This window comes from Papio anubis, chromosome 12 (genome assembly GCF_008728515.1).
Source record: "Papio anubis isolate 15944 chromosome 12, Panubis1.0, whole genome shotgun sequence".
Taxonomy (NCBI): domain Eukaryota; kingdom Metazoa; phylum Chordata; class Mammalia; order Primates; family Cercopithecidae; genus Papio; species Papio anubis.
Genome location: NC_044987.1, coordinates 15932701 through 16217164, shown reverse-complemented (window position 1 = coordinate 16217164; position 284464 = coordinate 15932701). Strand labels below are relative to the sequence as shown.

General features: G+C 43.4%; 9 protein-coding genes, 1 non-coding gene and 3 pseudogenes across 47 annotated transcripts in view; 10 read left to right on the top strand and 3 right to left on the bottom strand.

The window, feature by feature from the left end:
* Positions 1-3553, bottom strand: part of CD3D (CD3d molecule) — a 3627-nt gene extending 74 nt beyond the window's left edge. Inside the window, exons 1-5 of one of the 3 annotated variants that reach the window (XM_003910777.2) lie at positions 3367-3553; positions 1183-1401; positions 581-712; positions 269-312; positions 1-79 (exon numbers count right to left, since the gene is read on the bottom strand). The exon at positions 1-79 is cut by the window's left edge and continues 74 nt beyond it. In XM_003910777.2, coding sequence (XP_003910826.1) covers positions 14-79; positions 269-312; positions 581-712; positions 1183-1401; positions 3367-3421 — 516 coding nt within the window. In that variant the 5' untranslated portion in view covers positions 3422-3553 and the 3' untranslated portion in view covers positions 1-13. Of the gene's footprint in view, positions 80-268; positions 313-580; positions 713-1182; positions 1402-3351 lie in introns of all 3 variants that reach the window. The other 2 variants (XM_009187389.4, XM_009187390.2) reach the window with 2 other exon arrangements.
* A 1852-nt stretch (positions 3554-5405) lies between these two features.
* Positions 5406-15153, top strand: CD3G (CD3g molecule). 3 transcript variants are annotated; one of them, XM_009187391.4, is made up of 7 exons: positions 5408-5584; positions 10149-10172; positions 10864-11088; positions 11658-11789; positions 13092-13135; positions 13880-13963; positions 14937-15153. In XM_009187391.4, the coding sequence occupies exons 1-6, from the start codon at positions 5446-5448 to the stop codon at positions 13943-13945; spliced, it is 630 nt and encodes a 209-aa protein (XP_009185655.2). In that variant the 5' UTR covers positions 5408-5445; the 3' UTR covers positions 13946-13963; positions 14937-15153. The 3 variants fall into 3 exon arrangements, with proteins under 3 accessions (XP_009185656.2, XP_009185655.2, XP_003910827.3); XM_003910778.5 differs by having other exon boundaries at positions 5413-5584; positions 14918-15153; XM_009187392.4 differs by lacking the exon at positions 10149-10172 and having other exon boundaries at positions 5406-5584; positions 14918-15153.
* A 5439-nt stretch (positions 15154-20592) lies between these two features.
* UBE4A (ubiquitination factor E4A) lies at positions 20593-61377 on the top strand. Of its 8 annotated transcripts, XM_031652916.1 has the most exons (23): positions 20617-20718; positions 22931-23122; positions 25765-25895; positions 26296-26321; positions 26981-27142; positions 30913-31086; positions 31708-31820; positions 33786-33938; positions 34784-34964; positions 35363-35565; positions 35753-35944; positions 37199-37532; positions 38922-39042; positions 41832-42136; positions 43768-43900; positions 44963-45150; positions 46373-46473; positions 46570-46683; positions 48303-48477; positions 52205-52385; positions 52994-53141; positions 55104-55261; positions 58460-61374. In XM_031652916.1, exons 5-23 carry the CDS (start codon positions 27022-27024, stop codon positions 58584-58586), a joined length of 3222 nt encoding a protein of 1073 aa, XP_031508776.1. In that variant the 5' UTR covers positions 20617-20718; positions 22931-23122; positions 25765-25895; positions 26296-26321; positions 26981-27021; the 3' UTR covers positions 58587-61374. The 8 variants fall into 8 exon arrangements, with proteins under 8 accessions (XP_031508775.1, XP_031508779.1, XP_021782290.1 ...); XM_031652915.1 differs by lacking the exon at positions 22931-23122 and having other exon boundaries at positions 20593-20718; XM_031652918.1 differs by lacking the exon at positions 25765-25895.
* Positions 61378-63565: 2188 nt separating this feature from the next.
* Positions 63566-71631, top strand: ATP5MG (ATP synthase membrane subunit g). Its single transcript, XM_003910781.4, has 3 exons — positions 63566-63888; positions 69347-69507; positions 71428-71631. The coding sequence occupies exons 1-3, from the start codon at positions 63837-63839 to the stop codon at positions 71524-71526; spliced, it is 312 nt and encodes a 103-aa protein (XP_003910830.1). The 5' UTR covers positions 63566-63836; the 3' UTR covers positions 71527-71631.
* A 31308-nt stretch (positions 71632-102939) lies between these two features.
* Positions 102940-196800, top strand: KMT2A (lysine methyltransferase 2A). 12 transcript variants are annotated; one of them, XM_031652913.1, is made up of 38 exons: positions 102940-103398; positions 105491-105589; positions 138016-138085; positions 140708-141031; positions 143222-143358; positions 145868-146045; positions 147223-147457; positions 149689-149753; positions 151239-151616; positions 151935-152008; positions 153399-153530; positions 154078-154191; positions 157525-157671; positions 158664-158759; positions 159001-159121; positions 160065-160187; positions 160913-161097; positions 161925-162098; positions 163140-163250; positions 163546-163619; positions 164545-164738; positions 165104-165210; positions 166727-166864; positions 167132-167290; positions 168072-168189; positions 168598-168676; positions 170381-170541; positions 171062-171247; positions 171803-176051; positions 176912-177013; positions 178644-178708; positions 179466-179636; positions 182495-182569; positions 189588-189762; positions 189927-190034; positions 190764-190847; positions 191250-191379; positions 191850-196800. In XM_031652913.1, the coding sequence occupies exons 1-38, from the start codon at positions 102967-102969 to the stop codon at positions 192123-192125; spliced, it is 9846 nt and encodes a 3281-aa protein (XP_031508773.1). In that variant the 5' UTR covers positions 102940-102966; the 3' UTR covers positions 192126-196800. The 12 variants fall into 12 exon arrangements, with proteins under 12 accessions (XP_031508773.1, XP_031508774.1, XP_021782293.2 ...); XM_031652914.1 differs by lacking the exon at positions 140708-141031; XM_031652908.1 differs by having other exon boundaries at positions 102942-103398; positions 140708-143358.
* A 413-nt stretch (positions 196801-197213) lies between these two features.
* On the top strand, positions 197214-201145 carry TTC36 (tetratricopeptide repeat domain 36). Its single transcript, XM_009187400.3, has 3 exons — positions 197214-197578; positions 198552-198740; positions 200805-201145. Exons 1-3 carry the CDS (start codon positions 197311-197313, stop codon positions 201065-201067), a joined length of 720 nt encoding a protein of 239 aa, XP_009185664.1. The 5' UTR covers positions 197214-197310; the 3' UTR covers positions 201068-201145.
* A 76-nt stretch (positions 201146-201221) lies between these two features.
* TMEM25 (transmembrane protein 25) lies at positions 201222-218502 on the top strand. Of its 13 annotated transcripts, none has more exons than XM_009187397.3 (9): positions 201222-201403; positions 201938-202031; positions 202305-202616; positions 203074-203364; positions 203577-203708; positions 204017-204047; positions 204189-204289; positions 204428-204517; positions 204670-205995. In XM_009187397.3, exons 2-9 carry the CDS (start codon positions 201962-201964, stop codon positions 204741-204743), a joined length of 1101 nt encoding a protein of 366 aa, XP_009185661.2. In that variant the 5' UTR covers positions 201222-201403; positions 201938-201961; the 3' UTR covers positions 204744-205995. The 13 variants fall into 13 exon arrangements, 11 of the variants coding, with proteins under 11 accessions (XP_009185661.2, XP_009185663.2, XP_009185662.2 ...); XM_009187398.4 differs by having other exon boundaries at positions 201234-201403; positions 201935-202031; positions 204431-204517; XM_003910786.5 differs by having other exon boundaries at positions 201234-201403; positions 201935-202031.
* On the bottom strand, positions 208448-209470 carry LOC101022171 (annotated as a pseudogene).
* A 3243-nt stretch (positions 218503-221745) lies between the features above and the next one.
* Positions 221746-244703, bottom strand: IFT46 (intraflagellar transport 46). 3 transcript variants are annotated; one of them, XM_009187406.3, is made up of 13 exons: positions 244684-244703; positions 243305-243401; positions 237861-237940; positions 234927-235079; positions 234091-234230; positions 232133-232207; positions 231876-231969; positions 231031-231159; positions 228789-228910; positions 228363-228429; positions 222812-222872; positions 222427-222512; positions 221746-222029 (listed from the first exon to the last, which is right to left on the bottom strand). In XM_009187406.3, exons 3-13 carry the CDS (start codon positions 237903-237905, stop codon positions 221934-221936), a joined length of 1068 nt encoding a protein of 355 aa, XP_009185670.1. In that variant the 5' UTR covers positions 237906-237940; positions 243305-243401; positions 244684-244703; the 3' UTR covers positions 221746-221933. The 3 variants fall into 3 exon arrangements, with proteins under 3 accessions (XP_009185670.1, XP_003910839.1, XP_009185672.1); XM_003910790.2 differs by lacking the exon at positions 244684-244703 and adding an exon at positions 244108-244389; XM_009187408.1 differs by lacking the exons at positions 234927-235079; positions 244684-244703 and adding an exon at positions 244108-244365.
* On the top strand, positions 238666-239667 carry LOC103877949 (annotated as a pseudogene).
* Positions 244704-249619: 4916 nt separating the features above from the next.
* On the top strand, positions 249620-284095 carry ARCN1 (archain 1). 2 transcript variants are annotated; one of them, XM_003910788.3, is made up of 10 exons: positions 249620-249807; positions 261767-262030; positions 264818-264997; positions 265447-265652; positions 266118-266282; positions 271949-272114; positions 274298-274445; positions 275179-275287; positions 279578-279782; positions 281789-284095. In XM_003910788.3, the coding sequence occupies exons 1-10, from the start codon at positions 249805-249807 to the stop codon at positions 281876-281878; spliced, it is 1536 nt and encodes a 511-aa protein (XP_003910837.1). In that variant the 5' UTR covers positions 249620-249804; the 3' UTR covers positions 281879-284095. The 2 variants fall into 2 exon arrangements, with proteins under 2 accessions (XP_003910837.1, XP_009185673.1); XM_009187409.4 differs by lacking the exon at positions 249620-249807 and adding an exon at positions 249890-251040.
* Positions 257734-258923, top strand: LOC110741291 (annotated as a pseudogene).
* Positions 275581-275683, top strand: LOC116269844. The gene has a single exon (XR_004177663.1). It is a non-coding gene; the product is annotated as a U6 spliceosomal RNA (small nuclear RNA).
* Positions 284096-284464: the final 369 nt, after the last annotated feature.

Here is a 284464-nt window from a genome sequence, read left to right as displayed (position 1 = left end):
ACCAGCCTCAGGTTCACTTGTTCCGAGCCCAGTTTCCTCCAAGGCGGCTGTACTGAGCATCATCTCGATCTCGAAGGGGCTAAGAGAGGAGAAGAGCAAACGGTCAGGAGGCAGGGTTAGAACTCTTTGAGGAAGGGCCCCAGCAGGCCCCGACGATGAGAGTTCCTGTCTGACCTCTCCAGTCACACCCAGCAATGAACTCCCCAGTAGGACCCTTCCCACGTGCAAACAGCATTCAGTGTCAGCCCTCCTTCCCCTCAAGGCTCACCTGATAGACCTGGTCATTCCTCAATAGAGCTTGTGTGTCCGCAGCTAGAAGAACCAGAGAGAGACATCAACGGCCTAGCAGATGGGACAGTGAGATCCACCCTCCCACACCCTCAGAAGTCTGCATGAGTGATATGAACACACAAGTTCTCTCAACAGTCAAAGTTCTAGGAGTCTTTAGGAGATTGCAAGAGTAACTCCCAGCTGAGACTAAACCTACCACCTGCCCCATTCCTTAGCTGGTGCATAAGCTTACTGGTACAGACACACACACACACACACACACACACACACGCTCAGCTCTTCCACTAACCCCCAGAGAGCCTTCCAGTCTCATGTCCAGCAAAGCAGAAGACTCCCAAAGCAAGGAGCAGAGTGGCAATGACATCAGTGACAATGATGCCAGCCAGGGTGGCTGGATCCAGCTCCACACAGTTCTGGCACACTGTGGGGGAAGGGAGGAGAGAGGAGAGGTTGAGAGCCTTTAAGATCAGGGAACCATCTCTGCCTCCTAGGGCAACCCTTAGATCTCTCATGCCAAAACCCAATCTTCAATAAGACTCTGGGAGAAAGGCCTAGTGATGGCCTTGCCACATCTTCCTCCACCCTGCATCCCAAGGAATCCCTGAGAAGAGCCAAGAAGCAATCTCAGCTTTGTGGGGGACCTTGAACAAGGTGGTGGGCCAAACCTCTCACCCAACCGAGGCTGCACTAACATGACCCTTACTGCTCTGTCTTTCTGAGTTAAGCTCTCTCTTCCACTTTGAAGGTCCCCAAATCTGGCTCGTACCATTACAAGAGTGGCCTCACTTTGTTTACAGAACAGATGGGCTCACCACAACCCTCTCTAGCCAGAAAGTTCTCACATCCAGAAGCCCCATCCATTCCAACCCAAAAGATTCAGGAAGCACATACTTCGATAATGAACTTGCACAGTAGATTCTTTGTCCTTGTATATATCTGTCCCATTACACCTATATATTCCTCGTGGGTCCAGGATGCGTTTTCCCAGGTCCAGTCTTGTATTATTTGTGAGCAGTGTTCCCACCGTTCCCTCTACCCATGTGACGCTGGTATTGCATTTCACAAACACTCTGTCCTCAAGTTCCTCTACAGGTATCTTGAAGGGGCTCACTAAAGGGGAAAAAATATCACAATTGGAGACAGTTCTTTGGTCTGCACCAAGCCCTTTGTTCTGCGGAAGCTCATACTTAACAGAGACCATTTTCCTGGTCCAGGACGGTTTATGGTTTCTATCAAGAGAGACAGAAGTCACAAGAAAAAGCCTTCAGAAAGTTTCCCACCAACTGCATGGGTCAAGGGGGACATGAGAATGTCACTCAAGCAGAGGACAAGTCTTGGGGCCTTGGTGCAAAAGAGGACCCCTCAGAGCAGGATTGATCCAAGCGCTTTCCTGGAAATGAATCCAGACCGCTGATGAGGAGTAGGGGGAGCATGGACCACTGAAGCACCCGGAAGATATGGAAAGACAGAAGAACATTCCTTGGTTGGAAATGTCTGCATTTTTTCTTCAAGAAAACATCTAATACTACTTTCCAGCCATCTACAACACTCCCACTTCAGCTTCTTGTTCTCATCGTTCCTCACTGCCCCTGCTCCATTAACAACCAAGAAAGTGGGGCTCTCAATACTGAAGCCTTTCCCAGGGTCAGGGATGGCTGTGGATGGAGACCAGCTGGTTTACCAGTTCCTGAATTACCAGCTCAGTGGTCCAGAAGGGGACCAGGGCAAATCCCAGGTACAGTTTTCCACCCTTGGTTAGAAGGAGGAGAACAGGAAAAAAAAATTCTTGAATCCATCCCTAGAGCTCCTCACAAGTCAAGTCTTGTGGGAGACTTTTAGGGCTGGAGGTGGGTGCAGCAACATTCCAGATGCAGTGAGTTCCTTTGAAAGTCTGAGCACATCTCCACAGGCCACAGAGGCACTACAGTCTATGCCTCCAAACACAGGGAAAAGTGGAGTCTACATTCATTCTTCCTGGGATTCACACTCAGTCACAAATTTGGATACAAGAGCATCTTCTAGAAAACCCTGAAATAGCTGCTGCTCACACTTCTGAAGCAGGTTGGAAGTGTATACATGTATACTCAGGGAGACACAAGCACATCAAATGTTTCACATCCTACAGTCACGTCCTCTTCAGGGATCTGTCTCCAGTGGAAATCCTGAGTGTCCTAGTGCAGTCGACTATCAGGTGACCATTGGACCCAGTTTGCTTAGCATTGAAGGGGTTTCTGGGACATGGGACTTTCCATTTTAAAGCTGAAATTGGCAAACTGAGATGAGTTAAAATCCTCCCATGTAACAACCCCTCAAATCTTCCCTCCCTCCTGCTCAACCTAAAGTTAACTTCTCTTTTAAAGCAGTCCCATGAGTGCTAGGACATGCCTCCAGGGGTGACATAATCATGGCCAAACAAACAAGAGTCCTGATTCCAGAGGCCATCAGCCCTAAAAGGAGTAGTGCAGGAAGTTGTGCTCCCATGGCCAGTCCCAGATTCAGGTACATGCATACTGAGCTATTTCCTACAGATCTCTGGCCTAAGGCCTTCTGAGACACATTCTAGGCCCACATGCACCCGTGGCTGGAGTCAGTCAAAGCCAAGAGCCTGTTTCCCAGACTCTATGCTACATCCTGGCCCTGCCCTCCTGACACCCTGGGGTGCCTGGTGAATTGAAGCTAGCACCGAGAAGCACTTTTTTTTTTTTTTTTTTGAGATAAGGTCTCGTGGGGTTGCCCAAGTTGGAGGGCAGTGGCATGATCACATCTCACTGAAGCCTTGAAATCCCAGACTCAATTGACACTCCTGCCTCAGCCTCTCAAGTAGCTGGGACTACAGCTGTGCACCACCATGCCTGGCTCATTCTTTTGTTTTTTGTAAAGATAGAGTCTCATCGTGTTGCTCAGACTGGTCTCAAACTACTGGCCTCAAGGGATCCTCCCACTTCAGCCTCCCAAAGCTCTGGGATTACTGGTGTGAGCCACCGTGCCTGGCAAGAAACACTTTCAAGTGGGCCTCGCTCCCAACAGTAATGTCCCTCTCAGGTCCCTTCCCCCACCCACCTGGAGTAGCTTTACCTTGGGAGAGAAAGGTAGCCAGTACCAGTCCAGACAGAAACGTGCTATGTTCCATCTCCCAGCGGAACTCATCCAGTAGATAAAGCCAGGTCACCGAACTATCAGCCTGGGTGAGAGCTGCCCTCCCCCAGCTGACTCACAGGTACCGGAAAGAGGAGAGTGGGGGAGGAACTAGAAGATGTCTGCTTCTCTGCTTTCTGCCGTTGATGATGGGAAATTGTCAGGGTGGGGGTGGGCTAGCAGTAGGGTAGGAAGGAAGCAGGTGTAAATTGCTCTATCTCTGAGCAGGGAGCTGGTAGAGAACATGGAAAAGGTGGCATGAACTTTAGCGTCCCTATTGACAATGCAACTACATTTACGCACCACCTAAAAACCGCCACATCTCGAAGCCCCTTGAGAGAAGCCATCGGCCCCATAGCGCAAGCCATAGCAGCTATATTTCTCATGAAGGTTGATCTTTCTCAGGACCCTTCACCAGGCAGCCAGGGACCAGCTCTAGCAGCTTCTTGTCACTGGGAGGCTGGGCTTTAGGGACCCCAGCCAGAGATTTGAATCCTGGGTCCAATACTGCCTACCTGTGGGGCCTGGGCCAGCCATGAAATTTTTCAGAGTCTTATTCCATTAGCACCATTATCAGGATTCAAACAAGATGTTTGCACGGTGCCTCACACATCGTATGTGCTCAATAAGGGGTAGTTATTAATAATAATATAGTTGACTCACAGGCAATATTGAGCCCCCCGGGGAGACAAATGGACCTTTTTCCCCTGTGGCCTACAAGGATCTGAAACTCTTCACACTGCTGCAGTTAGACTGTCACTTACCTGGGAACAGAGTCATGCCTGTCTTTCTCACTGCTGTATCTTGTGCCTGGCACATAATGGGAGCTCTGCACATTTTTGTTGGCTCACTGACTGACTAGCTGAGGGAAACAGGGGCCTGAGATCCTAGACATTCAGTCCGGGCTCTGGCCCCTGAAAATGTGCTGGCCTGTCCTCAGAATTATTCCACCTATTCCCTTCCAGGCGCCTATTTCATGATCTCAAAAGAACGGTGAAGCCAGGTGCCGTGTCTCACGCCTATAATCCCAACACTTTGGGAGGCTGAGGCAGGCGGATCACAAGGTCAGGAGTTTGAGACCAGCCTGACCAACATGGTGAAACCCCGTCTCTACTAAAAATACAACAATTTGGTGGCCTGTAATCCCAGCTACTCAGGAGGCTGAGGCAGCAGAATCGCTTGAACCCAGGAGGCGGAGGTTGCAGTGAGCTGAGACAGTGCCACTGCACTCCAGCCTGGGCAACAAAGTGAGACTCTGTCTTAAAAAAAGAAAAAAAAAAAAAGTGAAAAAAATTCCCGAATGAGGGCCGGGCGCGGTGGCTCACGCCTGTAATCCCAGCACTTTGGGAGGCCGAGGCGGGCGGATCACAAGGTCAGGAGATCGAGACCACGGTGAAACCTCGTCTCTACTAAAAATACAAAAAATTAGCCGGGCGCGGTTGTGGGCGCCTGTAGTCCCAGCTACTCGGGAGGCTGAGGCAGGAGAATGGCGGGAACCCGGGAGGCGGAGCTTGCAGTGAGCTGAGATCCGGCCACTGCACTCCAGCCTGGGCGACAGAGCGAGACTCCGTCTCAAAAAAAAAAAAAAATAAAAATAAAAATAAAAAAAAATTCCCGAATGAAGGCCTGGACTGAAGTGGCTTTCCATTCGGAGGTCTGGCCCCAAGCAGCTGAGAGTTCCTCCAAATTCATTACCTATAGCAATAACAACTAACAACGAGTAACAACTGGCTACAATCCTAACAACTAATGACAGGGACATTTATCCCCCTCATGAAGAAATGGTCCCAGTACCATCTCCCACCCAGCATCCGTTGCAGTTCCCTGTGCAAGATGAGTCTCTGAGTGGGAATCCAGCACTCTCTCCCTCTCCTTCCCCACCACCTCCACCCTCCTTAACGGAAAAATAAAAGGCGTCTGCATCTGCAGCCCTGCTGAGGCCCCTGCTACCCACACTTGCAGCAGAGGGTGGAGGCTCTGGGTTCTTGCCTTCTCTCAAGGGCTCCAGCCCGAACGGGGATGGGCGGAGCCACTCTAGCTGCTGCACAGGCTGGCTGGCTGCTAAGGGCTGCTCTGTGCTTTTGCCAGAGGACAGAGACTGACATGGAACAGGGGAAGGGCCTGACTGGCTTCATCCTGGCTATCATTCTTCTTCAAGGTAAGGGCCTACTAGGGGTCTGGCAGCCTGGGGAAGGGCTCAAGGGAAGAGCCCATCACTAGTGAGACAGGAATATTGGGATCCCTAACCTTGAGCCTACCTCTGCTGTCACCTTAGAGTTCAAAGAAGGGCAAAATGGAGCCTCTTAACTGTTCTCTGCTAGAGAGAAACAGTGTCCCATGGAGGAGAAGGAATCCTTGTCTCTGAAAAATGCAAACAGAGTACTTCACTGGCTAAAGAGAGGACCCTGTTACCGCCATCTTAGATTTGAACGCAGCCCAAAAGGCCAGGAAACTAAAAGGAAAAAGTATATGTTCCCTACTTCAGAGCTGGGGGTTAGCAGTCGACCTATGAAACGTTCATTCACTCAGTTGGGCAGTTAGCCAACTGGTCAACAAAGATGGGTGAGATCCTAATATGTGATATGCCATGAGGAAATAAAAATGAATAAAACACTCATGCTCTACAGAACTCACAGTCTCATTGGAGAGATTAGTTTTCATGGTGCCAGACTGAGTGTATGGTACAGCATAGGTGCCTGCGTGAATACTCCATTGGAAATATCCAACAGGAAGTGAATGAACTGGGTTGATGCCAGGAGTCTGGACATACTGGGAAAGTTAAAACCATGGAATTTGCTGAAGTCACATAAGTACTATATGAGGAAGAGGGGGCTAAAGATGGAACAGTGCAGGCACCAATTTTAAGGGGCAGTTAGAGAAAAAAAAAATTCCAGGAAAGAGATAAAAGGAGAATCAAAGAGCTGAAATAATCAAATGTATGCACTACCTTGGAAACCAAGGGAGTAGAGAGCTTCTAGAAGGAGAGAATTACCAAGAGTATAAAATGTTAAAGAGAGCCTACTAATATAAGAACGTATTTAAAAGTTTAAGTCTGTGGGATATGGCAGAATATGCATCATGGGTGATTTAGCACAGTTTCAGTGGGATATTGAGAGTGGAAGCCAAGTGAAAATTGGTAGAAGGTGAAGGTCAGGTGATGAGGTCAGCAAGTGTAGACTATTCTTTAAAGAAATTTGGATGAGGAGGGAGAAAAGACTGGGTGGTAGGTCGAGGAGGAAGTAGAGTCTAAGAATAAATGTTTCTGAGGGTGAGAGAAACTTGAGCACATTTCTAAGCTAAAGGAGAAGATGATGAGTAGAGCAGGGTCCTGGAGTTGATGGTGGAAGGACAGAGTCAAGAGTGGGGTCAAGAGCACAGAGGGGAAGGCAACGTTACCCTTTAAGACCGGGAGAAAGGAAGTGCAAACGGCGCGGGCCACAGATAGGTTTATAAAGGGAAAGGAAGCTAAAGGAGAAAGGACAATAACAGCTTCCATGTTCTAAAAAAATCCAGGTGGGAGGCAATGCCACCTGCAGAAACTGAGCTGGGTGATGGCCGGTTGGGAGACTTGAAGAGGACAGTGAGAGTTTAGAATAGAATTATTTCTGAGAGAAATGGGAGGAAAAGTCAGCTAAAGACAACACAGGTTGAGGAGCAACTCTCAAGCCTAGGTGAGGTGGCTGCATATCGTGGAAAGAGCATTGAGTTGAGCAGTAGAAAACCTGAGCTCTGGATCCAGCTCGGGCACATAATGAGCTATGTGTACTTGAACAACTCCTCCACTGTCTGGGAGTTCTCATGTCAGCCAATCCAGAAATGTGGCAGGGATGGGCGTGGTGGCTTACGCCTGTAATCCCAGCACTTTGGGAGGTCGAGGCGGGTGGATCACCTGAGGTCAGGAGTTCGAGACCATCCTGGTCAACATGGTAAAACCCCATCTCTACTAAAAATATTTTTAAAATTAGCTGGGCGTGGTGGTGGGCGCCTGTAATCCCAGCTACTCAGGAGGCTGAGGCAGGAGAATTGCTTGAACCCAGGAGATGGAGGTTGCAGTGATCCAACACGGTGCCCACTGCACTCCAGCTTCTGCGACAGAGTGAGACTCCGTCTCAAAAAAAAAAAAAAAACAAACAAACAAAAAAAAAAAAAGAAATGTGGCTACATGACGTCTTAAGTCCTAAAAGGAAACCTCACTCAGATATGCAACATTAAAAGATGTCAATGGGCCAGGCACAGTGGCTCAAGGCTACAATCCCAACACTTTGGGAGGCCAGGGAGGGAGGATCATTTGAGCCCAGGAGTTTAAGACCAACCTGGGCAAAATAGGGATACCCTGTGTCTACAAAAAAAAAATTAGCCAGGCATGGTGGCATGCACTTATGCCAGCTACTTGGGAAGCTGAAGTGGGAGGATTGCTTGAGCCCAGGAGGTCAAGGCTGCAGTGAGTCATGATCGCACCACTGCACTTCAGCCTGAGTGACAGAGAAAGGAAAAAAAAAAAAAAGATGTCTCGGAAAAAAATTTTAAAAACTATGTCAACGATCAGTGCAATCTCCTTTCCTGAATCCAATTTAGAATGAGGGGTCTCTGTTTTCTCTCAGTCTTCTGACCAGGTGGTCAGGAGAATAACTAGTTAGAAACTTATTTATCTGTTTGTCTTGCTTTTTCTCCCATTTGCTCATTTATTCATTTGTACATTCATTCAACAAATAAAGTTCCTACCATGTTCCAGACACTGCAATGGATACTGTTCAAAGATAATCCAGCTCTGCATGAGGTTCTAAGACGGTTCACTTCTTTTATTTCCATTATACTTTGACTCATGACCACCTCTCCCTATCACACACACTCCACCTCTAGCCACACTACCTCTCTTGTCCTTTTTCAAAGCTGTATCTTATTCAGCTATTCTTTCTACTCAGAATGCCTTTCTCTGTCTGGTACATTCCTGCTTACTCTTCAGGGCCCAGACAAATGTCATTTCCTCTATTAAGCTTTCCCTGACCCTCACCCTTGGTCAAAATTAATAGCTTCTACCCTTTTTTCATATGCAGTCATATAAGCACTAAAAGATAATGTATATGTTCTATTAAATTAATTGCATATATGTTTTAATTTTTTCACTTCGTCATAAACTTTGGAAGCAGCAGTTGATTCTTCCTATCAGCACTCTGTTCTTTCATAATATCTAATTATTTTAGGTCATAATAGTGCTCGTTAAATGCTTGGATTAAATCTAATTGAATTGAATCCAAGTGCCAGATCTCCGTAGTATGTCTACCACGCAACTCTACTACCCTAAGGTTTGTTTGTTTGTTTGTTTTTGTTTTTTTGAGACAGAGTCTTGCTTTGACACCTAGGCTGGAGTGCAGTGGCGCAATCTCGGCTCACTGCAACCTCCACCTCCCAGGCTCAACTGTTCCTTCCACTTTAGCCTCCTGAGTAGCTGGGACTACAGGTGCATACCACCATGCCCGGCTAATGTTTTTGTATTTTTTTGTAGAGACAGGGTTTCACCATGTTGCCCAGGCTGGTCTCTAACTCCTAGGCTCAAGCAATCTGCCCACCTCAGTGTCCCAAAGTGCTGGGATTACAGGCGTGAGCCGCTGCTCCCAGTCAACTCTGAGTTTTGAGACAGATTTGAAGACTAATTGAATAGCTAATTTCCCTGGGACATCCAGGGTTTCTACAAGAAAAGGATCACCAAGGCTGAAGATTTTATAAGGAACTCAGCCTAAAGGCTTTGGATAGTGCACACCCACTCCTTGCCAGGGCATTAGCTGCTCAAAGAGCAGAGTGTTCTCGACTGGATAGGCAATATCCTTACTTACATATACTACAATACAATTCTGATGCTAACCCCCCAAATTAGTGTCAGACCCTACAGGTTAAGAGCATGGTTCCCAACCAGATTGCCCTCACTTTAAATGCCAGCTACAAGTTCAGGGGACCCCAGACCACTCACACTTCTGACAAACTGCCTACAATCTTAAGGATTCCCATGACCCTTCTCATTGATAATTTGCTAGATTAATAACTCACAGAACTTAAGAAAGTGCTGTGCTTCCTATTTCAGTTTTATTAAAAAATAAAATCAGAACCAGCTAAATGAAAAGGGCAAGGTCCAGGAGGGTCCCGAACACAGAGCCTCATGCTTTCTCCCCATGGAATTAGAACACATCACCCCCAGCACTCTCCCACACTCTGCCAGCACATTGATGGGTTCACCAACCAGGAAGCTCCACTAAGTTTTTATTGAGGTATCTTTACATAGGCATGATTGATTGAATCATTGACCACTTGACTGATCTCAATCTCTAGGTTCCCTTCCTGGGGCTGATACCACTAGTTTCCAAGCTGCAATCCTCTTACCATATGGCTGGTCTTGACCAGCACCATCCTGAGTCATTGCCATGGCATAAACTCAGGTATGGTCTAAGGGTCCACCACAGATCACAAAGCCACTCCTGTCACTCATGAAATTCCAAGGGTTAGAAACACCCTCCCAGGATACCAGGACAAAGATGAGACAAATTATTTATTATCACCTTGAATTCAGCTGGGTGATCTAGTCTACAATCCAGATAACTAAGTATGGATACTATCATTTTCATGGATTTGGATCTTTCTTCATGTTGGCCTTAAATAACCATGGAAATACTTCAGGGCATCTGAAAAACTCCATGCCCAGCTAATACTCTATCTCTCTTCTGTCTTTACAGGTAGTTTGGCCCAATCATTTGAAGGTAGGAGAAATGGCTTCTTTCTATACTCAGACTCAGAATATTGATGGAAATTTGGCTTCCTACAAGAGTAGTCCTACATGAGCGAACAGTTTAGAATGAATGAAAAGATGAGGGTAGATAGGTGATGTCACTATTGTCAGCCAAATCAGTGACCTGACATAACCTGCTCTGGGCAGCTTGCCTGTAGCTAAGCATTTAACTGGTCTCTTACAGGAGAAACAGGACCCTAGTAGCTAGACACATCTCAAACTGTGACCCATGAACCATCAGGTTTTGGCGTCACCTAGGATCCTGACCTCAGTCTCTGTCAATCCTTCTCTTTATTTCATCTATTCTACCCAAAGTGATCTCATCATCTGGTACGCTGTTAGCAGTTTCTTACCTGTATAGTACCTTCCAAATAACATGCCCCCAAATCCCAAAGTTTTACCCCTGCTAATTACAGCAATGTCTCTTTTATTCTTCATCCCCTGACGCAGATATTGGCGTCACCTGAGAGCATGTTAGTAATGCAGAATCTCCCCTCCCCAGAACTACTAAATAGCACCTGAAATTTTAACAAGATCCCCCATGTGATTCATGTGCACATCAAAGTTTGTGAAATGCTACTCTAATGATCTCCTGGTATGCAGAAGCAGGGAGAATTTCAGAGGCAAGATCCTTAATGGAACCATGGCTTTTCTCATTTCAGAAAACCGCAAGCTTAACGTGTATAACCAAGAAGATGGTTCAGTACTTCTGACTTGTCATGTGAAAAACACAAATATCACATGGTTTAAAGAAGGGAAGATGATAGACATCCTAACTGCACATAAAAATAAATGGAATCTGGGAAGTAATACCAAGGACCCTCGAGGGGTGTATCAGTGTAAAGGATCAAAGGACAAGTCAAAAACACTCCAAGTGTATTACAGAAGTATGTAATCCCCTTTGGTCTGTTTGTCATGAAATTAATCAGTATTTGCTGCTCTGGTGAGCTTTTTGTCTGGAGTGAAAGTGGAAATAGATCCTCAACAGTGAGATTATCGCCGGTTCTCTTAATTTCAGCTTGCCTCTTTTGAAATACTATAAGATACTTCCCTCGCCCTCTTTGAAAAAGCACAGCCAGTCCTGTAAAACTTTTTTACTTTTGGATGGGCTCCATGCATTCGAGTAATTCAGCACCTTCTATAAACTGAGTTGAATGAAGGGGTTGGGGAGACAGGGGCGATCATGAGGTGAGCAGCAGTGAGGACTAGAGCACAGTGGAGCATGAAGAGCATCTAGTCTTTGTTCCACATACTCCATGGGCTTCCCCAGGAATCCTGGGGGACTGAGGAACATCAAGATGCATTGAGTTTTGGCGCAAGGACCTTCCCTTGCCCTGCCACCCACAAAGGAACAGCCTGCTGCCCTCCACAGAGGCATTATTGCTGATAGGCAGGAGAAAAAGATCCAGGAAAAACAACTTTCACACCCTGAAGGTTTGTCTCCTTTTCCCCACAGTGTGTCAGAACTGCATTGAACTAAATGCAGCCACCATATTGGGCTTTGTCTTAGCTGAAATCATCAGCATTTTCTTCCTTGCTGTTGGGGTCTACTTCATTGCTGGACAGGATGGAGTTCGCCAGTCAAGAGGTAAAAGAATGCTCTTGGCCGGGCGCGGTGGCTCAAGCCTGTAATCCCAGCACTTTGGGAGGCCGAGAAGGGCGGATCACGAGGTCAGGAGATCGAGACCATCCTGGCTAACATGGTGAAACCCCGTCTCTACTAAAAAAATACAAAAAACTAGCCGGGCGAGGTGGCGGGCGCCTGTAGTCCCAGCTACTCGGGAGGCTGAGGCAGGAGAATGGCATAAACCAGGGAGGCGGAGCTTCCAGTGAGCTGAGATCTGGCCACTGCACTCCAACCTGGGCGACAGAGCAAGACTCCGTCTCAAAAAAAAAAAAAAAAAAAAAGAACGCTCTCAGATGAGAGATGGGACCACCTGAGACCCTCAGCTTTCCTCCTACCATTACGTACCCAATAGAAGAGACTGAGTTGGTGCCTCTTGCTAATGTGCATAGTTGGGTGAGGCTGTATTTCTTTGAGACAGGAGAAAAGGATACTTGGTGTTATCACAGCATGTTCACCTGTCTCAAGATACGACTCCCTCTGATTTATCCTCTGTGTTAAAAAAAAAAAAAAAAAAAAAAAACCGGCTGGGCACAGTGGCTCATGCCTGTAATCCCAACACTTTGGGAGGCCGAGGTGGGCAGATCATGAGGTTAGGAGATGGAGACCATCCTGGCTAACATGGTGAAACCCCATCTCTACTAAAAATACAAAAAATTAGCTGGGCATGGTGGTGGGTGCCTGTAGTCCCAGCTACTCCAGAGGCTGAGGCAGGATAATGGCGTGAACCCGGGAGGCGGAGCTTGCAGTGAGCCGAGATCGTGCCACTGCACTCCAGCCTGGGTGACAGAGCAAGACTCCGTCTCAAAAAAAAAACCAAAAAAAAACCAAAAAAAAAACTATTTTAAGTAAATCCTTACGTACAGAAAAGTGAATCACAAGCATACAGCTCAAAAAAAAAAAAAAAAATTCACAGAGCAAACACACCCATGCAGTCAGCACATAATTTAAGAAAGACAATATTACCAATGCCATGGAAGCCCTCTTGTGGTCACTTCCAGCCACTACCCATCCTCAAAAGTGAGCATTGTCCTGACTTCTAACAACAAGGATTAACTTTGCTTGTTTTTGTTCTTTATGTAAGTGGACTCATATACTAAGTATTATTGTGAGTAGCTTCTTTCACTCAACAACATGATTATGTGCTTTATCCATACTCTTGTGTGTATATAAAACTCTTACTGTTATTCAGTATTCTATTTTGTGAATATAACCCAATTTATTATGCATTCTACCTTGTGTGGATTCTGTTTCTTTTTTGTGCAGCTTCAGACAAGCAGACTCTGTTGCCCAATGACCAGCTCTACCAGGTAAGGGGATGAAGAATAAAAGAGATATTGCTGTAATTAGAGGGGGTCAATCTTTGGGATTGAGGGGCATGTTATTTGGAAGATCCTATACAGGTAAGAAACTGCTAACAGCATACCAGATGATGAGATCACTTTGGGTAGAATAGATGAACTAAAGAGAAGGATTGACAGAGACTGAGGTCAGGATCTAGTGAGCACCAGTTGAAGAACACACTGAGAGGGACACACAAAGAAACTCTTGACAGGCCGGGCACTCACTATAGACAGGCCATGGCTCACGCCTGTAATCCCAGTACTTTGGGAAGCCAAAACAGGTGAATCACCTGAGGTCAGGAATTCGACACAAGCCTGACCAACCTGACGAAACTCTGTCTCTACTAAAAACAAAAAAAAAAATTAACTGGGCGTGGTGGTGCACAATTGTAGTCCCAGCTACTCAGGAGGCTGAGGCAGGAGGACCACTTGAACCCAGGAGGTTGAGGTTGCAGTGAGCTGTGGTTGCACCACTGCACTCCAGCATGGGCAACAGAGCAAGACTCCATCTCAAAAAAAACAGAAAAAGAAAAAGAAAAGAAAAGAAAAAAGAAAAAAGAGCCTCCATCTCCTTTTCCTCTTTCCATCCTCAGGACCATGAAGTACTACCCACTCCAAACTCTCACATATAAAAAGCATTCAATAAACATGCATCAAATTAATTAATAGAGGATGGAAAAAATGACCTTATGACTGTGCTGTCCTTTCCAGCCCCTCAAGGATCGAGAAGATGACCAGTACAGTCACCTTCAAGGAAACCAGTTGAGGAGGAATTGAACTCAGGACTCAGAGTAGGTGGGTTCTTCAATGCCAGTTCTAATAAAGGACCCTTGCATCAACTGCCCTCCCAATTGCTTCTAAGTCTAGCTCCCTTCCCTAAGTGGCTATAAGGATCAGACTCTGGGGATCAGGGATTGGGAGGTGGTTTGGGGTACTCTTTTCTAAAAATTCTGGGGCCATACTGATTGTCTTGGCCTAGGAAAATATGAATTTTAAGTATCTGTAAATCCTGTCAGAGCAGGGCCTCAAGCCATAGAGATGCTGAATATTAATCTTAACCTACATTAAAATTTCTCATTATCTATACCATTAACATTTTGGGCTAATAATTATTTGTGATGAGGGGCTAACCTGTGCATTGTAGGAGTTATGGAAGCATCCCTGGCCTGTCTCCACCAGATGCTGGTAGATTGTCCAGTGTGACAATCAAAAATGTGTCCAGACGTTACCAAATGTGTCCAAACATCACCTTCAGGGCAAAATCACCCCTGGTTAAGAACCACTAACCTGGCCGGGCGCGGTGGCTCAAGCCTGTAATCCCAGCACTTTGGGAGGCCGAGACGGGCGGATCACGAGGTCAGGAGATCGAGACCATCCTGGCTAACACGGTGAAACCCCGTCTCTACTAAAAAATACAAAAAACTAGCCGGGCGAAGTGGCGGGCGCCTGTGGTCCCAGCTACTCGGGAGGCTGAGGCAGGAGAATGGCGTGAACCCGGGAGGCGGAGCTTGCAGTGAGCTGAGATCCGGCCACCGCACTCCAGCCTGGGCGACAGAGCCAGACTCAGTCTCAAAAAAAAAAAAAAAAAAAAAAAAGAACCACTAACCTATATTAACCTTCCAATCAACAAGTCAATCTGTCAGAAGTTACAATTCAATTAATCTATCTGAGGTTTCTATCAGGAAGACAGGGTTGAAAGCATTATTTGGTTTTTTTGAACCAATTGCAATTTTTCTTTTTTTAATCCAGGTGTTCTCCTTCTATTCAGTTCCCAGAATCAAAGCAATGCATTTTGGAAAGCTCCTAGCAGAGAGACTTTCAGCCCTAAATCTAGACTCAAGGTTCCCAGAGGTGACAAATGGAGAAGAAAGGCCATCAGAGCACATTTGGGGTTTTCTCAAATAAAATAAAAATAAAAACAAGTATGGTGTTTCAGAAGCGCCACCTATTGGAGAAAATTGTAAAAGAAAAATGAAAAGATCAAATAACCCCCACGATTTGATATAATTTTTTGTGTTGTGATTTTTATTTCATTTTTGTATAGACCATAATTCACATGGCTCAAATATTCAGTGAAAGATCTCCCTCCACCACCATCCCCTGCGACCTAGTTGCCCTCTTCAGAGACATACTGTTTCTCTTTTTTTTTTTTTTTTTTTTTTTTTGAGACAGTCTTGCTCTGTTGCCCAGACTGAAGTGCAGTGGCACCATCTGGGCTCACTGCAACCTCTGCCTCCTGGGTTCAAGCGATTCTCCCGCCTCAGCCTCCCGGGCAGCTGGGATTACAGGCGCCACCACCACACCCGGCTAATTTTTGAATTTTTAGTGGAGCCAGGGTTTCGCTCTATTGGCCAGGCTGGTCTGGAATTCCTGACCTCAAGTGATCCGCCCGCCTCGGCCTCCCTAAGTGCTGGGATTACAGGTGTGAGCCACCACGCCCAATCTTAAAACTAGCTCCTTATATATCTCTCTGGAGGTATTCTAGGCATATATGAGCACATTCTCAAATACCTACTGTCCTCCCTTCCCCTATCTTTTAGACAAATGATATCAAATTATACATCTTGTGAGATTATTGCATACCATTATATGAAGAACTGCTTTTTAATACAGCCATATTGTACAAATAGACTATGATTTATTTAACCCATTATCTATCAATGGATATTTAAGTTGGTTCCAATCTTTTGCTCTTACAACAATTCTGCAATGACTAACCTTGTGAAATATCATTTTTAAAAATAATTGCATTGAAGCATAATTTACATGCCATTAAATCCACCCGTCTTAAGTGATTTCACCTGTTCTCATAAAGTTTTAGTAAATTTAAGTAATTGTACAACCATTACCATAATCCGGCTTTAGGACATTTTCTTTTCTTTTTTTTTTTTTTTTTTTTTTTTTGAGATGGTGTCTTGCTCTGTGGCCCAGGCTGGAGTGCAGTGGTGCAATCTCAGCTCACTGCAACCTCCACCTCCCAGGTTCAAGCAATTCTCTTGCCTCAGCCTCCCCAGTAGCTGAGACTACAGGCACGCACCACCATGCCCGGCTCATTTTTTTGTGTATTTAGTAGAGACAGGGTTTCACCATGTTGGCCAGGCTGGTCTCGAATTCCTGACCTCAAATGATCTGCCTCCCTCGGCCTCCCAAAGTGCTGGGATTACAGGCGTGAGCCACCGGGCCAGGCCCGTAACTGTATTTTAATACAGCTAGTCTATGGGTTTAATATGGTATTTTATTATGGTCTTAATTTGCATTTCCCTAGAGACTAACCATGCTGAGTATTCTTTCATGTGTTTATTAACCATTCATATATTTTTAGTGAAATGTCTATTCAAATCTTTTGCCCATTTTTAAGTTGGCTTGTCTTCTTTTTTTGCATATATTTTTGATATAAGTCCTTTATCAGATATATGATATGGAAATATTTTCTACCAATCTATCGTTTGTTTTTCTTAATGGTGTCTTTTGAAGAGCAAAAGGTTTGAATTTTGAAGTACATTTTATCGATTTTTTTCTTCTATATATTGTGCTTTTGGTATCATGTCTAATAAATCTTTACCAAACCCACAGTTACAAATATTTTCTCCTGTCTTCTTTTTATACTTTTTACAGTTTTACAGTTTTAGCTCTAACAATAAATGTCATTTTGAACACACATAAGTCTATTTGTAACCAACACAAATAAATTGAATTTTTGGACACTTGTATTTGCATTTTTAATTTTATTATCTATTGCCAAATTTCACTTTATAGCAGTTGTAAACACAACACACATACACACAAGTATATATATATGACACAAGTGTGTGTGTGTATATATATACACACACAGGTATGACAGGGTCTTGCTCTGTTGCTCAGGCTGGAGTGCAGTGGCATGACATTGGCTCACTGCAGCCTCGACTGCCCAGGCTCAAGCAATTCTCCTACTTCAGCCTCCTGAGTAGCTGAGATTTCAGGCGTGTGCCACTATATCCAGCTAATTGTTTAATTTTTTTTTTAATATAGAGACAGGGTCTCACTATGTTGCTCAAGCCAGTCTCAAACTCTTGGGGTCAAGTGATCCTCCCACCTCATCCTCCCAAAGTGCTGGGATTACAGGTGTGAGCTACTGTACCCAGCCAGGTTGTACCAATATATACTACCAATAACAATAAACAAAAGTGCCTGTTATTCCACACATGTTCCAACAGTGTATTATTAACCTTTTGAATCATGCCAACCTGAATGGCCTCTCACTATAATTTTAGTTTACATTTTTCTTATTAAAAATTGGAGGCTGGGTGTGGTGGCTCACACCTGTAATCCCAGCACTTTGGGAGGCCAAGGCGGGCGGATCACCTGAGGCCAGTAGTTCGAGACCAGCCTAGCCAACATGGCGAAACCCTGTCTCTACTAAAAATACAAAAAATAAGCTGGGTGTGGTGGTGGGTACCTGTAATCCCAGCTACTCAGGAGGCTGAGGCAGGAGAATTGTTTGAACCTGGGAGGTGGAGGCTGCAGTGAGCCAAGATTGCACCATTTGCACTCTAGCTTGGGCAACAAGAGTGAAACCCCATCTCAAAAAAAAAACTGGAGTAAACCATTTGTTTTTCCTTCTCATGATATGTAAGTTCACATCTTTGGTCTTTTTCTTACTGACTTACACTAACCCGTTACATATTTGGGAAACTAGGTCTTTTGTGATATTAGTTGCAAGTCTTTTTCCAACTTTATGTGTTTTTTAACTTTGCTTATGGTTAGTTTTTCATGCACACTTTATAAATATTTGCATGTAGTAGAATTCACTGGTCTCTTATGACCTCTAGGTTATGTTTCATATTTAGAAAGTCTTCCTCCATTTTAAAATTATCCTTTTTTAAAAGTTCCCCCATGAATTCCTCTAGTATTTTTATGGTTTTATTTTATGCATTTACATCTTTGACCCATCTTGAATTGATGTTAGCGTCAGATCTAATGTAGTAACCAACTTTAAATACAGATAGTTACCCAGTTATTCCAAAACTATTATTGAATGATTCATCTTGTGACCATTAATTTTAAATGCTGTTACAACCCAACTTACCAGATCATAAGCTCCAAGAAGGAAAAGACTTATATTTTTTCACTACGGTATCTTTAGGAACTGTAACAGTGGTAGGCACATTAAGATTGCCCAGGGCTTTTTGTGTGTGTGTGTGTGGTAAAACATATATAACCTAAAATTTACCATTTTAATCTTTTTCTTTTTCTTTTTTCTTTTTTTTTTTTTTTTTTTTTGAGACAGAGTCTCACTCTGTCATCCAGGCACTCTAGTGCAGTGGCACAATCTCGGCTCACTGCAACCTCTGCCTCCCGAGTTCAAGTGATTCTCCTGCCTCAGCCTCCCAAGTAGCTGAGATTACAGGCGCACATCAACACACTCAGCTAATTTTTGTATTTTTAGTAGAGACAGGGTTTCACTATGTTGGCCAGGCTGGTCTCGAACTCCTGACTTCAAGTGATCTGCCCACCTCGGCTTCCTACAGTGCTGGAATTACAGGCATGAGCCACTGCACCCAACCCCATTTTAACTATTTTTAAATGTACCATTCAATGGTATTAAATATATCCACAATGTGTAGCCATCATCACTACCCATTTCAGAACTTTTTCATCATCCTAAACAGAAACTTGGTGCCCATTAGAAAATAACTCACATTCCCCTCTCACTCCAATCCCTGGTGACCTCTATTATACTTTCTCTCTCAAGGAACGTGCCTATTCTGGGTACCACATATAAATTGAATCAAACAGTATTTAGTCCTTTCTGTCTGGCCCATTTCACTTAGCATAACGTTTTCAAGGTTCATCAGTGTTTCAGCATGTATCAGAACTTCATTCTTTTTCAAGGCTGAATAAGTCATCTGTAGCTATATACCATATTTTGTTTATGCATTCGTCTGTTGATGGACATTCTGGGTTGTTTCCACCTTTTGGTTATTATGAATAATGCTACTGTAAACATAGGTATACAAGTATCTAAGTTCCTGCTTTCAGTTATTTTGAACATCTATGTCAAAGCGGAATTGCTTGATCACATGGTTATACTATGTTTAACTTTTTGAGGAATCATCAAACTGTTTTTCCAAAAAGTCTGGACTATTTAACGTTGCCATGAGCAATGCATAGGGTTTCCATTTCTCCACATCTGCCAACAATTACTTTCCTTTTTTTATATATAATAGCCATCCTAGTAGGTATTACGTTTTATTCTCATTTCCCTAAAGACGAGCGATGTTGAGCACTCTTTCATATGCTTATCCACAATTTGTACAGTTGGCCTTCCATATATGTGGACTCCATCTATGGATTCAACCAACCATGAATTGGAAATATTCCAAAACAAATTTCATCTGTACTGAACATGTACAGACTTTTTGCCATTATTCCCTAAACAATACAACACTATTTAGATTTACATTGTATTAGGTATTATAAGTGATCTAGAGATGACTTAGTCATCTCTAGGATGACACAGGAGGATGTGCATAGTTTATATGCAAATACTGCATCATTTTGTATAAGGAACTTGAGTATCCATGGATTTTGGTACCCAGGGGGTCCTGAAACAAATCCCCCACAGATACCAAGTGGATAGTTATTCTCTTGGAATGTATCTTCTTTGAAGAAATGTCTATTCAAGTCCTTTGCCCTTTTTTGAACTGAACTGTTTGGGGTTTTTTTGTTCTTGTAGTTCTTTATATATTTTAGATATTAATCCTTTATCAGATATATGAGTTGCAACTATTTTCTCTCATTCTGTGAATTTTCACTTGCATGGTGCTTTTAACTCTTGAAAATTATTTCCTTTATTATTTATGTGTATCCTGATCTCTTGCCCTCGTGATCCGCCCGTCTCGGCCTCCCAAAGTGCTGGGATTACAGGCGTGAGCCACTGTGCCCGGCCATTTATGTGTATCTCAAAAACAACCTTGTAGGATGTATACCGTCTCCACTTCACAGAGAAGAAAACTGAAATCCAATCAAAGATAGCACACTCCAAAGACTGCTCCGAAGACAGCACAATAACAAACTTTTAGTTGTTATTGCTATTAGTGTCATCCCTTTGAATAATAGAGAGTAACAGAAGCTGCTTCAAAAAGGTATAGGACTGGTGGGAAAATAAGAGAGCAGACCCCCAACAGAGGTTGCGAGCAGAGCCAGGGATCACAGTTTTATCTGCCCTCGGTACGCTGATTTCCAAAACCCAGCCTCATATTCCACACTCCAAAGTGCACTGCCAGGTGGACCCACTCCCGCCCCCACAATCCGACACCAGGCCACTTCCTGCCACTTCCGCCCCGCCTCCAGTCCGCAGCTATACAGCTAGCGCATGCGCTGTAGGCGGATTTGCGCGCCAGTCCCCCGGGTGAGCCTGCACACGGTGCTTCCGGCGCGGAATGAACTTCCACAAACCCCGGCGCTTGTTGATGACGTAACTTCCGGTTGATGTGCTGAGTCGGAAGTGGGAACCTTTCGGCGGCTGAGATTCTGTCGTGTCGTCGCTGCTGGCCCTTCAGGCTCTGGTAAGACAGGCAATAGCTTCAGGGGACGGGGTCATTGACTTTGCATTGTGATATTTTCTGCTAGTCCAATGCCACTTAATGCCTGTTCACTCTTATCTTCTCCAAATTCCTTCTCCTGTGCTTTCCTAACCAGGCACCTTCTCTTTCTTGAACTTCGACCCTGTCTGATTTGGAACCCCTTACAGTGCCCCAGCTTCTGATGTCTCTCTGTACATTTCTGTCCCCATCTTTACCAAGCCCCTCCTGGACAGGCCGGAGCGCTATCATTGCATTATCTTTGACTTACTTTCTCTAGAACGTGCCCCAGGCGGGTGGATCTCCCTCCTTCCTGCGAATCCCTTATGGAACATGGAAGGATCAAATATGAAGAATAGATAACAAATAGGCAGATGCCAAGAAGATAAGATTAATCGCGAGTCGTAAGCAAACCAGTTGAATGTATACGTCAGGGTGTTGACATTTCTTAAGGCAGGTGATGAGTTCACCTCAGAAAACTCTTGGGTCACTCTGCTTCATGTTTCCTTGGGTTTGGAAGACACTTCTAAAATTGAGTGACCATGGCTCATGACCTTATATTTGATGAGCCTTCCCTTTAGGTTCAGTTGTATGCCCTGAGAGCAAGCATGTGTTTAGTCTCGCTGTCATTTACTGTTTTGGCGTCACGTGGAAGCCCACCTGCGATAAAATGGGATCCAAGAAGGACTGCTGTCTGCTTTTTGACTTGACATCCTTCTAGGTTGCAGATAGATGTGTTGATGGAATTTTGTTGCCACATTCGTCTGGCCTGATAGTGTTAGGTGAAACATGCAACAACGAAAATTGTTTTTTAATTTATATTTTAAATTGATATTTTAATTTCTATTTTAAAATGATATATGTATTATTTACCAGGGCACAGACCTTATGGGAGGATACGATTTGATAGAGCTTGATTTTGACAATCCCAGTTTTACAAAGTGTTCCAGATATTTCTGTTTAAAAACAATACCGGCCGGGCGCGGTGGCTCATGCCTGTAATCCCAGCACTTTGGGAGGCCAAGGCGGGCGGATCACGAGGTCAGGAGATCGAGACCATCCTGGCTAACACGGTGAAACCCCGTGTCTACTAAAAATACAAAACATTAGCCGGGCGTGGTGGCGGGCGCCTGTAGTCCCAGCTACTCGGGAGGCTGAGGCAGGAGAATGGCGTGAACCCGGGAGGCGGAGCTTGCAGTGAGCCGAGATTGTGCCACTGCACTCCAGCCTGGGCGACAGAGCAAGACTCCATCTCAAAAAAAAAAAAAAACCAAGTCTGATGTTAACACAGTTGTGTGTTCATGAGAGCTGACAATGGTCTTAAAGGATTAGTGGTACTATTCATAAACAAAGCTTGAATCAGGAGGAGGTGACAGAATTTTGTAGGACAGCTATTATAGATATAGATCTTTGCAGCAGGTATATCAGAGTGAAACTTGTTTTCAAGGAGGACATATTTTAAAAGAATCAAATCCAAAAGCTTCTAAGGATTGGTAGTTGTACCATCCCAAAGTGTCTGACAACAGGATAGTGTTGTATCTCTGTATGGTGTTGAAAATAGGAAAAAATATGCATACATATATATGTGTGTATATATGCACACACACACGTGTATATATATACACATACATATACACATATATATGTGTGTGTGTGTGTATATATATATATATATTTTTTTTTTGTGGGGGGGACAGAGTCTGACTGTGTCGCCCAGGCTCTGCTCTGGAGTGCAGTGGCATGATCTCAGCTCATGGCAACCTCCATCTCCCAGTTTAAAGTGATTCTCCTGCCTCAGCCTCCCAAGTAACTGGGATTACAGCCTGGCTAAGGCGTGGTGGTGTGCGCCTGTAATCACTTTTAGTAGGGTTTCACCACATTGGCCAGGCTGGTCTCAAACTTCTGACTTCAAGTAATCTGTCCACCTTGGCCTCCCAAAGTGCTGGAATTACAGGCATGACATATTGCACCCGGCCCTGAAAATAGGAGATTATAAATCCCGAGTGACATTATTGAATATTAAACAAAATATTTAGGTTTCATTTTATCAGACCTTTAGAGTGGGTGATTATCTAGGTACTCTTATTTACTTTGGTAAGTGCATTGAACAAATCTAAAGTTTGTACACAGATTTGACGTACCTGTGAAAAAGATGAGCTTAGTGAAAGGTAGGTGAGAACCTTTTTGTTTTTCACAGATAGTACAGATGACAACAGAGACTTATTTCCATCCACCATTCTACACATGCCAAGATACCAAAGAACCAGCGTCTAGCCTGGTAGCTTGACCTTCCACTGCAACCTAAGACAAGTAGTAAAGCCCTTACCTTGAAGTAGGATCATGGTCACGGTGATGCTGTTGATTACAAGGAGTTCAGAAAGAACTACGTGTAAGATTGAAGCCATTCAATAACTACTTATTTAGGATTGTGTGATTGTGATGTATAATGCTAGACACAGAAGAGAGAATAATCAGATATGAACATGTAATCAGAAGAGCTTACAGCCTAGCAATGCAGAAGATCTGCTTAGAAATACAATGCAGAAAGTTTAAACTCCTAGTAAAAGTAGAGGTAAAATGTAGAAAGCTAGCTTCTTTATACAGTGCAACAGTATAGTATGGAGAAAGAAGGAAGTAATGCAATTTATGGTGATAAATTCTTCTTGTTTATCTTGGTAGTCTTTTTTTTTTTTTTTTTTTTTTGAGACAGTTTCCCTCTGTTGCCTAGGCTGGAGTGCAGTGGCATGATCTTGGCTCACTGCGACCTCTGCCTCCCAGGTTCAAGCCATTCTCCTGCCTCAGCCTCCTGAGTAGCTGGGATTACAGGTGCACGCCACCACACCTGGCTACATTTTTTTGTGTTTTTAGTAGAGATGGGGTTTCACCATGTTGGTCAGGCTGGTCTCGAACTCCTAACCTCATGATCTGCCCGCCTTGGCCTCCCAAAGTGCTGGGATTATAGGCATGAGCCACTGTGCCCGGCCTTCTTGATAGTCTTAAGAGCTTCTCTGTCATATGTGCTGTATTCCTGGCTTTCAGCTTTCTTTCTGCTTATGTGTTGCAGGTGATGCATGTCCTTTGTAATAATCTGGCCACTTTTCAGTTGTGTTTTAAAAAACATCAAACTGGTTTAGGCACTTAGGTAAATTTTATTGGTTTTTATAACTGAAAAGTCCAGACTTCTCTTTCCATCTCTCAATTCTATTTTCTAGTGTATGTTGCCTTAGTTTTAGGCTAGGCCTTTTCTAAATGGTGTAAAGATGGCAACTCTAACTTACCAGCCTAGCAACTCAAGCAGGAAAAAACTCACTTTTCTGTAGGTTCAACTGAAGTCATGAAGCTGGTATTCATTGACTCTGTTAGGCCTCCATAGTGTCTTTTGCCCACTCCTGGATCAATTGCTTTGGCCGGAAAATGCTGTATTCTTTTTAGCCCAGCCAGACTTGTATGTTCATTCCTGGGGCTAGTGGGTGAAGTCAACCCCTTCTGAACTGGTCAACCTCTTCTGGATTGAGTGGAGTGGATACCCAAAGGAAAAAATGAATGTGATGTTTTAGAGAGAAAAATAACAAAAGCTCAGTATACTTTTTAAAAATACCTCTGGAATTTGAGGTATTTTAGGATGGAAGTAGAAGGGTGGTCAGCTAACAATAAGACAATTCTTGGTGGTTTTACATTTACTAGAGGAAATAATTAAACCTATGCAGTAATTACATGGGGAAAAGCCCCCTCATTAATTTCAATACTAAATATGGTATCTTTCCCTTTTTACATTATTAAGCTTGACTAAAATATACATAGCAGGCTGGGCACGGTGGCTCACGCCTGTAATCCCAGCACTTTGGGAGGCCGAGATGGGTGGATCACGAGGTCAGGAGATCAAGACCATCCTGGCTAACATGGTGAAACCCTGTCTCTACTAAAAAATACAAAAAATTAGCCAGGCGAGGTGGCGGGCGCCTGTAGTCCCAGCTGCTCGGGAGGCTGAGGCAGGAGAATGGCGTAAACCCGGGAGGCGGAGCTTGCAGCGAGCTGAGGTCCGGCCACTGCACTCCAGCCTGGGCGACAGAGCGAGACTCCGTCTCAAATAAATAAATAAAATATACATAGCAAAAAATAAACTACAGAAGGCTAAGTGCAGTGACTCATGCCTATAATCCCAGCACTTTGGGAGGCCAAGGTGGGAGGATCACTTGAGGTCAGGAGTTCAAGACCAGCCTGGCCAACATGATGATACCCCATCTCTACTAAAAATCCAAATAACAGTTAAATTCCTTGAAGTAAAGCTTTGAGCTGCACTGAGAGGAGACTAGACTGCCTAAGTCATTACAGCTAATTAGCCGTTAGCTCTTGTGTGGAAAAAATGGCAGAGGAGCATGAAGCAGGTGCTGAAGATGCCTCAGAATTGTCAAGAAATGTTATAAATCATCTCTTTTTCTGGTAAATAAGGGTAACTTTTTCGACCACATTAGTTTTGGGGGTTTTTTTTGGTTTTTTGTTTTTTTTTTTGAGACGAAGCCTCGCTCTGTCACCCAGGTTGAAGTGCAGTGGTGTGATCTCGGCTCTCTGCAACCTCTGCCTCCTGAGTTCAAGCAATTCTCCTGCCTCAGCCTCCCACCTCCCAAGTAGCTGGGATTACAGGCACCTGCCAGCCACCACACCCGGCTAATTTTCGTGTTTTAGTAGAGATGGGGTTTCACCATGTTGGCCAGGCTGGTCTTGAACTCCTGACCTCAGGTGATCCACCTGCCTCAGCCTCCCAAGGTACTGGGATTGCAGGCATGAGCCACTGCACCTGGCCCACATTAACTTTTGTTAATATGATCCTGTGAGGAGTCTTGCCTCAATAAACTAAAGGTAGATCAAATGTTCTTTTTTTCTTCCTTTATACCCCTACCCCCGCTATTTCTAAGGTCTCTGTCCTTGTAGCAGTTCAAGATCCTTGTGAGCAGAACATTCATACCCTTTGTCTCTTCCCACCCTTTTCAGAGTTGTATTTAATATTTCTATGTCATGGCTTTAAAATTTCAGAAAGGGGAGAAAGCCTTTCAGGGAGCGCTGCTTATTCTTTTGTGCCACTGAGTTCCCTTGGTCTCGAATGAGGAAATGTAATCAGAAGAGTGTGAATGCAGGCTCAGTCAGCTCTACTAAACACCTTTGAGGTATATATATTTCATATTACACAGTAGACCTGACCGTTGAAATTTGTGTTTCTTCAGTATTATTTTAAGAAATCAGGTAAACAGTGAAGGTTAGATATAGCATGAAGCAAAGACCATTTAATTTTTAATGGAAGAAATATCAGTATTTTTAAGCCTAGAAATAAATAGATTGCTTAATCTATGTTAAAAACCCACAACATACAGCTAAACTGCTTCCAGACCTGATTGCCAGAGTCCAAATCTAAGACATGGCTTTTACTTAATTTATATGTAGCTGAGGAATTTTCAGCCCCAGCCCCAAGTCGTAGAAGTGCCTTGTCCTCACCCCAGTGAATGAGAACTAGACTGCCAGCTTAATAATTCTTGGGAAACCCATAATTCTTATCTTATTATTTTTCAGTGCCACATTGTTATTACAATTAATAGGTGAGTTCTCTCTTTGACTTCAATAATTCTTTCCACTTAACCTATTTTCTTAAAGGTATAGCAAATGAAAGCATATCAACAGATAAATGCGGCCGGGCGCGGTGGCTCAAGCCTGTAATCCCAGCACTTTGGGAGGCCGAGATGGGCGGATCACGAGGTCAGGAGATCGAGACCATCCTGGCTAACACGGTGAAACCCCGTCTCTACTAAAAAATACAAAAAAAACTAGCCGGGCGAGGTGGCGGGCGCCTGTAGTCCCAGCTACTCGGGAGGCTGAGGCAGGAGAATGGCGTAAACCCGGGAGGCGGAGCTTGCAGTGAGCTGAGATCCGGCCACTGCACTCCAGCCTGGGCGACAGAGCGAGACTCCGTCTCAAAAAAAAAAAAAAAAAAAAAAAAAACAGATAAATGCATTCCAGCTGAACATGTTTTAGACTTTTTAGTTTTAGCTATCCCCAAATCAAGCCAACGAGTCCAGCTGGTAGGTTTGTAACCATTTTGCCAAAAACATCTTGAGTTTGGGGACAGGAATTGGAAAATCTTAACCCAAAGTCTTTTTAAATGTGTTGTATTTGAGAAATGGGAAAAGAAACAACCACGGGTATATTACAGCTATTGTGTTATCTGCCCTCTTGTGTCTCATACCTGTCCTTTGAACAGCCCCTCCCCCTAGGTCTGGATGGAGGATACCTTAAAGTGAAATGACAGACCAGGAGAATAACAACAACATCTCAAGTAACCCCTTTGCTGCTCTTTTTGGCTCCCTGGCTGATGCCAAACAGTTTGCGGCAATCCAAAAAGAGCAGCTGAAGCAACAATCTGGTAAGTAGAGGAGCCAATAGCAGGAGATAAGATGACCTAGAATGGGGTCTTCCCAAATTACGTTTCTTTGAGTCCTTAATTGCAATTGGAATTTAAGTTTGGGACAAAAGTTGGTTTTTGTTTGTTTGTTTAGAGCAGAAATTGGGGTTTTTTGTTTGTTCATTTTTGTTGTTGGTTTTGTTTTGAGTCCCTCCCCTCCCCTGTCCTCTCCACTGTGCAAAAAGAGACCAGATAACAGGTGGTTCCATAGTAACAGATGCCAGTTGTGATCCCAAAGCTGTCAGGCTGTTTTCTTTAAAAGAAAAAAAAAATCACCGAGTAAAAGCTATTTAAATAAATGTTTTTAACATAGGACACTGAGGTGGTAAGTGTAGGTGTAGAAAGCAAGTCATGTGCAGCTATAGAAAGTAGATGTAAAAGGAAGAACTATAAAAGCTTTTTTGACCTGTAGGCAAATGAGACTTGTTCTTAAGCTCAGCACTTCAAAGGCCCTCCCAAGCAAAGTGCTTCTTCTATTCCAGTGAGTGGCATCGTTTGTAGCTTAGTCCTGCTAGGACAGACTTTTAAAAAATCTGATCCTTAGCCTTACTGTGAAAAAAATCAGAATAACATCTCACTAATCAGAAAAAATGGTTTTCTTTCTGGGACCAAATTTAAAATCAAGTCCAGCTTCCTCCTATAAGGAGCATATACACTAGAAGAATTAGGATTTTTCTCAAATATGTTAGTCTTCTGGAGATATTCACAATCTTTCAAACCAGAAATTGCTCCCCTTCTCTCTCTGAAAAGAATAATAGTGTTTTTCTTTTGAGAGAAGGAGAAGTGTTTGCATTTTCCCTTTGTTTATTTTTTTAAAAAAACATTCAGGTGCATAGCTGACTTTTGGCCTTTCAGAAAGGGCTGAAGAAAAAAGAGGTAAAAGCAAGACAGATGAGTGATTGATGCAAGGGAAAAACAAAGTCAATGTTGATTTTTTTTTAACATGATATTTTCAGTCTCTGAAATCTCTCCCAGAATTCTATGATACAGGCCCAGAATGGGAAACTGGTTTAGAAGATTGTAGGGGAGAAAGCAGAGTGAAAAATAGGAAAAATAAGGAATGAGAAAGTATGATTTATGAGTATGTGGCTGAGGGAAATTTTGCCAAACAGATTCTTAGCTTCTGTCACCATTGGAGGTCAGAGAAGAACTCAACAGTATAGCAGCTGAGCAACAGAACGCTTGTCCTTCTGGCTATAAACAGACATAAATCTGGCTAGAGTTGGAAGCATTGCAGGCACATGCCCTTCTGTTACTATTTTGGCACCTCTTCATCTTAGTTTGTTTACACTGAGTTTATCATGCCACCAGAGCCAACCTGTTTCCACTAGCAATTAGTACTTTGCCAAAACCTTTGGCTTCCTATATTGAGCTTATACTCACCACACTGAAACAACTCTTACTTAGAGAGTTTTACCTGGACTTTCAGAGTAACCATTCTGTCAATAGAGAAAAGTAGATACAGACTCATATGTGGCATATAGTGAATCACATTACTTTTATGTAGTCATTCAACATGAATGATGGGGCCGGGCACAGTGGCTCGCGCCTGTAATCCCAGCTCTTTGTGAGGCCTAGGTGGGCAGATCACTGGAGGTCAGGAGTTCGAGACCAGCCTGGCCAACATGACAAAACCCCATCTCTACTAAAGATAAAAATTAGCCGGGCGTGATGGCAGGCGCCTATAATCCCAGCGTTTTGGGAGGCCGAGGTGGGCGGATCGCCTGAGGTCAGGAGTTTGAGATCAGGCTGGCCAACATGGTAAAACCCCATCTCTGCTAAAATTACTAAAATTAGCCAGGTGTGGTGGTGGGCGCCTGTAGACCCAACTACTTGGCTGAGGCAGGAGAATCGCTTGAACCTGGGAGGCGGAGGTTGCAGTGAGCCAAGATCACACCACTGCACTCCAGCCTGGGCGACAGAGTGAGACTCCATCTCAAAAAAAAAAAAAAAAAAAATCAAAGGATGGGAGCAGATTTTGAGGACAGAAATTTTTTTAAAAAAATAAAAATAAAAATAGAAGGAATTTCATCAATAAGAAAAGAGGAACAAGAAAGAAAAAAAAGGTACAAAAGATGTGACAGACAACTTATAACCAAATGATTAAAAAATTTATTATCGGCCGGGCGCGGTGGCTCAAGCCTGTAATCTCAGCACTTTGGGAGGCCGAGACGGGCGGATCACGAGGTCAGGAGATCGAGACCATCCTGGCTGACACGGTGAAACCCCGTCTCTACTTTAAAAATACAAAAAACTAGCCGGGCGAGGTGGCGGGCGCCTGTAGTCCCAGCTACTCAGGAGGCTGAGGCAGGAGAATGGCCGGAACCCGGGAGGCGGAGCTTGCAGTGAGCTGAGATCCGGCCACTGCACTCCAGCCTGGGCGGCAGAGCGAGACTCTGTCTCAATAAATAAATAAATAAATAAATAAATAAATAAATAATTTATTATCATCAATCATTAGAGAAATGCCAATTAAAACAACCATTAAATAGTTTTTTTACCTATAAAATGTGTGACGATTCAAACAGGCACTCTCTTATATACTGTTGGGTTTGCATGCAAATCAGAACAGTTTGAGGGTAACTTGGTAGTAAATGTTAACTTTTTTTTTTTTTGAGATGAAGTCTCGCTCTGTCACCCAGGCTGGAGGGCAGTGGCACAATCTCGGCTCACTGCAACCTCTGCCTCCCGGGTTTAAGTGATTCTGCTGCCTCAGCCTCCCAAGTAGCTGGGACTACAGGTGTGTGCCACCATACCTGGCTAATTTTTTGTATTTTTTAGTAGAGATAGGGTTTCACCATGTTAGCCAGGATGGTCTCAATCTCCTGACCTCGTGATCCGCCCACCTTGGCCTCCCAAAGTGCTGGGATTATAGGCGTGAGCCACCGTGCCTGGCAGTAAATGTTAACTTTTTAAATGTTCGAGCTCTTTGATCTAGCAGTTCTGCTACTGTGAATTTATCCTGTAGAAATACTCATACAAGTAAACAAAAAGAGTTAAGTTGTATTCAGTGCAGTATTTAAAATCATGAAATATTAGAAACAACCCTATTGTTCATCAGTTGGAAAGTAGCTACTTAAATCACAGGGCATGCAAGAGATGTGATACAATACAGCCATTAAAAAGAATGAGGTAGGCCTCTAAATGACCTAACAAGGAAAGGCGTTGGTGCTGATTAAGAGGCAAGCTGAAAACAGCTATGTATAGTGTCCCATTTTTTAAAAAAATTTAAAAGATAGTAATGAATATTAGCACCAGAATAGAAAAAAATTCTTGAACAGTGTTAAGTATCTTTAGGGAATTGGTTCAGGAGACTTTCTCTACTATATTTTTCTGTACAGTTAAGAACTATTAAAACAAATGTGATCTCTTAAAATCAGGGAGAAAAGCCATACATTTAAAATAATTAAAGGCATTTTGATCTATTAGGTAATTCTTTGTTCACTAGGATTCTGTAAAGAAGATAACATATTGCTATTTCTGGCAGTGTGGAGTATAATTATGGATAGAAATAAAACTTTTGCTTTGTAAAATGTGGTAGGATTTATAGCCAGGAATTTCAAAACCCTATACTTAACTTCCCTGACTTGAGATGTTCACTAATTAGATGATTAGCTTGTTTTACATCCAAAATTGTCATCCTCTTGGTTACATTTATTATTTTTGGTAGTATGCTTGATTCTCTCTTAAAGAAAGGGGTGTAACATTTAACAGTATACATTTTCTGGCAGATGAACTCCCAGCTAGCCCAGATGACTCGGATAATAGCGTGTCAGAGAGCCTGGATGAATTCGATTACTCTGTGGCTGAGATTAGCCGCTCCTTCCGATCACAGCAAGAAATATGTGAGCAACTCAACATCAATCACATGATCCAAAGGATCTTCCTTATTACTCTGGACAACAGTGAGTTACAAACTTGTAGCCAATATCTTCATGATTCTACCCTTCCTATTTGAACTTGGGCTAGGGGCTTGCTCTTAGAAGCCGATTACAGCTAATGGTTAGATACAAACCTACTCACTGCACTCCCTGAAACTCAGGTTTTATATTTCAATGAAGCTTTTGGTATGATCTAAAAACAGTATTTAGACACAGATCTGTTGTTCCCGTTTCAATACTGACTGCACTATATAGCTACTTGCCTTTACTACCTTAAAAGGGACATGGAATGGTAGCCAAACTGATTTCCTTCTCAGAGGTAACCTAAATTTTCAGATGGGAGCCCTCAGAGGCATCAGAGAGTGTTTGCCCTCTGTGCCCTGTCTGTGGTTAAACCCCAAGGTTGGTACTAATGTCTGGGATTTACTCTTTAAATGTCATGATGCTAGGTTTATAACAAATCCCTTTCTCTGTGACTAGAAGGGAAAAAAAACGATTTGAATCTTTAGATGTTGCTTTGTGTATCAGGATCATTCTGGTATTCCTGAGTCAGATTTGCAGTTCAAGAGTGATGCTGTCAAGATCAGTTGTCTGTATAAGACAAAAGCATAATCCTTAACCTATCATATTAAAACCATTTCCCAGGTGATCCCAGCTTGAAGAGCGGGAATGGCATCCCCAGCCGTTGTGTGTATTTGGAAGAAATGGCAGTAGAGCTAGAAGATCAAGACTGGCTCGATATGAGCAACGTTGAGCAGGTAATATTCTTATGTTCCTAATGTGTACCCTTAGCAAAAATTAGCTATGCACCTGAACTCTGCTCACTGTTCTCCAACTTATGCTTGTGTCCATATGTCCATCCCTCTCTCTTTTTTTTTTTTTTTTTTTTTTTTTTTTTGCCAGTAGAAGGCCAATTAACCTGGATGTGCATCTCTAACATTGTGGTGTTCCTCTTTTGGAATCTTTTTATCTACCATGGCCACGTGTCCAAATCTACCCATCCTCTAAGAACCAGTTAAAATGCCTTCTTAATTACAAAGCCTTGGACAGGCACATTGACTCACGCCTGTAATCCCAGTACTTTTGGAGGCCGAGGCAGGTGGATCACGAGGTTGGGAGATCGAGACCATCCTGGCTAACACAGTGAAACCCCATCTCTACTAAAAATACAAAAAATTAGCTGGGCATGGTGGTGGGTGCTTGTAGTCCCAGCTACTTGGGAGGCTGAGGCAGGAGAATGGTTTAGACCCAGGAGGTGGGGGTTGCAATGAGCCGAGATCACATCACTGCACTCCAGCCTGGACAACCGAGCAAGACTATCTCAAAAAAAAAAAAAAAAAAAATTACAAAACCTTGCCAAATAAAAGTGTTACTTCCTTCTCTGGGTACCTAGAATAATCAGCCTCTGAATCTCTTATGGGAATTGTCACTTCCTATCTCATGTTGCAGCTTTCTTATGTACCTGTCTTATCTCCCCTATTAAACTTAAGTTCTTAAGGACAAGGCTCATCACTTTTTCTTCTTTATATCCTTTCTATCTTAGTCTGTTTTGTGTTGCTATAAAAGAATACCTGTGACTGGGCACAGTGGCTCACACCTGTAATCCCATCACTTTGGGAGGATCTCTTCAGGCCAAGAGTTACCAGCCCTGGCAACACAACAAGACCATGTTTCTACAAAAAATACAAAGAATTAACTGGCTGTGATGGCATGTACCTGAAGTCCCAGCTACTCAGGAGGCTGAGGTGGGAGGATTGCTTGAGCCTGAGAGGCAGAGGCTGCAGTGAGCCTCTGCACTCCAGCCTAAGCGACAGAGTAAGAAAGACCCGTCTACAGAAAGAAAAAAAAAAGAACACCCAAACAGTAATTTATAAAGAAAGGTTTCTTTAGCTCACAGTTCTGCAGGCTGAGAAGTTTCAGGGCATGTCCCTGGCCGCTGGTGAGGGCTTTTGTGCTGCCTCACAGCGTGGTAGAGGAAGTTAGCAAAGGACACATACGATGAGGACACATGCAAAGAGGAGAAAACCTGAGAGGTGTCCTGGCTTAATAAGAACCCACTCTGGAGGGAATTTATCCATTCCTATGAGAATTAATCCAGTCTTGTGAGAGCAAGAACTCATTCACCACCTTGAGAATAGCACCAAGCAGTTCATGAGGGATCCGCTTCCATACCCAGACACCTCCCGCTAGCCCCACCTCCAACAGTGCCACATGGAAATCAAATTTCAACATGAATTTTGTTGGAGACAAACTTGTAAACCACAGCACTTTAAAAAAACAGTGCATTGTACCTTGCAGGTGCCTGAGTAACATTAAAAGAATAAAAGTTTGGTAGGAAAGACAGTTGACACCTTGCAGTTTAACTTCACATTTAGAGTATCTTTATATAAGTCTGAATGAGACCAACAATCACACAGAATAGTAGATTTCACATTTAAGTTTAATCACTGATCTCAGCACCATTCGACAAATAGTCTTTTAATGCCAACTCTATGCTGGGGCTATACTAGACACTTGAGGCTTAGTTTAGGATAACTTTATATATACCATAATTTTCTAATATTTTCTTAAGTGAAAAGATACAGGGCCCTTTTTTTCTCCTTCACTCTACATTCAAATCTGTGATTCTTGCTAATAACCTGTATCAGAATTACCTTTTACATCTTAACGTTCTAAGATTAATTTTGCAATAGTTTAGTATTTTTGTTTGTTTTTCTTTATAGGCCCTCTTCGCTCGCTTATTACTTCAAGATCCAGGCAACCACTTAATTAACATGACTTCTTCTACAACGCTAAATCTCTCTGCTGATCGAGATGCAGGGGAGAGGCACATTTTTTGTTACCTTTACTCCTGCTTCCAGAGAGCCAAGGAAGAGGTAAAGGAATAATCCCCATTGAATACTATATTGTCCTCTTGGATATGACTTTAGCATGTAGGCCAGAGTTGGATCAGTCTTTATATCAATTTATGTATGTCATAGTATGTCTAGAACTGAATATCAGGGACAGTAAAGCTTTTATATCAATTTATATATGTCATAGTATGTTTAGAACACTGGATATCAGATGCACTAAAGCTTTAGTCTCTGCTTTCTGTATGTTGGGGTCCACCCTTCTCCCCAATTAACTAGTGCCTCCTATTCTCTCTAAAACCTCTTTAGAAATCACATCCTTAAAAAAGTCTCATGAGGCTGGGCACAGTGGCTCACTCCTGTAATCCCAGCACTTTGGGAGGCCAAGGCAGGTGGATCACATGAGGCCAGGAGTTCAAGATCAGCCTGGCCAATGTGGCAAAACCTTTTCTCTACTAAAAATACAAAAAGTAGCCAGGCGTGGTGGCACACGTTTATAATCGCAGCTATTCAGGAGGCTGAGGCAGGAGAATCACATGAACCTGGGAGGTGGAGGAGGCAGTGAGCTGAGATCACACCACTGCACTCCAGCCTGGGTGACAGAGCGAGACTCCGTCTCAAAAAACAGAAAAGGACTCATGAATTCATTTCCACTGAGATGTAAATATTAGAGTAGGCTAAGCCTGACATTTCCAGGATTGGAATTTTAAATAGGCAGATAGATGATTCCTTAAGCCAAGGATTGAATCTCTAATTAATTTTCAAGCATCCACAGGAGACCAGTCTATCTCTTCTATTCTATTCACTGTGTCTACTTTCATTCCAGATTAGAGTTAGACTATTCGCTCTTTTCTTCATGCTGTTTGCAGATTACCAAAGTTCCAGAGAACCTGCTACCCTTTGCAGTGCAGTGCAGAAACCTCACTGTGTCTAATACCCGAACAGTTCTTCTCACCCCCGAGATCTATGTTGACCAAAACATCCATGAGCAACTGGTAGATTTGATGTTAGAAGCCATCCAGGGAGCCCGTGAGTACATGAGCAAAATCTGTAAGCTTCTACATTTTGATTTTCAGATTTAAAATTTCACTAATTGCATTAGAAAGTCTCAGAGCCATTATGGTTCTGGTACAGATTAAGGAAGAGGGCTCACATACTGATCTTTGAGGTTGAGTACCAGTAGAATAAAGCCGGGCATGGTAGCACACCCTTGTAGTCCCATCTACTCTGGAGGCTGAGGCAGAAGGATTCCTTGAGCCCAGGAGTTTGAGGCTGTAGTGTGTTATAATCACACCTGTGAATAGCCACTACACTCCAGGCTGGGCAAAAAAGCAAGACCCCCATCTCTTAAAAAAAAAAAAAAAGAATTATTGAAAGTAAAGAACTATAGTGTAAAGGCGTATAAAAATTCTTGTGCCCTCCTTTCTCTCTCATTTGTCTTCTGTTAGATTTTGAAGATGTAACTGAGTTTCTGGAAGAGGTCATTGAAGCCTTGATATTGGATGAGGAAGTTCGAACATTTCCAGAAGTCATGATTCCAGTGTTTGATGTTTTATTGGGCCGAATAAAAGATCTCGAGCTCTGTCAGATCCTTTTGTATGCATATCTGGATATTCTTCTCTATTTCACTAGGCAAAAAGATATGGCAAAGGTAGGTCTGAAAGATGATATATATTCAGTTGAGCTAGATGTGTAATACACTATGCTTCCCTATCCTGAAGACACTGTAATATTACCTATAAAATAAGAAAAAGATAGCTTGGTTGTTGTATCAACTTAACTGTTTTGAGGCCCTCTCACCATGCAGACGAATAAGCAGGACTTGTCTTGTCTTACAGGTTTTTGTAGAATACATTCAGCCCAAGGACCCTACCAATGGGCAAATGTACCAGAAGACCTTGCTGGGAGTAATTCTGAATATCTCCTGCTTATTAAAGACTCCGGGTGTTGTAGAAAATCATGGCTACTTTTTGAATCCATCTCGTTCCAGCCCCCAGGAGATCAAAGTACAGGAGGCCAACATCCATCAGGTGGAACTGTTTACCAGGGCATCCCAGCCCCCGACCTTAAAATACTTTTCTCAGAAAGCAGATACAGATAAGGCCGCTCAAGCCTCTCTGGGAAAGCAAATTGATCTAGTTGGCTTTTACATCACATAAATAAATTAAAGCTGGGCGTGGTAGCTCAAGCCTGTAATCCCAGCACTTTGGAGGCCAAGGTGGGAGGATCACTTGAGCCCAGGAGTTCAATTTGAAACCAGCCTGGGCAACACAGTGAGACCCCCATCTCTACAAAAAAATACAAAACTTAGCTGGGCATGGTGGCAAGCATCTGTCGTCCCAGCTACTCGGGAGGCTGAGGTGGGAGGATCACTTGAGCCTGGGAGGTCAAGACTTCAGGAAGCCATGATTGCATCATCGCGCTCCAGCCTGGATGACAGAATGAGACTCTGTCTCAAAAAAAAAAAAAAAAAAATGCCCTCCTTTTAGCATATGCTAAGAGCAGAGGATAAACCTTTGTGTGGGTTAAGAATGAGCTGCTGCTACTCCTTACCCTTTGCTGTAGCACTGCTACAGCTACTTCCCTGCAACCCTCATTTTTCTCACTGAGCTATACCTTTAGCTCTGAAAACCTTTTGACTGAACTCTAGCTTATAAACCCAGTTTTTCTTCCTTTTCCTGTCTAACCTATGCCCTCTCTATTTGGGCTTCTTCACATAAATTATAGTAGAGGTCTGGCCAACATGAGGCATTTAAATGATTGAATTGGGGATTTAAGTTTCTTATTTATTAGTTTATTAAGTCTCCTATTCATTAATCATTACAACTCTCTAAGGCAGGGCATGGCAAACTAGCAGTGGCCAAATCTGGCCTGCCGCCTGTTTTTATAAATAAAGTTTTATTGAACATAGTCATGCCCATTAGTATATGTATTGTTTGTGGTTTGAATTCATGCTACAGTGATAGAGTTGAATAATTGCCTCAGACACTGTACGGTAAGTAATGCCAGAAATCTTTATCATCTAGCCCTTTGCAGAAAAAATTTACAGACCTATGCTCTAATACTATGTAATGCCATCTACGGTTCGGCAGCTGATCAGAAAATCTCTTATAAGTGCCCAGAAATATATTTTAAAATCAAATTAGGGGATAAGGCGCAGAGAGTGAGGGGAAAGATTAGGATTAGCATATTTTTAGAAACTGCCAATTGCTAAGGTTTGGGAATAAAAAATACTAGGATTGTGAAACTGGAACGTTCTGTGGTTGTGTTTTCTGGTTGAACAGTTCATGGCTCAGTTCCACGAAAAGATCTACCAGATGCTGAAGAACTTACTCCAGCTCTCTCCAGAAACCAAACACTGTATCTTGTCCTGGCTTGGAAACTGTTTGCATGCAAATGCAGGCCGCACCAAGATTTGGGCCAATCAGATGCCAGAAATCTTTTTCCAAATGTATGCCTCGGATGCCTTCTTTCTGAATCTGGGTGCTGCTCTCCTGAAGCTATGCCAGCCATTTTGCAAACCCAGATCCTCTCGGCTCCTCACCTTTAATCCCACATACTGTGCCCTCAAGGAGTTGAACGATGAAGAACGAAAAATTAAAAATGTACACATGAGAGGTAGGGGAGAACCAGGCTTCTCAAAACCGTGTGTGTGTGTGTGTGTGTGTGTGTGTGTATATAATGTGTAAAGCATTCACTCCCTTATCCTTTCTCACGGAGTTCCTTTCTCAAAAAAAGATGAGGCAGAAACAAGAGCTATTTAGATTTTTTTTTTTTTGAGATAGAGTCTCACTCTGTCACTCAGGCTATAGTGCAGTGGCGCTATCTCGGCTCACTGCAATCTCTGTCTCCCGTGTTCAAGCAATTCTCCTGCCTCAGCCTTCTGAGTAGCTGGGACTACAGGTGCGTGCCACCACGCCCAGCTAATGTTTTGTGTTTTTATTAGAGATGGGGTTTCACCATGTTGGCCAGGATAGTCTTGATCTCTTGACCTCATGATCCACCCGCCTCAGCCTCTCAAAGTGCTGGGATTACAGGCGTGAGCCACTGTGCCCGGCCAGAATTTTTTAACGACAGATTTTTGAGAAGAGAAAAAAAACACCTGGTAGCTTTTAAATGTTGTACTTTAGTGAGACCTTCTCTCTGGATTTGGCAGCCTTGCATGTTCATTCATTCATACATCATAAAAACGAATAAAGCAGAGTCCTCATCCTTTTTGAACTCAGGCTCCAGAAGGCAGATATATTAACGATAATTATAATATGGTATAGGGCTAAGCTGTGTGAGCACAGAGGAGGGAGTAAACAATTCTGCAGAAGTTGGAGGTCTTCGTAGCTGAGTCTTGAGAGACAAGTTAGGTTTTACCAGGCAAAGAAGCAAGAGGATCCCTTTATACAGAGAGAAAAGCGAGTGTAAAGGTATAAAACTATGGAAAGTCTTGACTAAGAAATGGTGAGAGGCTCAATGTGGCTAGGGCAAGGGGTAGATGGGGTTCAGTTGGGGAGGAAATGGGTCAAGGGAGGAAGATAGTTGGGGCTGGATTGGAGAAAACAGTACAGAGAAATGAAAAGAAAATAAATGACTCATAATCCTACCACTCTAAGTGAAATCACTCTTAATTTTGGTATATTTCATTCCAGTTTTATAATTCTAATTGTAAACATGATAACTGCTCAAAAGCAAATAATCAAATTCAGAAAAACACAAAATAAATACAAATGATCTATTGCCTATCACTTGAAACAATCTATAGTATTATTCCTTTTAATTTTTGGTGATTTCATGGTCAAGTGAAAAAGCTTTAACTGTATTTCTGTAGACGGTGAGAAGCCAAAAGATATATTTAGACAAAGAACTAATATGACAAGAAATGTTTTTAAGAAGATACCACTGCTAACAGTATGGAAATTGAATGAGTGTAAGAGGAGACTGGAGACCAAGATGGATGTCTGTGACAAGACATTTACCCTTGTTTTGTCTTTTTTTTGTTTTTTTAACCTCTTTGAGGTTTGGACAAAGAAACCTGTTTGATCCCAGCTGTGCAGGAGCCAAAGTTTCCACAGAACTACAACCTTGTAACAGAGAACCTTGCCCTGACAGAGTATACCTTGTACTTGGGATTTCACAGGTAACTCCTCTGATGTCATTAGGAAAAAACAGTTGAGTTGTGTTGATAACCAGAAGGTAGAAATTGAGTCTTTGGCCAGGCACAGAAGCTCACATCTTTAATCTCAGCATTTTGGGAGGCCAAGGCAGAAGGATTGCTTGAGGCCAGAAGTTTAAGACCACTAACCTGGGCAAGAAAGACCCCCATCTCTACCAAAAAAAAAAAAAAAAAATCGCCAGGCATGGTGGCATATGCTTGTAGTCCTAGCTGCTCCAGAGGCTGAGGCAGGAGGATTGCTCTAGCCAAGGAGTTGGAGGCCACAGTGAGCTATGATTGTGCAACTGTACTCCATCCTGGGTGACAGAGTGATAACCTGTCTCTTAAAAAAAAAAAAGAGAGAGGGAGGGAGAGTCTTAGAGATATAATCTGAGCTTATTCTAAAGGCTTACATTAAAATCTAATAGAAAAGGGGCATTGTATGAATTTATTTGTGTTTCATGAATCAGCTTTGTCCAGATTTCTTAAATTTGTTTTTAACTTTTATTGTTGTTGAGATGGATTTTCGCTCTTGTCACCTTGGTTGGAGTACAGTGGCGCATTCTCTGCTCACTGCAACCTCCACCTCCTGGGTTCAAGCAATTCTTCTGCCTCATCCTCCCAAGTAGCTGGGATTACAGGCATGCACCACCATGCCCAGCTGATTTTGTATTTTTTTAGTAGAGATGGGGTTTCGCCGTGTTGGCCGGGCTGGTCTCGAACTCCTGACCTCAGGTGATCCACCCACCTTGGCCTCCCAAAGTGCTGGGATTACAGGCATAAGCCACTGTGCCTGACCTGTTTTTAACTTTTGACCTGTTAAACTTTAAAAATTAAATTGCTGTCTTTCTGTTATGATCTGGGAAAGTGGAATTGTTTTCATTTTATATTGCACTTTCTGCTCTTAAATTTTCATTACTGGCCAGGTGTGGTGGCTCATGCCTGTAATCCTTAGCACTTGGGGAGGCCAAGGCAGGCCGATCACTTGAGCCCAGGAGTTTGAGAGCAGCCTGGGCAACATGGCAAAACCCCGTCTCTACAAAATATACAAGAATTAGCTGGGCATGGTGGCATGTGCCTGTAGTGTCAGCTAATCATGAGGCTGAGGTGGGAGGATCTCTTGAGCCCGGAATGTTGAGACTGCAGTGAGCTGAGATTGCACCACTGTGCTCCAGCCTGGGCAACATAGTGAAACCCTGTCTCAAAAAAAAAAAAAAATCCATTACTACTCCTGGTGATAAAAGATGAAGTTTGGCCAGGCGCAGTGGCTCACACCTGTAATCCCAACACTTTGGGAGGCTGAGGCGGGCAGATCACAAGGTCAGGAGATTAAGACCATCCTGGCTAACACAGTGAAACCCCATCTCTACTAAAAATACAAAAAATTAGCCTGGCTTGGTGGCACGTGCCTGTAGTCCCAGCTACTCAGGAGGGTTGGGGTTAGGGTTAGGGTTGAAGAAGGAGAATTGCTTGAACCTGGGAGGCGGAAGTTGCAGTGAGCCGAGATCGTGGCACTGCACTCCAGCCTGGACAACAGAATGGAAATCTATCTCAAAAAAAAATACTTAATTAATTTTTTTTAAAAAAAGACCAAGTTCTAACTCTACAGAGAGACAAAAATGGCAAAAATTATGGAAATGTTTATAAGGGAGTCTGATGAGATCAATAGGACCACAAAAGACATTAGATAAAGAAGATTCTAGAAATGTGAAGATTTTAGAACTAGAATGTATGACTTCCAAAAACAGTTCTGGTTCTGGCTGTTCATTATTCTGTAATTTGTTTTCCGCTGATTTAGCTGATTATGACAGGTATAAGTAGAGGGAGAAAACAGCAACGCAGTCATAGAAAGGGACACTAGGAATAGCAATTTTTAATACCTTCTCAAGATACCTGAATTGATGCAGAGCATTTTTCAAAACTACCCAGTCAACACATTGCTGGAGGAATGAAATTATATCTTTAGAGAGAAATCTCCATCATAGACAGATAAAAGTTCAGCATGTGCTTAACCTGCTCAACTGCCTAGGTTCAAACAAAAAATGAATATCATCTAGTTTCCCAATATTAACTAGCCAAGACATTATCTACAGAGCCAAAGGAAATGATTTTGGACCATTATCCGTAACTTTGAATTATGTGTCTTCCTTTCAGTAGAGAATATTAGGCTGACCTTTTCTGAAGAATAATTTAATTTAATATTGAACAACAGAGTGCTGGAAGCTGCTCTTAGATTGCATCTCAGGTGGCTACTAGTTTATATGTGGTCATTATTAATCTAGAGTCCCTTTTCACCAGCTTAGTTTTCTACTAACCGAAGATAGACTATCCATATAACCCCATCAAAGTATGATCATTGCATCAAAGTATGATCATTGCCCTCATGTGATGTAAAACTATCCTGCTGGGCTTCTTGTACTTTGCCTAATAATTATTTATTTTATGTAGTAACAGCCCATTCTACACCCTACTCAACCAAGCTGCCTTTCTTTGGATAGTGCATTTCAGCTGAAGGCTGCTAACTATTTGCAATTAGCTTCGATTATGTTGAATACTTGGCAACATTTTCCCATTGCTGTGCACCCTGCCTGTGTCCTGTCAAAAACTTTTGTGAGTGCCCTCTGTGTCATTGCAACTGCAACTCCCTACTATCCTTAAAGAGAAGACTAGATAAATAATTGAGGTGGTTTTTTTTGGTTTTTTGTTTGGTTTTTGTGTGTGTGTGTGACTTTCTGTTTTCCCTGACCCAATCTCTTCTGCTTTCTTGGGGGCAGGTTGCATGATCAGATGGTAAAAATCAACCAAAATCTGCATCGGCTGCAGGTTGCCTGGCGGGATGCTCAGCAGAGTTCTAGCCCTGCTGCTGACAATCTTCGTGAGCAGTTTGAACGATTGATGACCATCTATCTTTCTACCAAGACTGCCATGACAGAGCCACAAATGCTACAAAACTGCCTAAACTTGCAGGTGTCCATGGCTGTTCTACTGGTTCAGCTGGCCATAGGCAATGAGGGCTCACAACCAATAGAGCTAACCTTTCCTTTGCCAGATGGCTACAGCTCTTTGGCTTATGTGCCAGGTAAGCAGGCTTTCCCTTGGGAATGTCCTATTTATAGCCTTCTGAGTTTAACTGGATCAGTTTGGAAGTTTAATCCTCAAAATACCCTTTCTTCATTATCATTCAGTTGCTTTCGGAGAAACAACTCAAACTTAGATAATATCTACTGGTCAAAGTATTGGGTGACTAACAATTTGTTCCTCAACCTTGTGTCCCCACTGCTGTGCATATCAGAAAATCATCTTCAAAGGATTAAGTGTAATCAGAGTTTTCAGAGCTATTAGTTTCTATCATTAATATTTGTTCAACTTGCACATTCATCTAACCTTTCCTGTCCTTTTTGTAGAAAAAAAATTAGCTCCTACTGGTTAACTCAGAAGGGAAAGAGAGAGAGAGCTTGTGTGTGTGTGTGTGTGTGTGTGTGTGTGTGTGTGTGTGTGTGTGTGAGACTCATTGAGGGGTGGGCAGGTGTTGCCAATCTAATCAGGTTATGTGTTCTTAACCATTGTATTGGTCATATCATGCTGTGTAACAGATTACCCCAAAACATAGCTGCTTAAAACTACAGACCAGGTATGATGGTGCATGCCTGTAATCCCAGCACTTTGGGAGGCCGAAGCAGGATGATTACTTGAGCCCAGGAGTTCAGGATTGGCCTGGGCAACATAGGGAGACCCTATCTCTACAAAAACTAAAAAATTAGCCAGGCATGGTGGTGCACACTTGTAGTTCCAGCTACTCAGGGGGCTGAAGTGAGAGAATGGCTTGAGCCCAGGAAGTTGAGGCCACAGTGAGCCATAATTGCACTACTGCACTCCAGCCTGGGTGACAGAGCAGGACCCTGTCTCAAAAAAAAATAATAATAAACAAAATAGCAACAACAACACTGCAAACAGCTTACTCAGCTGCGTGATTCTGACTCAGAGTTCCTCAGGAAGTTATGTAGCCAAGCTGTCAGGGCCTTAGGAATCTGAGGACTCTGCTAGGGCTGGAGGATCCACTTACAAGCCCAGTCATGTGGTTGTTGACAGGCCTCAGTTGCTTGTGCTATTGACCAGCAGCCTCTTTTCTAGGCCATGTATGTGTCTTCTAAATACTACTCATGATATGGCAGCTGCCTTCCCCCGGAGCAAGTGACCAAAATGGAGACTGTAAGCTTTTATACCCTAATCTTGGAAATGACATAGCATCACATCTGCTGTATGCCTCAGAGTTTATCTTCTACTCTGAAAGAGTGAAGATGGGAGGGGACTGCATAAGGTCATGAACCAAAAAGCAGTGATCATTGGAGGACCATCCTGGAGTCTGGCTACCGCCATCACCTAACATGTTAATCTTTATTAGGGCGTCCTCACACATCTGAAGGGTTTAAACCACAGTTAACCTTGAGACTAAAAATGTATATATTAGTATACTGGTGTGTTAACATTTTGTGTCATTACTGTTCATATATTTACTTGAATAAAAATTTAAATTGACTTACATTTAAAGGAGATTTTACATTTATTGACTTATCACCATCTCTAGTACCAACAAAACATTTAGTTTTTTTTTTTAACCTTCATTAAGTAGGGTGAAAGGAATTTAAGTGTTGTTTATTAGTACAAATATACAGATGTTTGGCTAATTCCAGTGAATACTTTCTTTTTCAGAATTTTTTGCAGATAACCTGGGTGATTTTCTCATTTTTCTCCGCCGCTTTGCCGATGACATTTTGGAGACATCAGCAGATTCCCTGGAGCATGTTCTTCACTTTATCACCATTTTCACTGGAAGCATAGAAAGGTGAAGTGCTGTAAGCTTGGTTCTGTCACTGTTTAGGCTGTAAAACATTCAGAAGACTTCTAAACCAAGAAATAAACAAGCCTGAATCATAAGGGGTTGCCTTCAGAAGTTATGGTAACATTAATGAATCACCTGACCATCCATATGGGTAGCCAGAAGCCCCACTGTTGAGAGGTATAATAAACAATGAACTTTGCCCACAGAGAATTTAATCCTGCATATAAGGTATCTTATGGGAATTCCACTGCTAGTCCATGGTTAAAGTAGTTAACATAATGCCAGAAACTTACCAGTGGCAGCCAGGTGCTAATGCTCTTCTAATAATTATATGATGATAAAGCTTGTTCTTGCTATTCTGAGTTGGATGAGCAGTAAACTTAAGTCAATATTATTTCTCATTTCAAGTTTTCTCACTCATAGCTTCTAGACCTCTTTTCCAAAGGAAGATACTGTGACTTGTAGAATTGCTTCCCTGATTTTTTTGATGCATAGGCTAAAGGAAATGGAAACTCTGTGTACAAAAGTGAAGATTTGCTGCACAATGAAGAGAATGACCCACAATTCCCTGAGCCGTATCAGTGATAAGTAGAGAGAAGCCAATTCTTCACTGAGCTGAGCATACCTAATGAGAAGTCATAAGTCAACAAGTATTATGCATACACTGTATGCGTCATGGGTAATGTAGCATAATTATATTCTAGTCTTTACCCTCAGAAAGCTTGAAAAGGCAAATTTATTCCACATGAAACTGTCAGAGAATAGTAAGCAGTAAATAATGCATTATTACAGAGAAGTAAACAATGGCTAAGCATTCAAAAACTTAAGTGCTCACCCTCATAGTTGGTAAGCTGTCAACTCAAGAGCTAAATGATGTACCCTGCATCACCACCTCCCACCCTCCACCCACACCAAGAAACTGACAAACTTAAAACTGCAGAAGTGGATCTTTTTTTTTCCTATAATGATGGTTTAGGGTGGATTTTTATTCTTATGTGGAGAGAACAGTGTCATAAATTTGGAGTTAAGCTTATCTGCTCATCTTGCTTTTTTCCCATTTTGCAGAATGAAGAATCCCCACCTGAGGGCCAAACTAGCAGAGGTGTTGGAAGCAGTGATGCCCCACCTGGATCAGACCCCAAATCCTTTGGTATCCAGTGTGTTCCACCGGAAACGTGTGTTCTGCAACTTTCAGTATGCACCCCAACTTGCAGAGGCTCTAATCAAGGTTTTTGTGGACATCGAATTTACAGGTAAAGCAGTCATGAAGCTGAGCCCAGAACTGAGAAGCTGATACCAGTGGAGTTTCATAGTTTGATCTGTATTTGGATATCAAAGAAATGTCAAGCCATTACTATTGAATACCTACTATGTGCCAGGCTTGATGATAAGTGTTTTTTTTTAAACATTATCCCATTGTCACCATCTGAAAAGTTTCACTCTATTATCCCTGTTTTATTTATTTATTTATTTTTAATTATCCCTGTTTTACAAATGAAGACATGACTGCCCAAAAGATCAAATTATTTGTCCATGTCATGACATTCACTACCAAGTGGTAGAATCAGGTCTGTGTCACCTGAAGAAATCTACATATTCCAACACCCTTATTATGATGCTTCATCAAATCAGACTCAAATTAGACTTTTTGATTAAAACCTGGGTCTTTATTTTTCTCTGCCTTAAAATTACAGAATAGTGCATAAAGAGGCAGTGTACTGGTTGAGAGATTCTTTTATCTTAACCAGACTATCTAACTCTCCAATAGTCTAATGGTTCGATTAAGAATACCAGCAGGCAGCCAGGCAGAGTGGTTCATACTTGTAATCCCAGCATTTTGGGAGGCCGAAGTAGGCAGATCACTTGAACTCATGAGTTTGAGACCAGCCTGGCCAACATGGTGAAACCCCATCTCTACAAAAAATACAAAAATTACCCGGGCGTGGTGGTGGGTACCTGTAATCCCAGCTACTCAGGAGGCAAAGGCACGAGAATCGCTTGAATTCGGGAGGTGGAGGTGGCAGTGAGCTGAGATTGCACCACTGCACCCCAGCCTGGATGACAGAGCAAGAAATCCCTCTCAAAAAAAAAAAAAACACCAGTGGGCAACATTCCCTCTCTATGTAACCCTGAGCCCCTGTGTTTGTTTAAACAGTACCCTGTCTCAAAGCCTGAGAAGTACTCATGTTTGGATATGGAAGCATTTGTTTCCCTTGACTTTTATTTTATAGCTTGGTACTTGTCTCTTGCAGAGTAAGGTATCCTTTATCTCTGTCTCCCCTTTACTTCGTCAGTAAGGAAATGAGCAAACACTTGGCCATAACTTTAGACCTCTAGAAACTCCAGGGCAGATTTTGTTAGTAGTCTTAACACACTCAAAAGCAAATGGCTACAAAGCAAATGACTACACATAGGCATAAGCTCTTCCCCTTATGACACCACCTTTGCTGATATTTTGCTCTTGCCTTACTCCAGGAGACCCCCATCAATTTGAACAGAAGTTTAATTACCGTCGTCCCATGTATCCTATCCTAAGATACATGTGGGGGACAGATACCTATCGGGAGAGCATTAAGGTGAGAGAGTTTCTGATGAAACCTGTTGCTTTATATAAGCCCCAATGAGTTGTAATTCAATACTAAAATGGTTTTCTTGTGGGCTGGGACTTACAGGATTTGGCTGACTATGCCTCTAAGAATTTAGAAGCCATGAATCCCCCACTTTTCCTCCGCTTTCTTAACCTGCTAATGAATGATGCCATCTTCCTTTTGGATGAAGCCATACAGGTGAGAAAAAAAGATTTAACTGCCCCATACCATCAAATCATCATCAGTACATACATTTTACCTTTTAATCATATAGAGCAGTCCTTATGCCCCTAGTACCAGACTGGAACACCAAAAATGTGTGGTTAGTAGTGTACCACCAAGCTTGCCATTACAGAGCTTTCTAGTTCATTCCATTAGAGACCAAGATCAAGGGTCATTGAAGCGTCATGAGATGGACATTTTGGCAGAGTTGAAAATACCATATGGTGAAGCCAAACTACGTTGTATTGGCAGGAGTAATTCATCAGGCTGGCACTACAGAAAGAAAGAAATCAAAGGAGCTAACTTTTGGTCATTGAAACCCTTTTAATCCCAACATGTCAGTAAAATATCTTACTAAGACAATGACTTTTAACCCACTTTCCTAAAAGATTCTGATTTTTGCACCACTACTTGAAAGAAAATCTCTGATTTGGGTTATTTTTTCATATAAAGGCTCCAAGTTGTCAGTATTTCTCATATTTCCACTGCCTCCTAAATTTTTAGCTATATTGTGAAACAAACGTTTCACAAAGTATAAAATGCAGCTGGGTGCCTCTCAGCTCCTTCAGTGTATTATTTCCTTAACCTTCCCTGGTGGATCTGCTTACTTCTCCCATAAAAACTTTGCTATCTGTAGAGCAAAACTTCCCTTACCTGTGATGGGTAGAGGATGGACAGGGCACTGACCTAAAGGGAGATGAAGCAGGTAAATCCTGAGGGTAGCCTTTAGACAATCATGAGCTCCTCGTTGTGATCAGCAGTCCCCTGAGTAGCTTGTGTTTAATTTGTGAGAAAGGTTTGATCTGATTTCTTTATAATCCTACACTTTAGGGTTTAAGATAGGTTTTCTTCAAAAGTGAGAATAGGTCCTGTTACAAACAGACCCTTTTAAGCAAGAGGTGTGTGACACAAAGTATGAAGCAGATGGTATTTTCATGAGATTAAGTTTAACAAGTTGTTTGCTACAACAGGAAGGATGACATGAAATAGAGAGTTTTAAATAATTATGTTCTTCCACACATCTTGCATATTTGATAGAGCTTTGATTTTTTTTGTAAGGAATTTGGCAGGGGGGGATTTGTTTTCATCTTTCAGGAAGGAGTCATCGTTTTTTCACTATAGTGTGGGGTTTTTTTGTTTCTTGGCCTGGGTTTCATATATTAAACTCTTCATCCTTCTTTCCATTTAATAATGATATACTATTTCTAGGGGAATTACCTGTGAATGTACCCAAGCTGAAACAAATCTGTATGAAGCCACAATTTCTTTTTTTCCTGAAAGTTCTTGTAAATGACGAGTTGATGGGTGCAGCACACCAACAAGGCACAAGTATACATATGTAACAAACCTGCACGTTATGCACATGTACCCTACAACTTACAGTATAATAATAATAAATAAATTAAAAAAAAAAAAAAAAGAAAGAAAGTTCTTTTGAGCTTCAGCCCTATGCTGAGAAATAAAGGCTCATGTCTCTTACATAATCCCTTGTTTTCCCAGCTTAGTTGACTGGATTTTTAATAGGACCTCCTAAATGTCACGTCCCTTCAACTGCACCTTTCTTCTCTGATACATCCCATCTCTGGTTTCTGCAGTATTTGAGCAAGATAAAGATTCAGCAAATTGAGAAGGACCGAGGTGAATGGGATAGTCTGACTCCAGAAGCCCGCCGAGAAAAGGAGGCCGGCCTACAGATGTTTGGACAGCTGGCACGTTTCCATAACATCATGTCCAATGAAACAATTGGTACCCTTGCCTTTCTCACATCAGGTAAGGATACAAAGTACTGCTTTCCCCCAAAAAAGTAATGGCCAAGATCTGCTTCACTTGAGGGTTCAGCCTAGCTGAAACTAAGAATTCAGACCCTGGTGACAGTATCCTCCACATCTGGGAGGGAAACGAATCACTTGAGAAGTTTCAAAAAGAATGATAATGCCTATTATTGACATGGGAATGAAGAAATGGTCACCCTCACACAGCTGCCAGAGAGCATAAGGTGGTAAAATCTTTCTGGAGGACAAGTTAGCCATATAAATATTTGTGTGTCTATACACACACACATGTACATATATGTATGTTAATCTGAGAAATATGCTTGAATCCTGGTTAAATATGGTGGATGTAACAGCCATTTATCTCTACTCCCTCTATAGCTCCACTGTCCAATTCAGTAGCCACTTGCCACATGTGGCTTTCAAGGATTTAAAATGTAGCTAGTCTGAATTGAGATGTGCTATAAGTATAAAATATGTACTGCAAGACTTAGTGTTAAAATGTGAAATCTGTCCATTTTTATACTGATTATATACTGAAATTATCATTTTTAATGTCTCAGCTAAATACGATATAACAATAATCACCATTTGAGGAAATCCTCTAATGTGAAAAACAAATAGGTGAAAACTTTCTAAAAACTTTTTAAAAAAACTTTTTAATCTCAGAGGGATAAGAGAAGATATAGCAACCAAAAAAACAAGAACAAAGAGGCAATGAAAGAGATTATTTAAAGAATAAGAAAGAGCTCTTGGATATTGAAATTTTTACCTCAGAAATGCTTTTCAGCCATTCAGTAAAAGGGGCGAAGATACACCGGCCGGGCTGTGGCTCAGTTTTCCGTAATCCCAGCACTGGGAGGCCGAAGGGTGGATCACCAGGTCAGGAGATCAGACTATCCTGGCTACATGGTGAAACCTGCCCTACCAAAAATACAAAAAATTAGTCGGGCGTCGGCGGGAGCCAGAAGTCCCAGCTACTTGGGAGGCTGAGGCGGGAGAATGGCGCAGAACCCGGGAGGCGGAGCTTCTGCAGTGAGCCGAGATCACGCCACTGCACTCCAGCCTGAGACAACAGTGAGACTGGCTCAAAAAAAAAAAAAAAAAAAAAAAGAAGATATAAATTCAAGGAACTCTTCTATGAACATAGAACAGAAGGAAAAAGATGGAAATTAAAAGAGAAAGGATAAGAAACAAAGGATGGATCTAGGAAGTCTCAAAAGAGAAAAATGGAGGGAAGGAAGTTATCATCAAAGATACCAAAAAATCCCCAAGACTCAAAGATAGCCTCTAAATTGAAAGGGCTTGCCAAGGGCCCTGCACAGAGAATTTTTTAAAACCCACACTGAAGTATAACATTGTGAAATTTTAGGAAATCATGGTAAAAAGAAGACCCTAAAATATCCCAGAGAAGTCAGGTAATGTTACCATAGTTTAAGTATCAAAATGGCTTTGCACTTTCAACAGTGTCATTTGAAGCGGAGACACATTTCTGAGGGAAAGTAAACCTAGGAGGAGGAAGGTGGAATTCAACACAAGGGAGACGCAAAGGAGATTCCCAGGATGATGGTAAAAGGAGCTTGTGTGACCACTACATAGCAGGCCTGTAGAGCAAGCAGTCCAGGTTGGAGCAAAGGATAGAAACATCCAGAAAGAATGTTTCCAAAAATTAATCAGCAGCTAGAAATGACCGTGTTGAGAGTTTTAAATTCCAATGGAGAGTTTGGAAAGAATTTAGTGATAAGAGGCTCTGAAAATAAGCAAATAAGCAAAAAGTTATACTAAAAAGGAACTATATACTCATTAGGACAGCACATGGCTCTGCTGTGAATAATATTTACATAATTTTAATAACTAAATTATTTAACCAAAAATTTGACTATATATCGAGGGATTTGTGATAATGACTGAAACTGAAAAATCAACAACTATCAGTACCAACCAAACACAGCATTATGATACTGTCTGGCTTGTTAAATTTGACATGTATAAATTTTTTTTTTTAGTTTTTGGAATTCATGCCCTATGACATAGCAGTTCCTTACAGATTTGTTAAGAAGAAGCAATAGGCCAGGCGCGGTGGCTCACGCCTGTAACCCCAGCACTTTGGGAGGCCGAGGCGAGCAGATCACGAGGTCAGGAGTTCGAGACCAACCTGGCCAACATAGTGAAACCCTGTCTCTACTAAAATTACAAAAAGTAGCCAGGTGTGGTAGCACGTGCCTGTAGTCCCAGCTACTTGGGAGGCTGAGGTAGGAGAATAGCTTGAACCCAGGAGGCAGAGGTTGCAACGAGCAGAGATCACGCCACTGCTCTCCAGCCTGGACAACAGAGTGAGACTCTATCTCAAAAAAAAAAAAAAAAGAAGCAATTAGTCTACAAGATGTATCCACAATGAAGTTCATTGATAAGTGTAGGAAAAAAACTGAAAATAGTAAAAATGTCCACCGGTAAAGACGTTAAATAAATAACGTATGGTGCAGTTACAACTGGAAAAGTCAGCCATAAAAATTATGTAAAACAGGCCGGGAGCGGTGGCTCAAGCCTGTGATCCCAGCACTTTGGGAGGCCGAGACGGGCGGATCACGAGGTCAGGAGATCGAGACCATCCTGGCTAACACGGTGAAACCCCGTCTCTACTAAAAAATACGAAAAACTAGCCGGGCGAGGTGGTGGGCGCCTGTAGTCCCAGCTACTTGGGAGGCTGAGGCAGGAGAATGACATGAACCCAGGAGGTGGAGCTTGCAGTGAGCTGAGATCGCGCCACTGCACTCCAGCCTGGGTGACAGAGCGAGCCTTCGTCTCAAAAAAAAAAAGAAAAAAATGATGGAAAACAGCCTGGTTACAGTGGCTCACACCTGTAATCTCAGCATTTTGGGAGGCCAAGGCAGGAGGATCACTTGAGCCCAGGAGGTTGAGACTGCCTTGAGCCATGATTGTGCCACTGCATTCCAGCCTAGGCAACAGCAAGACCCTGTCTGAAAAAAATAAAACATAATTTTTTTAAAAAATGATGTAAAACAGCTGGGCACAGTGGCTCACGCCTGTAATCCTCTAACACTTTGGGCGCCGAGGCAGGAGGATCACTTTGAGCCCAGGAGTTTGAGACCAGCCTGGGCAATATAGTGAGACCCTATCTCATTTTTTAAAAAGATTATGTGAATCACCCCTATTCTATAGAACTTTCTGTGATGGTGAAAATATCCTATAAATCTGGGCTGTCCAGAACCATACTTAACTAGTCTGAGGAATGGATTTTTTATTTATTTTTAATTTTAGTAGCCACATATGGCCAGGGGCTGCTATGTTGGACAGCACAGGGACATACACTTAATAAAATGGTAAAGTATTTGCAATATAGTTACTGAAAACAGTAAGTTTCAGAATATGTAAAATATGATCATTTTTGTTTTAAAAATGTCTGTGTGTGTGTGTAAATATGGACAGAAAAGCTAGAAGGACAAAATGTTAAAAGAGCAAGATGTTAACCGTGTTTATTTCCAGGTGGTAGTTTTTGTCTTTTCTGTTTTGTGTTTGGTTTTGGTTTTTGCTTGTCTATATTTTCTGCAGTGAAAATGAATTACTTAGTTTTTTAAAAAGTAGTTCCTTCAAAAATTTTAAAAATAAAATAACAGTAGTCCCCAGAGGTCTCCAAATAAACTATACTTAATAAGGAAAAGAGTGCTAATGGACTGAGTTTTCAGAGACTTTGGATTCTTTTCCAGAGATCAAGTCACTCTTTGTGCATCCCTTCCTGGCTGAGCGCATCATCTCCATGTTGAACTACTTCCTGCAACACCTGGTTGGCCCCAAGATGGGTGCCTTAAAAGTCAAGGACTTCAGTGAATTTGACTTCAAACCCCAGCAGCTTGTATCAGATATCTGCACTATCTACTTAAATCTTGGGTACCTGAGATTGAAATTTGTCAAGCCAGAGGGGATGCTAATGTTTTGATTTAGGGTTTTGATAGTAGAATGACCGGTTGGTAATTATGTGAAAATAGAAAAGAAATGATTCATTCCTAGTTGGTTGATCTTCTGTAGTTTTAAATAAGGAGATTTTATCTGGGCAAGGTGTCGTGTGCCTGTGATCCAAGCTACTTGGGAGACTGAAGTGGGAGGATTGCTTAAGGCCAGGAGTTTGAGACCAGCCTGCGCAACACAGCAGGACTCTGTCTCTAAAAACTAATAAGATTTTGAGTGACCCATGGGACATTAAGATTTCCAAAATTCTGCTTTGATCTGTGCAAAGATAAACTTTACTGGTTGTACCACTGTTTGGAAAAGTAGCATTCTTTTGAGGTCACATGATACTTGATAGACTTCCTAGAAAGTCTTTCTATATCAAAAAGTATATATATAAGAAATATATATTAAATATATAAATTATATATATATTAAAAGAATGTTCATGGCTTTTAAGTGGTGAGAATACTTGTTCTGCAGCCTGTCTATTGTCTCTTCCATTGACCTATCCTCTGGTGAGCAGTTTTTTTCTGATGCTGACCTTCCAGGGATGAGGAGAATTTCTGTGCCACTGTGCCCAAGGATGGACGTTCCTATTCCCCAACTCTCTTTGCACAGACAGTTCGAGTCTTGAAGAAAATAAATAAGCCTGGGAATATGATTGTGGCTTTCAGCAACTTGGCAGAGAGAATCAAGGTGAGGAAGAGGAGGATTTGTTTGCTGATTTCATTAAGAACCACATTGTCAGCCAGGCACGGTAGCTCAAGCCTGGAGTCCCAGCTACATAAGAGGCTGAGGCTAGAGGATCGCTTAAGCCCAGGAGTTTGAGGCTGCGATGTGCTATGATCATGTCTGTGGATAGAGCCACTGCACTCCAGCCTTGGCAAGATAGCAAGACCCCATCTCCTAAAAATCCACACAAAAAATCAGATTGTCGCCTCAGCTGTGCTGATTTTTACCGTATTTCAGGGAGAAAAAGAGCATTGCCATGAGAAAATATAAACAGATGGTTCTTTTTGGTCAGTCACTTAGAACTATAATATTCTTAGTTTTATTCTTGTTAACATGAGAGTGAGAATAGACATTTAAGAAATCAGCTGGGTGCAGTGGCTCATGCTTATAATCCCAGCACTTTGGGAAGCCAGGGTGGGCAGATCACCTGAGGTCAGGAGTTTGACACCAGCCTGGCCAGCATGGTGAAACCCCGTCTCTACTAAAAATACAGAAATTAGCTGGGCGTGGTGGAGCGCACCTGTAATCCCAGCTACATGGGAGGCTGAGGCAGGAGAATCACTTGAACCTGGGAGGCGGAGGTTGCAGTGAGCCAAGATCACACCACCACACTCCAGCCTGGGCAACAGAGCGAGATTCCATCTCAGAAAAAAAAAAAAATTTTAAGAAAAAAAGAAATTTAAGAAACCTCAACTAAAAGAGAAGAATGTACACATTTATGTAAGATGTTTTTACGAAAACGTTTATGCACAGAGTTGCCAATAGATTTTATTTTATTTTTATTTTTTTTTTTTTGAGACGGAGTCTCGCTCTGTAGCCCAGGCTAGAGTGCAGTGGCCGGATCTCAGCTCACTGCAAGCTCCGCCTCCCGGGTTCACGCCATTCTCCGGCCTCAGCCTCCCGAGTAGCTGGGACTACAGGCGCCCGCCACCTCGCCCGGCTAGTTTTTTGTATTTCTTAGTAGAGACGGGGTTTCACCGTGTTAGCCAGGATGGTCTCGATCTCCTGACCTTGTGATCCACCCGTCTCGGCCTCCCAAAGTGCTGGGATTACAGGCTTGAGCCACCGCGCCCGGCCGCCAATAGATTTTAAAACCTAGGGCATTAATACAGAATAACTTCTTTGGAAAAAATACAAGATGAGTAGTTTTCAGTCACTAATTTTTATTTTCATTGTCTCTATGTTTGTAGTTGGTAGTTGGCTTCTATTGGAATATGCATACATTTTAAAGATTAAAATACTATATTGGATTTAGCTAAATCCCTTTGGTTAGAGTATGACAGCTCTGTTAGCAGTTAAGAAGAAGGAAAAAAAATCATGGCACAAAAGTCTAATAGAAAACCAACCTTGTTGCTGTCAGTCTTCCCTTCATTGAGTTTCTTTATTGAGTTGGACTTCGTCTTTGGTTAGAGCTTAGCTAGGTGGATCCCTGAGGAACTCGAGTTGTGAAGGAATTAAATGTTGAAACAACTTTAAAATTCCTATACCTGTTTGTATCAAAAATCAAAAACTGCTTTTCATACACAGGCTGCATGAGTGACTCTAATTATGCAAACAATACCCTCCTCCACTTCCCCTTCTCCGTCCCCTTTTGAATTATGGCATTTATAACAGAACTATTGCCAGATGGATGTTGTATGTGATGTATTTCTTTTCCTCCTAACATTTCAACCCATTTCCAGTGTGACTGCCAGCAGCTGAGCCAACTTAAAGGTCCAGAGTTGGGGCTCAATGCTTAATTTGTTCTCAGAATATCTATCTTGGCTTGTTTTTGAGAAAATGAAGCTCACATGTGTCACTATCACTGTCAAGGGTTATTAATTACCTGTTTTTTTATTTTTGAGACAGAGTCTCACTCTGTCATTGAGCATGCTGAATTCAGCTGCACTGTGAATTCACTTTAACTACTAGATGTTGTATACTCAGTCTCTTGCAGACCTCCAACAACAGGAAGAGGAAACCTATGCAGATGCCTGTGATGAGTTCCTGGATCCCATTATGAGCACACTGATGTGTGACCCTGTGGTGCTGCCATCTTCCAGAGTCACTGTGGATAGATCCACCATTGCAAGACATTTGCTCAGGTAGGCCAGTCCCAAAAAGCAGACTCAAGAGCACAGATATACATTAGTTTGCTATCTTTCTCTCCCAGGCACCTAATACAGTACTTTGCACCCAATAGATACCACATATTATTGATTTACTGATATGTTGGAAGGCATTTTGGTATCAATTGCTAGGATATAAACATTTCACAACAAAACATTCTGTTAAGAAATGCTAACTTTACCTTACCTCTTCCTGCCTTAAGAAAATAATTTCTGGCCGGGTGCAGTGGCTCATGCCTATAATCCCAGCACTTTGGGAGGCCGAGCTAGGCAGATCACTTGAGGTCAGGAGTTCGAGACCAGCCTGGCCAACATGGTGAAACCCCATCTCTACTAAAATACAAAAAAGTTAGCGGGGCATGGTGGTGCGCACATGTAGTCCCAGCTACTCGGGAGGCTGAAGCAGGAGAATTGCTTGAACCTGGGAGGCAGAGGTTGCAGTGAGCCAAAATCACACCACTGCACTCCAGCCTGGGCTTAGGTGATCCTCCTGTCTCAGCCTCTGGAGTAACTGGGACTACAGGCATGCACTAACACTCCCAACTAATTTCTGTATTTTTTGTAGAGACAGGGTTTCACCATGTTGGCCAGGCTGGTCTTGAACTCCTGGGTTCAAGTGATCCACCCGCCTCAGCCTCCCAAAGTGCTGTGGTAACCATGAATTTTCCCCAGCCTGCCTATTCTTTGGACAGTCTGCCCCATGATAACTATAGAAAAGTCAGGAATGAAGCAATAAATGGTAGCTTATTAGCTACCGAATGGGCCCCTTAACTGTTTTAGTACAGCATTAGATAGAAATGAGTGCTGAAAGACTCTGCCTATTTATGGATTTATCTATTTTTTTGAGACAGGGTCTTGCTCTGTCACCGGGCTGGAGTGCAGTGGCATGATCTCACCTCACTAGAGCCTCACCCTCCCAGGCTCAAGCGACCCTCCCACCTCAGCCTCACCAAGTAACTGGGACCACAGGCCATGCACCACCATTCCTGGCTTATTTTTGTATTTTTTGTAGAGAAGGGGTCTATGTTACCCACGCCAGTCTCAAACTCCTGGGCTCAAGCAATCCACTCACATCAGCCTCCCAAAGTGCTGGGATTACAAGCATAGCCACCTTGTTTGGCCTCTCCATATTTAAAATTAAGTTATATTGAACCAGGCACAGTGGTTCATGCCTGTAATCCCAGCACTTTAGGAGGCTGAAGAAGGTGGATCACTTGAGATCAGAAGTTTGAGACCAGCCTAGCCAACATGGTGAAACCTTATCTCTACTAAAAATACAAAAATTAGCCGGGCTTGTGGCATGCATGTAACCCCAGCTACTTGGGAGGCTGAAGCAGGAGAATCACTGGAACCCAGGAGGCAGAGGTTGCAGTGAGCCGAGATCACACCACTGCACTCCAGCCTGGGTGACAGAGCGAGACTCTGTCTCCAAAAAAAAAAAACATTAAGTTCTATCTCTACAAAAAAATTATTTTTAATTAGCCAAGTGTAATGGCACATGCCTGTAGTCCTAGCTACTCAGGAAGCTGAGGCAGATCGCTTGAGCACAGGAATTCAAGGCTGCACTGAGTTATGATTGCAGCACTGTACTCCTGCCTGGGCAACAGAGCAAGACACTGTCTCTAAATAAACAGATAGATACATTTTGTATACTTTGACCCAAAGTTAAGGAAATTTTTTAATATTAAAAAAATGAATTTCTGGCCAAGTGCAGTGACTTACGCCTGTAATCTTAGCACTTTGGAAGGCCGAGGCAGGTGGATCACCTGAGGTCAGGAGTTTAAGACCAGCCTGGCCAACATGGTGAAACACTGTCTCTACTAAAAATACAAAAATTAGCTGGGCGTGGTGGCACACACCTGTAGTCCCAGCTACTCAGGAGGCTGAGGCAGGAGAATCCCCTGAACCTGGGAGGCAAAGGTTGCAGTCAGCCAAGATAGCGCCACTGCAACTCCAGCCTGGGCAACAGAGCAAGACTCCGTCTCAAAAAAAAAAAAAAAAAAACTTTCACCTTTTGGTATTTGGTACTAAGCATTCACTATATGGATTATGCTGTGCTAGATGGTATGTCTTTTGCAATGAAAATTTATATTTTATAGTGGCCTCAATATAGAGAGAAGGTATATCAGCCCTTAAAGTATGTCATAAACCAAGGTTGTCCAAGCTGTGTGTGTAGCCCAGGATGGCTTGAAATGTGACCCAACACTAATTCATAACGTTTCTTAAAACATTATAAGAATTTTTGGCAATTTTTTTTTTTTTTAGCTTATTAGCTATTGTTAGTCCTCATGTATTTTATGTATGGGCCAAGACAATTCTTCCACTGTGGCCTGGGAAGCCAAAAGATTGACACCTGTCATAAACCTTCTTACGTGTCAGGAAGCCATAATCTGCATGTACTTGCATAACAATCAGCTGACTAAATCAAATGTTGGTCTACAAGGCTTTATTCCTTGACATCTTATACTGTCCTAAGAATCTGTCACTATAATTACAAATAGTTCTTTACACTGACATGAATGTACAGTGTCTCTGTCTTAGAGAAATCTAAAGGTGACAGAAGCATAGCATTTTTTAAGCCACTGTAATTAAATATCATCTGAACAGCAGTGTTGAGATAAAATTTATTAAGAAATAGAGGCCAGGTGGGTGGCTCACGCCTGTAATCCCAGCACTTTGGGAGGCCGAGGCCGGTGGATCACTTGAGGCCAGGAGTTTGAAAGCAGCCTGGCCAACATGGTGAAACTCTGTTTCTACTGAAAATACAAAAATTAGCTGAGTGTCGTGGTGCATGCCTGTAATGCCAGCTACTTGGGAGGCTGAGGTTGGAGAACGGCTTTAACCCAGGAGGCAGAGGTTGCAGTGAGCAGAGATCACGACACTGTACTCCATCCTGGGTACCACTGCACTCTAGCGTGGGTGACAGGGCAAGACTCTGTCTCCATAAATAAATAAATAAATAAATAAATAAATAAATAAATAAATGAACAAAGTAGCTACAAAAACTCCTGAATCATCTTTTTTTCACTTTCTAACCCCGACTCGGCATTTGACTCAGAGTTATAATGCACTCTGGCTTCATTCTTAAGATGCGATGCCCAGGTGTTCTATTTTTGTCTTAGAATGTTAGAACTTACAGAAATAACCCTATTTCCCTTTCTCTCTTCGTCCCAGTGACCAAACAGATCCCTTTAACCGTAGTCCCCTCACCATGGACCAGATCCGTCCAAACACAGAACTAAAAGAAAAAATCCAACGGTGGCTTGCAGAGAGGAAACAACAAAAGGAGCAACTTGAATAGATACTGTGAACTAACCAAACCAAAACCAACCCCAGAGTGCAGATAAACAATTGTTTGTGGTTTCTCTCTTTCTGGTTCTGTTCCTTTTCTTTCTTTTCTTTTTCTTTTCTTTTTTTTTTTTTTTTTTTTTTCTTTACTAAATTAGAGAACTGCTCTTGCTGAAATTATGATAGTTAAGATTCCTAAGAACTTGACAATGCTCCCCTGGCTTGCAGGAAATTATACTTATTATAGCATCACCAAGTTTAGAAATCATCACTCATTTCACCTTTTGTTGTCTCTTCATATTCTTCTTCCTTTTCCTAAATGAAATTATTTCAGCTACTAAAACTTCCTGTCACCCTGCTATTTCTCTTCCAATTACTGTTCAAACATTTTTGGTGAGTGCTGCTTTTATAAATATATGATGTCACATATTTCAGTGACAGCTGATGTCATCAGAAAATCCTGTGTTATCCTGTGTATTTACTAGTCCTCATGATCTAGACCCTTTTCTGTGTTACAGAATAACTTCACATAAAAGCAGATACCTTGAAGTTTGTGTAGACTTTTGAATAAGATGATAGATGAGAATTTTTTAAAAAAAAAAAAGGAATTTAAAGGAATCTTGTGCAACTTCTGTTGATAGCTTGTAATGTTGTTATACAGTCCTTTTAATGAGGATTGGTAACGCAATCCTACCAATTGATGGGGGTGAGGAGACTGTTGGGCCCTTATTCTCTTATGAAAATCTGTTTCTACAAGGACTAGGCCTAAGCAGGTTTAGGCAACGAATATCATATCCATGAAAAATGTCATTTTAAGACACTAATATCAACAGTATATCTCAGTGTGTGAGATATATACATACACACATATACCCCATGTGCTTTTTTATGTTGGTTTAGTGTAAACTGAGTACCACTTTATATTTTCTCTTCCATAGTGAGATGTATGCAGTATGTGGCCATGTTTACTAACATACTCATTCTTGACAAAATGCTGAGATTATAAAATGTATATAGTTAATATTTGTTTGGGCTTGTGACCTGACTTCTAAGAGCTACTTCTAACACAGCCTTAGGTCTTCAATTAACAAAGTAGGAATTTGGGCACAACCTTGTCCACAAGCCATTTTAAATATCCACTTAGTCCTGTGTAGTTAGTAGGTGGATGTTCACCACTTTCATTAGTGAAATTGAGCTCACTACTCAATTGTGCAGCTTAATATGCTGACTAGGGACATTCCCCCTATGGACTGTCTTTATATCACTGTCTTTCTAAGCCCAGAGATGTCATAAGTGACAAGAAAAGTGATAGGATCAAGAAATGGGTGTCACTGCTTCATTTGGAACATGTTATTAACTATGGTCTCTTTCAAATAAAATAGTAGTTTTACATTTCAACACAAGTTGCTATAAGCAGTCCTTGATGTGTTTTCGATTGCATCAGCTGGAAAGCCTCAAATCTAAGAGGGCTTCCCACCCGAGATATAAAATAGGTGTGGCCTATTGCTGTGCTTATAAATGAAAAAGGAAGTTGAAGACACTTTTGCAAATGCCAGAATGTAAGATTCATTCGGTGCGCTCCCTGGGCCTTTACAGCATGGGTTGACAGGATTTGTTTATTTTCTAAAATTAGCTTCATTCAATATTTATCATCCTCCTTTCCCTCTCTGAGAATGAACTATGTATAAAATAAGCTTCTGCCTATTTGCATTTATCCTTCAAACCCAATCTAGTAGGATGTTTTCATTTTAAAAACGAGGAGAAAAGACGAGAGTTTTTCAGGAGAAAACTGGAGGAAAATGGGCACAAAAACTCAGAAGGCAGCTATTCCCAGCAGCTTCCTAGTTAACAACCCCCATGCTGCCTCCAGTCTCTGTCTGTATTCTTCTGTATTTAACCTTCAGATTGTAAGCCTTTTCTGGCAAGCTTTTCTTCTTTTTTTTAACTATTTTCCTGAAACTTTTTATGAATGGCTGTGGCACCATTAATGCTGCTGAATATCTTTAAACTCTTTGCACAGGCAAGTGTGTAGCTTAAGGCCACTACTGGTAAGGAAACCAAGTGTCCTCTGTGCCTTTTTTCTTTCTGTGAAGTAATTTAAGGACATCCAAAAAAATTAGACTTTAAAAAGTTATCTTGGTACAACACCGTGTGTACATATACACTTGGAAGCTTAAAAAGGTGTCTTGTCTGGAACTTAGAAGCAGCTCTAAATCTAGTAGAGCAGACTTTCTAACATACCTGGTTTTGTGTGTTGGCTTTGCTGGAGTATGATAGCAAAATGAAGACTCTTACACTCAGCTCTGGTATTGCTCATAACTTACCAAGAGGCTAATACTAAACTTGGAAAATTGTTTAAGTATGTTTTATCAAGCAGTCTGGGTTTTGTTTTTTACTATAGTTTTTAATGGATATGTGAAAACTGAAGGAAATGTTAAAGGTTTTTTTAATGGTGCAAGTGAAGGTGCCAGTTGCTATTTGGTATCACACTCTACAAAAGCTTCATTACTTTATTTGATGGTGGTTGCTAAGCAGCCATTGCACAGAGCATAAGTCTACTGGGTGCCTTTACAAGCCAGAGGCTGATGCTGCACTGTTGTGATGTCATGTGAGGAAATAATGCACATGCTCTAATTGCTCAACAGGAAATGAACCTAGAAACAGAAAATGAAAAGGTTGATTGAAATAAAACTTGATCAACACGACTGTATTTTGAAACATTCCAGGAAGGTTACTTCTTGTTAAACTTGCCTGGCAGTGTTTGTTCAAAAGTTGTATTTAATAAATGAACACCTGACTTACAACCTTTGTTATCACTTTATTCCATTATTAAAAGCTAGTGGCAGTTTCAGAAATCCCCCTGAAAACTTAGAGGATTCTGATGTTTCACTTTTTTTTTAGGTAAGTAACATCAAATATGTGTGACCTGGCTGATCCAGCCTACCTTACCAGGCCTCTGGAGGAGACCCTGGGGTTACCCTCAGGAGATGAATCTCCCGGTATGGTTTTCCTAACCAGCTCTCTTGGCTTCACTGTTTTTCTTTATCTGGCCTGAACCCCAGGTCTTTGTAATCATTTGCTGTTATCTTCCCCTTTCTTGCTCCTTGTTTCCATACCCCTGCCATGCAAGATGTCAGCCTAGATCAACTCAGCCATTCCCCTCTGCTGCAGTATCCAAACTGCAGACCATTGCTGGAGGAAAAACACAATTTTTAGAATGGTGCAACCACAAACTTATCTCTAATGTTGCCCAACAACCCTTCTGTGTGTCCTTCAGCTATTCCAAACTGTGGCCTCCTTCCTTAAATTCCTTCCCATACCCCCCTCCCAGTTACCCCTCACAATCCAATGAGTTTGGCTTCATTTTGCTGGGAAGATAAAGATTTCAGAGACTTTGAAGACTTTCAAACCTCTCTCCCATCATCCCATCTGTGGAAAAGGCCCCACAGATCCCTGGCTAGTTCTCCTTTCCTGCCTCATCAGGAAAAGATACTGCCTCTTGTCAATATCCCTTCTCATCAGGCAGGATGGCCTGTGCCTGTAATCCTAGAGCTAAGCAAGAGGCAGAAGTGGGATGATCTCTTGAGGCCAGGAGTTTCAGACCAGCCTAGGCAATGTGGCAAGACCCCATTTCTAAATAAATAAATGACTGCCTCTTCTCTGTCTTCAATTTCTCCCCTGAGTTCCACATCCCCCTTGGGTTTTCTGACTTGTAATCCTTTACAGCCATATTTCTTCACCATTCACCCTGGCTTCTATCCTAATTTTTTGAAACTGCGCTAATTAAAGATTGCCATACTGCTAAATTAACTTTCCCATCCTTAATTTGACTTTTCTGCAGTATCTAGGGCAGCAGAATCACTCCTTCACTGAAAAGTTCTTAGTTCCTTGATACCACTTCAAATTTTTCTTTCCACCCCTCTAACCATTCCAAAAATCAGAGATTTACTTCTGCTCGGACTTCCCCAGGATACATTATAGTTCTGTTCCTCTCATCAAATGCCACTTCCCTACATACATCTTTTCCTTCTCATATTAAACTATGAAGTTTCAGCCCTCTGTAGTATACAGCTGTTCTCTCACACATCAGCTCAAGGATATTCTCTAGGAAGTATGCTGAAATCACCACCATGCCTAATCTGATAGAATGCCCCCTCTCTGAGTTTACATTGCAGCTTCTTCAGATCTCAACTCTGCCACTTCCAAATTGTGTGGCCATTTTTCAAGACCAATCTCAATGGGGACAATGCCTTACAGGCTTTCTTTAAATTCCAAAATGCCTGGCATAGTGTGGGCGTTCAATACAGATGTTTTTTCCCTCACATCTGCACAACTCCTTGTGGCTAACTAGGGAATTAGGGGAAATGGATTCCAATCCTGATACAGGACTTTGGGGAGACTGGGATTACAAAAAAATCAACTTTAAAAAGGGCTGTGGGGCCAGGGGCGGTGATTCACGCCTGTAATCCCAGCACCAAGGCGGGCGGATCACTTGAGGCTAGGAGTTCGAGACCAGCCTGGCCAACATGGTGAAACACAGTCTACTAAAAATACAAAAATTAGCCAGGCGTGGTGGCGGGCGCCTGTAGTCCCATCTACTCGGAAGACTGAGGCACGACAATCGTTGGAACCCGGGGGACGTAGGTTGCAATGAGCCGAAGTCGTGCCACTGCACTTCAGCCTGGGCGACAGAACGAGACTGTCTCAAATAAAAAGGGCTATGGGTTGAACCTGGTACCAGGTTGTGTGGTGCTTGCTCGGACTCTAACTTTATATGTTTGGCCTTGGACCCTCTCTACCTCTGTACAACGATCGTGTGGGACTAGAAGAATCTCAGCGAATGCTTCTGCAGCACCGACTTCATAGGTTCTCAGAAACGCAGCTAAAGCACCCGACGCGAAACAGCAGATACCGGCGCCAAGAAAAGCACTGAAGGTTCAGTGCGCATGCGCATTTCCGCTCCTTGCCGGGTTTCCGGACCTCTGCTAGTGGCTGCCCAACAAAATGCCTGCTTCTCTGCGGAATCCCGCTGTTCTTCACATGCTCTCTAATATCATCTTTTCATATCCACTTTCTCTTCCATGTTGAAAAAAGTAAGTGGACAGACTGGATTCTGCAAAGATCTTTGGACATTTAAATATCCTCGACCGGCGCGAAAAGAGGCGGCCTGACCTTGGAAGTGGGACGGGGTCCTGCAAAGGGTCCTTCCGGCGGGTGACATTCAGCCGGCCGTTCAGGGCGACGGACTTAGCATCGCAGAACCATGGCCCAATTTGTCCGTAACCTTGTGGAGAAGACCCCGGCTCTGGTGAACGGTGAGCGCGATGTAAGACCGCCGAGGCGGGCACACGGGCGGCAGGGAGGCCTGCGATGGCCTGAGAGGAAGAAGCGGGCGGCCAAGACCCGAGGGGCCTGCGGGTGCCGGGGCGGGATGGCCTGCCGGTGAAGGAAGCAGGAAGGTTGGCGACTCTCCTCTAGCCTTCCGCTCGCCTGACCTGCAGATTGGGTTCTCTACACAACCTAGAAGTTCCTGAAATCCAACCACCACTGGGAAGAGAGGTAGTGTGAAGGATGCCCGGCGTTGCCCGGCAGCTCCGCCATTACGCCCCCTGAGATCGCTAAGGGCAGGAATATAGAGGGCATGGCTCTGTTAGGAGAGCTAAGAAAAGGAAGGGCAGAAACGTGTGAAAGTACATCAATTCGGCCTCATCACATGGTCTGGTTGTCAGTGGAGTATTTGGAAGTCAACAGAAATGTCGACTTTGCTTTCTGTCCTAGACGGATTCTAAGATACTTCCACTTTAATCCGAGGGAAATTTTAAGTGGAAATGGACTTCATGGATGAGTATCCGTGCCCCGAGAAGCATAGAACGGGATCCGTATAAATAGTAATCTTTGTTATTACAGCTTAGCATTCGTGGAATTTTTTCGGCTTGAAGAGCCTCACTGGTAGACCGCTGTATTTCACAACAACCCTGAATAATCACAGCCTCTGAGTACTAGTTTATTTGGCCAGTAAATATTTCAGTTGTCTTCTCAGTGGCAGGCTATTCATTTTATTCGTGAAGCGAGATAAGATAAATTGACGTAAGGTTTTCCTAAATGTGCTGTATTCCAGTAAGTTGACTGAAGGTCAGATCTCTAACTTTCGCCCAGATTTCTGAAATGTGAATAGAAAGCAGAACTTCAAAAAAAAATGTAATACTTTTTAGTCTCTTTTGCTGTGTTTGAGTTTGATTGGGTACTTTCTTTTTCTTTCTTTTTTTTTTTTTTTTTTCCTAGAAGACAGGGACTCTCACTCTGTCGCCCAGGTTGGAGTGCTGTGGCAGATCACAGCTCACTGCAGCCTCTGCCTCCGAGGCTCAAGCGATCCTCCCACCTCAGCCTCCTGAGTAGCTGGGATCACAGGCGCGCCACCACACCTGGCTAATTTTTGTATGTTTTAAGAGACGGGATTTCGCCATGTTGCCCAGGCTAGTCTCTTAACTCCTGGGCTCAAGGGATCCTCCCGCCTCGGCCTCCCAAAGTGCTGGAGTTACAGGTGTGAGCCACAGTGCCAGCCTGGTATTTTATCCATTCTCTCCTCCCTTCCCTCCATCACCAGCCAAACTGTGAGTTATTGAAGGCTCTCCTGCAGAACCTCACAGCCTACTAGTGAAACATTTTACACATTTTCCCAAAGAATTTCTTAAGCTTACAAAAAAATCTTTTACTTCACTAAGATTGTTATCTGTCATAGAGCTCTACAATTTTATATTAATCAAAAGAGATGGCCCTGCGGCGGTGGCTCAGGCCTGTAATCTCAGCACTTTGGGAGGCCGAGGCGGGCAGATCACTTGAGGGCAGGAGTTCGAGACCAGCCTGGCCAACATGGTGAAACCCCATCTCTACTAAAAATACCACCAGGCCTGGTGGTGCATGCCTGTAATCGCAGCTACTTGGGAGGTGGAGTCAGGAGAATCGCTTGAACCCAGGAGGCGGAGGTTGCAGTGAGTCAAGATCGCACCACTGCATGCCAGCCTGGGCGACAAAGCGAGGCTCGGTCTCAAAAAAAAGCCTGGACACCGTGGCTCACGCCTGTAGTCCCAGCACTTTGCAACGCCAAGGCGGGTGGATCACCTGAGGTCAGGAGTTCGACACCAGCCTCATCAACATGGTGAAACCTCATCTCTACTAAAACAGAAATTAGCCAGGCGTGGTGGCCGGCTCCTGTAATCCCAGCTACTCGGAAAGCTGAGGCAGGAAAATCTCTTTAACCCAGGAGGCAGAGGTTGCAGTGAGCCAAGATCGCGCCACTGCACTCCAGCCTGGTGACAGAGGAGACTCCGTCTCAAAAAAAAAAAAAAAAAAAAAAAAAAAACTAAAGAGAAAAAAGGATTGGAGGCTTCACTCTGGACTTCGTGGATGATTTAAGGCACAATTGTTAATATTTCAAGTGGATTTTTTTTCTGGTGTGGCTTTCACATTTTTTAGATGGCGCATATTAAGGAATTGCAATCTAGTTTTTATGATAAAAATCTAAAAAGTAACACCAAGGTAATTTTTTTGTTATGAAATATATAAACCCTTCCCTCCGTTATTGTAAATAATTGAAAGATAACTTGTTATTCTTCCAAAAGTACTTAGAAAGGAGGACTCAACTGGGCTGGAATGTTAACGTGGAAATACATTTTGCTTTATAACATATACAGGCTAGTGTATTAAATGTGAATGTTAAATATTTAATAGAAATTACTGACTATATCTGTTAATTCCCCTGGGGGCCAAAGAAGCTTATGGAAATAAGTAAATTTATCATCAGGCTTGCCTAGGAATCATAGAGTCTGATTTTTTTTTTCCCCTTAACTGTAGACTTTATTTCTATTTCAGTAGTTTTTCCAGTAATCTTCCCGTTCTAGGATCCAATCCAGTGTACCACATTGCATTTAGTTTCTGTGTCTTTCCAACCTCTTTTGGTCCAGGACAGTTTCCCAATCTTCCCTCATCTTTCCTGACCTTGACAGTTTTAAGGTATCTAGGTATCTTGTCTGTCTAGGTATCCTGAAGAATTTCCCCAATCTGGATTTGTCTGGTGTTTTTCTCATGCTTAGTCTGGAACTATGGATTTTGAGGAAATATCACAGTAATGAGATGCCCTAATCACGTGTCAGGAGGTATATGATATTCATGTGACATTTCTGGTGATACAAGCTTTCATCACTTGGTTATAGGTTCCTCCACTGTAAAGTTACTGTTTTTCTCTCTGTGTTCTATTCTTTAGAAGCAAATAACTAAGCCTATCCCATAAAGGCAGGGTGTGATTACAGTGGGGGGATTCCATCTCCTGTAGGAAGGAATATCTACATAAATTAAATAGAATTCTTCTGTGAGAAAGATTTGTCTCTTCTCCATTTATTTATCCAGTCACTTACTGTATGGACTTGTACATTCATTTCATACTTTGTATATCAAATACCGTATTATTGCTCAAATTATTTCACCCTTGGCTATTTGGGAGCTCTTTCAGGTTAGCACCTCTGTCCCTTTGACATGCTGCCTCCCTTTCTGATACTACAAGATGCTTCAGATTTATATTGTATTTTCCCTGTCCCAGCCGTAGAATCAGCCATTTTGCCAAGGAACCTTAGTTCCTTTTATTGGACAATAGAATTGAGAAACTAAGGTCTGGGTGCTGTTTATGTTCCTTGCTACTAGAATATCACTACTTCTAGGTCCTCTCAATTGACAGGGATATAGATAGGTATCCGTATAGATGTATATATGTGTATACATGCATACTAACCCATGTATATACATGCATGTATGTATATATAATTATTTCCGTGTCTATCAGTCTGTGTATATATTAAGCTAAACCTGAGTCCAACTCTAACCTAGTATCGTGGGGTTTATTCTTGCTGCTTTTCTTACTTACCTGTAACATCACTCAACCTCCACTGAGAAACCTAGCTCCCATCATCTACCATTCATTATGTTTTATCTCTTGTATACATGTAAAGCAGTTTCAAACTCTTTAACCTGTATCCCCTAAGAAACAAATTTACCACCTAAAATAGTGTTTATGTACAGTAAACTGATTCATTTTTTTTTTTAAGGATGAAATGTCTGTGTGTTGGAGATAATGTTGACAATTGGTTGACTGTTCCACAAGACTGTACTTTTTTTTATTGTCCCATCTTACAGGCATTGGCAGTTCTATTTGGAACTATCTCTTAGAGCTTTGTGTCTGCTTGAAGGTATGCCCATATCCTTGGCCGGGCGCAGTGGCTCACGCCTGTAATCCCAGCACTTTGGGAAGCCGAGACGGGCGGATCACAAGGTCAGGAGATCGAGGCCATCCTGACTAACACAGTGAAACCCCATCTCTACTAAAAATACAAAAAAAAATTAGCCCCGGGCGTGGTGGCGGGCGCCTGTAGTCCCAGCTACTCAGGAGGCTGAGGCAGGAGAATGGCGTGAACCTGGGAGGCGGAGCTTGCAGTGAGCCAAGATCGCGCCACTGCACTCCAGCCTGGGTGATAGAGCGAGACTCCATCTCAGAAAAAAAAGAAAAAGTATGCCCATATCCCCAAACACAGAAGATGAGGGAGATAGTAATTCAGAAATACTCAAATGGAGGCCATTAATACAAGAAAAACACCAAGAGCCTTGGGTAATCTGTCTTTGAACAATAGACACTTTATGGGCCTTCATGCTATTTTTATTACATTTCTCTTGTAATTTTTGAACAAAGTCTCATTCTGTCCCCCAGACTGGAGTGTCATGGTGAGATCTTGGCTCACTGCAACCTCTGGCTCCCCTGTCCAAGCAATTCTTGTGCCTTAGCCTCCCAAGTAGCTGGGACTACAGGCGCACACCACCATGCCCAGCTAATTTTTATAGTTTTAGTAGAGACAGGGTTTCACCATGTTGGGCAGGATGGTCTCAAATTCCTGGCCACAAGTGATCTGCCCGCCTCGGCCTCCCAAAGTGCTGGGTTTACAGGCATGAGCACTGCACCTAGCCTCTCTCATAATTTTTTAAATAAAAAATGTCTTCCTCTTTCTGAAATCACTACTACATTCTCACAACTACCCTGGTTGTTAATGGTCTCTTCTCTTGAAATAGTAAATACCTTGAGGAATTCCAGCTTGGTAATAGATTCTAGTTTGGGCTCTTAACGATACATGTAGGTTTTACTTTTATTATTTGTGGTGTCTTTGAAAGAGGAACAGCTGTGCTTTTGTCAAGAGAAAGATTTAATCCAGCACATATTGATGACAATACCAAATTGGGTACCAGTTGTTTTAATTCCATCTGAACTTGTGTGTATAATATTATGATAACTTTCCATCTTGTTCTTAAGAGTGCCATTCTAAATCCTTCATCCCTTTCTTCGCCTTTTTCTTCAAATTTATCTCTCTACCAAGAAAATATGAATAAATTGACTGTTCTCTTGTTTCTAAATCCAACTTCTGGCATCTTTACAGTTAGCTAGATTTGCCATTCATAAATGAAGTACAGTACTAGCTGGCCACTAGTGAAGTACTGGCATAATTGAATGTGCTTATAGTATCCTGCCTCATTGAACGTCCCTGTGGCACAGGTGTTCTGCATCTCTAAAAGCCTCTTGTTACCAGGGAGCAGCTTTGACTTTTCACACCGGGTGCACATTTGGTACAAGCAGTGAATGAAGGTGATGCATGAATAAATATTTGTGTCCAGCCCACACATCTGCTTCTTTCGGTCTCTAGTGAGTTCATCCTGGTTTTTTTGTTTTGTTTTGTTTTCCAGCTGCTGTGACTTACTCGAAGCCTCGATTGGCCACATTTTGGTACTACGCCAAGGTTGAGCTGGTTCCTCCCACCCCTGCTGAGATCCCTAGAGCTATTCAGAGCCTGAAAAAAATAGTCAATAGTGCTCAGACTGGTAGCTTCAAACAGCTCACAGTTAAGGTAACCATGGGCTAAATGAAAACGGATGTGCATAACAGAAAATGTCTTCCCTTGGGATTTTTCTGATTGTTTTGATTAACATATATGTTTCCAATGAGGCTGAATCCAACATAATGAGGAAAAAAATTTTGACTGCTGAGGAAGATACTTACTTTTCTAATTTTGTCACCTAGGTAGAAATAATTAGCCCATTTTATGTCTTAGTTTCCTAACAGTCTTAAACCTAGCAAAAAGGTGACCATTTTTATTGGGAAATTTTTTTTTCCTTTCCTATATTAGACAGTATACTAAAATATGATGGCTTGCTTTGCTGAGTCTGTACTTTTTTCATCTGTAGTCCTGAGATTGTCCCCAGTTCAGCCAAAACATCTCTTGAACTATGTCACAGTCAGGAAGCTAACACTTCTTATATGTAAGATAAAAATACCAAACCTGGGTTATTGAATTGTGTGAAGATAAAATCTAAAAACTGTAAGAATTGGAACTTGCAGCCACGCGCAGTCACTTCCTGCCTGTAATCCCAGTACTTTGGGAGTCCAAAGTAAGTAGGAGGATCGCTCGAGGCCAGGAGTTCAAGACCAGCCCAGACAACATAGCAAGGCCCTATCTCTACCCAAAATAGTGGAAAAAATGTGCCAGGTGTGGTGGCATGCACCTGTAGTCCCAACTACTTGGGAGGCTGAGGCGAGAGGATCGCTTGAGCCCAGGAGTTAGAGGAGGCAGTGAGCTATGATTGTGTCACTGCCTGGGTGACAGAGTGAGACCCTGTCTCTTAAGGAAAAAAGGCCGGACCTGGTGGCTCACACCTGTAATCCCAGCACTTTGGGAGGCCGAGGCGGGCAGATCACGAGGTCAGGAGATCGAGACCATCCTGGCTAATACAGTGAAACCCCGTCTCTACTGAAAATACAAAAAATTAGCCAGGCGTGGTGGCAGGCACCTGTAGTCCCAGCTCCTCGGGAGGCTGAGGCAGGAGAATGGTGTGAACCCGGGAGGCAGAGTTTGCAGTGAGCCAAGATCGCACCACTGCACTCCAGCCTGGGTAACAGAGCGAGACTCCGTCTCAAAAAAAAAAAAAAAGGGAAAAAAAGAACTGGAACTTGGATTTTATTTGCATGATCCAAGCACAGAGTACAAAAAGCCTAAATGATTGCTAATTTTAGAGCCTACGTCCTGGGAAGTATGGTTGTTTTTCAGAAGACTTCCATAAACTTCTGGTCTAATTTGATGGGGAAAATTCACTTCCAGAAGTACTGAAAGGAAAAGGTCTAGTTTTGTTAGGGAAAGTTATTTTTTCAACTAGAATTTCAAGATCCATATTCTAGCTCCATGTATTAATAACAGTGCTTTCCTGAACCAGATGTGTATATTTCTCCTTGGGGCAGTAAAATGTTGATATGAATACCAGATACTTGGTCAGAGTTAAGTCAAATACTAAATGAATAAAAGTGAGGTCTAAAGGGGGAAGACAGCACTTCATCTTTCAGCAGATTTTCTTTTGCCAGACAAAAATGTCTATTCAGAGACTCGGCCTTCCTAGAGCCATCCTTTCATATGAATGCCCTGTCTAAATGCACCAGCTATATCCAGGATGTGGGTTGTTTTAGGGCCCATAAAGTGTCTCATAAACTTATAATGAAAGGGTTAAGTCAGTTCAGGTCTGTAAAGAATGCTTTGAAAGAATTTATAAGCTCTAACTACTTACCTTACAAAATTGAAAGTTCAAGGGTTCTCAGCAGTTGAACAAAAGTAATGTTAGTAATTCTCAACTTTGACTAAAACTGCCTTCTAGTTTGAATAGTGTCTTTATGTTCTTTGTCTCCTTAATTCTGGAAAAGAATGGTTTCAAAAAAAAAAAAAAAATATATATATATATATATATATAAAAAGATACCTTAAAATATATGCTTCTTTTTTCAGGAAGCTGTGCTGAATGGTGTGGTGGCCACTGAGGTGTTGATGTGGTTTTATGTTGGAGAGATCATAGGCAAGCGTGGCATCATTGGCTATGATGTTTGAAGACCAATCTTTAACATCTGGTTATATTTGATTTATTATTTGAGTGTTGTTGGACCATGTGTGATCAGACTGCTATCTGAATAAAATAAGATTTGTCAAAACTCAGTGTTTTTTCCATCAAATACTCCATGAAAGGTCACACTTTCTCTTGATATTAAGCTGGGTTGTCTTTAAACAACTCTAAATGCACATCTGTTTAGCCCAAAATTAGAAAGGATATATGTGGCGATATTAACCTGGTACATGAATATATGGGGATAACATTTTAATTTAAAGGTTTGGAATATATATATTTAAGCTTTATTTCCAGAACAGTGAGGGTTAGGTCTTGGGAAAACTAGAATTTGCCACAGTAGGAGAAATGGTAGTACCATATGCCAGTGATAGAGATGAATCATGTCAGTAGTTAGAAAGAGTAACATTTCAACTGTTTGTCTTTGCTAAAATCACAGAAAGACCCTATTAACAACATCTATGTCTGTAAAAATGTTAGAGTACTTGTCATCTTGAATATAGCCTCCCCCAGAGAGAACAGGGTGGTATTCTAAGTATGTATCTTTCTAACATCTTTAACAGTAGGACAGAGCCCTACATTAGAAATCTGATTTTGATGTGTGTTATTCGTTTGTCTGGTTTTACTGCCTTCGCAAAAACAAAATGCCCTACAGATATTTCAACGAGGTTACAATTTAGCATCTTCCTGGGATCTAAATAGTATATTACATCCTGAAGTAAATGAAATGATTGGTATTAGTCTGTCTTCTGGAACGATTTTATTGGGTATATAGGAGAGATTGATCATTCCTTGGCTTTTCCCAGGGATCTTAAAATCCTTAATTGACTCACTGGTACTTTCCTAAATCCACTGTTATTCCTGCAGCCACAGCAAAACATACAATACCAACTGATGATAACCAAAAGGTGGTTGCATATTTATTATAAAAGCATTATGGCTCACAATATAGTATTATTAATCCTTTAATAGTGTTGAACCTTTATCCAGTCAATCCCAAATTTACCCACTGCATTTAGAACACTGCTATTTTAGCCTAATAAACGGCACAGCTTATCTAAGTGATAGGCAAGAAAGTTCCCATAGAGACTACCACGCTGCTAAAATGTGAAGTAATGCCTAACTTACTCCTGCAATAAACAGGTGGTCAAAACTGAAACGACCTCTTTTCAAAAAGTGCTCAAAAAGACTGATATGAGAATGGCAATCAGTTTCTTTTTCATACAGTGCATGATTATTCAAATTAACCGGAAAAAAACAAGATAGGAGATCAGCTACTAGTTAAAACCTACAGACACCTAGTTGATTAATGATATGTAATGTGATTGTTTATAACACCACTGTCACACCAGAAGATCCTCAAAATAAACATTTACTACTCACTTCACTGCAACTTCCTCTTTTGCCATACAGAACACCTCTGTTCTCCCCTGTGGCTAATAGTGCATGTACGGAATTTTCTTAGGTTAAAAAATAGCAGTGAGCTCCTTGAAGTGGCCACTTGACTTCACCAGGCTTGTTTCTCTTTTTTTTTTTTTTTTTTTTTTTTTGTGTGTGTGTCCTCATCAACCCCAAATGTCTTCTAACAGAACTACTGAGGCTTTCACTGAATTTGTGTGCTGCCAAGTGTTTGTCATTGGCAAACTCGGTGTTTATTGTGCACCTAAGCTCTAGGCACAATTAAAATGGCAGAAACATTCAGGAACAAGACTGTTACCTGTTTCACAGAGTTTGATCTGGTAAGACAGGTAATTAGGCATGCAATTACTATAAGATGTGAGAAGTACTATAATGAGTGAAGGGGAAGGTATGCTTGAAAGGCTAATCCAGGGCTGGGCGCAGTGGTTCACTTTGGAAGGCTGAGGTGGGCGGATCATGAGGTCAGGAGTTTGAGACCAGCCTGGCCAATATAGTGAAACCCTGTCTCTACTAAAAATACAAAAATTAGCCAGGTGTGGTGACGTGCACCTGTAGGCCCAGCTACTCGGGAGGCTGAGGCAGGAGAATCACTTGAACCCGGGAGGTGGAGGTTGCAGTGAGCCAAGATCACTCCACTGCACTCCAGCCTGGGCAACAGAGTGGGACTCGTCTCAAAAAAAAAAAAAAAAAAAAGGAAGGCTAACCCAGATGAGAAGGAGGTTCAAGAGAAGTTGTCAGAGACGATAGTAACTATATAAACCAGGAAAGTAAGTTAGCCAAGAAGAATGGAGCAAGGTATGCTGGGCGGGTGAAACAACCTGTGCAAAAGCTATTGTCAGAAAAAGTGTAGTACATTGATGATCTGAGAGTGTAAGTGTGGCCAAACTGTCAGGCAGAGGAGAGCACTGAGAGGTAAAGCCAGAGATGGTGGGGACCAGATTGTATTTTATGCCTATTAAGGCTTGGACTTCTTTAAGGACAATGAATGGAAAGCCATTGAAAGATTTTGACAAGGCACAGTCCTGCCCTGAAGTAACTTGTGTAGTCTAACATTAACAGGTAATTTCAATTCCATGTAACAAAAGCCGGAATAGAAACCTGCAAACTTGCATAGGGTTCATGTAACAGTGCATGTGGTCCTGCAATTTTCTCAGTATGTAAAAGTAGAAGTAAGTACTCATTTAGTAGTAGGCATCACGAGGAGAGAGAACATAATGGTTAAGTCAAAGCCAGTTATACGAATATTTGTCACTGTGGTCCAAAGGTTTATTCCTAAGGAAACTGCTATCTATATGTAAGTAAATGAGGCTTTTTGTTGAGGCTTTCATCATTTCAAAACTAATGTGGCCAGGCGCGGTGGCTCACGCCTATAATCCTGAAGATGAGGTAGATTTGCGTCGCAGAGGTTGACCATCCCACAACATGGTGAAAACCCACTTACCACAACACTAGCCGGACGGTGGCACATGCCTGCAGTCCCAGCTACTTGGGGAAGCTGAGCAGGAGAATCACTTGAATCTGGGAGGCCGGAGGTTACAGTGAGTCGCAGATGAGCCACCGCACTCCAGCCTGGCAAAGAGCGACCCATCCAAAAAAAATTCAATGTGAGGTCGATGTGGCTCACGCCTATAATCCCAGCATCTCTGGTGATCAACGAGGTCATGAAGAGGCATCAGCCTGATTTAACATGGTGAAAATTCTACTAAAATAAAATTAGCCGGCCGCCAGCACACATACAATACTGAGGCGGAGAACTTTCTGACCTGGAGGCGGAGGCCGCAGTGGGCCGAGATCATGTTGAGCATTCCTCCAGCTCGGGCAACAAGAGCGAACTGTTCAAAACGTGAAACTGTCCACATTGTACATTTCATCCCTTTTTTTTTTTTTGAGACGGAGTTCCTGCTCTGTGCCCCAGGTTGAGGTGCAGTGAGGCCATCCCGCTCACTGCAAGCTCCGCCCGGGTTCACGCCATTCTCCTGCCTCAGCCTCCCGAGGCTGGGACTACAGGCTGCCTCAGCTCGCTAGTTTTTTTAGAGCTTTAGTAGAGACGGGTTTCACCGTGGTTCGCCAGGATGGTCTCGACCCTGACCCCTCGATCCGCCTCCGCCTCGGCCTCCCAAAGTGCTGGGATTACAGGCTTGAGCCAACGCTCGGCCCCATCCCTTTTTTTTTGATGGAGTCTCACTCTTGTCACCAGGCTTGAGTGCAACGACATGATCTCAGCCCACTGCAACCTCCACCTCCCGGTTCACAGATTCTCCAGCCAGCTCTCCCTGGGTGACATAGGCGTGCTGCCACCATGCCTGGCTAATTTTTTGTATTTTTAGTAGAGTCAGGGTTTCACCATGTTGGCCAGGATGATCTCGATCTCTTGACCTCGTGATCTGCCCGCCTCAGCCTCCCGAAGTGCTGGAAGTACAGGAGTCAGCCACTGCGCCTGGTCTCATCCTTTGTTTTATATATCTCAGCATTGTTCTTAGATTAACAGTTTCTCCTTTCTTTTCCATTCATCTCTTACATACCTAAGTATTCTACCCTGATTTCTAAGGATAGCTCAATACTTTCTTTTTAAATATTTCATATTTGTATAACACTTTACCTTTTCAAAGCACTTGCACCAGCTATCTCATTTAGCCCTCAGCTTTCCTCTGAAGCACGTGCCATAAATGATATACCATTTAACAAGAGAGGAACTAAGCAGAAAACATGAAAAAGCAGAAAATCCTTTATAAAAGACAATTTGGCTAGGATCCCAAGAGCAATAAGTGGTGGAAACATAAGCTGGGCCAAGGTCATGATCCTGTGTTGTAGTCCGTGCCCTGACTCTACCTGTGACCAGCTTGTGGATCCTGCTTTGTATTTCCAGTTCCATTCTGTATTATATATTCTTGGTCCTGCTTTGCCCTGCTATTAAGTTATTTAAGATTTCCTTTTTTTTTTGAGACGGAGTCTCATTTGTCAGCTTCAGGGTTCGAGTGCAGTGGCCGGATCTCTCACTCACTGCAAGTCTGGCCTGTTCAATGCCTCATTCTTCTGCCTGAGCCTCCCAAGTAGCTGGGATCTACAGGCGCCCGCCACCTCGCCCGGCTAGTTTTTGTATTTTTTAGTAGAGACGGGTTTCACCGGGTTAGCCAGGATGGTCTCATCTCCTGACCTCGCGGGATCCACCCTGCCTCTCGGCCTCCCAAAGTGCTAGGATTACAGGCGTGAGCCACCGCACCCGGCCAAGTTATTTAAGATTTCTTGTCTCATTAGATATAAACCTCCCTAATCTTATGTAAAGTGATAGGTAGTTTAGTAGGACTTACTGTTTTCTAATTAGTGTGGTTTTTGTTTCTACCAGGACATAAGATTCCGATCACCCTTGTGATGAATTCAGTAACAGTTCCACCAGAGGTAATCCCTTAGCAGGGAACTTACACTAGACCTGTTTACCAAACAAAAGGCCCTGATATAATAAAATACTAGCATGCAAAGCCCTTGGCAGTCTCCCTTCTGCCTCACCTTAACCTCATTAGCTACCAACCATTGTTTCAGCCACAATTTCTAACAAATCCCCGTAAAACCTAGCTTTAAATGTCATGTTATTAGAGTGTATATCCACTGTCCCTGATTGTTGCAGTTTTCCACTAATCAGTTCATTCCTTTTTATATCTTTTTGTCTTTTTTTTTTTCTTTTTTTTTTTTTTTTGAGACGGGAGTCTTGCTCTGTCACCCAGGCTGGAGTGCAGTGGCACAATCTCGGCTCACTGCAAGCTCCGCCTCCCGGATTCACGCCATTCTCCTGCCTCAGCCTCCCGAACAGCTGGGACTACAAGCACCCGCCACCACGCCCGGCTAATTTTTTTGTATTTTTAGTAGAGACGGGGTTTCACCGTGTTAGCCAGGATGGTCTCGATCTCCTGACGTCGTGATCCGCCCGCCTCGGCCTCCCAAAGTGCTGGGATTACAGGCGTGAGCCACCGCACCCGGCCTATCTTTTTGTCTTTTGAGACAGGGTCTCGCTCTGTCGCCTGGTGGGAGTATAGTGGCATGATCACAGCTTACTGCAGTCTCAACCTCCCAGGCTCACTCAAGATCCTCCCATCTCAGCTTCCCAAATAGCTGGAACTACAGGCACATGCCACCACGCACAGCTATTTTTTTGTAGAGACAGGGTAGCCACATTGCCCAGGCTGGTCTCAAACTCCTAGGTTGAAGGAATCCCCCACCTTGGCCTCCCAAAGTGTTGGGATTACAAGCGTGAGCCACCTCACCTGGTCCCCTTTATTTCTTGCCAATTTTGTGTCCTGGCTCACTGTCACTTTATAACACTACTTCTATCTTGTTTGTTTGTTTTGTTTTGTTTTGTTTTTTGTTTTTTTTGTTTTTTTTGAGACGGAGTCTCGCTCTGTCGCCCGGGCTGGAGTGCAGTGGCCGGATCTCAGCTCACTGCAAGCTCCGCCTCCCGGGTTTACACCATTCTCCTGCCTCAGCCTCCCAAGTAGCTGGGACTACAGGCGCCCGCCACCTGGCCCAGCTAGTTTTTTGTATTTTTTAGTAGAGACGGGGCTTCACCATGTTAGCCAGGATGGTCTCGATCTCCTGACCTCGTGATCCGCCTGTCTTGGCCTCCCAAAGTGCTGGGATTACAGGCTTGAGCCACCGCGCCCGGTCAACACTACTTCTATCTTAATTCTTGACAATTGCAATTTCAACATACACATGGGTCAGTAGTTTCCAAAGTACAGTCCCTGGACCACAGCAGCATCAGCATCACCAGGGAATTTAGAAATGAAAATTACCAGGCTTTACCCCAGAAACTAGGAGTGGGATCTTGCAATCTGTATTTTTGTTTTTGTTGTTGTTGTGTTGTTTTGCATTTTTTTAGAGATAGTCTCACTATGTTACCTGGACTGGTCTCAAACTCCTGAGCTCAAGCAATCTTCTTCCCTCAGCCTCCCAAGTAGCTGGGACTACAGGCATATGTCATCGCACCCAGCACAATCTGTATTTTAATTATCTTTCCATATATAAGTCTAATGCATGCTAAAGTTTGGGAACTACTAACATAAATGATCCTTCAACCAACCTGGCCTTTTGATTCCCTAAAAACTTAACAGTTACACCTTTCACCTTCCTTAAATACTGATTCCTATCTTTTTACCAAAATTATCAACCATCTTAGTTTCAATTTCATGCATCCCTCTCTCTGACCACCTATTATCTTCCTAGCCCATTCTGTCAAATATCTCAACTACACAAATTCAGAGTTTTCATGACCATCAATAAATTGATCCTACCATCTCCCTCATCCCCTTGATGTCAGCTTTTCCCTCCTGATACAACTTATGTTCCATGATCAATCATAAGCATTCTCTTGAATACACCTTCAACTTCCTTGCCTCTCACTCTCTTCGTTGTACTCACTTACCAAAACCAACTCCTTGGTTTAATTCAGCTTTCCACCTGCTCTGCACCTACGTAGCCAAATGAAGTTGGAGAAAACAAAGTAACTCGTCTGGCCAGGTGTGGTGGCTCACGCCTGTAATCCCAACACTTTGGGTGGATCCCTTAAGGCCAGGAGTTCGATACCAGCCTGGCCAACATGGCAAAACCCCCTCTCTACTAAAATTACAAAAATTAACTGAGCATGGTGGCACACACCTGTAGTCCCAGCTACTTGGGAGGCTGAGGCATAAGAATCACTTGAACCCACGAGCTGGAGGTTGCAATTAGCCGAGATCGCACCACTGCACTCCATCCTGTTTTGGCGACAGAGTGAGACTCTGTCTCAAAAAAAAAAAAAAAAAAGTAGTATTACTCTATATTCATGATGGTCAGAACCTTAAGAGAGCACTTAACACTACCAGCCAATCATATTATGTTTCTTCAGACCGCAATTACATCCTTCAACAGATGACCTTACTTCCTACTTGACTAAGAAAATTTAAGCAATTGGAGAACTTCCAGTTACTCCCACAACATCGTTATCTCATCTTACCACTCTCTCCACCTATACATATATATACACACACCACCTTGCCTGTACTAGATGGTTCATATCACATGCTCCAAGCACACAGAAGTCACTCAGTGCAAATGTGATGAATAAAGTGAATGTATCCATTAATGAACCTATATAAATGCTTTCCCCTCTGCCTTCATTCCTGGCACTTTCTACCTAGCACATCCACTTTCAAAACCTCTTCATCACCTTTTCGGAGAGGTTTTTTCTGATTTTCCTGAACTGCTTCCCTTTACCCTCCTGTTGATGCTTCTTGTAGCACACATCATTGTACTCTAATGCTATATTTACATTTATTTCCTTACTAAACTGTAAGTTTTTTAAGGGAGATACTGTATCTAATACACCTTTGTAATACTATCCCGTCATATAATCTGGCTTCTGTGTTTTTGGTTTTGTTGAAAACAGTGAAACAGCAGACTCTTCCTACTGTGTTTGGTACTGGGTTGATAAACAGCAGAGTTTAGTGGCAATTTGCCACAGAGGGAGATGCAGGCCTGGAGGACTCACTTCCTGAAGGCCTGCAGGCTGAGACTGCTACAGAGCTGATGCCAGCTGAGTCACTCTTGCATCTCAACCTCCAACTCTGAAACAGAGATTTGGATCTCTGATTAGCCTTCTCTACTGTGCTAGCTAATGCAAAGCTACTTTTGCATATATGAGGTCTAGCAGGGGAGAACCAGGAGGTATGCAGCAGAAGATCCTTCATAAAAGACCAAGCCTGAAATCTGAAAATCCCTGAAATTCCTTAGAAATTGATCATCTTAACTCTTTCTTTGCCAAGCCTGCATTTCCTGATTTATATCCTTGTTACAGCTCAAAGAAGCGTATCATATAAAGGTTTAAAGCACCACCATTTTCCTCAGAGGATTTTACATATGCAACCTATGGATGGATTTTTATAAGAACTATACCTTGGACTCTTGCATAAAGTTAGGAAGGTTATCTTCAGAGGCTCCAAGTTTTAATGCATTCCAGTGTTGTCAAATCCAAAAGCAATTAAACACTGTTGTGTGGTTTTGAATTATAGCCTGCTTGTTAACATAGCTATTGTTTCCCCTAAGGACAGCCTGCATTTTTACCTGATGTCATCTGACTCTGGGTCTCAAGAGAGTGGGGAACCTAATAGAACAACTGAATATATGTAGTTCTAAGACAGTGAATTATGAGGTGATGGTGGAAGAATGGTTACCAATTTTAGTGACCTCCAGGTAGAACAATGGAAAGAAAGTCATGTGAGCCCCAGATTGGTGAAAAAAATGAAAAGAATAATGACCAAGTAACACATCGGGGTGATGTGGAAGACAGTGTGGTGATTCCTCAAAGACCTAGAACCAGAAATACCATTGGAACCAGCAATCCTGGTACTAGGTATACGCCCAAAGGAATATAAATCATTCTATTCTATTCTATAAAATATAAATCATTCTATTATACCATTATAAATGATATAAATCATTCTATTATACAATGATGTGTGCTACAGGAAGCATCAACAGGAGGGTAAAGGGAAGCAGTTCGGGAAAATCAGAAAAAACCTTCTCCAAAAAGGTGATTAAATGGTTTTGAAAGTGGATGTACTAGGTACATATAAAGATACATACATATTGCAGCACTAGTCACAATAGCAAAGACATGGAATCAACCCAAATGCCCATCAGTGATAGACTGGATAAAGAAAATGTGGTATATATACACCATGGAATACTATGCAGCCATAAAAAGGAACAAGATCATGTCCTTTGCAGGGATGTGGATGGAGCTGGAAGCCATTATCCTCAGCAAACTAACACAGGAACAGAAAATCAAACACCACATGTTCTCAAAAGTGAGACTGAACAATGACAACACATGGACACAAGGAGGGGAACAACACCCACTGGAGCCTGTCAAGGGGAGGACAGAGGGAGGGAGAGCATCAGGAAATACAGCTAATGCATGCTGGGCTTAATACCTAGGTGATGGGTTGATAGGTGCAGCAAACCACCATGCCACACATTTACCTATGTAATAAACCTGCACATCCTGCACATGTACCCTGGAACATAAAATAAAATGAAATTTTAAAAAGTCAGGGGTGATATTTTGTTCATCATAGGTTTACCTTAAACCCCTGTATAGTTTCATCTGCCGTTAGAATATGCTGGTGGAAATATGCTTTATTATCTGATACCCAAGTTACTACTGCAGCAGGGACACTAATTTCTACCTCACCCTAGGCTCCAAATTTCACCCCCACTGCACTGAGGGTAAACACTGAAGCCAAAAGGGCCTTGATTTGGGACCCTTGTGTTCCTTTGCTCTCCCATCACCATCCGACCCCACCCCATGCCTCATATCCACCCGTCCCAGAAGGAAGCTGCCTCTAAGGACTAAGTAGTAAATCTCTCAAAGTTATCTGTGGAGAGTCCTAAGGACACAAATCAGCAACAAAATCCGTTGGGTTTTTTCCCATCTCTCTTTAAACAATCTATAGTTGCATATTTTCCTTATTTGTTCATCTCAACTTCAGCAAAAGCCTTGCAGGGTAGCAGAACCCACTCACCTAAGAAAATTTGAAACAAAATGTTACTCTCCTCACTTTTCAGTACAAAATGAAATGAAGTGGAACCATTTGCCGGAGGTGAATGAGTCAGTGGTAGAGGACTGGAATGCAGGACTTGATTCCTCGGTGTCCTAACTCTAACCACATTCCCTCTACTCTGCGACATTTAAGTTTTTTATTGGACTGTGAGGAGCAGGAGTAGGTAAGGGAGATGGTTCGCTTTTTATGTTTTTATTCAGAAACTTACATCTGAATTCTAACCCACATGTAAGACACTCCATTTCAACTTTAGCAGGAGTAAGTGAAGATTGGTAACATGTAATTTGCATCAAGCCTTGGATACGGTGACTTTTCCTGGGACTTAAGCAAGACTATTTGCTATATATTGATAGAGAGGGCTCTTAGTAAAGAAGAAAATAAGGCAAATAGCTGAGGGTGTTAATACCTAACCCTAAACATTTTTTTTTTTTTTTTTTTTTTTTTTTTTTTTTTTTGGGACGGAGTCTTGCTCTTTCGCCCAGGGTGGAGTGCAGTGGCCGGATCTCAGCTCACTGCAAGCTCCGCCTCCCGGGTTTACGCCATTCTCCTGCCTCAGCCTCCCGAGTAGCTGGGACTACAGGCGCCCGCCACCTCGCCCGGCTAAGTTTTTTTGTATTTTTTAGTAGAGACGAGGTTTCACCATGTCAGCCAGGATGGTCTCGATCTCCTGACCTCGTGATCCGCCCGTCTCGGCCTCCCAAAGTGCTGGGATTACAGGCTTGAGCCACCGCACCCGGCCCCCTAAACATTTTAAAAAGTCATCATTTAACTCCCTAGTCTATACCCGTAATGTTTCAAAATAAGTTCTCAGTTTTTAAACTTGACACCAGGAGCTTATATAGCTTTTCATATGAGAGACATTAAGAAATGTAGCTTTTAATTCAGGCTTATCTTTTTGCATCAGAGAGTATGAGGCCTTGAACAATGATGGCCATGTTCTCTTTGTTTTATCTGCTTTTACTTTAGTTATTACCAAAATATATACAGTTTTTTAAAAATCTAGGAATAGGGCCGGGCGCGGTGGCTCAAGCCTGTAATCCCAGCACTTTGGGAGGCCGAGACGGGCGGATCATGAGGTCAGGAGATCAAGACCTCCTGGCTAACACGGTGAAACCCCGTCTCTACTAAAAAATACAAAAAACTAGCCGGGCGAGGTGGCGGGCGCCTGTAGTCCTAGCTACTCGGGAGGCTGAGGCAGGAGAATGGTGTAAACCCAGGAGGCAGAGCTTGCAGTGAGCTGAGATCCGGCCACTGCACTCCAGCCTGGGCGACAGAGCGAGACTCCGTCTCAAAAAAAAAAAAAAAAATCTAGGAATAAACAAATAAACACAATGAATGCATTATAATGTATATTCAAAAACATATCAAAACAGCCTTACCCAACTGGTCTTGAAAAAGATAACCTTTGGGAAATCTTCCAGGCCAGCCATGACTGCTGGAAAGAAAATAAGCAAATGCTTACTAAAGGGCTTTCTCCAAGTGACATAGTTTTCTTAGAATTTCTAGTCTTTGGATACTGACACCTTCACCTTTATCTCAGATGATGTAGAAATTCATCTCAGAATTCAGAAACGGGTAGCTTCTAGTTCCTCTGAGAATATTCCTCAATCAACAAGTTGTCTACCTAGCTAAGGCACAGCTTCCTGGAATTAAGACTGCATAACCTAGGTTATAATTAACTCAGATTTCCTCCTCCTCTTGTACCTTGTCCATGACCTTAATCCTCACCTAGATTTTCCATCCCATCTACGGATACGAATTTGTTCTAAATTAGATCAACTGAACTCTATTCCTGTTAGCCTAAGGTAAGTTGGCACTGGTGGCTGAAAGGAATCCTAAACCAACTTTAGACTATATAGTTTGACTTTAAGCATGACTCAGAAAAAAGCTAGACATCTCAGTGGGGAGATAATATTGCTCAGTTTTATCCATTTTTCCTCAAAAAAAAAAACAAAAAACAAAAAACTTGGGAGGACTTTGAGAATGGTCAGTAGGATTAGAATAATGAGAGCAGTTGAAGCTGTGGGAAGACTGATAGTTGATAGTGGTTTACGCCTGTAATCTCACCACTTTGGGAGGCTGAGATGGGAGGATCACTTGAGGCCAGGAGTTCACGACCAGCCTCATCAACATAGCGAGACTTCATCTGTACAGAAAATTAAAAATAAAGCCAGGTGTGCCTCATGCCTGTAATCCCAACACTTTGGGAGACTGAGGCAGGTGGATCCCTTGAGTTCAGGAGTTTGAGACCAGCCTGGGCAATATGGCAAAACCCTGTCTCTACAAAAAAAATAAATAAATAAAACCCAAAATTAGCCAGGCATGGTGGTGTGCACCTGCAGTTCCAACTCCATAAGAGGCTGAAGCTAGAGGATTGCTTGAGCCTGGGAGGTACAGGCTGCAGTGAGCCATGATCACACCACTGTTGCATGGGCAACAGAGCAAGACTCACTCTCAAAAAATAATAATAAATAAAAACTAAATTAAAAACTTAGCTGAGGGTGGTGGTACACACCTGTAGTCCCAGCTGCTCAGAAGGCTGAGGCAGGATGATTGCTCGAGCCCAGAAGTTCATGGCTGCAGTGAGCTATAATTCTGCCACTGTACTCCAGCCTGGTGACAGAGTGAGACCTATGTCAAAGAAAAAAAAAGAGAGAGAGAGAGAGAGAAAGAGAGAAAGAAGAAAGAAAGAAAGAAAGAAAGAAAGAAAGAAAGAAAGAAAGAAAGAAAAAGAGAGAGAGAGAGAAAGAAAGAAAGGAAGGAAGGAAGGAAGGAAGAAAGGAAAGAAAGAAAGAAAAAGAGAAAGAAAGAAAGAAAAAAAGAAAGAAAGAGAGAGAAAGAAAGAAAGAGAAAGAAAGAAAGAAAAAGAAAAAGAAAGAAAGAAAGAAGGAAAGAAAGAAAGAAAGAAAGAAAGAAAGAAAGGCAGGCAGGCTCAGGCTCAGTGGCTCACGCTTGTAATCCCAACACTTTGGGAGGCCGAGGCGAGCAGATCACTTGAGGTCGGAAGTTCGAGACCAGCCAACATGGTGAAACCCCATCTCTACTAAAAATACAAAAATTAGTCAGGTGTGGTGATGTACACTTGCAATCCCAGCTGAGGAAGGAGAATAGCTTGAACCCGGGAGGTGGAGGCTGCAGTGAGCCAAGATTGTGCCATAGCACTCCAGCCTGGGCAACGGAGTGAGACTCTGTCTCAAAAAAGACAAACAGTAATACTAGGCCTAGTGAATTTTTTTCAAAGTAATTTGGAGGCAAACAAAATATTTACAATTCTGGGAACTGCAGCATTGATAATACACAGAAATAAAAGGAATGATAAAATGGCAGGGGCTTTGGAATTCAGCCGCTTTCAACTTCATGGATTTAAAGTCATATTTAAATGATTATCAGTAGGTCCATTGCTACTTATCTAAAGAGCTCAAAGCCCTATCCTATATGATCTTGTTGGTTCTCACAACTTTACAAGAGATATGGGTTAGAGAGTAGAATCAAGAATTTTGCTGGTATGAAAGTTGAGATTTAAAGAAACTGTTAGGTAACTTCACTGACATGCAGTGTCTTCCAAAAAAGAGGAATGCCTTACCTATTACATTAAAGAGAAAATAGAAACCATCCAGCATGAACTCCTTCAGTTTTCTCCCTTTCAATTCGAACCGATGTACTTTTTTTTTTTTTTTTTTTGAAACAGAGTCTCACTCTGTCATCTAGGCCGGAGTGCAGTGGCATGATCTCAGCTCACTGCCACCTCAACCTCCTGAGTCCAAGTGGTTCTCCTGTCTCAGCCTCCCAAGTAGTAAGGATTACAGGCATGTGCCACCATGCCTGGCTATTTTTAGTAGAGACAGGGTTTTCACCATGTTGGCCAGGCTGGTCTCGAACTCCTGACCTCAGGTGATCCGCCCACCTCAGCCTCCCAAAGTGCTGGGATTACAGGTGTGAGCCACCACACCTGGCCTGAACAGATCTACTTCTGATTACACCCTCTTTCTGCTGTCCCTTCCCTTCTTTCTCCTATCACAGAGGAAAACAGGACATTCTTTCCAAAACTATCCTTCTATGTTTGCTCTTGATTCTCTTCCTTTTCACTCTTCAGTAATCTCTCCCTATTTATTCCTCATTTTCATTTGTCCATTTATTTATTTGTTCAGCAAACATTTATTACATTCTTGTCATGCATCAGATTGTGCTTCTGAAATTTTAAAAGACATGTTTCCTATCTTCAAGGGGCTCACAGTCTAGTGGAAGAGGTAGTAAAAGAAACAACTACAAATCATACAACTGTGACACAGTATTTAAAGATCAACAATAAAAGTCTGCACATTATGCTATGGCTGTGTATATAGCAGAGCTGGGTCTGGAGCTTAACCAAGAGGACAAGAGGGGAAAGGCCTTTTAAACAAAGATGCCTGCACCAAAGAATGATCACACAAGATAATTCAAATAAAATTAGTTCACTAAGGCAAGAACCAAATAAAGATGTGTTTTGAAGACAAGGGGTAAGGGAGAGTTACACCAAAAAATAAAAGATCTCGAAGGTGATAAGGAACTATTAAAATACATTAAGGATGGAAGTAATATGGTCAGATTTGCATTTTAGGAAATTCAATCACATGTCAGAGGAGAAGACTGGGAACTGCCAGGGCGCGGTGGCTCACGCCTGTAACCCCAGCACTTTGGGAGGCCAAGGCGGGCAGATCACCTGAGGTTAGGAGTTCCAGACCAGCCTGGCCAACGTGGTGAAACCCTGTCTCTACTAAAAATACAAAAATTAACTGGGTGTGGTGGCACATGCCTGTAGTCCCAGCTACTCTGGAGGCAGAGGCAGGAGACTCCCTCGAATCTGGGAGCTGAAGGTTGCAGTGAGCCAAGGTCACACCACTGTACCCAAGCCTGGGCGACAGAGTGAGACTCTATCTCAAAAAAAGAAAAAATAAATAAAAGACTGGGAACTATTGCATAATCTTGAAGAGAAATGGGCAATTGGAAGTGTATGGTGGTATAACTAGAAGAGGGAATATAGGCCGGGTGCAGTGGCTCACACCTGTAATCCCAGCACTTTCGGAGGCCGAGGCAGGCAGATCACCTGAGGTCAGGAGTTCAAGACCAGCCTGGCCAACATGGTGAAACCCTGTCTCTATTAAAAATACAAAAATTAGCCAGGTGTAGTATCACGTGCCTGTAGTCCCAGCTCCTCGGGAGGCTGAGGCAGGAGAATCCCTTGAACCCGGGAGGCAGAGGTTGCAGTGAGCGGAGGTCCTGCCACTGTACTCCAGCCTGGGCATCACAGCAAGACTCTGTCTCCAAAAAAAAAAAAAAAAAAAAAAGAAGAGGGAATATAGAAAGAGGCAAATTTCAGTGTAAAGAGGAATTTGATTTAAGGACATACAAATGAAGATGCCTTACATAGTATTGGTTATATGTGTCTGAAATTCAAGAGTGGTTAGTGCTGGAGATGTAAATTTAGAAGTGATAAGCATCTTGAGTATAGGTGAGATTGCTTAGGAGAGTAGGTAAGCTCCATAAGGGAAAGCCAGGCATTTTTGTAGGTTTTGCTTATTGCTATATCCTCATCGCCTAGAAATGTGCCTGGCACATAGTAAGCACTCAATATTTGAATGAATGAATGGAATAGTGAAAAAAAAGGAGAGCTAAGAACATGACTCTGAGAAACATGACCTTTTAGGGTTAAACAAGAAAAGAAGCCCAGAAAGGCGTTTGAGATGGAAAGGTTAGAGAGGTAGGAGGAAAGCAGGAGAGAGTGAGGTCCCAGAAACCAAGGGAGGAGAGCTCCTAGAAGATCAACAATGCTGCAAACAGATCAAATACAATAAGACCTAAAAAGTGTTCCTTAGCCAGGCACAAGGACATGCACCTGTAGTTTCAGCTACTCAGGAGTCTGAGGCTGGAGAGTTCTAGGCCAGCCTGGGCAATACAGTGAGACCACACCTCTTAAAAAAAAAAAAAAAAAGTGTGCTAGACTGGGTGTGGTGGCTCACATCTGTAATTCCAGCACTATTGGGAGGCCAAGGCAGGTGGATCACTTGAGGTCAGGAGTTCCAGACCAGCCTGACCAACGTGGTGAAACCCCGTCTCTACTAAAAATACAAAAATTAGCCCGGTGTGGTGGCACATGCCTGTAATCCCAGCTACTTGAGAGGCTGAGGCAGGAAAATCACTTGAACCCGGGAGGCAGAGGTTGCAGTCAGCAGAGACTGCTCCATTGCACTCTAGCCTGGGCAACAAGAGCAAAACTCCGTCTCAAAAAAAAAAAAAAAGTGTCCATTAATTTTGGCAAATAGAAAGCCATTGGTGTTTTTTTGTGACAGTAGTTTCAACGGAGATGGCAGTCAGATGACACAGGCCTAAAGAGTATATGGGGCCAAGATCACATCACTGCACTCCAGCCTGGGCGACAGAGTGAGACTCCATCTCACACACACACACACACAAAATGCATGGAACATGGCAAGGAAGTGGAGACTGTGAATGTAGGTGACTCTTTTCAGAAGTGTGGCTTTTTTTTTTTTTTGTGAGACGAAGTCTCGCTCTGTCGCCCAGGCTAGAGTGCAATGGTGAGATCTCGGCTCACTGCAACCTCTGCGTCCCGGGTTCAAGTGATTCTCCTGCCTCAGCCTCCTGAGTAGCTGGGATTACAGGCATGTGTCACCACGCCCAGCTAATTTTGTATTTTTAGTAGAGACGGGGTTTCTCCATGTTGGTCAGGCTGATCTCGAACTCCCAACCTCAGGTGATCTGCTTGCCTCGGCCTCCCAAAGTGCTGGGATTACAGGCATGAACCACCACACCCAATCTATTTTTTATATTAAATATTAAATATATATATATATATACACACTTTTTTTTTCTTTTTGCAGTGGAGTCTCACTGTGTCACCCAGGCTGGAGTGCAATGGTGCAATCTCGGATCAATGCAACCTCCACTTCCTGGGTTCAAGCAATTCTTCTGCCTCAGCCTCCCCAGTAGTTGAGACTACAAGCATGTGCCACCGCACCCGGCTAATTTTTGGTTTTTTGTTTGTTTGTTTTTTGTTTTTTTGAGATGGAGTCTCACTCTGTCATCCAGGCTAGAGTGCAGTGGCACGATCTCAGCTCACTGCAACTTCTGCCTCTGTTCAATCAATTCTCCTGACTCAGCCTCCCAAGTAGCTGGGATTACAGGTGCCCGCCACCACCACGCCTGGCTAATTTTTGTATTTTTAGTAGAAACAGGGTTTCACCAAGTTGGCCAGGCTGGTCTCAAACTCCTGACCTCAGGTGATCTGCCCGCCTCGGCCTCCCAAAGTGCTGGGATTACAGGCGTGAGCCACCATGCCTGGACTAATTTTTGTATTTTTAGTAGGGACGGAGTTTCACCATGTTGGCCAGGCTAGTCTTGAAATCCTGACTTCAGGTGATCTGCCCACCTCAGCCTCCTAAAGTGCTAGGATTATAGTCATGAACTGCCATGCCCGGCCCCAATATTTAAATTTTTAAAAAATCTTGGCTGGGCATGGTGGCTCACGCCTGTAATCCCGGCACTTTGAGGGGGCCAAGGTTGGCAGATCACCTGAGGTCAGGAGTTCAAGACCAGTAAAACCCGTCTCTACTAAAAATACAAAAAAATTAGCTGGACGAGGTGGTGGGTGCCTGTAATCCCAGCTACTCTGGAGGCTGAGACAGGAGAATCACTTGAACCCGGGAGATGGAGGTTGCAGTTAGCCGAGATCGTGCCACTGCACTCCATCCTGGGTGACAGAATGAGACTATGTCTCAAAAAAAAAAAAATCTTCCCTTTACTTCATTCTCAAACTACTGACTTATCTTTCATTATTCTTCCCTATGAGTGAATGGTAGGGTATATGAGTGTATTTTGAATCCTCTTTCTTCTGTTGGTTCTCCTAATGTTTCCCAACTATTTATATTCTGACCTAATCATTCATTTACTTATCTCTGCATCCTTGCCTTCTCTTTCACACCCTACATTTAATACAATCAGCAAATCAACAAATCCTTACTTTTTTTTTCATTTTTTTCTTTTTCTTAGAGCCTACAGCTATTGCATCATCTGTCTTCAAAATGTATCCTGAATCTGACAATATTCCATCACCTCCACACTACCACCCAAGGCCCAGACACCATCTTCTCTCACCCAGACCACTGCAATAGCCTTCTGACTGCTCTCTCCACTTTCACCCTTGCCTTTCTATTGTTTATTCTTGTTTTGTTGTTGTTGTTGAGATGGAGTCTCACTCTGTTGTCCAGGCTGGAGTGCAGTGGCATGATCTCGGCTCACTGCAACCTCTGCCTCCTGGGTTCAAGCGATTCTCCTGCCTTAACCTCCTGAGTAGCTGGGATTACAGGTATGCCACCACGCCCGGCTAATTTTTATATTTTTAGTAGAGACAGGGTTTCACCATGTTGTTCAGGTTGGTCTCGAACTCCTGCCCTTGTGATCCACCCGCCTTGGCCTCCCAAAGTGCTGGGATTACAGGCGTGAGCCACCACACCCGGCCTATTGTTTATTCTTAAACCAGCAGACAGAGTGATCCTTTCAAATATTTTTTTTTTAAGCTCCGCGCTTTTTGAGTCGGAGTCTCACTGTGTCTCCCAGGCTGGAGTGCAGTGGCGCGATCTCGGCTCACTGCAAGCTCCGTCCCCCGGGTTCACGCCATTCTCCCGCCTCAGCCTCCCAAGTAGCTGGGACTACAGGCGCCCGCTACCGCGCCCGGCTAGTTTTTTGTATTTTTAGTAGAGACGGGGTTTCACCATGTTAGCCAGGATAGTCTCGATCTCCTGACCTTGTGATCCACCCGCCTCGGCCTCCCAAAGTGCTGGGATTACAGGCTTGAGCCACCGCGCCCGGCGATCCTTTCAAATATTAAGTCATATTTTGTCGGTCTTCAGAACCTTCTAATGGCTTCTCCTCTCATTTTGCGTTCTCATATGCTCTGAAACCATCACCACCACAGACTTCCCTCATCTAGATTCCTACCACTCTTCCTCCAGCCACCCTGGGCCTCTTCACCTCCAAACACACTTCACCTCGGGGCTTCTGCATTTGATGTTTTATGCTTGGAATGCTTTTCCCTCAGACATCATTTGGTTTACTCTCATTTCCTTCAATGCTCTGTTCAAATAGCCCCTTAACCCAAAGTCTGGTCATATTTTATAAACTATTGTACCTCAGCCGCTCCCAACTCTCTACTCTCTATCCTGCTTATGTCACACTGATCACCACCTGGCTTGTCCTAGTTATTTATTTATTGTCTGGTTCCCTTCACTAGAATGTGAGCACCCACAAAGCATACCTACCAAGAGCAGCTCACCTAAAGGAGCAGAGATAAAGATAGCCAGAGGCCGGGCGCGGTGGCTCACGCCTGCAATCCCAGTACTTTCTGAGGCTGAGGCGGGTGGATCACGAAGTCAAGAGATTGAGCCCATCCTGGCCAACATGGTGAAACCCCATCTTTACTAAAAACACAAAAATTAGCCGGGTATGGTGGCGCATACCTGTAGTCCCAGCTACTTGGGAGGCTGAGGCAGGAGAATCGCTTGAACCCAGGAGGTGGAGGTTGCAGTGAGCCGAGATCACGCCACTGCACTCCAGCCTGGTGATAGAGCAAGACTCCGTTTAAAAAAAAAAAAAAAAAAAGATAGCCCGGGAACTATTCCTGCCCTTGAGGAACCCACACCTCAGTGAGTCATATAACCTAACAAGTAATTAGAATGGAAATACTCAAAGCAGTTGGATGCCACAGGCTGAGGCCCTGGGGAACCATGTGGTTTGGGTGGCAGTTATGGCACTTTTCGGCCTGGGTGATAGTTAAAACTATGAGTTCACTCTAAGAGAATGTGAGAAATGAGAAACACTCAGGAGACACCACTGTTTAACGGGCGAAGGACAAAGAAAGGAGGCTGAGACGGAATAATCAAGGAGGGGAAGAAGAGCTGGACCAGTAGGTCCCCAGATGGCAAAACTCCTAGATTGCCTTTATCGAATACTACCAATAATCATGGCAATGGACATTTACCAACAATTCTCTACCCGTCAGTTACTGTTGTAAGCATGTTCCATATTTTCACACATTAATCCTCACAACAACCCAAGGAGTGAGACACTAGTATAACCTCATTATGCAGATGAGGAAACTGATTCACTCACCCAAGTGCACACACCTAATAAGAAATAAAGATTTGGGTCAGGCAGAGTGGCTCATGCCTGTAATACAGCACTTTGGGAGGCTGCGGCAGGCGGATCACTTGAGGTCAGGAGTTCAAGACCAGCCTGGCCAACATGATGAAACCCCATCTCTACTAAAAATACAAAAATTAGCTGGGCATGATAGCATATGCCTGTAGTCCCAGCTACTCAGGAGGCTGAGGCGGGAGAATCACTTGAACCCAGTAGGTAGAGGTTGCGGTGAGCCAAGATCATGCCACTGCCCTCCAGCCTGGGTGACAGAGCAAGACTCTGTCTCAAAAAATAAATAAATAAAAATAAAAATACAAAAATTAGCCGGGCGTGTTGGTGGGTTCCTGTAATCCCAGCTACTCCGGAGTCTGAGGCAGGAGAATCACTTGAACCTGGAAGGCAGAGGTTGCAGTGAGCTGAGATCGCACCACTGCACTCCAGCCTGGGTGAGAGAGCGATACTTCATCTCAAAAAGAAAAAAAAAAAAAAAGAAAGATCGGAACGCAAGCAATTTGAGCTTGCTCTTAATCGTTACATTGTTATCCATAAGACCATACTCTGCCCACTCTCCATGCTTCTTCATATTTTCTTGACCCTATTAAGGGTCATGCGCTGTTCTGGGCTCTGGGTATGGAGCAATGAAGCAAAGCCCCCTCCCTTCATGGAGCTTATATCCTTGTGGGGGAGACCGACGTTAAACAAGTAAACAAATCCATGGTAATAAGTGCTGTGAAGAAAAATGAAGTAGTATAAGGTATCATGAATGATAAGTGGTGGCCTCTGAGAAAGTGACATTTAAAGAGAGATCTGAAGGAAAAGAGAGAGTGAGCCAAGAGGATATCTGGAGGAAGAACATTCCAGGCAGAAGGAACAGCAAGTGCAAAGGCCTTAAGGTATAAGTGTGCCTGACTGTTCCAGGAACTCCAAGGAGGTCAAAGCAGTAGGGACACGACGAACTAGGGGTAGAGAGGCAGGAGGTAAGGTCAGAAAGCAATGAAAGGTTTCCAGGACATGCTGCTAAATGAAAAGATTAAATTACTCAGCATAGTAGCTTGTGTGGCATAATCACATTGATTAAAAAGATATATGGGTGTGTGCTTATGTGTATATGCATACATACACATATATAGATATATATATATACACACTACTTTATAGTCTGAAATATCAGACAACAAAGTTAACAGTGATTACCTTGTGGGAGTTAGACTACAGTTGAAGACAAGGAAGAGATATTTAGACTTTTTATTTTATTTTATTTAGTTTTTTTTTTTTTTAATTTTATTTTTTTTTTTTGAGACGGAGTCTCGCGCTGTGTCACCCAGGCTGGAGTGCAGTGGCGCGATCTCGGCTCACTGCAAGCTCCGCCTCCCAGGTTCACGCCATTCTCCTGCCTCAGCCTCCGAGTAGCTGGGACTACAGGCGCCCGCCACCACGCCCGGCTAGTTTTTTGTATTTTTAGTAGAGACGGGGTTTCACCATGTTAGCCAGGATGGTCTCGATCTCCTGACCTCATGATCCACCCGCCTCGGCCTCCCAAAGTGCTGGGATTACAGGCTTGAGCCACCGCGCCCGGCCTATTTTATTTAGTTTTTGAGAAGGAGCCTCCCTCTGTCACCCAGGCTGGAGTGCAGTGGCACGATCTCAGCTCACTGCAACCTCTGCCTCCTAGGTTCAAGCAATTCTCCTGCCTCAGCCTCCCAAGTAACTGGGACTACAAGCACCCACCACTACGCCTGGCTAATATTTGTATTTTTAGTAGAGACGGGGTTTCACCATGTTGCTCAGGCTGGTCTCGAACTTCTGAGCTCAAGAAATCCGTCCGCCTTGGCCTCCTCGGCTGGGATTATAGGTGTGAGCTGCCGCACCCGGCCTAGATTTTCTCTTATATTCTTACATAGTATTTGTAACTCCTTACCTTGCATATCCTACTTTTATAGTAACCAAAAATTAGCTTACAAAATCAACATTTCTTTTTTTTTTGAGATGGAGTCTCGCTTTTGTTGCCTTGGCTGGAGTGCAGTGGTGTGATCTCAGCTCACTGCAACCTCTGCCTCCCAGGTTCAAGCAATTCTCCTGCCTCAGCCTCCCAGGTAGCCAGGATTACAGGTGCCTGCCACCGCACCCGGCTAATTTTTGTCTTTTTAGTGGAGATGGGGTTTCACCATGTTGGCCAGGCTGGTCTCAACTCCTGAACTCAGGTGATCCGCCCACCTCAGGCCAAAATCAACTCTTAACCATGTGTTAAGGGGCTACAGCCAAAGCCCCTTCTCCTTCTTTTTGCAGGTGAGCTTCCTGAGTTTCCTACACATGTTCCTCCTTGCCTTCTCCATTTTCTCCTTAACCAAATGCCACCTGATTTAGACTTCACCTTTCCCCCACGCCTACTCTTCCTGGGAACACTTGTGACCTCCCTCTGACTACAATGAACACTCTGCAGTCCTCTTGCTTCTTGACCTCTCTGCCACATTTGACATTGTTTACAGCTCCCCTGAAACGTTCTCCTTTGCTTTCCTTCTTGCTCCCTTTTACCTTCCTGAGCTTTCTTTCTCAGTCTCCTTTCATTGGCTACTTTTTATAGCCCATCCCACAGACCTGGGTTTCTTCTGGTTCCAGTCTTAATGCCTTTGCCTCTGTGTGCTACACATACTCTTTTGTGTGGTCCATGCCCATAGTTTCAACTACCATCTCCATGCTTCCAAGTCCCAGATCTGTATTTTTACCGTTTTTCCCTGAGCCCATGGCCAATGTACCCACCTGCAGATCTCACAGACATCTCAAACTCTACTGTTCCAAAACCAAAGTCATCATCTCTAATTAAAAACATCGGCTTCCTCTTGTTCTCCTTAACTTAGTTGGTGGTATCACCATCTGCCCTATTGACCCCACATAGCAACCTGAGAAAAGCCCTTTTTCTTTATCTTCGGTATCTAAATGGACAACAAAAGTGATGCTATTTGCTAAATATCTCGGCAATCTGTCTTCGTTCCTACATCTTCACTGTCACTGCATTCATTACCAATGATCTGGACTACCGCATATGGATATATGAGTCTGGACCCCTAGGAAGAAACCAGAAATATCCTAACTGCATTTTCTGCCTCTATTCTCACTACCAGCCTTATACTCAGCTGCCAAGGGATGTGGCACAAATTCTATTCTATCGGTTCCTGCTCAAAACTTTTCAATTGTTTCCTGATATTTATGGAATAAAATTCAAACTCCTTAATATGCTCTGGCCCGTCATCTTCTGACACTTTCCCACATGTATCTTTTTTTTTTCAGACAAAGTCTCACTCAGTCTCCCAGGGTGGAGTGCAATGGGGCAGTCATGGCTCACTGCAGCCTCAACTTTCCAGGCCCAAGAGATCCTCCCACCTCAGCCTCCCAAGTAGCTGGGACTAGAGGCACATACCACCATACCCGTCTAATTTCTTCATTTATTTTTTGTAGAAACAAGGTCTCACTATGTTTCTCAGGCTGGTTTTGAACTCCTGGGCTCAAGCGACCCACCTGACTCAGTCTCCCAAAGTGCTGGGATTACAGGCATGAGCCACCTGCCCAGTCACCCACATATATCTTTTTTGTTATTGAGGCAGAATCTCAATCTCAGCTAACTGCAACCTCTGCCCTCCAGGTTCAAGCGATTGTCGTGGAACTGGGATTACAGGTGTACCACCACACTCAGCTAATTTTTGTATTTTTAGTGGAGATTGGTTTTGCCATTTTGGCTAGGCTGGTCTTGAACTCTAGCCTCAAGTGATCTGCCCGCCTCAGCCTCCTAAAGTGCTGGGATTACAGGCATGAGCCACTATGCCCAGCCACATATCTTACGTTTAAATAATACCGAAGTACTCTTTGTTTCTCAAAAAAACCCATGCCTTTTCCTGCTTCTGTGAAAGTTTTATGACGTAGCACCTTTGTATCTCCAGTTCTAACATAGTACCTGGTACAGAGTAGGTGCTCAACAAATACTTGTTGAATAAATAAAAGGACAAGAAAATCAGAAAGTACAAAGGTTGAAAGTAAGGACACTGATCAGAAGACTACTATGAGAGTAAAGTTTGGAGTAATCAGGAAGAGAGGGAAAGAAAATGCTTTGGTGTAACATTTCCTTCAAGATTCTACGAGGTGAAACAATCATAATCAAATAATAATTACTCCTGTAATTTGTCTCTCTTTGAAAATATGAACTTTTGTCATTGGTACAATTTCAAATGGGAACTGCTTAAGTGATTTTAAATAAAATGTTTCTTTAAAACACACACACACACACACACACACACACAAAAAAAAACCCCAAACAGCCAAACAGCCCAGGACATGACATGTGACTGCCAAAATCCTGACAGAACATGACCCTTTCCGTATAAATCCCAAGGTCCAAGAGTGCATCTGGGAAGAGTCATTTATTTTGCAAACATTAATTGAGCTGGTATAGACACTCTTTGGCACAGGGGATACAACGATAAGTAATACGCAGTTTCCTGTCCTCAGAGAGCTCATGGTCCAAGAAGCGTCTAGCCCTTGCCTTTGTGCAGAACTCTACTGAATTCTTTTTTCTTTTTTTTCTTAATGGAGTCTCGCTCTGTCGCCAAGGCTAGAGTGCAGTGATGCAATCTCAGCTCACTGCAACCTCCGCCTCTCAGGTTCAAGCGATGCTCCTGCCTGGGCCTCCCGAGTAGCTGGGACTACAAGTGTTCCCCACCATGCCTGGCTAATTTTTGTATTTTTAGTAGAGATGGGGTTTTGTCATGTTTGCCAGGCTGGTCTCGAACTCCTGACCTCTTTACAGAAAGCCAGATGTCTATGCTAGGGTTGTATTTAAAATCCTTTTAGGCTGGGCACGGGGGCTCATGCCTATAATCCCAGCACTTTGGAAGCCGAGGCCGAACTCCTCTCCCACACTTAAGGTCAGGAGTTTGAAACCAGCCTGGCCAAGGTGGTGAAACCCTGTCTCTACTAAAAGTACAAAAATTAAGGCTGGGTGCAGTGGCTCACACCTGTAATCCCAGCATTTAGGGAGGCCGAGGTGGATGGATCACTTGAGGTCAGGAGTTCAAGACCAGCCTGGCCAACATGGTGAAACCCTGTCTCTACTAAAAATACAAAAGTTAGCTGGGCGTGCTGATGCACACCTGTAATCCCAGCTACTAGGGAGGCTGAGGCAGGAGAATTCCTTGAGCCTGTGAGGCGGAGGTTGCAGTAAGCCAAGATCACGCCACTGCACTCCAGCCTGGATGACATAGCGAGACTCTGTCTCAAAAAAAAAAAAAAAAAGTACAAAAATTAGCCAGGTGTCGTGGTAGGTGCCTGTAATCCCAGCTACTCAGGAGGCTGAGGCAGGAGAATCACTTGAGCTCAGGGGCAGAGGTTGCAGTGAGCCGAGTTTGCACCACTGCACCCCAACCTGGACAAGAGTGAGACTCTGTCTCAAACAAACAAAAAAGTCCTTTTAGTCATAGGAATAGCTATATATAATTTTTTTTTTTTTTTTGAGACGAAGTTTTGCTTTTATTGCCCAGGCTGGAGTGCAATGACGAATCTCAACTCACCGCAACCTCTGCCTCCCAGGTTCAAGCAATACTCCTGCTTCAGCCTCCCAAGAAGCTGGGATTACAGGCATGCGCCACCATGCCTGGCTAATTTTGTATTTTTAGTAGAGACAGGGTTTCTCCATGTTGGCCAGGCTGGTCTCGAACTCCCGACCTCAGGTCATCCGCCCACCTCAGCCTCCCAAAGTGCTGGGATTACAGGTGTGAGCCACCACGCGCAGCCAATATATATAATTTTTTTTTAAAGCTCAGAAATGGAAATTCACGGATTCAGAGCAAAATGCAGCCATTGCTTCCTTAATTAGAAGAGTGCTTTTGTGGAAGAGTAATGGACTGTACCCTTCTTTCCCCAGAAAAAAAGCAGCACCTGAGCATTCTGAACAGTTCTCTGCTCAGTGATGATCAAGCCTTCCTTTGGACAAGCTTAAATAACTCAGCCACTGTTCTTTGTTGGAGGCCTTTGGGACTATTGATGCAATGTGTCCACTTGGGGGCCCTTTGGAGAAAAAATTGCTAATTTCAGAGGGGTAGCTGTACCAATGGTTAAGGAAATCCCTGGGGAGAAAATGTTTCTGTCTGAATTAGAGAGAAGACACTTTATTTACTCATTCAATCTTCAATGATAATCTTGTGAAGCTGTAATTAATATCTTTATTTTTGCAGATTAGGAAACTCAGACAGACTGAGGCTGGGTGCCTGGTTCAAGATCGTATAGCTAACATTATTGGACATGCAAATCAAGCCCAGATTTGTGACTCTGAGCTGATGTTAATTCTATCACAATATTGGTTCTCAAGATAAATCTTTCCAGATGAGGGGGAAAGGGAATAAATATCTAGAAGTCCCCTTAAACCAGAAGTAATTAATTAGTTTGCAGAAATTGGCAAAATTTGGGTTTCCCTTCTTAAAAGTTTCCTTCTGTCACTTAGAAAAAATTTAAAATGTGTGCCTTAGGTTGACAAAGATCAAAAAAAGTTTACAAAACCCTTTTTGGAACACCGTGGAGAAAGGAGCACTTTTATTTATTTATTATTTACTTATTTTATTTTATTAATGAATTAATTTTTTTTTCTTTTTCTGAGACAAGGTCTCATCTCACTCTCTTGCCCAGGCTAGAGTGCAGTGGCCTGATCTCAGCTCACTGCAGCCTCAACCTCCTGGATTCAAGGGATCCTCTACCTCAGCTCTACTAGTAGCTGGGATTACAGGCACATGCCACCACGCCCAGCTAACTTTTTCATTTATTTTTCATGGAAACGAGGTCTCACTGTGTTTCCCAGGCTGCTGTTGAACTCCTGAGCTCAAGCGATCCTCCCACCTCTTCCTTCCACCACGCCCAGCTAATCTTTGTATTTTCTTGTAAAGACAGTTTCCCCAAGTTTCCCAGGTTGGTCTCGAACTCCTGAGCTCGAGATCCTCCCATCTCAGCCTCCCGAGGCACTTTTTTCTTCTTCTTCTTCTTTTTTTCTTTTCTTTTTTTTTTTTTTTTGAGACACTCTCGCTCTGTCTTCCAGGTTGGAGTGCAATGGGGTGATTTTGGCTCATTGCAACCTCCACCTCCCTGGTTCAAGCGATTCTGGTGCCTCAGCCTCCCAAGTAGCTAGGACTACAGGTGTGCGCCACCACGCCAGGCTAATTTTTCTATTTTTAGTAGAGACGGAGTTTTGTCCTGTTGGCCAGGCTGGTCTCGAACCCCTGCCCTCAGGTGATTTGCCCACCTCTGCCTCCCAAAAGTGTTGGAATTACAGTTATGAGCCACTGCACTAGGCCAAAAGGCACTCTTGAACATTGCTGGTGGGAGTATAAATTAGCATAACTTCTACTGGGGACAACTTGACATTATCTATTAAAACTATAAATGTACATACTCAGCATCTGCTCTTCTAGAAATCTATACTATGGATACATTTGAACATTTGCAAAATGACATATATTAAAGGTTGTGCACTGCAGCATTGTTTGAAATACATACAACAGATTGGAAACAAGTGCCCACTGATAGAGAACTGATTAAAGTAAGCTCTATTTCTATTCCATACAGCCCTAATAATGAGGAAACTGTCTACTGATAGTAATGATTTCCAAGATATAAGTGAAATAAGCAATATTCAGGAAATGGGTTTGATATGCTTTTATTTATGGAAAAACTTCTATATGTGTATGCTTTTGTAGGCATAGACTATGTCTGGAAGAATATACAATAGACTGATAACAGTAACCCCTACTAAAGGGTAAGTAATATTACTGGGGTTGGGGAGAGGATAGTTCAGAACAAAAATAAAGTGAGGACTTTAATGACTTTAATTCCTTTAATTTTTTTTTGAGATGGAGTTTTGCTCTGTCGCCCAGGTTGGAATGCAGTGGTGGGATCTAAGCTCCCTGCAACCTCTGCCTCCCAGGTTCAAGTGATTCTCCTGCTTCAGCCTCCCAAGTAGCTGGGATTACAGGTGCCTGCCACCACACCCGGCTAATTTTTGTATTTTTCATAGAGATGGGGTTTCACCATGTTAGCCAGACTGGTTTCAAACTCCTGACCTCATGATCCACCCGCTTTGGCCTCCCAAAGTACTGGAATAACCGGCATGAGCCACCGTGCCCGGCCTCCTTTAATTTTTTTGTTGTTTTTGTTGTTTTAGAGACGGAGTCTCACTCTGTCGCCCAGGCTGGAGTGCAGTGGTGCAATGTCGGCTCACTGCAACCTCCGCCTCCCGGGTTCAAGTGATTCCCCTGCCTCAGCCTCCCAAGTAACTGATTACAGGCGCCTGCCCCCACATCGCTAACTTTTGTATTTTTAGTCGAGACGGGGGTTTCACTATGTTGGCTAGGCTGGTCTTGAACTCCTGACCTCAGGAGATCCGCCCAGGCCGGCCTCTCAAAGTACTGGGATTACAGGCGTGAGCCACCATGCGCGGCCTTAAATTTTTAACCATATGAATGTATTAGATATTCAATAAAAATATGTTGAATGAAAATTTAAAATAAAAAATAAGTAAAGCACATGGAGTTTAAGGTACCTAATGTGTAAGGCATAGAATGTCTTTTTATGATCAACAGGATGGTTAACGGCTATTTGGTGTCAGACCCCAATGAGTTTTAGCACTTCTACTTACTAGCTGTGTGACTTTAGACATTATTCTAAGCCTCAGTTTCCCCATATGTAAAATCAAATTTATCTCATAGGATTGGAAAAAATTGAATGCACATAAAGCACTTAGGCTCACAGAAAGCACTCAAAATGTTATTATTAATATTTTTGCCCTAAAATCTCCAACAATAAACCAAATTCTGACTTGCTCTGGCTCCTTTTGGACTAGTCTAGAGGCAAAGAGTCAAACTATATGATTTCTCAAGGAATTTTTCTGCTCAGAGGCTTGAATCTGGAGACTCCAAACAATATTCGAAGACATTCTTCCTTCTTTCTGCTGCCTTCCAACCTGCAGACCTCCCACCTGTGTTAAATGAAGACTGCTTGAAGTGAGGTTACTCAGAACCCACCCGGTTCATGTTTTCTCAAGGGTAGAAGGCGGGAAGAAATCTGTTGACACAGTTATATAAAGCCTGTCATTCAGTCCCCTGCCTATTACCTCTGCAGACCGTTATGCATATTAAAGAAGGGGGGGCGGTAAATACAAAAGAAAAATAAGAGAGAGAGAGAGAACAAATCAGGATGCTTGAGGGAATACACGTGGTCGCCAATCTGTAACTGATCAGAGCAGTTACACTGAAGCAAAAAACCCAGCGCCCAACGCTAACTATATTGCAATGGAGAAACCGTCCACAATGGGGTGTCTCTGTCCTTAGCAGAGCCTTGGGGCTGCCGTTTAAGACCCTCCTGCTACTCCCACCCTTTTAGCATCTAGTAAACCACGCGCTGTAACAACGGAATCTTATTCTGTGTATGCGTTGTGTGAGTGTGCGCTTTGCAAACCATCTGGGCCCCATCCTGCGCGGTTGGAACGAAGATCGATTCCGGACGAGTTGGGGGAGTTGGGGCTTGCCTGTGTCTCCTCCCTTTCACTGCTCCCCCCCCCAGCCCCCATCCCATCGTCCGCTCTGCACAAATGTTTCGCCAGTGGAGGGACGTAGGTTTTCAGCACCAGGAGGCTGTGGACCTTCTCTGGAGGCGTGCAGTGCACCCTCCGGAGGGCCAGAGCTGAGTGCAACCTGCTCGCCACGACCCTCTCCCTCCTTCCCAAATTCGCCGCCCCAGGCTGTAATATTACATGCAGCGCGCTGTACCGGTGCGGGAGTCCAGGAAGGCTGCGTGACCTTCCAGCGAACTCCACCTCGGCTGGGGGGATGGAGGCTGCCCCGGGGCCTGCAGGCTGTGTATCGATCCCCCAGCTTCAACCAACGCAAGTTCCCCCGACACAAACCCCTCCCTACCCTCTCGGCTTTCCCAGCCTTGCAGGCTTCTAACGCTATACTCGAGGCGCCCTCCCCTCTTTCCCGCAATAAAGTAAACCCGGTGGATATTCATTCCCCTCCCTAACTCGCCTCCTTCTTTCCCCCTCCCCCCTCAGCTTACTAACCCCGCGCACAGAGCTCGCCGCCGGCGGGCCCCTTCCACCCAGTGTATCATAATGCCCAACGCTCTCCTCCTCCCCCTCTCTTAATCAGAAACGTGCTCGCGAGCCCCCCTCCCTCTGCGTGCATACATTAGGGTCTGCTTTGCATGCAGCGGCAGGCAGAGACCGGAGGAAGAAGGGGCGGGGGCGCTTTTGCCCGCCTCTTCCCTCCAGGCCCCGTTAGCCACCCAGCTTCAGCTTCGTTGTAACACCGCGTCGTTAGCGGAGCACGCCGTGGCCTCAGTGCCCGGGCTGGAGAAACACAACCCAACTCCCTGCAGAAGGGCACAAAAGCCAGACGAGTGCACAGTAGAGCGAGGAGGTGGCAGGAGGCCTGCCATTCGTGTGTGCATTTTGGAGAGAGCTCCAGCATGAAAATGGGAGGGGCTCCTTTTTTATTTTTTAAAGTGCGTTCATTGAGGGCCTTTCTGTTTTGCATATAGTAAACTGGGCAGTGCTTCTGTTTTGCATGTAGTACAATAAGGGCTCTTTTATTCTAGAAGCGTTCAATTCGGGCTAACCCATCTTGTATCCGTGCCCTGGGGCGGAGGAGAAGGCTCACTGCTCCCCGACCCAGCCGCCGCGTTATACTGGAAGCTGCTCTCCCGGGCGGTTCGATTCCCAGCGCGTCCCGGGAACGTGTGTAATCGGCCTCTCAGTGCTCAAGGCTGCAGGCGGCCCGGCTCCCTCCGCCTCCATCTCCGCGTAGCCCTCGCCCCCTCCCCCTCTCTCCGGAACCCGCGCTCTGCTCCGGGCTCCCGGGCTTCCTTCCCCCCTCCTTTTCCCGAGCAATGCCTCTCCCGGAGGGCGGGGCATGCACTTATCCAGGTTGCGGGGCGGGCGGGCGGGCAGGAGGGGGCGGCCCGGGCCTCGGGATGGAGTTGCAGCGCCCAGGCGTCAGAGGCAGAGGCCAGTGGCCGCTATACAGATTGCGGGGCTGGCGGGCGCGGCCCGGCGCTCTGCATAGCGGCCTGTAGAGTGCAGGCGGCCAGGCAGCGCCGAGCGGGTTAGGCAGGTTCCGGGGCCCCGTGCCCCCCCCTCCGCCTCCCCGCCCCCCTGTGTTGTCGCCTCTCCCTCTCGCTGCTTCACTTCACGGGGCGAACATGGCGCACAGCTGTCGGTGGCGCTTCCCCGCCCGACCCGGGACCACCGGGGGCGGCGGCGGCGGGGGGCGCCGGGGCCTAGGGGGCGCCCCGCGGCAACGCGTCCCGGCCCTGCTGCTTCCCCCCGGGCCCCCGGTCGGCGGTGGCGGCCCCGGGGCGCCCCCCTCCCCCCCGGCTGTGGCGGCCGCGGCGGCGGCGGCGGGAAGCAGCGGGGCTGGGGTTCCAGGGGGAGCGGCCGCCGCCTCAGCAGCCTCCTCGTCGTCCGCCTCGTCTTCGTCTTCGTCATCGTCCTCAGCCTCTTCAGGGCCGGCCCTGCTCCGGGTGGGCCCGGGCTTCGACGCGGCGCTGCAGGTCTCGGCCGCCATCGGCACCAACCTGCGCCGGTTCCGGGCCGTGTTTGGGGAGAGCGGCGGGGGAGGCGGCAGCGGAGAGGTAAGGGGGCGAGGAACCCCCAGGTCCGGGGTCTCGACCCTCTGCGGAGCCCCCTCCCCTCCCCCATCCGGGATTGAGGAGCATCCCAATTCTGGGACCATCTCAGGGTCCCTCACCCGGGGCGAATGGCTCGCCCATCTTGGGACCCCCATGCAGGGCTACAGACCCCCAGGCGCCCCCACCCCGGGGTTTGGGCCCATCTGGCTGAGGGCGTTTGCCCCCCGCTCTCCTCCCCCTGACCCTTCCCCAAATCCCTTGGCACAGACCCCCTCGCCGGGGTTTCCCATCCCGGGACTGAACCCCTCCTCCCTTTCACAGATTACCTCATCCGAGCAAGATTCCTCCCTCCCTCCCTCCTAGAGACCTGATCCCGCCACATCCCCGCCTCCCTCTCTGGGCAGATGTGTTACTCCTAGGGCAGTTTTCCTCTCGGGCATCTCTCGGGTGATGGCCTCATCCAGGACCACGTTCTCCTAGCCCCTGGGGATCGATGTCCCTTCCAGCACCTTGCTTTCGAAAACCCGATGAACCCTCGCCCCGTCCCCGGGCCAGGTCCCTATACTGCCAGCCACTCCCCCTTCCTTCACCTCCACCCTCTACCCCACCCCAAGCAGACAGATCCTCCCCCATTCCTCCCTACCCCACCGGGGAAAATCTCTCCTCTGCACCTTTCCTGGTCTCACCTCCTTTCCCTCAGAAGATAACGGTGATTCCTCATATAGCAGTCTCTTCCCCCCGCCCCCCCCCCCACCTCGTCTTACAGGGCTACAGTTTCTAGCCTATTGGTAGCCGGGAATTACTCTACCTTCACTCCACCCTTTCCCTCCTTTAGAATGAAGGATTAGTGGCATCTTGGAGGGGAAAATAGTCCACTGTCCCCTAGGCTTAGAGAAGAGCAGCTTTCCACCACTCCCCCTGGAGAGGAGGCAGGCTTTCCCTCCAGCTCTGGGGAAGGGGGCCCCTGTGAGGGGAGATGTTTGTGGGGGGACTGGGGCAGCATCCTCCCAGGGGAAGCAGCTGCTCTCCTACCCCACCCACTGCGCCTGAGAGCACGCAGTCTCCAACCCGAGCTCCCTCCCGCCCTTCTCTTCTCGTCATTTCATTATTGATCCACCTTTTCCTAGGCCAATCCTGGGGCTTGGAAGGGGTGGGGGAAGCCAGGTTGGGGTGAGGAGAGTAGATAAGGGACAGTTACACTTTAGTGTGGTGGCGGTGGTTGCTTTGGGATGGGAGAAAGAGGAGGACTGTGAAGCAAAGTTTTTCCTTAGAAATGACTTGGGGTTCTCTCTGATTCTTATAAGGAGACCCAAGGTGGATGAAGGGTCAGAGCGTTGCCCCTTCCCCATTAGTACTGGGGCAATAACGGAGTTGCTTCTATAAACACTTTTCAGCCCCCTTCAGCAAAAAGGAAAGTTGCCCAGGGAAGGGAAGTTGAGTTCAGGTTCAGCCAGTGGCATTGCGCATTTGTTTTCCATTGGATGCAGGAGGGGGGAGTTTGAATTGTAGAGGGGGGAGAATGGCATGGGGGATGCTAGGAGGAGGAAGAGCAGCTGCTAGGGGCTGAAGCGAAGGGGGGTAGGGGGTTGCTGCTCTGGAGTGCTCTTGATTGAAACAGAAAGGGAAAGATAACAACCAGCCGTTTCCTGCGTGCTCTGCCGTTGGTGCACACAAAATATCCTGGGCAAACCCCTTGTCCCCTATTGTGCCCCGCACCCCTTTAGATTTACGGAAAGATCCTGGGAAGAAGGGGAGGGAGGAGATCCCAAGGACCCCGGCCCCTCCTTTCGAGGAGCTGGCGTTTTTTGGTTGTTAGTCTTCCTGCCTCCTTTTTTTTTAATCGTTTCTAAGGCAGCCTGATCAGGAGACTGACAACAACCCGCCTTCTGACAGAGCAAGGAGGACATGATGGGGGCGTGTTCCTTGCTATGTAGCTAGCTGCAGCGTCCCCTTTCCCTGCCTCTCTCTGCGCTATCTCCACCTCCTTTTCCCAGCCTTCAGAAGGCAGCTGCAGTCAGCAGGGTTGTTTGAGACTATTTATTGGTTGCTGTAGATTATTATTTTTTTTTGAAAGGCCAATTCTGTATTTTTTAAGCTAACAACACAGATCCCATGTAGTTGGAGAACCAAAGGCCACATACATGACAAAAAGACTGAACCGTTCAGGTTACTTGCATGGAGTTGGTGCTTAAATGTGAGTTGATTTTGCTTTTTTAAAAGATACAGCAGCAAAAAAAAAAAAAATCAAAACTGAAATTTCATTTACCTGCTTATTTTCAAAATTGAGACTTGCCTGGTTATATGTAGCATTTTAGCGCCGTGTGTATTTGAGTTTAATAAAGTCTCTATTAGGAGAAGTTAGTCCATTTTAAGGGGATCCTGAGAAGCATTTTCTTCTTGTTCAGTATGCTTATTTATTTTGTATTGAAGGACCAAACATTCACATTCCAAATGTTATCACATATTCAAAAGCAAAGTTTTATGCTGACAGCTTCCAATCATAGTTTTTCAAGAGACTGGTTAGAAAGAGAGCCACCTGGATTCAGGGACCTAATGTCTGGGCACCAGAATATTTTATCTGTTGGTCTTTGACAAATCACTTTTAAAGTTTTAATCAGGGCTAAACGTTTTCTTACCTACTGGCATCATGAGATAATTGTAAACTAGTGTTTTATTTTGCTTAACACTAGTATATAGTGTAAAGCCTGTCAAGGAATTGCAGTTATTTCAAATAAGATCATACTTATAAGGGGTTTTTGTCTTTAAAACTTTTTCCTGAACAGTAGTTGCTGCTTCGTTATGAGAAGAGTAGTTGACTCCTTACATTAAACTTGAGTATTTTTTCTGACTTGGACTTGAATGAGCTCTGTTCCATGGGTAAGCTTTTTATGTGGTGTTTGAGGCAATCCAGTGTGAGTTGATGCTATGCATTGAGTAGCGGTAAACCTCTGACCTGAAGTTTTCATTGTAGAAGCCAAGCGCATATATATATATATATTTTTAACATAGCCTTACTAATCAATGATAAAGTTCCAAAAAGGAAGTTTAGGTTCACCCTGGGCTGACATGGAATTATAAAGATTGCTTCTCAGAACTCACTCATGGCTCTATATCAAGTCTTATCTGAATTCATGAAGAAATGGTTATATGATCCAAAATGATTCTAACCTCTTTAAACTGGTTCGCCTTCAGTGAATAATGACTATAACTTGCCTCTAACAACACCTATGTTAATACTTCTAAAACTAGGTAACAGAACTTCCAGATGACTTTGTTGTTTGAACTCCCTTAGCCATAGGAGACTTGTCCTTCACTGCTGCTGATTCCTGACTTCCTTTGTATGACAATTAGGAAGTAGAATTGAGGTTTTGTTTTATTGAGCACTGTAAGAAATCAGAGGTCCATTTTTTGTCTTTCCCCTTCCCTCTGTAGTGTCAGCATCCCATTTTTCTAAGGATTGTCTCAGGTAATGTTCATATTACTGTACTTTGCCATCTAAATAAACGTAGTACGGCAGCACCCTTTCTGTTGACTGGAAGTTAGGCTGTTGTAATAATAAACTCCTGAAACAGTATATTTATCAGTAACTAGTCTTTGTTTATTAATGTCATAATCCGGTTGCCTTCCCTACTACTTCACAAAATATTAAAAGCAAAATTTCCATCCTGTTCATAACATAACAAACTTTAATTAGATACAAATTGAAACTGAGTTACAGCATTGGTGTGTATTTGTTTTCACTTGAAATTGCAGTTTAGTTCATGTGGACTGAGACAGGCTTTTGGATTGGACCTGAAAAGATAGTACTCCTGCAGCTGAAAGGTAGTAGGAGAGTGTTTGTGATTTTTTTTTTTTTTTTTTTATGTTTACTGATCACGTATGTACCAAGAGTGGGAGCTGCTCCTTCATTGCCTTCACAGCTAATCCTAAGATTGGCAGAAGGTAAATGAAGGAGGGAACACAAGTACAGTGGAGTGCACTAAGCCTCTGAGTAGAAGTTAGTGGATGTGGGCTCTCATCTCCGTTACTGAACAGTTACGAGACCCTGGGCAAATTCACTTTTAACCTTAAATTTCTGATCTGTAAAATGAAAAGTTTGGACTAAATAGCTCATGAATCTGTTCTGTGTCAGTATTGTGATTCCTTTCTATTGTATTAAATTTTGGGTCAGATCAGAATTTCTTATTCTGAGTTCATTTCAAGAGTCAGAGTCAAGTGAGACAATTTGGTAATTTTTGGTTTTTTTTGAGTCAGGGTCTCACTATGTTGCCCAGGTGTGTCCTGAACTCGTGATCCTCCTGCCTCAGCCTCCTGAGTAGCTGGGATTCTGTTTGGTAATTTTTAATATCAGATCATACCTTTGCCCGTGTAACTGGCATTATTATTAGGAGGAGAAATTTTCAACTTGGAAATTTTTCATTGTGTGAAAAAAACATAAGGACTTTGGTGAAGTTGACCAGTTTCGTTTATAAGAAAAATGAGGATAAAGTTTTTACACATAGTTCTGAGAACCTACAGAATCCCAGGCATTATCTGGTGTTTAGAGGCCCTTTTGTTTGGCTAAATGTGTTTTCATTGTTGTGAATGCCAGACTATCCAAAAGAGAAGTTATTTTCAGTCTAGGTGGTATATTCCTTTAGGTGTGTGAATTTTGAATGAAAAGAAAAATCCAATACATCAATGTATTTATAAACTGAAGTGATAGTACCTACTTCATAGGAAGTAGTTATTAATATGTTCTGAAATGGTTTTTTTTTTTTTTTTTTTTTTTTGAGACGGAGTCTCGCTCTGTAGCCCAGGCTGGAGTGCAGTGGCCGGATCTCAGCTCACTGCAAGCTCCGCGCCTCAGCCTCCTGAGTAGCTGGGACTACAGGCGCCCGCCACCTCGCCCGGCTAGTTTTTTTGTATTTCTTAGTAGAGACGGGGTTTCACCGTGTTAGCCAGGATGGTCTCGATCTCCTGACCTCGTGATCCGCCCGTCTCGGCCTCCCAAAGTGCTGGGATTACAGGCTTGAGCCACCGCGCCCGGCCTTGTTCTGAAATGGTTTATACTGAGCATTAGAAATTCAGTCTTTAGAACTTTTCTTCCTCTGTGACTGAAAACCAGATGACATGTCCCCATCTTTCACTTCCATTTAATTATCTTAAGGCACATACTCCTGGAGGAAATCATCATTCACACAACAGTGATCTATCATCTTATTAGAAGTTGAGAGAAACTATTCCCATCTTGACTTCTCATTTCTTTGTTCACCTTGGAGCTGTCCTTCCATAGGGCAGCTGTGCAGACTCTATACCAATTGCCTCCCTTACCCTGTGGCTAGAGGGGGTGGCAACAGTGCTTTGCTTGCTCAGAGGCATAACAGACTGCAGTGCCTCTCTCTTTTGGAAACTCGCTGTGTTTTAATTGTAGGTCTCCTAATTAAGATCTCTTTGTGCCTGCCCACATTCCACTAGTGTTGGCACAGAACTTCAGCTTCCTTCTAGCACTTAACTGAAGGCCTTCAATCGGGCCTTTTGTGAATATCTTGTCTCTTTCCATTCTTCCTCTGCCAAGGTGGAGAGCCCAATGGCATAGACCTTTGAGAAGGGGGAAGCTTTGTGACTATCACTACTTTGGGAGGAATTTATTCAAGGATTGCTGGGATGGGACCTTCCTTTGTTTGCATATGTTATTTTCAGGGATTAAGAAAGGTTAAATTACTAATGAGTCTGGCATGACATACCTACATTTTAATCAGATTCTTAACCCTGTAGGCACTAGTAGGAAAGAGGATGCCACAGAGTTCACTGTTACAAAGTATTTCCTTGGATCTTATCTAGACTGGTTTATGAAGCTTGATGAGTAAAATATTGTCATGGAGTAAATCTCAGACTTGTGATTTTTGTGGACTCTGAGGTTGTTGAAGACAAGACAATCAGATGAAATTATTGATTGCTCCTAGATTGTATCAGCTTTGAGACACAGACTGAATTAAAGTTAGCTTTGAGATCTGAATTAACTTTTGATTAGAAAGACTTTAGGAGGTTCTGGAAATTGTTGAGTTAATTAAGAATACCCTTGTAGGCTCCAGTATTTCTTGAGAAGTTCAGGAATTGTCTAGGCTTCTAGAGTATTTTCAGAATAAGATAAAATAGCTTTTCTGGAAAAAGTAGTTTGACTTTAGTTTCCAGGACCTTCGTATTCAAAATACAGTATGTTCTTTACTAGATCTACATGTGGCATGCTAGAGAAAATGCTACCTTTTATTAAGAAAAAGGAATCTTAAATCCTTTACCTGGACCCAGATGGCTTCATTGATCACATCAGTATGAGGTTACGCAGACAAAGGGCTATTTTTGTTGTTATTGTCATTTCATTGGTTGTTGAAGAAGGCCTGGAAGAAGGAAGTACAGGATCTTTTATGGCATGCATTAAATAAAGCTGGAGGCCTGCACTCTTATACCTGAGTGGGTGGTTTTATGGCCTAATTCTCTAATTGCTGGCATTTATGACAGTGTGGATGCTACTGGCCCTGTGGCTGAGGTAGATTATGCTGGGAATAGGGAGAAAAAAGGGGTCCTTTTGTTAGCCTTTTCATTTTCCCCCTCAATAAAGTCTCTGAGAAAGCCCCGAGGAAATACAGAGACACTTGGACTGAGGGAATGATTTCCCATAAAATGGTTCTTTATGTTTTTAAAATGATGAACTGCTTTTCTTGACCTATCCAAAGAAATCCATACCACCACTGTTAAATATTTCAATGAGTTTTTTACCTTGTCAGGTTACACACCAGGGGAAGCCAACCATGAGACTGTAGCTGCTGCCAGACATTTGCTTCTAAAGACTTAAGACATTTGAAAGAAGAATTTTGTTATGTGATTTGTAATTGTTGTGGATGATATAAATCCCCTTGAAGGATTAGTCTAAAACTTCTAAGAGGCCAAGCTTGGTTTAACTTTCAGATGTTGAATTGAATGTATTGCCCTAATGAGTTTTAGTTTTAAGGAAACAACAAAGATATGAGTTAGTTGGCAGTTTTCTGTGCAGTGTATGAAAATTCCCCTTCCCTTGAAATGAGTAGTTGTTTTTCTATTTGACAAATAGACTGAAGGGATTTCCCCAGATATCTTACCTTTAATTATTGCTACAGCAGTACCCTGTGAGGTACCATTGGGTAGCATCTGTCCAGTGGCATCTATTTCAGGAGATGGAGTTTTTCCATATATAGTATTTTGTCCACTTTCTTGCATTTCTGGTTTTGTGTTTTGTTGGAATGTTTGGGTATAGATGTTTTGATGTCTTTCAGCAACAAAAGCTATGAATCTTTCTAACATTCATACTGTTTTAGAGAGATCCACTTGTATTATCTATGCTTTGCTGAAGCATCATTGTTTCATTCTCATTTTACAGCATCAATGTAATGGTAGCTTTCTGTCTTGAATTAGGAGAGTGATATTACTTGTGAGAAGTGTTTCTAGAGAAAAGTTTTTTCTTTAGGCTCTCCTTTATACTATCTCAGTTCTAAAAACTAGGGAGAAGTTAATTGTTATCTCTAATAAATATCCTACACCTGGAGAAATATTTACACCTGCCCATATTCAACCTCTGCCTATCCATGAGGATTGACCACTTTTTAGATCAAACACAAACATTGTCCCTAGATTATTGCCTTTAATTATAAGCAGTAAAACCTTGTGGATAACATATCTTTAAGCTTAGCTAATGAGGAAATCCTTTTGTAATCTCTTTGGCTAGGATTTTTTATTTGTGCAAATTTAAATGCCTTTACAGAAGAAAGGGAGAATCTCATAATCTAATCTGTACTGGTGTGAGATAGTATAGCACAGTAATTAAGAGTTGTTAAGACCATGGGCTCTGGATTTAAACTGCCTGAGTTCAAATCTAAGCTCAGCCATCTTGAAAAAGTTTTTTTTGTGTTTTGTTCAGTTTGTTTGCGACAGGGTATGCTCTGTTGCCTAGGCTGTAGTGTAATGGCACAAACATTTCATTTCAGCCTCAACCTCCAGGGCTCAAGCAATCCTCTTGTCTCAGCCTCCTAAGTAGCTGGGACTACAGGCATGCGCCACCACACTCAGCTAATTGTTTTATTTGTTGTAGAGATGGGGGTCTCACCATGTTGCCCAGGTTGGTCTTGAACTCCTGGCCTCAAGTAGTCCCCCCACCTCAGCCTCCCAAAGTGTTGAAATTACAAATGGGAGGCACTGCACCCAACCAGAAAAGTTTTTGGACCTCTCCATGCCTCCGTTTCTTCATTTGTAAGTCAGGGGTACTCATGCTTCATAGCCTTATTGTGAGGCTTAAGCGAGATCATGCATGTAATGTAAGCACTTAGCACTTTGCCTGGCACATAGGAAGCCCTAATTATTAGAACCAAGAGATTGAAAGGAAAGCAGGGTTATAATCTTTTTTTTTCATCAAAATAACTGGTTTTTATTACATTGAGTTATACCTGTATATATATGCATACATACACCTGTTTGAGTGCTATAATCTTAGAATGTTCTTGATATTAGTTTGAGTGTCAAGTTCTTCTATGAGCTAGGTAGAACCAAATTGAAGGCCAGCCACCTATCTTGGTAACAACATTAGTGTCCAACTAAAACATATTAAGAGATAAGGCAAAAAAGAAGAAAGAGAACAAGGTGGTATAAATAGGCAGCTAAGATACCAAGGAACACAGTGCCTCCATGAGTTGCTCATTATCAGGCCAAGGCAGCTATAATGGGGTTGCTACCTGTTGTCTCTATAACTAGTGTTCCTGATCTTTTTATGAGGAGAGCACTTGGTGGTTCCTTACAACAGCTCTGAGGCTCTTCAGGGTACTTAGGCTCCAGGTTCAGATCCATTAGTCTATACTTGGTGACATTTGTTCTTAAGCGTCAGCTTGAGGAGAATGAGTGCTGGTCTACAGAGATCAATGCAAGTAACCATTTAATTATAGAAGAAATGCTGAATTGTAGGTTGCAATTTCTGAGGGTTGGAACTTGAGCCGAATGGTCAAAAGCAGATTAGAGTTTAAGAGTAACTAGTTAAGAGTAGTGTGTTTAAGGAGGAAAAGTACAGTTTTGGGCCAGGCGCAGTGGCTCACGCCTGTAATCCCAGCAGTTTGGGAGGCCAAGGTGGGAAGATTGCCTGAGGTCAGGAGTTGAAGACCAGCCTGGCTAACATGGTGAAACCCTGTCTCTACTAAAAATACAAAAATTAGCTGGGCGTTGTGGCCGGCACCTCTACTCCCAGCTACTTGGGAGGCTGAGGCAGAAGAATCGCTTGAACCTGGGAGGTGGAGGTTGCAGTAAGCCAAGATTGTGCCACTGCACTCCAGCCTGGGCAACAGAGCAAGATTCTGTCTCCCAAAAGAAAAAAAGAAAAGTACAGTTTTGCCGTACTCTCTTTAAAAAAAGATTTGCAGGCTGGGTGGGGTGGCTCAGTCCTGTAATCCCAACACTTTGGAAGGCCGAGGCAGGCAGATCACTTGAGGTCAGGAGTTTGAGACCAGCCTGGCCAACATGGTGAAACCCTGTCTCTACTTTAAATACAAAAATTAGCTAGGTATGGTGGTGTGCGCACCTGCAATCCCAGCTACTTGGAGGCTGAGGCACGAGAATCACTTGAACCCAGGAGGCAGAGGTTGCAGTGAGCCAAGATCACACCACTGCATTCCAGCCTGGAGGACAGAGTGAGACTCTGTCTCAAAAGAAAGAAAAGAAAAGATTTGCTAATGTACTCAATACACCATCAGAAACCATCAATACACCTCAGAAACTGAGGCACAGACGAGTAATTTTCTTTTTTTTTTTTTTTTTTTTGAGACGGAGTCTCGCTCTGTCACCCAGGCTGGAGTGCAGTGGCCGGATCTCAGCTCACTGCAAGCTCCGCCTCCCGGGTTCACGCCATTCTCCTGCCTCAGCCTCCCGAGTAGCTGGGACTACAGGCGCCTGCGACCTCGCCCGGCTAAGTTTTTGTATTTTTAGTAGAGACGAGGTTTCACTGTGTTAGCCAGGATGGTCTCGATCTCCTGACCTCGTGATCCGCCCGTCTCGGCCTCCCAAAGTGCTGGGATTACAGGCTTGAGCCACCGCGCCCGGCCGAGTAATTTTCTTTAAGTTATATGGCTAGTAAGTGGCAGAGCTAGAATTTAAATCTGAACCTACATCTGCTTGAAAGTTGATTCTTGCTCTCTACACTGTGCTATCTTTAAATCCTTTCTCTTCCCACTCCCATCCAATCAATTTCTGAGTCTTGTCCATTATATTATTGTAGTGTTTCTTTCATCTGTCCTTGCTGTTCTGTTCCTGCTGTTCTAGTTTAAATTTCCATTACTTTTGGATAGTTTGTTGTGGTAATCTTCTCATTGGTCTTCCCACCTATCTTTTCACCCGGCACAGTGCTACACAATATAATGGTTTTCTTAAATACAGATCTGATTATGTCACTTTATTCCTAAAATCCTTTGGCTTCTCACTGAATATAAAATTTAAGATTCTCAGCCCTGTATGATCTTGCTAGCCTGTATTTCTAAATTTTGAACCGTGTCTCCTGAATGTACGTTGTTACCGCTTCAACCACATTGGACTACTGAACTATTAGGTATTCTCCACAGTCTGTTTATCTGCCTTTGTACCTTTGCTAAAGCCTCTCCTTTGCCTTAAAGTCTTTCCCATTTTGACCTGTCTTGGGCTTATTATTCCTCTCCCATGGTTCAACTCAGATCCCCAGATCCTAACTCTTCCATGTTTTCACAGATTGTACTGCTAGTTGAAACTCAACTTCTTTCCTGTTTTCTTTTTGTGTTTTGTACATTACCCTTAAAGAATTTAACCCAGTATACCTTATGTTGTGATACTTTTGAAATGTGTCTTTGTCCCATTAGATAGTGACTCCCTTAAGACATGGGCCATTTTTAAGTCATCATTTATGTTTTATGTTTTTTATGGTGGTGACTTTTTATATAGTATTTGTTGAATTGAAAATCTGATCTACATACAGCTTTTAGGAATACTTTGCTAGGACACATTACATAAACTAGGAGAACTTATGACTACGAACAGAATATTTGGACTAATCATTAAGAAATACTAATTTAAGTATGGCAAAGGAAAGCATAGTAGCCATGATGGGACATTTTTGTAAAGGTACTGATTGGGTTTTGAAAGCGATGTTAAGGTATCCTGATGGAATGGCATTATCTTTTATGTAGATAATACTTAGCACTGATCATCCCCTTACTTGAGTGTTGTTTCCATTTCTAGGTTCCTCAACTTAAAAGGGATGAGGAGACCTTGGAGACGGTTCTGAGGAGACTCAAAAGATGATTATATGATTGGAAGTCAGTCCTATGAGGAAAGGTTGAGAGAATGAAAGGTTAAGAGGCAACTTAATAACTCTTCAAAAAACATGAATGGATCCATTATTAGGAATGGTAACCAGCGGTTTCCCAGCTCCACTGACAGCAGAATAAGAGAAAATAGGTTTAAACTGAAATAAGGGGTAGTTGTGTAAAGAACTTATTGGTAATGATGGTTGTCATTATAGTCATGGTAAAAAGGTTGCCAGAATAATTTTATTATCTTCTCTGGAAGTATATTTTAAAAGTACAGTCCTGCCTATATATGTATAAAATGACCTCTCAAGCTACCTTTTCCTTCTTTGAATCAGTAAATAAATTCTTATTCAGTTCCTCGAAGCAATAATTACTTTTCAGTAGGAAGCTTCCAGAGAAATTTCTTTATGAAGTAATGGTTTTTGTAGTGGCTTTATAGGAGAATAAAAATTTTGTAAGTGGAGCTAAGAGAGAAATCTTAAACATCAAGAGAAACCAAGGAAAACAGTAGGTGTGGTATCAATATAGGAAACAAATAAGTATTTGTAGCTTTTATGTCCATTTTCAGTTGTCATTTAAAGAGGTACGGTTCAGAATAGCTCTTGTTAAGGCTGTCACTGCTTGTGGATACATTATAACAAATGCTTATAAGTCATTTCCAAACTAATATAAGTTTGCTTCATGTTAGTATTATAAAAGCCTCTGACCCTTGGCTTTTGAGGCTATGTAGAGGGCTTGTATCACTCAGAATGAAACCTTTTTAGATATGTTGGGTTGCAGAAAGCATTTCCTGTACAGTCAGAATGAAAACCTGAATTGGGATTATTCATGTAGATTACCAAAAGTCTGGGCAGAGCTGATATTACCACCAGCCAGTTTTCCTACTAACTCTTAACTCCAAAACCTTCATTGGGTTATTGAAGCTTTAGGACTTTTGAATTTCCTACTGGAATTGTGTATGAATTCCTTCTTTCAAGTGAACTGATACTAGATTTAAGATTAGTTATATATCTTGGCTGGCAAGTGGCTCAAGCCTGCATCCTACATTTCAGAGCCCAGACGGCGGATCAATGAGGTCAGGAGATCTGTAATCATCCCACAACAACACAGTGAAACCCTGTCTCTACTAAAAATACAAAAAAAAAAATCCCAGCCGGGCGAGATGGTGGCGCCTGTAGTCCCAGCTACTCGGGAGGCTGAGGCAGGAATGCGGGACCTGAGTGAGCCAGTGAGCCAGAACCCGCCATCAGCAGTGACTCAGCCTGGCGACAGAGCTGAGACCTGTCTCCAAAAAAAAAAAAAAAAAAAAAAAAGATTAGTTATATATCTTAAGTATTTTTTAAGTTGCATATAATAAATAGTCTCTACTTTTAACCAGTCTCATAAAATGCCTGTAGTTCATAGGTGAAGCTGGATTGTTGCAGGAATTCTGCAATTGTTGGCAAAGTGAAGGGCAGTTTGACTCCTTAATTATAAAGTTGGATGTCATTTGAGAAACTCTGGGAATTGGAAGTAGAACAAATTCATACTTTCCCTATAACTTTTAATTGCTTGTTGTACATTCAGTAAACAAGAGATATAAAATTCAAAAAACTGCTTGTATAAATTCAGAAAATGGGATTATAAAAGCAAAGACGATTTCTCTTATGATTCTTTGTTCTACTTGAGAGATTCAAGTGTTGGAGTAATAAAAAATACCAGGGACTTTCTTTTTTTTAATAGGTTAATGCCACCTAATGTGGGCTTCTCAGAATGTGATGGCAAACTTCCAAATATGATGTGGTAGCCAGAAGAGACCAACTGGTTTTACAAAATATTAAGAACACAAAATTTCCCAACTCATATATTTGAATATTCCTAAAAAATAATAAGTCAAAATTGTGTTGGTGGGCTGTGCACAGTGGCTCACAAGTGTAATACCAGCACTGTGGGAGGCTGAGGTGGGAGGATTGCTTAAGGCCAAGAGTTCAAGACTAGCCTGGGCAACTTGGTGAGACCTGATCTCTACAAAATAAAAATTTTAAATTTAAAAAATTAAAAAAAAAAAACAGCCACGCATGGTGGCCTGTGCCTTATAGTCCCAGCTACTCGGGAAGCTGTGATGGGAGGATTGCTTGAGCCCAACGGGTTGAGGCTGCAGTGAGCCATGATCATGACACTGCACTCCAGCCTGGGCAACAGAGTGAGACTCTATCTCCAAAAAAAAAAAAAAAACAAGCAAAAAATTGTATTGGCCGACTCGGAGGCTTCGGTGTTATTTTGCCAAGAAGAATGTTCACTTTTGTCATCTAATTTTACACTGCTTCTTCAGCAAACTGACTTTACGGAGAGATAACCCTGTTTACCTTTAGAAGGAAGGAAGTTGTGGATTCCTCAGTGTTACTCTCGTTACTGTTGGTCATTCAACAGCCCATCTTCCCAGAAGGAAAGATGTAACATGACTTTTGCACCAGGATAAGAACAACAAACGGAAGAAAAAAACTGAGTTTTATAGTAGAAGTTTGTAGTTGAATGAGAATGTAGCTCAAAATGAAGTTAACCACTTAAACTTGTCATATGGGGGACCAAAATTTCTTATAATAAAAAGAACCATATCTGAAAATAAAGTTGGTGTTTGTTTAATTTTTCTAGCCTATTCAAATCAATCTGGTCATTTATGGTACTTTCCTATTAGAGAAAAATAAACCCTGTGATTGTGATGCTTAACTTAATTTTCTACAGTGAATCAGTTAAGTGAGCTTATTTTTTCTGCTTTAGCAAGTAGATACATCAGTTCAGACTTGGAACCTGTGGAGTCTGGGAATACACCTTTCTTGAGTTTTTTAAATAAAGATTCTGCAGAATAATTTGGGCCATTGCCAGGAATCAGAATAGTTTACTATCTGAAGTAGCGCATTCATTTTGCTGTTTTTTTTTTTTTTAAGACAGATAAGCTACTTTATAACTACCTCTTTTTCTGAAGCAGGATGGGTGGAGTTTACCTGTTTCATTTGCTTTGCTGTTTTCAGCATCTTTGCTGCTTGTTCTTGTTGACATGGAGTGGGGATGACGGGTAGTACCTATTTCTCTAGTTACAAAGTGAGTAGCATTTGTGTTTCGTAGGTGACAGTTGCTAGGTAGAATTGAATTAAATATTTGAAAACTGGGCTTCATTCTTGTGTCGGTGAAATTTTTACCTTCTGTTGTTATTGAAGAACAGAGAATTATTGTCTTGGTGCTCTTTAATCCTAAGTGACCTTTTTGTGTTAACATTTCTCAATACAGGCAGAGATCATATTTAAACAGTTTAAATATCTTCCTATCTATTACGCATTCAAATAATCATTGTTCTCTTGATGCACCAATAACCAGAGAGAATCTGCCCTTGTTCCTACCCCTGACAATCTGTTCACAAGAGAATATGATGTCAGTTCAATAGCAGCATACATTTCTTGACTGGTGGAATTTCATTAACCATTTTGGCTTAAGAAGTTTGCCCCTTGATGTCTGTGTATTTGACTATGCTTGGGTATATTATACTTTTCTTACTGATTGAGCAGCATTATTTTTATATTCCGCTTTTGGAAATTATTTACAGGTGTCACTGCATTTTTTTTCTACTGCAAATAATGAGAAAGTACCTGCAAAGAGGCTCATCTTCCTAAAAATGGCCATCATAAATATTGCATTACAAGTAAGAAATAAAAATTGAAAAATCTAATTCATCTTTCAAAGAACATCTTTTGTATTCTAGGCAGATGACCAGCTATTGGGGCTCTACCACTGGAGATGTCCCTTCCCTCATGGTACTTGCTATCTAATTCTTTTTTTTTTTTTTTTTTTTTTAAGAGACAGGTTTTTGCTCTTCCACTTAGGCTGGAATGCAGTGGCACAAACACAGCTCACTGCAGCCTCAAACTCCTGGGCTCAAGGGATCCTCCTTCCTCAGCCTCCTGAGTAGCTGGGACCATAGGCTCACAACACCATGCCTGACTAATTTTTAATTTTCTTTTCTTTTCTTTTCTTTTTTGAGACAAAGTCTTGCCCTGTCACCCAGGCTGGAGTGCAGTGGCTCAATTTCGGCTCACTGCAACCTCCACCTCCTGGGCTCAAGTGATTCTCGTGCCTAAGCCGCCTGAGTAGCCGGGACTACAGGCGTGTGCCACCACACCTGGCTAATTTTTTATGTTTTTAGTAGAGATAGGGTGTCACCATGTTAGCCAGGCTTGTTCTCAAACTCCTGACCTCAGGTGATCCACCCACCTTGGCCTCCCAAAGTGAATTTTTTTTTTTTTTTTTTTTTTTTTTAGAAATGGGGGTCTCACCATCTTGTGTAGCTGGTCTCAAACTCCCAGGCTCAGGTAGTCGTCCTGCCTTGACCTCTCAAAGTGCTGGGATTATTGGTGTGACCCACCATGCCTAGCCTCTCATTCTTTTAATGAGCTCGGCTTAAAATATAGCAGGAATATAAGTATTCACATTTTTAATACTTTGCAAAATACTTTGGAAATTGATAATATGAAGGTTGAAGCTCTCAGAACTAATGTTAACAGAATTGTCATTGGAAGCAATTCAGCTATTCATTTATGGATTTAGTGATTCTTGAGTCAGTTGTCTTATACCAAGAATGTAATACATGAATCAGGAGGGGTTTTTTTGTTTGTTTGCTTTTTGTTTTTTTAAGAGATGAAGTCTCACTATGTTACCTGCGCTGGAGGGCAGTGGCTGTTCCCAGGCATAATCATCATGTATTAAAGCCTTGAACTCCTGGGCTTAAGCGATTCTACTCCTTCAGCCTCCCAAGTAGCTGAGACTACCGGTGCACACAACTATGTCTGGCTCTGAATCAGGAGATTTTAAATTTTCTCTTTCTCTTTCTTTTTCTTTTTTTTTTTTTTTTTTTTGAGACGGAGTCTCGCTCTGTCGCCCAGGCCGGAGTGCAGTGGCCAGATCTCAGCTCACTGCAAGCTCCGCCTCCCGGGTTCAAGCGATTCTCCTGCCTCAGCCTCCCGAGTAGCCAGGATTACAGGCGCCCACCACCGCGCCCGGCTAGTTTTTTGTATTTTTTAGTAGAGATGGGGTTTCACCATGTTAGCCAGGATGGTCTCGATCTACTGACCTCGTGATCCTCCTGTCTCGGCCTCCCAAAGTGCAGGGATTACAGGCTTGAGCCACCACGCCCGGCCTAAATTTTCTCAAAGTATGTAATAGCTTTTTCAGCCAGGCATGGTGGCTCATGCCTGTAATGCCAACACTTTGGGAGGCCAAAGAGGAAGGACTGCATGAGCTCAGGAGTTCAAGACAGTCTGAACAACATAGTGAGACCCCTTCTCTATAAGAGAATAAGAATAACCAGGCACTGTGGTGAGCACTGCAGTCCCAGCTCCTCTGGAGGCTGAGATGGAAGGATCACTTAAGCCCAGGAATTGGAGGCTGCAGTGAGGTATGATCATACCACTGCACTCCAGCCTGGGCGACAGAATAAGATGCTGTCTCAAAAAACAAAACAACTTTTTTCCCTCCTGTTAAAATGGAATTTAGATGTGACTACATACTCTGCTGCCTTCTACAATCAAAGAAGTGCCCCCTTCTTTTTTTTTCTTTTTTTTGAGATGGAGTCTCACTGTGTCGCCCAGGCTGGAGTCCAGTGGCCCCATCTCGGCTCCCTGCAACCTCCGCCTCCTGGGTTCAAGTGATTCTTCTGCCCCAGCCTCCTGAATAGCTGGCATTACAGGCGCCCGCCACCACGCCCTGCTGATTTTTGTATTTTTAGTAGAGATGGGGTTTCCCCATATTGGCCAGGCTGGTCTCGAACTCCTGACCTCGTAATCTGCCCACCTCGGCCTCCCAAAGTGCTGGGATTTGTACAGGTGTGAGCCACTGTGCCTGGCTGAAGTGCCCCCTTCTATCTAAGGCCAACCTCTCCATTTGAGCTCTACATTCCATCCTCTCTCATCTAGTCAGGGTTATACCTGCAGTTATCTCATCTCTCCTGCTGTGTAGGCAATTTCTCTCTCACAACTAGATTGGTCCCATCACCATATAAAACTATCTGCTTTAATATAATCCTTCTTTAAAAAAACGCTTGACCCCGCGTCCACCTCTAGCTACTACCTGATTCTTTTCTCCCTTTTCACAACAAAACTCCTTGAATGTGCTGTGTATGATTGCTGTTTCTACTTTCTCACCTTTCATTCTCTCCCCAACTACTCCAGTTGGGCTTTTATCCCCATGATGCCTCTGAAGTAGCTCTTATCAAGGTCCTCAAGGAGCTCTATTTTACCAGATTGAATAGATAATTCTCAGTCTTCATCTTGTTAAACCCTTTGGCAGCATTTGAACCAGCTGACCACTCCCTTCTTGGATTTTTTTTTTTAACATTGTACTCACCTGTTTTTCTTCTTAACTCATTGGCTGTTAATTTTCAGCATTCTGTATGGCTTCCCTCCTCTGCTTAACTCTCCTGAATGTCTGAGGTTCCCAGGAGTCTACTTTTCACCACCTTCTCTGTCTACACACTCTTCCTAGGTCATCTCATCCAGGCCTCATCTATACGCTGAGAACTAAGAAACCTTTTTCTCTAACACTAATGACTTCTCAGAGTTCCAGGCTTGTATAGCCTGCTGCCTATTTGATACTTCCATTTGGCTAATATTTACTGTGTGTTTATTGTGGGCCAGGCTATATTCTGAGCACTCCACATGAATTATCTCACCTAACTTTCATGACCGTTGTCTGAAGTATCACTACTATTCCCATTTCATAGGCAAGGAAACACGTATACATTGAAGCACTTGGATGCCTAATAGGTATCTCATACTTACCATATCTAAAAAGTCTTGACTTTCTCCCTCAAACCTTTTCCATTCCCAGTCTCTTCGTTTCTTAATTATTCCACCAAAAATCCAGTTGCTCAGGCCTAAGATGTAAGAGTTATCGTCAGTTTCTCTGTTTTATTCACATCCCACATCTATCCTATCAGCGAATTCTGTCTGCATTACATCCAAAATCAGCCCTAAATTCAACTACCTCTCAACAACTTCACTACCAAAACCTGAGAGTCTCCCATTATAGTCTCTTGGTTGGACTTGCTTGTGTTATTGCCTCACTAAAGTTTGTTCCTCACATAGCAATAGTAAACTCCAGTATCAAATCCTGTTCCTTCACTTTAAACCCCTCTGTGTCTCCCCACACTGCTAGGGTAAATCCAGATTCCTTACTATGGCCAACAAAGCCACACGTAATCTGGCCTCTGGTCAAGCCTACTTCTCGAGCACTGTCTCTTCTCATTCTCATCCATTCTGCTGTGCAGCCACACTAGCCTTTTTCTGTCTGTCAGGCATGCTGTGCCTGTTGCTGTCTTGGGGCCTTTGCACTTGCTCTCAGGCTAGAACACTACTCCACCAAGGTCTTTATATGTCTGACTTTTTCTCATTTAGGTCTAACCAGGTTTGGCAAGTTTTTTTCTGCAAAGGGCCAGATGGCCTCTGTTGAAACTACTCGACTCTTGTTGTTGTAGTGCAAAAGCAACCATAGGCAATACAGATGCTCCCCAACTTACGATGGGGCTACATCCTGAAAAACCCATAAATCAAAATTATCATAAGCCAAAGACACATTTAATACACTTATAAGCTCATCGTAAAGTCAAAAATTATAAGTCGAACCATTGTAAGTCAGGGACCGTCTGTCCATCAACAATTGAACCTGGCCATGTTCCAATACAATTTTATTTATGAACACTGAAATTTGAATCTCCTATAGTTTTGATATACACAAAATATTCTTTTGACTTTAAAAAAATGGCTAAAAGTTTTTTAAAATTTTAATTTGCAGAACAAACAACAGGTGGTGGGCCAAATTTGGCCTGTGGCTCATGGATTTCCAGTCTTTGGTAAACTATTACCTTAGAGAAGCCTTTCCTGACCACCCTAGTGAACATAACCCCACAGCTAACCCCTCCCCACCCCCTACTCCTGTCAATTCTTATTGCCCTAATGTCTTTTTTCTTCTTAGAGATGGGGTTTCACCCTGTCACCCAGGTTGGAGTGCAGTGGCTCAGTCAGTTCACTGCAGCCTCAAACTCTTGGGCTCACATGAACCTCCTGCCTCAGCCTACCTGGTAGCTAGGATTACAGGCGAGAGCCACCATGCCCAGCCCCTAGTATCTTTTATTTATTTGTTATATGTTTATTTTCTGTCTCTCCATTAGATTGTAGCTTCATGGGGCAGGAATTTTGTTCTTTACATGTATCTTGAGAGTCAAACAGTACCTGGCAATACTCAGTAAATACTTATTGAATGATTGAATGACAGTCATATTTGAATTATGCCTGTAGCCTGCTATCTGGTCCCCCTTTTTTAAGTCTTTCTTACTCTAGTTCATTATATATACCATTTCCAGAATAAACTTTACAGTTAATGCCTTCTCTACATTTGAGAACCAATGGTAGCAGTTTGTGTTCATTGCATTCGCTTTGACCCTACCATATTAGAATTAACAAGGTTCTGATATTTCATTTGTCTTCTATCTTGGCCCTACTGTGGCTACCCCTTTTCAGCCTAATCAGTTTTTACCAATCCTCCAATCCTTGCATCTGATTTTCTTCCCACCTCCCCATCCCTTATTATTATTATTATTTTTTCTTTTTTTTTTGAGACAGGGTCTCGCTCTGTTATCCAGGCTGGAGTTTAGTGGCGCAGTCATGGCTCACTGCAACCTTGACCTCCTGGGCTCTGGTGATCCTCCCATCTCAGCCTTCCGAGTAGCTGAGACTATAGGCACAAGCCACCACCCCCAGCTAATTTTTGTATTTTTTGTAGAGATGGGGTTTTACATTGTTGCCCAGGCTGGTCTTGAACTGCTGGCTTAAGCAAGCTGCCTGCCTCAGCTTCCCAAAGTGCTGGGATTATAGGCATGAGCCAGTGTGCCCAGCCCTGGCTACATTTTTAATACATTTTTAATTATTTTGTAGACATGTCATCTCCCTGTGTTGCCAGGCTGATCTCAAACTCCTGGAATATCCCACTGCCTCAGGCTCCCAAAGTGCTAGGATTATAGATGTGAGCCACTGCACCTGGCCTCTCCCTATTACTGTTAATCAGCCATTGCTCATTACCTTCATGATCTATTTCCTTTAGAGCTGCATTCTTTAAAACTTTTAGGGCCATGCATGGTGGCTAATGCCTGTAATCCTAGCACTTTGGGAGGATTGCTTGAGCTCAGGAGTTTCAGACCAGCCTGCGCAACACAGTGAGACCTCGTCTCTACTAAAAATAAAAAAAAAAAGAACCTTTTTTTTTGAGACAGAGTCTTGCACTGTCCCCTGGGCTAGAGTGCAATGGCGTGACCTCGGTTCACTGCAACCTCTGCCTCCCGGGCTTAAGCGATTCTCTTGCCTCAGCCTCCCAAGTAGCTGGAATTACAAGCACCCGCCACCATGCCCAGCTAATTTTTTGTGTTTTTAGTAGAGACGGGGTTTCACTATGTTGGCCAGGCTGGTCTCAATCTCCTGACCTCACGATCCGCCCGCCTTGGCCTCCCAGAGTGCTGGGATTACAGATGTGAGCCGCCATGCCCGGCATGCCTGTATGTTTCTAAGTATATAGGTATTCCTCAGAGCTCTGCCATCTACCCTCCTTTTCTCTCAGTACTATATTCTTTCCCTGGGTGATTGAATTCATACACAGTTTCAGCATTCATATATTCATTGAGTCAGATGTGTTTTCTTCAGATCATTATACCCTTTAGACAACGTGGATAAACATTTCAAATTCAGATGTCTAAAATGATCTCTCTTCCCACTCCTTTAAACCTGTCTCCTTTCTGTGTTCCCAGTCTTGGTAAATACCACCATAAACCTAATCAACCTAAGCCAGACATCCACAAGTGTTTTATTGATTCTTTGCACTCCCTTAAACCTTTATATCAGTCTTGTCCATTTTGCTTCCTATTGTCTATAGGATCTGTCCTTTTCCCCTCAATCCCTGTGGCCACTACCGTCATTTTATAACTGTTCTTCCTGCCTCTACTTCTCCACTGCTGCCATTTTTGGCAGCAAAAATCCAAATTTAATCATGCTTCTCTCCTACCTGAGTCACTAATAGGCTATAGCCTTCAGGATGAGGTCTACACTTCCTCAAAGATAAACTTCAAACTCATGAAGGCATATAAGACCTTTCATGATACACCTCCTGCCTTTTATTTTTATTTTATTTATTTATTTTTTTTGAGACAGTCTCTCTGTGTCACCCAGGCTGGATGGAGTGCAGTGGCACGATCTTGGTTCACTGCAGCCTCTGCCTCAGCCTCCTGAGTGGCTGGGACTATAGGTGCCCACCACCATGCCCAACTAATTTTTTTTTTGTATTTTTTTAGTAGAGACAGGGTTTCACCATGTTGGCCAGGCTGGTCTCAAACTCCTAACCTCATGATCCGCCCACCTTGGCCTCCCAAAGTGGTGGGGTTACAGGCGTGAGCACCACGCCTGGCCGCCTTTTTTTCCCCTCAATATCTTCTGCCCCTTTCCCATATCAGCTAAGGCCTCAGTCATATGGAACTGTTTTTAATTTCACTCCATACCGCATTCTTTTGTGCCTCTGTGCCTTTGTATGTGTTATTCTCTCTGCTTGCAGTACACTCCTCCCCCACCCCCTACCAGCTTTATCATCCTTCGAAAGATTAAGTTTTCATCCTCTCTGCAATGGCTTTCCCGATCCTTTCTCCCTGACTGGGTTAATTGTCTTTCTGCTGTGCTCCTCTAACAGTGTCTTCCTCAAGCATAGCAGGCAACATACTATATTTCATTAATTTACTCATCTGTTTTTAAGACTAGCGGGTCCTTAAAGATAGAAGCTGTCCTTTATCTCTGTTTTTATACCGTAGCCTAGTAATGGCCGATATATATTTTAATGAATGAGTGAGTGAATGAATGAATTGGTACAGTCTGTCCTCCCAACCTGAGGGCATTCTCCTTATGCATTTTTTTTAGATGCTTTAAAATTTATTTTATTTTGTTTTATTTTTGAGATAGGGTCTCACTCTGTCACCTAGCCTGGAGTGCAGTGTCTCGATCACAGTTCACTGTAACCTGTATCTTCTGGACTTAAGTAATTCTCCCACCTCAACCTCCCAAGTAGCTGGGACTACAGGCATCCACCACCACACCCAGTTAATTTTTTCAATTTTTTGTAGAGAGAGGGTTTCACTCTGTTGGTCTAGAACTAGGCTGGTCTAGAACTCCCGGGCTCAAGCCATCCTCCCTCCTCCACCTCTCATTGTTATGATTTCAGGTGTGAGCCACTTCGTCCTTTCCCTATGCATTCTTAAAAGTAAGAATCATGTTATGTAATTCTTTGAAGTCCTTCAGTAATTTCTACTATAGTACTATTACCACAGTAGGTATTTAATATTTTTAAAATGAGTTTATTGAATTTCTCTTATTTTCATTTTACAAACATTTATTGGGTGCCAAATTTGTGCTAGATACTAGCAATACAAAAATGAATAGGGAAACTGTTTCTATCCTCAGAGTACACACTCTAAAGAAGACAAATGTGTGAACACATTTTTAAAAATTCCTTCTGCTAATACTAGTAATTATGTGAGCATGTCTTTAAAGTGCGACATTAAGACCTTGGTATTTTAAAGCTTGTAGCAGTAGCCACAAGGGGAAATGTGCGAGCTGAAGTTATAGCTACCTGGAATAAGTTCCCAAAGGGGAAGTGATACTCTTTTTAAACTTGTCGCTGCCAAGATGCACAATTTGCCTCCTGGATATTTCTTCAACTTTAGTTGTTTAGTTGTAATTTTCTTAGTTCTCCTGTGGGCTCCTCATTTGATTGAATGATATATAATGATACCAAAAACTAGAAGCCTTCAAAACAAAGTATTTCAAAAAACAAGTGCATCAGGAGTGATTTTGATACTGTCTATGGTATTGATGTTATTTTCAATTGATTCATTGAAATTAATTTTGTAATTGAAGGAATTTGATTTTTCAAACTTTTTTTCTTTTTTTTTCTTTGAGACAGTCTTGCTCTGTTACCCAGGCTGGAGTGCAGTGCACGATCTCAGCTCACTGCAGCCTCTGCCCCCTGGGTTCAAGTGATTCTTGTGCATCAGCCACCCAAGAAGCTGGGATTAAAGGCATGCACCACTACGCCCACCAAATTTTTTATTTCAGTAGAGACAGGGTTTCACCATGTTGGCCAGGCTGATCCTGAACTCTGGCCTCAAGTGATCCATCCACCTCAGCCTCCCAAAGTGCTGCGATTACAGGTGTGAGCCACCATGCTAGGCCCTGATTTTTCATAAGACTAAAAATTTTGGAGGCAGAAGAATGCTAAGATACAGCTGCTAAAGGGCATGTTTGAGATGCCTACCACTTAATTAAGTGCTGTGAAGTACCTAGGAGTCTCTTGCTAGAAAAGGAAGGTGAGGATATGAGCAGTCATCCTAGGCTATATTCATCTGAGGCCAGGAGTATTGGAGCTTATTTAATAGAAGAATTCTCAAAGTAGCTCTGGAGCCTCCATCTTAGCCTGGTAGGTAAAGAACTCTAGGCGGGTGATTTTTGCTCTGACTATAGTATATTGAAAATAATTTTTTTTTTTTTGAGATGGAGTCGCTCCGTTGCCCAGGCTGGAGTACAGTGGCGTGGGTTATTGGCTTACTGCAACCTCTACCCGACCCCCCACAACACCCCGCCCTGGGTTCAAGCATTCTACCTCAGCCTCCTGAGTAGCTGGGATTACAGGCAGGCACTACCATGCCCGGCTAATTTTTGTTTTTTTGTTTTGTTTTGTTTTGTTTTGAGACGGAGTCTCGCCTGTTGCCCGGGCTGGAGTGCGGTGGCCGGATCTCAGCTCACTGCAAGCTCTGCCTCCCGAGTTTACGCCATTCTCCTGCCTCAGCCTCCCGAGTAGCTGGGACTACAGGCGCCAGCCACCTCGCCCGGCTAGCTTTTTGTATTTTTTTAGTAGAGACGGGGTTTCACCGTGTTAGCCGGGATGGTCTCGAACTCCTGACCTCGTGATCCGCCCATCTCCGCCTCCCAAAGTGCTGGGATTACAGGCTTGAGCCACCGCGCCCGGCTAATTTTTGTATTTTTAGTAGAGACAGGGTTTCACCATGTCTCTGGTCATGCCAGGATGGTCTCAAACTCCTGACCTTAAGTGATCTGCCTGCCTTGGCCTCCCAAAGTGCTGGGATTACAGGTGTGAGCCACCGCACCTGGCCCAATTGGGAAGAATTTAAGGGAGGAACTAAAAGCTATGCGTTTTAGTTGGGGGTAGGGAAGAAAACATTGCAGTTTATCAGTTGAAATTTTATCAGATCAGTGGTATTACTAGAAACTGTGTCACATCTAATTACTACAAATAATTTAGGTCTTGATTGCCTAAACTCTAATTTCTAGCTCTAGAGTGCCTAGTTATGATACTGAGGAATGGAGATATACATTGCCATCCTTTGAAAGAATTTTGAAATTTGAATATTTCTCCATGAACCATATACTAATATAGGAGGACGAATGAGCTAATTTTTTTTTTTTTTTTTTTTTTTTTTTTGAGATAGGGACCTGCTCTGTCACCCAGGCTGGAGTGCAGTGGCACGATCTCAGCCCACTTCAACCTCCGCCCCCGAGGCTCAAGGATCCTCCTACCTCAGCTTCCCTAGTAGCTGGACCACAGGCGTGCACCACCACACCCAGCTATTTTTTGTATTTTTAGTGGAGATGAGGGGTCTCACCATGTTGCCCAGCCTGGTCTCCAACTCCCTGAGCTCAAGCAATCCACCTGCCTTGGCCTCACAAAATTCTGGGTTTATAGTCATGAGACACCACACCCAGCCTTCAAGATTTAAGCAAAATGCTTTATTCCAGAGTATGAATTACATACTATTTTATCCTTCAGTAACATTGTTTTTTTAGAGGCAGGATCTGGCTATGTTGCTCAGGCTGGAGTGCAGTGGATTCACCGGTGCAACAATAGGGCACCACAGCCTTGAACTCCTGGTCTCCAGTGATCCTTCTGTTTCAGCCTCCCAAATAGTTGGGACTACAGGCGCACACCACCATACCCAGCTGTTCTTTAGTGACATTTTAATGCGACTGAATTTTAAAAGGAAGACTGAAATTGCACACTGCCTGTCTGCCTTAGATACTTCTTGGGAGCAGGAATCATGTCTTACTCAGTGTTGTATCTGGAACATATAGCCCTAGGGCAAGTGTATAAATGTTTTTTGAATGCACAAATGAATTAAATATTGCTTTGTTTGAAAAGTTGTCTTAGTAGTACATAATTTCTTGAAACACAGAATTTCATGTATTTTTTAAATATACCTTATATTTTATACACAAACATTATGTGTAATACTTATTTGGGGTTCACTTAGGTTCTCTTATGAGAGAAATATTCCTGTTGCTTCGTCATTCACAAAAATGGCCACTAAAGAATTAAAATTTTGTCACTAAAATAAATTTCTGAATATTAAGATATTTATGAGTAAGCTGAATCTAGTGGTAAAGGTATGCTTGGAAGCTCTCAAAAACTGGTTACCCTAGAGTAGAGATGCAGGGGTCAGAAAGAAATTCTACATGTTTATTATTTCTACAATTGATTTGACTTAGGAAGTGACATTACACAGTGTAATTTGCCGTCTTAATCACTGGAAACTAAATATGATTTAACAGTATTTTACAGTGCTCTACTTGGCAATGGTATTTTTCTGTCTTTGCTGGTAAGAAAATGAAATTTGGTGATCTAGTCTCCAAGGACATCAGTGTCAGCAAGGTTTAGGTTTTGTGGCTATACTGTCTTGGAATGCTGTGCTCATCAGAGTAGGCCATGTTGAAAGGAAAAGTATGTGTGATGAATGGTTACCTGGGCCCAGTTCCCAGGAATCCTTAGTCATGTATAGCATGATGTCTCCTGTACCCTCTCTCTTCAGGGCTTTCCAGGCTTATGATGCCACGATGCCAAATGTGGATTTAACTGCAGCTTCTTTTGTCTTTTTTATACACATATTACCTTAGTCTTTTGATTTCTAGGTAAGTTTAAATCCTTGGGAAGCCAACACTCTTGCCTTGTTTCCAACCTCCAGGGACCCCATGTGCTTAAGGTGGGTGATGGAGCAAGATGAGAAACCTGTTGCTGATGATAGTGCAGTGTGTGCAACAAGGAGGACATTTTTGCAGCACCCTCTTTATTTATTTATTTATTTATTTATTTATTTTTGAGATGGAGTTTCGCTTTGTCACTCAGGCTGGAGTGCGGTGGCATGAGCTCTTGGCTGGCTGCAACCTATGCCTCCCAGGTTCAAGTAATTCTTGTGCCTCAGCCTCCCAAGTAGCTGGGACTACAAGCACGTGCCACAACACCTGGATAATTTTTTATTTTTTGTAGAGACAGAGTTTCGCGGTGCTGGCCAGGCTGATCTTGAACTCCTGGCCTCAGGTGACCCGCCCACCTCTACCTTCCAAAGTGCTGGGATTACAGGTGTGAACCACCGTGCCCAGCTGCAGCACCTTCTTGTAGCCTTCTTTCCCAGTGCTTTCTCAACTTGGCTTTACTTAGTCTTTTTGTTTGGTTTGGTTTGGTTTTTTAGGGCTCTTACATAGGCTTGGAAGTTCAAAGTTAGAAGACTGGAGCTCTTTAACATAACAATGACGGCTTTTGGTTTTGGCTAAACTGTCTGGATTATTTAAACAATGGTTACTTATTTTTTAAAGAATGCTTCACGAAATCAATCAATATTTCAAGTGCAAAGAAAGTTCTTGGGTAAAAGTATAGTTCATTTTGACTACTTATTTTTATTTATTTGTTTTTTGAGACGGCGTCTCGCTCTGTCGCTCAGGCTGGAGTGCAGTGGCGCGATCTCGGCTCACTGCAGGCTCCGCCTCCCGGGTTCACGCCATTTTCCTGCCTCAGCCTCCTGAGTAGCTGGGACTACGGGCGCCCGCCATCACGCCCGGCTAATTTTTTTGGTATTTTTTAGTAGAGACAGGGTTTCACGGTGTTAGCCAGGATGGTCTTGATCTCCTGACCCCGTGATCCTCCTGCCTCGGCCTCCCAAAGTGCTGGGATTACAGGCGTGAGCCACCGCGCCCGGCTTGACCTCTTATTTTTTTATTTCCTTATTCCAGCTACAAGACCAGAAGGAAAACGAATTAATGCTTCCTGTCATTTTGGAAAGTACTTAGAAACTTTAAATATTGACAGTTAAACTGCCTGACAGCTCAGTGGAACTCTTGTTTTGAACACATTGCAGTTAGGATTATGTAGTTACATTTTGTTAAAGTTTGAAATATATAAAAATGACTCATTAGGTTGTTAATAATGAACATAGCAGTGTGTATCTCTTACATTTATCTTTATTTCTTTTTTTTTTTTTAAATAAAGATGGAGTCTTGCTATGTTGCCCAGGCTGGTCTTGAACTCCGGGGGTCAAGCACTCCTCCTACCTTGTCCTCCCAAAGTGCTGGGATTACAGGCATGAGCCACTGAACCCAGCCCATTTCTTTTAAAGATTAATAACTTTTTATTACCTGTTGAATACTTTACCTGTTGATTATTATATGTATAGTTGCTTGAGCTGTCAGTCATTGTAGCATTTGGAGCATAAAATACATGTATTTAGCAATGTAGTCCCCTGGTAAGTGTTGGGAAATCCCCAGATGCCTTTGTGAAATGCATAGATTAGCAGGTTGTTCCATGAGTATAATTCAGGAAAAGAATGAATTAATCAGAAATTTGAAGGATCTGAAAATGGCCATCATATGACTTTTGCAGTAGCTAAAAGAATAGCATATTTTGTACTATAGACAACTTATTCAATTCCTTTAAATATTTATTGTTTTATATTGTACCTATAATGGCAGGAAGACTATTGTACAGCCAATTTAGACACTTAGGTTCTTTGTAGCCAACTGTGTGATCTTGGGCAAGTCATTTGGCCTCTTAGAGCTTCATTTTCTTCAAACACAGCAAGAACTACTATGTGAGGGGACTTCAAAAAAAAACTCATGGAAAATACATATTATGAAAAAACTGCAGAATTTCAAAATTTTTTTATGTACCAAAATAAACTTGCACTAACTTGTCATAACATGTCTGAACAGGATGCAGTTTGAGGCATTAAGAAGGATAAGACATCAGTTTGAAAAGAGCCCCTATCAGAGCAGCATAAGTTCTGCTAAAATTGAAGCAAACGGCCAGGCGCGGTGGCTCAAGCCTGTAATCCCAGCACTTTGGGAGGCCGAGATGGGCGGATCACGAGGTCAGGAGATCGAGACCATCCTGGCTAACACGGTGAAACCCCGTCTCTACTAAGAAATACAAAAAATAGCCGGGCGAGGTGGCAGCGCCTGTAGTCCCAGCTACTCGGGAGGCTGAGGCCGGAGAATGGCATGAACCCGGGAGGCGGAGCTTGCAGTGAGCTGAGATCTGGCCACTGCACTCCAGCCTGGGCGACAGCGCGAGACTCCGTCTCAAAAAAAAAAAAAAAAAAAAAAAAATTGAAGCAAACACAAACATAAAATTTATGGTGAAGCTGAGTGAAAGAATGGTGAAATCGCTGATGCTTTACGTAAAGTTTATGGGGACAGTGCCCCAAATAAATAATTGGATAGCATTTTAAGAAGGGACAAGATGATGTTGAAGATGAAGCCTGTAGCAGACTGTCCAGTTTGCAAGGAAAAAATTAATCTTGTTCCATGCAGTAATTGAAGAGGAATGATGGTTAACAGCACAAATAATAGCCAGCACCATAGACATCTCAATTGGTTCAGCTTACACGGTTCTGACGGAAAAACTGAAGTTGGCTGGGCGTGGTGGCTCACGCCTGTTATCCCAGCACTTTCAGAGGCCAAAGTGGGTGGATCACCTGAGGTGAGGAGTTCGAGAACAGCCTGGCCAACATGACGAAACCCCGTCTCCACTAAAAATACAAAAATAAAAATAGCCAGGTGTGGTGGTGCATGCCTGTAGTCCCAGCTACTTGGGAGGTTGAGGCAGGGGAATCACTTGAACCCAGGAGGTGGAGGTTGCAGTAAGCCAAGATTGTGCCATTGCACTCTAGCCTGGGTGACAAGAGCGAAACTCTGTCTCAAAAAAAAAAAAACAAAAAACTAAAGTTGAGCAGCTTTCTATCAAATGGGTACCAAAACCATTGCACCCAAATCAGCTGCAGACAAGTGTAGAGCATTCAGTGGAAATTTTAAACAAGTGGGAGCAAGATCCTGAAGCATGTCTTTGAAGAATTTTAACAGGAGATGAAACATGGCTTTACCAATATGATCCTGAAGACAAAGCACAATCAAAGCAGTGGCTACCAGGAGGTAGAAGTGGTCCAGTCAAAGCAAAAGCAGACTGTTTAAGAGCAAAGGTCAAGGCAGCAGTTTTTGGGGGATGCTCAGGGCATTCTGCTTGTTGACTTGCTGGAGGACCAAAGAATGACAGCATCAGCTTATTTGAAAGTGTTTTTGGCCGGGCGCGGTGGCTCAAGCCTGTAATCCCAGCACTTTGGGAGGCCGAGACGGGCGGATCACGAGGTCAGGAGATCGAGACCATCCTGGCTAACACGGTGAAACCCCGTCTCTACTAAAAAATACAAAAAAATAGCCGGGCGCGGTGGCGGGCGCCTGTAGTCCCAACTACTCGGGAGGCTGAGGCAGGAGAATGGCGTGAACCAGGAGAGGCCGAGGAGCTTACAGTGAGCTGAGATCCGACCCACTGCACTCCAGCCTGGGCGACAGGCCGAGACTCGTCTCAAAAGTGTTTTGAGAAAGTTAACCAAAGCAGTAGCAGGCTTTCTCACCAGAGAGTCCTGCTCCATCATGATAATGTTCCTGCTCATTCCTCTCATCAAACAAGGGCAATTTTGTGAGAGTTTTGAGAAGAAGTCATTCAGTATCATTAAATATGCTGATTTGGCTCCTTGGCCTTTCTTGTTTCCCAATCTTAAAAATCTATGAAGGAGGCAGAGCATCTAGGCTGAGGCAGGAGAATCGCTTGAACCCAGGAGTCGGAGGTTGCAGTGAGCCAAGACTGTGCCACCGCACTACAACTGAGTGACAGAGTGAGACTCCATCTTAAAAAGAAAAAAACTATGAAGGGCACCCATTTTTCTTCAGTTAATAATGTAAAAGAGACTGCATTAGGCCAGGCGCGGTGGCTCAAGCCTGTAATCCCAGCACTTTGGGAGGCCAAGACGGGCGAATCACGAGGTCAGGAGATCGGGACCATCCTGGCTAACATGGTGAAACCCCGTCTCTACTAAAAATACAAAAAACTAGCCGGGCGAGGTGGCGGGCGCCTGTAGTCCCAGCTACACGGGAGGCTGAGGCAGGAGAATGGCGTAAAACCGGGAGGCGGAGCTTGCAGTGAGCTGAGATCCGGCCACTGCACTCCAGCCCGGGCGACAGAGCAAGACTCCGTCTCAAAAAAAAAAAAAAAAAAAGACTGCATTAAAATGTTTCAATTCTCTTGACCCCCAGTTCTTTAGGGATGGGCTAAATGGCTGGTATCATGGCTTACAAAAGGGTCTTGACCTTGGAGATTATGTTGAGAAATAAAATTTATATTTTTAATTTTTATCTTTTAATTCCATTTTTCCATGAACTTTTTGAAGTCCCCTCATATGTATGTTGCCTATAGCTTTCCAAGTGATTTCACATAAATTATTTATTCCTTACAATGCTCAAATAAAAAATGAAATTGAGGGATAGATACAGTAAGTGAGTTGTCTAAGATTACATAGTCTGAGAGAACCAGACTGAGACCCTAAACCAACCCTTCTCTCCCCACATCGAGCACTGTCCTCACTGGCATCATGTATGAGAAGATTGGATTGGCTGTCTACATCTACATGTATATAATATCTACAATTATATTCTATGATTTTTTTGTTTCTGTTTTGTTTTTTATAGCATCTGAAGTGATTTGCCATTGCCTATTTTATTTGCTTTTTCCTCAAAATGTACTTTAGGGTTGCTATATTTAGTGTCTTTTTTTTTTCTGCCTGAAAGTACATTTTAAAAGTTAACGGTATGGAATTTCATTATTGTGATAAGATTTTATATTAATTGTGCTGTTAGGAGTTTTGGCTTGTTTTGTTTTGTTTTGTTTTTTTGGTAACATTGTAGCCTACAGTGTAAACCCTGAAAATGATTCCAGAAATTTATTTGGGGTTAAGATTTACATGTCTTAGGTTAGTTATATACTAACTTATTTTAAGATGAAGAGAGAGAGCTAATTTTTTTATTTTAAAATTATTTTTAGTTTTTTTTAGATTGGAAGGCCAGTGTGGGAGGATCACTTGAGCCCAGAAGTTTGAGACCAGCCTGGGCAACATAGCAAGACCCCATCTCTGTAAAAAATTTTAAAATTAGCTAGGTGCTGGTACATGCCTGTAGTCCCAGCTGCCCAGGAGGCTAAGGCAGGAGCATTGCTAGAGCCCAGGAGTTTGAGGCTGCAGTGAGCCGTGATCACACCACTGCAATCCAGCCTGAGTGACAGAGTGAGCACTGGCTAATTTTAAAATTTTCTGTAAAGACTCACTATGTTGGGTCTCACTATGTTGCCCAGGCTAGTCTTGAACTCCTGGCCTCAAGCAGTCCTTCCAATCTCAGCCTCTCAAGGTGCTGGGATTAAGGTGTGAGCTACTGTGCTGGTCAGGAGAAAATTTTTTTATTCACAAATAATGTTCACAGTAATAATTTACTTTAAACTTTCTTAAAGTAAAAAGAACCGGCTGGGCACAGTGGCTCACACCTGTAATCCCAGCACTTTGGGAGGCCGAGGTGGGTGAATCCCTTGAGGCCAGGAGTTCAAGACCAGCCTGGCCAACATTGCCAAAACCCCATCTCTACTAAAAATACAAAATTAGCCAGGTGTGGTAGCACATGCCTGTAACTCCAGCTACTTGGGAGGCTGAGGCATGAGAATCTCTTGAACCCGGGAGGCAGAGGCTGCAGCAAGCTCTGAGGTGGCGCCATGGCACTCCAGCTTGGGTGACAGAGCAAGACTCTGTCTCAAAAAAACAAAAAACAAACAAACAAAAAAACAACAGAAAAAGAACTTACATGTAAGAATTTAAATTAGTGATGAAAGAAGAAACTGTAAAAAGTACTCCAGTAAGCCAGGCATGGTGGTGCATGTATGTAGTCCCAGCTACTCAGGAGGCTGAGGCAGGAGTATCACTTGAGACCAGGAATTAAAGACCAGCCTGAGCAAAATAGGTAATTTTTTTTAAAAAGTACTCTAGTCTGTGTTCCTTAAATTTAGGTTTCATACATTCTTAGAATTATAATACTCTTTCGTGGCTGGGCATAGTGGTGCATGCCTGTAATCCCAGCTGTTTGGGAGGCTGAGGCAGGCAGATTACTTGAGGTCAGGAGTTTGAGACCAATCTGGCCAACATGGTAACACCCTATCTGTAATAAAAATACAAAAATTGGCCGGGCGCGGTGGCTCAAGCCTGTAATCCCAGCACTTTGGGAGGCCGAGGCGGGCGGATCACGAGGTCAGGAGATCGAGACCATCCTGGCTAACATGGTGAAACCCCGTCTCTACTAAAAATACAAAAAACTAGCCGGGCGTGGTGGCGGGCACCTGTAGTCCCAGCTACTCGGAGGCTGAGGCAGGAGAATGGCCTGAACCTGGGAGGCGGAGCTTGCAGTGAGCCGAAATCGCGCCACTGCACTCCAGCCTGGGTGACACAGCGCGAGACTCCGTCTCAAAAAAAAAAAAAAAAAAAAAATACAAAAATTAGCTGGACATGGTGGCAAGGGCCTGTAGTCTTAGCTACTCGGGAGGCTGAGGCAAGAGAATCGCTTGAACCCAGGAGGCGGAGGTTGCAGTGAACTGAAATCGCGCCACTGCACTCCAGCCTGGGTGACAGAGCAAGACTCAAAAAAAAAAAAAAAAAAAATTGTAATGCTTTTTCAGATGTCTTTGAAGAGGAGAATTTCAGCCTTGTATTAGATAGTCCAATACTTTAATCTTAGCAATCTCAGAGCAAAAGCCTCTTTAGATGCCAATAAGACTTGTCTCTCAGTTGCCTAGTATGCAAAGACTGGGCCTTAAATGTTTTGCTCCTCTAAAGCATTTAAATTTAAGAGATGAACCTGCTAATTTGTCCTAAAAGTTACATATGTCTTTTAATATAGTCATGGCTGAAAAATGGCTAAGACGGTCAGCACCTGACTCTAGTTTTAAATGAACTGAGAAAATAATCCTTCAGAAAATTCATTGATGTTGTCCACATACCTGTGATCTTACCTCTTGAGAGGAAAATGTCAGTGCTTTTATCATTGGAACTCAGTTTCGGACTTACCACTATTAATTGGAGGTTCCAGAATGTCTGTTCTTCATTCCTTGTTTTGTTCTTGTTTTATATGGATTTTGTTTCCGGAATCTGAAATTCTATCATTCTGTGTCTCCCTCTGGAAAGAACTCAATCTCTGAATCATTGAATTTCTGTTAATCAGTTTGTTTAAATAGACCATCTTTCTTGATAACTTGTGCAAAATAGGTTAAACAAATCCCCCCTTTTTTTTTTTAATAGAGCAGGTTAAAAATTAGAGGTAAGCAGAAGCTTTTGCTTTTTGTCTTTTCCAACTATAACTGAAAATAGGATGTTTCCCTAAGTTTTAGTAAAGGATTTCATTCTATATGTGGTCAATTCATGATCCCTTTCACAAACACTGCTGCCCACCATTAAGTCTCTTATCACAGGCATTTTCAAAATTATGCCATAAAATGCATGTTGAGACTCTCTGGATCTCAAATGTACAGAAATCATATCTAAATGTCAATTCCTGAGTTAAGGAACTGACAATTATGGCACTTTCAGTCTCTATTAATATTTAGAAGGCAAGAGATTATTATATTGTTTATGTTACTCCTTATGTGTCTATAGACTTAAATACTTGTTGAAAAGCATTTGTTGTATTGGGGCTGTATGTTTCTGCCATTATACTTATTTGCTTACCTGATTTAAAGTTGTCCTTTAATTGTTTTGGGCTGTATCTACAGTTTGAAATTTAGCACTATCCTCTGTGTACTATGCACCAAAGATGACATTTCAATGCATTGTTCAGTTACTACACAGCTCCTATTTGTCTATAATAAAGCTGTATGACTGGGTCCATTTATTTCTATATTAGTTATTTTATAGTATCCATTTGAATGATGATAATTAATATAAAAAGGCAAATTTTCCAAATTCATTTGTGTCTCCTCTGGGCATTTCTTTGGGATGTGTTTGTATGCACGTTTTTGCTTCTGATTTTAAAATAATTTTCCTTTGTTGTAGGATGAGCAATTCTTAGGTTTTGGCTCAGATGAAGAAGTCAGAGTGCGAAGTCCCACAAGGTCTCCTTCAGGTACGGCCAATTAAGTGCATGGTGCCTTTAAGTTTTATTTGTTAGGAGATTGTGGCTTCCCCTTGCCTTCTTTGCATGTAAAGGATGCTCTACCGTACTGGGGTTAGGAAATGGCTTATGAGCTAGACTTCTTTATGGGACTCTTCTCTATCAGGCCACATTGGGCTTATTCTTTCTCTCTGGGAACAACTTGGGGCATGGGAAGTAGGTTTCTACAGAATTACTGGGAAATCTGGTAGGCAAACTGAAGGTAACCTACTGAAAGCATCCTCAGATTTACACATTTTGTGTTATGTGGTAGTGTATATGTCTTTGGCAATAATTTGGCCATTATTTTTTTCAGATTAAATTTGGTCTACTGTTGTCAAAGAACCAAAAACAAAATATTGGCATTATGTGAAACATTTTTACCTGATTCTTGAAAGGCTGTATTAAAATTTTAAAAAAATGGAAAATTAGCAATATTTGTCATCATTCTCACCAACAAAATATCTAGAATATCTTGAAATTCTAGACTTACAAGCAGTTTCCTAAGAGAAGACCCTCAATGGAAATAACATTTAATGGCTTGCAGAATTCAGTTCTATATAGGAGAAAGCTATGCATCTTTTGATGAAAATGCATTCCCTATCTGTGCTGCCATTCTGACTTTATATATGGTTTTCTTTGATTTTATGTGGATAGACACTCCAGCTAAATATGATATTGTTAGCTGTTTCTGCTTTTTGACATTGACTTAGCTTGTGATGTGTGCTAGCATTAGAGTCTCACTTAAGAGTCATCATATATTATCATCTAATTCAAACATCCAAGTTGACAGTTTTTATTTTCTTATATAGGGGTGGTATTGCCATTCTAGTTGGGGGGAGTTGGGCGGTAGTGTCCCAGTATCTGTGCTATTCAGACAGTAGCAGTGTTCTCTTTAACATGTGATGAAGTCTTAAAACTTCATATAGGAAAGGAATTTGAGAGATCATCTGGGTTTTTTTTGTGTTTATAGATGACAAAATGAGGTCCATAAAATATATGAGTAATGATTTATAACCAGTTTGAGAGTTCTTTGGATCAGGGAAGTTAGCAGCAGTGCTGGGACTCTTCTCTGTTCTGCTGCTTCTACTTGTCTACCAAAAGCATTTTTTAAAAAGTAGGATAGAAGAGGTTTTCAGAATTGATAAAGCCCTCTGATTGGCCAGGTTCAAGTCTACCACAATGGTAAGGAATCGTTTAATGTATTTCCAGGCAGGAGTTGTTTTGTTTGTTTGTTGTTCTTGTTTTTGAAACAGAGTCTCACTCTGTCACCCAGACTCCGGGCAGGAGTTTTGTTAATTCACAACGTTTTCATGATAGTTTTCTCTTAAGTTTTTTTTTCTTGACTACCAGTCTACCTTGAATGTTGTCTTCTTTTCTAAGAAACCATCTTGATATGTTTCATTATTTGAGAAATGAAACATGGTTTCTCTGCTGTCTCCTAGTTTATTACCTTTGTGTTGAGAAAGGAGCTGTGAATCCTTAGTCTATTAAAGGAACTCTCATAAATTAATTGATGAGGAATGCATTTATATTTAGAAATCTCAACAATAAAATATTTGTTGACTTCTGTTCTGTTAGAAAGTAGTTCCATTGTAAAAAATGTTCATCATAATGGCGTAAATCTCCTTTGGTGCCTATTAAGGGAAGTTTTAATCTCAGAAGAATGTTATCAAGAGGGAAGAGAAGATTTGATAAAATAGCCAAGTTACTACTTTTTAAAATGTAGGCTTATACAAGGTGTTTTAAAAATAGTCTTGTTTTCTTGAATGGCTTGAAAAGTAGCAAACTGAGCTTATTTATACATTGGAAAATTCCTTTTATTTAGAACAGAACTTTGATTTATTAAGTTGTCACTTTGCTGTTTACATCAGTTAAGGTTAAATCTTTTTGCAACTTGAGACTAACTAGCTCAAGAACCTCTAGGCAGGGGAGTAGATTTAGTAGACACATCGTTATGTTACTTCACTGATTAGTTCACATGCCACTGAATGCAGTGATCTTATTCTGATGTGTCATGAATGAACATTTTTCTGTTCAGTAAAACTTTTCTTAGTCTACTTTGGGAAAACAGATTGAAATATGGTACTCTGAACTGCCCAGGGAGTTGGTATGTTGATGATTGAAGAGCAGCGTGTTCAAATTTGTTCAAAGCCAGAATTCTGAATTGAAAAGATGGGATGACTGACTAGAAGCATGTTCTTAAATGTTAATCTTGGTGGCTAGGATATGGCAAGGAAGTTCAGATTTTTTTTTTTCTTTACAATTCCTTTGAATTCAGAAAAAACCTTCTTGCTCATCTAAAATTGTAGGAAAATCAGTTTTGTGGATTAATTGTTCAGTGGAAAACTCTTAATTATCTTTTTGTATCAAAAAAGTAATTAAATGTTCTTTCAGGTGGCATGTTATTTGCTGACTTCTTTGAGGCAAATTCTGGGTGAAAAGAAACTAAGCACAATTAAGATGTTTGATTGACTCATTAGACTCAAGTTGAACTCAGTACAAAATGGCCAGTGCTAAGTTATATTCAGCTTAGTTAAAACCTAAACTACACAGCTAAATATATGCTCTTCATTGTTTAATTTCTATACACAGTTAAAACTAGTCCTCGAAAACCTCGTGGGAGACCTAGAAGTGGCTCTGACCGAAATTCAGCTATCCTCTCAGATCCATCTGTGTTTTCCCCTCTAAATAAATCAGAGACCAAATCTGGAGATAAGATCAAGAAGAAAGATTCTAAAAGTATAGAAAAGAAGAGAGGAAGACCTCCCACCTTCCCTGGAGTAAAAATCAAAATAACACATGGAAAGGACATTTCAGAGTTACCAAAGGGAAACAAAGAAGATAACCTGAAAAAAATTAAAAGGACACCTTCTGCTACGTTTCAGCAAGCCACAAAGATTAAAAAATTAAGAGCAGGTAAACTGTCTCCTCTCAAGTCTAAGTTTAAGACAGGGAAGCTTCAAATAGGAAGGAAGGGGGTACAGATTGTACGACGGAGAGGAAGGCCACCATCAACAGAAAGGATAAAGACCCCTTCGGGTCTCCTCATTAATTCTGAACTGGAAAAGCCCCAGAAAGTCCGGAAAGACAAGGAAGGAACACCTCCACTTACAAAAGAAGATAAGACAGTTGTCAGACAAAGCCCTCGAAGGATTAAGCCAGTTAGGATTATTCCTTCTTCGAAAAGGACAGATGCAACCATTGCTAAGCAACTCTTGCAGAGGGCAAAAAAGGGGGCTCAAAAGAAAATTGAAAAAGAAGCAGCTCAGCTGCAGGGAAGAAAGGTGAAGACACAGGTCAAAAATATTCGACAGTTCATCATGCCTGTTGTCAGTGCTATCTCCTCGCGGATCATTAAGACCCCTCGGCGGTTTATAGAGGATGAGGATTATGACCCTCCAATTAAAATTGCCCGATTAGAGTCTACACCGAATAGTAGATTCAGTGCCCCGTCCTGTGGATCTTCTGAAAAATCAAGTGCAGCTTCTCAGCACTCCTCTCAAATGTCTTCAGACTCCTCCCGATCTAGTAGCCCCAGTGTTGATACCTCCACAGACTCTCAGGCTTCTGAGGAGATTCAGGTACTTCCTGAGGAGCGGAGCGATACCCCTGAAGTTCATACTCCACTGCCCATTTCCCAGTCCCCAGAAAATGAGAGTAATGATAGGAGAAGCAGAAGGTATTCAGTGTCGGAGAGAAGTTTTGGATCCAGAACGACGAAAAAATTAACTCTACAAAGTGCCCCCCAGCAGCAGACCTCCTCGTCTCCACCTCCACCTCTGCTGACTCCACCCCCACCACTGCAGCCAGCCTCCAGTATCTCTGACCACACACCTTGGCTTATGCCTCCAACAATCCCCTTAGCATCACCATTTTTGCCTGCTTCCACTGCTCCTATGCAAGGGAAGCGAAAATCTATTTTGCGAGAACCGACATTTAGGTGGACTTCTTTAAAGCATTCTAGGTCAGAGCCACAATACTTTTCCTCAGCAAAGTATGCCAAAGAAGGTCTTATTCGCAAACCAATATTTGATAATTTCCGACCCCCTCCGCTAACTCCCGAGGACGTTGGCTTTGCGTCTGGTTTTTCTGCATCTGGTACTGCTACTTCAGCCCGATTGTTTTCGCCACTCCATTCTGGAACAAGGTTTGATATGCACAAAAGGAGCCCTCTTCTGAGAGCTCCAAGATTTACTCCAAGTGAGGCTCACTCTAGAATATTTGAGTCTGTAACCTTGCCTAGTAATCGAACTTCTGCTGGAACATCATCTTCAGGAGTATCCAATAGAAAAAGGAAAAGGAAAGTGTTTAGTCCTATTCGATCTGAACCAAGATCTCCTTCTCACTCCATGAGGACGAGAAGTGGAAGGCTTAGTACTTCTGAGCTGTCACCTCTCACCCCCCCGTCTTCTGTCTCTTCCTCGTTAAGCATTTCTGTTAGTCCTCTTGCCACTAGTGCCTTAAACCCAACTTTTACTTTTCCTTCTCATTCCCTGACTCAGTCTGGGGAATCTGCAGAGAAAAATCAGAGACCAAGGAAGCAGACTAGTGCTCCGCCAGAGCCATTTTCATCAAGTAGTCCTACTCCTCTCTTCCCTTGGTTTACCCCAGGCTCTCAGACTGAAAGAGGGAGAAATAAAGACAAGGCCCCTGAGGAGCTGTCCAAAGATCGAGATGCTGACAAGAGCGTGGAGAAGGACAAGAGTAGAGAGAGAGACCGGGAGAGAGAAAAGGAGAATAAGCGGGAGTCAAGGAAAGAGAAAAGGAAAAAGGGATCAGAAATTCAGAGTAGTTCTGCTTTGTATCCTGTGGGTAGGGTTTCCAAAGAGAAGGTTGTTGGTGAAGATGTTGCCACTTCATCTTCTGCCAAAAAAGCAACAGGGCGGAAGAAGTCTTCATCACATGATTCTGGGACTGATATTACTTCTGTGACTCTTGGGGATACAACAGCTGTCAAAACCAAAATACTTATAAAGAAAGGGAGAGGAAATCTGGAAAAAACCAACTTGGACCTCGGCCCAACTGCCCCATCCCTGGAGAAGGAGAAAACCCTCTGCCTTTCCACTCCTTCATCTAGCACTGTTAAACATTCCACTTCCTCCATAGGCTCCATGTTGGCTCAGGCAGACAAGCTTCCAATGACTGACAAGAGGGTTGCCAGCCTCCTAAAAAAGGCCAAAGCTCAGCTCTGCAAGATTGAGAAGAGTAAGAGTCTTAAACAAACTGACCAGCCCAAAGCACAGGTACTCTTTTCCACCTTGCCTGTTAAAACTAACAGTTTATTGAGCCCTTTCTATGGGCAAGTTTTAGGCTAAGTAGTTCAGTTATATCCAGTTATGAGAACCAAGAAAATATGGTGGAGGCAGTGGTATTTGCAGTAGTCCTTGAAGGACCAGTAGGATTTTGATAGGTAGAAAATGGCAGGACATAACATTCTAAGTAGAGGGAACAGTGTGGGTAGAAATGGAAAAGTAAGAAACATATTTGAGGAATATTGGATAGCTGGATTGGCACCTGTGGAAAATTGGGGAACTAAGGCTGAATGAACTAAGGTTGAGACTTAGATAACTTAAACAACTCAGAGGATGCTGAGTTGTTTGTACCTTATAGGCTTGATGTAATTAAACCTGGGACTTAATTTTAAAGGTACATTTTAATAGTCAAATTGTTTTACTATCCCTGATAGAATAGAAAACCGGAGGGGAGCATTCTCTTCCTCTGAGTAGTGAGGGATTAGAGCAGTAGATAATATGTTTTTGCAGAATACAAATGAGAAGTACTGGCCGGGTGCCATGGCTCATGCCTGTAATCCCACCACTTTGGAAGGCCAAGGTGGGCAGATCACTTGAGGTCAGGAGTTTGAGACCAGCCTGGCCTGGCCAATATGGTGAAACCTCATCTCTACTTAAAAAAAAAAAAAAAAAAAAAAAAAAAATTAGTTGGGCATATGATACACGCCTCTATTCCCAGCTACTCGGGAGATTGAGGCAAGAGAATCACTTGAACCTGGGAGGCAGAGATAGCAGTGAGCTGGGATCCCGCCACTGCACTCAAGCCTGGGCCAATAGAGTAAGACTCTGTCTCAAAATAAATAAATAAACAAACAGATTAGAAGCACTTAGCCTTAGGCCATGGAACAGGAAAGCTATAGAATTCAGTTAGTTAACATGATGCCAAACAGATTTTTACGGCATTTTTGTTTGTTTTTTTATTGTTTTGTTTGTTTATTTGTTTAACAAAGTAAGCTAGTCACTGGCCTTTTCTGAGAAGTGTTGCTGATCTTTAGGGTCTTTTGAAAAGATTGTCATGTAGTAGATGCCTATTTATGCCAGCATATCAAGTTAGAGTAAGATGGCCATAAACTTAGATTTGTAATGTTATTCAGGGCCGGGGGCGGTGGCTCACGCCTGTAATCCCAGCACTTTGGGAGGCTGAGGCGGGCGGATCACGAGGTCAGGAGATCGAGACCATCCTGGCTAACACGGTGAACCCCCATCTCTACTAAAGATACAAAAAATTAGCCGGACATGGTGGCATGTGCCTGTAGTACCAGCTACTCGGGAGGTTGAGGCAGGAGAATCGCTTGAACCTGGGAGGCAGAGGTTGCAGTGAGCCGAGATCGCGGCACTGTACTCCAGCCTGGGTAACAGAGTGAGACCCCGTCTCAAAAAAATAAATAAATAAAATTAATGTTATTCAACCTAGGGCCATAGTTACATTTAGTAATTCTGCCAGTTGAGAATTGTAGCAGGAATATAATGGGACTTATTTTTAACACCATGTTGGATGTTTTTTGTGATAGGAGCAGTGGCTCTTTAAAATCTGAGACATTTCTGTTGTAGCCTTTTATACTTCCTTTTTTTTTTGAGACGGAGTTTCGTTCTTGTTCCCCAGGCTGGAGTACAATGGCGTGATCTCAGCTCACTGCAACCTCCGCCTTCCAGGTTCAAGCAATTCTGCCGCAGCCTCCTGAGTAGCTGAGATTACGGGCATGCGCCACCACACCCGGCTAATTTTGTATTTTTAGTAGAGACAGGGTTTCTCCATGTTGGTCAGGCTGATCTCAAACTCCCGACCTCAGATGATCCGCCCGCCTCGGCCTCCCAAAGTGCTGGGATTGCAGGCGTGAGCCACTGCGCCCAGCCTATACTTTCATTTATAAGTTATTTCACTCCTACTTCTCTGTTGATAAAGGAAATATAAGAAATAGTTTTTGGTTAGATAAGCCATATTTATATCACACTGAACTTTTTGGTAATATAGACTGGCAGCTTGAATTTTGAGGGGAATTTAAAATAGTAGTGTAATTGGGAATAGAAGCTTAGTTGCTTGTTTGTTTTTAAGATAGGGTCTCACTCTGTCACCCAAGGTGGCTCAAGTGATCCTCTTGTCCCAGCCTCCTAAGTAGCTAGAATTACAAGTGTGTATTACCACGCCCAGCCAATTTTTAAATTTTGGGTAGAGATGGGTTCTCGCTATGTTGCCCATACCAGTCTTGAACTCCTGGCCTCAAATGATCTTCCCACCTCAAGCTGTTTTTTATTTTTTGATTAGAGATCTTTTTTTTGTGCTGCCAATTAGGATACGTTAATAGTTGATTTCTGTTTTGATGTGATTTATCAGCTGGGAATAATTAGAGTTGTATGTTTTGATTCTAAATCATCATGAAATTGATCAAGTATACCTCGGCTTCATTCAGTTATAATTTCAACATGTATGGTTGTTACTGTTTTTGGATTGCCTCATATTCAGGGTCAAGAAAGTGACTCATCAGAGACCTCTGTGCGAGGACCCCGGATTAAACATGTCTGCAGAAGAGCAGCTGTTGCCCTTGGCCGAAAACGAGCTGTGTTTCCTGATGACATGCCCACCCTGAGTGCCTTACCATGGGAAGAACGAGAAAAGATTTTGTCTTCCATGGGGAATGATGGTAGGTCAGGAAGGTCAACTTGGAGTCAGAACAGGCTTTTGATTTGTTTGTTGATTATTCTGGGGATGCCCAGTAGGCTCTTCATAGTTAGTCTAGGTCCTCTGAAAAACAGATGGCAAGAGGGGATTAAAAACATGAGGATTTTATTAAAGGAAATGCCTGAGAAGGGAAACGGGGAGGTAGCCAGGGAAGGCTGGGAGAGCTGTCAGACTGTGATGCCCGTCTCACCCCCATGAAGGAGAAGGGGAAGGAAGGCTAGAATCTTCCTAGACTGCTGTGCAGGTAAGAAAGGTTTAGAAAGCTGTCAAGGTGTCTTTGAGTAAAAGTGGACTGTCAGGGGAGTCTTGTGTCTCTCGGGAGCAGGTGGAGGAGTGACTCCTCCACTGAGTCACTGCCTGAAAGCCTATGGTAAGTGTGGCCTCTGCACCACTCGATTTCAGAGCACAGAGGCGGGGGCCCAGGTCAGTTGTGCTTTCTGTAGTTGGAGGTCTAGGAGGCACGTTCTCATGGCTGCCATATAGTTCTTAAGTGCAGAGTGGCCACTCAGAATGAATTTAGAGGTTTGAAGAATCCTTAGAAGCATTTGGTTTCTATTCTTGATTTTAGATTAGACTGTTTTGTTTTCAATATTTGGAATTTTGCTTTCATCGAGATGCAAGTTGTTGGCTTTTTTTTTTTTTTTTTGAGACGGAGTCTCGTTGTGTCGCCCAAGCTGGAGTACAGGCGCATGATCTCAGCTTACTACAGCCTCCACTTCCTGGGTTCAAGCGATTCTCCTGCATCAGCCTCCTGAGTATCTAGGATTACAGGCATGTGCCACCATGCCCAGCTAATTTTTGTATTTTTAGTGGAGAGGGGTTTTGCTATGTTGGCCGGCTGGTCTCAAACCCCTGACCTCAGGCGATCTGCCCGGCTCAGCCTCCCAAAGTGCTAGGATTAGAGACATGAGCCACTGTGCCCGGCCAAGTTATTGGCATTTTTACACATTTAAATAATTATTTAAAATAGATTCTGAGTTCTGTATATAAATATTTTAATATATTTTATTTTTGGAGTACCAATTAAAACAAGGTTTGAAGGTATCTAATGATAGAAGGGGATTTTTGAGAACCTCTCCTTCTACTCCCAAGAAGGGATTCAGTACTCCCTTGGAACTAATGCCTCATTTCTTTAACAGACAAGTCATCAATTGCTGGCTCAGAAGATGCTGAACCTCTTGCTCCACCCATCAAACCAATTAAACCTGTCACTAGAAACAAGGCACCCCAGGAACCTCCAGTAAAGAAAGGACGGCGATCGAGGCGGTGTGGGCAGTGTCCCGGCTGCCAGGTGCCTGAGGACTGTGGTGTTTGTACTAATTGCTTAGATAAGCCCAAGTTTGGTGGTCGCAATATAAAGAAGCAGTGCTGCAAGTAAGTAGGTGTTTCACTCTGACATGTTGACCTCTCAACCATAAAGTTGCTTATTTATCCCTAGTTTGTTGCACAGATGCATCAGGACACTGAATGTGGTTGTAATTGAGTTGTAAGACTTGTTACAGTTAGATTTTGTGGTGTGGGCTGTTCTTAAATAAGAAATACTCTGGGGCCATGTTGTAGAATGTTCTGCAACAATGGAAATGTTCTATTGGAATAGTAGACAACAATAATGGAAATGTTTAGTTCAGTGTGGCAGCCATTAGCCACATGTGGCTATTGAGTGCTTGACATGTGATTAGTGTGACTGAGAAACTACATTGTTTATTTCGTTTAACTTTAGCCATGTGTAACTAATGACTACCACATCAGACTGAAGCTCTGGAGGATTCCTACTTAAAACCTGACAACTTTATGAAATTATGTTGACCCAACAAAATTATGACAATTCGGGAAACATTGGAGATACACTGCATAAATATCTGTGCTTTCCGACTGTCTCTTAGAATATTTTCGTGCACATGGAATTTTTTTTTTTAAGAGACAGGGTCTTGCTCTGATACCCAGGCTGGAGTGCAGTGGCATGATCATAGCTCACTGCCAACGTTGAACTCCTAGGCTCCAGTGATCCTCCTCCCTTGGCCTCTCACAGTACTGGGATTACAGGCATGAGCCACAGTGCTTGGCCTCATATGAAATTTCTGTTGGTTTTTTTTTTTTTGAGACGGAGTTTCGCTCTTTTTGCCCAGGCTGGAGTGCAATGGCTCAATCTCCGCCTCCCGGGTTCAAGCGATTCTCCTGCCTCAGCCTCTCGAGTAGCTGGGATTACAAGCATGCGCCACCATGCCTGGCTAATTTTTGTATTTTTAGTAGAGACGGGGTTTCTCCATGTTGGTCAGGCTGGTCTTGAACTCCTGACCTCAGGTGATCTACCTGCCTCGGCCTCCTAAAGTGCTGGGATTACAGGTGTGAGCCACCGCACCTGGCCGAAATTTCTATTTTTAAGAAGTTTTGTTTTAATTTGTATGGGTACATAGTAGGTATATACATTTATGGTATATATAAGATGTTTTGATACAGGCATGCAATGCATCATAATCATATCATGCAAAATGGGGTATCCATTCCCTTAAGCATTTATCCTTTGTATTATAAACAATCCACTCTTTCAGTCATTTTTAAATGTACAATTAAATTATTATTGACTATAATCACCCTGTTGTGCTATCAAATACTAAGTCTTATTCATTCTTTCTAATTATTTTTTTGTACCCATTAGCCATCCCCTAATATGGAATTTTTTATGTTGAAATTTTTATTACTCTACTTTTTCTCCTTTTTTTAGTCAGTTTGTGGATGTACTTTTTGCCATCTGGGATACTTTATTTAAAGTAGATCAAGATAGTAGCATAAACAGAAATTTTGGTGATTGAGCATCTTGTAAATTACCTGGCACAAATAATAGGTATCAATAGATATTTGCTGAATGAGTGAGTGACATGAAAGTGATTAATATAAAGAATAGTTGGGAGAAATGCTACATTATTTACTTCAGGGGAGATAATTTCTAGGAGACAAGAAGTAGTTCTGTGCTTTGGTTTGGTCTGACCTTAAGCAAGAATCTTGTCTCAGTCTCATTAGTGGAAAGAAGTAAAGTAATTCACAGATCACAAAAAAGTACATGATAGCAAGATAAAGTTGTGCTAAATTTAAGAGTTAAAGTGGATTCAGTGCAATTGTAGACTTCAGATTACATTAGAATTTTATTAAATCTAAATTTAGGGGTGAAGTATATATCAAAGCCACCAGATTTAATTATAACATTGTAGTGGTAGACAAAGGAGTTGTTTGATAATTTTAGTCTGTTTTGTGTTAAGATTACTTGATGAATATTAACCTCATAAGAGAGTAGGACTGATGTGACTACGAGAAATACTGACTGATCACTTTGTGTGTAGTGCTAGTCAGTGTTGGATTACAAGAAATTTGAGTCCCATTTCAAAAATAATTTGATATTTGCTCCTTTTAGATCCTAAAGGTAGGTGAAATTGCTGATCCGGGGATTCAAAGGCTCAGATTTAATCTGAGTAATGAGCAGTCCTTTTTTCAGCTATAAAAATGTGAACCTGAATAAAGATTCACTGATTGTTTCAGGCAAAATGAACACTTGTTTCAGTGCTTCTCTTCTAAATTTAATTTGTTTCATGGTTTAATCCTTGTTTTCCTAGGATGAGAAAATGTCAGAATCTACAATGGATGCCTTCCAAAGCCTACCTGCAGAAGCAAGCTAAAGGTAGTGTTGTTAAAAAGGTCTTCCCCCAAATGTTCCTTGCTTAAATGCTGTGTAGTTGTATACATCCAGTAGAAGATAATACTTTTTTTTTTTTTTTAAGTGCAACTCTTTCGCAGGGAGTAGATTGTTGAAGCTACGTAATAGGTACATGGGGGTTGATTGGACTATTTCCTGTATTGGGGGATATTTTTTAAATTTTACATAATAAGTCTTTAAGATTTATATAAAAATTATAGTTCATTCTATTTCCTAGAGCAATTAAAGTATACCTATTTCACCTGATCAACTTAGCATTAACTTTCTTTAGCCTTTCAATGCTAACTTTTAGCTGCAGGAAACTGAGAATGTTGTGTCACGTTTCTACGCTTCTATTTTTTAAATGTATTTTTTTAACTTATTTTTAATTTTTGTAGATACATAGCAGGTATATTTATTTACTTATTTATTTTTTTGAGACAGAGTCTCACTCTGTCTTTCAGGCTGGGGTGCAGTAGCATGATTATGACTCACTGTAGCTTCGACCTCCCAGACTGAAGCCATCCTCCCACCTCAGCCTCCCTAGTAGCTGGGACTACAGGTGCGCACCACCACGCCTGGCTAATTTTTGTAATTTTTGTTTGCAGAGACGGGATTTTGCCATGTTGCCCAGGCTGGTCTTGAACTCCTGGGCTCAAGCAATCCTCTCACCTTGGCCTCCCAAAGTGCTGGAATTACAGGCATGAGCCACCACTGCACCTGGCCAGCAGGTGTATTAATTTATGGGGGTACGTGAGATATATTGATACAGGCATACAATGGGTAATAATCACATCAGGGTACATGGGATGTCCATTACCTCAAGCATTTATCCTTTGTGTTACAAACAATCTAATTATACTCTTGTAATTATTTTTAAAGGTACAGTAAATTATTGCTGACTGTAATTACCCTGTTGTACTATCAAAAACTAGATCTTATTCACTTCTATCTAGCTATATTTTTGTACCCATTAACCATCCCCACTTTCCCCCTCAACCTCACTACCCTTCTCAGCCTCTTGTAACCATCATTCTCTCTGTCTCTATCTCCATCATTTCAATTGTTTTAATTTTTAGCTCCCACAAATGAGTGCGAACATGTGATGTTTGTCTCTCTGTGCCTGGCTTATTTCACTTAACATAATGTCCTCTAGTTCCATCCATGTGGTTTCAGACGATAGGATCTCGTTCGTTTTTATGGCTGAATAGTACTCCATTGTGGATATGTACCACATTTTCTTCATCCATTCATTTGTTAATGGACGCTTAGATTGCTTTCAAATCTTGGCTGTCATGAATATTGCTGCAGTACACATGAGAGTGCAGATATCTCTTTGATATACTGATTTCCTTTCTTTTGGTATATACCTAGCTGTGGGATTGCTGGATCATATGGTGGCTCTGTAATTCTATTTTAAATAAAATTATTCTCACTTATAGACAGATGATGTTGTTGTTTTTCCCCCAGCTGTGAAAAAGAAAGAAAAAAAGTCTAAGACCAGTGAAAAGAAAGAGAGCAAAGAGAGCAGTGTTGTGAAGAACGTGGTGGACTCTAGTCAGAAACCTACCCCATCAGCAAGAGAGGATCCTGCCCCAAAGAAAAGCAGTAGTGAGCCTCCTCCACGAAAGCCCGTCGAGGAAAAGAGTGAAGAAGGGAATGTCTCGTCCCCTGGGCCTGAATCCAAACAGGCCACCATTCCAGCTTCTAGGAAGTCAAGCAAGCAGGTCTCCCAGCCAGCACCGGTCATCCCCCCTCAGCCACCTACTACAGGACCGCCAAGAAAAGAAGTTCCCAAAACCACTCCTAGTGAACCCAAGAAAAAGCAGCCTCCACCACCAGAATCAGGTGAGTGCGGAGGGCAAGAAGGAATTGCTGAACCACAAGTACTAACAAAAAAGCACTGATGTTTCAAACAGCATTTGAAAGCAGGAAATGTATGATTTTAAGTCTTCAGTTCAAGAAAATCAGCTCTCTTTCTAACTATTATGTATAATAATAAACAAACAAAAAACCAGTTAAATTGGAGATATTGTTTTAATTTCCTGTTCGAAGCCTAGAGTTTAAATAGTTTTTTTTTTTTCTAATGCCCCTTTCTTCACAGGTCAGTCAGTACTAAAGTAGTTGTTGCCAGCATCTGACTGCAATTTATTCTGAATTTTTTAGGTCCAGAGCAGAGCAAACAGAAAAAAGTGGCTCCCCGCCCAAGTATCCCTGTAAAACAAAAACCAAAAGAAAAGGTGAGGAGAGATTTGTTTCTCTGCCATTTCTCAGGGATGTATTCTATTTTGTAGGGAAAAAGCCTTATCCTTGACTTCTATGTATATGGCAGTGGAATTTCTTAAAATTAAGAAATTTCAAGTTTAGGCTTTTAGCTGGGCACGGTGGCTCATGCCGGTAATCCCAACACTTAATGAGGCTGAGGTGGGAAGATTGCTTGAGGCCAGCAGTTCAAGACCAACCTGGGCAACATAGCAAGACCCTGTCTTTATTTAAACAAAAAAACAAAAGAAGAAGTAGTTAGCCAGGCATGGTGGCGCTTGCCTGTAGTCCCAGGTACTCAGGAGGCTGAGACAGAAGGATCGTCTTGAGCCCAGGAATTCGAGGCTACCGTGAGCTATGATTGTACCATTGCAGTCCAGCCTGGGTGACAAAGCAAAACACTGTCTCCAAAAAAAAAAAGTTTGGGCTTGGCAAGGCACGGTGGCTCACGCCTGTGATCCCAGCACTTTGGGAAGCCGAAGCGGGCAGATCACTTGAGGTCAAGAGTTTGAGACCAGCCTGGCCAACATGGTGAAACCCTATCTCTACTAAAAATACAAAAATTAGCCGGGTGTGGTAGTGGGCGCTTGTAATCCTAGCTACTTGGGAGACTGAGGCAGGGGAATTGCCTGAACCTGTGAGTCAGAGGCTGCAGTGAGCTTAGACTGCATCACTGCACTCTAGCCTGGATGACAGAGCGAGACTCCATCTCAAAAAAAAAAAAGTTTAGGCTTTAGCCTGTTTCTTTTTTGGTCTCTTCCTTGTTGCTTTTCCCTTCTTTGTGGCCCTGTATGTTCTAGCCTAGGAATCTGCTTATTCTAAAAGCCATTTGGCATAATTATTTTTTGACCCCAACATCCTTTAGCAATTATTTGTCTGTAAAAATCACCCCTCCTTGTTTTCACTATTTTTATTTATTATGGATAAAGAGATAGTGTGGTGACTTACATCTATAATCCCAGCACTCTGGGGGACCAAGGCAGGAGGATCACTTGAGGGCAGGAGCTGGAGACCAACCTGGGCAACACAGTGACACACAGTTGCTATAAAAAATTTAAAAATCAACTAGGCATGGTGGCATGCACCTGTAGTCCCAGCTACTCTTGAGAAGCTGAGGCAGGAGGATCACTCGAGCCCACAAGGTCTAGGCTGCGGTGAACTATGATTGTGCCACTGTATTGCAGCCTAGGCAACAAAGCAAGACCCAATCTCTTAAAAAAATTTTTTTTGAAGATTATTTCTCTGTTTATGTTGGAAACATGTTTTTTAGATCTATTAATAAGATTTGTCATTTGTGTTATTATCTGTTGCAAATATGAAGGCAAATAGGGTGTGATTTTGTTCTATATTCATCTTTTGTCTCCTTAGGAAAAACCACCTCCGGTCAATAAGCAGGAGAATGCAGGCACTTTGAACATCCTCAGTACTCTCTCCAATGGCAATAGTTCTAAGCAAAAAATTCCAGCAGATGGAGTCCACAGGATCAGAGTGGACTTTAAGGTAAAGGTTTTCAGTGACCGTAAAGTATATTGAGTGTCAAAGACTTTAAATAAAGAAAATGCTACTACCAAAGGTGTTGAAAGAGGAAATCAGCACCAACTGGGGAAATGAATAAGAACTCCCATTCACAGATAGGTTTAGCGCTGGGAGAGCTTTGGTCAGTGTTCTTAGGTCACTGTTTGTGAACTGACTGCAGAACATAGATAATGAAACATTCCTATCCATCCTGAGCAGTATCAGAGGAAGTAATTCCTTCACATGGAAAGTATCAAACCATGATGATTCCTTGAGTTAGCAAAACTGTAAGGGAAATTCAGTCCCAGTGTGTCTTTGCAATATATTCGATATGAATTGAACAAATAAGCGAGCCTTTTAATAGTCTGTGTCTGAGATTTAAACTTTCTAAAGCAGCAGTTATTTTTGGACTCATTGAAATGAAATACTCTGACATTCTGATGTCATACTAATTTTATGCTTTTCATCCTTATTTTCCATCCAAAGTTGTGTAATTGTAAAACTTTCCTAAGTGACCTTTTTCTCTCCACAGGAGGATTGTGAAGCAGAAAATGTATGGGAGATGGGAGGCTTAGGAATCTTGACTTCTGTTCCTATAACACCCAGGGTGGTTTGCTTTCTCTGTGCCAGTAGTGGGCATGTAGAGGTAAGGCATCCTGCTTCTTTGTACCCCAGGAAGTACACAGATTATTTTTCTGTGGATGAAATTACTATAGTCTGTTTTGTTGGTGTTTAGCAGGTACTATCCCCTGTTTAAACCAGCTAAAGAAATGTTTTGAAGTATTTTAGAGATTTTAGGAAGGAATCTGCTATTAGAGTAGCAAAGTTATGGAGAGTGAAAAGATCAATAATCCCATCTCTCTTAAATTCAGTCTTTATTAGAGTTCTGATCTTTCTGTTAGATGTCTAAATAAGAGAAAAAATTATACAGTGGTCTGTTAAAAGGGATGCTGTTGGTGGTGGTTTTATATTGTATATCAGAGCCTCTTTGTCTACAAAGAGCTCTTACCAATTAATAAGAAAAAGGAATGATATCCAGAAAAAAAATAGGCAAAAGACAGAAATAGATAATTCACAAAATTAGAAATAAATACATGGTAGGTGGTGGGGGAGGTGAAAGGAGGGTGTCTGTTTTTTAGCCCTCTAGTGACCAAAAACTGGAAATTAAAGCATGATAAAAAAGAATCCTGAATAAATGGGGGCTTTCTGTTGGTAGAAAGAAATATAGATTAGTTACAATCTTTCTTTCTGAGGGAATTATTTGGAAATATATATTTATCTTTAAAATAGGTATATCCTCTAACATAGCAATTGCACTTCAAATACTTATGGATATAAATAGATAAATTGGCAAACCTGTAGATATAAAGTAGTGTTCATTTCAATATTGTTCATGATAATAAAAAACTGGAAACAACCCAAAAGTCCATATAGGAGCATAGGTTAAAATAAGTATAGGGCATATATAATGGCAAATATGAAGTCCTAAAGATGATAATATAGATTGATGTTATTAGGTTGGTCAAAAGTAATTGCAGTAATAACATGGAAAGATGTCCATGACATATCACTGAGTGAAAAGAACAGATTACAAGATAGTATATAAAGCACAATCCCATCTTAGTTTGGAAAAGTGTTTTTAGAATATATATCTAGAAAACAATCTGGAAGGATTCATACCAAAATATTAAGAGTGTGGTTGGATTATGGGTGACCTCTATTTGTTTCTCTGTTTTTTTGTTTTTTTTGTTTTTAATCTTTCTGAGTTTTTTTGCAGTATGTACCACCTTTACAATGAGAAAGGAAAAAGTGCACAATTTTGAATAGGAAGCAGTAGTTTGTCATTTATAAGGGACATATCCTACATCCTTTACAGTTCTTAAATTCCTGGCAGATACCTCTTTGGCTTATTACTTACCACATAAGATATGTATGCAAAGGTAGTAAAGAAAATCCAGGTCGGGTGCAATGGCTCATGCCTGTAATCCCAGCACTTTGGGAGGCTGAGGCAGGAGGACTGCTTGAGCTCAGGAGTTCAAGATCAGCCTGAGCAACAGTGAGACCTCATCTCTACTCAAAAAAAAAAAAAAAAAAAATACCGGGCATGGTAGCATGTGCCTATAGTCCCAGCTACTCTAGTCCCAGCTACTTGGGAGGCTGAGGTGAGAGGATCACTTGAGCCCAGGAGATCAAAGCTGTAGTGAGCCATTATCACACCACTGCACTCCAGCCTGGGCAACTAAGCAAGACCCTGTCTCAAAAAAATAAAAAAGAAAAAAAAAAAAGAAAAAATAAGAAAATCCAAGCTAGGTTGAAATCTGAATGTTGAGCAGTCAGTGAGACACAAACTAGGTAAGAAACTCAACCCTGCCCACTTGCCATTTGAAGTTATTACTAGCAAAATTACAAATTATTGCCTGGTATTCATTTACTAAGCAAATATTCTCTTAGTCCCTATTATGAACAACTTATTGTTCTAAGTGCAGGAGTTGCTTCAGATATCATTGAGACTGAGAATATTCAGTCTACAAGTGCCAGGGTTCTACTATATCTCTTTTCCCTCCTAATATAGTGCTTTGCACCCACATTTATGCCACCCACAGGTATAACTTATTTTTATAGCACCAGTCCTTCAACTTCTGGGATTAAACAGATTTCTTTTTCAGGGTATAATTGTTCTGATTTAAATTCTTTATAGTTGTACATAGCAATCTCACAGGATTCCTAAAACATGAATTAGAGAATAGCCTGCTGCCTGCACTGCACTCCTAAAGCATAACCAGTGCTTGATGAACTCTCTTCCAGGCGAACTTTTTAAACTTTTTATGTTGACATGATTTCAGATTTACAAAAAAACTATGAGTCGTACAAAGAATTCTAGGTACCCCTCACCCAGATTCCCTAAGTGTTAATATGTTTCTCTGTGTGTATCTCTTCTACAAAATAACAAATAAAATACATATACACATTTTACCTATAGATATACATTTGTCTAAAAATTTGAGAACAAGTTGCAGACATATACCATTTTACCTATAAATATTTTAGTGTGTATTTTTTAAAATCAAGGATATTCTTGTATTTAACCATGGTATAATTACCAAATCAGGAAATTAACATTGGTACATTACTATTATCTGATCTATAGGCCTTATTTAGGTTTGACCAATTGTCCCAATAATTCCTTTGTGGCAAATGAAAATTGTGGATTATCCTAATTAGTATTTTTGAAAATCCTATATCAATATGAAAATAACTTATTTCTAAAATTAGAAATGGAGGCTGGGCGTGGTGACTCATGCCTGCAATCCCAGCACTTTGGGAGGCCTAGGTGGGTGGATCACGAGGTCAGGAGATGGAGACCATCCTCGCTAACACGGTGAAACCCCGTCTCAAAAAATTAGCCAGGTGTGGTGGCATGCACCTGTAATCCAGCTACTCAGGAGACTGAGGCTGGAGAATCGCTTGAATACGGGAGGCGGAGATTGCAATGAGTTGAGATTGCACCACTGCACCCCAGCCTGGGCGACAGAGTGAGACTCTATGTCAAAAAAATAAGTAAATAAAAATAAAAATGAATTTTAAAAAAATAGAAATGGAAAGGACAAACCAGAGCTTAGAATTGTTTCGTATATTACAGAAAACGTTTAAACCCTCCCTATTTCCCTCACCCCACTCCTTTACATTCCCATAGCTCTTCGTTTATACCACTCTTAGGGCACTTAGCATGTTCTGTTAGATCTTGGATTATATTTACTTTGTTACTTTCTAATTCCACTGTTATTACCACTTTAGTACTCTGAATCTCCCACAGTGCCCAATACTGTACTTTTTTACATAGTCATTATAATGAATATGTATTGACTTAAATATATGCCAGTGGACTACTAAAACCCAAAGTATATAAGGAGGGTATGGTTGATTATGTTTTTCTACATATTATTTGACATACTTCTATCTTCCCATGTTCTTACTATAGTTTGTATATTGCCAAGTCTGTTGTGAGCCCTTCCACAAGTTTTGTTTAGAGGAGAACGAGCGCCCTCTGGAGGACCAGCTGGAAAATTGGTGTTGTCGTCGCTGCAAATTCTGTCACGTTTGTGGAAGGCAACATCAGGCTACAAAGGTACAAAACTTGGTAATAGAACTACAGCTGGACCTCTGTGTCAGTGGGTTCTGTATCCCTGGACTCAACCAATCTTGGATTGATTATATCTGGGAAAAAATTAGTAGTTGCCTCTGTACTCTATGTGAACAGACTTTTTCTTGTCATTATTTCCTAAACAATACAGTAGAGCAACTATTTACATTGTATTAGGTATGATAAGTAATCTAGAGATAATTTAAAGTATATGGCGGGAAGATCACTTGAGGCCAGGAGTTCGAGACCATCTGAGCTAACATGGTGAAACCCCATCTCTACTAAAAATACAAAAAATTAGCCAGGCGTGGTGGTGGTCACCTGTAGTCCCAGCTACTTGGGAGGCTGAGGCAGGAAAATCGCTTGAACTTTGGACGCAGAGGTTGCAGTGAGCCACTCCAGCCTGTGGTGCAGTCTGTCACGCCAGCCTGGGTGACAGAGTGAGACTCCATCTCAAAAAAAAATAAGTATATGGGAGGATGTGCATTTTCTTACATGCAAATGCTGCACCATTTTGTCTAAGGGACTTGAGCATCCATGGACTTTGGTATCCTCTGGGGGTCCTGGAACCAATCCCTCACGGAAATCAAGGGTGACTGTGCTTAGAGTATTGCTTTCTTTTTCGATCTCTATTTCTGTCTTCCAGTTAAGATTTTGTATCTATATTATTTCTCTTTTTGCTTAGTCTGTCTTTAGTATTTAATTGGGTGTCATCAGTTGCCCATTTTGTGTTTTAATTTTGGAACAATGGCAGAAAACATGATACTGAATAAAATTCCAAAAATAAGTCAAATCTCCCTAGTAAGAATGCTGATCACCAAGTGCCTTTGGCAGGAGTAAATAATGCGTGAGGAAATTAAAACTTACAGTTGTGTGCTCTACTTACTTGCCAGTAAATGTGAAATGGGGTGCTAAGTAATAGGTGTTGGGTGAAGGTAATATGATGCTCATCATTTTGCCATTATATTTTCTTACAGCAGCTGCTGGAGTGTAATAAGTGCCGAAACAGCTATCACCCTGAGTGCCTGGGACCAAACTACCCCACCAAACCCACAAAGAAAAAGAAAGTTTGGGTGAGTTATACACATGATGCTCTTTTATAGAGAACCGTCCTGTGACTGTTGGGCTTATGTAACTTGTATTACAAATATCTATGCTTGAGGATGTCAGTATGACAATCTTTTTGCCTCATTACTAGGAAATCATCTCAGTAGAGAAATGAAATCTATAAATGGATGCATTTGAGAACCTTTTAGTTAAGGAAAGATATTAAAAACAAGAAATTCCTGTTGAATTTCTTTTCCTCTTTTCTAGATCTGTACCAAGTGTGTTCGCTGTAAGAGCTGTGGATCCACAACTCCAGGCAAAGGGTGGGATGCACAGTGGTCTCACGATTTCTCACTGTGCCATGACTGTGCCAAGCTCTTTGCTAAAGGTACCCAAAAAGCCAGTTTTGCCAGCTTTCAGAGGTTGTACTTGGTGTTTTGGAGGTGAACTAGACTCTCTAGTGAAATGAAATAAAAAGTCTCACACATTATGTCAAGGATACCATTTAGACACATTTCCTAAGTTCCTGTTTAGAACTTAGCAACTAGAAATGTCTTGTTAGTTCATATGGGAAGTGTTAAGAGGACTTTTCATTATAACTAACCACAAAGAAATCCTCTAAGCTAGTATTTCCCAAAGTGTGGTATATATATTATACATTTGTTTATTTCAGAAGTGATTTTAGTTGGTACTCAAACATTTTCTTTTAATAGTTATATTAGAAAAAATATTAATATAGCTAATACATTAAACCTATTATATTACTGACTTAGGATAATCATATAAAGTTCAGTATTTTAACTAAGATAAGCAGATCAGTTTGAAGAAGTTTATTAAGTAAAAAATAATAGAGGAGATCTCTGTATATAAAGAAAATTTATGAAGGTTATGCAGAGTACTGAATCTTAGGAAGTGCTCCTCTAAGCTCTAATATAAATGCCCTAGAAATAAGGAAAAAGCTTACATGTACTGTTTCTGACTTCCATATTGCCACTTCCTTTTAAATATTTAAATATTTCTTTCAAATGTGTGAGAAATTTCTCTCTTCCATTCTTTTCTATTGTTTTACCTTGAAAATCTACCTTATGACCTTTATAAATGAAAAGTAGTAAACTAAAGAAAACTAGTGGCGTATGAAGCTTTTCTGTGAGTATTTGAGGGGTTCAGAATAATCTTGAGACTTCAGATATGTGAACATTCCACAGTAGATCCATGCTGGTGTTCATGATCCCAGAAGAAGATTTAGATTGGGTTGGTATATGCAAGTCAAGGGCCGTAAAAACACATATACGTGAGCCAAAGCACTGCTGTAAACTTTGCTTTGCTTTCAGGAAACTTCTGCCCTCTCTGTGACAAATGTTACGATGATGATGACTATGAGAGTAAGATGATGCAATGTGGGAAGTGTGATCGCTGGGTCCATTCCAAATGTGAGAATCTTTCAGGTACAGAAGGTTGGAGTCTTTTTATTTCAGTTTTCTTCTTTATAGGTACTACTGCATTTATAAGCCTCTAGAGCACTTGAAACCTAAAATTATGGTTGTGTTGTTATTTGAAATCTCTAAAGTTTTTTTTTTTTGAGACAGAGTCTTGCTCTGTTGCCCAGGCTGGAGTGCAGTGGTGCGATCTCCACTCACTGCAAGCTCCGCCTCCCGGGTTTACGCCATTCTCCTGCCTCAGCCTCCAGAGTAGCTGGGACTACAGGCGCCCGCCACCGCGCCCGGCTAATTTTTTGTATTTTTAGTAGAGACGGGGCTTCACAGTGTTAGCCAGGATAGTCTCGATCTCCTGACCTTGTGATCCGCCCGTCTCGGCCTCCCAAAGTGCTGGGATTACAGGCGTGAGCCACCGCGCCCGGCCTAAATTTATTTTTTAGTTTCTAGAATAAGCAGCATTGTATTACATTTGTGCTCACTTATCTTGAATATATGCCTTTAAAGTATTTATTTGCTGTCCTTTGTGGGTTCCATAACCTGATTCTCAATAACCAAATTCAGGATTGGTGTTAATTAATAATGCCACTTTTTGAGATCAATATGTGTGATATCCAGGAGGATATTAGAATCTTAATGTGGTGCCCAACATATGGCTTTATAGTAAGTTCAGTGGAATAGTTTCCTCTTCTTCCTCTCTCCCATTCTTCAGAGGACCTCATCATGGTAGGTTTTTGTTTTCTTAGATGAGATGTATGAGATTCTATCTAATCTGCCAGAAAGTGTGGCCTACACTTGTGTGAACTGTACTGAGCGGCACCCTGCAGAGTGGCGACTGGCCCTTGAAAAAGAGCTGCAGATTTCTCTGAAGCAAGTTCTGACAGCTTTGTTGAATTCTCGGACTACCAGCCATTTGCTACGCTACCGGCAGGTAGGCCAAGTCTCATTTTTTTTCTGAGAGCTTGTTCTTAGGTAGTTTTTACGTACTGTTTCTCTTTTGTTTTGCTTCATTCTCCTCACTTAATTTTTAGTTACTTGTTGTGGCTATAACCGTTAGGAAAATATTTAGAGCCAAGAGTAGGACCTTCTTTAGAGTAAGAAATGGGAAGGAGCTGTATCTTCAAAGGTCTTGCTGTTATAATGAGAAATTTGGACTTTATACTCTGAACGTGATGGGGAGCCAGTGAAGCACTTCACCCAAGACAGTAACCTGATCAGAGTTGCTTCTTAGAAAATATTATTCTGACTGGAGTGGAGAAGGACTGGAGATACCTGAGCCTAGAGGCAGGATTCGTAGTTAGGAGACAGTTATAGTAATCAATTGGAAAAACACTTTCTGTCTATGTAAGTTGTGAACTTTACACATTTATAAAGTAGTCATTAGAAGAACTATATGGATCACTTTTAACTCAGAGCTAAGCTGCTGTTTTATCTTTTAATAGAGCTCCCTTTTTTTAAATAGGAAAGTTAGCTGCTTTCTATGTTATACTCAAAAGGAACTGAACACAGTTTCAGTTTCTTCATACTAGGTTTGGAAATTACCAAGAAAAGTTCCTAAGTTAGCCTAGCTAAGCTATTACATAACAGTCTCATTTTTAACTTTCCTTTTCTATTTGAGAAATCTGATTATTTTCATGTTCTTTGGAATATGAAATGAATATGAATCATTCAGTACCATCTTTATTAATTTTAATAGAATTTGCATGGACACCTTGGTTTTAGTGTTAGATAAAAGCAACATATCTTTCCTGGCAATAGGCTGCCAAGCCTCCAGACTTAAATCCCGAGACAGAGGAGAGTATACCTTCCCGCAGCTCCCCCGAAGGACCTGATCCACCAGTTCTTACTGAGGTCAGCAAACAGGATGATCAGCAGCCTTTAGATCTGGAAGGAGTCAAGAGGAAGATGGACCAAGGGAATTACACATCTGTGGTATGTTTCTACAGCGAGCCATCAAAATTTCTAGTGCCAGTGTAGCTTCCTTGGATCTGTGGGGCATGAGGCTGAGTATAAGTAAATTAAAAAATGATTTGTATTATATTTAGAAATGTCACATGGCTTTAGAAACCAAAAAATGTATGAGTTATTTTAGCTTTGTGTTTCAGAAGAAGGGTTATGATAGGGAAGGTAATGTCTTAAAATAGTTCTTTTATTTCACTTTCATCTCAGTTTTCTGAAAATTATTTTTATATTAAGAGGAAGCACTAACAAACTGTTGATGTGGAAAATGCTAATGTGAAATTAATTGGTTCTCCCTCCCCTTTTGAGATCAGATCTGAATAATGTGCCTTTCTTTATAAGGTCTTCATTTGTAGATAGATGCCTGTTAATTTTATGATTTTAAGAATGTATAGGAAATGATCATTTATTATCTCATGGTCTATATTTGCTATTCTGTTCTTTATTATTATTTTTGAGATGGAGTCTCGCTCTGTTACCCAGGCTGGAAGGCAGTGACAGGATCTCAGCTCACTGCAACCTCCGCCTCCCATGTTCAAGTGATTCTCCTGCTTCAGCCTCCTGAGTAGCTAGGATTACAGGCATGCGCCATCATGCCTGGCTAATTTTGTATTTTTAGTAGAGATGGGGTTTCACCATGTTGGCTAGGCTGGTCTTGAACTCCTGACCTCAAGTGATCCACCCACATCAGCCTCCCAAAGTGCTGGGATTACAGGCCTGAGACACTGTTTGCTTATTTTAATCCAAATTAAAAACTGTGGACCTGCTTGGATAATTTATCATGATACAGCCAATTTGTTTGCATTCTTACCTCATTAGCCTGGCATCTCTTAATTGCCACAGGTTAATTGTGAATTGAATCTCAAAGGTCTCAGCCAAAGAGTATTATACCACATTAAAATAGGGTACGAGTTTTCTGTTGGATCTCTGTGCTGGATGATTAGGGAGGAAAAAGGAAATGGTTTTTAGAACACACTGTTTTAAGAATAATTAACATTTTGTTTTTGTATACAGTTGGAGTTCAGTGATGATATTGTGAAGATCATTCAAGCAGCCATTAATTCAGATGGAGGACAGCCAGAAATTAAAAAAGCCAACAGCATGGTCAAGTCCTTCTTCATTCGGGTGAATGATATTACTAATTCATGGTTTTAATGCTTACCTATAAGTAACTACCCTGTGAATACAATGAACTTATTCTCTTCTACTTTTTGCTTTGTCATGTCTATGAAACATCTTTGGTTTAATTTGATCCTCTGATTCTTTGAGAGGAATTTGATGAGGTTGCCAGAGTGGATGGATCTTTCCCTTGGTGACCTGAAATTATCCTCGTATTGACAGAGAAGCTGGTTTGAAGTTTTTTCATGTGGTATCTAAATGAATGTTTACATATTTACATTTTGTTTGTGTTTTATTTTAGCAAATGGAACGTGTTTTTCCATGGTTCAGTGTCAAAAAGTCCAGGTTTTGGGAGCCAAATAAAGTATCAAGCAAGTAAGTGAATTTAGCATCACTTTTTTTTCTCCTCATCGGCTAGAAGTCTGAGAGTTCTCGTATTTCTAGATTGCAGTTTTCCTAAAGGTTTTAATACTAGAAATGAATTGGTTGAAATGCCTTTTCGGTGCTGTTTTGAGGACTACACTTAATGTTTGTTATAGGCAGTTGCCTTTTTGTTCTTTACTTTTGTATTTGTTTTATTGTAAGGAGCTTGGTTTAATTGTGACAAATGTACAATACATGTGTGATGTAGCCATGTAGCTGGCCTTGTTATAAATGGGTTCTGTTTGACTGATAGTTCAAATGGTGCTTTGTACTGCTCTTGATTTTCCATATGTAAATTCTTTTGATTTGATTTGATTTGATTAATTTTTTTTTTTGAGACGGGGTCTTGTTCTGTTGCCCAGCTGGAGTGCAGTGGCGTGATCTCGGCTCACTACAACCTCTGCATCCCTGGTTCAAGTGATTCTCCTCCCTCAGCTTCCCAAGTAGTTGGGACAACAGGCGGGCACCACCATGTCCAGCTAATTTTTGTATTTTAATAGAGACTGGGTTTCACCATTTGGGCCAGGATGGTCTTGATCTCTTGACCTCGTGATCTGCCTGCCTTACCCTTCCAAAGTGCTGGGATTACAGGCGTGAGCCCCCACGTCTGGCCTCTTTTGATTTTTTGATAGGGTTATCATTTGTTTCAGCAAGTTTAACCAAGAGTCATATGTTGAGATATTTTTTAAAATATTAAGTTCTGTGTACTTCTGCAGTTTTCCAAATGCTGTGACTTGTTCTTACTGTGACTTGTTCTTATATTCTGTGAATGGTTCGTACATGGGGCAACAGGTGATATCAAGAATTTGATTATTTTATACAGTTCTAGGTATACTGTAGGAGTTCAATAAATGCTTGTTGAATCAATTATTTTCAGCAGTGGGATGTTACCAAACGCAGTGCTTCCACCTTCACTTGACCATAATTATGCTCAGTGGCAGGAGCGAGAGGAAAACAGCCACACTGAGCAGCCTCCTTTAATGAAGAAAATTATTCCAGCTCCCAAACCCAAAGGGCCTGGAGAACCAGACTCACCAACTCCTCTGCATCCTCCTACACCACCAATTTTGAGTAAGCCACCAAAAGGAGCGTCGTCACCCATTTCCCTCTAAGTGCAGACGATTGACTTTGTGAATCCAATTCACTAAAATTAGATATACTTGGCTATCAGAAAGGAATTTTAAGGTCATCCTTAAATGTAATACCATCATTAATTTTGCTTCACTTGAGGTGTTAATGAGGACTTGATATAAATACTCTTGAGTATTGTAACATAGATAATGAGATAGCGTTACTCTGAACACTTTGAAAAGTGGTTATTTTATAGGCTGTAGGCTATGTAAGCTAATTGTTTTCTTTTTTCCTGGAAATCAGACATAGTATTGCCAATTTTAACTGGATCTCAAGGTATTGATGGGAGTCTTTTGGATTTCAAGGTACTGATAGGAGTCGAGAAGACAGTCCAGAGCTGAACCCACCCCCAGGCATAGAAGACAATAGACAGTGTGCTTTATGTTTGACATATGGTGATGACAGTGCTAATGTAAGTACTTTGCGACACAGGGCCCTAGTTAATACATACCCCAAAAGAACTGTTTGTCCTTGTGTCCATACTTGATGACTGGGTGCCATTTATTTAATGAACTTACTTACAACTTACTAATTTATAACTTTTATTTACCTATAACTTATTAACTTGTAACTTTTATTTATTTGTCACTTAGTTCAAACTTTTATTTATTTGGCACTTGGAGCTTTTTAATGACTGATTTTCTTGATTAAAAGGTGACTGATTTGCCTTAAATTAAACCCTTGATGTCTAGTAATTTGTAATGGAAGTTCCTCAAGAATATTTTGTGCAAGTTAATAAAATCTAAGTTGCATATTAAAAAACTTATGTTTCATATAGGATAGCAGAATGGTTAAGAGCCCCAGTTCTGCCGCCTGCCTGAACACATTTCTGTGCTTAACTGCCTACTTACTGACTTTGGCAAGTAGTTTAACCTCTCTGACCCTCAGTTTCATCTTTAAAATGAAGATAATAATGCTTCCTCAGAGTGGTTGTGAGGATTAAATGAAATAATGTATGTAAAACCTCTATTTAGTGCCTGGCACACATAGTAAGCGTACAATTTTTTTAAAAAGTTGGTTTTTTGTTTTTTTCTTTTTTGAAACGGAATTTCGCTCTTGTTGCCCAGGCTGGAGTGCAATGGCGCGATCTCAGCTCACTACAACCTCTGCCTCCCAGGTTTAAGCAATTCTCCTGCCTCAGCCTCCCGAGGAGCTGGATTACAGGCATGTGCCACCATGCCCGGCTAATTTTGTATTTTTAGTAGAGACGGGGTTTCTCCATGTTGGTCAGGCTGGCGTTCCACCCACCTCATATACCAAAGTGGTGGGATTACAGGCGTGAGCCACTGTGCCCGGCCAAAAACTCTTAAATACAGTCTGAGAGAACTGACTTTGAAATACAGTTTATAGACGTCAGTGCACATTTTTATAAACTTACCACCTATTGCTCTTTTTGTTTGTTTGTTTTCTTTTGAGACCAGGCCTCGCCCTGTCACCTAGGCTAGAGTACAGTGGCATGATCTTGGCTCACTGCAATCTCGGCTTCCAAGCGATCCTCCTACCTCAGCCTCCTGAGTAGCTGAGACCACAGATGCGCACCACCATGCTGGCTAATTTTTTTGTTTGTTTTTGTTGAGACGGAGTCTCCCTATGTTGCCCAGGCTGGTCTCAAACTCCTGGGCTCAAGAGATCCTACTGCTTCAGCCTCCCAAAGTGCTGGGATTATAGACGTGAACCACCATACCCAGCTCATTTTTTTATTCTCTAGATTTGTAAAATAGTTTCAGTCTATGGAAAAAGTAATCTAGAAAAGAAGGAAGTGGAAACAGAGCAACGTTGCAAAATGAATTCTGATTTCTGTGTGCCTCCCCGCATTAAAGAATTACAGTTGCTTTCTTGAGGTTATCCTCACTGAAGAAAAGCTAACGCCGAGGAAAACCTCCTTTGGCATTATATTCTTTAGGAAAAAAGAAATCTCTATTTTATAGGATGCTGGTCGTTTGCTATATATTGGCCAAAATGAGTGGACACATGTAAACTGTGCTTTGTGGTCTGCGGAAGTGTTTGAAGATGATGACGGATCACTAAAGAATGTGCATATGGCTGTGATCAGGGGCAAGCAGCTGGTAAGACCTTATGGGTAAATTTTATGCAAGGGATTCCCTCTCAGTTTCCAGATATTCTTCCTGTGGGTGAATATGGCCTCACTGATATTTTTCACAGTGCCATCAGGGTAGTTAGCCAACAAGTATTGATATACATAATTCAACAGACTACCAATAGATAAAATGAATTGTAGGAACTGTAGAATGGGATGAGTCTATAGAGGAGATGGTAAACGTCTTAAAACATCGGAAAATCTGAATAGGGCTCTTTTCTTTTTGGATTTTTAGAGATGTGAATTCTGCCAAAAGCCAGGAGCCACCGTGGGTTGCTGTCTCACATCCTGCACCAGCAACTATCACTTTATGTGTTCCCGAGCCAAGAACTGTGTCTTTCTGGATGATAAAAAAGTGTATTGCCAACGACATCGGGATTTGATCAAAGGCGAAGTGAGAGAGCTTTAGTTGCTTTTTTAAAAAAAAAAAAAAAAGACTATTTTTTAGAGTAGTTTTAGGTTCACAGCAAAATTGACTGGAAGGTACAGAGATTTCCCATATACCCCCTGCACCCACATATGCACAGCCTCCCCCATTATCAGCATCCCCCACTGGAGTGGTGCATTTGTTACAATGGATAAACCTACACTGGACACATGGTTATTACCTTGAGTCCGTAGTTTACATTAGCTTTCACTCTTGGTGTTGTACATTCTGTGGGTTTGGATGAATATATAATGACATATAGCCCCCATTATAACATCATATGGAGTATTTTCACTGCCTTAAACATCCTCTGTGCTCTGCCTATTCACCCCTGCCTCTCCCCAACCCTGGGCAAACACTGATGTTTTTATTATCTCCATAGTCTTGCCATTTGCAGAGTTTCACATAGTTGGAATCATATAGTACATAGCCTTTTCAGGCTGGCTTCTTCTGCTTAGCATTTAAGTTTCTTTCAAGTCTTTTCATGGCTTATTTAGTTGCTTTTTGAATTATTTAGAAATTCAAAAGAAAAATACAAAAATATAGCAAGATGATAAACTGTTTTGCTTTTCTATTAGGTGTTCCTAGAGGCACTATCTCTTTTGGGAAATACAGAAGTGTCCTGCTAAGTGAAACAGAAGGATGCTTTTGAGATATGCTGTGTGCCTTCCACTCTGAGACAGTCAGGATCACGAGTATAATGTGCAAAGGGACAGCCTATTAACAGCTACCATGGGTTTTATTTAAGGTGGTTCCTGAGAATGGATTTGAAGTTTTCAGAAGAGTGTTTGTGGACTTTGAAGGAATCAGCTTGAGAAGGAAGTTTCTCAATGGCTTGGAACCAGAAAATATCCACATGATGATTGGTATGACCTAGCCTTGGTTATTGGGGAAGGCTGTATATATCATTGGGGAAATTTCTGGTCCTCAGTTATAAAATGACCCTCAGTGTGGTATCTCACGCCTGTAATCCCAGCACTTTGGGAAGCTGAGGCGGGCAGGTCACTGGAGGTCAGGAGTTGGAGACCAGCCTGGCCAATGTGGCGAAACCCCATCTGTACTAAAAAAAATTAGCTGGGAGTGGTGGTGCATGCCTGTAATCCCAGCTACTTGGGAGGCTGAGGCATAGGAATCACTTGAACCCCGGAGGCAGAGGCTGCAGTGAGCTGAGATTGCACCACTGCACTCCAGCCTGGGCGATAGAGTGAGACTCTCTCAAAAAAATAAAATGACACTCATTATCTCCTCTAATCAGTTCTTCTTTCCTTGGTCAGGCTCTATGACAATCGACTGCTTAGGAATTCTAAATGATCTCTCTGACTGTGAAGATAAGCTCTTTCCTATTGGATATCAGTAAGTAGCACTATAAAGAGAAGACAGCAGCCCCACAACCTGAATACACTGAAAGTCATTAAATGTAGAGGCATACTTGTTAGCTACTTTAAACTGCTACTAAGAGTTAATTACTTAGTTTGCTAGTTCTCTGATTCATCCGCTTGTAGATTGGGACTAAAGCAGCATTTATGTTAGCTGAATCCAGTTATAGAAGGAAAGTATTATTGACATCATTTCAGAATTACTTAAAACCTAAGTAGAAAACACAAGGTCAGTCTCTTAAGATTCCTCCAAATTGTCAGGTGTGGTGGCTCTCGCCTGTAATCCCAGCACTTTGGGAGGCTGAGACGGGCGGATCATGTGGTCAGGAGATCGAGACCATCCTGGCTAACACGGTGAAACCCCATCTTTACTAAAAAATACAAAAAACTAGCTGGGCGAGGTGGCGGGCGCCTGTAGTCCCAGCTACTCGGGAGGCTGAGGCAGGAGAATGGCGTAAACCCGGGAGGCGGAGCTTGCAGTGAGCTGAGATCCGGCCACTGCACTCCAGCCTGGGCGACAGAGCGAGACTCCATCTCAAAAAAAAAAAAAAAAAAAAAAAGATTCCTCCAAATTACATTTATCTCCATTCAGGAGTGCAGATTGTTTTCATGGATAAAACAGCTCATGCCCTGTTCCCAACTTTACATTTTATAAGTCCTTCTAAAACTATAAATCCCCACAATAATGATCAAAATTTTCAATAAGAATTTATAATCTTAGGCTGGGCACGGTGGCTCAAGCCTGTAATCCCAGCACTTTGGGAGGCCGAGGCAGGCGGATCACGAGGTCAGGAGATCGAGACCATCCTGGCAAACACGGTGAAACCCTGTCTCTATTAAAAATACAAAAAATTAGCCGGGCATGGTGGCTGGCGCCTGTAGTCCCAGCTACTCGGGAGGCTGAGGCAGGAGAGTGGCGAGAACCTGGGAGGCGGAGCTTGCAGTGAGCCAAGATCCGGCCACTGCACTCCAGCCTGGGCGACAGAGCAAGACTCCGTCTCAAAAAAAAGAAAAAAAAAACCAAGAATTTATAATCTTACCTATATGAAGCAAGTTGTTAAAATGTCTAACAAGCTAACAATACAAGTTCAAAATTCCCCTTCTACCGCTCTCGCGTTGGAGGCTCATTCTGCAATATATGCTCCAACTTACTCTATTCCTATTCCGATGACACAGTCTGTGCTCCACATTTAGCTGGCAGCTTTTCACACAAACCAGACTGCACTAGCATTCAGCAAATTTGAAGCAGTTACATTTCTCTTGTCTCATGGGGCTTTTCTCCCAAAGGAAACACCACAGGTTTGCCCTTTGTTTTATTTTCGGACCATACTTTGTATACATTGTAAGGCGGTAGTTCTGTCCTGAAGGCCAAAACTAATTTTTGTAGTAGTTAATATTTTTCTTTCTCTTGCTTTTAGGATATTTTACTATATTTGGTGCCTGCTTATGGTATAAGAAAAAAAGATCTTAGGCTATTTTCTGAGAGGCTAAGAAAAACCAAGGACTTCAAAAAGCTTGGAACAACCTAACTAGGGGAATCTGTACTAAGAACCCATGAAATAAAGCTAAGTTCTGTAATTAAAAGGACCAGGGAACCTAGGATGAAGAGAGGTTTTGAAAAATATTAGTTTCTGTTTCTGTCCTCTCCCTTATGATGATTTTCCCAAATCTGTTTACCCAGGTGTTCCAGGGTATACTGGAGCACCACAGATGCTCGCAAGCGCTGTGTATATACGTGTAAGATAGTGGAGTGCCGTCCTCCAGTCGTAGAGCCGGATATCAACAGCACTGTTGAACATGATGAAAACAGGACCATTGCCCATAGTCCAACATCTTTTACAGGTTAGTCTTGAATCAAGACGGGACTTGAGGCTGGGCACAGTGGTTCATGCCTGTAATCCCAGCACTTTGGGAGGCTGAGGCAGGTGAAGCACTTGAGGCCAGGAGTTCAAGAACAGCCTGGCCAACATGGTGAAACCCTGTCTCTACTAAAAAGGCAAAAAAAATAGCCAGGCATGGTGGCAGGCACCTGGAATCCCAGTAATTCCAGCCACTCGGGAGGCAGAGGCACAAGAATGACTTGAACCCGGGAGGCAGAGGTTGCAGTCAGCCAAGATCACGCCACTGCACTCTGACCTGGGTGACAGAGTGAGACTGTGTCTCAAAAAAAAAAAGAAAGATGGGTTGGAACTTGAATTCGATTCAGGGAGTGCTATGATTGAAAGCTGGGGGAAGTCATTTACTTGGGAGGTCTCATTTGCTTCTAGTTTTACATTTACCTGATAGCTGACTTTCTATTGGTTAATTAGTTTGATATTTTAATTGGGCTTTTTCAGTTAAGAGTTTTTATTTCCTGCCACAGAAAGTTCATCAAAAGAGAATCAAAACACAGCTGAAATTATAAGTCCTCCATCACCAGACCGACCTCCTCATTCGCAAACCTCTGGCTCCTGTTACTATCATGTCATCTCAAAGGTCCCCAGGATTCGAACACCCAGTTATTCTCCGACACAGAGATCCCCTGGCTGTCGGCCATTGCCTTCTGCAGGTAAAAGACTTTATTGACCTACTTGACCTAAGAAGATCAGCCCAAAGATTAATTTGTAATTCTTTCAGGCAGCTTTATCTCGGTGACTTTTACTGATTGAAAATGTAGATTCCGGTTGGGTGCGGTGGCTCACCCCTGTAATCCTAGCATTCTGGGAGGCCAGGGCAGGTGGATCACCTGAGGTCAGGAGTTCAAGACCAGCATGGCCAACATGGTGAAACCCTGTCTCTACTAAAAATACAAAAATTAGCCGCGTGTGGCGGCACATGCTTGTAATCCCAGCTACCCGGGAGGCTGAGGCAGGAGAATCGCTGGAACCCAGGAGGTGGAGGTTGCAGTAAGTCAAGATCATACCACTGAACTCCAGCCTGGGTGACAGAGTGAGACATTGTCTCAAAAAAATAAATAATAAATAAATAAATAGAAAATGTAGATTTCTAGTTATCTATAAATATATATATATGTATATATATATAGTCAAATCATTGAAACCAGTGACTTCTACACATTTGTTCTATCTACAATAGCATTTATTACTTTTTCTCTCTTGTTTAGGAAGTCCTACCCCAACCACTCATGAAATAGTCACAGTAGGTGATCCTTTACTCTCCTCTGGACTTCGAAGTATTGGCTCCAGGCGTCACAGTACCTCTTCCTTATCACCTCAGCGGTCCAAACTCCGGATAATGTCTCCAATGAGAACTGGGAATACTTACTCTAGGAATAGTGTTTCCTCAGTCTCCACCATTGGGACCGCTACTGATCTTGAATCAAGTGCCAAAGCAGTTGATCATGTCTTAGGGCCACTGAATTCAAGTACTAGTTTAGGGCAAAACACTTCCACCTCTTCAAATTTGCAAAGGACAGTGGTTACTGTAGGCAATAAAAACAGTCACTTGGATGGATCTTCATCTTCAGAAATGAAGCAGTCCAGTGCTTCAGACTTGGCCTCCAAGAGCTCCTCTTTAAAGGGAGAGAAGACCAAAGTGCTGAGTTCCAAGAGCTCAGAGGGATCTGCACATAATGTGGCTTACCCTGGAATTCCTAAACTGACCCCACAGGTTCATAACACAACATCTAGGGAACTGAATGTTAGTAAAATTGGCTCCTTTGCTGAACCCTCTTCGGTGTCGTTTTCTTCTAAAGAGGCCCTCTCCTTTCCACACCTCCATTTGAGAGGGCAAAGGAATGATCGAGACCAACACACAGATTCTACCCAATCAGCAAACCCCTCTCCAGATGAAGATACTGAAGTCAAAACCTTGAAGCTATCTGGAATGAGCAACAGATCATCCATTATCAATGAGCATATGGGATCTAGTTCCAGAGATAGGAGACAGAAAGGAAAAAAGTCTTGTAAAGAAACTTTCAAAGAAAAGCATTCCAGTAAATCTTTTTTGGAACCTGGTCAGGTGACAACTGGTGAGGAAGGAAACTTGAAGCCAGAGTTTATGGATGAGGTTTTGACGCCTGAGTATATGGGCCAAAGACCATGTAACAATGTTTCTTCTGATAAGATTGGTGATAAAGGCCTTTCTATGCCAGGAGTCCCCAAAGCTCCACCCATGCAAGTAGAAGGATCTGCCAAGGAATTACAGGCACCACGGAAACGCACAGTCAAAGTGACACTGACACCTCTAAAAATGGAAAATGAGAGTCAATCCAAAAACACCCTGAAGGAAAGTAGTCCTGCTTCCCCATTGCAAATAGAATCAACATCTCCCCCAGAACCAATTTCAGCCTCTGAAAATCCAGCAGATGGTCCAGTGGCCCAACCAAGCCCCAATAATACCTCATGCCAGGATTCTCAAAGTAACAACTATCAGAATCTTCCAGTACAGGACAGAAACCTAATGCTTCAAGATGGCCCCAAACCTCAGGAGGATGGCTCTTTTAAAAGGAGGTATCCCCGTCGCAGTGCCCGTGCACGTTCTAACATGTTCTTTGGGCTTACCCCACTCTATGGAGTAAGATCCTATGGTGAAGAAGACATTCCATTCTATAGCAGCTCAACTGGGAAGAAGCGAGGCAAGAGATCGGCTGAAGGACAGGTGGATGGGGCCGATGACTTAAGCACTTCGGATGAAGACGACTTATACTATTACAACTTCACTAGAACAGTGATTTCTTCAGGTGGAGAGGAACGACTAGCATCCCATAATTTATTTCGGGAGGAGGAACAGTGTGATCTTCCGAAAATCTCACAGTTGGATGGTGTTGATGATGGGACAGAGAGTGATACTAGTGTCACAGCCACAACAAGGAAAAGCAGCCAGATTCCAAAAAGAAACGGTAAAGAAAATGGAACAGAGAACTTAAAGATTGATCGACCTGAAGATGCTGGGGAGAAAGAACATGTCATCAAGAGTTCTGTTGGCCACAAAAATGAGCCAAAGATGGATAACTGCCATTCTGTAAGCAGAGTTAAAACACAGGGACAGGACTCCTTGGAAGCTCAGCTCAGCTCATTGGAGTCAAGCCGCAGAGTCCACACAAGTACCCCCTCAGACAAAAATTTACTGGACACCTATAATACTGAGCTCCTGAAATCAGATTCAGACAATAACAACAGTGATGACTGTGGGAATATCCTGCCTTCAGACATTATGGACTTTGTACTAAAGAATACTCCATCCATGCAGGCTTTGGGTGAGAGCCCAGAGTCATCTTCATCAGAACTCCTGAATCTTGGTGAAGGTTTGGGTCTTGACAGTAATCGTGAAAAAGACATGGGTCTTTTTGAAGTATTTTCTCAGCAGCTGCCTACAACAGAACCTGTGGATAGTAGTGTCTCTTCCTCTATCTCAGCAGAGGAACAGTTTGAGTTGCCTCTAGAGCTACCATCTGATCTGTCTGTCTTGACCACTCGGAGTCCCACTGTCCCCAGCCAGAATCCCAGTAGACTAGCTGTAATCTCAGACTCAGGGGAGAAGAGAGTAACCATCACAGAAAAGTCTGTAGCCTCCTCTGAAGGTGACCCAGCACTGCTGAGCCCAGGAGTAGATCCAACTCCTGAAGGCCACATGACTCCTGATCATTTTATCCAAGGACACATGGATGCAGACCACATCTCTAGCCCTCCTTGTGGTTCAGTAGAGCAAGGTCATGGCAACAATCAGGATTTAACTAGAAACAGTAGCACCCCTGGCCTTCAGGTACCTGTTTCCCCAACTGTTCCTATCCAGAACCAGAAGTATGTGCCCAATTCTACTGATAGTCCTGGCCCGTCTCAGATTTCCAATGCAGCTGTCCAGACCACTCCACCCCACCTGAAGCCAGCCACTGAGAAACTCATAGTTGTTAATCAGAACATGCAGCCACTTTATGTTCTCCAAACTCTTCCAAATGGAGTGACACAAAAAATCCAATTGACCTCTTCCGTTAGTTCTACACCCAGTGTGATGGAGACAAATACTTCAGTACTGGGGCCCATGGGAAGTGGTCTCACCCTCACCACAGGACTAAATCCAAGCTTGCCAACTTCTCAATCTTTGTTCCCTTCTGCTAGCAAAGGATTGCTACCCATGTCTCATCACCAGCACTTACATTCCTTCCCTGCAGCTACTCAAAGTAGTTTCCCACCCAACATCAGCAGTCCTCCTTCAGGCCTGCTTATTGGGGTTCAGCCTCCTCCAGATCCCCAACTTTTGGTTTCAGAATCCAGCCAGAGGACAGACCTCAGTACCACAGTAGCCACTCCATCCTCTGGACTCAAGAAAAGACCCATATCTCGTCTACAGACCCGAAAGAATAAAAAACTTGCTCCCTCTAGTACCCCTTCAAACATTGCCCCTTCCGATGTGGTTTCTAATATGACGTTGATTAACTTCACACCCTCCCAGCTTCCTAATCATCCCAATCTGTTAGATTTGGGGTCACTTAATACTTCATCTCATCGAACTGTCCCCAACATCATAAAAAGATCTAAATCTAGCATCATGTATTTTGAACCGGCACCCCTGTTACCACAGAGTGTGGGAGGAACTGCTGCCACAGCGTCGGGCACATCAACAATAAGCCAGGATACTAGCCACCTCACATCAGGGTCTGTGTCTGGCTTGGCATCCAGTTCCTCTGTCTTGAATGTTGTATCCATGCAAACTACCACAACCCCTACAAGTAGTGCATCAGTTCCAGGACACGTCACCTTAACCAACCCGAGGTTGCTTGGTACCCCAGATATTGGCTCAATAAGCAATCTTTTAATCAAAGCTAGCCAGCAGAGCCTGGGGATTCAGGACCAACCTGTGGCTTTACCACCAAGTTCAGGAATGTTTCCACAACTGGGGACATCACAGACCCCCTCTACTGCTGCAATGACAGCAGCATCTAGCATCTGTGTGCTCCCCTCCACTCAGACTACAGGCGTAACAGCCACTTCACCTTCTGGGGAAGCAGACGAACACTATCAGCTTCAGCATGTGAACCAGCTCCTTGCCAGCAAAACTGGGATTCATTCTTCCCAGCGTGATCTTGATTCTGCGTCAGGGCCCCAGGTATCCAACTTTACCCAGACGGTAGACGCTCCTAAAAGCGTGGGGCTGGAGCAGAACAAGGCTTTATCCTCAGCTGTACAAGCCAGCTCCACCTCTCCTGGGGGTTCTCCATCCTCTCCATCCTCTGGACAGCGGTCAGCAAGCCCTTCAGTGCCGGGTCCCACTAAACCCAAACCAAAAACCAAACGGTTTCAGCTGCCTCTAGACAAAGGGAATGGCAAGAAGCACAAAGTTTCCCATTTGCGGACCAGTTCTTCTGAAGCACACATTCCAGACCAAGAAGCAACGTCCCTGACCTCAGGCACAGGGTGAGAGATCCAAATACTAGCTAGGCTAGGTCTGTGGGATTTCATGCTGTAAATTAGGGGCTGTTGATGTGGTACACTCTTCTGTTCAAGTTGCGTTACTTGGGAGTTTTCTGGGTTTTGAATTTTTTTCTCTCTGAGTGGTGATTTATATAGCAAAATGTAGTTCCATCCATGGGCGGTTTGTCTCTTGGATAGAACCACATCTAATTACTTTTTGCTCTGATTTCAAACAGTGTTGCTGTTTGTTCCTGTTTCTTTTTTACTGAGGCTTATACTACAGAATGATTATTCTTATCTTGAGGGCAAAGCTCCCTCTGGTAAATCCACATAGAGTCCTTTTTTTAAAACTTTATCATTGAAAGCCAAGCACAGTGACTCATGTCTATAATCCCAGCACTTTAGAAGGCTGAGGCAGAAGGATTGCTTGAGCTCAGGAGTTCAAGATCAGCCTGTGCAAAATAGTAAGACCCTGTCTCTACAAAAAAAAATTTTTTTGTAGAGTGTGTGTGGTGTGGTGTTGCACACCTGTAGCCCCAGCTATTCAGGAGGCTGAGGTGGGAGGATTGTTTGAGCCCAAGAGTTAGAGGCTAAATGAGCCATGGTCATGCCATTGCACTCCAGCCTAGGTGGAGTGCACCTATGTAGCGACCACTTGGATCAAGATACAGAACATTTCTAGCAACCCACAAGGGTGCCTTCTCTTATAAGGTCAGTGCCCCCTCAAAGTAACCATTATTCTAACCTTTATGACCTTAGGTCAGTTTTGCTGGCTTATAGACTTTATCAGATCCTGATAGAGCCATTTCTTTCAACTCACCTCCACATTCTGTACATATTTACTGGTGGTTTGTCTTGAAAAGATACAAACGCCTGTGTTCCAGGACTCCAGGAGCAGAGGCTGAGCAGCAGGATACAGCTAATGTGGAGCAGTCCTCCCAGAAGGAATGTGGGCAACCTGCAGGGTAAGCTGAAGAATTTGTCCTTTAAGACTAAGCTCTTGGCCGGGCGTGGTGGCTCACGCCTGTAATCCCAGCACTTTGGGAAGCCGAGATGGGCAGAGACTCTGTCTCAAAAAAAAAAAAAAAAAAAAAGACTAAGTTCTCAATTTTGTCCACCTCATTTAAAAAATAGTTCTTCCAGGCCAGGCTCACGTCTGTAATCGTAGCACTTTGGGAGGCCAAGGCGGGCAGTTCACGAGGTCAGATCAAGACCATCCTGGCTAACATGGTGAAACCCCATCTTTACTAAAAATACAAAAATAATTAGCCGGGCATGGTAGTGGGCGCCTGTAGTCCCAGCTAGTCGGGAGGCTGAGGCAGGGGGATGGCGTGAACCCAGGAGGCAGAGCTTGCAGTGAGCTGAGATCCGGCCACTGCACTCCAGCCTGGGCGACAGAGCAAGACTCCATCTCAAAAAACAAAAAAAGGTAAAAAAATAGTTCTTCCTGATTCACATTTTTGTTTTCTTGCCAAAGTTTTTTAAATGGGAATAATACAGGCTTGTAAAAAAGTAAACAAAAAAATAGAACAGAGGAATTATTTAAGTAATGGATAATAGTTTCCTGTTTGTCCCCCTCACCCCCGCCCAATCTATTCCCTAGAGGTGGTCATTGCTAATAATTTGTTTTTATCTATGCAGACATTTCTATGCATATACAGATAAACATGGTATATATATGAATATGTATATGCTTTTTTACATAAAAGGAATAATACTGCACATACTGTTCTATATTTGGCTTTTCACTTATGTGCATCTTTCTATGCCAGTATATATAGGTGTGCTTCACTTTTTAAATCGCTGCCCCCAATTCTATTGTGTGGATCTACGGTAATTTAATGAGTCCTCTAGTGATATATATTTGGATTGTTTCCAGAATTTATTTAGTTTAAAAAAGTGAAAATTGGGCCTGGACACAGTGGCTCATGCCTCTAATCCCAACACTTTGGGAGACCAAGGCAGGAGGACTGCTTGAGCCCAGGAGTTTGAAACCAACCTTGGCAACATAGGGAGACCCTGTCTCTACAAAAATTAAAAATTAGCCAGGCATGGTGGTGCACATCCACATTCCAAGCTAAGGTAGGAGGATTGCTTGAGCCTGGGAATCGGAGGATGCAGCAAGCCGTGATTGCCACTGCACTCCAACCTAGACAACAAAGTGAGACCGTATCTCAAAAAAAAAAAAAAAAAAAAAAGTGAAAATTGGTGGTGGTTTATAAGCTCATGCAGCTTATTTTTTATTTTTAGTTAAACCAGCTAACTTATTTAAGTAACTTTAGAATTGCTTCTGACAAGTGTCCTTTCATTTTTTCTAATACTAAGAGTATGAGAAGAATTTCAAGGGCACAATTTACAACTTTAAAAACAGAAACAAAGTCAGTATTTGGTAAAGAATCTCACAAAAGAGTTTTATATTATGTACCATACAGTGGTGTGGTGGTTCTATTCATTCCACAAGTTCTACAGAAAGCCCCCTGTGGTTCATTTTCTAACAGTTATTTTGTATACCAGAGCTGTATAGAAAATTATGGATGTTTTTCTTCGAATTTAAGAACTAACTGATACTATATCTTACATTTGGTTTTTATTTAGACAAGTGGCTGTTCTTCCGGAAGTTCAGGTGACCCAAAATCCAGCAAATGAGCAAGAAAGTACAGGTATGTGGGTGGGTAACAGGTTAGAATCCGAGAATATCAACGTTAAAAGGACCATGAAAATGACCCACTTTACCTACTTATTTTCTATGTTAAAAAAAAAAAAAAATCTAAGCTCCAAAGAAGTTAAGTGATTTGGCCCACATTGGAGACTGAAACTTGGCACACCTGTCTCTTGGTGCAGTGTTCTTCCAGTACATATTCTATGATCATCTGTCAGCTAAGGACTCAAGACAGTACCCATACTCTTCTGCTATACTGGTTTTACCAGCACTGAGGTTTAAATAGCTAGTAATAACCTGACTTCACTTTTTAGTTGTCACTAAAGAAAACTAAGAACCATTTTTATTAGATAGTCAGATTTTGGTTACAATACCAGATACATCGCCATAGCATTTTCCATCAGTTCTAATGAATTTGATGAGGAAACAAATGGTCACTTTAAGATTAGAGAGGTCTGGCTATAACTCTTTGAGGACAGTTGGTTATTGAAAAACTATCAGATTGTCGTACCAGAAATTCTACCACAGAGACAACTTCATGTGAAAAAAATTCTGGTTTTAGTCACTACTTTCTAGCAATGACCTAGGCAAGCTCTTTGAGTCTTGGATTTGTTACGTGTAAATGGGAATAATAAACCAACTGTGGAATGTGGTTAGGCTTAGAGATCATTTATGTAAAATACTCTACAGGTAGTCAGTGCTCAGTGAGCATTTGTTGCTGCAACCACTTTGGCCCCTATCTATTTTCTCCCTATTAGAACCTAAAACAGTGGAAGAAGAAGAAAGTAATTTCAGCTCTCCACTGATGCTTTGGCTTCAGCAAGAACAAAAGCGGAAGGAAAGCATTACTGAGAAAAAACCCAAGAAAGGACTTGTTTTTGAAATTTCCAGTGATGATGGCTTTCAGATCTGTGCAGAAAGTATTGAAGGTGAGTGGATTAAATCAGATTGACTCATCAGCAGAAGCCCTGTTTCAGCCAGAGCTTCATTTTCTGAGTATTAGCACCATTTAGGTGGATGTTTTATGCTAGGAAGTATGGGGGATACCTGGAGGCATCATACGTTTTCCTTGTCCTTGAGAAGTTTGTCTTGTTGGAGAAATAGCCATATTTTACATGAAAAATTAATGATACAGATTATGTTTTCAACATTGCACACACCTTAGCGGAGCCCATGAGAACCCTGCTTCCCCCCACCAGCCTTGTCTTTTGCCATTCCCTCATGCGCCTTCTGTACCCTTCTCTCTCCCTTGTGTGCCTTCACACATGCTTTCTCCTCTGCCTGGAGTTCTCTCCCTGCCCTCAGTCACCTGGTGAGCTCCAGCTCACCCTTCAAGATCCAGCTCAGACGGTCTTTCCTGACCTTCTGAGGTAGCTAAGCCCTCCCTCTCCCTCCTTTTGAATCTTACATGTTCTTCTCTCATAGCTTAAAATTTGTTTTGTACATGTTTGTTTACTTTTATCACTCAACAGCAAACTCTCCATAAGGGCTGGAATTTTATTTTCTTATCCATCTTTGTATCGCAAGCATGTAGGTATTCATCCGCCTTTGAAGGACCAGTAAATGTTCTCTAGGCTGTAAGTACTAGAAGAGTTCAAGGAGAGAAAGGTCACCATGGGTGAGTTAGGGTTATCAAAAACCCATGAAGATTAATAGAAGATTCTGTTAAAGGAGAAAATGGAATTTTGGTTAGGCAAAGAAGAATGCAGGGCTCTCTAGGAAGAAGAAGGAAGGTAAGCAAAGTTAGAAAGGCATGATTGCATTTGGTGGGTTTAGAGTAGTGTCAGGTGAGATGGCGTTGAAATCCATGTCAGGTGGTAGTGAAAGTGTCTGGACGGAGGGAGGAGGAAAACGAACAAAAGGGACTAAGATGGCGTATTTCCGGGTTCTTCATCACCAACTTTCCCGCGCCCGGGAAACCCACAGGTCAACTGCGCAGGCGCAACCTGACGTCTGACTGGGGAAACCGAAACCTACCTGGCCGCGCCTACCGCACGGCCCCCAACCCGCCCATGGCCGGCCTACTGCCCTCCCACTCCCAGGCCCGAGATGTAAAAGCCGCTCCGGGCAGACACGCGGCGCGAACTTCCTCGGCCCCTTCTCATACGCGGACCCAGGAACTTCGCCCGAGAACGCTGGAGACCGGTGAACTTCGCCTTATCTTCTTTCACATTGGCTAGCTAATAAAGTTCTTTTTTACTTTGCCTACTTGCCTTTTCTCTGGCGCCTGCTCTGGTGGTCGTATAAAACAAATCAGAAAGAAAATTGGGAAGGTGGATTGGGACAAGTTTTAGAGGGCCCTCAGTGCCAAACCATGAGGCCTTTGAAAACTGGAGGGAGTGAATAGAAGCAGAATTTCAGGAAACATAATGTGATAAGCTCTCTATATAAGACAGATTGAACTGGAGATGCTCAAAGATGAGAGTTCACTAATGAGAGTATTGCTAGAGTAGAGATGTCTGGTAATAAAACCCACATTTGGTGGGAAAAGAAAGGAAAGGAAAGGAGAATGAACACACTTGGTTGAATATGGAGAGGGGAGAGTCAAAGATGACCCTAAAGATTCAGGCCTGGGTGACTAAAACAAAAGATAATGCATGGAGAACAAAGGAGATAAGGAGTATGGAAGTTCCACAGGAGACATTGATGTGGAGTGATGTAAGAAATCCATGTGGAAATGCCTAGAAAACGAAGAGATCACAGAATCTTGGGTTAGAGCTGGAAGGAACTGTAAGGATTTTCAAGTTCTGCTCTTAACTTTAAGGAACAGAGAGGTTATGATCTTCCCACAGTCCTGGTTAAATCTTTTCTTTTTTGAGATGGAGTCTCGCTCTGTCACCAGGCTGGAGTGCAGTGGGTCGATCTCGCTCACTGCAAGCTCCGCCTCCCGGGTTCACACCATTCACCATTCTCCTGCCTCAGCCTCTGGAGCAGCTGGGACTACAGGCGCCCGCCACCACGCCTGGCTAATTTCTCTTTGTATTTTTTTTTTTTTTTTTTGAGACGGAGTCTCGCTCTCGCCCAGGCTGGAGTGCAGTGGCCGGATCTCAGCTCACTGCAAGCTCCGCCTCCCAGGTTCACGCCATTCTCCTGCCTCAGCCTCCCGAGTAGCTGGGACTAGAGGCGCCCGCCACCTCGCCCGGCTAGTTTTTTGTATTTTTTAGTAGAGATGGGGTTTCACCGTGTTAGCCAGGATGGTCTCGATCTCCTGACCTCGTGATCCGCCCGTCTCAGCCTCCCGAAGTGCTGGGATTACAGGCTTGAGCCACCGCGCCCGGCCTCTCTTTGTATTTTTAGTAGAGATGGGTTTCCCCGTGTTAGCCAAGATGGTCTCCATCTCCTGACCTCGTGATCCGCCCACCTCGGCCTCCCAAAGTGCTGGGATTACAGGTGTGAGCCACCGCACCTGACCTAAATCATTACTAGTGCTGTTTTGATTAGGGGTACAGGGAACATAATAGTACCAAACATTCAGATGTGAGACCCATACTTCCATCAAGGGTTGTGAATGCGTTGGGGATTCAGATGTGATTTCGGAAGGTCTGACTTTCCTTAGTGCTTCTGTGTCCTCCAACAGAAAGAAGCCCTGCTGGGGAGTGCACCTTTCCAGCTCCTTTCACATGTAATGAACTGATTTAAACTCTAAGCAAAATAACAAAACACTGTTCTAGGAGGTCAAGTGTTCACACTCTAGGGATTCTAAGCACAGTGCTTGTGCACATCATTGGTATTCAGAAGGGTTTATGTGCATATTTTCTGGCTTACAGTTTTATTTATTTTCTTTCAGATGCCTGGAAGTCATTGACAGATAAAGTCCAGGAAGCTCGATCAAATGCCCGCCTAAAGCAGCTCTCATTTGCAGGTAATGGCTGGAGGTGTTACTCCACTCCTGTCTCAGAATATTCTGCTAAATTGTTTGCCTAAGGCAGAGTTGATTTTGTGGGGAAAAAAATCAGTTAAAAGAACTTTTTTTCACAGCTTTATTGAGATTTAATTCATATGCCATACAGTTCACCCATCTAAAGCATACAATTCAGTGGTTTTTAATATATTCAGAGTTGTACGACCACCACTACTCTATAACTCCAGAACATTCTCATCATCCCTAAAAGAAACCCCCTATTCATTAGGAGTCATTCCTCAGCCCCTGGCAACCACAAATCTACTTTCTGTCTCTATGGATTTGATTATTCTGGACATTTCATATAAATGAAATCAGATAATATGTAGCTTTTTGTGACTGTCTTCTTTCACTCAACACAATACTTTCCAGGTTCTTCCCTTCTGTTACATCTTGCCTTCCACATCAGTACTTCATTCCTTTTTATTGCCAAAGATTCCATTGTGTAGATATACCATATGTTGCTTATCCATTTATTAGTCAATGGACATTTGGGTTTTTTCTACTTTCTGCTGCAAATAATGTTGCCACAAATATTCATGTTCAAGTTATTGTGTAGACATGTTTTTATTTTTCTTCGGTACATACCTCAGAGTGGAATTGCTGGGTCATAGGGTAACTCTTTAACTTTTTGAAGTACTGCCAGGTTGTTGTTTTTCTTCCAAAGTGGCTATACCATTTTACATTCCCATCTGCAATGTACAGGTGTTCCCATTTCTCCACCTTTGCCAACACTTACCTGTTTTTGTTTTTTTTTTTAAGACATGGTAGTGTGAAATGTTATCTTTTCTTAAAGTTGAAATCATTTACCATTGGTATTAGACTTCATATTAAATTAGGTAGCATACAAACTTATTAATACACTTGTTTTGAGCAAACACTAAAGATTGTAATCAGCTGGATGCTGTGGCTCACACCTGTAATCCCAACACTTTGGGTGGCCCAGGCAGGAGGATTGTTTGAGGCCAGGAGTTCAATACCAGCCTGGGCAACATAGAGAGACTACATCTCTACAAAAAATAAAAATATAGCTGGGCACGGTGGCTCACGCCTGTAATCCCAGCACTCTGGGAGGCCAAGGCGGGCGAATCACGAGGTCAGGATATCGAGACCATCCTGGCTAACATGGTGAAACCCCATCTCTACTAAAATACAAAAAAATTAGCCGGGTGTGGTGGCGGGCACCTGTAGTCCCAGCTACTGGGGAGGCTGGGGCAGGAGAATGGTGTGAACCGAGGAGGTGGAGCTTGCAGTGAGCCGAGATTGTGCCACTGCACTCCAGCCTGGGCGACAGAGCAAGACTCCGTCTCAAAAAAAAAAAAAAAAAAAAAATCAGTTTTTAAATTAGGCAGGCATGATGGCACATGCCTGTGGTTCCAGCTACTTGGGAGGCTGATGTGGGAGGATCTCATTGAGCCTGGGAGGTCAAGCCTACAGTGAGCCAAGATTATGTCACTGTACTCCAGCCTGGGTGAGAGAACAAGACCCTGTCTCAAAAAAAAAAAAAAAAAGATAATCCTGCTCATAATTTTTACAATTCTACCCCAAAAATACGAGTCACATCCCTTTCTTTTTCTCTGACATAGCCCTTGTTATTCTCTCACCTGCAATGTTAAAAAGCCCTATAACTGAGTCTCCTATCTCGCCTCCTTGTACCTTCCGAGTCTCCAGAGGTGCCTCAAAATCTTACTATTGCCTACTAGTTACAGAGTACAATCTTCAACCCTTATGTATTTGTTATTAGTAAATATTTACTGACCACTCGTAAAATGCCTGGTACCATGTTAAACACAGGATACAGTCGCTGAGTAGCGACCCAGCCCTGCTCTTTGAGGTTTCCAGTCTATGGATCCTTACATGGCAAGGCCCTCTTCAACCAGATTCATCTGTTCAGTCTCAGCTTTCCCCGCTTCCCTCACTGCTCCACATTCTTTTCTGCAGCCACACTACACTATTTACTGTTCCAGATCCATCCATTTGTCTTTTTCCCCCCGAAGATGGAGTCTTACTCTGTTACCCAGGCTGGAGTGCAGTGGCGCGATCTCAGCTCACTGCAACCTCCATCTTCCAGGTTCATGTGATTCTCCTGCTTCAGCCTCCTGAGTAGCTGGGACTACAGGCACATGCCACCACACCCAGCTAATTTTTGTATTATTATTTTTTTTGAGACGGAGTTTCCCTTTTGTTGCCCAGCCTGGAATGCAATGGCGTGATCTCAGTTCATTGCAACCTCCACCTCCCGAGTTCAAGTGGTTCTCCTGCCTTAGCCTCCTGAGTAGCTGGGATTACAGGCATGTGCCACCACGCCTGGCTAATTTTGTATTTTTAGTAGAGACAGGGTTTCTCCGTGTTGGTCAGGCTGGTCTCGAACTCCTGACCTCACGTGATCTGCCCACCTTGGCCTCCCAAAGTGCTGGGATCACAGGCGTGAGCCACTGCACCTGGCCCATCCATGTGTCTTAAAGTGTAGTTTGTAGGTGTGAATCAGAATCTCTGGGCTTGGAGCTGAGAAAGCTGAATTTGTAACATGCGTCCCCAAGCAATTCTTTATACCCTACATGTGCTTTCACATCAGCATAACATGGTTCATGCAGTTCCCTCCACCAGGACCTACTTCCTCCATCTACTCTCTTCTCTCCAAATTCCCTGGTTTACACAACAAACTCCTATTAATCCTTTAAGACTTTGCTCAAGGTCAGCTCTTTTCTTTGACCTTTTTTGATCATTCTTCCTGTGCCTACGGAAATCCCAACTCTTAACTGATTTAAAGAGTGAAATAATTTATCATCTTATATAACAGAAAGTCCAGAGGTAGGACAGACGTCAGATCGATTAGTACAGGAGCTTGCAATGTCATCAAATACCTAGATTCTTTCTTCTTTCCACTTTACGATCTATAGTAAAACTTCATCTTCAAGCTGATAGCAAATGGCTGCAGCAGTTCCCACAATAACATTCAGTCATTGCAGTGTTCAGAGGAACAGGAGAGGCTCTTTCTTAGGAACAAATGGATATCTCACAGACCAGAATTTGGTGCCATGTCCATTTCTTTTTCTTTTTTTTTTTTTTTTTTTTTTGAGGCAGAGTCTTGCTCTGTTGCCCAGGCTGGAGTATCGTGGCACAATCTTGGCTCACTACAACCTCCGCCTCCCAGGTTCAAGCGATTCTCCTGCCTCAGCCTCCTGAGTAGCTGGGACTACAGGTGCACGCCAGCACACCCGGCTAATTTTTGCATTTTAGTAGAGACGGGGTTTCACCATGTTGGCCAGGATGGTCTCGAACTCCTGACCTCAGGTAATCCACCCACCTCGGCCTTCCATAGTGCTGAGATTACAGGCGTAAGCCGCTGCACCCAGCCCCATGTCCATTTCTAAGCCAGTCTCTGGCAAAGGGACTGGGATTCCCAGGATTGTCTTAGACTAATCATCTGGGGTAGAAGGTTTAACTTGGAGGTTAACCACAATGACCCTTGTGTTCCCCAATCCAAAACCTGTCCATTATTCTCCATTTCCAGTGCTGCCACCTTGTCCTTACCCTCATGACCTTATATTCTAGTGGTGTATATGTATATGTAAGTACCACGAAGAAGATACCATGGGGAAATGAAATAGAGAGTGACACAGAGGTGGGTAGTTGGTGGCAGGAAATCTGGAATCTCTTGATGAGGTGACATTTGAGCTTAGACCTGTGTGATGATGAGAAGAAGCCAATCATTGCAAATACATAAAGCGGAAGTCCTAAAGGCAAGCTAGGAGGCTAAGGAAGGAGAGTTTGAGCTTATAATGTGCCAAGATCATACCTGTGAATAGCCACGCACTAGCTGGGCAACCTAGTGCAACCCATCTCTTAAAAAAAATTGAATTAAATTAACTGTGTTTTCTAAAGTCCTGACACAGAGGAAACAGCAGATGAAAAAGTCCTAAAGTGGGAATATCTTTGATGTGTTTATTGTCTGTCTCTTCCATGAAGTAAAAGCTCTACGAATATAGGTACCTTGCCTGTCTTGCTCACCTCTATGTTCCCAAGGTCCTGTCTGGCACAGTGGAAAGATGGAAAGAGTGCCTGGGATATTTTAGACATACAGTAAATATTTATTGAATGAATAAATGAGTCTCCCACAAGCAAAATAGATTGTTCCTTCTTAAGAGTTCCCATAGTACTGTATATTATACCTTAATTTGGACACTGCACATTGTATGGTTTGTATACATCTCTGCCTTCCTCTGCTGTGAGCTCCTTAAGAATAGACAGGGGCCCACACATAATGCATCTTTGTTTTCTCATTATCAACACAATATTAATCTTATTGTAATCCCTCTGGTGAATGAGAGTTGAACATTCAGCATACATATTAAAAGGAACTTTATGTGAAAATATACTTGAGTAGGTAGTATGTTTTTCAATGTCTTTTTGTTTAACCTAAGAATTCACAGCAATCTAGAACTTCCAGGAAAAAATTATTAAGGAAAATTAGTGGTCTGTAGAAAAAAGAGTTTGCCCGCCAGGTGCGGTGGATCATGCCTGTAATCCCAGCACTTTGGGAGGCCGAGGCGGGCAGATCACGAGGTCAGGAGGTCGAGACCATCCTGGCTAACATGGTGAAACCCCATCTCTACTAAAAAATACAAAAAATTAGCCGAGTGTGGTGGCGGGCACCTATAGCCCCAGCTACCCAGGAGGCTGAGGCAGGAGAATGGCGTGAACCCAGGAGGTGGAGCTTGCAGTGAGCCAAGATCGTGCCACTGCACTCCAGCCTGGGCCACAGAGCGAGACTCCATCTCAAGAAAAAAAAGAAAAAAGAGTTTGCCATTGCCTTATATGGCTTAAGTTCTTATCTTGTAGAGTTGTGTTATATACTTAAGCCAAAGTCTTAGGGGACCAACAGTTGTGATCGTAAGAATGTCACTTATCTGGGGCCAGTGCAGTGGCTCATACCTGTAATCTAGCAAGTTGGGAGGCCAAGGCAGGAGGATCACTTGAGGCCAGGAGTTCAAGATCAGTCTGGGCAACACAGTAGGACCCTGTCTCCACAAGAAATTTAAAAATTAGCCAAACACAGTGGCATATGCCTGTAGTCTCAGCTACCCAGGAGGCTGAGGTGGGAGCGGCTTGAGCTCAGAAATTCAAAGTTACAGTGACCTACAATCATGCCACTGCACTCCAACCTGGGCAACAAAGTGAAACCTGTCTCTTAGAAAAAGAATATTGCTTATCTAGAGACAACATTCTTTTTGTTTGTTTTTGAGATGAGGTCTCACTCTGTTGCCCAAGCTGGAGTGCAGTGGTATGATCATCTGCTTTTTCATCTGCTGTTTCCTCTGCGCCAGGACATTATACCAAGGTTACATCTCTAAATATGCTTCATAACACAAACCGTATGTCTGCTGGAATTGCATATGTGCAGTTGCAGTCCTAATACAGTTACACTTATGAAATGGATACCTGATCCACAACAGACACCATTACTGTTTCTATATCTATTAATAATACCAAAAGCAATATTTATAAATGAAATAATATTGTTTACTTAATAAAAATATAAAGAACATTAGCTATTTGCTAGTGTCAAAAAGAAGGGTGGCAGTTGTAACTGTGCCCTCTCCCTTTAATGGAAAAAGCCAAATAATTTTAAAATGAAAGCCTTTCACCATCGATGCCAGCAAACTTATATAAATGTTGTTTTCATAAAATAAAAATAAATTTAAAATGCTCATTAACAGCATGAGACAGTGAGTAGAACAAAGCAGCTACTGAGTGTATTACTCCACACATTCATCATAACAACACAAGAGAGTTCTGTGTTAGGGGTGTATTAACATTGCTTTTAAACTTTAGTGAGGCTGGCTGGGTGCTGTGGCTTACACCTGTAATCCCAGCACTTTGGGAAGCCGAGGCAGGTGGATCACCTGAGGTCAGGAGTTTAAGACCAGCCTGGCCAACCAATATGGTGAAACCCTGTCTCTACTAAAAATACAAAAAAATTAGCTGGGCAAGGTGGCATGCCCCTGTAGTCAAAGCTACTTGGGAGGCTCAGGCAGGAGAATTGCTTGAACTCAGGAGTTGGAGGTTGTACTGAGCCAAGATCGGACCACTGCACTCCAGCCTGGGTGACAGAGTAAAAAAAGAAAGAAAATTAAACTTTAGTGAGGTATCTGGGGGAATATGAGCTTATAGAACCTAGGTAATCCATTCCTAGATGGATTATATTTATAGTTATGCAGTCCAGAGTTCATATCTTGTCAAATCATGTGGCCTTGGGAGTGTTACATCAATTCTTTTTTTTTTTTTCTTTTTTATTTTTTTGAGATGGAGTCTTGCTCTGTCGCCCAGGCTGGAGCACAGTGGTGTGATCTCAGCTCACTGCAAGCTCCGCCTCCCGGATTCACGCCATTCTCCTGCCTCAGCCTCCCGAGTAGCTGGGACTACAGGCGTCCACCAGTACGCCCAGCTAATTTTTTGCATTTTTAGTAGAGACGGGGTTTCACCGTGTTAGCCAGGATGGGGATGGTCTCGATCTGCTGACCTCGTGATCTGCCCGCCTCAGACTCCCCAAGTGCTGGGATTACAGGCATGAGCCACCGCACCCAGCGTTACATCAATTCTTTAAGCCTGTTTGCTAACCTGAAAATGAAGCTAGTAATTCCTGCCTTGTGTGGTCATTATGAGCATTAAATGAAATAACACGTTTATATAGCATTAGCATATAGCATTTCTGTGTAATACAGCACATACAAAATAGTCCGTAGTTTGGTGACATGCTTTTTTCACTTAACCGTCTATCACGAACATTTTCCATATTAATAGATCTGTATCAGCATCATTTTAATGGCTATCTGATGCTAATTTCGAGGTAATATGTACTATAATTCACCCTGGAGTAACCTCTGGCAGAGCGACTGTAGCATAGGCATTTCTGTAGGACTGTGCTGTTTCCTGTTGACTGCACTCCTCACTGCCCTAGTGCTTCTGATTCTTCTAGGTGTTAATGGTTTGAGGATGCTGGGGATTCTCCATGATGCAGTTGTGTTCCTCATTGAGCAGCTGTCTGGTGCCAAGCACTGTCGAAATTACAAATTCCGTTTCCACAAGCCAGAGGAGGCCAATGAACCCCCCTTGAACCCTCATGGCTCAGCCAGGGCTGAAGTCCACCTCAGGCAAGTTCCCTTCTTTTCTGTCAGCAGTTTTGGATCTCGATTTTCTTATCTCATGACACAGTCGTCTTCCCACATACCCTTTGAGATTTCCAGTGTTAATGCCATCGTCCTTTACTGCTTTATTAAAGCATTTCTGTAAATACTTTTTCATCTTTTGGCCCCAGGAAGTCAGCATTTGACATGTTTAACTTCCTGGCTTCTAAACATCGTCAGCCTCCTGAATACAACCCCAATGATGAAGAAGAGGAGGAGGTACAGCTGAAGTCAGCTCGGTAAGTCTTGAGTGGGGTGCAGTCATTAGAAACTGCTTTCCCTCTCCTCCAGCTGGTCAGGGCACTATGTAGGAATGTGTTTGCATCAGAATTTCCTGGATAAGATTTAAGAAGACTGAAATCCATTTGTGTTGAAGTAGCAGTAGGTGCCTGGTAAGGAGTGAGGAATATAAGGTACAGAGGAGAAATTCAAAGAACTGTAAGATGCATATTTTCTTTAATGACGGTATACTCTGTCAGCTTTGGTTGTACCACCATAGTCGTCATGGTCAGAAAGTACTATATATACTAAAAATGGGGCCCATTGGCCAGGCGTGGTGGCTCATGCCTGTAATTCCAGCACTTCGGAAGGCTGAGGCGGACAGATCACAAGGTTAGGAGTTCAAGACCAGCCTGACCAACATAGTGAAACCCCGTCTCTATTGAAAATACAAAAATTAGCCCGGCATGGTGGCGTGCGCCTATAGTCCCAGCTACTCAGCAGGCTGAGGCAAGAGAATCGCTTGAACCCAGGAGGCGGAGGTTACAGTGAGCTGAGGTCGCGCCACTGGACTCCAGTCTCAGTGACAAAGCGAAACTCCCATCTCAAAAAAAAATGAGGTTCATTTTATAAGGCACTTATTCAGTTTGGCATTGAACAGAGAGTGTACTAATTTTCTCTAGGAACCTTCAAGACTCAAAACATTATTTCCTGAAGAAAATTCGTTAATAGTATGTCTTATCTCTTAGGAGGGCAACTAGCATGGATCTGCCAATGCCCATGCGTTTCCGGCACTTAAAAAAGACTTCTAAGGAGGCAGTTGGTGTCTACAGGTATGGCTAAAATTCTAGAAAGAACTATAGAAAACGAATGCAGTTTTTCAAAATCAAAGTAGACCAAATGCTGAAGTGACCTTCCTCAGTAAGTGAGGATTTTACGGATACTGTTTATTGACCCTCGTATCCTGGGAACCTGCACCTGCTTGTGTTGAACAAGGACTTTAACATAATAAGCATTAAAACATTGCTGCTTCCAGTGGGTTGCAGAATGGAAATACCTTTTATCTTTGGCCATTTGTTAGAACAATATACACAAATCAAGGGTCCAAATTTTTATTTTCTCAAGTATATGTCCCTCCTGAGGAAGTAACAGACCAGGAGAACTTATTCATGTATTCATGCACTTAACCTTACTTGCAAAATTTGTGTCTGACCTCTTTTCCATCTTTGTCCTAGGTCTCCCATCCATGGCCGGGGTCTTTTCTGTAAGAGAAACATTGATGCAGGTGAGATGGTAATTGAGTATGCCGGCAACGTCATCCGCTCCATCCAGACTGACAAGCGGGAAAAGTATTACGACAGCAAGGTAAGTCTCCCACTTGCACTCACCCAGTTCTTTTGTTTTGCTGTAGAAAGGGACCAGTATGATCCCTGGATCCCAAAAGAAATAGTGTATGTTATCAAAGATGTTAATTTAAAAAAAAAAAACTGAAATTCGTGAGGGGCCCAGTAAAAATACAAAATCCACTCTGAGGATTAGCATAGAAAGTTACTCTTAGAGGTCTGAGTGGCTCCTGGTATCAGAAGCAAATAGCTATTCAAGTTTTAGGTTTCTGTTTCCCGCAGAGACATTAGAAGCCTCTAGACTAGTGGCCTGTAATCTAGGAACTCCTCATGGAAGCATCTTGAAAGATAGGTACTGGGAGAAATCTGGGAATTTTACTAGAAGAAACTTTATCAGCAGCTGTAGGTAATATCAAGAGAAGATTGGGAAATGTTCTTAAACCTGAGTTTATAAGAAATGACAAGTTATTCTCCTTTCTTCTGCATGTACAGGGCATTGGTTGCTATATGTTCCGAATTGATGACTCAGAGGTAGTGGATGCCACCATGCATGGAAATGCTGCACGCTTCATCAATCACTCATGTGAGCCCAACTGCTATTCTCGGGTCATCAATATTGATGGGCAGAAGCACATCGTCATCTTTGCCATGCGTAAGATCTACCGAGGAGAGGAACTCACTTATGACTATAAGTTCCCCATTGAGGATGCCAGCAACAAGCTGCCCTGCAACTGTGGCGCCAAGAAATGCCGGAAGTTCCTAAACTGAAGCTGCTCTTCTCCCCCAGTGTTGGAGTGCAAGGACGTGGGGCCATCCAAAGCAACGCTGAAGGCCTTTTCCAGCAGCTGGGAGCTCCTGGATTGAGTGGGCACAGCTGAGGGGCCTCTGTGATGGCTGAGCTCTCTTATGTCCTATACTCACATGTGATCATAGTCCCGGAGAGAGAGTTGAGGTCTCGAAGAAAGATCTATGATCGGCTTTCTCCTGGGGCCCCTCCGATTGTTTACCGTTAGAGAGTGGGAATGGGGTCCCTAGCAGACTTGTCTGGAAGGAGCCTGTTATAGAGGGTTGGTCATGTTGGGAGATTGGGCCTGAATATCTCACAGAAATAAGTTGCCATCCTCAAGTTGGCCCTTTCCCAAGCACTGTAAGTGAGTGGGTCAGGCAAGGCCCCAAATGGAGGGTTGGTTGGATTCCTGACAGTTTGCCAGCCAGGCCCCACCTACGGCATCTGTGGAACAAACAGAGGTCTGGTGGTTTTCCCTACTATCCTCCCACTCGAGAGTTCATTTCTGGTTGGGAGACAGGATTCTTAGCACCTCTGGTGTCAAAAGGCTGTCATGGGGTTGTGCCAATTAATTACCAAACATTGAGCCTGTAGGCTTTGAGTGGGAGTGTTGTCCCCAGGAGCCTTATCTCAGCCAATTACCTTTCTTGACAGTAGGAGCGGCTTCCCTCTCCCATTCCCTCTCTTCACTTCCTTTTCTTCCTTTCCCCTGTCTTCATCCCACTGCTTTCCCATGCTTCTTTCTGGGTTGTAGGGGAGACTGACTGCCTGCTCAAGGACACTCCCTGCTGGGCATAGGATGTGCCTGCAACAAGTTCCCTGAGCCTGTAAGCACTCCAGGTGGGGAAGTGGACAGGAGCCATTGGTCATAACCAGACAGAATTTGGAAAAGTTTTCATAAAGCTCCATGGAGAGTTTTAAAGAAACATAAGTAGCATGATTTTTTAGGAGATGAAAAAGATTATTTAAATAGGATTTAAATCATGCGACAACCAGAGTATCACAGCCAGGATGACCCCTGGGTCCCATTCCTAAGACATGGTTACTTTATTTTCCCCTTGTTAAGACATAGGAAGACTTAATTTTTAAATGGTCAGTGTCCAGTTGAAGGCAGAACACTAATCAGATTTCAAGGCCCACAACTTGGGGACTAGACCACCTTACATTGAGGGAACTCTGCCACCTGCGTGCAACCCATGGCTAAAGTAAATTCAATGACACTACTGCCCTGATTACTCCTTAGGATGTGGTCAAAACAGCATCAAATGTTTCTTCTCTTCCTTTCCCCAAGACAGTGTCCTGAACCTGTTAAATTAAGTCATTGGATTTTACTCTGTTCTGTTTACAGTTGACTATTTAAGGTTTTATAAATGTAAATATATTTTGTATATTTTTCTATGAGAAGCACTTCATAGGGAGAAGCACTTATGACAAGGCTATTTTTTAAACCGCGGTATTATCCTAATTTAAAAGAAGATCGGTTTTTAATAATTTTTTATTTTCATAGGATGAAGTTAGAGAAAATATTCAGCTGTACACACAAAGTCTGGTTTTTCCTGCCCAACTTCCCCCTGGAAGGTGTACTTTTTGTTGTTTAATGTGTAGCTTGTTTGTGCCCTGTTGACATAAATGTTTCCTGGGTTTGCTCTTCGACAATAAATGGAGAAGGAAGGTCACCCAACTCCATTGGGCCACTCCCCTCCTTCCCCTATTGAAGCTCCTCAAAAGGCTACAGTAATATCTTGATACAACAGTTTCTCTTCTTCTTTCCCGCCTCTCTCCTTTCCGGCGCAACTTCCAGAGTGGTGAGAGATGGCAATCTTTTACATTTCCCTCATCTTTCTTACTTCAGAGTTAGCAAACAACAAGTTGAATGGCAACTTGACATTTTCCATCGCCATCTGCCTCACAGGCCACTCTTTCCTTTCCCTCTGCCCACCAAGGCCTCGTATCTGCAGAGAACCCATTGATCACTTTGTGCCCTCTTTTGGGGCAGCCCGTTGAAACTGAAGCACAGTCTGACCACTCACGATAAAGCAGATTTTTCTCTGCCTCTGCCACAAGGTTTCAGAGTAGTGTAGTCCAAGTAGAGGGTGGGGCACCCTTTTCTCGCCGCAAGAAGCCCATTCCTATGGAAGTCTAGCAAAGCAATACGACTCAGCCCAGCACTCTCTGCCCCAGGACTCATGGCTCTGCTGTGCCTTCCATCCTGGGCTCCCTTCTCTCCCGTGACCTTAAGAACTTTGTCTGGTGGCTTTGCTGGAACATTGTCACTGTTTTCACTGTCATGCAGGGAGCCCAGCACTGTGGCCAGGATGGCAGAGACTTCCTTGTCATCATGGAGAAGTGCCAGCAGGGGACTGGGGAAAGCACTCTACCCAGACCTCACCTCCCTTCCTCCTTTCACCCATGAACAAGATGCAGTGGCCCTAGGGGTTCCACTAGTGTCTGCTTTCCTTTGTTATTGCACTGTGTGAGGTTTTTTTTGTAAATCCTTGTATTCCTATTTTTTTTAAAGAAAAAAAAAACTTAAGCTGCATTTGTTACTGAAATGATTAATGCACTGATGGGTCCTGAATTCACCTTGAGAAAGACCCAAAGGCCAGTCAGGGGGTGGGGGGAACTCAGCTAAATAGACCTAGTTACTGCCCTGCTAGGCCATGCTGTACTGTGAGCCCCCTCCTCACTCTCTTTCTACCAACCCTAAACCCTGAGGACAGGGGAGGAACCCACAGCTTCCTTCTCCTGCCAGCTGCAGATGGTTTGCCTTGCCTTTCCACCCCCTAATTGTCAACCACAAAAATGAGAAATTCCTCTTCTAGCTCAGCCTTGAGTCCATTGCCAAATTTTCAGCACACCTGCCAGCAACTTGGGGGATAAGCGAAGGTTTCCCTGCAAGAGGGAAAGGCGGCAAAAATGGCATAGCTATCTCCAAAACACATCTGAGTTCATTTCAAAAGTGACCAAGGGCATCTCCGCACAAAAGTGCAGATTGAGGAACTGTGGTGGGTCATTCCCAAGAATCCCCCAAGGGGCATCCCAAATCCCTAAGGAGTAACAGCTGCAAACCTGGTCAGTTCTCAGTGAGAGCCAGCTCACTTTTAGCTTTGCTGCTAGAACCTGTTGTGGCTGCATTTCCTGGTGGCCAGTGACAACTGTGTAACCAGAATAGCTGCATGGCGCTGACCCTTTGGCCGGAACTTGGTCTCTTGGCTCCCTCCTTGGCCACCCACCACCTCTCGCACAGCCCCTCTGTTTTTAGACCAATAATAAGAATTAAGGGGGAAGCCCTGGCAGCTATACGTTTTCAACCAGACTCCTTTCCCGGGACCCAGCCCGCCACCCTGCTCGCCTCTGTCAAACCCCGGCCAATGCAGTGAGCACCATGTAGCTCCCTTGATTTAAAAAAAAAAAAAAAAAAAAAAAAAGGAAAAAAAAAATACAACACACACACAAAAATAAAAAAAAATCTTCTAATGAATGTATCTTTCTAAAGGACTGACGTTCAATCAAATATCTGAAAATACTAAAGGTCAAAACCTTGTCAGATGTTAACTTTTTAAGTTTGGTTTGGGATTTTTTTTTTTTTTTTAAATAGAAATCAAGTTGTTTTTGTTTTTAAGGAAAAGCGGGTCATTGCAAAGGGCTGGGTGTAATTTTATGTTTCATTTCCTTCATTTTAAAGCAATACAAGGTTATTGAGCAGATGGTTCTGTGCCGAATCATGAATGCTGGTCAAGTCACACACTCTGGAAACTTGCAACTTTTTGTTTGTTTTGGTTTTCAAATAAATATAAATATGATATATATAGGAACTAATATAGTAATGCACCATGTAACAAAGCCTAGTTCAGTCCATGGCTTTTAATTCTCTTAACACTATAGATAAGGATTGTGTTACAGTTGCTAGTAGCGGCAGGAAGATGTCAGGCTCACTTTCCTCTGATTCCCGCAACGGGGGGAACCTCTAACCATAAAGGAATGGTAGAATAGTCCATTCCTCGGATCAGAGAAAAATGCAGACATGGTGTCACCTGGATTTTTTTCTGCCCATGAATGTTGCCAGTCAGTACCTGTCCTCCTTGTTTCTCTATTTTTGGTTATGAATGTTGGGGTTACCACCTGCATTTAGGGGAAAATTGTGTTCTGTGCTTTCCTGGTATCTTGTTCCGAGGTACTCTAGTTCTGTCTTTCAACCAAGAAAATAGAATTGTGGTGTTTCTTTTATTGAACTTTTAACAGTCTCTTTAGTAAATACAGGTAGTTGAATAATTGTTTCAAGAGCTCAACAGATGACAAGCTTCTTTTCTAGAAATAAGACATTTTTTGACAACTTTATCATGTATAACAGATCTGTTTTTTTTTTTCCTTGTGTTCTTCCAAGCTTCTGGTTAGAGAAAAAGAGAAAAAAAAAAAAAAAAAGGAAAATGTGTCTAAAGTCCATCAGTGTTAACTCCCTGTGACAGGGATGAAGGAAAATACTTTAATAGTTCAAAAAATAATAATGCTGAAAGCTCTCTACGAAAGACTGAATGTAAAAGTAAAAAGTGTACATAGTTGTAAAAAAAAGGAGTTTTTAAACATGTTTATTTTCTATGCACTTTTTTTTATTTAAGTGATAGTTTAATTAATAAACATGTCAAGTTTATTGCTGCACATGGTTAAGCTTCCTTTTGGCTTTGGTTGGAGAGGGTGGAGAAAAGGGGGAGGGGCATGGCCTGTGACCTGGTCACAAAGTACCTTCCACAGTCTTAAGGTGGCATCACTAAATCATTCCTTGTCGCCCACCTTCAGGTCCGCTCCACACTGGCTCTCTTGACTGTATTTTCTTCCTTTATTCATCAGTGATGTACGTTCAGGACCTCATTAATTGTGGATATGAGGCAGGGTCAAGAGGACAAAGGAACAGGGTCTTTACCTTCTACATAGCTCCCCTGTTTTATCCAAGGAGGTCAAGTAGTGATTTTTATCTATTTTCTCCTCAACTGTGAATATAATAAACAAAGCATTTCAGGGAGAAGCTGGAGAGCACCTTCTCTTAGCTGCACTCCACCTTAAGGCTGAAGCTGGATTTGTTTACTGTTTCTCCTGGGGGCAGAGGCAGTGGAGAAGTAACCAAATAGTCTGCCAAGCCAGGGCCAACCCTCCAGGCCACAGGCTGAGCAAATGCTAAGGGCCAAGGACAGGGAGACACTCCTCATGAAGGGGTGGTCCTCATCCTTTCAGATCAACTTCCTGCTGGAGGCTCCACCCTCACCACGTCCCTCCCTCTTCTCTCATCCGGAGTCACCTTTTGGGATTTTGGAGTTGGGCACCATGGGGACTCCAAATGACCGGGCAGTGCTGCAGGCCATCTTCAACCCTGACACCCCATTTGGAGACATTGTTGGACTGGACCTCGGAGAGGAAGCAGAAAAGGAAGAACGAAAAGAAGGTGGGCATTTGATCTGAAGTGTAGCTTTGCACATAGGCTGGCCTGCTGGCCTCCCGAGGTGGCAGAGGTAGTGGTCTTATAAGGCCCCTTGTTCCATGATTATGATTGAGATTGGAATCAGAGAGGTTGGCTGCTCCTTAGTGCACTGATGGGGGTTTGGTAAGAGACGTCCTGCCAAGAGGAGTAAGCCGGGGTTTGTCTCTCAATCCATCAGCTCTCAGGCCTCTGAACTTACACTTAATTGATTGTATGATCCAAACTTAACTGCCAGGTGATGTTAAACTCTCATATTTTTGTCAAAACAGAGAATACCACCACCAGAACGGAAGACTGAAGTAAGGCAGGGCATGGTTGCTCAGTTGAGTGGTTCCAATATAGCAAGCACAACTAGTATCCGTTAAACACTGTCACAAGCCAAGCTCCAAGCTAACTCTTCTGCAGTGAGTGTGTTCACTGGCTTTTCCATTAGTCCCTAATGAAGAAGTTTTTGATATCCTTTGTTTCTGAGGATTAAAGCCTACACCTTACTAACTCAGGCCGAAATGCTAAGGGATACATAAGAAGTGATGTTCATGATCTGGGAATGTCATGGTGGCCTTTGCATAAAAGGCAGTGTAGTAGAGTAAAATGCAGACAGGAGCCAGAATGACCTGGGTTCAAATCCAAGCTCTGCAATGTATGGCCTGTGTGACCTGGAGCAAGTGCTTTAACAGATTGAGGAGTTTGGGCTTCATTCTCTTGGCAATGGGGAACCAACCAAAGCCCCTTTCCAGGTCCCTTGGAACTCAGGCAATGCTAACTCCCAGCCTTAGTGACCTCATCTCCCCCTACCCCAAACACTGCAGCTGACCCCTGCTGTGACCCATTCCCAGTCAGCTCTGTCTCAGATCTCAGAATTCCAAAGCCTGAGGTGGCTTTTTCTTCTTGCTACCAACTGCACACCTGGCCCCTCCTGGCTCCTTCCCTGGCCCAGATGAAGTTTTCCCTCAAGCACAGTTGGAACAGTCCAAGGCCCTGGAGCTGCAGGGGGTGATGGCAGCAGAGGCTGGGGACCTCAGCACAGCCCTGGAGAGGTTTGGCCAAGCCATCTGCCTGCTGCCTGAGAGGGCTTCAGCCTACAACAACCGTGCCCAGGCCCGGCGACTCCAGGGAGATGTGGCAGGTAAGGGGAGATGCCCTGTATCCTCTGCAAAAGGGCCCACGGGAGGGCACAGACCAGAAATGAAGTGGCTGTGGGGCTGGGGTGGCCTTGCTAAACCCCTCTGGAGCCTGTCTTCTTACCTATAAGGTAGGAGATGTATTGGGGCCCTGCTAATATCATGGGGCTAATGTGAAATTCAGAAGAGACTGCATTCCATTAAGGAACAGTTAATGAGAGCCTACAATGTGGCAGTAGGCTGGTGCTGAGGACACTGAGATAAAGGGTATATGAATCGCCAACATTCATATAGCAGTCACTATGTACCAGGCATTAATCACTTTACATATAAACTAGTAAATCAATCCTCACAACAACCCTAAAAAGTAGGTACCATTGTCATCCCCAGTTTATAGATGAAGAAACTGAAGCATGGAGAGGCTAAGTAACTTGCCCACTATCATACAGTCAGGTAGCAGCAGAGCTGAGATGTGAACCAGGTGGTAGGGCTCCAGAGTGTGTGCTCTTAATCGCCACATGATACTGCTCCTCAGAACGCTCCCACTCCAGGGGGCAGAACAGACACATAATTCTGAGACCAGCAAAACAAGTTTGAGAAGGGTCAGCGTGGGACCTGTTCCTGAAGGGCGAGTTTTAAAGGATGAGTAGGAGTTAGTCGGTGAGTGGAGAAGGTAGTCTGTAGAGGTCCAAAAAGCAGGCACAAGTACAGAGAGCTTCAGGTCTTCAGGCTGGGTGGAGCAGGGAGTGGAGGAGGGATGGAGAGCTGAGCCTGGAGCTGTGGGCAAGGGCCTGATGAACAGCTTGGGAGTATTAGGCTGAGACTGCACTGTCTTGAAAACATGGGGGATCACTCAAGGATTTTAACAGGAGAGTGACTTGATCAAACTCCTGCTGCATTCAGGTTATTCTAATTAAGTGGAGACAATGGGACCACACTGGGGACCAAAGATGAGGCTAATGTGAAGGTATAAACCACGGAAACCTAGTACTACTTGACTGTTAGGAGCAGTGGTGACGCAGGTGCTCCCAGAACCAGCAATGCCAGGCTAGGGAGTTTTGAGCCCACTCCAAGAACAATGGGAACCTCCCAAGAGCCCCTTTCCAGGGTTATCTGCCCCAGATCGCTGGAGACAGCCTGCAGACGAAAACCCCAGGGAGATGCAGAGGTGCTTCCAACTAGAGATTCCTCCAGACCAGCTCCTCTGAGGGAAACCAACGAGTACTGCAATCTGAGCGCTTCTCCGGAGGCTCGGGCTCTTTAGGAGACTAGAGAACATGAGTGAATTGAAGCAGAGTCCGAAAGAAGCCAGCCTGATGGACTTAAGAAGGTGGCTGGCTGCCTGAGGTTCTGAGTTCAGAGTTCTGAGGCCCAACCCAAGTATTTTACAAGAATAATAAAAATAAAAACGATGCAGGCCAGCTCTGGCTCCAGGACCAAGGAAATTAGATACATGGAGATAACCAAAGAATAACGAAAGGCAACCAGTCCAGGATATAGGGGAGAGAGAATGTGTTCTAAAGCAAGCAATGGAAAAGAGAAAAGGGCCCTCAAAAGGAAAACAATGAGAAACTGTCTTGATTGTACTTGTAAGAAATGATTGTGCAGTTAATACTATTTTTTTGAACCCTGACATTCAGAGTCAGTCACCTGGCCCATAGTGGATGCTTAATAACAGGTGTGGAATAAATTGGCTGCTACTTGCCCGGGCAGTGGGCCAGACTCATAAACATAGTGACCATTCAGAATCCCGCAACGTTCATGTTTTCGTATATTAGCGGTGGAAAATAATAGGAACAAGGCGAGACCTGGACTTCAGTCCCAGCTCTGCCACTAAGTGGCTTGGCTGTACAGCCCTGGGCCAGTCCTCTCAACTCTTCCACAGGCTTCGTCTGTGTAATGGGGATAACGATCCCTACCTCTACCAGGTGCGAGGCTGGTTGTAAATGGCCACGCCCGGGAGCCGCGAGGACCACGGTGATCCGCGCGGCAGCAGGCGGGCTGGGGCTCCGGCAAGGCCGCCCCGGCGGCCGCTGACCCCCGCCCCGCCCGTCTCGTCGGTCCCGCAGGCGCCCTGGAGGACCTGGAACGCGCGGTGGAGCTGAGCGGCGGCCGGGGCCGCGCCGCCCGCCAGAGCTTTGTGCAGCGCGGACTCCTGGCGCGGCTGCAGGGCCGAGACGACGACGCCCGCAGGGATTTCGCGAGGGCGGCACGGCTGGGCAGCCCCTTCGCGCGGCGCCAGCTGGTGCTGCTCAACCCCTACGCCGCGCTGTGCAACCGCATGCTGGCCGACATGATGGGGCAGCTGCGCCGCCCCCGCGACAGCCGCTGAGCGCTGCTGGCCCGCGCGTCCGTGGGCGAGGGGACGGGAGGGGGCCCTGAACCAATAAAGCCGTCGGGCCTAACCGACTCCGCCTGCTCCTGCGTCCTGCCCGCGCCCGGAGGGAAAGGCATACGGGGGTACTCTGTGCGTGGGGCCTCTCGGCGCGGGCTAGGGACCAGCCAGGCGGGTGGTGAGCCGCGACCGCCCACCTGCCGGGGGAGGGCCTGTGGGGCCAGTGGTCGGGCATCGATTGGCCCTGCCTGGCTCAGCCCCCGCCCTTGCAGCGGACTGCGGTGCTCATCAGACCTGAGCAGTTGCTCCGGCAGCGGTCGGGGAAGGAGCCAGGTGAGCCGCCGCGGTGGCGGGGGGCGGGGGCAGGATGCTCGGCGACCCCACCCTCCAACCCCCTCCTCTTCCGCCCACATCCGCCGGAGCCACCAACACCAGGAAAGGGGGCGTAGGGCGAGGGATGGGAGAGGGAACAGGGCAGGAGAGAGGATGGGATCGGGAGAAAGGCGATTCCTTTGGGGGAGGGGCGCGTGGAGACGGAGTATGAGTGTGTGTGAGTGTGCGTGTGTGCAAGGTGTGGTTGCACGGATGCTGGTTGCTTCTGCGTATCTGCGGGCGTGTGTCTGTTTGTATTGTAGCCTGGAGTCAGTGCTCGGTTCTGCACCTGCAGGATGTCCAGGTGTCTGCTGGGTGGGTCTGTACCTTTGGGCTTTGCCCTTCGTGTCCGTGCCTTTGCCACTGGGGGCTGGTCTATATTTGTGTCTCCGTACATGGTTCTTTTTGTTTCTGGAGAGTAAATTCCTGGAGCAATTGCTAGACCTACCTGCTGTCACCTGGCTGACACGGAGGCCCGCCCCCTTCTCTCAGCAGCCTGGGGCCCAGGCCCGGGCCACCATGGCGCTGCCTCCAGGCCCAGCCACCCTCCGGCACACACTGCTGCTCCTGCCAGCCCTTCTGAGCTCAGGTACACCCCTGTTCAGTCGTTGACCAAGTCCTTCTGGGGTCCAAAGCCCCCTCTCTCCTCTGCTCTTCTGTTTGGGTACCTACTCCAGGCCCGAACCCCTGGAGCCCCTGTTCCCTTCACCCACCTACCTAGGTCCAACCAGCCAGTCCCTGGTGAGAGGACTCAGGCGCCCTTTCCCTTGGCCTGCTGCTCCTCTCACTGGGGCAATTCCTGGTCACAGCACAGTACCAACCCTGCCTGACCACTTCCCAGAGGCCCCCTGCTGTGTTCCAGGTTGGGGGGAGTTGGCGCCACAAATAGATGGTCAGACCTGGGCTGAGCGGGCGCTTCGGGAGAATGAACACCACGCCTTCACCTGCCGGGTGGCAGGGGGGCCTGGCACCCCCAGATTGGCCTGGTATCTGGATGGACAGCTGCAGGAGGCCAGCACCTCAAGACTGCTGAGCGTGGGAGGGGAGGCCTTCTCTGGAGGCACCAGCACCTTCACTGTCACTGCCCACCGGGCCCAGCATGAGCTCAACTGCTCCCTGCAGGACCCCAGCAGTGGCCGATCAGCCAACGCCTCTGTCATCCTCAATGTGCAATGTGAGTGACCCTGAGGTGGGCAGGGAGAGAGGTTCTCTGCCCACGGACCCCCCAGCACCCACCAGGCAGGTGGTCCGCAGGGCATTTAGCAGACACTTAAGCACTTTGCAAATATGAACTCATTTTATCCTCTGAATAATCCCATGAGGTCATTACTATTTTTGTTACCATTTTACAAATAAGAAAACTGAGGCAGAAAGAGGTTAAGCAATCCGCCCAGGGTGATGATCCCGCTGGTAAGAAGCAGAGCCAGGATTCATATCTGGGCATTTGGCTCTAGTATTTACACTCATAATCACTACGAAATGCTGCCTGTCTGGCAGACCCAGCCATCCTGTTCCTCAGCATGCCCTCTGAGGAGAGGCCCAGGCCCCTGGCTCCCATCTGGGTTTGGGAAGAAAGGGCCAGAAGTATAAGGGGCTGTGGTGAGAGCATATTGGCCTCTGCTTTGCACCAGTCAAGCCAGAGATTGCCCAAGTCGGCGCCAAGTACCAGGAAGGTCAGGGCCCAGGCCTCCTGGTTGTCCTGTTTGCCCTTGTGCGTGCCAACCCGCCTGCCAATGTCACCTGGATCGACCAGGATGGGCCAGTGACTGTCAACACCTCTGACTTCCTGGTGCTGGATGCGCAGAACTACCCCTGGCTCACCAACCATACAGTACAGCTGCAGCTCCGCAGCCTGGCGCACAACCTCTCGGTGGTGGCCACCAATGATGTGGGTGTCACCAGTGCCTCACTTCCAGCCCCAGGTGAGCATGGCCAGCAACTGGCCCAGCAAAGCCTCAGGTGGGTGCAGGGGTCCACATCCCCATACAGAAATGGGAGTACTTTTTTCCCTGTGAGTTGGTCTTGTGGATGAACTGTTCCCAGCCACCCTGGGCAAGGAGGGCAGAGCAGTACCTATGGCGTGTTGGGGTTGGGGCACTGCCCACTTGGGACCTAACCAGAGGACATCCTCCAGGGCTTCTGGCTACCCGGGTGGAAGTACCACTGCTGGGCATTGTTGTGGCTGCTGGGCTTGCCCTGGGCACCCTCGTGGGGTTCAGCACCTTGGTGGCCTGCCTGGTCTGTAGGAAAGAGAAGAAAACCAAAGGTAGGCCAGGGACACTGGGGGCAGTGGGGATGAGGTCAGGCTGAGCAGCAGCCAGGACAGCAAGTGCAGCTGGGCAGAACCAGTCGTCTCTGACGGTGGCAGAGCACTTCCAGGGTGTGGCCATGGGTAGGGTGACATGCATCCCAGGTAGCAGGGTCAGGCACTGGGAACCCAATCTCTGCCCCCAGGGCCAAGCCTGGGCATTTGAGAGACCCCTTGCCTGAGGGTCCTGGCTCTGAAAGGGTAGGAGGAGAGCCCAGCGTGGGAGGGCATGTTGAGAATTAGGGACATGGTTTCATTCTCCGCAGGCCCCTCCCGGCGCCCATCTCTTATATCAAGGTAATTCTTCCTGGGGCTGGGTGGACAAGCCTAACCGAAATGCAGGATGGGGACAGGAGGGAGCCTGGGGTTTCTGGTAGAGGCAGCCATGAGTGCCTGTGCTGGGATGCATATCCATCCCGACCTTTATCCTCCCTGTAGTGACTCCAACAACCTAAAACTCAACAACGTGCGCCTGCCACGGGAGAACATGTCCCTCCCATCCAACCTTCAGCTCAATGACCTCACTCCAGATTCCAGAGGTATATCTAGGGCCCTGCTCTTTGCCTCTGCTTAATCTCCAGAAGTGCTTCTGAGAAAAAGAGAGCTTGGTGCTTGGGAGGGGCGAGGCCCCATCAGGCACACTCCTGTTCCTGAACACTGCCCTCTTTGTCAACCAGCAGTGAAACCAGCAGACCGGCAGATGGCTCAGAACAACAGCCGGCCAGAGCTTCTGGACCCGGAGCCCGGCGGCCTCCTCACCAGCCGAGGTACTGGGGAAGGGGCCTGCCACCCTCCTCCTCTGCCCCCCAGCCCTATGCTTATGCCAAAGGCCTCCAAGTGCCCAGGAGGCAGAGAGGGCTCTCCCAAATCCCAAGGAACAAGCATTACTGAGTCCCTGCGGGCTTCTTTGATCCTGCAGGTTTCATCCGCCTCCCAATGCTGGGCTATATCTATCGAGTGTCCAGCGTGAGCAGTGATGAGATCTGGCTTTGAGCCGAGGGTGAGACAGGAGTATTCTCTTGGCCTCTGGGCACCCTCCCATTCCTCCAAGGCATCCTCTGCCTAGCTGTGTCACCAACGTGAAGAGGTCATGCCACTGCCACTTTTGCTTGCCCTCCTGGCTGGGGTGCCCTCTATGTCATGCATGTGATGCATTTCACTGGGCTGTAACCCACAGGGGCACAGGTATCTTTGGCAAGGCTACCAATTGGACCTAAGCCCCTCATGCTGACTCAGGGCGGGCCCTGCATGTGATGACTGGGCCCTTCCAGAGGGAGCTCTTTGGCCAGGGGTGTTCAGATGTCATCCAGCATCCAAGTGTGTCATGGCCTGCTGTATGCCCACCCCAGTACTCCACAGCACCTTGTACAGTAGGCATGGGGGCATGCCTGTGGGGGGGACAGGGAGGGCCCTGCATGGATTTTCCTCCTTCCTATGCTATGTATCCTTGTTCCCTCAGGTAAAATTGAGGACCCTGCTAGCTATGTAGAACCAAATTGACCTTTGTACAGGAACCAACCCCTGGCCCAGGGGCACTGGCCAAGCACAAGTCTTTTTTGCTGCACACCTCTCTGCTCTTGTCTGCCCCTTCCTTCCCCCTCTCCTCCAGAGAATTCTAGGTTACATGTTGGACCTTCTCTACTACTTCGCTGGGCACTAGACTTTTCTACTGGCCTGTGCCACTGCTCAGTATTAGCACAAGTCAGGGAGGAAGAGGCAGGTGATGAGTCTAGTAGCACCCAGGACGGCTTGTAGCTGTGCATCATTTTATTACAGTGTTAGCACTTTAAGCACATCCCCTAGGGGAGGGGGTGAGTGAGGGGCCCAGAGCCCTCTTTGTGGCTTCCCCACGTTTGGCCTTCTGTGATTCACTGTGAGTGTCCTGAGCTCTCGGGATTGATGGTTTTCCTCTCAGCATGTCTCCTCCACCATGGGACCCCAGCCCTGACCAACCCCTGGTTGCCCCATCAGCAGGAAGGTGCCCTTCCTGGAGGATGTTCACCACAGACACATAGTTCAACAGTGTGGAAGCTTTAGGGGGACATGGAGAAAGGAGGAGACCACATACCCCAAAACAACCTAAGAACGTTTTAAAAGGCGACCTGTAAATGATTGGAAATTAATATAGTACAGAATATATTTTTCCCTTGTTGAGATCTTCTTTTGTAATGTTTTTCATGTTACTGCCTAGGACAGTGCTGAGCACACAGTAAGTTTAATAAACTTGACTGAATTAATTTACATACCTCTGCTTCATTTCTTCTATTAATATATTTTTGGTTTTGTTTTATTTTGTTTTGTTTGAGATGGAGCCTCACTGTATCACCCAGGCTGGAGTGCAGGGGTGCGATCTTGGCTCACTACAACCTCCGCCTTCCAGATTCATTTGATTCTCCTGCCTCAGCCTCCCAAGTAGCTGGGACTATAGGCGCCTACCACCATGCCCAGCTAATTTTTATATTTTTAGTAGAGATGGGGTTTCACCATGTTGGCCAGACTGGTCTCGAACTCCCGAACTCAAGTGATCCGCCCACCTTGGCCTCCCAAAGTGCTGGGAGTACAGGTGTGAGCCAGTGCACCCAGCCTTCTTCTAATATGTTTTTTAAATGAAGTTTTCCAGTCTCACAGTGGAAAAAAATATGGCAAGCACCTGTATATCCACCACTCAGCTCTGACATTACCAAATTTGCTTCAGAAAAATGAATAATATTTCTTTAATTACACTGTTTCCAGTGGCAGGATTGGCATCTTCTATTTCAGGAGTGCTGAGTGGGGGGCTCTTGGCTATAACCAGCATCTCATTCTCACTTGGTCCATACCACTCAGCTGCTTCTTCCCACCTCAGGACTGGGCTAAAGTATGCTGAGTCCCTTTGTCCTGCCTATGCGAACAGAAGGCTCAGACTGGGCTATGATTTTGTTTGGTACAAAGTTATGAGGTTCACTGAAATTTTGTTACATATATATGTATGTATGTGTATATACAGAGAGAGAGCTCGAGAGAGCACGCGTGTGTGTGTCTTGCTCTGTCACTCAGGCTGGAGTGCAGTGGTGCAGTCATAGCTCACTGCAGCCTTGAACTCCTGTATTTAAGGGATCCTCCCACCTCAGCCTCATGAGTAGTTGGAATTGCAGGTGTGTGCCATTGTGCTCAGCTAATTAAAAAATATCTGGGGGTACTGGACACGGTGGCTTACGCCTGTAATCCTAGCACTTTGGGAGGCCGAGGCGGGTGGATTGCCTGAGCGCAGGAGTTTGAGACCAGCCTGGGCAACACAGTGAAACTCCATCTCTACTAAAATACAAAAAAATTAGCCGGGCATGGTGGCATGCGCCTGTGGTCCCAGCTACTCGGGAGACTGAGGCAGAAGAATTGCTGGAACCCAGGAGGCAGAGATAGCAGTGAGCCGAGATCACACCAATGCACTACAACCTGGGTGACAGAGCAAGACTCCGTCCTTAAAAAAAAGAAAAAAATGTGTAGAGACAGGGTCTCACTCTATTGCCCAGGCTGGTGTGACGTGTATAATATGTAGTGATCAGGTTAGGATATTCAAGGTGTCCATTACCCAAGTACAATACACTTTTGTTAACTATACTCACCCCACTCTGCTATCAAGCATTGAATTTATTCCTACTAACTATATGTTTGTACCCTTTAACTCACTTCTTTTCTTTATCCCACATTTTCTTTACCCATTCATCAATTGATGGTCACTTAGGTTGATTCTGCATATTTGCTATTGTGAATTGTGCAGCAATACACATGCAGGTGCAGGTGTCTCTTTGATATTTTGATTTCCTTTTTGGAGATACCCGGAAGTCGGATTGCTGGATTGAATGGTAATTCTATTTTTAGTTTTTTGAGAAATCACAGACCGGGTGTGGTGACTCGTACCTGTAATCCTAGCACTTTGGGAGGCTGAGGCAGGTGGATCGCTTGAACCCAGGAGTTCAAGACCAGCCTGGCAACATGGTGAGACTCCCATCTCTACAAAAACACAAAAAGTAGCCGGGCGTGGTGGCGTGTACCTGTAGTGCCAGCTACTTGGGAGGCTGAGGCAAGAGGATCACTTGAGCCCAGGAGGCGGAAGCTGCAGTGACTGAGATCACCCCACTGCACTCCAGCCTGAGCCACAGAGTGAGACCCTGTCTCCCAAGAAAAGAGAGAATCCCCATACGGTTTTCCATAGTGGTTGTACTAGTTTACATTCCCACCAATATAAGAGTATAAGAGTTCCCTTTTCTCCTCATCCTCATCAATATCTGTAATTATTTGTCTTTTTTTTTTTTTTTTTTTTTGAGATAGAGTCTCTGTCACTCAGGCTGGAGTGCAGGGGTGCGATCTCAGCTCACTGCAACCTCCACCTCCCAGGTTCAAGCAATTCTTCTGCCTCAGCCTGCCCGGTAGCTGGGACTACAGGCATGTACCACCACGCCTGGCTAATTTTTGTATTTTTAGTAGAGACGGGGTTTCACCATATTGGCCAGGCTGGTCTTGAACTCCTGACCTCATGATCTGCCCACCTCGGCCTCCCAAAGTTCTGGGATTACAGGTGTGAGCCACCATGCCCAGCTTTGTCTTCTTAATCATAGCCATTCTGATTGGGGTAAGCTCATTGTGGTTTTGATTTGCATTTCTCTGATGATTAGTGATGCTGAGCATTTTCTCATATACCTGTTAGCCATTTGTATGTCTTTTTTTTTTTTTTTTTTTTGTAGTTAGCTATTTAATGAGGTTCTTAAGACATTTAGAACACCAATTTGTGAGGATAAATTCCATTCGTCAGGGCAAACACAGATCCAGGTAGCCCTGGAGCTGAGGAACAGCTTTGATTTTTGGTAGAATTTGTGAGTCCACAGCTTTCTGATCAATCTTGTGCTGCTCTGTAATCTCGTATTTCTCTTTTTCTGTGTCGAAGATCTCACCTTCCTGGTGTCTGGGCTTCCGCAGCTGCTGCTTCTTGAAGTAAGCATCAGTAAGATGTTTTGGGATTTTGACATTGCTGATATCAATTTTGGTTGAGGTGGCAATGACAAATTTCTGGTGTGTTCTTCGTAGAGGAACTCGATTGAGGACCAGAGGTCCAGTAACAAGTAACAAGCCACTAGCCAGCTGCTTCAGAAAACCACCCTCTTGCCCCTGTGGCGTCCAGTGAGGATGATCAGAATGGTCCCGGGGGGAATGCTGGCTCGCAGTTTTCTCACGTGCTGACTGAAGGGTTTTTTTGCCGTGGCTCAACAGCTTTCGAGGCACATCTTCAGTAGGATAATATCTAGGCATTTTGCGAAGTTTAACCACCCGGGTACTGCCGTTCTTGTCGCCACCAACTGGTTTTGTAAGAGTTGCAAGAACCTTCTCCTCCTTTTTCATTTCAAGCTTGGATTTAGCGGCTGAGTACTTCCTCTTGTACATGGCCTTTCTGGAATACATGGCAGATCGGGAATACCTGCCAATTCCTCTGACAAAGACAGGGTTGCAGCTGCAATGGGGCTTCCCCTTCTTGGGCTTCTTAGCCTTGAGGTTACCCTTCTTCACCTTGCCACCAGCATCAGCCTTCTTGGCTTCGGGTTTCTTCTCTTTAGTATCTGGCTTCTCAACTTTTTCACCCGCCATCTTGCAAGATGGGAAAGAGCCATTTGTATGTCTTCTGTTGAGAAATGTTGGCCAGCCGTAGTGGTTCGCGCCTGTAATCCCAGCACTTTGGGAGGCTGAGGCGGGCGGATCACGAGAACCTGGGAGGTGGAGGTTGCAGTGAGCTGAGGTTGCGCCACTGCATTCCAACCTGGGTGACAAGAGCAAAACTCTGTCTCAAAAAAAAAAAATAAAGCATCCATGTTGTCGCACGTGTCAGAATTTTGTTCATTTTTAAGGCTGAATAGCGTTCCATTCCTTACATATACACATTTTGTTTATCTGTTTATCTCTCAATGGACATTTGGGTTGTTTCCACCTTTCTACTATTGTAAACAAGATTACAGGTGTGCGCCGCCTTGGCCGCCCGGAGTGCTGGGATTACAGACCTGAGCCACCACGCCCGGCCGGAAAGACTTTTTATTCCGGCTTCCATGTTGTTCCTTGTTATTGGCCTGTTCAGCTTTTGGATTTCTTTTTTTTTTTTTTTTTTTTTTTTTTGAGACGGAGTCTTGCTCTGTTGCCCAGGCTGGAGTGCAGTGGCGCAATCTCGGCTCACTGCAAGCTCCGCCTCCCGGGTTCACGCCATTCTCCTGCCTCAGCCTCCCGAGTAGCTAGGACTACAGGCGCCCGCCGCTGCGCCCGGCTAATTTTTTCTATTTTTAGTAGAGACGGGGTTTCACCATGGTCTCGATCTCCTGACCTTGTGATCCACCCGCCTCGGCCTCCCAAAGTGCTGGGATTACAGGCGTGAGCCACCACGCCCAGCCTGGATTTCTTTATGGTTGAATCTTGGTAGGGTGTATGTGTCTAGGAATGTATCCATTTCTTCTAGATTTTCCAATTTCTTGGCATATAATTGCTCATAGTAGCCACTAAAGGTCCTTTGAATTTCTGAAGTATTGTAATGTCATGTCTCCTTTTTCTTTCTTTTTGAGATGGAGTTTTGTTCTTGTTGCCCAGGCTGGAGTGCAGTGGCAACCTCTGCCTCCTGGGTTCACGGGATTCTCCTGCCTCAGCCTTTTGAGTAGCTGGGATTATAGGTGCCCACCATCACGCCTGGCTAATTTTTGTATTTTTAGTAGAGATGGGGTTTCACCATGTTGGCCAGGCTGGTCTCAAATTCCTGACCTCAGGTAATCTGGCCTCCTCAGGCTCCCAAAGTGCTGGGATTACAGGCGTGAGCCACCGCGCCCAGCCATAATGTCTCCTTTTTCATCTCTGATTTTATCTGAGTCTTCTCCCTTTTTTTCTTAGTCTGGCTAAAGTTTTGCCAATTTTAACTTAAAAAAATAAAATAAAAATAAAAAAATAAAAACAGGCCGGGCACGGTGGCTCACACCTGTAATCCCAGCACTTTGGGAGGCCAAGGCGGGCAGATCACCTGGGGTCAGGAGTTCGAGACCAGCCCGGCCAACATGGTGAAACCCCATCTCTACTAAAAATACAAAAAAATTAGCTGGGCATGGTGTTGGGCACCTGTAATCTCAGCTACTTGGGAGGCTGAGGCAGGAAAATCACTTGAGCCCAGGAGGCGGAGGTTGGAGTGATCCAAGATTGTGCCATTGCACTCCAGCCTGGGTGACAAAAGTGAGATTCCGTCTCAAAAAAAGACAACCACCAGAAAACCCCAACTTTTTGTTTCATCGATCTTTTGTATTATTTTATTCATTTCAATTTTATTTATTTCTGCTGTGATCTTTATTATTTCTTTTCTCCTACTAAAACTCGGTCTGGCTTGCTGTTGCTTTTCTAGTTCTTTAAGATGCATTGTTTGGTTGTTTATTTGAAGTCTTTCTTCTTTTTTGATGTAGGCACATATAGCTATAATCTTCCTTCTTACTACTGCTTTCACTGTTCTCCATAGGTTTTGGTATGCTGTGTTTCCATTGTCATTTGTTTAAAGAAATTTTTCAATTTCCTTCTTAATTTCTTCATTGACCCACTGGTCATTTAGGAACATATTTTTAAATTTCCATGTATTTGTATAGTTTCCAAAATTCTTGTTATTTATTTCTGGTTTTATTCCATTGTGGTTACAGAAAATGCTTGATATTACTTCAATTTTTGACTTCCAGTTTTAGGACTTTTGTGACCTAACATATGGTCTACCCTTAAGAATATTCACATGCTGAAGAGAAGAATGTGTATTCTGCAGTTGTTGGGTGAAGTGTTCTAATATATATTAGGTCCATTTGGTTAATAGGGCAAATTAAGTCTGGTGTTTCTTTGTTTATTTTCTGTCTGGAAGATTTGTCTCTGCTGAAAGTGGGGTGTTGAAGTCTTCAGCTGTTATTGCATTGGAGTCTATCTCTTTCTTTAGCTCTAATAATATTTGCTTTCCATATCTGGGTGCTCCAGTGTTGGGTACATATATATTTACAATTGTTATACCCTGTTGCCAAATTGATCCCTTTATTATGATACAGTAACCTTTCTTGTCTCTTCTTATAGTTTTTGTCTGTAATCTATTTTTTCTTAAAGAGGTATAGCTACTGCACTTTTTTTGGTTTCCACTGGCATGGAATATCTTTTTCCATCCCTTTATTTTATGTCTATGTGTCTTTTTAGGTGAAGTGTGTTTCCTATAGGCAACAGATCATTGGGTCTTGTATTTTTTATGCATTCAACCACTCTGTGTCTTTTGATTGGAGAGTTTAGTCCATTTATGTTCAATGTTAATATTGATCAGTAAAGACTTACTGCTGCCATTTTGTTATTTGTTTTCTGGCCTTCGCTTCTTTCTTTCCTTCCTTCCTGTTTTTCTTTTAGCGAAGGTAACTTTCTCTGATATGATTTAATTTCTCACTTTTTATTTTTTGTTTCCATTGTGTGTTTGTTGATTTGAGGTTACCATGAGGCTTGCAAATACTATCTTGTTTTGTTTTGTTTGTTTTTTTGAGATGGAGTCTCGCTCTGTTACCCAAGCTGGAGTGTGGTGGTGCAATCTCCGCTCACTGCAACCTCTGCTTCCCAGGTTCAAGTGATTCTCCTGCCTCAGCCTCCCGAGTAGCTGGGACTACAGGTGCATACCACCATACCCGGCTAATTTTGTATTTTTAGTAGAGACAGGGTTTCACCATGTTGGCCAAGCTGGTCTCAAACTCCTGACCTTAAGTGATCCACCTGCCTTGGCCTCCCAAAGTGCTGGGATTACAAGCGTGAGCCACCGTGCCTGGCCGCAAATAATATCTTATAATTCATTATTTTAATCTGAGAACAACAACACTGTTTGCATAAGCAAAAAAGCAAAAAGAAAACTAATAAAAACTCTACACCTTAAGTTTGTATCCCTGCTTTTTACTTTTTGTTGATTCTATTTATATCTTGTGCTATGTCTTGAAAAGTTGTTGTAGTTACGATTTTTCATTGGTTCATCTTTTTGTCTTTCTACTTCAGATACAAGTAGTTTATACAGTATAGTTACGAGGTTATAATATTCTGTTTTTTTCTGTGTACTTACTATTACCAGTAAATTCTGTACCTTCAGATGATTTCTTATTGCTCATTAATGTCCTTTAGCATTTCTTGTAGGACAGGTCTGGTGTTGGTGAAATCCTTCACCTTTTGTCTGGAAAAGTCTTTATTTCTCCTTCATGTCTGAAGGATATTTTCACCAGATATGCTACTCTAGGGTAAAAGTTTTTTTCCTTCAGCACTTTAAATATGTCAAGCCATTCTCTCCTGGCTTGTAAGGCTTCCACTGAGAGGTCTGCTGCCAGATGTATTGGACTTCTTTGTAGGTTTCATTTCTCTTGCTGCTTTTAGGATCCTTTCCTTATCCTTGACCTTTAGGTGTTTGATTATTAAATGCCTTGAGGTAGTCTTTGGGTTAAATCTGCTTGGTATTCTTTAACCTTCTTGTACTTGGATACTGATACCTTTCTCTAGGCTTGGGAAATTCTCTGTTATCCCTTTGAATAAACTTACTACCCCATTTTTTTCTCTACCACCTCTTTAAGGCCAGTAACTCTTAGATTTGCCCTTTTGAGGCAATTTTCTAGATCTTGTAGGCATGCCTCATTCTTTTTTATTCTATTTTCTTTCATCTCCTCTGACTATTTTGTTTTGTTTTGTTTTGTTTTTTGAGACAGAGTCTCACTCTGTCGCCCAGGCTGGTGTGCAATGGTGTGATCTCAGCTCACTGCAACCCACTTCCTGGGATCTAACAATTCTCCTGCATCAACTGCCCAAGTAGCTGGGACTACAGGTGTCCGCCACCATGCTCAGCTAATTTTTGTATTTTTAGTAGAGATGGGGTTTCACCATGTTGGCCAGGCTGGTCTCAAACTCCTGAACTCAAGTGATACACCTGTCTTGGCCTCCTAAAGTGCTGGGATTACAGGCGTGAGCCACCATGCCCAGCCCAGACTGTGTATTTTCAAATAGCCTGTCTTCAGTTCACTAATTCTTCTGCTTGATCAATTCTGCTATTAAAAGACTCTTATGCATGGGCCACATATGGTAGCTCATGCCTGTAATTCCGACACTTTAGGAGGCCAAGGCAGGTAGATCACTTGAGGCCAGGAGTTCCAGACCAGCTTGGCAAACATGGCAAAACAGTCTTTACTAAAAACACAGAAAATTAGCCAAGTGTGGTGGCACATGCCTGTAATCCCAGCTACCTGGGACGCTGAGGCACAAGAATTGCTTGAACACAGGAGGTGGAGGTTGCAGTGAGTCGTGGGATCACACCATTGCACTCCAACCTGGGCAACAGAGTGAGACTCTGTCTCAAAAAAAAACTCCGATGTGTTCTTCAATATGTCAATTGCATTTTTCAACTCTAGAATTTCTGCTTGATTCTTTTAAATTATTTCAATCTCTTGGTTCAATTTATCTGATAGAATTCTGGATTCCTTCTTTGTGTTATCTTGATTTGAGTTTCCTCAAAACAGCTATTTTGACTTCTCTATCTGAAAGGTCACATACCTCTCTCTCTCCAAGATTGGTCTCTAGTGCCTTATTTAGTTTGTTTGGTGACATCATGTCTTCCTGAATGGTGTTGATGCTTGTAGATATTCGTCAGTGTCTGGGCATTCAAGAGGCAGGTATTTATCATAGTCTTCACAGTCTAGGCTTATTTGTACCCATCCTTCTTGGAAAGACTTTCCAGGTGTTCAAAAGGACTTTGATGTTGTGATCTAAGCAGTCTCTGCATTAGGGATCACCCCAAGCTCAATAACACTCTGGTTATTGCAGACTCATAGAGGTACTGCCTTGGTGGTGTTGGATAAAATCCAGAATTATCTGTATTACCAAAGACTCTTGTTCTCTTCTCTTACTTTCTCCCAAACAAATGGAGTCTCTCTCTCTGTGTGGTGGGCCACCTGGAGCCGGGGGTGGGGTGACATAAGAACCCCTCTGGCCACCGCCACTGGTACTTCACTGGGTGAGACCTGAAGCCAGCACAGCACTGAGTCTCGCCTAAGGCCCTTGTATCTACTATGTGACTACCGCTTATGTTCACTCAAAGGCCTGGGGGCTATACAGTCAGCAGATGGCGAAGGCAGACAGGCCTGTGACCTTCCCTGTAGGGTGGCAAGTTCCCCATGGCCCCAGTGGGTCCAGAAATGCCATCCAAATGCCAGGGACTGGCGTCAAAAACCTCTACCTGTTCTATTGTTCTGCTGCTGAGCCGGCTTTCAAACCATGAGACTCTGCTTTAATCTTTATTTCCTTTCTTCTGTTAGCTTTGGGTTTTGGTTTTTGGTTTTCAGTTTTACTCTTCTTTTCCTAGTTCCTTAAGTTGTAGATTATTTGAAATCTTTTTTTTTTTTTTTTTTGAGACAGAGTCTCACTCTGTTACCAGGCTAGAGTACAGTGCTCTAATCTCAGCTCACTACAACCTCCGCTTCCTGGGTTCAAGCAATTCTCCTGTCTCAGCCTCCCAAGTAGCTGGGACTCCCGGCATGTGCTACCACACCCAGCTAATTTTTGTATTTTTAGTAGAGACACGGTTTCACCATGTTGGCCAGGATAATCTCGATCTCCCGACCTTGTGATCCACCCGCCTTGGCCTCCCAAAGTGCAGGGATTACAGGCGTGAACCACCGCGCCCGGCGAGATCTTTCTTAATATAAACATTTACACATAAATTTCCTTCTTGGCACTGCTTTGGCTGTATCCCGTTAGTTTTGGTATGTTGTGCTTTCATTTTTTGTTTCTTCTTTTTTTTTTTTTTTTAGATGGAGTCTTATTCTGTCACTCAGGCTAGAGTGCAGTGGCATGATCTTAGCTCACTGCAACCTCTGCCTCCCTGGTTCAAGTGATTCTCCTGCCTCAGCCTCCTGAGTAGCTGGGATTACAGGTGCCCATTACCACACCCGGCTAATTTTTATATTTTTAGTAGAGACAGGGTTTCACCATGTTGGCCAGGCTGGTCTCCACCTCCTTATCTCAAGTAATCTGCCCACCTCGGCCTCCCAAAGAGCTGGGATTACAGACGTGAGCTACCACGCCCGGCTTATTTGTTTCTAATTTTCTAATTTCTCTTGTGACTTCTTCTTTGACCTATTGGTTAAGAGTGTATTGCTTAATTTCCACAAATTTGTGAATTTTCCTGTTTTCCTTCTGTTATTGATTTCTAACTTCATCCTGGTATAGTCAGAGAAACTACTTTGCATGTCTGTCTCTTAAATCTATTGGCACTTGTAGCCCAACATATGGTCTATCCTAAACAATGTCCCATGTGCACTTGAGAAGCATCTGTATGCTGTTGTTAGACAGAGTGTTTTGTATTTCTTTTTTTTTTTTTTGAGACGGAGTCTTGCTCTGTCACCCAGGCTGGAGTGCAGTGGCGCGATCTCGGCTCACTGTAAGCTCCGTCTCCCAGGCCCACACCATTCTCCTGCCTCAGCTTCCTGAGTAGCTGGGACCACAGGCGCCCGCCACCGTGCCCGGCTAATTTTTTGTATTTTTAGTAGAGACGGGGTTTCATCATGTTAGCCAGGATGGTCTCGATCTCCTGACCTTGTGATCCGCTCGCCTCAGCCTCCCAAAGTGCTGGGATTACAGGCGTGAGCCACCGCGCCCGGCCAAGTGTTTTGTATTTCTATTAGCTCTGATTGATTTATTAAGTTTCCTATTTCTGGCTGGGCATAGTGGCTCACACCTGTAATCCTAGCACTTTGGGAAGCCAAGGTGGGTGGATCACTTGAAACCAGGAGTTCAAGACCAGCCTGACCAACACGGTGAAACCCTGTCTCTACTAAAAATACAAAAAAAATAAAAAAGTAAAAAAAATAAACAATAAACAAACAAAAAACCAGAAAAACCAGGCATGGTGGTGCATGCCTATAATCCCAGCTACTCAGGAGGCTGAGGCGGGAGGATCACCTGAGCCCAGGAAGGGAAGTTTGTAGTGAGCCGAGATCTCGTCACTGTACTCCAGCCTGGGCAACAGAATGAGACTCTCTTAAAAAAAAATAAAAAAATAAAAAAAAGAAGTCCTCTATTTCCTTCTTATCTTCTGTATGGTAGTTTGTGGTTTGTGTGTGCACACACGATTAAGACAAAAAATCTGGAAGTTGAGGTATAGGTAGGACCTGGACATTTGCTTAAAGAATCCTAATTGTCAGTATCTGTAGGTCTTTCGTCTTTGTCTGATCAATTTCCTGGAAGTAGACTCTTTCAGTATCCTGCTTTGGAGGTATAGGCTTGACACAGGGCTGGATGCAAACTCATTCCTTTATTTAATCCTTTTATTTAAACATTGCCCCTTACTTCTGTCCTCATAGTTGCTTGGTATTCTCATGTCCGAGCCTACCTGGTTCAAAGGTGCCCATTTTCTGTTAAGATAAGGAGGTGGGTGCACAGTGGGGGAAGGTTCTGGGCATCTGCTTCCCGTATAAACCTTCAACCAACCTCCTGTTTTCAGCCCCACCCTATACACTTGCTATCAGAATTATCTGGCACTTTCTGTTCCCAATCCTTTCCAGGGTTCCACAGTGTGAAGTGGCTTCCTTCTCACTGACTCTCAGAGCCTGTCCTCCACATGCAGTTAGATTTCAGGTTTTTTATCTTTCTCCTACTAAATCAGTTACCCCTTCATCTTCTACAATTGTTGCTCTCTAGTCTCTCATCATTTTCTTTCCTATTATCTGTCCTCGCTGGTTTACATCTATTTAGTTTCCTATACTGACATTTTAGTAGGATTAAAGGAAGGAGTGAAGATGTAAATACTTGAGTTTGATTTTTGTTTACTTGGAAGTGCCAAGAGCCTAGGATCAGCAGAGAAGGCGAGCGACACTTTCAGCAAGGAAAATCGCCTACCTAAAAGTTTAGTTGGAACAGAGAACTCATGAGTCACATGCAGAGCATGACAAGCAAATTGTTTTGCAGTTTACATTGGACAACTGTAGAAAGTGAGGATCTTGGGGTAGGGAGAGAGAAGCCAAATGGAAAGTCTAAGAGGCCAGAATTGAAAATTTATACTTAGTAACAAAATTATTATATTTTACATTTTATGGCACTAGCACTTATTTTTTGCAGACGGGGTCTCACTCTGTCACCTAGGCTTCAGTGCAGTGGTGCAATCGTAGCTCACTGTAACCTTCACCTCCTGGGCTCAAACGATCCTCCTGCTTCAACGTCCCAAGCAGCTGGGACTGTAGGAATGCGCAACCATACCCAGCTATTTTATTTTTTGTAGAGACATGGTCTTGCTTTGTTCCCTGGGTTGGTCTCTTAACTCCTGAGCTTAAGTGATCCTCCTAACTCAGCCTCCCAAAGTGCTAGAATTACAGGTGTGAACCACTGTGCCCAGCCCACTTAATCTTTTCACATTATTTTTATCCACAGGACAAAGTTAGTGTTTATTGTAACTGTTTCATGGCTGCGTTAAGCAAGCATAGACGTTCATTGACTTTTCCTAGGGTTACAGAGCAAGTAGCTAAAAGGGAGTGACTCGAGACTGTTGGAGAGAGAAGCCTGGTGAAAGCCATCTGAAGATGATCCCTGAAGAGGTGTGGTGGATGTGCTGGAGGAGACAGAGAAGCTGAAAGGCCCAGGCACCAACCAGGAGCTTAGGCAGGGAGTCCAACTGATTCTCAGTATTTGCAGATTCTGTATTTGTGAATTCACCTACTTGCTAAAATCTATTTGCAACCCCAAATTACTACTTGTTTCCATGGTCATTTTTGGACATGCTCAGAACACTGAAAAATTCTGGTTTCCTGATGCCCACATTCCCAGCTGAGGTTGAAGGCAGCACTCTGCCTCATTTCAACTCATATTAGAAACAAGTGTCCTTTTTGCAGTCTATGTAGTGCTACATTTTGAACATTTTTGATGGTAATTTCGCTGTTTAAAATGGTTTCCAAGAGTAGTACTGAAGTGCTATCTTGTGTTCTTAGGTGCAAGAAGGCTGTGATGTGTCCCATGGAGAAAATATGTGTTAGCAGTATAGCTCATTCAGGCATGAGTTATAGTGCTGTTGGCTACGAGTTCAATGAATTAGCGGTCAGCTGATGAGATGTTATGACCAGAGCTACACAGGAACCTTACTCTGTATTTCCTCTAGGAACAATGGTTCTATAGGTCAATATTTGCTACGTAAGTGTTCACAGTGACTTTACAGAATAACCACCATGAATGAGAATCAACTGTATTTATCAGTGTTATCTTTCAGCTCAGAAGGCCATCTGATTGCTTCCTGAAAACCTAATGGAGCAAACCTAATGGAATCCTATCCAATTTTGTCTCCCTTCATTCCCTATGAGTTGAATGTGAGCATTAATGGTACCCATCTGAGAGCAAAGCATGTGGGCCTGATATAATGTCAAACTTAGGCCAGCCATGGTGGTGCACCTGCAGTTCCAGCTAGTTGGTAGGCTGAGGCAGGAGGATGGCTTGAGCCCAAGAGTAGGGGCCTATGAAATGCCACTGCACTCCAGCCTAGACAATACAGCAAGACCCTGTCTCTTAAAAAACAACAAAACAAAACTGAGGCTTCAAGCATGATGATCATAGTTAAAGGGTTTATAAGAAACAGTTCCTCTCCTACCTGTGTGTTTATTGTGTATCTGTTAGGCTGATGGTATCGATTTTTTGTTTTGTTTAGACAGCAGTGTCTTGCCATGTTGCATGATCATGGCTCACTGCAGCCTTAACCTCCTGGGCTCAAGGGATCCTCCCGCCTCGGCCTCCCATGCCCAATTAATTATTTTTTGTAGAGACAGGGTCTCCCTATGTTGCCCAGCCTGGTCTCAAATTCTTGTGCTCAAATGATCCTCCCATCTTGGCCTCCCAAAGTGCTGGGATCACAGGCGTGAGCCAAAGCAACTGGCCTGGTATAGCATTTTAATGTAATCTTCCCCTTCAAACAATTTCTGTCCCGTATCAGTATTTGGCTTCATTATCCATTCAGCTGCTCAAGCCAAAAAAAAGCTGGGAGTCATCCTTGATTTCTTTCCTTCCATCCCCCACGCTGGCTCAATCAGCAAGTTCTCTTGGTTCTATGTCTACTGGATATTTCTTTGTCGTCTCTCAGTCCTATCCTTCCCTTCTACACTCTGCTTTCTACTGCCAGATTCCCTGGCAAACTATTAACCTCTGCCAGTGGCAGGCACCAGCAGGGGACGAGACAGTGGGAGAAGGAAGCAGCAGCCACTGCTCTAGTCACTGTAGTGGTGGCAGTACACACCTGTGGTGGTCAGCAGTGCCTGAGTGTGGCACCTCCTCGGCTACTGAAGACCTGGCCCCAGCTGAGCACCTCTGCTACCAGCGCCAGCAATGGCTACCACCCCTTTAACTTTTATGTTCCTCAGTACCCTCCATTCTCCCTTTTGCTCCTTCAGCCTCTACAACACTTTTGGAACCAGTTTATCATATTATTACATATTTTTTTTGAGAAAGAGTTTTGCTCTGTTGCCCAGGCTGAAGTGCAGTGGCACGATCTTGGCTCACTGTAACTGCCACCTCCTGGGTTCAAGTGACTCTCCTGTCTCAGCCTCCTGGTAAGCTGAGGTTACAGGTGCCCACCACCACACCCAGCTAATTTTTTGTATTTTTAGTAGAGACAGGGTTTCACCATGTTGGCCAGGCCAGTCTTGAACTCCTGTCCTCAAGTGATCCACCCACCTCAGCCTCCCAAAGTGCTGGGATTCCAGGCATGAGCCACTGCACCTGGCCAATTCCCCATATTAAACACCCTTTCTTTTCTTTTTTTTTTTTTTTTGAGACGGAGTCTTGCTTTGTTTCCCAGGCTGGAGTGCAGTGCCACGATTTTGGCTCACTGCAACCTCCACCTCCCAGGTTCAAGTGATTCTTCTGCCTCAGTCTCCTTAGTTGGGACTATATGCATATGCCACCATGCCTGGCTAATTTTTGTATTATTAGTAGAGATGGGGTTTCACCATATTATTGGCCAGGCTGGTCTCGAACTCCTGACCACATGATCTGCCCGCCTCAGCCTCCCAAAGTTCTGGGATTACAGGCATGAGCCACCGTGCCTGGCTAAACACCCTTTGTTAGAAATAACTAGCATGGTTTCAGACTTCCTGACTGGAGCTTGGCTGACATAACTCCAAAATATTTCCTGAATCTGTCCATCTCTACTACTGCCACCCCAATCACCTCTCACCCAGATTACTGCAATAGCTACGCTCCCTGAGACCACAACCAGACAGGTCTGGAGGCAGACAGCCTCAGGAAGGCAGCATTAACTGAAGAGAGACCCTTAGAAAAATTAAATTCCAGCAGAAAAATGATTCCCCTCGACTGCCAATCTTGGAGGATTGGGGTTTCATTTTATTTCACAAAATGTGTTTGCTTTAACTACTTTTCATTTAATGCCCATTACTAAGCAAAGTTCCTGTGTCTCTGCCTTATCAGTCAGCCTTTTCTCTTTCATATTAAATAGCAGAATAATCTGACAATATAATAGAGCATTTGATTTATAAAATTTTTACCCACTAACTTTACGAAGGAAAGAAAACAATTCCATCCCTCCCACAAAAAGGAAATCTTTTTTTTTGAGGCGGAGTCTTGCTCTATCACCCAGGCCTGGAGTGCCATGGCCGGATCTCAGCTCACTGCAAGCTCGCCTCCCGGGTTCCCGCCATTCTCCTGCCTCAGCCTCGGGTAGCTGGGACTACAGGCCCGCCACCTCGCCCGGCTAGTTTTTATTTTTTAGTAGAGAGGCAGGGTTTTCACCGTGTTAGCCAGGATGGTCTCGATCTCCTGACCCGCCAGTGTGTCGGCCTCCCGATGCTGGGATTACGGGCTTGAGGCATGCCGGCCAAAGGAAATCTTTTAAGCTTTCCTCCCAATCCAAACTCCATGGGATCTCAGAAATTCCAATTCTTCTAACTCAAATCCCCACAGTGGTATAGATGCATTAACTCGCCAGGGACAGCAATCTGAGGCAGGCAGGTTCATTAAACAAACATGTTCTGTGCCCTCTGGCAGAGAGGGCAGCAGGGCATGCACTGGCCCTGAGCCAAGCTGTGGCATAGGCAAGGACATCAAGTAGCTGACAACGATCTGTCCATCTCAGCTGGGGCAGAGGGGCCAGCTCGGCCTTGAAACAGCAGCTTGGGAGCTGTCTCAGCTGAAGGTTAATGTCTCCATGTCTCCAGCTTGGGAGGTGGAGTTGGATGAAGGAGTGAATGCTTTCTTGCCTTCAGCGAGGGCTTTAAAATGCTGCAAGGAAAGAGGAGAGGGAACATTGAGTATTAGGGATATGCTAGTTGCTATATTTTAGCAAGCATTAATTTCTTTAAAATGACCCCCCTTTATTTCCTTCCTGCTTCCATTCATGAGGCCATTGGTTCTCCTGAAAGAATGAGTATCCTCTGCAGATCCTCGGCTAATTTCACCTAAGGCCCACATCTCTTACTTCCCCCCACCCTTTTTTTCCTCCACTTTCCCCTTGAAAACCCCATCCCTGCCTCGTTTGTTCTCCTAATTATGGGAAAGGGCAAAGGTAACTGGGCAGAGACATCCTACATCGCTACAGGATGCAACCACAGCAGGTTCAGAACAGTAGAAACTAGTGAGCCTCTCTACAGCTTAAGTCAACCCCTGATGCTTGGCTCACCTGGGAGTTCTTGAATTCTGAGTAGAGGGAAAACAGCAGATGGAGGGACTGAATCCGACTCTTGTAGACAGGGATGTCTAGAATGGCTGAAATGAAGAAGAACTTCCAGGAACAGAACCAAACAAACTCTGGGAATCAGGGGCACTTCTGTTTAGGATAGCCAAACCCCTGGCGGATGGGGTGTCACTATGACTTTGGGGGTTAAATACCCAGCAGGTAGTCACATAAGCCCAACCACCACCTTCGAGTGCTGCCAAAGAGCACAACGGGCTTAACGTGAAAGCTAAAACTCAAGATGCTATCTTTCCAGAGTAAACAAGCCTGTCCAAAAGCCTAGAGCGCCTCTGACCAGAGATGGGGACGAGGAAAGGAAGGAGGAACTCACCGCAGATCATGTCAATGTACTCTGCCAGGCTGCAATCAATCTCTGCTGTGGGCAGGCTCACCTGGAAGAGGCATGGGAAGGACCAAAGTCAAAAGGCTGGTGTCAGTGGTCCCAGAACCACTCTCTCTCTGAAGGAAAAGAGCTTCTAGCATAAGACACATGTTATGGGCTGAAATGTGTTCCCCTAAAATTCAGATATTGAGTTCCTAACTCCTTGTGACTATATTTGGAGATAACATCTTTAAAGAGATAATTAAGTTAAAACAAGGTCATGGCCGGGCGCGGTGGCTCAAGCCTGTAATCCCAGCACTTTGGGAGGCCGAGACAGGCGGATCACGAGGTCACAAGATCAAGACCATCCTGGCTAACATGGTGAAACCCAGTCTCTACTAAAAAAATACAAAAAACTAGCCGGGCGAGGTGGCGGGTGCCTGTAGTTCCAGCTACTCCAGAGGCTGAGGCAGGAGAATGGCGTGAACCCGGGAGGCGGAGCTTGCAGTGAGCTGAGATCTGGCCACTGCACTCCAGCCTGGGCGACAGAGCGAGACTCCATCTCAAAAAAAAAAAAAAAAACAAAAACAAGGTCATTAGGGTGGGCCTTAATCCAACATGACTGGTGTCCTTATAGGAAGAGGAAATCAGGACAGAGACACATAACAAAGGGAAGACCATGTGAAGACACAGACAGAAGATGGCCAAGGAGAGACCCCTCAGAAGAAATCACCTTTGGTGGGGCATGGCGGCTTCACGCCTGTAATACCAGCACTGTAGGAGGCTGAGGTGGGCAGATCACCTGAGCCCAGGAGTTCGAGACCAGCTTGGGCAACATGGTGAAATTCCATCTCTACAAAAAAATTAGCCAGGTGTGGTGCTGAGTATCTGTAGTTCCAGCTATTTGGGAGGCTTGGGTGGGAGGATCGCTTGAGTCCAGCAGGTTGAGGCTGCAGTGAGCTGAGATTGAGCTACTGCACTCCAGCCTGGGCACAGAGTAACACCCCCCCCGCAAACAAAAAAAGGAAGGAAGGAAGGGATGAAGGAAGAAAGGAAGGAAAGAAGGAGGGAGGGCAGGATGGAGGAAAGGAAGGAAGGAAGGAAAATCAACCATGCCAACAAATTGATCTTAGACAGTATACTACTGGACTACTAGCCTCCAGAACTATGAAATAATACATTTCTGATGTCTAAGCCACTCAGTCTGTGGTACTTTGTTATGGCAGCCTAGCAAAATAATACAAAATGCTACTTTTTCCCCCCGATCAGTATGGAATTGGTCATACATTTTATAGGTAAAATACACTGCCATACTCTTTTCCTGTGGGAATCTGTGAAAAAGAAACGGATACCAAGTTATGGGCAAGTATTAACAGTGATATATGCATTACTTGGTGTTATAATGCCTAATGATCCCAGGACACCATATGAACAGAGAAAATGGGCATGACATCTAACTCAGGTAACAGGCTCTGAATCTAAACAGAGAAACTAAAAAGTCACAGTGTGAACTTTTTAAACTACTGGTTTCTTAAAACTTTTCTCTTTTTACAAAAAATGGAGTACATATAGTTCTGCAACTTGCTATGATTTGCTTTTTTCATTTAACAACATATCACTGTTATTTCTTCGTATTAGAGCAAAATAAGGTTAAATAATATTCCATTGCATAGTATTTCACTGAATGGCTGTACTGCAACCTAGCTATTCAATCCCCTAATCAGACACCTTCCCATCAACTACAGCTTCAAAATGCTCAAGCGACTGTTTCCAAATTCTTTGCGTTTACGATCAATTCCTCATATAAAAAAAAAAAATCTGTTTTCATAGAGCTTATATTTTACTAAGAAAGAACAAACTAAATAAATAAAGTCTATGGTACCTTAGAAGATAAGTGTCATCAAGAAGAACCAGGGACAGAGGGCAGGGAATGCTGGGGAGCTGGCGCAGCAATTTAAACATGATGGCTAGGAAGGACCTGCTGGGCATCTTTGTTCAGTTTCCTTTTCTTTTTTGATACTTAAAAAAAATTTTTTTTTGAGACAGAGTCTTGCTTTGTTGCCCAGACTGGGGTGCAGAGCCATGATCTCAGCCTCTGCAACCTCCACCTCCCGGATTCAAGTGATTCCCCTGTCGCAGCCCCCTGAGTAGCTGGGATTACAGATGTGCACCACCACGCCCAGTTGTTTTTTGTGTTTTCAATAGAGACAAGATCTCACCATGTTGGCCAGGCTGGTCTCAAACTCCAGACCTCAGGTGATCCACCTGCCTCAGCCTCCCAAAGTGCTGGGATTACAGACATAAGCCACCGCGTCCAGCTCCTTTTACTTATTTTTTTGTAGAGAAGAGTCTCCTATTGTTGCCCAGGCTGGTCCTGAACTCTTGGCCTCAAGTGATCGTCCCACCTCAGTCCCCTAAAGTGCTGGGATTACAGGCTGGGATTACAGGTGTGAGCTACCATGCCTGGCCCAGTTTCCTTTTCTTATTAATATATAAGAGCTCTTTGCTTGGATAGTAATTTTTTCTATTATATACATACATAAAATATTTTTTCTCAGACTGCCACTTTCTTTTAACTTTGTTTATGGTATCTATTCCTATGTAGAACCTTTCATTTCTATGAGTTTAAACTGTCACATTTTCTCCATCATGACTTTTTTTTTTTTTTTTTTTGACAGAATTTCGCTCTGTCACAAGGTTGGAGTGCAGTGGCACAACTTTGGCTCACTGCAACCTCCGCCTCACGGGTTCAAGCAATTCTCCTGGCTCAGCCTCCCGAGTAGCTGGGACTACAGGCATTCGCCACCATGCCTGGCTAATTTTTGTATTTTTAGTAGAGATGGGGTTTACCATGTTGGCCAGGATGGTCTCGATCTCTTGACCTCGTGATCCGCCCACCTCGGTCTCCCAAAGTGCTGGGATTACTGGAGTGAACCACTGTGCCTGGCCTTTTTTTGTTGTTTTAATAGAGATGGATCTATGTTGCCCAGGCTGGTCTCAAACTCCTGGGCTCAAGCAATCCTCCTATCTCAGCCTCCCACTCCATTACGACTTTTTCTTTTTTTTGAGATGGAGCCTCGCTCTATTACCCAGGCTGGAGTGCAGTGGTGCAATCTTGGCTCATTGCAACTTCCGCGCCCCTCTCCGCCCCCGGGTTCAAGTGGTTCTCCTGCCTCAGCCTCCCGAGTAGCTGGGATTACAGGTGCCCGCCACCACACCTGGCTAATTTTTGTATTTTTTTAGTAGAGATGGGGTTTCGCCATGTTGACCAGGCTGGTCCAAACTCGTGACCTCAGGTAATCCACCTGCCTTGGCCTTCCAAAGTGCTGGGATTATAGGTGTGAGCCATCACGTCTGGCCTAAGCCACCGCGCCTGGCCTCAATATGACTTTTAAGTTTCTTTTACACTGAGAAACACCTAACCATCCTAATAGAATTAAATTTCCCTAAGTTATAAGACACTTGAATTTTTTAAAAAGAGAGAATTAAATTTCTCTTATATTTTATTTCATTTATTTTTTCAGTCATGCTCCTTCTGTATCTCCTATATTTTATTATATTACTTACATGGCTTTATTTTTACATTAACTCTTTTTTTCCCTTCTTTTATTTATTTACTTATTTATTTATTTATTTATTTTGGAGACAGGGTTTCCTTATGTTGCCCAGGCTGGTCCTGGGCTCAAGCAATCTTCACACCTCAGCCTCCCAAAATGACAGAACTACAGGTATGAGCCACTGTGCCCGACCCACCTTAACTCTTTAATTCATCTGAAATTCACATACATATGGTTGAGGCAGAAACCTAATTTAATTTTTTTTCAAATAGTCAATTGTCTCACTATACCCTCATTCTATCACCAATCATTTAAAAAACTATCTTTCTTGGCTGGGCGCGGTGGCACACACCTATAATCCCAGCACTTTGGGAGGCAGAAGTGGGTGGATCATGATGTCAGCAGTTCAAGACCAGCCTGGCCTACATGGTGAAACACTTCCTCTGCTAAAAATACAAAAATTAGCCGGGCACAGTGGCAGGCACCTGTAATCCCAGCTACTTGGGAGGCTGAGGCAGGAGAGGTGCTTGAACCTGCACGGGGGCGAAGGATGCAGTGAGCCGAGATCACACCACTGCACTCCAGCCTGGGCAGCAGAGTGAGACTGTGTCTAAAAAAAAACAAAATCTTTCTTTCTTATATATCGAATTACAATATATACAAGGGTTTCATGTGTTATCATTAAAAAGTTAATGAAATCTCAGCACTTTGGGAGGCCAAGGCAGGCGGATCACTTGAGCTCAGGAGTTCAAGACCAAGACCAGCCTGGTCAACATGGTGAAACCCTTTCTCTACTAAAAATACAAAAATTAGCATGGTGGCATGGTGGTGAGCACCTGTAATCCCAGCTACTAGAAAGGTTGAGGCAAGAGAATCACTTGAATTGGGAGGTGGAGGTTGCAGTGAGCTGAGATCATGCCACTGCACTCCAGCCTGGGCGACAGAGTGAGACTCCATCTCAAAAAAAAGAAAGTTAATGATCTCTGGGCGGAGTGGCTCGTGCCTGTAATCCCAGCACTTTGGGAGGCTGAGGCAGGAGGATTGCTTGAGAACAGGAGTTTGAGAACAGCCTGGGCAACAAAGCAAGACCTCATCTCTACCAAAAATTAAAAAACTGGCTGAATGTGGTGGTGCATGCCTGTGGTCCCAGCTGCTGGGAAGGCTGAGGTGGGCGGATCGCTAGAGCCTGGGAGGTAGAGGCTGCAGTGAGCCATGATCATGCCACTGCACTGCAGCCTGGGAAGAGCAAGACCCTGTCTCCAAAAAAAAAAAAAGAAAAAAAAAAGATAAAGTTGCCAATAGGCCGGGCGCAGTGGCTTAAGCCAGCACTTTGGGAGGCCGAGACGGGCGGATCACGAGGTCAGGAGATCGAGACCATCCTTCTAGCTAACAGTGAAACCCGTCTCTACTAAAAAGAAAGTCTAAAAGGCTGGGCATGATGACAAGCCTGTAATCCCAGCACTTTGGGAGGCCGGGAGGCAGTGGATCACGAGGTCAGGAGATCGAGGGCCCCATCCCTAGCTTCTTTCCTGGTGAAACCCTCGATCTCTTACAAAAAAATACAAAACTAGCCGAGGTGAGGTGGCTGAGCCTGTAGTCCCCAGCTACTCAGGAGGGAGGCTGGGAGGGCAGAAGATGGTGAACCGGGAGGCGGGCTTGCAGTGAAGGCTGAGATCCGGCCTGCACTCCAGCCACAGAAGACAGGCCAGACTCGTCTCAAAAAAAAAGTACAAAAAATTAGCCGGGCGAGGTGGCAGGAGCCTGTAGTCCCAGCTACGCGGGAGGCTGAGGCAGGAGAATGGCGTAAACCCAGGAGGCGGAGCTTGCAGTGAGCTGAGATCCGGCCACTGCACTCCGGCCTGGGCAACAGAGCGAGACTCCATCTCAAAAAAAAAAAAAAAAGAAAAAGTTGCCAATAATAATAATGAGGGAAGAGAAAAAACACTGGGCCCTAGAGCGAATACCATATTTTCTTATCTTACCTCCGGCTACCTTCCACTCACCTTGCCCAAAAGCTCTTCAAACTCTGGGGACCATTCCTGCATCAGTGTGTCGATGTCGGGCATGGGCCTAAAAGTATAAAGGTAAATATGAACAAGAAAAATGAAATGATAACATCAGCAACCTCTGGATCAGCATATTCTAGGATGAAGGAGAAGTCTTCAATCTGCACATCAGGAAGCCTTCAGGAGAACCTAGACTGGGCATACCAAAGTTACCCAGGCCTGGGGTTTGAAGGAGCTAGCTAAGTAATACTAGAGAAATTACCAACTTGATGTCTACAATCTCAGCTAGCAGTTGCCAGGATCCACAGGACCTCAGGTTGATCAAATATGTTCCCAGCCTCTGGACCTCTTCTCAGGAGCAATAGTTCACAAGTGGTGAAGGTTACTATATGTTACTGTTGTAAAGAATGTGGTATTTCTTACCTGGTGTAGTGCACAGTCGCAGGGGGCTTAGAACGGTGTAATTCAGAGATGCTCTCAATCCACGTGTCAATGGCTTTGGGATTCTTTTCTGCATCTTCCAGGCTTTTTACTTTCATATGTTGCTAGGAAAATAAGGAGAAAGCCTAGCTGATGGCACTGAAGTAGCTCTCTTGTTTTTACAGTGTCCTCATTATATCCACTGTTGTTTCATATTCAGGCTTGCAGATGGCAGCCGCTGCCACATGAAACAGCACTCAAATGAAGGGGACAGGAAACCCTGATAAAATCTGCTGAAGCCAGGCCAGGCATGGCGGCTCACACTTGTAATCCTAGCACTTTGGCTGTCTGAGGTGGGAGGATCACTTAAGACTAGGAGTTCAAGACCAGCCTGGACAACACAGTGAGACCTTGTCTGTATTAAAAATTAAAAAATTAGCCAGACGTGGTGGTGTATGCCTGTGGTCTCCATTACTTTAGAGGCTGAGATGGGAGGATTGCTTGAGCCCAGGCGTTTGAGGTTGCAGTGAGCTACGATTGTGCCACTACACTCCAGCCTGGGCAAGAGCGAGATCCTGTCTCAAAAAAAAAAAAAAAAGCCGGGCACGGTGGCTCAGGCCTGTAAACCCAGCTCTTTGGGAGGCCAAGGCCGGCGGATCACGAGGTCAGGAAATTGAGACCATAATGGCTAACACGGTGAAACCCCGTCTCTACTAAAAATACAAAAAATTAGCTGGGCGTGGCGGTGCGCGCCTGTAGTCCTAGCTACTTGGAGGCTGAGGCAGGAGAATGGCATGAAGCCTGGAGGCGGAGCCTGCAGTGAGCCGAGATCGTGCCACTGCACTTAAGCCTAGGCAACAAAGCGAGACTCCGTCTCAAAAAAAAAAAAAGTCAAGTGCAGTGGCTCACATCTGCAGGCCTAGCACTTTGGGAGGCTGAGGCAGGAGGATCACTTGAGATCAGCCTAGGCAACATAGGGAGAACTTTGCCTCTACAAAATAAAAATTGAAAAAAAAACAACAAAAAAAACCTAGCCAGGCATGGTGGCACACACCTGTGGTCTGTCCCAGCTACTTGGGAGGCTGAAGTAGCAGGATTGCTTGGGCACAGGAGATTGAGGCTACAGTGAGCCACAATCACACCACTGCACTCCAGCCTGGGTGACAGAGCGAGACCCTGTCTCAAAAAAAATAATCATTTGCTGGAGCCATGGAAAGGGGATAGGTCAAAATGGCAGGACTGACCATAATGAAATACTATTTAGGCGGGGCTTGGTGGCTCATGCCTATAATCCCAGCACTTTGGGAGGCCGAGGTGGGTGGATCACCTGAGGTCGGGAGTTCGAGACCAGCCTGACCAACATGGAGAAACCCTGTCCCTACTAAAAATACAAAATTAGCTGGGCATGGTGGCGCATGTCTGTAATCCCAGCTACTCAAGGCAGGAGAATTGCTTAAACCCGGGAGGCGGAGGTTGTGGCGAGCCAAGATTGCGCCACTGCACTCCAGCCTGGGCAACAAGAGTGAAACTGTCTCAGAAAAAAATAAAATAAAATAAATACCATTTCACACCTACTAGGATGGTTAGAATAAAAAATACAAACAAAAAGTATTGGTGAGGATGTAGAGAAACTGGAACTCTCATTCACTGCTGGTGGGAATGTAAAATGGTACAACCACTTTGGAAAACAGTTTGGTAGTTCTTCAAATGGCTAAACATAGAGTTTCCATATGGCCCAGCAATTCTACTCCTATGTATATACCCAACAGAATAACAATATATACCCACACAAAAACTTGTATACAAATATTCAAAGCACTATTATTAATAAGAGTGGAAAGAACTAGAGAATGAATAAAGAAAATCTGGTAAATCCACACAGTGTATATTATTCAGCCGTAATAAAGGAATGAAGTCATTACCAGGGTCTAGGAGGAAGTGGGAGAATGAGGAGTGAATATTAACGAGTATGAAGTTTCTTTTTGAGGTGATGAAATATTCTAAATTAGGTAGTGGTGATGGCTATACAACTGTGATTATATTAAAATAAGTTGTACAATTTAAATGGCTAAACTTGCTGGTATATAAATTATATATAAATAAAGCTGTCATTAAAAAAATAGGGCTGGCCAAAAGCGATTGCCATCTCTTTTGATAGGCAGTAAGTCAACTGTATGAGTGCCAGCAAGGCCTCCTCCGCTCTTGGCTCTCTCCAGCTGGAGCCTATACTAAGCTAGTAACTTACCGTGATGTTGTGCTGCTTAGAATTCTCTGTTAACCAGAGTGAGAGCACTGTAGGGTCTGACTGCTTTGTAGAAGGTTCATCCAATACCAACAGGCCAAGGTTGTCAGGCTTTCCGTCAGGACGTGGGACCTGGTTAAGGAAAAGGTAAGAAAGCAGAAAGGAACATGTTTCCAGTAAGTTAAAGAGGAAGAACTCTTCTGGTTCATCATTATTACTAGTATTAAAAGCATGCTTATCCTGCTGTACTCAATACTATCCAGAAAAAAATATATGATCCATAGCAGCTTAAATATAAACCTGTTGTCCTAGATAATTAGGAAGCAAATACATGACAAACAATGTATAATGAGATATTAAGTATTACTTAAGAGCAATGAGTATAAATTGGAGTTGAGAGCAAGGTTAAGAACTCCAATGAAATGAACATGACTAGCCAACGCTAGTCAAAGAAATTAGGGAAACTGTTAAGAGTAACAGGGGCAGGCCGGGCGTGGTGGCTCACGCTTGTAATCCCTGCACTTTGGGAGGCCGAGGCGGGCGAATCACGAGGTCAGGAGATCGAGACCATCCTGGCCAGCACGGTGAAACCCTGTCTCTACTAAAAATACAAAAAATTAACCGGGCGTGGTGGCGGGCGCCTGTGGTCCCAGCTACTCGGGAGGCTGAGGCAGGAGAATGGTGTGAACCCGGGAGGCGGAGCTTGCAGTGAGCCGAGATCGCGCCACTGCACTCCAGCCTGGGCGACAGAGCGAGACTCTGCCTCAAAAAAAAAAAAAAAAAAAAAGAGTAACAGGGGCATCAGAAGAAACACTTAAGGAGTCATTTTCAGTATGTACTGACTATACCTTTAAGAATGCATCAATATCCCCGACAGCTGGGATAAAATCAGGAATGAAAGGCTTCAGTTTGTGGTCCAGGTCAATCAACTGAGGTGTGTACCTAGGAGATATTGCCAAGGGAAGGTGGAGACAGTCAGAGAAAATTACTTTACTATTCAGGCTAAAAAAAATCTACAGAGAATGGCCCTGTTTCAGACTAGAGGTAGGAAAGGTTTGGGGCAAGGTAGGGATAGTGGGGTATGGTGGGAGGTCCTAGTACTCACCTACTGATGTACTGGAAGAGTTCCTTAATCTCAGCAGAAACTGGCAAATGCTCATAATCTGCAGGGTCATAGGCCCTGGGAAAAGGAAAATAGTTTGTTCGAGGTGGCCAGAGGAGAGCAGAGGTGGCAGGGTCCTAGGTACTGCTGTGTTACTGACTATAGGGACATGATCCTAAACCTAGCTTCTGCCTCTCCAATATCTGCCTTTCCTGGTGGCTTGCAAGGCAACTTTAAAGTTGATCATACTTAACTCTCAATTATCTCTGACTCTGAAGGACAGAGGTGCAGAAAATCCAAAATATAATATTTTTTTATGTTAAAATGTAGCATAAATGGTTCACCCTTTTTTAATGAAAGGATGACAAGAAAAGGTACAACAAGAGATTTTAGGGCTGGGCATGGTGGCTCACACCTGTAATCCCAGCACTTTGGGAGGCCAAGGCGGGTGGGATCACCTGAGGTCAGGAGTTCAAGACTAGCCTGGCCAACATGGTTGAAATCCTATCTACTGAAAATACAAAAATTAGCCAGGTGTGGTTGCACACACCTGCAGTCCCAGCTACTCAGGAGACTGAGGCAGGAGAATCGCTTGAACCTGGGAGGCAGAGGTTGCAGTGAGTCAAGATAGTACCACTGCACTCCAGCCTGGATAACAGAGCAAGACTCTGTCTCAAAAAAAAAAAAAAGAGAGATTTAAATAGCTGACATGAAAATAGTTTGCACCAAGAAAAAAAGAAATTTTTATACAAGTGTTTTTAGCAGTGTTATTTTTTTTTAATTTAATTTATTTTTGAGATAGGGTCTCACTCTGTTGACCAGGTTGGAGTGCAGAAGCCCAATCATAGCTTATTGCAGTCTCAAACTCCTGGGCTCAGGTGATTCTCCTGCCTCAGCCTCCTGAGCAGCTGGGACTATAGGCACACACCAGCACGCTAGGCTAATTTTTAAAAAATTTTTGGGGGGCCGGGCGCGGTGGCTCAAGCCTGTAATCCCAGCACTTTGGGAGGCCGAGACGGGTGGATCACGAGGTCAGGAGATCGAGACTAGCCACAAGCTATGCAGTGAAACCCGTCTCTCTACTAAAAAATAAAAACTAGCGAGTGAGGTGGGGCGGTGCCTGTAGTCCCAGCTACTGGGGAGGCTCAGGCAGGAGAATGCGTAAACCCGGAGAAACGGAGCTTGCAGTGAGCTGAGATCCGGCCACTGCCTCCCAGCCTGAAGCGACAGGCAGACTCCGTCTCAAAAAGAATTTTGGGCAGCCAGGCAGTGAAACCATGCTTGTAATCCCAGCACTTTGGGGAGGCTTAAGTGGGCAGATCACGAGGTCAGGAGATCGAGACCATCCTGGCTATCATGGTGAAACCCCGTCTCTACTAAAAATACAAAAAAATTAGCTGGACATGGTGGTGGTTGCCTGTAGTTCCAGCACTTGGGAGGCTGAGGCAGGAGAATGGCAGGAACCTGGGAGGTGGAGCTTGCAGTGAGCCAAGATCACACCACTGCACTCCAGCCTGGGCGACAGAGCAAGACTCTATCTCAAAAAAAAAAAAAAAAAAAAAATTTGTAGAGACGAGGTCTTGCTATGTTGCCCAGGTTGGTCTTGAACTCCTGGCCTTAACCAATCCTCCCACCTCAGCCTCCCAAAGTGCTGGGATTACAGGCTTGAGCCACCATGCCTGGCCACCACCTTTTAGATTTACTCAGCAAAATCTCATGTAATCCCCAAGCCCACAAATGTTTCAGATAGTACAAGTGATACTATAGGACTGGATGAGGTAGTGGAGTCAGAAAGGGAGGAAAACTCATTATTATGTTGGGTTTCTGAGACACCTGAAAATCCTAAATACAGGAGATCAAAAGAGATGCTGGAATTTCACTTCTAACTGACGTCCTCCCACTCCAGTGTTTTGAAGGAGGTATTCTGAAGAAAACCCTTGGCTTGGGTGTTCTTTCCTCACCCTTCCAGAGGGGCTCCATGCTCTTCATCATCATCATCAGAATCAGAATCAGTTTCAGATGAATCATCATCATCATCATCGTCATCATCATTTTCACTAAAGCCCCGTTGAGGTGTCAACTGTGAGGTCTTCTTCTTCTCCTGAGATAGGGCAGGGCAGGCATAGAAAGCTTCAAGTAAAAAAAATCAAATGTACCTATGCCCAGTTCTCTATTGCTCTAACCAATACCCCAACCACCTGGCACCTCATCACCAGAAAGAGAAGGGAGCACTTCCCAGAAGGGGCTTGAGAGCCTTCTTCTGCCCCTGCTCAGCTACAAATGGGGACTCCACTTGCTAGAACCATATTCCATTTCTCTACTTGAGGCTGGGGTATAAATTCCATCTAATTTTATCTACTGTACATATTACTTAGATCTTCAGCGCTCTGCATACACTTTAGACAGCTTCGGCCCAAAAAGCTATGGACTTTCAAAGAAGAAGATGGCAACTCTAGTTATTTTGGAAGAAAATCGGGGAAGATGAAGTGGAAATAGAAACTTTAGGGGTCTTAATACTCACAAAGACCATAGAGAGGAAATCTAGTACTTAATTTGCAAGACTGCCCAGCGTAAGCTGCTTGAAACTATCAAAAGAAGAAAGTTCAAAATTAACCTTGTGCCCATCTAACCAGCAGTTCCAGAGACTATGGACTTTCCATTTTTGTTCAGTGATATTTCTCTTCATGGAGTATCTGACCTATCGTATTTCCCTTCCCTTACCCCATAAATTACATACAATGACTACACATTCTCTCTCAAGATAAGCAGCTCTTCTGTCCTTGGCATTATAACCTACCTTTCTGTGCTTCTGGCTCTCTCTGTACCATCCCACCCTCTCAAGTCCATGAGAAGGGGTCTGGTGGCACTTGAGACTTTCAGGGGCAGGTGGAACAGGGTCCATGTCTTTGCCTCTGTGGCCTGGAGCCTGTGGCATGCCCTCCCTTAGGACCTGAAGGATGACCAATTGGCCCCCTTTAGAAGTAGGTTTTCAAAACTTGGTTTCTATATACCACATGTCTTATACTGAGGTTAACACGTTTGATTCCAGTTGTTCAAAATTAATTTGTTTTTATGGTAAAGCAGCTATTGGCACACAAAATTGTGACACGTTACAGGACACCAAAAACTGCTTTTGGTCACATTTTGCTCTAAGAATAACAAATTTATTATAGGTAGATAAAAGTATATTCTAACTAAGCTGTAATATGCATGGCAGATAATGAAACACAGTTGCAGAATTTATTCAGTGACTATGCCTTATTAGTATATGATTGATAAGAACTTTCTAGAGCATTCTTTCTCAATTCAAGATTTGCCAAAATTATTCTTAGTCACATAGGAAGCGGTTTTGGCACAGGGAATTTTTTTTTTTTTTTTTTTTTTTTTTGAGACGGAGTCTCGCTCTGTCGCCCAGGCTGGAGTGCAGTGGCCGGATCTCAGCTCACTGCAAGCTCCACCTCCTGGGTTTACGCCATTCTCCTGCCTCAGCCTCCCGAGTAGCTGGGACTACAGGCGCCCGCCACCTCGCCCAGCTAAGTTTTTGTATTTTTTAGTAGAGACGGGGTTTCACCGTGTCAGCCAGGATGGTCTCGATCTCCTGACCTCGTGATCCGCCAGTCTCGGCCTCCCAAAGTGCTGGGATTACAGGCTTGAGCCACCGCGCCCGGCCGGCACAGGGAACTTTTAAGAATATTGTCAGCCTGGGGCGGTGGCTCACGCCTATAATCCCAGCACTTTGGGAGGCCAAAGCGGGTGGATCACGTGGTCAGGAGTTCGAGACCAACATGGCCAACATGGTGAAACCCCGTCTCTACTAAAAATAAAAAAATTAGCCAGGCGAGTTGGTGCAGGCCTGTGGTCCCAGCTATTCAGGAGGCTGAGGCATGAGAATCGCTTGAACCGGGGAGGTGGAGGTTGCAGTGAGCTGAGATCGTGCCACTACACTCCAGCTTGGGCAACAGAGCGAGATGACTCTGTATCAAAACAAAACAAAAAAAACCATTAAAATGCAGCCATCAGGCCAGGTGCAGTGGCTCACACCTGTAGTCCCAGCACTTTGGGAGGCCGAGGAGGCTGCAGTGAGCCAAGATCATTGCACTCCAGCCTGGGTGAAAGAGCAAGACTCCATCTCAAAAAACAAAAAACAAACAAACAAACAAAAAAAAACAGGCCGGGTACAGTGGCTCATGCCTGTAATCACAGCACTTTGGGAGGCGGAGGCGGGTGAATTGCCTGAGGTCAGGAGTTCAAGACCAGCCTAACCAACATGGTGAAATCCTGTCTCTACTAAAAATACAAAAATGAGTCAGGCGTGGTGAACCTGTAATCCCAGCCACTCAGGAGGTTGAGGCAGGAGAAACACTTGAACCTGGGAAGCAGAGATTGCAGGGAACCAAGCAACAAGAGTGAAACTCCGTCTCAAAACAAAACAAAACAAAAAAACATAACCTTTGGATAATGTGCTAAGGCTAAACACAAATGGTTGTTTTTTGTTTTTTTTTCGAGACGGAGTTTCGCTCTTATCGCCCAGCCTGGAGCGCAGTGGCACGATCTTGGCTCACAGAAACCTCCGCCTCCCGAATTCAAGTGATTCTCCCGCCTCAGCCTCCCGAGTAGCTAGGATTACAGGCACCCATCACCACGCCCAGCTAATTTTTTGTATTTTTAGCAGAGACGGGGTTTCGCCATGTTGGGCAGGCTGGTCTCAAACTCCTGACCTCAGGTGATCTGCCCACCTCGGCCTCCCAAAGTGCTGGGATTACAGGAGTGAGCCACCACGCCCGGCCAACACAAATGGTTTTTAAGAAATCACATGTACAACTCTAAGGTCCTACATGTTTCTAGAGAGATGGGCATCTTGCCGTCTTTCTTACAGAAGTAGGGTGGTTCTCTAGGTTCACAGAATAACAGCAGCCAGTATCTGGGTCTTAAGACCTCAAAATTAAAATCTCTTTCACAAAATACTGACAGTATCACAAATATTGATAATGAAAAAATGCCTAGACTAATAATTTCAAACTCGCTTTAGCATAAAATTACCTGAACTGCTTCCTAAAAAATATAAATTCCCAGGCTTTTACTTTTGAGATTCTGGGGTGGGACCGGGAATCTGTATATTTTATTTATTTATTTTATTTATTTTTTTTTTGAGACAGAGTTTCGCTCTTGTTGCGCAGGCTGGAGTGCAATAGCACGATCTCGGCTCACCACAACCTCCACCTCCTGGGTTCAGGTGATTCTACTGCCTCAGCCTCTGAAGCAGCTGGGATTACAGGCATGCGCCACCACGTCTGGCTAATTTTGTATTTTTAGTAGAGACGGGGTTTCTCCACTTTGGTCAGGCTGGTCTCGAACTCCCGACCTCAGGTGATCCACCCGCCTCCGCCTCCCAAAGTGCTGGGATTACATGTGTGAGCCACTGCACCCAGCCAGGAATCTGTATATTTAAAAATAAGTATCTCAGTTGAGCCTTATAATCAAGAAAGTTTGTGAAACACTGGCCTACATTACATGAAATTCCTCACCAAAGTCAATTGTAATAGTAGGCTTTATTCCTGAAGAAGGGTCAAAATCTCAAGGTGCTTTGTAACTGATTTTCCTCCATGAGCTCAAAGGTCCCTAACCACTGAAGGTGAGTGTTCAAGAAATGTTTAGCATTAAACTGGTGTAATCTCTAACTACTAAAAACCCAAAGCAGAAATTCTACAAGAAGCTGTGAGTATTACTGTACCTTGTTATTTTCCTCTTCATACTCATCACTGCTGTTATCAGCCATAGCCTTGTTAGGAAGATGGGCAGAATGAGGAAGTCCTTAGGAAAAAAAAAGGTTTTCCTTTAGATTATTGTTAAAATGATTTTTAAAGACAAATATTTTTTAGTTTGTAACATTTTATGCTCTAACCATTTTATAAAACAAGGTTTAATGGAACATCTACCTAAAAAGACAGGAGACTGAATTCTAGTCATGGCTCTGCAAATTCAATTCAAGATATATTTACTAAATATTACTATGCTTAAGGCATTGGGTTAGACATTATACTAATCAAATTATCGGCCATTACATAAATAATATAAACTCTGGCCAGAGGCAGTGGCTCATGCCTATAATCCCAACACTTTGGGAAGGGGAGGCAGGAGGATCACTTGAGCCCAAGAGTTTGAGCCTAGCCTGAAAAATATGGCAAGATCCCATCTACAAAAAAAGAAGAAGAAAAAATTAGCTGGGTGTGATGGTGTGCGCCTGTGGTCCCAGTTACTTGGGAGGCTAAAGCAGGAGGTCTGCTTAAATCCAGGAGTTTCAGAAGTTTGAGGCTGCGGTAAGCAGCGTTCAGTGTTCATGCCACTGCACTCCAGCCCGGGCAACAGAGTGAGAGCCTGTCTCAAAAAAAAAAAGGAAAGACAAAGAAAAAAATATACACTCTGCCCTTAGTTTACACTAGTAAATCACAGAGTGCTGAATTTATACCAAGAGTGGGTTTGAAGACAAATTACTTAAAAAGATTTTGCCTTTCCACCCCCTAGTGCTGCTGTGCCTGCAGGTCTCTGTCGAGCCGCGGACGCAGGTCTCTGTTCCGCAGGATGGGGTTTGCTAAAGTTGTTAAGAATAAGGCCTACTTTAAGAGCTATCAAGTGAAATTTAGAAGACGAGTGGGTAAAACTGATTACTATCCTCAGAAACACTTGGTGATACAGGATAAAAATAAATACAACACACCCAAATACAGGATGATAGTTTGTGTAACAAACAGAGATATCATTTGTCAGACTGCTTATGCCCATATAGAGGGGGATATAGTCTGTGCAGCATATGCACAAAAACTGCCAAAATATGGTGTGAAGGTTGGCCTGACAAATTATGCTGCAGCGTATTGTACTGGCCTGCTGCTGGCCCACAGGCTTCTCAATAGGTTTGGCGTGAACAAGATCTGTGAAGGCCAAGTGGAGAAGACTGCCAATGAATACAGTGTGGAAAGCATTGATGGTCAGCCAGGTGCCTTTACCTGCTATTTGGATGCAGGCCTTGCCAGAACTATCACTGGGAATAAAGTTTTTGGCGCCCTGAAGGATAGGATAGAGGCTTGTCTATCCCTCACAGTACCAAATGATTCCCTGGTTATGATTCTGAAAGCAAGGAATTTAATGCAGAAGTACACCAGAAGCACATCATGGGACAGAATGTTGCAGATTATATGCGCTACTTAATGGAAGAAGATGATGATGCTTACAAGAACCAGTTCTCTCCATACAAAAAGAACAGCGTAACACCAGACATGATGGAGGAGATGTATAAGAAAACTCATGGTGCTATACAAGAGAATCCAGTCTATGAAAATAAGCCCAAGGAAGAAGTTAAAAAGCAGAGGTGGAACTGTCCCAAAATGTCCATTGCTCAGAAAAAACATCAGGTAGCTCAAAAGAAGGCCAGCTTCCTCAGAGCTCAGGAGCGGGCTGCTGAGAGTGAAATCAAACAATTTTCTATAAAGATTTTTCAGATAAAGACAATAAACTTATGGACAGGAAAAAAAAAAAAGATTTAACCTCTTTCAGTCTCAGTATTCCCACCTCTAAATGGGTCACTAATATTTCTCACCCTGGCCTCTTATAAGGATCAAATGAAAAAATTTATGTGCAAGGAACTGACCCAGGGCCTGGCAAATAATAGTCACAAGTTTGAACCTGAATCAGCAAGCAAAGATAAGAGCAACTTTTAAATACTCTGAACAATTAAAAGTATAATTAATGCCAGGCGCGGTGACTCACACCTATAATCCTGGCACTCTAAGAGGTGGAGGCAGGCAGATTGTTTGAGCCTAGGAGTTCAAGACCAGCCTGGGCAACACGGCGAAACCCTGTCTCTACAAAAAATACAAAAATTAGGCCAGGCACAGTGGCTCATGCCTGTAATCCCAGCACTTTGGGAGGCTGAGGCGGGTGGATCACCTGAGGTCAGGAGTTCCGAGACCAGCCTGGCCAACAGGGTGAAATCCCGTCTCTACTAAAAATACAAAAAAAATTAGCCGGGCATGGTGGCACACTCCTATAATCTCAGCTACTCAGGATGCTGAGGCAGGAGAATTGCTTAACCTGGGAGGTGGAGGTTGCAGTGACCTGAGATCACGCCACTGCACTCCAGCCTAGGTGACAGAGCAAGACTCCATCTCAAAAAAAAAAAATTAGCTGGACATGGGGGCATGGGCTGGTAGTCCCAACTACTGGGGGGTCTGAGGCAGAAGGGCTGCATGAGCCCAGGAGGTCGAGGCTGCAGTGAGCCGTGATCGTGCTACTGCACTCCAGCCTGGGTGACAGAGCAAAACTCTGTCTCTATAAATAAAAAATTAAATTAAAATAAAAGTATAGGCCGGGCGCGGTGGCTCACACCTGTAATCCCAGCACTTTGGGAGGCCGAGGCGGGTGGATCACGAGGTCAGGAGATCGAGACCATCCTGGCTAACACGGTGAAACCCCGTCTCTACTAAAAATACAAAAAATTAGCTGAGTGTGGTGGTGGGTGCCTGTAGTCCCAGCTACTCGGGAGGTTGAGGCAGGAGAATGGTGTGAACCTGGGAGGCGGAGCTTGCAGTGAGCCGAGATGGTGCCACTGCACTCCAGCCTGGGCGACAGAGCGAGACTCTGACTCAAAAAATAAATAAATAAATAAATAAAAGTGTAATTAGATGTAAGGCATTAACTGGAATGAAAACATGATAAATGATTTCTATATCAAAGAAATGCAAATTAAACACTATTTTTTTTGTTTACTAAATTAGCCCAAACTAAAAACAAATTATAATATCTGCAGCTGTCAAGAGCACAAACATGCTCAAGTCAAAAACCTAGGTGGCTAGGTCCCAAAGAATTGAAAACAGGGACTCAAATGGACACTTGTACACCTCTGTTCATAGTAGTGCTATTCACAATAGCCAAAACATGAAAACAACCTGAGTGTCCATTAACAGAGGAATGAATTTAAAAAATGTGGCATAGGCCAGGCGCAGTGGCTCACGCCTGTAATCTCAGCACTTTGGGAGGCCAAGGCAGGTAGATCACAAGGTCAGGAGATCAAGACCATCCTGGCCAATGTGGTAAAACCCCATCTCTACTAAAAATACAAAAAAATTAGCTGGGTGTGGTGGTGTGCACCTGTAGTGCCAGCTACTCAGGAGGCCAAGGCAGGAGAATCGCTTGAACCCGGGAGGCGCAGGTTGCAGTGAGCCGAGATCATGCCACTGCACTCCAGCCTGGGTGACAGAGCGAGACTCAGTCTCAAAAAAAGAAAAAAAAAAAAAAAAAAAAAAAAAAAAAAACTTGCATATACATGCAATGGAATATCAGCTTTAAAAAAGAAAGTCTACATTCTATACAAGTGAACCTTAAAAACATCACAGTAAGTGAAGTCAGTCAGCCACAAAAGGATAAATACAGCATGACTTCACTTATGTGGTTCCCAGAACAAGCAAACTCATAGAGACAGTAGAATAATGGTTACCAGGGAAGAGTGGAAGCAAGCAATCAGGAGCTATTGTTTAAAGGGTATGGAGTTTCTGTTCGGGATGATCTGGAAATAGTGGTGATGGTCATACAACATTGTGAATGTACTTAATGTTATTTAATTGCACACTTAAAAATTGTTAAAATGGCAAATTTTATGTTATGTATATTTCACCACAATAAACAAACAGAAACCCTGGATGTCATCCTTGATTCCTAACTCGAGTCAAATCCAATCCATCAGCAAGTCTTAGTGATTCTACGACAATCTGTCTTGTACCATATTTGCCTCTTTTCTTTATTGTCAACTTCCTCACCAGAGGTCAAGCCACTATCATCTCAACTCAGCCATCGCAACAGTCCATTCCACACACGACAGCAACACAGCCTCCAAAGTTCTGCTTATTATGCTTCCTGCCCTACCTCTCTGATCTGACCATATCATACGGTAGAGTCCCCTCTACCGTAAACTGGTCTCTTTCAGGTCCTCAAACTAAGCCAAGTTATTTCAGGCTTCAAGGTTTTTCACATCTCACATACTGTTTCCTCTTCCTGGTCTACTTTTCCTCAGTGTCTGGATCCCTGCCATCTACCAGTCTTACATGTCACCCCTTTAGATCTTCCCTGACCACCCTATCAAAAGTGGGTCTCTGGCCGGAAGTTGTGGCTCACGCCTGTAATCCCAGCACTTTGGGATGCTGAGGCAGGCAGATCGGTTGGGGTCAGGAGTTCAAGACCAGCCTGGCCAACATGGTGAAATCCTGTCTCTACTAAAAATACAAAAGTTAGCTGGGTGTGGTAATCTCAGCTTCTCGGGAAGCTGAGGAAGGAGAATCGCTTGAACCCAGGAGGCGGAGGTTGCAGTGAGCCAAGATTGCACCACTGCACTCCAGCCTGGGTGACAGAGTGAGACTCCGTCTCAAAAAAATAAAAATAAAAATAAGTAGGTCTCCTTCCTCACTGTTACTCTCCTTAACAGAAACAATCTGCCTCCATCGGTGTGCACTTACCACATTTGGAATGTGTGTACTCATTTGTCATGTGCCTCCCATGATTACAAGCATCGGGATAGCAAGGACATTGTGTCATTTAACACTATTTACCCAAGTGCCAGGCATAAGGCTGGCACACAGTAGGCATTTTTAAATGCTTGTTGGCCAGGCACGATGGCTCACACCTGTAATCCCAGCACTTTGGGAGGCCAAAGTGGAAGGACTGCTTGAAGCTAGGAGTTCAAGATCAGCCTTGGTAACATAGTGAGACCTCGTCTCTATAAAATTAAGCAAAAAATAGTTTGTTGAATAAATAAATAGTGTTCAGCCCGTTAAAAACATTCCACTGTGATTTTGGTTGGGGTTGCAGTCTAAGGGGAGGTTATGAAGCATCTTCAAAGCCGGGAAAAACATGTTAAAAAAAAAAAAAAAAGTACAGTGAATTCCTGGCAGATAGGGAGCAAAGCAGTAATATGAAGTAAATGGTGACAGGGCTGAACTGGGGGAAGATCCTGTAATTTGGAAGGCTATGATTTCTCCCCCTTAACTAGTTAGAAAACAAACAATGGCAAGTGAAGTAAATTGACTCTGAAAGTCAACATTTGCTATTATAAAATAGGAACTTCTTGAAGACAACTGTGAATCCATATCCATCCTGCTCTTTGAGTACCATTTCTCTTCTTTCCTCTCTTACCTTGGTGTCTTGGGGTTGGAGTATAAATACTTGCAACCTCTTCAGAGTCGTTAATCTCTAGACGTTCATCATATGTCTGGTTTTCAATAACCTTGGTCTAAGCAAAAGGAGACATGATTACATAGTTCCTATCATGGGACATCAAGCACTCTGCCAGGAGGTATATTCCAAACCAGCACTGGCTCCTCTTCCTTACTCAAGAAACTAGTTTTTCATAAAACCGTCACCCCATCCAAACTTTCCTTAAGGTTTCCTGGCCCTCGGTCAAGCAGTTAAGTCATTCTGTTGCAGCCCTTATTTAGGAACTGTTGGCAGGCTGGCTGAGGAACGAGGGAATCGTGGAGGGAAAGAAAGCCAACTTCTGCAGCTTCCCAAAGCTGTACCATCACGCGCGAGGGCAGAACACTATTCGTCGTATGTGGATGGCCAAGGCTGTTGAGGTTTCTCAGGGGAGGCTGTAGAGGTTCTAGAAAGAGTTCTGTCTCTGGAGCCACCTCTGGGGTGGGGTGGGGTGGGGTGAGACGGGGTGGGGTGGGAGGGTCCCGGAAGAGAAGGGAAACTCCAGTCTCTCGGTCCCATCCAATAATCAGAAAAGCATCACCTCCAGTTTCACCCTTATCTTGCAGATAGGATCCCACCTAAGTTTCTTGGTGAATAAAGTAAGCAGGACGGTTGGTGGTGAGGTGACGAAGGAACAGTTACCACGGAGATGGGAAGAGGTAACCGGGAATGGGGTAAAGGGGAGTCCTCTTAAGCCTCTCTAGAAAAACAGTTCCCTTTTTGCTGGGGTGAGTACTAATTACCTGTAGCCCTTCTGAATCCGTCTCCTCTATAATGGAAAGAACCCCAGCCTAGGGCTGGGGTCTCACTCCAGTCTCAAAGCCAGGCCACTTTACCATTATACGCCAAGCAACCAGCCTGTTGTCAGTCGCTAGGCAAAAAGATAAATTTTAAAATTCGCGAGACTTGCTTCCACTCTCGTGAGACCTCCTGCACGTTACGCCTCACCCGCGAAGGCTCTCAGCGCAGGAAGAAGATCAAGGGGCCACGGATAAAGCCTCTCTGGGCGGCCAAGTCGCCTGTTTGTCTATGGTTTTAGTAAATGCGCCTGTTACGGCATCTAGCGGCTGCGGGTGGCAACGCCGGTTGATAAATTTCGGGCTGGTATAGAGTTAGCCTTCCAATCTGGAAACAGGGTGTGTGTTTGTTCCCCTAGGACAACAATCTCTGGGGTTGCAGTTCCTCCCAGATCAGTCTTACAGGAATGTAGACACACTCTCCAGGGGAAATTCCGCAGCACTCTGTACGTCCTTTTCTAGCACTATATTACATTGTAGTCTTTCCCCTCCACAGGGTGCCATGGCATAGGACATACTTACAGTAATAAATTATTCCTTGGCCGGGCGCGGTGGCTCAAGCCTGTAATCCCAGCACTTTGGGAGGCCGAGACGGGCGGATCACGAGGTCAGGAGATCGAGACCATCCTGGCTAACAAGGTGAAACCCCGTCTCTACTAAAAAATACAAAAAACTAGCCGGGCGAAGCGGCGGGCGCCTGTGGTCCCAGCTACTCGGGAGGCTGAGGCAGGAGAATGGCGTGAACCCGGGAGGCGGAGCTTGCAGTGAGCTGAGATCCGGCCACCGCACTCCAGCCTGGGCGACAGAGCCAGACTCAGTCTCAAAAAAAAAAAAAAAAAAAAAAAATTATTCCTTGTGTATCTGAGGTTCAAAGTTTTGTGTCCTGTCTTTCTTATTTGCTAAAGAAGACTGTGAACTTATTTAAAGCAGGATCTGTGTCTAATTAATTTTTAAACTTTGTAACACCAGTACATTGCAGAAATTAGACACTAACAATGCTCATCGGGTGGATGAATCGAGGAATGAGTGAATGGAGACGTAAGGAACAAATATTTTCAAACTGTGGACATAATTAATTTGGGAAGTCAGGGAGAGAGAAACATAAAATATTGGAGGCCGGGTGTGGTGGCTCATGCCTGTAATCCCAGCGCTTCAGGAGGCGGAGGCGGGAGGATTGCTTGAGTTCAGGAGTTTGAGACCAGCTAGAGCAACATAGCGAGAAACGCCCCTCTCCACTCTATTAAAAATAAAAATTAAAAATTAAAAAAAAATTAGCCAGGTGTGGTGGCAGACGCCTGTAGTGCTAGCCACTCGGGAGGCTGAAGCAGGAGGATTGCTTGAGCCAGGGAGGCAGAGGTTGCAGTGAACCGAGATTGGACCATTGCATTCACTCCAGCCTGGGCAACAGATCAAGACCCCATCTCAAATATAAATAATGAATCATAATAATAATTTTTTGGCTGGGCACGGTGGCTCACACCTGTAATCCCAGCACTTTGGGAGGGCAAGGCGGGTGGATCACAAGGTTAGGAGTTTGAGACCAGCCTGACCAACATGGTGAAACCCCCATCTCTACTAAAAACACAAAAATTAGCTGGGCATGGTGGTGCGCACCTGTCATCCCAGCTACTCGGGAGGCTGAGGCAGGAAAATTGCTTGAACCTGGGAGGCAAAGGTTGTGGTGAGCCAAGATCGCGCCACTGCACTCCAGCCTGGGTGACAGAGCGAGACTCCATCTCAAAATAATAATAATAAATTTTAAAAAGAAAATAATATTGGAAATTTGATCCTGAAAACCTGCCAGAGGAAAACAAGGAAAGTGGCCTTTAAAAATGAGAGACACCTTTTCTGGGATACTGATAGTTAAAAATGGAACGGCATCAAAAAAATTTTGTGATGTATTTTGCTCGTAATAGTGGATATGTAATGTGGAGTACTTACTATGTAGGAGCACTTAGATTTTTTGCAGGGGAGCACTTAGATTATATCATCTAATTTACTTCACAACCTTATGAGATAGATGTTACCGCCAATTTACAGATTAGGTAATTGAGGCTTAGACAGTTAAAGTAACTTGCCTGAAGTCACTCAGCTAATAAGTCCTGAAAACAGCAGCCAAACATAGGTCAGTCTGATTCCTAAGTCTCTGCTTTTAACCATTATAATATACTGCCACTATGGGACTCCTCGAGAAGAATGCTTACAAGGTTGATTTTTCTTCTGTGGTTTAATTCAGTTACAGTTATATTTCCGAAGAATCAGCATCAATTGGTCTTGCACAGCTTCTGAGATCCAAGTCAGAAGACCTGGAAGGTGCCGCAATAAGGCAATAGTTTCTAACAGGATTTTTACTTTTCTAAAAAAATAAGAATTTGTTTCCATCTTTCTTAAAACATGTCTGCTTTTTGTAACAAAAATTAAAATTGCTCCAGGCGAGATGGCTCATGCCTGTAATACTAGCACTTTGGGAGGCCGAGGCGGGTGGATCACCTGAGGTCAGGAGTTCAAGACCAGCTTGACCAACATGGGGAAACCCTCGTCTCTACTAAAAATACAAAAATTAGTCAGGTGTGGTGGTGCATGCCTGTAATCCTAGCTACTCGGGAGGCTGAGACAGGAGACTCGCTTGAACCCGGGAGGCACAGGTTACAGTGAGTTGAGATGGCACCACTGCACTCTAGCCTGGGCAACAGAGCGAGATTCCATCTCAAAATAAATAAATAAATAATAAATAAAAAATAAAAATTTACCCCATAAATGTGTACAGTTGTTATCTTTTTTTTTTTTTTTTTTTTTTTTGAGACGGAGTCTCGCGCTGTGTCACCCAGGCTGGAGTGCAGTGGCGCGATCTCGGCTCACTGCAAGCTCCGCCTCCCAGGTTCACGCCATTCTCCTGCCTCAGCCTCCGAGTAGCTGGGACTACAGGCGCCCGCCACCACGCCCGGCTAGTTTTTTGTGTTTTTAGTAGAGACGGGGTTTCACCATGTTAGCCAGGATGGTCTCGATCTCCTGACCTCGTGATCCGCCCGCCTCGGCCTCCCAACGTGCTGGGATTACAGGCTTGAGCCACCGCGCCCGGCCCCAGTTGTTATCTTTTTTAGGACATTTCATCATCCCCTAAAGAAAGCTTGTACCCATTGTCACTTTTTTTTTTTTTTTTTTTGAGACAGGGTCTCACTCTGTTGCCCAGGCTGGAATACAGGGGTGAGACCTCAGCTCACTGCAATCTCTGCCTGCCGGGTTCAAGCGATTCTCCCGCCGAGTAGCTGGGACTATAGCCACACACCACCACGCCCAGCTATTTTTTTTTTTTTTTTGTACTCTTAGGAGAGATGGGGTTTCACCATGTTGGCCAGGATGGTCTTGATCTCTTGCACCCACCTCAGCCTCCCAAAGTGCTGGGATTACAGGCATAAGCCACCGGGCCCAGCCAGGAAAAAACTGACTTTGAACTTGGCTCTACCACTTACTAGTTGTGTGAGTTTGGACAAATGCTTAACTTTTTTGATCCTCAGTATCTTTATTTGGATTGTTGTAAAGGATTGGAAATAACATGTGTAAAGTACCTGACACAAATTAAGCACTCAATTAAAAGTTGCTATTATACTTAATTGTGGACATATAGGTTTAATATGGGTGAGTGCTATTGGGTTGAGCTAAGGATGTGGGATAAAATGATTTAAGGATGAACTACTGAATCAGCTATACTCTGAAAAATCTGAAATTTGGCATACAAGAAATAACGTGAGAATCACAAGAACAGAGTTTGAGTCCTGGTTCCATCATATACTGGTTTAGAAACTTTGGGTAAGTCCCTTAAACTTTTCATCATTTTCTTCATATACAAAATGGACATAAGCACAACTGCCCTGCTTCCTGTGCATGTTTTTTTTTTAAAAGATATAATTTACAAATCATAAAAATTCACCTTTTAAAAGTATACAATTTAGTGGTTTTTAGTATATTTGCCTCTATCTAGTTCCAGAACTACTATTTTTTGTTTGTTTGTTTTTGTTTTAAGAGTCTAAGTCTCACTATTTTGCACAGGCTGATCTTTAACCCCTGGTCTCAAGCCATCCTCCCAACTCAGCCTCCCAAGTAGCTGGGACTCTAGGATCATGCCACCATGCCTGGCTTAATTCCAGAATGTTTTAATTATTTCAGAAATAAATCTCACACTAATTAGCTGCCAGTCCCTATTCCTACCATTCCTGAGCCCCTGGAAACCACTAAGCTAGTTTCTGTCTCTGTGGGTTTTCTTCTGTTCTGGATCTTTCATATTAATTGAATCATATATGAGTGCCCCATTGTATCTGTCTTTTTTCACATAATATTTTCAAGGTTCATCCATATTGTAGCATGTCAGTACCTTATTCTATTTTGTGATTAAATAATATTCCATTCCATATATATGCCACATCTATTGATGAATGGATTTGTTTGGATTGTCTCCACTTTCTGGCTACTATGAATAAAGTTGCTATGAACATTAAGGTACACATTTTTGTGTTGACATATATTCAGTTCTCCTGGGTATGTACCTATGAGTAGAATTGCTCAGTCATATGGCAATTTTGTTTAACTTTTTGAGGAACTGCCAAACTCTTTTCCAACGTGGCTGCACTATTTCACATTCATCCTCACCAACAATTATTATGATAGCCATCCTAGTGGGTGTGAAGTGGTATCTCACCATGGGTCTGATTTCCATTTCCCTAAGGATATTCAACATTTCTTAATGTGCGTATTAGCCATTTACATATCTTCTTTGGACACATATCTATTCAGATCTTTTGCTCATTTTAATTTTTTGTTTTCTACTCTCTCCATTTTGCAGATGAAGCCCATTTTTAGACAGGAATACTGTATTTGTCTTCTTATTGCTGAGTTATAAGAGTTCTTAGGCTGGGCGCGGGGGCTCACGCCTGTAATCCCAGCACTTTGGGAGGCTGAGGCGGGTGGATCACTTGGGGTCAGGAGCTCGAGACCAGCCTGGCCGACATGGCAAAACCCCTTCTCCACTAAAACTACAAAAAACAGCCGAACGTAATGGCCCGTGCCTGTAATTCCAGCTACTCGGGAGGCTGAGGCAGAAGAACCCCTTGAACCTGGGAAGCGGAGGTTGCAGTGAGCCGACATCGCCCTATTGCGACAGAGTGGGCGACAGAGTGAGACTCCATCTCAAAAAAAAAATTTTTTTTATTTATATATATTCCGGATACTAGTCCTTTATGCACACGGGTTATCTTGTATATTTATTAAATAATAGTGGCTGTGCCAGCGGCTTAATAAACTGTAAGATGTGACGCAAAATAAATGAAGGCGATGACAGTGAAAGGGCAGAGATATAAGGTTCCACAATCGGGGGGTGAACGCTCCCTACACCTCCTGGGCACAGTCTTAACCCGAGCAGGGTACCCTCAATTTCCCCAGCCCGCAGGCCCCGCCCCGCCCCGCCCTTTGACCTCCGCCGCTTCCGGTTGAAGACGTGGCTCGGGGCCGCCATCTTGGCAAGAGGCGAAGCGGCAGCGGCTCCTGTCAAGCGGGCAGCAGATCCAGAGCGGCCCGTGCTCCCCTTCCCCAGACCCTCCCCCTATCCCCAGTGGAGCCGGAGAGCGGGCGCGCCCCACCACTGCCCTCACCATGGTAAGATCCGAGCCAGGACCCGAACTCCTGGGGTCCGAGCCTCACAGTCTCTCCCTGTCGGCGGGCCTGGGGCCGGGGCCGGAGGAGCCCCGCCCTGAGGGTCTAGGGCCGGGTGCTTTGCTTGGGGCTCCGGGAGCAATGTGGCCTCCTGTGCCCGGTCTCCTGGAGATCTGACGGAGCTGACTTCAGTCCATCTGTCGTCGTGCCCGCTTCCCCACCACCCCCCAACCAGCTGGACTCCCTCATCTGCTGGGACCTGCCCCTGAGACGGCGCGGCGTTTTTGCTCTGCGAGAACTTCGTGGTGGTGGTGCGGGTCCCAGGCTTCGGACCTCGGAACTGATGCTGTCCTGCCGGTTCCCTGGCGCTTAGGCTCAGCAAGCTGGGCCTGTCTCCGGAGGTTCTGGTCCTTCTTGTTAACCAGCTTGTCTCCCACCCCCGGTATTTGCTAGGCCGTTGATAACTCGAAATGCAAATCCACTGGTGTCCAGAAATTTTTCTTTTGTTTGTTCAGAAGGGAGAAATGGAGACACAGAGCGGAAAGGAGTAACTTCTAACATTAATTTATAGGACCCAAGTGTCCCTGAAACCTTCCACTACTTCCGTAGAACTCACTTGTGTCCATTTGTTAGTGTGACTCAGGGTACATACACTGTGTAGACCACTGGGAAAATGTGAGCAAGTTCCAGAGAACACAGGGTTTGCCTTCAAGCAACTTATTGTTCAGATGAAGTAAAATGTGTATGTGGCATGTCGTAGTCAGATGTCTCACAGGAGGAGGAGTAAGAGGGGTGAGTTATCCTCTGAGACCAGTTACTTGCCTTCACATGCGTTATCTTTGTATACTCATCTGTTACAAGGATGAGAAAGGTTAATGTGGTTGAGGATGGAGGAAATTAGAACTGCTGACATCACTCAATCTTCCTTTATCGCTGTGATTTGTAGATATTCATAAAGTAGTAGACATTCTTTGGTTTCAAAAAAGCTAGTAATTTATTTTTCAGTGCACCTTATGTCCTTTAATCTTTTGAAGGATATTCTGTTCTGTTCTTTTTTATTTTTTGTCAATAGATAACTTGATTTAAAACATCGTCCAGTGTACCTGAGAGATGACAGAATGTAATTTGGTGCCAATCCTAATCAGTTCTATTGACAACCCTGTAGATAAGAACTTGGATAATGGGGGGAACTCATGCTTGAGCTTTAAGCCACTAAACAGCTTTTCTCAGCCTCAGGTATATAAATTGCATCAAACAGGTTTGCCTCCTAAAATTTTTGTGTTGGACGTAAAATTTACAGAAACTTGTATTTTCAGTTTCTCCAGGAGGTTCTGTATTTGGTTAGTGATTTTGAAACTCAGTTCCTGTTTACACCCTGGAATTAATAGTGCATTTTAGAGCATATTTTTATTTTAATGGTAAAGTTAAGGTCTTGTATTATGTAAACCAGATATAGATAATCTTTATAAAAATCTTATTTGTTAAAAGGTTATTGAAATTTAGTATTTTTAATTCATTGATAACTGAGGGATGGTAAAGCCCTACATGATATATATAAAATATAACTTTTGCATGCTATTTTGACATGTGTACGTATACATAGAGTTGTGTCACATATTTCTGAATTATTTGGGACTTAGCATGATCCAGATACCCACAGATTTGTGTACTCTGGAGAACAATTTATCTCAGTACATTCTGCTCTGTAGAGTCTTAAGACATTGGTGTTATTTCTGTGTAATGTTTTTGGGTCCTGCTCCTTTACAAACATGTCCCTGGACAGTAGAAATGTCCAGATAGGGTGAAATATTGATCTGAAAGTTGTATCAAAACTTCTAGCAATTTATTTTAGCTCAACATTTCATTATGAAATTTTCAAACATCTGGAAAAGTTGAAAGAACTTTGTAGTGAATACCCATGTAACCACCAACTAGATTCTGTAACTAACATTTCACTATATTTTATCATGCATCTAACCATCCATCCATCCCTCTCTCCATTAAAAAAAATATACATTTCAAAGTAAGTTGCAGATATCAGTACATAAACATTGTTTTTTTAAAAATAAATTCCTTTTGGCTTTAGTTATTGAAGTGCACAATGTCCTAGACTGCAAAGTTCCAATAGATAAATAAGTGAACAAATGCAAAAACAAATGCCTTCTCATGACTTCATCATAAAGTAAAGTACAAAGAAAGGCATCTTTTAATTTACTTATTTTTTTAAGAGACAGGGTCTCACTATGTTGCCCAGGCTGGAGGGCAGTGGCTATTCACAGGCACTATCACAGTGCACTGTGGCCTGAAACTCCTAGCCTCAAGCGATCCTCCTACCTCCATCTCCCGAGTAGCTGGGACTGTAGACATGCGGGCCTTGATTTGATCTTTTTCTTGTATTCTGCAAATTAATGAGAACATGTTCTGACTTTTTTTCTTGTTTGTTTGGTTTTCGAGACTGAGTCTCACTCTGTCTCCAGGCTGGAGTGCAGCGGCACAATCTCGGCTCACTGCAACCTCCACCTCCCGCGTTCAAGCTATCCTCCTGCCTCAGCCTCCTGAGTAGCTGGGACTACAGTCGCATGCTGCCATGCCCAGCTAATTTTTTGTATTTTTAGTAGAGACAGGGTTTCACCATGTTGGCCAGGATGGTCTCTCTCTCTTCACCTTGTGATCTGCCCTCGGCCTCCCAAGGTGTTGGGATTACAGGCGTAAACCACCGCGCCCAGCCCCTTTTTTTCATATATGATACAGCAGCAGCACAGCTATTGTATTCTTTTTTTTTTTTTTGAGACGGAATCTTACTCTGTCACCAGGGCTGGAGTGCAGTGGCGCGATCTTGGCTGCCTTCAATCTCTGCCCCCCAGGTTCAAGCTATTCTGCCTCAGCCTCCCAAGAAGCTGAGATTTCAGGTATGTGCCACCATCTCCAGCTAATTTTTCTATTTTTAGTAGAAATGTGGTTTCACCATGTTGGCCAGGCTGGTCTTGAACTCCTGACCTCAAGTGATCCTCCCACCTCAGCCTCCCAAAGTGTTGGAATTACAGATTGAGCCACCATGCCCAGCACTGTATTCTTTATGTATCTTTTTAATTGTGTTTTGAGAGGACAGTAGAGAATGAAAATGATTCTCTTGAGTTTCCATTGATTTGCCATCTATTTATGTCTTCATATAGAAGTTCACTGCAGAAACTGATAATGGGTGTGTGTGTGTGTGTGTGTGTTTTAATTCTCTACAAGCTTTTGTTTTAGAATAGAAATGTGATGGATTTAAAACCCTCACTGAGTGAATTACTTTTCAAGTTTTAGGTTTTGTATGTGGTCTACATTTTATTGTAATCTTCTTTCTGATTTTATCTATAATAGCTTCACGTAAATAGGAAAGACAGAACAGTCCTCCCTGACAATTATAGAAACTAGCCTTAATATGGCCATGAATCGTGTGTGTGTATAAAATATTGCAGTGAATTACAAAGGAGAAGGTGACTATAATTCTGAAAGTAAGGAATCCTGAAGCATTTAGAGGTTCAAGAAAGAACTTGACTTTTTTTGAGAGAGAGTTGTGCATATTTATGCTGAATTATTATACCACCTGTTATTCTTGTACCTCTCTTGCACACACAATTTGTTATGGTTAGATAGTTTGCCGTCTTGCAGCCTAATACTACCATAAAATATTGTTCCAAAGTGGTTAGAACTGGAGCAGTGGGTATAAAATGGAAGTTTGTACGTTTTCTGTCACTGTATTTTTTTTTTTTTCTGTTACTGTAGTTTTCAAATGCTTAGACTTATAGAACTTTAAAGACACAGCACTTTGGATTTCATATAAACTAACGTCCTACTTTAGGGGTATTTCAATAATCAATTAAGTGACTTATCCAGGGTCACATGATTAGTGGCAAAGGCAGAACAGAAACCTAATTCTCCAGGTTTCTTAACTTGAGGCACTTAACAATTCATGTAGTTAAGTCTGTGTAGCAGAGAGTTGTTATTTAGTCCAAAGATAGTGTACTCAAACCATGTAAGAGTTATTAAAAGTTGTTTGGCAAAGCTTAATTTAATGGGGGAATTTTTTTTTTTTTAAGCAGTCCTGGAGAGATCATCTAACTTATGGGCCCTCAGTTTTCACATCTATAAGACAATCAAGCGCTCTTGCAAGTTCCTTTTAGATCTGGAATGTTTTTTTCCAAAAATGTTAAAAAAACAAAAACTTTGTAATCATGTTTATTAATTCTTCCTCGGTGAAAATCAGATCAAATTTCAGTAGGGAAAATTGTTAACTTACCTTTTAGTATATGCTATATTTTAATAATTGTTAAACCAGTAAACATTGATATGAAGAGGTTTATTATTTCAAGAACTTTAAGAAGACAAATACTAATTTAGGATAGGATAAATTTATCATGTTTAGAGGTGACCATACGTTCTAGCCGTGTTAGTAGCTGTGACAGAGAGACCTATGTCAGCTGCCTAGAACCTGTGATTTGTGGTGTCCTGGATGTTTTGATATTTATGCTATACTTAGTATGGGGAACTTTGGTCCTACTTTGGAAGCCTTGTTTTGCTTGTATCTGGATAATGGAATGACTCAAAGAGAGACATATGATTTTACCCTACTGTTTTCTTCATCTTGACATATGAAATCCTGGAATTCTGACCAGGTGTGGTGGCTCATGCCTGTAATCCCAGCACTTTGAGAGGCTGAGGCAGGTGGATCACTTGAGGTTGGGAGTTTGAGACCAGCCTGGGCAACATGGCAAAACCCTGTCTCTACAGAAAAATATAAAAAGTAGCCAGGTGTGGTGGCATGTGCCTGTAGTCCCAGATACCTGGGAGGCTGAAGTGGGAGAATCACCTGAGCCCAGAATGTTGAGGCTGCACTGAGCTGAGATCACACCACTGCACTACAGCTTGGGCAGTAGAGCAAGACTCTGTCTCAAAACAATCCTAGAGGCCGGGCGCGGTGGCTCAAGCCTGTAATCCCAGCACTTTGGGAGGCCGAGACGGGCGGATCATGAGGTCAGGAGATCAGGACCATCCTGGCTAACACGGCGAAACCCCGTCTCTACTAAAAAAAATACAAAAAACTAGCCGGGCGAGGTGGCGGGCGCCTGTAGTCCCAGCTACTCGGGAGGCTGAGGCAGGAGAATGGCGGGAACCCGGGAGGCGGAGCTTGCAGTGAGCTGAGATCAAGCCCACTGCACTCCAGCCTGGGCGACAGAGCGAGACTCCGTCTCAAAAAAAAAACAAGAAAACCAAAAAAACAATCCTGGAATTCATTAAAGCATGATTTAAATGCTGTTTCCTTTTTTTTTTTTGGAGGCATAGTCTCACTTTGTAGCCCAGGCTGGAGTAAAGTGGTATGATCTCGGCTTACTGCAACTTCCGCCTCCCAGGTTCAAGCAATCCTCCCACCTCACTCTCCCCAATAGCTGGGACTACAGGCGTGCACCACCACACTCGGCTAATTTTTTGTATTTTTTGGTAGAGACGGGGTTTTACCTTTTTGACCAGGCTGGTCTGGAACTCCTGACCTCAGGTAATCCACCCGCCCTGGCTCCCAAAGTGCAGAGATTAAGGCATGAGCCACCGCTCCCTGTCTAAATGCTATTTCTTCTATCAAGTCATCCCTGACCTTACCAGCTGCAAGTAATCTCTTCCTCTAAATTTCTACGCACTTTTATCAGTGACTTATGTTAACACATTCTGCCATACATTACAGGGATTTGCATTTGTGTCTTATCCCTATTAAGCTTCTTGTAGGCAGAATGCTAGTCTGTGTCATCTTAATTCTCAGAAAGCATGTTGTATGCATAGTAGGTGTTCAATAAATACTTAGTTAATTCTTATAACATCACAAAAATGGAGATTACCAGTACCTATAATTAGTTTTTGAACGTGCTCAACAGTAAAGTGGATGGGCCAGGTGCAGTGGCTCACTCCTGTAATCCCAACACTTTGGAGGCCAAGGCGCGCAGATGACTTGAGGCCAGGAGTTGGAGACCAGCCTGGCCAACATGACAAAACCCTGTCTCTATTAAAAATAGAAAAATTAGCCAGGCTTGGTGGTGCTGGCCTGCACCTGTAGTCCCAGCTGCTCGGGAGGCTGAGGCATGAGAATTTCTTGAACCCAGGTGGCAGAGCTTGCAGTGAGCTGAGATGGTACCACTACACTCCAGCCTGGACTACAGAGTGAGACACTCTCTCAAAAAATAAATAAAGTGGATAGTAACATACACCTTTTTGTTCCTTTTTCCCTTTCAAGTTGCCTTTGATGTTTTTACCTAAATTTTACCTGTATGGTATGGAGGTGTTTTTAACTCTAGTTGGAAACCTAAGAACTACCCTTGAGCCTGTAAACATTGTTTCTAACAGTTTTATTATTAGATATGGGGTTTCTATTAAATGCAGCATGTTTATATAGGTCTGAAGTTTTGGTCTGAGCTGTCCTTTCTTTTTTTTTTTTTTTTTGAGACGGAGTCTCGCGCTGTCGCCCAGGCTGGAGTGCAGTGGCTGGATCTCAGCTCACTCCAAGCTCCGCCTCCCGGGTTCACGCCATTCTCCGGCCTCAGCCTCCTGAGTAGCTGGGACTACAGGCGCTGCCACCTCGCCCGGCTATTTTTTGTATTTCTTAGTAGAGACGGGGTTTCACCGTGTTAGCCAGGATGGTCTCGATCTCCTGACCTCGTGATCCGCCCATCTCGGCCTCCCAAAGTGCTGGGATTACAGGCTTGAGCCACCGTGCCCGGCCTGAGCTGTCCTTTCTTTAGATGTGCATTTGATTTGTCTTATTCCTTAAGAACCTCATAAAATTCTAACATAGAGGACCATAACTTCCTAGAGCTGTGATTCTCAAACTTTTAAGGATAGGAGGTCCTACAGGGATTACATTTACAATATGCTCCCATTTATTAATAATATCTCTCATTGCATGAGGGGATTTTCTGTGGGCCATTGAGAATAACTTCTCTGGAGGATCAATGCATTCCCTGAAACTATATGTAAAATTTTGGGGGGAGAATCAATATTCATTATTTGAATATCAAAATATTGACAAAGACAAAAATCCATTGCCTTGGCCGGATGCTATGGCTCACACTTGTAATCCCAGCACTTTGGAAGGCTGAGGTGTGCAGATCACTTTAGCCCAGGAGTTTGAGAGCAGCCTGGACAACATGGCGAAACCCCATCTCTATTTTTTTTTTTTTTAATAAAAAAAGAAAAATCCATCACCTTGAAGTGACATAATTTTTTTCATGAGATGCATGTTTGTTATTACTAATGGTGCTGTTTTACATCATGAATATATGTGCTACAAGTTGTATAGCACTTTTGAAGTACAGTTTCATTATAGTCATTTGGCCCTCGTAATAGCTTATAAGGTCATTAGATAATGCTGCATTTTATAGGAAAAGAAACGAGGTTAAGAGAGGTTGAGTAACTGAAGGTCAGACAGATGGTAAATAGAAGAACAAAACTAGAATATAGATTTTCTCACTCCCAGTCATTTAGTTTTTCTGATATATCAGCTTGGTTCTTTGCAAATTTGGGACACTAATTCTAACTCAGTCTTTGGGAAAAGGAGAAACCAATGTGATATGATCCCAAATATAAGGGAATTCCCCACTTTTCTGATGAGACTATTAAGAAGAAAAGCTTTTTGCCAATTATATAAACTTTTAAGAATGTAACAAAAATAGTCCGGGCGCGGTGGCTCACACCTGTAATCTCAGCACTTTCGGAGGCCGAGCTGGGTGGATCCCCTGAGGTCGGGCATTCGAGACCAGCTTGGCCAACCAATATGGTGAAACCCCGTCTCTACTAGAAATACAAAAAAAAATTAGCTGGGCGTGGTGGTGGTGCCTGTAATGCCAGCTACTCGGGAGGCTGAGGCAGGAGAATCGCTTGAACCTAGGAGGCGGAAGTTGCAGTGAGCCAAGATCTTGCCATTGTACTCCAGCCTGGGCAACAAGAGCAAAACTCTGTCTTTTAAAAAAGAAAAAAAACGAAAAATAAAACCAAAAAACTCCTCTCTTCGGTCTGTACTTCCAAGATGACAAAGAAAAGAAGGAACAACGGCCATGCCAAAAAGGGCCGCGGCCACATGCGGCCTATTCGCTGCACTAACTGTGCTCGATGTGTGCCCAAGGACAAGGCCATTAAGAAATTCGTCATTCAAAACAGTCCCACAGCAGCAGTCAGGGACATTTCTGAAGCGAGCATCTTCGATGCCTATGTGCTTCCCAAGCTGTATGTGAAGCTACATTACTGTGTGAGTTGTGCAATTCACAGCAAAGTAGTCAGGAATCAATCTCTTGAAGCCCACAAGAACCAAACCCCCCCTCCCCAATTTAGACCTACAGATTGCTGCCCCACGTCCCCCACCAAAGCCCATGTAGGGAGCTGAGTCTTTAAAGACTGAAGACAGACTATTCTCTGGAGAAAAATAAAATGGAAATTGTACTTTAAAAAAATGTCAAAAATAGTCCAATATGTTCTTAAAATAGTTAATAATTTACATATATGTTTTAAATTACATAAATCTTAATTTAGAAATAATTTTTTCCATTTTTATATTCATAAAGCAATTTTCTCTAGATTCTTTGTGAACATCATATCACTCGGGCCACTTTTTGAATCATCAGTTTGCTATTTAGCAGTTTTGAATCCATATGTGATATATTGGCAGTTTGGGAAATTTTATCCCAAGTCATAAAAACCCATTTATATAGTATTAGGACAGTTAACTTTTAAAAGGAATATTTATAACTGATATTCAACACATGAAATTGTGAGTTCTGGCTAGGCGTGGTGACTCATACTTGTAATTCCAGCACTTCGGGAGGCCAGGGTGGGCTGATCACTTGAGTCCAGGAGTTCAAGACCAGCCTGGGCAACATGGTGAAACCCCACCTCTACTGAAAATACAAAAATTTGCCAGGCGTAGTGACACCTGCCCATGGTCCCAGCTTCTTTCAAGGGGCTGAGGCAGGAGGATTGTTCAAGCCCAGAAGTTGAGGCTACGTGAGCCACGATCGCACCATTGCAGTCCAGCCTGTGTGACAAAGTGAGACCCTGTCTCCAAAAAAAAAAAAAGAAATTGTGAATTCTGATCCTCAGGGTAATTACTAAATCCAGTGACCTTTCGTTACTACCACATGCAAAACTAGCATAGTTTGAAGATAAGGTGTATCCCAGACAACTCTTTTAGTTCAATATAGTCATTGAGGGAGCACCTTTAATATGACAGACTGTGGAAGGATTCAAAACTACACAACTCTTTTTAAAAAATATATAAGTATTCCTTCCATAAAAATATATTACTATGATAGCATATTTTCACACCTAAAAATTAGCATTAATTTTTTAGTATTATCAATTATTCAATCACTGTTCAAATTTGATTTGTACATTGTGATGGACTGACATGTCTAAGTCTCTTTTAATGTGTGTTTGTATTTTTAGTAGGGATGGGGTTTCTCCATGTTGGTCAGGCTGGTCTTGAACTCCCGGCCACCGGTGATCCACCCGCCTCTGCCTCCCAAAGTGCTGAGATTATAGGTGTGAGCCACTGTGCGTGGCCCAAGACGACTATTTAAAAACTGTTTAGGGCCTATGCCCTAAAAAGGGCATAAGCACGTTGGCTTATGCCTGTAATCCCAGCACTTTGGGAGGCCGAGGCGGGTGGATCACTTTGACCTTAGGTGATCGAACTTAGGAGTACTAAGTTCTAAAAATACAAAATTAACTGGGTATGGTGGCATGCACCTGTAATCCCAGCTACTTGGGAGGCTGAGGCAGGAGAATTCCTTGAATCTGGGAGGTGGAGGTTGCCGTGAGCTATGATCACGCCTTTGCACTCCAGCCTGGGCAAAAAGAGTGAAACTCCATCTTAAAAGGAAGTTAAAATAAGAAAAAAAAATTAACTGGGCGTAGTGGCAGGCGCCTGTAGTTCCAGCTATTCGGGACCACTTGCTGTTGAGAAATAAGCATGATGGTGATTGTCTCCCACATACCCTAATTACCTATTTTTAGTAGATAAGGATGTTATGTTCTCCTATAATATAAAACTGTTGATGTATTGAAACTATAAGAATATTAGGCCGGGCACAGTGGCTCAAGCCCGTAATCCCAGCACTTTGGGAGGCTGAGACGGGCGGATCATGAGGTCAGGAGATCGAGACCATCCTGGCTAACACGGTGAAACCCCGTCTCTACTAAAAAATAATAATAAAAAAAAAAACTAGCTGGGCGAGGTAGCGGGTACCTGTAGTCCCAGCTACTCGGGAGGCTGAGTCAGGAGAATGGCGTAAACCCGGGAGGCGGAGCTTGCAGTGAGCTGAGATCTGGCCACTGCACTCCGGCCTGGGCGACAGAGCGAGACTCCGTCTCAAAAAAAAAAGAAAGAAACTATAAGAATATTTATTTAAATTGGCTAACTTGTTTTTCTTCAAGCTACTCACCTGTAGAGCTTTCTATAAAGCTGAGAAGCCTGACCAGTAGGATTTTGATATTTCAGAGGTTATATCCTAGCATTGAGGCTTCCTAAATGTTTTAATAGTGTTTGTTACTTGTGCTTGTGAATGAGCTCTTGGGTTCCTGCACTGAGGAGACTGGACTTAATTTTCTTACTCCCCTGCTCATGGCATTTGAGGTCTCCGCTTCTTCCTTTGGTACTTTATTTGTTTTGTTTAGTGAAATGCCAGATGCTAAAATAGGGGGCTATTAGGTCTTGATCATTGCCTAATATCAAAACCTATGTGAAACATTGAGCCATTTAGATTTTTATTTTGCAGATTGTTTGGATATCTGGGAGTAAGACAGTGTGAATGGGAAAGTTAGTCAAGGAGCAGAAGATAAATTTAGACTCAGTAGCTTGGGTTCATATTCTAGATAAAAATAATAAATGTAAGGGGCTTCTTATGTCTTTAATATTTTTAATCTGCCTGATCACACTTCAGCGTGGGCTTGGAAATATCTTGCTCTTTTTAGAAAAAGTTTAAGCTGTTCTTTGTGGGTTTGCCAAAGCAGAGAGCAACCCAGTTCTGAGTCACAGGAGACTCATTAAATATGTATGGTCTTGGAAAAAGGTCATTTCATTACACAGTTTTTCTATAGGTATGTTATTGAAAAACAGGAATAATAGCATTAGTTTCCTCTACTTTAGCTTTGTCTTATAAATTACGTATTACAATGAAAAGAACAATGGAGTAAAAGTTTGAAACTCAGCATTCTTTTTTTTTTTTTTTTTTTTTAAGACAGAGTATTGCTCTGTTGCCCAGGCTGGAGGGCAGTGACTCGATCTCTGCCTCCCGGGTTCAAGTAATTCTCGTGCCTCAGCCTCCTGAGTAGCTAGGATTACGGGTGCATGCTACCATGCCTGGCTCATTTTTGTATTTTTAGTAGAGATGGGGTTTTGCCATGTTGGCCAGGCTGGTCTCGAACTCCTGACCTCAAGTAATCCAGCCACCTTGGCCTCCCAAAGTGCTGGGTTTACAGGTGTGAGCCACTGTGCCTGTGAAAGTCAGTATTCTGTTGCTCGTCATGTCAGCTGGTTGTGGTAGCTCATGCCTATAATCTCAGCACTTTGGGAGGCCAAGGCAGGAGGATTGCTTGAATCTAGGAGTTCAAGACCACCCTGGGAAACATAGTGGTCTCTACTAAACTTTTTTAGTAGACACTGTCTCTACTAAAAGCTTTTTAAAAATTAACGAGGCTTGGTGGCACGCACTTGTAGTCCTAGCTACTCAGGAGTTCTTGAGCCCAGTAGTTTGAGATTGCAGTGAGCTGTGATCTTGCCATTGCACTCCGGCATGGGTGACAGAGTGAGACTCTGTCTTAAAAATAATACTACTACTAGTTCTGTCACTAAATAAATATGTCATTTTATGGAACATTTCCTGGGATGTTGAGAAAACAGATGTGAAGAAATAATAGTACTTATTTATGCATATGTTCCTGGCAGGTGCTGTTGGCAGCAGCGGTCTGCACAAAAGCAGGAAAGGCTATTGTCTCTCGACAGTTTGTGGAAATGACCCGAACTCGGATTGAGGGCTTATTAGCAGCTTTTCCAAAGCTCATGAACACTGGAAAACAACATACGTTTGTTGAAACAGAGAGCGTAAGATATGTCTACCAGCCTATGGAGAAACTCTATATGGTACTGATCACTACCAAAAACAGCAACATTTTAGAAGATTTGGAGACTCTAAGGCTCTTCTCAAGAGTGGTAAGAGTACTGCTATAATACTGGGTTCCACTTTTTGTTTTACATTTTGTGCGAAACTAGTTTTTCCTCCAAAGCAGCTGATGCTCACCAGTTTGCAGGCTCCTGCTCCCCACCCCAGCGACTTACTGCTGCAGCTCCTTGTTTATTCAGCAGACATTTATTGGGTGTCCTCTTAGAATATAGGTGTCCCAAAAGAATATGGGAACTACTCTTTCATTTCCCAGTTCTTTTTTTTTTTTTTTTTTTTTTTTGAGACGGAGTCTCGCTCTGCCACCCAGGCTGGAGTGCAGTGGCATGATCTCGGCTCACTGCAAGCTCCGCCTCCCGGGCTCACGCTATTCTCCTGCCTCAGCCTCCCGAGCAGCTGGGACTACAGGCGCCCGCCACCGCACCCGGCTAATTTTTTTTTTTTTTGTATTTTTAGTAGAGACGGGGTTTCACCGTGGTCTCGATCTCCTGACCTTGTGATCCGCCCGCCTCGGCCTCCCAAAGTGCTGGGATTACAGGCGTGAGCCACCGCGCCCGGCCAATTTCCCAGTTCTTAAGCAGTTCTAATCTGCCGTTCTAGTTCTGATACTTGTTTGGTTGTGCTTTTTAGATAATGTTTTCTAGGTAAGACTTACTGATCCAAACACACACACACACACACACACACACACACACCTTCTCTTTAAGACTTTATGCCAAAGTCTTGCTTAAAATGAAGACTAAGGCTGGGCACGGTGGCTCACGCCTGTAATCCCAGCACTTTGGGAGGCCAAGGCAGGCGGATCACGAGGTCAGGAGATCAAGACCCTCCTGTCTATTACGGTGAAACCCCGTCTCTACTAAAAAATACAAAAAAAATTAACCAGGCATGGTGGCAGGCACGTGTAGTCCCAGCTACTCGGGAGGCTGAGGCAAGAGAATGGTATGAACCCAGGGGACGGAGGTTGCAGTGAGCCAAGATCATACCACTGCACTCCAGCCTGGGCAACAGAGCAAAACTCTGTCTCAAAAAAAAAAAAAAACTAAGGCCAGGTGTGGTAGCATGTGCCTGTAGTCCAAGCTACTCAAGAGGCTGAGGCAGAAGGATTGCTTGAGGCCAGGAGTTCAAGTGAATAGGCATTATACTTCAGTGTGGGCAACACAGCAAGACCCCAATTCCTTTTTTTTTTTTTTTGAACAGAGAGTCTCAGCTCTGTCGCCCGGGAGGCTGGAGTGCAGTAACCTCAGCTCACTGCAAGCCTCCGCCTCCCGAGTTCACGCCGATCTCCGCCGCCTCCCGGCTGGGACTGGCACTCCTGGCCGCCGGCTGGATTTTGTATTTTTTAGTGAAGACAGTTCCTCGACCAACTTCCAGAGATGGTCACCGATCTCCTGACCTGCGTGATCACTTCCGTCTGGCCTCCCAAAGTGCTGGGATTACAGGCGAGCAGCCCGGCCTCCTTTTTTTTGAGACAGAATCTCGCTTTTGCCCAGGCTGGAGTGCAGTGGCACAATCTCGGCTCACTGCAACCTCCGCCTCCCAGGTTCAAGCAATTCTCTGGCCTCAGCCTCCCGAGTAGGTGAAATTACAGATGTGCACCACCATGCCTGTCACAATTTTTGTATTTTTGTGTGATCAGTTCTGTCGTCAGGCTCTGATCTCGGGTGATCTGCCTTTCTTGGCTCCCAAAGTGCTGGGATTACAGGCATGAGCCACTGCACCCAGCCGTAAGAATCAGGGTCTTGGGCGCAGTGGCTCACGCCTATAATTCCAGCACTTTGGGAGGCTGAGATGGGTGGATCACCTGAGGTCAGGATTTGAACCAGCCCGGCCAACATGAGTGGCTCGTCTCTAAAAATACAAAAAAATAACTGGGTGTGGTGGTGGGCTCCTGAAATCCTACTACTCAGCAAAAAATACAAAAAAATTAGCTGGGTGTGGTGGTGGGCACCTGAAATCCTATTACTCAGCAGACTGAGGCACAAGAATTGCTTGAACCCAGGAGGCGGGGGTTGCAGTGAGCCGAGATCATGCCACTGCACTCCAGCCTGGGCAACAGAGTGAGACTTTGTCTTAAAAAAAAAAAAAAATCAAGGTCTTAGGCTGGGTCCAGTGGCTCACACCTGTAATCCCAGCACTTTGGGAGGCCAAGGCAAGCAGATCACCTGAGGTCAGGAGTTCAACACTAGCCTGGCCAACATGGTGAAACCCTGTCTCTACTAAAATACAAAGATTAAGCTGGAGTGGTGGGGCGTGCACTTGTAGTCCCAGCTACTCGGAGAGAGCTGAAGAGGCAGGAGAATGGCTTGAACCTGGGAGATGGAGGTTGCAGTGAGCCGAGATGGCACCACTGCACTCCAGCCTGGGCAGCAGAGTGAGGCTCCATCTCAAAAAATAAAGACTAGAAGTAGCTAAGGGATTTGGGTTATTGAAATTTATATAATTTAGGCGAGGCTCAAGCCTGTAATCCCAGCACTTTGGGAGGCGAGACAGAAGCCGGATCCGAGGTCAGGAAGTCGAGACCATCCTGGCTAACACTGTGAAACCCGTCTCTACTAAAAAATACAAAACTTTGGGGCGTGGTAGGCTGAGGCCTGTAGTCCCAGCTTCTTTCGGGAGGCTGAGGCAGGAGAATGCGTAAACCCGGAGGGAGCTTGCAGTGAGCGAGATCCGGCCACAACACTCTAGCCTGAAATGACTGAGCAAGACTCCGTCTCAAAAAAAAAAAAAAAAAATTTATATAATTTAAAGGATAAGACTTGGAAATATAGCTGCTGATAAATTCTAAATCTTTCTTTTTTATTGGTGTCCACGATTAGATCCCTGAATATTGCCGAGCCTTAGAAGAGAATGAAATATCTGAGCACTGTTTTGATTTGATTTTTGCTTTTGATGAAATTGTTGCCCTGGGATACCGGGAGAATGTTAACTTGGCACAGATCAGAACCTTCACAGAAATGGATTCTCATGAGGAGAAGGTGTTCAGAGCCGTCAGAGAGGTAAATAGGATCTTCTCTGGGACTATCTGTTTGTGTATCTTCCTCTTAGGCTTCACTAATCTGATTTTCCAATTTTTACTTGCTAATGTATAGACTGTATTCAAAGCTACATCCAGGCTGGGCACTGTGGCTCATGCCTATAATCCCAGCACTTTGGGAGGCAGAGGTGGAAGGATCACTTGAGTCCAGGAGTTCAAGACCAGCCTGGACAGCATAGTGAGACCCTGTCTCTAGAAAAAAAAAAAAAATTAGCCAGACATAGTAGCACGTGCCTGTGGGTCCCAGCTACTTGGGAGACTGACATGGGAGGATCACTTGAGGCCAGGAAGTTGGGGCTGCAGTGAGCCGTGATCGTGCCACTTGCACTCCAGCCTCAGTCACAGAGTGAGACCCTGTCTCAAAAAAAAAAAAAAAAAACCAGCTACATTCATGTATGTCTTTTTCTGTAGACTCAAGAACGTGAAGCTAAGGCTGAGATGCGTCGTAAAGCAAAGGAATTACAACAGGCCCGAAGAGATGCAGAGAGACAGGGCAAAAAAGCACCAGGATTTGGCGGATTTGGCAGCTCTGCGGTATCTGGAGGCAGCACAGCTGCCATGATCACAGAAACCATCATTGAAAGTGATAAACCAAAAGTGGCACCTGCACCAGCCAGGTATAATCCATTGTACTTTAGAATGCCAGATGACGGGTGTATATGTGTCTATCTTTGAAGTGATAATCTGATTTCTTGGAAAGCTGTAAATAATGAAGGACTTGATGAAGTAAGATATGATGTTAAATTTGGCCACATAAAATGTGAGGATAAAGAAGAAATCTGAATGTGATGTTTTTCCTTTTGTATAAAAGAGAGTTATAAATTATGTCATGACCTCAATTTCCTATGAGAGTTGCCTTATTGTGGGAGAGAAAGGGATATTTAATGCTTTATGGAATGTAGATTTTTAATCTTGATGTTCAAAGATTGATTTTAGGGGTAATCTGTGAATTACCCGAAATTATATGCAAAATTTTGTGCACAGGTATGTTTCTCTGGATGGAAGATACAAAGTTTTCATCAGATCATGTGTGCTTGTAAAAATATACCTTTGGGTAATGAATTTCAAATTTTTCCACTTAGGCCTTCAGGCCCCAGCAAGGCTTTGAAACTTGGAGCCAAAGGAAAGGAAGTAGATAACTTTGTGGACAAATTGAAATCTGAAGGTGAAACCATCATGTCCTCCAGTATGGGCAAGCGTACTTCTGAAGCTACCAAAGTGCATGCTCCACCTATTAATATGGAAAGGTAAGTAGGAACTTTGAGTAAGAATTCAAGCTTTGAATACAGTCCACATAATTTTTAAAAAATCTTATTTCAGTGTGCTATGAATTCTTTTTCTGTCTTGTAATCTTTCCCGATTTAAAAGATTTATTCAGAGCATATTCTATGTATTAACATAAGGTCGTTTTTGGTTTTGTTTTGTTTTATTTTTTTGAGACAGAGTCTTACTATGTTGTCTAGGCTGGCCTCCAACTCCTGAGCTCAGTTAATCTTCCTGCCTCAGCCTCCCAAGTAACTGGGATACAGGCATGCGTTGCTGCACCTGACCTTTTTTTTTCCTTAAACCCTGATTGGTGGGCCCTCAGCCACCTATTTTCTATGAAGTTTAGAACTTTCCTTTTACAGCTAAACTAAAGTTACTCATAGTCACACCTAGTGTGTAGCTTATCTCTTAGAATAGACCTGAATTAGGGGACTAGAGCTATAGTGACCCCAGACTGTGTTTTGGCATGACTTTTTGTAATTAAAAACTCTTAAGTAGAACTAATCTTTAATCCAAAACTTGTAGATATCTTTAATAGCAAATTAATATATTTTGCATTTTTATTTTATTTATTTATTTTTTTGAGATGGAGTTTCACTCTGTCACCCAGGCTGGAGTGCAGTGGTGCAATCTCGGCTTGCTGCAAGCTCTACCTCCCAGGCTCAAGTGATTCTCCCACCTCAGCCTCCCAAGTAGCTGGGCCTGCAGGCATGCACCACCATGCTGGGCTAATTTTTGTATTTTGGTAGAGATGGGGTTTCGCCTTGTTGCCCAGGCTGGTCTCGAACTCCTGGACTCAAGCAATCTGCCTGCCTTGGCCTCATAAAATGCTGGGATTACAGGCCTGAGCCACCATGCCCAGCCATCTTTTGCAGTTCAAATATTTGAAGCCGGTATGGAATATTTTGATTCATCTCTATCTCAGGACTGTGGTACTGGCTTTTTTAAGTGGTAGTTATCAAGTTCACATATTCATGACTCAGATTTCTTGTCTTGAAGTCAGACCTTCTACTGTTGCTGATGGTTTTGAGGTCAAGTGAAAGATAATACCAGGAGGATACCTCTATCAGGTGTGCATAAAAGAGGAGTATTTACTCTTTTTCTTTCTTGCTTTTTTTTTTTTTTTTTTGGAGACAGAGTCTTTCTCTGTCTCTCAGACTGAAGTGCAATGGCACGATCTTGACTTACTGCAACCTCTACCTCCTGGGGTCAAGCAATTCTCCTGCCTCAGCCTCCCAAGTGGCTGGGATTACAGGGGCACACCATCACGCCTGGCTAATTTTCTTATTTTTAGTAGAGATGGGGTTTTGCCGTGTTGGCTAGGCTGGTCTCGAACTCCTGACCTCAAGTGATCCGCCTGCCTCCACCTCCCAAAAGTGCTCGGATTATAGGCATGAGCCACCACGCTCAGCCAAGTATTTACTCTTTATATGCCCTGTTCTGTATGAAATGAACAGGGTTACACTGGGATAAATTTCTTGATTCACTAAAGCCGCTGTGCTCTTCCTAGTGGTTGCTTTGAGTGAGACAGGCTTCACACTTTTAAAAAGATGTTCCTGAGTGCAGTGGCCCACACCTGTAATCCTAGCACTTTGGGAGGCTGAGGTGGGCAGATTGCCTGAGCCCAGGAGTTCATGAGACTGCCCTGGGCATCATGGTGAAAACCCGTCTCCACTAAAATACAAAAAACCCCTTCTCCATGAAATTACCAAAAATTAGGTGGGTGTGGTGGCGCATGCCTGTAGTCCCAGCTACTCAGGAGGCTGAGGCAAGAGAATTGCTTGAACCTGGGAAGCAGAGGTTGCAGTGAGCCAAGTGACTGCACTCCAGCCTGGGCGACAGAGTGAGACTCTGTCTCCAAAAAAAAAAAAAAAAGATGTTGGAGATCACATATTACAGAGAATTTGAGATACTCTTTTTTCTAAATGATAAAATGCCTCTTGAGCACAGAGCAAACTTTTTTGAAGGTAAAATGGTGCCATGCATTGTGTTAAGATACACTCCTTTATGATCTTGACTCTGATGCCTTTGTTTCTAGGAAGACCTAAGAGGTTGGAACAGGGAACAGGGTAGGATAACAAAATATTCTTTGTAGCCTCTGTAGTTCATCCAACCAAACATATTTCTATTACTGAATATGAATAGATTGTACTTAGTGATTGCCTGTAACAGCAGCACTTTTTAATCTTTTTAAAATTGGATTGTACTTAGGCCGGGCGCGGTGGCTCAAGCCTGTAATCCCAGCACTTTGGGAGGCCGAGACGGGCGGATCACAAGGTCAGGAGATCGAGACCATCCTGGCTAACATGGTGAAACCCGTCTCTACTAAAAATACAAAAAAACTAGCCGGGCGAGGTGGCGGGCGCCTGTAGTCCCAGCTACTCGGGAGGCTGAGGCAGGAGAATGGCGTAAACCTGGGAGGTGGAGCTTGCAGTGAGCTGAGATCCGGCCACTGCACTCCAGCCTGGGCGACAGAGCGAGACTCCGTCTCAAAAAAAAAAAACAAAAAAAAAAAAACAAAAATTGGATTGTACTTTAATATAGTATAAAATTCAAAAGTTGTTAACAGTCAGAAGTCTTTCTCTCACGCAGCCATGCCAGTTTCTCATTTTGGAGACAACTAGTGTTAACAGAGTTTTTTTTGTATCCTTCTGAGGGGGGTGGTCTGTGATATATAGATTAATAAAAAACATGTGTATACAGTGTGTCTATTTTTCCCCCTTTTATGCAAAACAGTAAAACTAGACACATCTTCCAATTGCATTTTTCACTTAATTATTTTGGAGATAAGAATTTCTTTATTTGAAACTAGGGTAAATGCAATACCTTACCTAGACTGGATCCTCTACTACTGTAGTGTAGAAAAAACAACTCAAACTGTTTCTTTTTTTCTATTTTCTCATTCAACAGCAACAATCAACACAGAAGACTTCTGTTATCCAGTGTGTTTAGGTTTTTCTGCACACATCAAGCAGTCACACCCAGCTGGTGTCCTCCCATTCAGTTCAATTCTGATGCTATCTACCTGGGAATAGCCTCAGATTCTACAGGTTGAGAGTTCAGTCCCCCAAGACTGATTCTTCCTTCCCACCAGTCATAAGTCCAGGCTTTCAGAACTTCTTACTGACCTCAAGTTTGGCCTCCCACGACCCCGTCTTTGGGTTCAATTAATTTGCTAGAGCACCCCACAGAACTCAGGGAAACTTACTTGACATTTATCAATTTGTTACAGAGGATATTTTAAAGGACACAAATAAGCAGCCAGATGAAGAGATATACATAGGGCAAGGTCTAGGAGGGTCTTGGGTGCAGGAGCTTCTGTCCCCAGGGAGCAGGGGTACGCCACTCTCTTGGAAAATGGATGAGACCTTGTTAATCTTCCTGTAAGCCTCCATGTGTTCAGCTGTCCAGAGGCTTCCCAGACCCTGTCCTCTTGAGCCTTTTATGGAGACTTCATTGGATAGGCATAATTGACAGGTGTGCAGAAATGTGATTGGACAAAGGGTATGACCTAATACTGATAGGCTGAGTGGGGAAACCCAGCAAGGCCTGTCCAGATTCTTGGCCTCTCTGTGCAACATTAATCTTCCTCCAGGATATGGTGCAGGACCCCTTTTGGAGATTAGAGTCCTGCCTTGGGCGGGTGAAAGGAGGGCAGGAGAAGGTCAAAGAGAGATTCTGTTTTCTGAGGGCTGCTCCTGAGGCCTAAAGTGCCCCAACATTATGTATAATAAGGGATATGGGAGTTATGAGCCACGAACCATGGATGAAAACCAGTACATATGTATATCATAATATCACAACTACTATTAAAAATATTATTAGGTCAACTGATGAAATTGACATATGATTGATAGATTGGATACAATTATTATATCAGTGTTAGCCTGGCATGATGGCACATGGCTATAATCCTTGCTACTCAGGAGGCCGAGATAGGAGGATTGCTTGAGACCAGGAGTTCAAGGTTATAGTGAACTGTGATTGTGCCTCTGAATAGCCACTGCACTCCAGCCTGGGCAACATAGCAAGATCTGTCTCTTAAACAACAACAGGCTGGGGGCGGTGGCTCACATCTGTAATCCCAGCACTTTGGGAGGCCCGGGCGGGCAGATCACCTGAGGTCAGGAGTTCAAGACCAGCCTGGCCAATATGGTAAAACCCTGACTCTACTAAAAATACAAAATTGAACCGGGTGTGGTGGCAGGCGCCTGAAATCCCAGCTATGCAGGAGACTGAGACAGGAGAATCACTTGAACCCGGGAGGCAGAGGTTGCAGTGAGCCGATATTGCACCATTGCACTCCAGCAGTGCAACAAGAGTGAAACTCCATCTCAAAACAACAACAAAAAGCTAAAAAAAAAGTATCAGTGTAAATTTGTGTAGTTAATAATGGTACTGTGATTGATTATGTAACAGAATATCCCTAATCTTATAAAAATAAGCAGTGAAGTATTTAGGGGCAAAGTGCCGTGATGTATATAATCTGCTTCTTAATGGTTCAGGGGAAAAAAATCAAATGTATAACATACATATATAATGTTTAGAGAGAGAGACACACATATGCAAATTATAAAACAAATAGGGTAAATGTTAACAATAGGTGAATCTGGAAAAGGGTATATATGTCTTCCTTGTATAATTTTAATTTTTTTAAGCTTGAAAATATTTTCAAATAGAACATTTTTTCAGTTGTTTTCTCACCATTGCCTACTATTCATTTGGGTGAATATTCCTTTATTTTTTATTTTCTATTTTTTTTGAGGTGGAGTCTTGCTCTGTTGCCCAGGTTGGAGTGCAGTGTCGTGATCTCAGCTCACTGCAAGCTCCACCTCCTGAGTTCACGTCATTCTCCTGCCTCAGCTTCCTGAGTTGCTGGGACTACAGGTGCCCATCACCACACCCGGCTAATTTTGTTTTTGTATTTTTAGTAGAGATGGGGTTTCACCGTGTTAGCCAGGATGGTCTCGATCTCCTGACCTCATGATCCGCCCACCTTGGCCTCCCAAAGTGCTGGGATTACAGGTGTGTGCCACTGCGCCCGTGGATATGCCTTTATTTAAGCAGCCCCCAGTGGCAGACATTCATTTCTAAACTTTGCCATTAAGAACAATTCTTCAGTGAATAACTTAGCAGATTGTTTTGCACAGATGAGAATTTGTCTGTTGAACTGCTGTATCAAAGGGGTATCGTCTTTTGAATGTTTATAGCTATAGCAGTAGCACCTTTAAAAAAACGTTGTTGATGGCTAATCATTAGACCTTGGAGAAAGGGATTTCTGGTTTCTACCTTTCTTTTTTCTTTTGTTTTGTTTTGTTTTTGAGATGGAGTTTCACTCTTGTTGCCCAGGCTGGAGTGCAATGGGACAATCTCGGCTCACCGCAACCCCTGCCTCCTGGTTCAAGGATTCTCCTGCCTCAGCCTCCCAAATAGCTGGGGCTACAGGCATGCACCACCACGCCTGGCTAATTTTGTATTTTTAGTAGAGATGGGGTTTCTCCATGTTGGTCAGGCTAATCTCGAACTCCCGACCTCAGGTGATCTGCCCACCTTGGCCTCCCAAAGTGCTGGGATTATAGGCATGAGCCACCGTGCCCGGCCATTGGTTTCTACCTTTCTGAACAAATGTATTACTTTCTCTTTGTAGTGTACATATGAAGATTGAAGAAAAGATCACATTAACCTGTGGACGAGACGGAGGATTACAGAATATGGAGTTGCATGGCATGATCATGCTTAGGATCTCAGATGACAAATATGGCCGAATTCGTCTTCATGTGGAAAATGAAGATAAGAAAGGGGTGCAGCTACAGGTGTGTAGAAGCTTTTGATAGGGAGTGTTAACACTTTGTCTACCTATTATAGTCTTTGTCAACTAGAGTTCCCAGTATGAACCACAGAAAATAAGTTATATAACTAGCATCACTCTAAATGCATAGGAAAGAAGTTGATTTATTGCATACAGTAGCTACCTGAGAGTGAGTAAAGCAGCTGTGTTAGGATGGCTTTTAAATATTGGAACTGAATAAAAGGTCATTTTGAAATCTAATGACTTCATACTCACTAGCAAAAGGTACAAAGAGATGTTTATTTTTTGCTGTTATGAAAACAGTAAATTAATCACTTAGGATCTTGCTTGAAATATAGTTTTTAAAAAAACAAGGCTTTAAGACAGCTGTGGTGGCTCACGCCTATAATACCAACACTTTGAGAGGCTGAGGCCAAAGGATCGCTTGAGCCCAGGAGTTCAAGAACAGCCTGAGCAATGAGGGCTGAGCAACAAGACCCTGTCTCTACAAAAACTTAAAAAATTAGCCAGGCATGGTGGCACAATGCGAAATTTACTCATTCTGCTATTAAACTACCAGTGCTTGTTTTGTTAACTGAAGGGCAGTATCTGATGATGTATTTGAAAAATACATAAAATCCTTTCAGTATAAGTGTGTGTGTTCCAACTACTGGATAGAGATATATATAAGCCCTTCTTTATATTACAGGTGTTCTTGTCACATTTCATTTAGCTTAACATCTCGTCACAAGAACAAAGCCTTTTTAGGGAAGAGTGTTTTTGTCTACTTTCCCTCCCGTAGTCAGCACAGAATTGTCTTTTGGAAGCAGTGCTTATATTATTTGACAACATTTTTGCTGGCTTGTAAAGTGCTATCCAAAAGTGATTTCTGTTTTTTTGTTGTTGTTGTTGTTGTTGTTGTTTTCTGAGATGGAGTCTCTCTCTGTCACCCAGGTTGGAGTGCAGTGGTACGATCTTGGTTCACTGCAACCTCTGCCTCCCGGGTTCAAGCAGTTCTCCTGTCTCAGCCTCCTAAGTAGCTGGGATTACAGGCACCTGCCACCACGCCCAGCTAATTTTTTTTATTTTTAGTAGAGACGGGGTTTCACCATGTTGGCCAGGCTGGTCTCAAACTCTTGACCTCGTGATTCGCCCACGTCATCATCCCAAAGTGTTGGGATTATAGGCATGAGCCACCATGCCCAGCCCTTCTGGGTATTTTTGTTTTTGTTTTTGTTTTGTTTTGTTTTTTTGACACAGAGTCTCTCTCTGTGATGCAGACTGGAGTGCAGCGGCACAGCCTTGGCTCGCTGCAGCCTCAACCTCCTGGGCTCAAGCAATCCTTCCCTCCTCAGCCTCCATAGTAGTTGGGACTATAGGTGTGCACCACCACACCCAGCTATTTATTTATTTATTTATTTATTTATGTATTTATGTATTTATTGAGACAGAGTTTCACTCTTCTTGCCTAGGCTGGAGTGCAATGGTGTGATCTCGGCTCACTGCAACCTCTGCCTCCCAGGTTCAAGCCATTCTTCTGCCTCAGCCTCTCAAATAGCTGGGATTACAGGCATGTGCCATCATGTCCGGCCCCAGCTAACTTTTGTATTTTTAGTAGAGATGGGGTTTTGCCATGTTGGCCAGGCTGATGTCAAACTCCTGACCTCCAATGCCCCGCCCACCTCAACCTCCCCAAAAACAATTTCTTTTAAAAAGATAAGACTATCTTAATTGGCTTGGATTTTAACAACTTTAAGTCTCTAGGCAAAATTGCAACTAGACTTTACACAGAGCTTGCCCTTTTCTGCTACTTTATATAAGGCCAAAAATGCTATTTGACCCAGGCAGCTGATCAGGGTCTTATTAGAACCTTCTGCTTGGCAAACCTGGCCCCACCATGAACCTGCTCCATGTGAAGTATTTTTGGAAAGGACTTGGTTAATGGTCTTTTAACTTTTTCAGGTGCAAACTTGTTCTATAATGGCTTTTAGAGTTGAAATTATTATTTTTTTAAATTACTGGTCTTTAAATATCTTAAATTATTTTAAAAGTCTTTGAAGAAGGGAAATCTTTCTTCAAAATGAAAAAGAATTGGAATTTGTTAGGTACTCTATTTTAGATGTTTGGATTATGGGCCATATAAGCCTAGAGAGGGGTTGTTTCTTGTCTGTCTGAACCTCAGGAGTTTTCCTTTCCTTCTCATTCTAGACCCATCCAAATGTGGATAAAAAACTTTTCACTGCAGAGTCTCTAATTGGCCTGAAGAATCCAGAGAAGTCATTTCCAGTCAACAGTGACGTAGGGGTGCTAAAGTGGAGACTACAAACCACAGAGGAATCTTTTATTCCACTGACAAGTAAGTGCCTCTGGCCAGTCCCACTAAGCTAGTTTGCATTGAGAACTGGAAATAGCCCTTGCTTGTACACTTTTATTTTTATTGCCATAGCAAAGTTCTTTTTGACAAAATGACTTTCTTTTGAAATGGACCTGGTGCTGCATTTTGTATATTTTTATCATTAGTTTTCATTTTTACTAGCTTTTGTTTTGAAACCATTGTGGTTTTGTTGTTGTTATTGTTTTAGAAACAAGGTCGTCTTCTGTTGCCCAGGCTAGAGTACAGTGGGGCGATCATAGCTCACTGCAGCATCAAACTCCTGGACTCAAGCCATCCTCCTGCCTCAGCCTCTTGAGTAGCTGGGACTAGGACTACAGGCACATGCCACCACATCCAGCTAATTTTTTTTTAAGAGACACAGACTCCCTCTGTCTGTCACCCAGGCTGGAATGCAGTGGTGTAATCATGGCTCATTACAATTCCTGGGCTCAGCTGATCTCCCACCTCAGCCTCCTGAGTAGCTAGGAGAACAGGGAAGTGCCACCACCCCTGGCTTTTTTTTTTTTTTTTTTTTTTGGAGAGGTGGAGTCTCACTTTGTTGCCTAGGCTGGTCTTGAACTCATGGCCTCAACCAATCCTCCCACCTCGATACTACCACCTTGGTTGTCTAAAGCGCTGGGATTATAGGCATGAGCCACCACACCCAGCCATCTTTTTCTAATATTCTAGTATGACTGCTTTGCTTTCTTCTCAGTTAATTGCTGGCCCTCGGAGAGTGGAAATGGCTGTGATGTCAACATAGAATATGAGCTACAAGAAGATAATTTAGAACTGAATGACGTGATTATCACCATCCCACTCCCGTAAGTGCTGTGCCCATGTCCCCTATGTTGGACTTACAGAACTGGTCTTTTGGAACTCATTTTGGAGTCAGCACCTATCTGACCTGACGGTCCATTCAGAGATACTTGATTCTTAAAAAAGCTAGTTGTGAAAGAAGCCAGATATAAAAGGCTGCATGTTATGTGATTCCAGTTCTTTGACTTTCTGGAAAAGGTAATACTATTGAATAAAAATGAGGAGGTAGAGAAGAAGGTACTTCACTTCAGAGGGGCACAAGGGAACTTTTGGGAATGATAGGAATGTTCTAGGACTTGTGTTTGCTTTGGCAGCACAGGTACTAAAATTGGAAGCAGAGAAGATTAGCATGGCCCGTGTGCAAGGCTGACATACAACTTTATGAAACATTTCATATTTATAAATAAGTAAAGCAAAGAAATTTTTTTTTGAGAGTCTCTCTCTGTCACTGGAGGTCACTGGCACGATCTCAGCTTACTGCACCCTCCACCTTCCAGGCTCAGGCTATCCTCCTGCCTCACCCTCCCAAGTAGCTGGGACTGCAGGCGCATACCACCACGCTTGGCTAATTTTTGTATTATTTATAGATACAGGGTTTTGCTGTGTTGTGCAGGCTGATCTCAAAACTCCTGAGCTCAAGTGATCTGCCCGCGTTGGCCTCCCAAATGCTAGGATTATAAGCGTGAGCCACCACACCCAGCCAAGAATTGTTCTGTGACTTGATTGTGGTGGTGCTTACTGCACACACTTGTTGAAATACATTGAGCACTTTGAATGGATGGATTTTACTGACTTTAAAACCAAATTGAACAAACAAGCCAGTTGTAGATCTGGAGCTGTTTTTATTTTTTATTTTTATTGGAGACAGAGTTTTGCTCTTGTTGCCCAGGCTGGAGTGCAGTGGTGCCGTCTCAGCTCGCTGCAACCACCACCACCTGGGTTCAAGTGATTCTTCTGCCTCAGCCTCCTGAGTAACTGGGATTGCAGGCATGTGCCACCCTGCCCAGATAATTTTTGTATTATTAGTAGAGACGGGGTTTCTTTTTTTTTTTTTTTTTGAGACGGAGTCTCGCTGTGTCGCCCAGGCTGGAGTGCAGTGGCGCGATCTCGGCTCACTGCAAGCTCCGCCTCCTGGGTTCACGCCATTCTCCCGCCTCAGCCTCCGAGTAGCTGGGACTACAGGCGCCCGCCACCTCGCCCGGCTATTTTTTTGTATTTTTAGTAGAGACGGGGTTTCACCATGTTAGCCAGGATGGTCTCGATCTCCTGACCTCGTGATCCACCCGCCTCGGCCTCCCAAAGTGCTGGGATTACAGGCTTGAGCCACCGCGCCCGGCCGAGACGGGGTTTCACCATGTTGGCCAGGCTGGTCTGAAACTCCTGACCTCAGGTGATCCACCAGCCTTGCCCTCCCAAAGTGCTGGGATTACGGGCGTGAGCCACCGTGCCTGGCTGTTTTTATTTTAATTTTTTTGAGACAGAGTCTCACTCTGTCACCCAGGCTGCAGTGCAGTGGTGCAATCTTGGCTCACTGCAACCTCCACCTCCCAGATTCAAGAGATTCTCATGCCTCAGCCTCCCAAGTAGCTGAGATTACGGGCATGTGCCACCACGCCCAGCTAATTTTATTTTATTTATTTATTTTTTTGAGATGGAGTCTCGCTCTGTTGCCGGCTGGAGTGCAGTGGCACGATCTCGGCTCACTGCAACCTCTGCCTCCTGGTTCAAGCAATTCCCCTGCCTTAGCCTCCCAAGTAGCTGGGACTACAGGCACGGGCCACCACACCCGGCTAATTTTTTTTGTATTTTAGTAGAGACGGGATTTCACTATATTTGGCCAGGATGGTCTCGATCTCCTGACCTTGTGATCCACCCGCCTCGGCCTCCCAATGTGCTGGGATTACAGGCATGAGCCACCACACCCAGCCTAATTTTTGTATTTTTAATAGAGATGGGGTTTCACCTTTGAGGCCAGGCTGGTCTCAAACTCCTGGCCTCAAAATGATCCACCTGCCTTGGCCTTCCAAAGTGCTGGGATTACAGGCTTGAGCCACTGCACCTGGCCTGGAGCCGGTTTTAGATGTTGGCCCTCAGCTTGTTTGTGTAGTAATGAAGGTTTCCAGAAGGAGGAGCCATTTCTCAGTCAAGCTTTCTGTTTTGCAACTTTCAAAGAAATTGAGTCTATCAGGCTGAATGTTTTATTTTCACGTGCTTTCTAAACTTTCACTAAAGATGAGAGTGTGTTCAAGGGAACTGTTGATTCTTGTTAAACAAGATGTCTACATTAGTTACAGTAAATTTCCTAACAGCCCTTTTGGAGCATAATTTATATACAACAAGCTACACATATTTTAATTGTGCAGTCTTGGCATGTTTACACCTGTGAAACCACCACCATAATCAAGATAACAAAAATGTCTTTCAACCCCAGAAGTTGAGTTCCAGTAAGCTTTTGTTGTACACCCTAAGTGTCCCACTCTCTAGGATCATCTGGAAATGGTATCTACCTTATCTGTTTAGTAGCATTTCCAGTGAGCATGCAGTTATTACTTCACCGGTAAATCCTAGCTCCTTTCACCTGCCCATCAGCCCTCATGATTAAGCACAGGGTCTAATTATGAGTACCAGTAAGTGTATCCTTAGTGTATCTTTACTGTTATATTGCTCAGTTATTGCTGCAGAGAAAATGGTACTAATTTAATTCATATTTTTCTTCTCTTTTTGATAATTCAGGCCTTTACATTATCAGGTCTGGTTTTAGTCATTCTTAGTTCCACTTTTTAAAACATGCTTTATTACTAGTATCCCCTTTAATGGGTAACCATCTTATCCTCTACAGTATGGTTATTGCTTCAGAACAGTAGATGGCTGCCTTGGACCGTTGTAGGACTTGGGCGTTGGTGACAGGTAGAGTTTTGTTTGTCAAGATTTCGTTTACTGGACTATTTATAGAATGCCACAATTTTGAGGCCTGTCTACCCTATAATTGTGGTTATGGTGGTTTCCTGTATTCTAGTTCAGTTTTGCAATGGTCTCCAGAAGAGACCCTTATACAATATTTTACTCCCATTGTCTAGAACTGATCAAATTAGAAGAGATCAGAATCAGAATTAGAGCAAGTGCACAGAGAAAGAACATAAAAGAACCAGGACCCTGAAATTGATAGGAAAGAATTAATAGTCTTACGCCACTCGTAAAGTTTACTTTGTCTCCCTTATTTACCCTATCCCTAATATAAACATTGAGTGTCACTGGTGAATTAAAAGCCAGTAAATTTAGAATGTGTAGGAGTAGGTGACACTGCCTGTCAGCCGTGTGTAGGGGTGCAGAGTAAATCTTAACTAGCCCTGCTTCTCTTGCAGATTAAGGACAGCTATGGATCTGTTTCTCCCATCATGTTTCCATTTGCCCCAGGGGTAATTGTGCTTTCACTTATCAAATAAAAGTCCATTTACTGGATTGTAAATCAAATAAACCCATTGGTGTCAACTTCAGTAAGTTTGAAACATTCTGAAATCTTTAAAAACAAATTCTCAGCCGAGTGCGGTGGCTCATACCTATAATCCCAGCACTTTGGGAGGCCGAGGCAAGCAGATCACAAGGTCAAGAGATTGAGACCATCCTGGCTGACATGTTGAAACCCTGCCTCTACTAAAAATACAGAAATTAGCTGGGCATAGTGGTGCACACCCGTAGTCCTAGCACCTTGGGAGGCTGAGGCAGGAGAATCGCTGGAACTGGGGAGGCAGAGGTTGCAGTGAGCTGAGATCGCGCCACTGTACTCCAGCCGGGCGACAGAGCGAGACTCTGTCTCAAAAACAAAACAAAATAAATTCTCTCAGAGGCCTCCATTCATCTCCATTATTGATGTTTAGAGTTTCCCCCCAAATCAACCTGCTTGTTTCCCTATTGTCTCCTATAAAGAGTGCTACATTATGTTAAAATTCCTTATTTACAAGGCAGCAGGGTTTTTGGAAACATAGCCATCTTAACACATTTGTTGGTCGCAGTCACCAGATCTAGTCCATAAATTGGAGCAGCCATAGACGTATCTGCCAAATACCTATTTTTGCATATTAACTGTATCTACAGAGGGAATTGAGTGAAACTCTTAGCCAAGGCGCTAGGACTTCATTGTTTGATCCTTGAAGTTATTAGGGAGCCTTTTTTTTTTTTCCTGAAATTGTAGTCCTAGAAGGCAGAATTTGAGGATCGTAATCAAATTTGGGGTTGGTTTTCCTTGGTAGAGTTCCAGCTCTGAACAGCTACCTTGACCAGAATGTTTCTTACAACAGGTCTGGTGTCGGCGCGCCTGTTATCGGTGAGATCGATGGGGAGTATCGACATGACAGTCGACGAAATACCCTAGAGTGGTGCCTGCCTGTGATTGATGCCAAAAATAAGAGTGGCAGCCTGGAGTTTAGCATTGCTGGGCAGCCTAATGACTTCTTCCCTGTTCAAGTTTCCTTTGTCTCCAAGAAAAATTACTGTAACATACAGGTACTCCATTTTAGTTGAGAACATGTATAGGGAAAGTGGTAGGACAGTAGGAACATGTATAGGATGCCAGACAGGTAGCATGGCTTTTTGTAGTCAGATAAAGCTCAGAAAAAAGCTGATGTCTTCTACAGGAATTCCTTTTCTAATTCATTGTGTGATCGTGGTCAAATTCTTTATCGCTTTACCTCAGTTTTCCTCTCTAGATCAGACAAAGTAAAGAAATTGAATATTAATACGTAAAAAAGTACTTGTGGATTGTGCAGGGTTCATAAACACTTAGTTGCCTGTTTTTTTTAACCTTATATATTTTAAAATTGATTTACCAAAACACCCAACACATGGTTTTTTAAGGCCTTGCTGTCACTTGATTTATAACCAAAGAATGAAAGTTTTTTTATTTGGAAGACAAAATTCCTGCAAAAAAAAAAAAAAAATCATTCTATTACAAATGGAAATTATTTGGGGGTTATTTATGTCACAGCTCCCTTTATTAGTACAAATAATCATGAGCCAATTCTGTTGCAAACTCTGTCCTTTAGGTAGGCAAAGCAATGGAAATGTGTGAACTGTTCCTTTGGATTTTTTTTTTTTTTTTTTTTTTTTTTTTTTTTGAGATTGAGTTTTGCTCGTTACCCAGGCTGGAGTGCAGTGGCGCGATCTTGGCTCACCGCAGTCTTGGTTTCTCCATGTTGGTCAGGCTGGTCTCGAACTTCTGACGTCAGGTGATCCACCCGCCTCAGTCTCCAAAACTGCTGGGATTATAGGCGTGAGCCACCGTGCCCAGCGCGGAACATTATTTTTTAACTCATCATTCTTCGAGTTTTTGTTGTTGTTGTTTTGAGATGGAGTCTCGCTCTGTCACCCAAGCTGGAGTGCAGTGCGATCTCAGCTCACTGCAGCCTCTGCCTCCCGGGTTCAAGTGATTCTTCTGCCTCAGCCTCCTAAGTAGCTGGGTCTACAGGTGCGCACTACCACACCCAGCTAATTTTTTGTGTGTATTTTTAGTAGAGATGGGGTTTCACCACGTTGACCAGGCTGGTCTCTAACTCCTGACGGCTTCCCAAAGTGCTGGGATTATAGGAGTGAGCCACCGCGCCTGACCATTCTTCCAATTTTTGAATTTGAGTTACTAGAACCTAGTTTATATTGTTAATATTCCCCTCTTTTTGACTTGCTTGTTGTTCTGCCCCTACCTTAGCTTCCCATATGGTCTCCATCTCCCCTGTAAGTGCTTAGAAAGTTGCAGCTTCCTCCCTTGGATGATTCCAAAGAGCAGTTCTCTCTCCCTAACCAGTTAGTTAGTGACATAACCCCATCAGTGTTGGAAGCTACTGTATTGAACTCAAGACATTAGATAGAAATGGGTAAATTTTCCTATTGGGGCTCTTCAAAGATTAGGACAGTGTAGTTGCTCTCCCAAAACCTCATTAGAAAGTATGAATCAGTGGTTCAAGTGTTGTGTTGGTGCCATTTATAGGTACCTTTGCTACAGGTAATTAATTAAACTGGACATTTATTTATTTAAAAAGGAGAAACCTCATTGGAAGGACCCAGCCATGCCTAAAAAATAAGTATGATAGAGCAGCTTACAGGGACTTTTAACACGGGACTTTGAGAGCAGAGCAAATGAATAATGTGAAGAGCTAGAACATTGCGTTTTGGGTCAGAATGTTAATATATCATCCTGATAGAATGTCTGTGAATTTCATAGGTTATATAGGGCAGGGCTGGGCTATGGCCACTCATTTTGGAGCTTTTACTTAATACTACTGTACATCTCATCCCAACAGTTGTCTTTTCTCTATCTAGAAGGAGAGCAGCTTAATATGTTGGTGGGGAAGAGTGATGCTGTGACTTTCGGTTATGAATTGAACATTTTTCTAGTATTTTACAGTTACTTTTAATACCACTTTTAGGGAAATTGATATGTTCTGTAGTGAGAATGTAGTCAACATCATGGAGACTCAAACCTGCTGCTTTACCTTACTCTTTGTTTATTTTCCTAGGTTACCAAAGTGACCCAGGTAGATGGAAACAGCCCTGTCAGGTTTTCCACAGAGACCACTTTCCTAGTGGATAAGTATGAAATCCTGTAATACCAAGAAGAGGGAGCTGAAAAGGAAAATTTTCAGATTAATAAAGAAGACGCCAACGATGGCTGACGAGTTTTTCCCAAATTTACAAGCCATTGGAGACCCCTTTTTTCTGATACAATGCACGATTCTCTGCGCGCAAGGACCCTCGACTCACCCCCATGTTTCAGTGTCACGGAGACATTCTTTGATAAAGAAATGGCACAAACATAAAGGGAAAGGCTGCTAATTTTCTTTGGCAGATTTTATTGGCCAGCAGGAAAGCAAACTCTCCAGAGAATGCCCCCAGTTAAATACCTCCTCTTCCTTTACCTAAGTTGCTCCTTTATTTTTATTTTATTATTATTTTTGGGTTTTTTTTTTTTGAGATGGAGTCTCGCTCTGTCACCCAGGCTGGAATGAAATGGCATGATCTTGGCTCACTGCAGCCTCTGACTCCTGGGTTCAAGCAGGTCTCCTGCCTCAGCCTTCCGAGTAGCTGGGACTATAGGTGCACACCACCACCCCTGGCTAATTTTTTGTATTTTAGTAGAGATGGGGTTTCACCATGTTGCCCAGGCTGGTCGTGAACTCCTGAGCTCAGGAAATCCACCCACCTCGGCCTCCCAAAGTGCTGGGATTACAGGCATGAGCCACTGCACCTAGCTGCTCCTTTATTTTAATCCCTAAATATATAATCCCTAAATATAGTTATATTTCATACTTTGTTTTTAAAAAGTTTTCTCTGTAGAAGATTTTAATCTTTCATACCCTTTACCTTTAGGTTTTTCTTTCTATACATTCAGTCAGGCACTGGGATCATCTGTTTACAGGCATTGTATTTATTTGGCACTCCTGCAACAAGTATATCTAACCCATTCTTGATTTTTGGACTATTCAGGTGAACTGTTTGAGGGGTGTGGGGTCTAGAAGTTAAAAGATAAGGATGTCTTCTGTCCTTTTGCCATATCCATTCATTCCTTCATCTCTTTGCCAAGTTGTTTTCCTTTCAGGGCCTGTCCTTCCAGTTTAGAACAGTACCGTGAATCCCACTTGTGTCAATATTAAAGATAGCTGAGATGTACCTTTCAAATGGCACAGTCCTTCAAGATGTCTAAAAGAATGGTTATGTCTGTCCAGTTAGAGATTTCACATCCACATGTAATCATGTCTGCTGCTATTGCTACCCAAATTTCCAGTTCTCCACATTTTGGGTACTTAAGCTAAAACGTAATAGCCTCAGTCTTTGTAATCCATTCACATTCCTCAATTTCACCACCTCCCACTTCTAGACTGCACTCTCTGTCATCAGTCCTCTCCTTTCGAACAGAAACAGGGTTATGATTTTGAAGGCTGTGGGTTCAGGGAGTCTTTGTGCCAATCCTGTTGGCCCTAAACTGTCAAGGAGGCTTCATTTCACCATTCGATTTTTTGCATTTTAGGAGGCAACTGATTGTTTTGGTATGTACAAATTACTCATGTATACCCCATTTCCTTCCAGTCAGCCCAACATTTTCCACCAGTCTATCTGTCCCCATCTCTGAAATCCATCCTTCTCTTCCCTCTAAACCTTTTGAGTATCATCATGTACTGGTGGTTTCTCGGTTCCATCTCATCCATTTCATTTTCAATGGAGACTACAGTGTCAGCCAGCTCAGCCTTGGCTTTTAACTCAGTATTCCAGTCCATAGGGTGGTGAAAAGTTGCTACAAGGCTGCAGGCACTGGCAGTGGGAAGAGGCAGATGACTAGATGGACTTCTGTGCTTTTAGCTGGTTGACAAGTACCACTCCCACTCTGAACAACATCTGGCCTTCCCTGCAAAGAGTGTACTGTACTTGAAGCAGAGCACTTGCACATAAATGGCTGTGTATGGAATTGCTTGCCAAAGAAGTTTCTAGCCTTTCCCTTTCCCCTAACTGCATCAGGGAAGAATTCTTATCTCTAGCTTGGTTTCCACATGAGGTTTTTCTGAGAAAGGGGCCTGGGACAAGAAGTCTGTCATGTAGTTAAGTAGGCAAGAAATCCTACTAATCCAGTTTTGTTTGAAAGTTGTTTGTCCATATGATTTTTTAAAAGTCAAGTTTAATTTCAAAAAACCTTTTTTTTCTGAGATTACTTTTGGGGTAATATTTAAAATGAGAGACATTTTGTAACCCTGTAAAATACATAGGGAATATAACATTCCAGTGTATACAAAGAAGGCAAATTCTTTAATCAAATAAAGAGCATTATAAAATGAGATGTTTATTGGATTCTTGACTCACTTTGGTGTCTGCTTGTTGATTCAGGATGCTGTAATGGGACCTAAGATTAAAAATTAATGACATGGTTTTTTTTTTGTTTTTTTTTTTTTTTGAGACGGAGTCTCGCTCTGTCGCCCAGGCTGGAGTGCAGTGGTGGGGCGATCTGGGCTCACTGCAAGCTCCATCTCCGGGTTCATGTTCTCCGCCTCAGCCTCGGTAGCTGGGACTACAGAAGCCGCCACCACGCCGGCTAGTTTTTGTATGCATTTTTAGTAGAGGCGGGGTTTCACCATATTGTAGGATGGTCTGGGAATGCTGACACCGGTGATCCCACCGCCTCGGCCTCCCAAAGTGCTGGGTTGAGC

Excerpts from the sequence above, each read along its gene's own strand:
- IFT46 (XM_009187406.3), bottom strand. The coding sequence starts at position 237,905 with ATGGCTGATAACAGCAGTGATGAGTATGAAGAGGAAAATAACAAG. Across the intron at positions 232,208-234,090 it reads CATGGAGCCCCTCTGGAAGG|GGCCTATGACCCTGCAGATT; the intron begins GTGAGGAAAGAA and ends TCCTTTTCCCAG. Across the intron at positions 231,970-232,132 it reads CTCTTCCAGTACATCAGTAG|GTACACACCTCAGTTGATTG; the intron begins GTGAGTACTAGG and ends AATATCTCCTAG.
- UBE4A (XM_021926598.2), top strand. The coding sequence starts at position 27,022 with ATGACAGACCAGGAGAATAACAACAACATCTCAAGTAACCCCTTTGCT. Across the intron at positions 35,945-37,198 it reads AGGAGGCCAACATCCATCAG|TTCATGGCTCAGTTCCACGA; the intron begins GTGGAACTGTTT and ends CTGGTTGAACAG. Across the intron at positions 45,151-46,372 it reads TGTGGACATCGAATTTACAG|GAGACCCCCATCAATTTGAA; the intron begins GTAAAGCAGTCA and ends GCCTTACTCCAG.
- TMEM25 (XM_017948995.2), top strand. The coding sequence starts at position 201,557 with ATGGGATCGGGAGAAAGGCGATTCCTTTGGGGGAGGGGCGCGTGGAGA. Across the intron at positions 203,365-203,576 it reads TGCCTCACTTCCAGCCCCAG|GGCTTCTGGCTACCCGGGTG; the intron begins GTGAGCATGGCC and ends GACATCCTCCAG. Across the intron at positions 204,518-204,669 it reads CGGCCTCCTCACCAGCCGAG|GTTTCATCCGCCTCCCAATG; the intron begins GTACTGGGGAAG and ends TTGATCCTGCAG.
- CD3G (XM_009187391.4), top strand. The coding sequence starts at position 5,446 with ATGGGCGGAGCCACTCTAGCTGCTGCACAGGCTGGCTGGCTGCTAAGG. Across the intron at positions 11,089-11,657 it reads ACTCCAAGTGTATTACAGAA|TGTGTCAGAACTGCATTGAA; the intron begins GTATGTAATCCC and ends TTTTCCCCACAG. Across the intron at positions 13,136-13,879 it reads CCAATGACCAGCTCTACCAG|CCCCTCAAGGATCGAGAAGA; the intron begins GTAAGGGGATGA and ends TGTCCTTTCCAG.
- ATP5MG (XM_003910781.4), top strand. The coding sequence starts at position 63,837 with ATGGCCCAATTTGTCCGTAACCTTGTGGAGAAGACCCCGGCTCTGGTG. Across the intron at positions 63,889-69,346 it reads GACCCCGGCTCTGGTGAACG|CTGCTGTGACTTACTCGAAG; the intron begins GTGAGCGCGATG and ends TTTGTTTTCCAG. Across the intron at positions 69,508-71,427 it reads TCAAACAGCTCACAGTTAAG|GAAGCTGTGCTGAATGGTGT; the intron begins GTAACCATGGGC and ends TTCTTTTTTCAG.
- KMT2A (XM_031652908.1), top strand. The coding sequence starts at position 102,967 with ATGGCGCACAGCTGTCGGTGGCGCTTCCCCGCCCGACCCGGGACCACC. Across the intron at positions 105,590-138,015 it reads CATGGAGTTGGTGCTTAAAT|GATGAGCAATTCTTAGGTTT; the intron begins GTGAGTTGATTT and ends CCTTTGTTGTAG. Across the intron at positions 154,192-157,524 it reads CCAGTAGTGGGCATGTAGAG|TTTGTATATTGCCAAGTCTG; the intron begins GTAAGGCATCCT and ends TTCTTACTATAG.
- TTC36 (XM_009187400.3), top strand. The coding sequence starts at position 197,311 with ATGCTAAGGGCCAAGGACAGGGAGACACTCCTCATGAAGGGGTGGTCC. Across the intron at positions 197,579-198,551 it reads AAAGGAAGAACGAAAAGAAG|ATGAAGTTTTCCCTCAAGCA; the intron begins GTGGGCATTTGA and ends TCCCTGGCCCAG. Across the intron at positions 198,741-200,804 it reads ACTCCAGGGAGATGTGGCAG|GCGCCCTGGAGGACCTGGAA; the intron begins GTAAGGGGAGAT and ends TCGGTCCCGCAG.
- ARCN1 (XM_009187409.4), top strand. The coding sequence starts at position 250,915 with ATGACAGAATGTAATTTGGTGCCAATCCTAATCAGTTCTATTGACAAC. Across the intron at positions 262,031-264,817 it reads TAAGGCTCTTCTCAAGAGTG|ATCCCTGAATATTGCCGAGC; the intron begins GTAAGAGTACTG and ends GTCCACGATTAG. Across the intron at positions 279,783-281,788 it reads AAAATTACTGTAACATACAG|GTTACCAAAGTGACCCAGGT; the intron begins GTACTCCATTTT and ends TTATTTTCCTAG.